General features: G+C 41.6%; 13 protein-coding genes and 1 pseudogene across 27 annotated transcripts; 5 read left to right on the forward strand and 9 right to left on the reverse strand.

The window, feature by feature from the left end:
- Window positions 1-2,335: 2,335 nt before the first annotated feature.
- cux1b (cut-like homeobox 1b) lies at window positions 2,336-64,572 on the forward strand. 5 transcript variants are annotated; one of them, XM_061072769.1, is made up of 22 exons: window positions 2,336-2,409; window positions 20,831-20,941; window positions 24,831-24,878; window positions 28,724-28,802; window positions 31,433-31,570; window positions 33,267-33,390; window positions 36,196-36,272; window positions 36,765-36,831; window positions 41,740-41,788; window positions 44,477-44,581; window positions 45,091-45,279; window positions 45,861-45,919; window positions 46,207-46,249; window positions 46,404-46,500; window positions 60,784-60,987; window positions 61,930-62,036; window positions 62,174-62,290; window positions 62,429-62,512; window positions 62,887-62,943; window positions 63,207-63,287; window positions 63,393-63,457; window positions 63,585-64,572. In XM_061072769.1, exons 1-22 carry the CDS (start codon window positions 2,347-2,349, stop codon window positions 63,631-63,633), a joined length of 2,013 nt encoding a protein of 670 aa, XP_060928752.1. In that variant the 5' UTR covers window positions 2,336-2,346; the 3' UTR covers window positions 63,634-64,572. The 5 variants fall into 5 exon arrangements, with proteins under 5 accessions (XP_060928752.1, XP_060928753.1, XP_060928748.1 ...); XM_061072770.1 differs by having other exon boundaries at window positions 45,097-45,279; XM_061072765.1 differs by lacking the exons at window positions 60,784-60,987; window positions 61,930-62,036; window positions 62,174-62,290; ... (3 more) ...; window positions 63,393-63,457; window positions 63,585-64,572 and adding exons at window positions 47,750-48,544; window positions 49,861-49,962; window positions 50,098-50,642; ... (3 more) ...; window positions 54,027-54,291; window positions 54,592-55,967.
- Window positions 64,573-75,276: 10,704 nt separating this feature from the next.
- Window positions 75,277-96,817, forward strand: LOC133003593 (SH2B adapter protein 2). Its single transcript, XM_061073378.1, has 9 exons — window positions 75,277-75,349; window positions 84,520-85,483; window positions 89,974-90,075; window positions 90,336-90,427; window positions 90,767-90,867; window positions 90,967-91,128; window positions 91,244-91,446; window positions 92,390-92,564; window positions 93,992-96,817. Exons 2-9 carry the CDS (start codon window positions 84,551-84,553, stop codon window positions 94,324-94,326), a joined length of 2,103 nt encoding a protein of 700 aa, XP_060929361.1. The 5' UTR covers window positions 75,277-75,349; window positions 84,520-84,550; the 3' UTR covers window positions 94,327-96,817.
- Window positions 96,818-97,380: 563 nt separating this feature from the next.
- dnajc30b (DnaJ (Hsp40) homolog, subfamily C, member 30b) lies at window positions 97,381-99,791 on the reverse strand. Its single transcript, XM_061073367.1, has one exon. It carries the CDS (start codon window positions 99,789-99,791, stop codon window positions 98,613-98,615), a length of 1,179 nt encoding a protein of 392 aa, XP_060929350.1. The 3' UTR covers window positions 97,381-98,612.
- A 1,095-nt stretch (window positions 99,792-100,886) lies between these two features.
- Window positions 100,887-105,264, forward strand: bud23 (BUD23 rRNA methyltransferase and ribosome maturation factor). The gene is made up of 12 exons (XM_061072980.1): window positions 100,887-101,057; window positions 101,212-101,249; window positions 101,844-101,939; window positions 102,189-102,271; window positions 102,607-102,703; window positions 102,794-102,890; window positions 102,977-103,027; window positions 103,117-103,202; window positions 103,469-103,514; window positions 103,601-103,662; window positions 104,510-104,599; window positions 104,791-105,264. Exons 1-12 carry the CDS (start codon window positions 101,010-101,012, stop codon window positions 104,843-104,845), a joined length of 849 nt encoding a protein of 282 aa, XP_060928963.1. The 5' UTR covers window positions 100,887-101,009; the 3' UTR covers window positions 104,846-105,264.
- A 1,035-nt stretch (window positions 105,265-106,299) lies between these two features.
- Window positions 106,300-163,389, forward strand: stx1a (syntaxin 1A (brain)). Of its 11 annotated transcripts, none has more exons than XR_009678274.1 (11): window positions 106,300-106,670; window positions 121,414-121,491; window positions 130,344-130,443; window positions 141,957-142,031; window positions 144,359-144,432; window positions 144,782-144,890; window positions 151,784-151,857; window positions 151,945-152,079; window positions 153,966-154,365; window positions 154,902-154,972; window positions 157,055-157,071. XR_009678274.1 is itself a non-coding variant. In XM_061072957.1 (11 exons), the coding sequence occupies exons 1-10, from the start codon at window positions 106,641-106,643 to the stop codon at window positions 160,045-160,047; spliced, it is 870 nt and encodes a 289-aa protein (XP_060928940.1). In that variant the 5' UTR covers window positions 106,301-106,640; the 3' UTR covers window positions 160,048-160,081; window positions 160,959-163,389. The 11 variants fall into 11 exon arrangements, 7 of the variants coding, with proteins under 7 accessions (XP_060928940.1, XP_060928939.1, XP_060928941.1 ...); XR_009678273.1 differs by lacking the exon at window positions 157,055-157,071 and adding an exon at window positions 155,138-155,576; XM_061072957.1 differs by lacking the exons at window positions 154,902-154,972; window positions 157,055-157,071 and adding exons at window positions 159,964-160,081; window positions 160,959-163,389 and having other exon boundaries at window positions 106,301-106,670; window positions 153,966-154,076.
- Window positions 160,085-173,014, reverse strand: LOC133002895 (uncharacterized). Its single transcript, XM_061072486.1, has 11 exons — window positions 172,901-173,014; window positions 171,219-171,281; window positions 169,939-169,995; window positions 168,926-168,988; window positions 167,126-167,216; window positions 166,347-166,468; window positions 164,757-164,908; window positions 164,548-164,645; window positions 160,931-161,025; window positions 160,524-160,700; window positions 160,085-160,437 (listed from the first exon to the last, which is right to left on the reverse strand). Exons 1-11 carry the CDS (start codon window positions 173,012-173,014, stop codon window positions 160,129-160,131), a joined length of 1,341 nt encoding a protein of 446 aa, XP_060928469.1. The 3' UTR covers window positions 160,085-160,128.
- Window positions 173,015-190,449: 17,435 nt separating this feature from the next.
- On the reverse strand, window positions 190,450-196,638 carry LOC133002896 (caspase a-like). Its single transcript, XM_061072487.1, has 7 exons — window positions 196,545-196,638; window positions 195,468-195,556; window positions 191,819-191,986; window positions 191,445-191,729; window positions 190,824-190,954; window positions 190,663-190,771; window positions 190,450-190,563 (listed from the first exon to the last, which is right to left on the reverse strand). Exons 1-7 carry the CDS (start codon window positions 196,636-196,638, stop codon window positions 190,450-190,452), a joined length of 990 nt encoding a protein of 329 aa, XP_060928470.1.
- LOC133003281 (erlin-1-like) lies at window positions 193,111-194,178 on the reverse strand. Its single transcript, XM_061072963.1, has one exon. It carries the CDS (start codon window positions 194,176-194,178, stop codon window positions 193,195-193,197), a length of 984 nt encoding a protein of 327 aa, XP_060928946.1. The 3' UTR covers window positions 193,111-193,194.
- Window positions 196,639-199,298: 2,660 nt separating the features above from the next.
- On the forward strand, window positions 199,299-199,821 carry LOC133003282 (profilin-2-like). Its single transcript, XM_061072964.1, has one exon. It carries the CDS (start codon window positions 199,324-199,326, stop codon window positions 199,741-199,743), a length of 420 nt encoding a protein of 139 aa, XP_060928947.1. The 5' UTR covers window positions 199,299-199,323; the 3' UTR covers window positions 199,744-199,821.
- Window positions 199,822-203,103: 3,282 nt separating this feature from the next.
- On the reverse strand, window positions 203,104-215,508 carry LOC133002897 (caspase a-like). Its single transcript, XM_061072489.1, has 9 exons — window positions 215,482-215,508; window positions 215,039-215,058; window positions 214,714-214,798; window positions 214,471-214,504; window positions 210,029-210,171; window positions 208,618-208,858; window positions 207,981-208,109; window positions 207,771-207,880; window positions 203,104-203,217 (listed from the first exon to the last, which is right to left on the reverse strand). Exons 1-9 carry the CDS (start codon window positions 215,506-215,508, stop codon window positions 203,104-203,106), a joined length of 903 nt encoding a protein of 300 aa, XP_060928472.1.
- A 1,990-nt stretch (window positions 215,509-217,498) lies between these two features.
- On the reverse strand, window positions 217,499-221,592 carry LOC133003279 (caspase a-like). Its single transcript, XM_061072962.1, has 8 exons — window positions 221,499-221,592; window positions 219,891-220,172; window positions 219,707-219,795; window positions 219,300-219,476; window positions 218,976-219,210; window positions 218,323-218,460; window positions 218,114-218,223; window positions 217,499-217,974 (listed from the first exon to the last, which is right to left on the reverse strand). Exons 1-8 carry the CDS (start codon window positions 221,503-221,505, stop codon window positions 217,861-217,863), a joined length of 1,152 nt encoding a protein of 383 aa, XP_060928945.1. The 5' UTR covers window positions 221,506-221,592; the 3' UTR covers window positions 217,499-217,860.
- A 4,267-nt stretch (window positions 221,593-225,859) lies between these two features.
- Window positions 225,860-229,960, reverse strand: LOC133003283 (caspase a-like). The gene is made up of 8 exons (XM_061072965.1): window positions 229,872-229,960; window positions 228,265-228,546; window positions 228,075-228,169; window positions 227,668-227,844; window positions 227,344-227,578; window positions 226,690-226,827; window positions 226,481-226,590; window positions 225,860-226,342 (listed from the first exon to the last, which is right to left on the reverse strand). The coding sequence occupies exons 1-8, from the start codon at window positions 229,876-229,878 to the stop codon at window positions 226,229-226,231; spliced, it is 1,158 nt and encodes a 385-aa protein (XP_060928948.1). The 5' UTR covers window positions 229,879-229,960; the 3' UTR covers window positions 225,860-226,228.
- A 2,626-nt stretch (window positions 229,961-232,586) lies between these two features.
- On the reverse strand, window positions 232,587-238,000 carry LOC133002898 (caspase a-like; annotated as a pseudogene).
- A 407-nt stretch (window positions 238,001-238,407) lies between these two features.
- On the reverse strand, window positions 238,408-242,480 carry LOC133003284 (caspase a-like). Its single transcript, XM_061072967.1, has 8 exons — window positions 242,377-242,480; window positions 240,856-241,125; window positions 240,672-240,760; window positions 240,265-240,441; window positions 239,941-240,175; window positions 239,287-239,424; window positions 239,077-239,186; window positions 238,408-238,938 (listed from the first exon to the last, which is right to left on the reverse strand). The coding sequence occupies exons 1-8, from the start codon at window positions 242,381-242,383 to the stop codon at window positions 238,825-238,827; spliced, it is 1,140 nt and encodes a 379-aa protein (XP_060928950.1). The 5' UTR covers window positions 242,384-242,480; the 3' UTR covers window positions 238,408-238,824.
- Between the last annotated feature and the right edge of the window lie 1,562 nt (window positions 242,481-244,042).

A 244,042-nucleotide genomic window follows, 5' to 3' on the forward strand; every position in this document is an offset into this window, starting at 1 on the left:
ATCTGATTTGATTAACTAATCTGTTTAATAAGTGTGTTGCAATAGGAAGCCTTAACTGACAATATCAGGCTTATATTCTCTTAATCTAATAGTTGCAGAATGAAAAAATCATGAACCGGGGGAAAATACCAAATCGAAGTCCATTCCATCTTTTACCAATTCTTTAGATGGCCAAGTTCAGCAGGTCCTCTCCAGCGAAGCTTTGTTGCTTATGCAAATAACAGATGTATTTTTTATTAAGAATTTGTGTTGAATGTTCTGTCTTATCGGATGGTTATACTTTTAGTTTGGATATTTTCATTCAAATGATGTAATTTACCTTCTGATCAATAAAGTATATATATATATATCTTTTTATCTATCTATCTATCTATCTATCTATCTATCTATCTATCTATCTATCTATCTATCTATCTATCTATCTATCTATCTATCTATCTATCTATCTATCTATCTATCTATCTATCTATCTATCTATCTATCTATCAATTTGTCTACTTTTAGATTATATTATATTTATTTTCTACTAAAAGATCTACTAAAAATCTTTACTTGTGTCTTAACTTTTACTTGTAAAAATACAGAAAAACTAGAAACAAACTCCAGGGAGGCGATTTTCATAGATTTATGTGTTATTTTTTGTCAGCATTAGTTTAATGTTTTGACAAAAATCCATGTGGTCATGGTACATTCTTATTAATAATTCTGTCATTTGTTTAATTTGAAGGAATATTGATTGTTGATAGAAACAAATCATTAGATATTAAAATCCTGTTCTGGCACACACGTCATAGGAAACTGGTCCTGAATTCAATGCTTCCTTGGTGGGATTTTTTTTATTTTTTTACATATGGCTTCCAAGTAGCCTGCTGGCATTAATTCTGTGTCTATCTATCGATCGATCGATCGATCGATCGATCGATCGATCTATCTATCTATCTATCTATCTATCTATCTATCTATCTATCTATCTATCTATCTATCTATCTATCTATCTATCTATCTATCTATCTATCTATCTATCTATCTATCTATCTATCTATCTATCTATCTAGTGTCAATTTGTCAGTGTGACTCATATTCTACTAAAAATCTTTACTTGTGTCTTAACTTTTACTTGTAAAAATACAGAAAAACTAGAAACAAACTCCAGGGAGGCGATTTTCATAGATTTATGTGTTATTTTTTTTGTTGGAGCGTAACACAACAGTCAGCATTAGTTTAATGTTTTGACAAAAATCCATGTGGTTGCACTGAAAAGAAAAAACAAGTACATTCTTATTTCTAATTCTGTCATTTGTTTAATTTGAAGAAACATTGATTGTTGATAGAAACAAATCATTAGATATTAAAATCCTGTTCTGGCACACACGTCATAGGAAACTGGTCCTGAATTCAATGCTTCCTTGGTGGGATTTTTTAAATTTTTTTTACATATGGCTTCCAAGTAGCCTGCTGGCATTCATTCTGTGTCTATCTATCTATCTATCTATCTATCTATCTATCTATCTATCTATCTATCTATCTATCTATCTATCTATCTATCTATCTATCTATCTATCTATCTATCTATCTATCTATCTATCTATCTAGTGTCAATTTGTCAGTGTGACTCATATTCTACTAAAAATCTTTACTTGTGTCTTAACTTTCACTTGTAAAAATACAGAAAAACTAGAAACAAACTCCAGGGAGGCGATTTTCATAGATTTATGTGTTGTTTTTTTGTTGGAGCGTAACACAACAGTAGGCATTAGTTTAATGTTTTGTCAAAAATCCATGTGGTCATGGTACATTCTTATTTATAATTCTGTCATTTGTTTAATTTGAACGAACATTGATTGTTGATAGAAACAAATCATTAGATATTAAAATCCTGTTCTGGCACACACGTCATAGGAAACTGGTCCTGAATTCAATGCTTCCTTGGTGGGATTTTTTTTCTTTTTTTTTACATATGGCTTCCAAGTAGCCTGCTGGCATTAATTCTGTGTGATCTTTGCTCTCCCTCCTGCACAACACATGACCAACCGAGCTGACACACACAAAACCTGGCGCTCGGCTACTCTAGGCATTCCAACGTGATACAAATCTAGAGTTATTTAAAAAACCAGCTCGGTTATTTACCTGTAATATCACAGTGTTGATAAAATGCTATTTAAGCAATTATAATGGCGTTATTAAGGCGACACTCCCGCAAGTCGACTCCGCTCCGCACGCCGGCTGCTCCCGGGCGGGCGGGGTTTGTGGTCCGGTCCGGGTGTTCCGGCCGCCCGGTCCTCTCCACTGAACTCCAACCCCCGCGCTCTCTATCAGCATCTCATTCCTGTCTCAATATGTCTCAAGATGGCGGCCAATGCAGGATCGATGTTTCAATATTGGAAGCGCTTTGACTTACAACAACTACAGGTCAGTTCCTCCCTCTCTCTCCGCCGCCGTCTCCCTCCCGCTCGCCTCGCTCTCCCCGGCCGCCGCTCCGGCCCCGGGTCTCGGGTCCCGGTTCCTCCGGGCGGCCGCCTCGCTCCGCGGCTCGGAAGCAGAACCCGTAGACCTCTTCCTCCTCCTCGCATTGATGAAAGTGGCTCCTCTCGCTGATCAGAAATTGATCCTCTTTGTTCAATCCTCCATCGATCGGACCCAGCGACCGGGCAGCGCCGGGCTCCACGCCGCGGGGAAGCCACCGCCATGGAAACAAAATAGTCTTTTTTTATTTATCTTGTATTTGTAGCCGAGCAGCTTCTCGTAGTCGCTGCCTTTTATTTGCGTGTTGTTCAACTTTTACCGGAGCGAGGAGCCGGGGGTTAGCCCGACGTGTAGCCGCGGTGAGGTGGCTCGTTCCGGGGGGAGAAGTGGGACTGGTTCCCCGGTGGAACTGGGAGCTGTGGTGACACCAGACACACACAGCGCGGACACACACCAGCTTGTTTTCTGCTTTTATTCCCCAACACACAAATATGAAGTTCACTCCGGCGACAGTGGAGACATTAGCAGCCTGATCGGCGGCTAGCGGCTGTTCCGGGGCACTTATACCGAAGTGGTGTGTCCGTGATCGTGGTTCATCAACTCGGCTTTTTTTTTTTTTTTTGTGTGTGTCGGTTTCCTCTCGTCTGACGGCAATTATACACACACTGTTTTTTTTCCATTGCCACGTCTGTGGAAGTGGACGGGACAGGGTTTGTTGACGCGATCGCACGAATATAAAAAAAGAGTAGAAACGAGAGCGATCGTGACCTTGTTGGGTTTTTTACGGTGAACTCCACACGCACGCCACTAATCTCGGCGTGCACGGACAGGAAGATCCACGGGCACGGGTGGTGGGGGGTATATTGGGGCCTGTGTGAATATAGCCCGTGTACATTATATAGAGCCTGTATGACCCATCACAAGACGCGCAGACAATGGCACTGTTGTGTTGTGTTGTGTGTTTTTTTCTTCCCCTCTCTCTCTCCCCTCTGCCGTGGCATTTAAACGTGCATTGCTGAATTTCAAATTCACAATTTATGAATATTAGCATCCGTCGTCATTAACATAAGATTGCATTATGCAGGCTGCACCCCCTCACCCACCCACCCCAACCCACAATTGTTCATACATTATTTTGTGGCTCGCATGGGGGGGCTTGGGATTTAAACTTTTATTTAGGTCATGATGCCCCTATGACTGTGGAGACAAAAGGACAGTGAGCAGTGAGTCTTCCCGGCGTGCTTTGTGTTGCACTTATGCCACATCACCACCACAGCTCCACTTCTCCTATTTATTTGATCCTGTTTGGTCCTCCTACTCGTGCCCCCTTGTTCATGCATTATGTAAAACATTTCAGACTGCTTTCTCTTTTTCTTTCCTGCACTATCTATCTCCCACCCCCTTCCTGCCACCACCACCACCCCCTCCCCAATCTTTCTCTCCCTCTCCCCCCCTCCTCCTCCTTCCATCCTTTTTTCATTTTTTTCTTCTTCCTCCTCCTCTCTGGCCCTTCACCCTGCTTTCACCCATTTCGCCCTGTTTGAACTGGTGCGAGTGAGTGTGTGTGAATTTGTCTGAGATCAGTCCCTTTTGTGTGTGTGTGTGTGTGTGTGTGTGTGTTCGTAGATTGACTGCCAGCGCGGACAGTGAAGGCACTGCCAGCAGCCAGGACATGAAAAATGCATCGCATAAGTTTGTGATAAGGCCCTGGGTAATTATGGCAAAGGCCCCTATCACAAGCGATTAGTCAGGACAGTGAATCTGAGCGTGTGCAAAAAGGCTGGCGGTTGGCAGGCCTGTCTGCAGGATAGGAATCAGTCGGAGCTGGTGTGTGTGTGTGGTGTGTGTATGTGTGCGTGCGTGTGTGTGTGTGTGTGCAGAACTGCTCAGAACATTCACTGTCTATTATTGATGACATCTTATTTACTCTCCCTCCCACTGAGAGGCTCCTAGAGGAAAGCCTTCAGAGGAGAACCTTTTTTTTAATCCGTTTTTTGAGGATAATGTGAGGTTAGCATGATATGATCACCGTCTGCCCGTGGCCCTGTCAGCCAATTGTGTTCTAATTTCCGTCTTCCTTTGCGATCGAACGGACAGCGTGCACTTAAAAATCACAGTCTGTTTTGTGTACGCGAGAGGCACCAGCAAAGGAATGGGTTCTTTTCTTTTTTTGGGGGGTTTCTTTTGATGATGAAAATCCAACCCAACCTAGTTGTCAGTAGCTTAAAGCCATCGTAACGTCTATTCCTCAGGCTCCAACTGCTGATGTTCATTAAAATCTTATTTGATCAGTGTGTCCTATTCCCTGTGTGAGAAACTAGCTAGGTGGTTGTTACAGGACAGAGAGTGCTTTGAAACAGCACAGCGAGCTGTTAACTTGTCTTCTCTGCGTGATTTTTTTTTTCCTCCTCTCTCCCCCCCACCACTACAAACACAAATGGGTGCAACAGTGATGCTTTTAGCAAGGTCTCGTACACTTGCAAAATGGATCAGTGATTCAGAGATGATGGCAGGGTGACAGTGAATTACAGATGGAGGAGGTTTTAACGTCTGTAATCCCTGTTCGTCCATTACAGAGTTGAGTTTCTTTAGAGGGGATCATCACTCTTCTCTCCTGTTGTTTTTTCTCTCTCTCTGGTTTTTTTTCCTCTTTTTTTTTTTTGACCCAGTCGAGCAGTTTTCTGGAACATCGTGTTTCTACTTGAGAGCGATGAGAAATTGCGCTTCATTACGGGAGAGCCATAACAAGATATGAGTGCGTAGCCGAGTCTAAACCTATACTTTTTATGTAAGCTTGGGAAATTAAGACCAGACCTCGCTGCTCCACACAATTTCCAATTTAGGCCCTAATAGCCTGCATCTCACCTCATAACATTTCTTGGAAGAAAGCACCCCAGAGCCATTTTGAAAAATAGTTCACGAGTGGACGGCTAAATAGTGACTTGGAGGAAAGCGGGTCTAGGTCTTGTTCTTGTTCACCACCTCCTAATGGGTAAATTTAGGAAAAGGCTTTTGTAAGCTGATCCCAGAGCTGTGGTCAGTGGCAACCTGAGTGGTTTAAATCTCTCAGCGACTGGCCCGCTGTTGTCTGCAGGAGTTTTAGTGTTAATTTATGAGCTGGTTGTCTGAACTCAGTGGTGGGATATTTTTACCCCTCTGTTGCTGCACAGGCTGGGGGGAGCATGGAGGAAGGGGCATCACGTCATGCTTTTACTGTAGCCAACCAGTTCTCTGCCCAGTGACAAAACCTGGCATTGGGACTAAGGTTTCACTGTGTGTCGGTGGGTGGTGAGCGGCTAAGCGTGAGTCAGAAAGAGGGATGAGTGCATGTCAGGTCTTTTGGTCTGCCCTCGGTCCTCCTTGGTCGGGACTCTTGTCATCCTACTTTGTAAGAGGTTACAGTCTATCCGTACGAAGGTTAACCTCCGTACCACTGAGAAGAATGTGCGGCATTCATAAAACCGGAAAAAAAGTTTTCATATACCTTATCAGTGACTAATTCTCAGCAGAGGCCCATACTCCCCCAACTCAGCTCAGTCTTAACCCTCCCTCTGCTTTGAGTGTCTGAGTATCAACCAGTTTATCTGAGTTGATACAATAAGTAAATACATTGCACATTTCACGACAGACAGAATCTAAGTACTTAATAGAACTTTTTTATTTTTTATTTGTGTGTTTGACAAAGAATTTGACATTTGATGTTTGAACAAAAGATAAAAAAGCACTTAAGAGACGTCTAAAAATAGTCGTACCCAAACATATGGAGACAGTGGCTCTTAATTCAGGCTTTATTCAGAAGTGTGTGACAGGCTTCCTTCAAGTTTGTACTATTAGTTTAAATAAGAATAAAACACGAGACAGGTTTCAGCATATTTAACAGCTGCTCGGCCTCAAGATGCTCCAGGTGACAATAAACACTGGAAATAGTCCAATATAAATGATAAAACTCAGCGATAGTTTTCCTGCTCAAAATGAGTATTTATTTCCTTTTATAAAGTTGATAATATTTTGTTGCAGTTTATTGAGGCATTTCTGGTAAAAAAAATGACACCACAAAGACAACGAGTACGGTGACTGTCATGTCTTCTGCCACTTTAAAATGTATTGTCACAACTACAATAAGAGTTATTATGAGCAGTTAAAAATTTACTTTAAAGTATTCCTCCACAGGCCAGTCGTGTACACCACAGCATAACAAAGCGGCCTACTGCCTATGTGAAAAAGTCTGTAACTGGCTTCTGTCAAAGCATATTTACTGCTTTCACTTAATTTAATAACTTTTTGACTTTTTAATATTCTTGAAACATACTGAGACCGAGAGGTGACATTTTCAAGGTTGAGAGCAAGCAGGCTGTAATGTAAAGAGGTTTTTATAAGTATCATTATTGCTTCTTTTTCTATTAAGATCTATTCCCAAAGCTATGAATTTTGCCACAAAAGCCTCAGTTTTATCCTGTACTCTCTCTCCTCATTTTTCACTTGAAGAAGTTAGAGCTTTGGGCAAAAACAGCCATGGAAGGATTTATAGTCTTAGTTTATATACAGCGTGTGGGATATCGAGCTTGTGATATTCTTTTATAAACAATCGACTCATTTTGGTCTTTATGACGCCCCCCCCAACAATATATATATTTTGTGTTATTAGGACATTTATTTCTATTAAAGTCAAATTTCCAAAACACGTGCATTTTGCTCACACCATGAACCTTTCCAACTACACAAGTTTATCGCTTTAAATAAATCATACAAATAAAAATGTCTTTAGGGGCGGCGTGACAGCCAATATTTTTAGATATTTTATGTCTTGGCTTACAGAGTCAATACCTAAATAACATTTTATTAATTTGGGCCATCTGTGCTGTTCGATCTCTCTGCAGGCTGCAGGGTGAACTGCATTTTTTACAGCTCGGAATCAGTAACTCACCCGCCTTTTTTATTGTGCATCAAAATGTAATAGAAATGAATATTTAATGTGCCTCATAATCAGGCCCAAATCTTGATGTATTGTCTTCATGTTCCGCACCGCTGAATAGTAAACCACTACAATGTAACTACAAAGACAGAACCTCCACCCTACAACCAGCAGCAAGAACACAGGGGGCAGTTTCCAGAGACCTATTTTCAAGTGGCAGGCATTATTTACAGACCCACTTGGAGTCTCTCACCTACAGCATCATAGAGTTTCACCGTATCTCATGACAGAAGCATCCATTATTCCGCTGCTCTGTATTCCAGCAGAGAGAGCATGGGCTTCGGTGACTGGACACTTCTCTTTAGGCTCCCCTGGGAATATACAGGCTGTTTCCACTTGTAAGTTTCAGGAGGCTGCCCACTTTATTTGAAAATCAAGCGTACACTTGAAACAGTGCCTCAAAGGCCGATGTAATCTTGTTTTGTGATATTAAGCCCCGGGTTTTCAGTAAACAAAAATCTTGCATTCCCAAGGGAACATAGATGTCTGTTCCTGTTCAGAGATGACTGTTAATGTAAGAATACACACACACACTGTGAGGTGCAGAACATCCTCATATATTCATCAGAACAATCAAATCACACACACCAATGCTTCCTTTTTTACCTTTTCACTTTCATGACTTTATCCTACCTTTGTCAAGCTTTATTTCAAATCAAAACTCTCGGTTAAATTAGCTATTTTCCGAGATATTATTTCAGACCCAACATGTTTTCATGACTGCAGATGATTTTGGATAACTAGTTATTATGTTCACAATCAATTTATCAATCATTTGTATCTATAAATGTAAAAAAATTGTAAATACAAAAGAATCTTCCAACCCATGGCTTTAAATCTAAGAAACCTTTTCAGTTCACAATTATATGAAATGCAGAAAAAGCAGAAAATCTTTGGTTGAGAAGCCGGAACCAACGACTGTTTGGCAGTTCTACATGAAGTAATTATTAAAACGTTTAATTACATGTCAAAATTGTTGCTGATTGTTGGTCATTTGAGTTATTTATTTTATATTCCAGATAATAATATAATCCATCATTCTTTACCATATTTTCCACTCTCCAGAGTCTTTTTAAACACGCAGTACATGAGGATTGGAGAGAAGTCGGGGAAACCGAAGAAATATGTGGTGAAACTTTGAGTAATGACAACTTGGGTTAAAAACTGGCGTAAAGCAGCCGGGGAAATCTGAGCTGTTAGAAACCGTTTGATTGCCTGTTAAGCTGCAGATTTGTGATGAACCAACAAGCACAGCCTGGATGAGACTTCCAGTATTTTGAAGAGTTAAACAAGACGTTAACATGGAAATATAAACAAAGGCAATGGCCCAGAAAATGAATCGGAGTCCCGTTTCCACGAGGTACCACATATATGTGATAATTTAGACCCACTGCAGACCAGACGGTCACACACTGGAGGCCAGTGTTCGAAACTTTTTTGACAAGTTTGGCTCCTGTGCACCGCTGAGCTTGGAGCTAATGCCATGCTTCATTTTGTTCCACAAACGCCACCCTCTGCCCGCTGAAGTTTGTTTCAGCAGCAAATACTCCACGCCCTCCAGCGTCTGGTGTAGACGAGCTTCTGGTGAGCCACTTGCCCTACCTATTTTAGTGTTGTTTATCTCACCGTTATCAAGGAGTCTGGGCTAAATAAGGCCTGAGGATGCTTCTGTGCAGGCCTAACCCCACCTCAACTCATGACTCCAGTATCAGTGTCCTGTTAGATCATTGACCATAGGTATTGAATTCTAATAGGCCTATTGGTGTGTCCTAATGGCCCATGTATTGAATTATGATATTGGCAAAGGCTGATGGCCTCAGGATTGAATTATGATATTGGTGCGCTGCAAGCTAATGGTTCTTGGTATTGAATTATGATATTGGTGCACTTTGATGGTGTAGGGACTGAATTATGATATGGCTTGCTATCTGCTAATAGCTCACTCTGTGTAATTTTCAATGTCAATCATGGGTTCAGTTGCTAGATCCATCGTCGGCCTTCAGGCTCAACACATCAGTCACAAAGATGGGAATAGCCTTCAACCTTTAGCCGTACTTCTCACTCTACTTTCTGTTGTTGCTCTCCCATTTCACCTGCTTTTGTGCTGTATTCAGTCTGTCTTCAGAGTTTGAGATTCTTCTTTTGTATGAATTTTATTAATTAAAATAAGGAAGGAGTAGAATTTATTTTTACGTTATAAGTCAGTACTTTGATTAAAATAACTCTCTTGCACTAGTTCTATTGACTCATTGTATTAAGGTAGTAGCTGGTATTTTTCTCTTCTCCTAAGTACTTGCATGTAACCTTGCAGCTATAAGAGCAATAAATGTTGGATGTTTTAATAATAAGCCACCAGCAGTTTACAGATGTTAGATTAGCCGAAGAATTTTATTGATTTTCAGGCCTTTGTTCATTGGCCAGTCAGTAACTCTGCGTGGATTTGGCATTTTAATACACCGCCTTGTGTTATAAGGAGCCTAATGTTAAAGTAATGGAATTGTAATGGCTCTGAATAGCAGCTAACTTCATTTCTGTAAGTGCCCACACCTTCGCAGTGTTTATGTTGAGCTCGTTCCCATTTTGGTAGTTTAAAAGCAACCAGAGCTGTGATGGTCCTGCTGCCAGCTCACAGAGTAAATGGACGGCCTGCTTCTGTGTCAGCCCTCTAAAAATAACACAGACTGCCGGCTGGGCAGAAAACTACCGCCGATTATGATGATTCAACTACCCTGTATTCACAGGTGCGTGCATGTTGGATGGGGGTGGGTTATGCTTAACAAATCGTTCTCCCTTCAGCTCAGTTTTCACTGATTTAGCTTTATGTCGTAGGTTGGTAAAACTTTGCTCAGTCAGTCAAACTTGGAACCAAAGTCTCTGCAGCGCTTACCACATTTATTTAAATTCTACTGGAAATCAGATTAAATGGTTTTGACTATCTGTGTCCTGCTGTAATTGCTGCACAAGCTTTGCCTAATGTAAAATTGAAATACTAATAGCAGCTCCGTGGCTTTGTCCTGAGGAACATGGGACGTTGTATACAAATGACGCAGACCTGTATCTGTTAAATTCATTGAGCGTCCTCAGACGGCATCTTAACCTCTCCCTGATCTTTGACCCCAGCAGCTGTCTGACTGGAGCCAGGGTTCAGAGGTGGTCTGACACTGCAGACCCCTGTGTGACCCGGGCTGTCTGACTGGTCTAACCTTTAGAGCTAACAGATGATGACTTCACCATCTGTCTTGCCTTTAACAGGTCTAGCCTCCTTGAACTTGAACTTGTTTTTTCATGGAAAAAAGGGAAAAAACAACAACTTAAGAAAGCAAATTGTCTCACAAGTGGACAAGGGTGTTTGTCTCTGCTTATGTATTTGTTTTATTTTTAAAGGATTACCAAATGTGAATTAAAAAGTTTCAAACTTAAAAGTCTATGTTTACTCATTGTGAGATCCTACCGACTTTTTCTGTGGCCCAGTTTAAAAGAATAAACTGGATGTACCTTGCCATGGTCTGCTACTTGCCGTCTCCGTTTTTAAAAGTGAGAGTTGTCCTCTTGAGAAAGGGGGGAGGGGACTGTGTGTTTAGTAGACACAGGCTCATCCGCTGACTGCTGTCTGACCCTGAGTTCAGCAGTATGGTTATTAATAGGCCCAGAGGCCTCAACTTCCAGGAGGCCCTCTGATCAGCTCCAGATGTGGAATGAGAAAGGACAATTCTACATTAGCCTATCCATGTTTCACATGAGGCAGAAAGTGGGGAGATAGGCATTTGGTGAGACTGATAAAGTGTGAGGGAGGGAGGAAGGGAGGGAGAGGAGACCTTTCCACAGCAGGAGTGTGTTTAGCGAGTCTTTGTTTTCATGTGTGTATGTTTTTTTCGTTTATTACACTCTGCCCTTAGACCAAAAGACCATAAAAACGTATGGCATCACCATGGCGACCATAATAACTACCTATAAAACAGCGTGTAAACTGTGAAATAAGACAAACAGACCAGAACAGCCCTGACTGGCTGGCTGGCTGGCTGTTTGAATGGCTGCCTTCCGCCATAAAACTATTTGAGAGCCAGACTGAAGGAATGCCTTGGAGGCTGCTGTGGCTGTCACGACACATGAAAGGATTAGGCTCTGTGTTTTATCTCCTCTTTATCTGATGGTAATGGATAAGCTGAGTGTAGCCTATCATCTGACGCTTGGGCAGGGGGGTTTGATGTTTTAGTAGGGTGACGGTTTGTTGAGTTGACCGCTTTGGTCTATTGATTGCTGTTTGATGGTTTTGATATGTAGGCTGTGTGGAACAGGTCAAGTCTTTTATGCATTGAAGGCTCCAAATAGCTTTTAGCTGTCCTTCACTCCCCCCATTACTCTAGTGGTTCGTTTGATGTTTGGATCAATCAATAGAAAGAGCCTGAGCTCTTACACATGCGCCATCCTACTTCCCACCAAGCTCAATTCCTCTGTCTTCATTGTGCAGGCTTTATATCACATTCTCTCAACACAGAATAAATGATATAATTACAACCCATTACTTAGCCTAACGCAAGCTAATTATTCTGTCATTACTGTACGGATTAGCTATGCTCATTCTCCCCTTCTCACTGTGTTTCTCTGCCTTTCCTCTCAGAAATCGTGCAAGCAGCGCAGAAAAGTCTTACTCATAAAGGCTGAGTAAGACTTAGCCCCGGGCCATGCACTGTTGACGTTGATCATATAGGCCGTGGGTGTCAAACTCAGTCAGAAGGCAAGGCCATGCTAGAAAATAGTGACAGCATGTCCTGGACACATTAAATAGTCTGGATATATCTAACCTAATGGGGCATTTTGATTTACGTTGTTAATTTATGTGGCGATGTCAGTTTGCTGCTTTTATAGGCTGTGGCACGACTCATGCTGATGTGTCATCATCAGGCGTCTAGAAAATTACTGGAACAAAACAGATAGACAGAGCTAAATTAAAATGTGGAAAAAGGGGCATCATGCAGAGCTGGGATTTAATGTAGCGGAGGCACATGAGAGTGATGCACACTTTTTTTTATTGTGTCCTGTCACTGTGCCAAGAGCATGCAGCTTAAATGCATGTCTGGGTAAAGAACAGCAAATCAAATAGGGCAACAAATTGAGAGCCGATCAAACCTCAGTACAACTTGCTCTATTGTTAAGGGGTCAAAGAGGCCGTAGATTTGAAAGCTTAATGCGAGTGTGATGTCTTCAATATTACAAAATTGCAAGCCCGTCTGTGACCCTGCCATTATCCACCTATGATAACTTGTAGTTGCAGCTGATGTCATAAACTTAATAGTGGCGATGTTGCATTGTACAATTGCTTGTAGGAGTCCTTGGGCCACAGCCTTGTGTATGTGCTTCGGGCCTGGAGAGTCTCACTCGTCTTCCAGACTTGATTAATCCCTATCGCCCCTCTCCATGATCGCAGTTTCCATTTTTTAGTCCGTATCTGTGCACTCATCCCCTCCCCAATCTCCTCTCACTGGCACAGAATAGCTTCCTGGCAGAATGGAGGCATTAATTCAGGGATGAGAGGTGTGATAGTCTCTCCCCTCTCTCTCTCCCTGTATCTCTGGGTCTCTCCCTCTGTCTCCCTCTCTCTGTATCTGTGCTCTGTTTGTAATGCGTGGCCTTTATCATAGCTGAAACAGCTCACTACCCTCTGATCCTATCTCAGATCTCAATATCCTAGCCGTTCCACCCTGTAAACGCAGGGATGAAAAATCTTGCCCTTTCACCAATGCATTACACCCTAGCATATCGCTATACCCCTCTCCTCCCATTGCGCACTCCACACCACTCACCCTTTGTGACACAGGCCTCGAGCTAAATTCAAACTCAACAAAATGAGACCAAGTGAGCTGCACTTCCTCAATGCTGCAACAGTCTTAGTCTCATTATGTTTGTATTTAGGCTCAGGCCAGGCCTCTGAAACCATTTGTCAGACAATAGGTCAGGCAAAATAATGACTAGCTCTCAGTAAGCTTCAGGAGAGTTAAGGCTTGGATGTTGGGGAGATAAAACAACAACCAGTCTCTCGGCAGAGAAACATGGATCAATACGAACAAGGCTGTGGTGTAAAAAGGCTGTTTTTGATCCAGGCTTGCGTCAGCGGCAGTGAGGTGAGTCCTGACAGCTCCTGTGCTGTTGGTAGATATGGATCGGTGTTATAAAAAAAAAGGAGCAAAACGCTCAGGGACCACAAGCATCTTGTTAGACTGTGGAGAGTGGTAGGCTGACCCCCGCCCCCAACTGCTCTGCACACAAACACAGATGCACACACAGTTGAACGAATGGTGTGCACACCAAAAAAAAGTGCTCAAACCTCAGTTGTCACCGTGAAACTATTGTGTTAGCTTGTGGTAAAGACAACTTTGTGGCTTCGACTCCAGTGGGTGAGAGGAAAAGTAAAAGTGGAGATTCAGGAGGATGTGACTTGCTTCTTCAAACCCTGTGTGGTTGGTAAAAAGCTTGTTTGCTGGCACATGTAAAAGTTCTGCACCCCGCTTTGTCGGAGGTAGGATGGCAGACAAGCAGCCTGGATTGTAGTCTCTTATCTGTGCTGCTGTTGTGCTGTGTTTTGAGGGGGCGTGCCTGTGATCTGTGATCATGTACCGTGTCGCTGTAGCAAGCGTAGCTGTTGCTCCTGACTGAGCCGCCACACCATGACTCCACCTCCACACAGTTGAGAAGAGTCGACCACATAGGGGGCTGGAACGCTGCGAGGGAATATGGAGGGGGAGTTTGAAAGATAGAACTCGTAGATTTCAGATAAGACATCTTTCCAGACGCCTTTTACTGTTTACTATCATAACCACATAACAGCCTCAGACATGTCAGAGATAAAAGAAAAAGATTACCGACTGCACTGGCAGGACATAAATCCTCATTTCTTGCACATCTCTGCCAGATACACTGTAAACGGATTCTCACCTTGTAATGAACACAGAGAAGTTTTGTTTTAAAATATTAGCCTCTTCCGCAGTGTGACTAACACACTGTTAGTGTTACAGAGAAGCAGTGAATGTATTTTTGTACTTCTCTTTCTATGCCTGGCCTGTGCTCGGGAGCGCTACTCCCATTAGATGAATGTGTAAAACATAGACCAAATGCAGGAGCAGTTAACCTGGGCTGTGTTTGGACTGAAGGAGTAGTGGCAGACTACTTGGCATGTGTGCCTGCAAACTCGGAGTAAACAAAGTGTTTCTAGCAGTTACAGTCCCAATTATTCTGCGGGGAATGAGATCTGAAGCGAACCCCTTGTGTGGTGTTCTGTGCTCGGCGTGCACTCCTGGTCACCGCGGCTGTACAGACGGCAGCTGCAGATTGACATCATACTGTGTACATAACAATAACTTTGTTGTCATTCCACCAGCCTATCTGTCTCGGCATCGGCGGAGCGTGAGGGCATAAGGAATTCCGTGAAGTTTTGATACCTCAATTAACGTGCGTCTGTCTCCTGTTATCTCATTTAGTCTGCAGTCGATATGATTGGCATAATCAGACACGCCTGATTGGTGCCTCCCATTTAATTAATCAGTCTCACTGTATCATCACCTGTGGCTCATTAGAGTAATTAGAGAGAATTAGTCAGAGAGAAGGCCTCTCTCTCCGCCGGCAGACGAGTGGAAGGAATTTCATTAGGAGAGACGAACACACACCGACGCACCGTACACCTTGGGTCTGACGGCCAGTGGTAATAAGATTTGTTTACCCGTGACTGTTATCGGTGATTAGTATTATTACCACAGTGTTGGGACGGAGAGATACTCATCTCCGCTTGGCCCGGCCTCCCCTTGTAGCTGCAAACATCGCTCCCCATGCCAAATTTCACTGGGCGAACATGTTAGCAGACTTCCTCTTTTGAAACCGAGTTCAAAAGAATGTGGAAAGACTGGGCTCCCCCAGTTACTGCCGCGGCCTGTGAGTGCATTGATGTGAGAGCACACGCGTGTGGAGCCGTGTGCGGGAGGCTTCTTGGCCAAGTCGGTGTTGAAGTCTCTCTAGGGACTGTTGGCAATCTGTTCCAATCGTCTTTACAGCTGACCAGACGACCAAATGAACCAGGACAGGGACTGCTGCTGTGGGCCAGTCCAGCCAAGCTAAGCAGAGCTGTTACAGCAATCACACAGACATTACAGCCCACTTAATGCTCCCCTGCACACACCATATTCCATCCTCTGTTTAACTAGACAGTGCAGTCATAACCAGCCCTAGACAGATGTAAAAATAGTGCTGGAGTTAATGTAAGCGATTAAATTGATTAATTTGCCAGTAAATTAAACCGCTTTCAGATCAGAAGAGTAAAACAACTCAAAATCTGGCCAACGAGAGTCAATGTGTGTCCACCTCACAGACTGGGCCCTAAGGCCCAAACACAGTGGACCCCAGTTAGTTTCTTGTAATTACAATAGTCATAGAGTGTAAAACATAGACTCCCTTAAGCAGCATGTGTATAGTTTTTGATTACAGTTCCTCACTTGTTTTGGCTGCTTGTCAAACATGTTAATTTGTATGATTTATCAGACTAGCATGATGTCAATCATTAATGATGGGACATGATAGAAATAAAATCCCAGCGGTATGCCAGATGGCTTCAACCGCTGTGGAGCACTTTTGTCTAATGTTAACAGTGTTCAACTCCAAAAGCTTGAGATTGATGAAGCCAACAAAAGAGTAAAACTGACAAGCTGCTACAGGGGGCTTTTTTTCAACTAATATCCAAAGAGGCACTGAGATAAGTCACTTCAAATAAGAAATTCTGTTCAATCATCTAATCCAGTATTCTGTAGCCATATTTTCAATGCTGACTTGACCAACCCTCTAAGCTACCTGCAATATTTAGTCTCCACAGAAATATCCGCTGTAATGTGGGTGCTAGGGCAGACCGACTGGGCTCCGGCAGTCCGCATTGCGAATTCGATCAGTTCCAATGGTTAGCCTTATCAGAGTTTAGAAATTTATTTTTAGGTCGTAGAGTCATATTACAGTAATAATCAACTTGTTTTGAAGTATAATCAATTTGAGAATATCAACTCGAGAGGAAAAGGGCAATGCTCTGCCTCCTTTAAGGAGTGGTTATACATGGAGAAACTTGATAAACAAGGTGCTTGACTCCGTTCCCCTTGCCAGTAGACGAGTTTGCCTTTCTGTTTTTCCCCCACTGCGCTGAGTCGACCTAAAACCAACGCATCAGAAAAATCCCCCGTATTGCCATTGTTGTATTTTGCAAGATACAGAGAAAAAAAATCGCTGTTGGATGTTTTCCCCCAAGAGGAAAAAAAAAATAACACTCATAGCTATTTATCCGCCATTTTCCAGAAGTTCAATGCACATCATAACGTTGCGCCAGGAGAGGTGCAGTGTCAGCATCTAGACTGCCTAAATAAAGAAGAAGAAATTAGCGCGTTCACTTGGGTGTGATGTTGCCATCACAGCAGATTGGAGCTGATAAAAACCCATTCCATTGCATAGTCATTTGTCCCGGGAGCGAATGCTGATTATATCCATTCCCCCTTTTCAATTGGTTATTACAAAGGAAGATATATTAAGGAAACCCCCTCAAAAATCAAAATCAAGGACAACACAAAATGATCATTTAGAATCAAAGAAGAGAAATGCCATTGCATTGTGTGTATGTCCACACAATACAGTGGACATTTTGTCCCCTGAAAAAAATGGTTGCTTAGAAAATAGCCTGTGTGAAAAACCCTTTCAGCCTAACTTTGTTTTTATATGGTGGGGAAAAAAACTCAACTGTAGAGAAAACTTTAATTTGCCATTAAACAAACACATTTTCTGCATCAGTGTGTTTTAGTTTGTGGAAACAAAGAAGGAAAGCACAAGGAGAAAAAGGACACCTTCAGTGTGTTTTTTAGCTGACGGCAACTTTGCAGCCATGTCACTCACCGCAGTTTTTTATTTTGCTAAAAACCCACAATCTACAAAAACGGCATTCAGCAGAGCAAACACCCAAAACGTCAATTATTTTTATTTCTTCAGTATTCTACTCACACCACTAAAATATGACAACTTAAGCATGTGTTATAATATATTGCGGCTTAAAATCAGAATAGCATTTTGTTTCTCAATGGTCAGTTAGATTTGATGTGTGTGTGAACAAAGGGCAGGCGGCAGGCCTTGTGCACTTTGGGATGTTACGCTCCATCAGCAAGATGAGTGTAAAGTCTGCCTGTGTCTGCTGATGTGGGAAGAGAGTTTGCTGCATAGTCAAAACCTGACTGGGTCTGAGGGTCCTTTTTTTTTTACCGAGACCATGCCCATAATTACTTGCCCACTTGGCATTGAATAAATCCTCTTTCATGTGTGATGTGTTTATTTAGCTTAGCAGATTTTTTATTTTTTTTCCAGAATGGGGATTTGGTAACACATTGGGATATGAGCAGGGTATTGGAAAGGGATTGGATAGAATCAAGGGCGTCAGGGATTGACCACATGACCTCCTAATGCACAACCCTAACTGGAGGCTGTTGTGAGTTCAGTTTTGCTCAAAATTTTTTCTATTGATTAATTTGTATTAATAAATTTGACTGTTTACCTGAAGTTTGCATGGGCTCATTTCTATATTCAGGTAAATTTAATAAAGATAGAACGTTTTCCAAGTAAATTTATTTCAATTTAATATGCAATACTATTTGCTTTACATTTACTTCTATCATAAAAAACACAAGAACATTAAGGTGTGTATAATGTAATAGTGCTCTGATGTCGTATTTTCTATACAATCCACAGCTGAGAAAATCGTAAAAAATATAATTCTAGAAATTACAGTGTTTTAGTGGCTCTGGTGGCTTAAGATGGCGCAGACATTGTCATGCAAACCATGCTTCATTTCGGTGTATTTATTATTAATGTACTTGCTCAAACATTTCTTCTTGAATTAAATGCACTTAATTGTGTCCTGAGGTGTGTAACACATGCATTTCGTAATCAAAAACATGCACTGTGTGGGTCATCCGAGGTATTTTACTTTTATGGTGAATTAGATCATGTTCTCTCAGAGGAGAGGAGTTTCTGTATTTTCAGATTTTATTCCCCGTGTTTAATGGCCCATCTCGGATGATTAACGACATCAGCTCTTTACTTTTGGGATATACCGAAATTAACCCTGGATTGCTGTTGATGCCTCTGAATTCAGATCATGCATTTAACTGAAGCGTTCCAAAGGCTCAAGGCCCAATGCATCATATTGTGAATAGCTGCCAATTGGATGTTAATATTTGGAACCAACTGCGTCTTGTTCTGTAGCTAATCTTTACCAATAAAATAATTACACCTCTATTCATGAACTAGAGCATTCATTCTTTTGACAATTAATTTAACGTGATTAAAATTTATTAGGTCCCTCCTTTCATCAAGCGTTGCACAAGCTTCTGCGCACGCTCGAATTCACTAACAGATAGTGCAGCTGCTCCATGGCCATGGGCAGACAGGCTGCTACATCAACTGCTCTGTGGGCAGCGAGAGCAAGATGGCATGTAAGCAAGTGAGCCTCTATTTTTATTATTTTTATTTCAAACATCCTGTACTGCTGCATAAAATCTATTGCAGAGGACAGTCGACAAAGTCCATTTGTTATATATTTTTTATGGTTTGTGGATAAAACGAGATCACGGCCGGTCAGGGAATTCAACTTAATGCTGATGGGGGGGAGAAATCTCCTAATTAGTTCTTGATCACACTATGTCTTTAGAGGGTTGTATTTTTTCTTGTGTGTGTTAAGGGGTGTGGGGGAGTTAAAGGGGGGAGGGGGGCATGTGTGCGTGCGTGTGTTTTGGGACCTTGTCAGCAGACTGAGCCACAAGGGCCCCTGTGGTAATGTGTGTATTAAATGATTAGTGTGTTAGTTAGCATAACGGCCCTTCAGCAGCGTTTAATCACTCTCAGGGGTGGGCGGCCTCACAGGAGGTGGATGGGAGGGAGGAGAGGAAGAGGGGGAGGTGGAGTAAAGGGAGAAGAAAGCGGTTTTAACTGGAGGAGAAGAAAACGCTGGCTGAGTCAGTGAGTGGCTGATCTGTGGAGAGTTTAGAAAAAGAAGTAAGCGTGGCAGATTGGGTTTGGCCGGTTTTTAAAAAATTTAAAAAACTCAAAAACTACACTGGAACACAAGGGTATACCGAAATGTACCACTAGGTGTTGACTCAGTTGACACCTCCAAGAGGTATATAATGACATCTTTCATGAGTCCATGAATTAAAACTTGTTGAATACAGTCCGAAAGATGGCAGTAATAAATCAGTATTCCCTATAACATCTTTTTTATCAAGATTCATGAATTATATATATTATTGGCACTGTTTAAGTTTTTCTTTGAGATGAACTCTGCCGCGTGTCCTCTCATCATCACCCCCAAAACACACAAACTTTCTAATGAACGGACACAATACGATCAGTCTGAATTTTCCCAAACACTTTTCATGAAATCTGATCTTCTTCATCTGGCTGACCTCGACTCAGCATTAAATTAGTGCACAGACACAAGCACTTGGCTCCATTTCTCTGTTTTATAAACAAACATATTATGTTAATCACATTGTCATTTAACTTATTCCTGATCCCAAGTTAAATTTAACATTGTGATGCTATCGGCACAGGTTGCTGATGTATGCTACTTTTTAATTTGCCCAGGAGCTGGCACTTCAGTCGGTTCAGCTGGTTTGCATAAAATCAAACTGGTTTAAAGCTCCTGCATGAGACCACAGTGGCAAAACTGGAACTGGAGCCAGTGGAAGTGACAGAGGAGAAGAATCCAACAGAAACATAATCCAGCAGTGTTCACACACTCAGCAGAACGAGATACAATCTTTACATGGCCTAAATATCTTGTTAATGTCAGCACTTGGCTCATCATCTGGAACTAGTCTCATAAATAGCTGGAAATAACAATGTAAGATGGATGTGGATTAAGGCGGGCCCTCCGTCAACCATGACAACCTTGCTGTTTTTGATAATTGTGCTGTTGTTGCTATGTCGGGGTCATCGGGTTCAGACAGTCAATAATTGTTGTGAGCTGTGCGTGTAACAGTCTATTGCTACAGACGTTGTCATGTCCGATACTGTGGCAACTGATTGACTGACAGGCTGAATGGCTCACATATTGCCTGCGCTGGTAGCAGATCAAACTACTGGTGTAGACAGGTTTTCCTTGGCGGGATATTCATGTTGTGGTTCTGTTCTCTGCCTCTGCTGCTGCAACATACTGGTCGAGTTCAGCTGAGGCAAGCTGGGTAGTCTGCAGCACGCCAGATGGGTCAAGGAGTCTGCTGTCTTTTTATTTATGCAAAGTGATGACAGTCATGCTGATTATAATGACAGCAATGATAAAAATGAGCAGTTCTCTTCTTAGCAAACTAAAGGAAATCTGCATTTGTGTTGCAGAAAGAACTAGACGCCACCGCCACACAGCTTGCCAACAGACAGGACGAGAGTGAACAGTCCAGGAAGAAGCTGATCGACCTGAGCCGCGAGTTCAAGAAGAACACACCAGAGGTGAGAAAATCAGATGTTCACAGACGCGCACCGACACACAAACACGCACATATATCCTGCAGTTCTTTTGATAATCACATTTGCCTCAGTGTTTCTCGCGTGTCTGTTCTCCTCCTTATAACTGCAGCCATGATTATTTACTGAGAAAGCAGGGGAGGAGTAGACTGCGCAGAGATGCGGGCTTGGCTCCCAAAAATAGTCTCTCCATTAGTTTCCCTGAAATCCTAAAGAGACAAAACAGAAAACCCCTCAGGAGTTTGTATTATCTGACCTAGTTTTTTATGCGTGCAGAAAGTGTGGTCCGTGAGTTTGTATGCGAGTATGAGCGAGAGAGAGAGAGAAAAGGAGGGAGAGAGAGTGTGACAACACTACTAAGAGAGATCAGGAGGGAATTCTGTCCTCTTCCTGTGTTCCCATCACTCCTCCTGGGAATATTTGTTTCATCTCTGTTACCAAGGCAACGTGTTTCAAACCACACAGTGAAAACAAAGTATTGTTGTGTTATTATTGGTAATGTCACCATGGTGAATTATTGATGGTAGTATGAATTATGTATGAGTGTAGTAGACAGTGGATAGAAAATTGTCAACTCTCTGTGGAGTTGACAGTAGGCCTATTATAGTTACCACAGAACCAGCATTGTGACTGTTGACTCCATCATGTAGCCCACCCGGTGCAGAGGAATATACACCCGAGGAAACTGTACCTGCATACAAAAGACGCTAATTTCACTTCACCCGGCGCATTCATCTCTAATCTCATTTTCAAGTGTAACCACATAACTAGCAACACACACGGGGAGGGAAGACAGACACTGAGGTGGGGAAGCACACAGAGGCAGAGAGAAGGAGAGGGAACATGCACACAAAGAAAACATGCAGACGCAGAGGCGCACACACAAACACACAGAGGCAGATAGCCTAGATCACAGAACGGGACACACACATTCATCAGTGTAACAAGGCTGTGATTTAGGAAGGCTCCTCTGGCGTCTGTGTGGCCCCTGGCATCTCCCTGGTATGTGGAGGAGGAATCCGAGCCAGGCCAGATGAGCGACAGGATTCATTACAGGGCTGTAACAGGCTCAATAGGAATCGGCACTAAAAACTCTGGCGTTTTGGAAGTGGATGAGCATCAATGCTGCCTACCAAACAGACTGCTTCATAACGTGTGATGTTCCCCGCTTGATTAATAATGCCCCGGCCGTCTCTTGTGCATTTGCGGAGCGACGTTTGCCATGTCGTGCGCGGCTGCGTGTGTGTGGTTGACCGGCCTATGGAGCGGGCTGTCAGTTCTCTGTGGTCCGCACCAGTCAGCGGAGATCACAGTCACATCAGATCAGACTGCATTAGGCTGAGCGGGAGTCCGTCTCTGATCCATTATTCAACAACCAGGAGACCAGCCCACGTTGACTGTGTCTAGTCTGCTGAGCTGTACTCGGCGTGAACTGCACTCATGGTCTGCATAATCACACACATGCACGCGCACACACACACACAGAGGCTTTTGTAGCATTTTGAAAGTAGTGCAAAGAAATGCAGCGTGAAAACAAAGTTTTCATAATTCATTAGTACTGACACACTGTTGATTTTTTTCAAGACCACCTCTCACTATGCCTCCTAAGCTGCCTCAATTATTCATCCACTTCTTAATTTCCTTTTAGTTAGTCAAGAGTCCTTTACTACAATGTTATAAAGGCATGGGTGGGAATGGTGGTAAAATGTCCCAAAGATTGCTAGCCAGCGGCAGTGGTAGTAAAACAACTTTGTGTGTGTGCTCATGTGTGTGTGCACACGCATGCACATACACACGTTTGTGTTTAGCTGCAGGGTAGACAGACAGCAAATGTGAGTTCCATACTCCCCGGAGGATTCCTTGGGCTGGCCTGTCTGCTGTCTGCCGGCAGCTCACACACCAGCCATCCATCTCCTGCTGCCTGGCCCCCTCCGCTCCCCCAACTGCACACACACACACACACACACACACACACACACACACACACACACACACACACACACACACACACACACACACACACACACCACACACCACACACCACACAACACACAACACACAACACACAACACACACACACACACACACTGACCATGGTGTCTCTGTGCATTGTTATGTTATATGGTCATAAATCTTTGGAAGTGGAGGGGGTAAAGGGGTGGAGCACAAGAAAGTGGACCAAAGGGGTTCAGTGCTTGGGTATTTAGCAAAAGCAGTAGCTTTCCTCTACATGCTATTTGAATCTGTTTGTTTTTGTGTGTCCGGTGTGGGTTCTTGTTGAGTTGTCGCCAAAACTTAGCACAACAATGTAAGTTGTACAGATCAACATCTAATCTCGAATAACGGCAGGAATTCAATTAACTCAGAAGAAGAAATTCAACTAGATAAACACAGCAACTTCAAACCGGTGGTAGTGTTGAGTTGGCTCCTCGTGCAGACACAGCTTCAACAAAAGTAGAGGATTATGATGTGAACAAAGGTTGTAATTATTGGAGCAATTCTAGACTAGACTGCATGACATTATACAGAGGTTTGTCTTTTTTTATGGTCACAGTATATACATAAATATTTACACAAATTTAAAGCCACAGTGATAATAACACACTAGGTAGGAAAGAGGAGTGAAATGAAAGTGGTCGTGTGCGTTAATGTGGGCTATTGCACACATGTGTTTGAGCACCGTTGTGCTTGGTTCAGACAAGACAATGGAACCTGAACGGAAGCCAAATAATATGAAAGTACAAGCTGAAAATACTTTCATTCATCAGAACAGGAAGTAATGCAGGTGATTTAACAGAAAAGAAACTGAAAGTTTAAATGGTAAATAAGGATGTAATCTAAATCCAATGCAACACAACACATTGAGTGAGAGAAAGAGAGAGAGAGAGAGAGAAGGGGAGGGGGCAGGGTGGAGGTCATTATCCGTGACAGGGGAATATTGAATTGGCCCAGACAAACAGCCACAACGACCCCTGATGAGGTAACAATGGAGCAGGGTCACCAAGGTCATGACCTGTCCCCAGCCCCAGACAAGCGGCCTGTCTGGACCAACCTGGGATTAGGCCAAGCCCAGACACTGGTCCCAGATCAGCTTGGGACGCACACTCCCCTCCTGCTTCACTTATGCTTTTTAGACAGATTTCTAAAAAGGCACAGAGTCTCCCAAGAACACATCTGCACTTGCCCCACTTCACATCTTCATTAGGCAGTTTTGTCAGTATATGTGTGTGTCCACAAACTGTGCAAATCCGATGTTCCTGTACAGAATGTCCTATTCTGCTGTGCTTTTCACCGTACGCTCCAGTTCAGTTTGTCAGGATGTAGGCTCAGCAAACAGCACGGTGATTTGCATGTTCCCTTGATACATAGTCAACTGGCTATCTAATCGGAATCCGTTGACTGGAAAGTCATGCAATGGGACTCGCAGGATGTAAAGCATTTGTTTTACAGTAAAAAAGAAGTGCGACGGGACAATTTGCATCAAGCGTAGGCCGACGCCGTGGCTCATCTACTCTCTGTCTCACACGCACCAATGGTGCCTCTGGGTGGCCCAGGTGGTGCTGCACCTGTTCTAATGAGAAACACAGTCCGCCAGAGAACCTCAGGGTACAAACCTGGCCTCCTATCTCCCCTCGTGTTCATCACTCACTCACGCACTACTCTTCATTCATCGGCATCGGCAAGAATGGTCTCCAGTAGGAAAATAATGAGTCTCTTACAGTATTTGTCTACTCGCACAAAACTCATTAAGTTGTCAATGCTTGTAAACATCACTTCCACATGTTCCTGTCTAGTTAGGATTGAAATGGGATTAGAATTGATTAGTTGATTATCGCACGAGACTGACTGACCTGTTCTTCTCTTTATTTTGTAGGATTTACGGAAACAGGTCGCCCCCTTGCTCAAGAGCTTCCAAGGAGAGGTGAGTGTGTTTTGATGGATTTCTATTAACATGGTGATCAACATACTATACATGCCCCAGCTCAGCATTGAGACAATGCATTTTGTAAAGCCCATTTGACATTCATTGACTCACTGTGCTGCCTCTCTCAGTGCCCTTCTCTCCTTTTTACACTTTCATCTTTCCTCTTGAATTGTCATCATCTCTCTCTCTCTCTCCCTCCTCTGTTTTCTCCGCCATCCCCTGTTCTCTTGCCACTATCTCATTTCCCCTCTTTCCTCTCCATCTTTTCTTCGCTCTGCTCTTGATTTTCTGTCCTATTCATGAAGTCCTGCAGCCCGAGGGTGTGTTTAAATTGCATCCTGCAAAAAAAGGCACCACAAAACCCAAGCTCTAGCCAGTCACAATTCACCAAATGCTATTTCCTCAGACTTTGTCTGCATGATTCGGTAGGGTTACTTTTGTTTCTTCGTGAATCATGAGCCATTTTTGTTCAATGTGGCACATTTATTCACTTTCACTTTAATGTCACACACTAAGTTTTTATGTACCTTAACTTATAAGAGGTGACTTTGGTGTGTGTGTGCTATATCATACTCCCACTGTTCCTCTCTATCTCCTCCTCCATCATTTTGGCCTATTTCCATCATGACTCCTCCTTACTGGCAGCCATGCATTTCCAGTTCACTCCCATATGTGAAAGTCAGAGGGTAGGAGTGGAAGCGACTGGTTTAGACAGGGGCATTATTTGGGGTTGGGAGTACGTGGACATTCAGCCTCATAATATCCTTTTCCTAGCACACACACATGGAAGCACACAAATGTGCACAAACAAAATCATCTCAATAGATAGTGACAGGGCTGCTTTGCTACTGGCCATAGACTATTACAGTTTAACACTGGGTTAGTTTCCATATTCTTGTGTTAGAGCAGCAACCACAGCCAGTGGTTATGTAAAAATGCTGTAATTTATAGTGGTTCCACCATGTTCTGCTGATGATCCACAGTCTATTTAGAGAATTGAAACGGCAGCAGTATAATTGGGGCTTTGTCAGCTGTTTCCACCATCCTCGTGTTGACACACCTCGACGGCGTGCACACCAGAACATGCTGAGACGCTTAGTGGGTGGTCGCGGAACTGAGAAAGACATTATCTTATGATTATTGAGATAATACTGTACACCCGCGCCAGTCTCCGAGCAGCCCATCAATCAGTCGACGATTCTGCACGCTTGCATGCCACAACATGAGTAGCTCTGAGAATGTGTAATTTTAGCCTGGCTTTGTTTGCTTACCCCTCGATGCTTTGATCAAGGACAAGACAGCACCAGAAATCAGAGGGTCTTCCTGTTGAGGTCCCACAGTAATTCACCCATAAACGTTTTACCCAGGAGCTTGAATCGTTACTGAGTGAATGTGAAACCTAGAAAGAACAATAAAGTTTTAGCCTAGGAACTTGAAGGTCTTCCTGTTTAATCTTGGGAATTGAAAGGTGGATGCCCTCGGGTCATAATTATTACCAATAACAGTACTGTTTCCACGATGCCTCAGTTTGGTAAACCGGTTATTTGTGTGTGTGTGTGTGTGTGTGTATTGCATGTATGCAGTGTTCCTTGTTGGTCCATCGATCTGATAAGCTTTTCCATTATCCAAGGCTTCAGTCTCTGCTTCCCATAGCCTCGCCTTATCAGACTCCACTGGGGCCACACACACACACTCTCATACGCACATGCACACACGCAGGTCAGCCTGATGCCCTTCACACACTATGGGTTAGATAGGGGAGCGAGGCAGTGCTGAGTGATGGTGGCACAGGGTTGCTGACGTATGTACATATGTGTTTGTGTGTGTGGATGTATCAGGGATACCTTTTGCAATTGCAAGCACTTCTCATCGGTAACCTACTGATACTGGTGAGGTATCATTTGTGTCCCTTCATTTGTTTGGGTGTGTGTGGGATGGGGGCAGGGGAGCATGTAATAGCAGATGTCATTGGGACTGGTTGAAAGAGCTGAAGTTTAGAACAGCAGGGTTGTATTTGCAAATCCTGGGTGGTCTTCTAATGGCTCTGGTCCTGCAGTTAACCTGCCTCTAACTGTAGGGTGTGTCCTACATTAAATGTCTATTTCCTGCCTCCCATGTTGGGCTATATAAAGCTGCTGTACCACTGACCTTGGCCCAGTCATTGTACAGTCACGCAGCTGGCTTCCTTGGCTGCCAGCGGCCCATCATTTTTTGCGTCAGTTTCTGAGTGCGTTTGTGTTTTTATCCTTTATTCTTTATAATGCTGTGGTGCTACAAAATGCACATTTGCTGATATATGCATGTGCGCACACATTTGGACACAGATGAACAGGTTCGGTGTTGGTGTGTGAGAGGTATTAGCACTCAGCATCAGTAATCTCCCATTAGTAGCGTTGCATTGGAGGATCCGATCACTCAATGTCACACAGCACATGAAAAGGATAAGGTACATGATGCAGCATGATGTGAGAAAGAGATGTGGTCGTGTGCGTCTGTGTGCGTGAGCCTGTGTTTGTGTGTGAGAGGGAGAGGAAGAGGAAGAGCAAGACGGGAGCCCTAAGCATGCCAGAGAGACATGAGTGTATGGCAGAGAAACATGTGAGAAAGACTGACACTGAAAATGATTGAGGGAAAGAAAAAAAAATATGAGTCAGAGAACATGAAAGTGACAAGAAGCAGAATTCGAGAGAGAGAGGGAGAGAATAAGAGAAAGACGTAGAGCAACAGAAGGAGCAAAGAGGGGAGGGGGGGGTTGCTGGCACCAGCCTACTCGGGGCCAGATGTTTTGCGGCTAAAAAACTAGAGATGAATCAAAGCCATGTGAAGAGATTTATTAGGTTCCCATAGGAGCCCAGGCAGTATTACATGTAGCCCGCTCTGTTTACAGTGGCAAGAACCCCTAAACCACCCATCAACTACACTACTGGCTTGGCTGGGAATGTGAAGACTTTATATTTGGACTTATATAGGCTTTTGTCTTTATTCCTTTTCTCTCAGCGAATGTGCTGGAGGAGTTGGAAGCGAAACACAAGGCTGTTTAGTCTGAGTGCGTGAGCCAGAGTAGTCAGCTGTAGCTCTGCCCAGTACAGTAGCACCATCTGAATGTCTTTATTTGGCATCTGTTTCCTTCGATTTAGATGTGATTTCAGATGCGTTTCGCCTACTCTGTCTGCTTCTCATATTGAAGTGTGACACAGGGACTGCAGCCGAGCACGCTGCCTCATGCTGCAGCACTGAAAACAGTGCAAAAGTTCTTCCAGTGCCATTTTAGAATTAATCTCTTATGGATCAGTTCTAATGCCGTCCATTTCAATAATATCGGTGATGGAATGCATGCCGTGCCCTCTTGTGTTAATGGCTGCATCAGTAATGGATCCACACTGTATTGCTGCTAAGAGCTGACTGAATAATCTACCCCTGCTGTGGCTGGAAAGACTGAGCCAGCTGTTTAATGATGTCAGCGTGCTGGAGGGGAAACGAACACGCATTCGCACACAGGCGCGCACACAATCACACACACAATCACACACGCACACACACAGACCAACGGACTGAGGAACACTCACTCGAGGACAGACAGACTCGGGCATGCAGCAAACGAAACGCATCCGTCATCGGCTGAACAGCTGAACTGACTTCACGGGAAGGAAACACCAACGCAGCCACTGTCAAGACAGGCATGATCGCATGCAACATACCGACGCATAGTGAGGATAGACAGATATGTAGACTTCCCTTGCTTTAAAATTAATGCGTTTGCCTTTGGAATCTATGGATGTGACACTGATCTGAGGTTGGTGCGCATGACAATTAACCATTACTTTTTTTCCCACCCTTCCCAGATCGATGCCTTGAGTAAGAGAAGTAAAGAAGCAGAGGCCGCCTTCTTGAACGTCTACAAGAAAATAATCGATGTCCCAGGTAAGTCTTTGTTGTATAAAAGTGCTGCTTGCCGATGTGTTTGTCTCGACACACTTCCCCGAGTCCCAAAACGTGATCAAGAGGCCCTTCATCCACGCAGACAGCCCCAAAAGGGAAGAGAATAAGCATGACACTGTCCCTCTGGTGCTCCTCCACTGTGCACCCAGGCATGTTCAACGCCTTAATGTGTTCCCCAAGAGATCATCCCCACTGGTGTAGCCTTTAGAGCGTCTTAACAGAAGGTGCATCCTGATATGGATGACAAGTCCGCCCACGATTGGCTGCTGCAAAGTGCACACATGAGCAGTCACGTTCAGCACACTGAGGCCGAGGAGGGACACGCAGCACAGGGTGTTACAGAACACACACAGTCACAGTGCTACTAGTTGGAGGTTTTTTCGGCTGTATGGGGGCCGTGTAGGAACGGGAGAGGAGTTGAGTTCATCTATAGCGTAAGGAGGTCATCATAGTCCCACATGGATAGACCTACAGTAATATCTTTGGATTGTACTGCTCCCAATAAGTCAGCGCCAGCTCTGACGGGGCTATTCTTAACTTGCAGCGAGACAATGATGTAATGCCTGATGCACACACGCACACAGACACAGACCAGCCTGACTAATGCAGCAGTCTTGAAAGAGGAAACAGTGTGTTTTGTTCTGTTTTCTATCAGCTGAAGGCCTGGTTAGTCAGCCCAGTGTGCGCTCTGCTTTAGATTAAAGGTGTCTGGCAAGAGCGTTCAGCACCAGTTGCCCACAAGTCAAAGTGCTTTTAACAAGCTGTACAGTTGATTCGGAGAGGGGCCTATGTGAAGGGCAAAGCTTTGATAAGACGGAGAGAAATGTGATTTTCAAGGGCGCAGAGGCAGATACGAGTCCAAATTCAGAGTATACGCGTATTGTTCCTTAGTGTTTGTTTGTACTTGTACAATTTATATGAGAATCTATGCGAGTGCGCCCTTGTGTTTGTGACAAGGTGTTTGTGTGTGTGTGTGTGTGTGTGTCAGAGCTTAGCCCTGCATGGTGTGTCACCTTGACAGAACAAAATCAGCATGAAATTCCCCAATCGTTCTCTGCTGATCTCTCATTAGCATAGTTAAGATATCTAACTGCGTCAGACATGAGACACACATGCGTGCACAAGCACACACATTCACACACACGCAGCCCTTACCCCCAGCTGTAAGCTGTCAGTTCCTCTTATCTGTACAACGCACACACACAGACAAACACACACACACAAAAACTGCTCTTTTAGCTGGCATGCTGATGAGCATCGCCTGCGTCTCTTGGCTGCCTGTCACCAGTCTGCCACCCATGAGCACCAATCAGATGTGATTGGCCTGACTGACAGGGCTCTCTTCATCACACTGACAGTTAACCCTGCTGTGTGTTCACAGAGATGTTGGTAAAATGCCTCCAGAAACTTGTCTTTCTTCCTTCTCCCTCTGTTTCTTTAATCTCTTATTTACCTCTTGCCTTGCCTGGTTTACGGCTCCACTTTGTCCATCTGTCTGCTCCCATCTTTCCCTTTTTTCTCCCTTTTAAGCGGAATCATAGAAAACACTTAAACTGATCATAGCCCAGTAATCTCTGTTGTTAATGTGTCTCATCTATGTTACTCACTACTTGCTATCGTTTACCCAATTCTCTTGCTGTGTCAGCATGTGACACATTCATTTTCCCCCTCTACAAAACCAAAGTTTATCTGGTAAACCAACAATAGTCTTTGTTGATACAAAGGCTGATAGTGTGTCATTCAGTTTCCTTTATGGATACAGTGAAGTTGATACAGAATGTGAAAGCAAATTATGACCTTTCACAGATGTGTGTTTTAAACTGTTGTGGCAAATCAAATCAAATCTCTGTTCTGTTCTTCTCTTTCTAATCTGGGAAGTTTTTGTGAGTATCAGTAGAGTCTGACCGATACTGTTCATGCTTTGAAAACAATAAAAAAACCAGTAAGAACATATTGACCTTTATTTATTTGGCTCATGATAAAGACATTTAAATGTTTTATTGTTAAATGAAAAAAGTCACAAACAATGATGACTCTAATACAAGACTGCCTTTTTAAACTATAGACCAAATGGTAAAAAACAAACACATAAGTGATGAATAAAAACACACACAGCAAACACTATGCTAAACTTTTTTTTAATGTGTAAAATATTTAAGAAGATGTATCTTGAAATGTTTATGGCTGAATTTACTGCACAGCTGTTTCCTTTTGCACATATGTTAAACTACCCACAGAACCCTTTGATGGTTCATTAATCTGTGTCTGACACTGTCAGATGTTATTAGCTCTGTATCATGTTCTCTGCCTCAGCTCTGGATATAACTCACCTTATCACAACAGTGCTAGAAGCTGTGATATATATATATTTTTGTTCCTCGCAGTAACCAGTATTTCTCCAAAGGGAGGTCAGAGGTCAGGGTGAGCTCCAGAACACTTCTCCTGGAGCGGTTAGAGATTCATTGCCTTGCTCAAGGACACTTTACCAGGGCAAACGCTCGCTCTCGCAGGGCCTTGGAATGTAGTTATTCCGAGCTCACCACGCCACCTCGCAGCCCTTGTTTGTGTAATCTGCTACAGTGTGCTAATGTAGTGTGTGCTGTCTCTGCCAGATCCTGTACCTGTGCTGGAGCTGGCTCAGCAGCTGCAGCTGAAGCTCCAGAGGATGCACGACATTGAGACTGAGAACACCAAACTTCGAGAGACACTGGAGGACTACAACAAAGAGTTTGCAGATGTCAAAAACCAAGGTTAGAGAGGGGCACACGTGCAGAAACACACACACACGCAGACACTTTTGGGTTTATACTGTGGGACTTTGGCAAAGGCATGGAAGTAGGCCGCTTAGTTAATCACAGATAACCACACATCAATATTTTAATATTTCCGTCTCCTATATGGCCTCTCTCTTACCATTATGACCAGTTACATACATTAACAAAACTTATAAAGATGAGCGCATTCATAGAGTGACCTGGATGTGCAGGAGTAAAGCAATACATTAAGCCTATGGAACTGGATGACAAAGAATTAATATTTTCTAAACATATTTCCATTTAGTGTCATAGATACACCTGAGGTAGCTATGGGCCGACGGTAACACGACTTCACTTCAAACATTCATCAGAAAAATGGCAGCAAAATCTCTTGATGTAAAACTGAGACACATCTTTGCTTCTGTACTTCAAGTTTAATTTCACTATTTGATCTTCATGCTTACGGTGTACAGACAACTTCTCAGTGCAAATATGTAATAAGGTCAAAGAAACACATCTTAAGTCTTTTTCAAAGAGAGAGCCCATATTTGAACATATTTGAATGCCTCATAAATTTTTCAGAAACACAAAAAATGTACACGGTTTTACATTTTCAAATAGGTTTTCAGGGGGAAAAAAAACACGGAGCACAGTTTCATGAATAAAAAACGACCGGCTACCTCAGGGTAAAGAAAGATGGAAAAACTGACAAAGGCAGAGAGACGAGTGAGAAGCGGTAATAAAAGTGGTGTAATTTCAGTCGAAAAGGAGGAGTGAGTGAGCGAGTGGGGAATGTTTTGGAATCCCCCCTTTCCTCAGTGAGAGTTAATTGGAACAGCTCGATAGCGGCAGGGTTCCATTCTGCCATTGATTTTCCTGTTCCCTCATCCTTTATCCCTCCTTCCAGCCTCAATAGATGGGGGATATTTAAACCCCAAAACACACCGTGGAACTCCCACTCCTGTTAAACACACACACACCGATCCGCCCGCACACTTGCACACACACATACAAAGAGTGCAGGGGCCATTGATCCCCGCAACCTAAATGTTTAAAGTTCAGTTAAGCAGTTAAGGGGTAAGAGGGCTCTGAGGGGACTCTCCTCTATTGATTATGTGTCAGAGCAGTGAGACTGGAGTTTAAATCACACACACACCCGCTCACACACACGCACACAAAGTGCTAAGAGCCCTCAGTCAAAGGCAGCGAGCAGCAATGCTCTTCATCATTGTCTCACTCACTTATATCTTTCTCTGAGACACATACAAACGCACACACGAACACGCACGCACACACAGGTCTATTTATTACCCCAGTTATGTGTTAGATTTATTTGAGGCTGCCCCCATACAGAGCTCAGCCGTCAGCAGGTTATGGGGTTTCAGCACTAATGCAGTCCTAATGAATACAGCATAATCTAAAGTTGGTGAACGTTGAATATTCTACACCGGGCTGTAGATGTACAGATTAGGCCGGAGCCATACAGGCTGAGGCCTTCGTCTGTGCTGACAGAGGAAGAATGTGGGATATGAAACCTTTTCCTAAAGCAAAGGTTAAAAGCCTTACCGTCATCACTGCCATTTATCACACATATGAAACCCTTATATATCGGTTCTTTCTGTATTTTTTCCTATTGGCTGTATTTTGACTCTTCCTTCCTTCTCTCTCAATACCCGTACTGCTTCTCCAGAGGTCACCATCAAGGCCCTGAAGGAGAAGATCCGAGAGTACGAGCAGTCTCTGAAGAATCAAGCCGAGGACCTGGCCCAAGAAAAGCAGTTCCAGCTACACAACGACTATGCAGAGAAGGAGAGGTATGACTGTCGGCCCCCTGTGTGTTTGTGTGAGCACTACTGTCGCGGTGTTTCAACTAATAACCTCTGCATTATTTTGCTATTTTAAAGCTTTGGGTCATTGTGCTGCTTTGATTTTAATCTTTGAACCACAAGTTTAAGATTTTTCAGACTTTATTTAGCAGGATCTATTTACAACTTCATTTCTTCCTAGATAATAATCGTTTGACTGTTTCTCATATTTATCTGTTAAATCAGATAATTGAAGCCCATTCTCTGACGTTGCTTTGCTTTTGCAGATGAATGCATGAATGAAAAATAACATATAAGACAATGCCAGCCTTTTTTTTTCTAATGTGGGTGCTTGCAATTCGTTCTTTGATGGGAATCAACAACAGGCTTTTAGTTTCCGTCTGTGCCACAGTATATTTCAGCCATTTTGTTCAGAATAATTGCTGCTGTAGCAGCACATAACAGAACAAAACCCACCGACTGAATATAATGATAAAAACCATGCGTAGGTGTCTTTTTATTTTTATGCTATGAAAGAAATTCACTTTGATTTAGTATACTTCCTTTTCAACCCTCTCTCTTAGGTATTTCGAAGCGTGTGATTTTCAAATACACAGGAAACTTGTGCCAGTTATAAATAAGCTGAAAATTGTTGCTAGATATTTTAGGAACTGATAAAATCTATTCTAACGAATTAACTCTTGCAAAAGCTAGAATTCCTGCAGAGTCACTCTGATGCTGTCGGTTCCAAGGAAGAAACCGATTCAACATAGAAACGATTAAACTAATTGCCTCAGATGCAGGCAGCCATAACGTTGTTTCGCTTTGCAACAGACTTTCCTACATTGTTCAGTTCATCCTTACTAAAATGAAGTTGGCCTTGTTAAATTATCATGTGAAGCCACAATCAGTTAAAGTTGTGAAGTGCAGGTGGAGAATCAACCTGTCAGTCTTAAATATAGTCATCGTGGATAAGTACCTGCACCTTTTTGGATTTAAAGGGATCAATAAACAAGAGTCAAATTGGTGAGAACTCGTATGATTAGCTGCTGCAGCCTCGGTGCTTGAAGAGGCAGAATATTTTGTTAAAGGTGCTGATGGACATGTAATAACTCAAAAACTACCGGGAAGAGGAAAAAGGCTGAAACCTTCAACCAATAGATTTAGAAACAGCTGATTTAAATTCAATACATGCAGTGCAGTATAGATACAGGAGAGGGTGTCTAAGGCCATGAGCCTATTTCAGTGTTACACCACTCATCCCCATACAAATATCCCAATTATATATTAACTCAAAACAGTTCAAGTTTAAATCCCGGTGAAACTCCTCAGGAATATAAAGGTGGCAAGCTTCATGTCCTGTCAAAGGGAAAATGTTAAAAGAAAGATTAGTTGAAAATATAAATAATGTTCTATTGGACAAGTTTGTTTATTTTACCAGTTTATTTAAAAGAACATCAGAAACAAAGGTCCCCTCATGAAACCACTTTAAATTCACTACATCTGCAGTTGTATTTGAAACTGGACCAAATTGCACAAACTCAATCAGTCTCCTAAACATGCCAAAGTCTTTTCATCAAGATCCATTAATTATTACCTGAAAAATGAAGGAAATTTCAGCAAAACGCTTTATCATACAATGTTAAAGAAAGCGAATGAAGAATTCAGCCTTCCGATTGAGATCTGCGCCAAAATGTAATGGTTTCTTCCCTGACCCATACCGCATCCTTCCAGGAAGTTTGGTGGTTATCCGACCAGTAGTTTTTGCGTAATCCTGTTAAATAACAGACAAACCAAACAAAAACACGACCTCTTTTAATCAGTGTGAATTGTTTTTAATGCTGCATTCAATCTCTTTGTTGCAACTTTACTAGTTTAGACAGGACACGTTAAAAAGTTCAACACTCTTTGCGTATTTTCAAAGTCTCAAAGCGTTTCACAAGTGACAAAGTGCTAATAGTCATTACGACGCTTGAGAGGATCTTGATTTCTAAAAGTCTCTGACACACTTCAGGTTGATAAATGAGGTGTGTGTACATTAAACGCACATCACACTCTTCATGTTTTCCTTCACGTCAGTCATCTCGTCCGCTGTGCGGCGCGGCGTTAAAGCTTGTCGCTCCTTCCAGACGTACAGCAGAGGATCAATTGTCCAACTGTATTTCCTGTACGTCAGTGTTTTATAGGCCCCTTCCTGTCTGCAGAGAGCTGACTTCCTGTGTCTGAGAGGGGCAGTAAATGGATGGCACCTTTGATGCAGTTTATCCTGCAAGGAGTGAGGGAAGGAGAGGGAGAGAGCGAGATGAAAGGATGAAGTAGGGGGCAGAAAAAAAGAGATGACAGGAGAGACAGATTGGTGGGGAAGGGGGGCATCAAAGAGCGCCATAAAGAGCGTCTTTGTGCTGTATTATTGATGTTTTTACACACAGTGGTAATTTCTCAGCAGAGCCCAACTTTTTATATGCTAAGAATGAATCTATTTTATCCTTGTGGTTTCTGTCACTGCCTCCCCCTTCTCATACTCAACCCTTGCTCTCTCTTCCTCTCTCGCTCTCTCTCTCTCTCCCTCTCCCCACCCCCTGGGTGCACTGTGCCCCAGTGGCCAGACATTCCTGCCTAATAGGGCTGCTTAATGAGGAGTGGGTTGTGTTGGGAGGTTTTTAGTGGGGAAAACACTTCAGAAATGGTGGGAAAACAGAGAATAGTTGCAGTTGCCACAAAGTGTGAAACCAGGATTTACTGACTCAGTATCTCTTAACTGTGACTTTCTGCTCCCTCTCTTTTTTTTCCTCGCCTTCTTGTCTGCCTCTGTAGGAAACTCCAGGAGAGCCAGGACTCCATGTCCTCGAGGTTGGAAGAGGCTGAACATAAGGCCCAGTCCCTACAGACAGGTACCAAGCTCGCTCAGTCTTTTTACAGAACTGGGTAGTGATCTAACCAGCTCAAATAAAAAGGCAGCTTTAATCAATGAAAAGGAAGTTGCACTGGCTTTAAAGCCTCTGAAAACCTGTTTCAGATCTCAAGTATTCCTCATTAAATGTTCATTGATTGGTAAAGTAGGGGAAAAAAATCCCCAGTCATTATTAATTAATTTTACATTTGAAAATTTAATCTGCTTCATCTGGATTACATGGGTGGGTTTTGATCAGATTGACAGCGGCACGTCTCAGAAACTAGAACCTTTAATTTGAAATAATCAAAACTATTGTTACTTTGGAAAATCCTGTCTTGGTGTGGGCGTGCAGCTCGTAGTAAGAAGCTGATTTAAGAATGTTTTTGACAGCGTTAAAAGTTAAAATTACACAGCAGTCAAAGTTTTTCATCTAAATTCTGACGTGTGTGGCGGGGAAATTCACAACCACCTCCTCTCTCGTCTTTTACAGCACTTGAAACAACTCAGGCCGAGCTCTTTGATTTGAAGACAAAGTATGACGAGGAATCCACAGCAAAGTACGTGTCTCGCTGATCTATGTGTGTGTGTTTGCGGGTGACTTTTCCCCTCTGGCTCCTCCATAGTCTGTTCCTGACATAATCATCCTGTTTAGTGAATATCCTTGCCTGGAAACTCCCCCCTTCTCACCCCAACAGCTGGATCGTCTCCCACAACGCTCAGCAGCCTCCAAATCCCAGCATTACCCACGCACTGTAAATACTGACAGGGATTGTAATGCATTCTGCAGCTACAGCAAAGCACCAAAATAGAGATTTTTGTTGTTGACTTATTTCATTCTGATGCTGTAGTTTTAAAGTGATGTCTCTGATTCATCCGGATCGGGCCAGAGAGGGGGGGGGGACGGAGGGTCGCTGTGAGATCTCAGACTTTAAGCCACAAAGGCTTCTGACAGGACCTGCGAGATAAGGTTGCTTCAATTACTTGAGCTGTGGGCATCTATCATTATTGATCTTATAGCAGTGGCGAGGATAAGAACAGAAGCTTTTCCATGTCACCACTCCACACTGTGAAGTGGCACTTTATGACATTCACACTGGTCGTTCCCTCTGGGTTCGTAACGTGAACCACTCAAGCATCCGGACCACATTCACTAAAGCCGTTTTGAGACACGTATTCTGGAGGATGTCCACACGGTTGGGTCTAGACTTTCTCTGGAGTTTGCTTTTCACACATGAACGACGCAGCAGGAGATTCTCCGGTTAGAAGTGTTCACAACAACACAGAATCCTCTGGGACGTTCAGGCCACGACGTAAAAATTCTGTTGCGGAATTATCACGTTTTTTTATTTACAGCGCATCATCACGAGCGTCGACCCTAATCAACTAAATCTCTCTCGACATGTTTGTTGGTGTCTCCTACGTGTGTGGCACCTGAGATAGCATCATGAGTTAGAAACATCACCTCACTCGCTCGTGGTGAATCCTCCAGAGGGTCTCCTGCTCTTATCTCATTATCCGGAGCTTTTACAAGGGGATGGCAGGAAGAACTCTGGTCAATGTCTGTAGCCTCTCACACGGACGTTTGCGCTCTTGCATACAGCCTTTCCAGCGAGTGGCAGGAGATTATGAATAGTTTGCTGCAAGTCAGAATGCAGCTAGAGTTTCAAATTCTAAGGAGAAAAATGGAGCCTTTCTTGTCGTTTTACTCGTAGTTTCTACTTCAAGAAAAAAATCCAGGGTTGTCAAGGGCATCCTGACGCACCCCACACACGGAGTACGAGAGAGTATCAACTTGGCTTTCAACGTTTTCCCCTATCCCCGTTTACCATGCCCCAAACTCACCGTGTCTCCATTAACAGAGTTGTTAAATTGATTGGCTGTTAAAAACAGATTGATCCCTTTTCTCTCATCTTCACAAAACACTTTTCCCCCCCTCTCTTCCACCTCCCTCACTCCCACCCTTTATCCTTTATCTCCCACATTGTGCGTTTGTGTGTGTAAGAGGATAGGCCACAGGAAGATATTACATGCAGTGTAATGGCTGTAATCAATAGGTTTCATAGTCTTGCAGAGCCTCCCCCCACAACTCTTTATTTTCCCTTCCTTGTGACTCCATTGCCCCGCTCCTCTACTTTTCTCTCATTTCTTTGCACGTCTTTCTTCCTTTTTCCATCCTTGTCTCTTCCTTTTATGTCAGAAGAAAACACATTTTGAAAAGATATAGTAGGCCCCATTTGCTTACAGAAGCTAATAAACACATGCCCGCCCAAATCCACATCCACACACACACACACACACACACACACTCATCCGCTCACTTGTGAGCCTGAGGCAGTCAGGGTCCTTGACTATGTGGCGTGCTGTGATCTGAAATTTTAATGCAACGCTTTAAAGCACACACAAACCCTCTCTAACCCTGCACCCTCCCAGTCCTTGGAGTCCTTCCCCCGTTTACTGCTTGGCTGAGCAAATCGCCAGTGTTTGGCTGAACACAACTTTTAACCCTTCGACTGCATATATTTGGGCTCTTCAAAACACAAACGGCATCCATACCATGCACTTTTCCACACAAACACAGACGTCCGCACACACACACACACGCACACATACACACACGCATGCTCACACTCTCACACACTCTCACTTGCTCTAAACTTTCCACTAAGGAGGACATTGCGTGACAAATCCCCCATCCTCTTGCTGCATTTGGGTAATCTGCCTTTTAAAATACACACACACACACAGGGACATACACACACTGCCTGAGAATTTGGTCGATGTTGCAGTGCCCAGAGTGTGTGAGCGTCAGCGGGAGGCGGGCTTGCAGATGTAGCATAGCCCCCTCTCTGTGCTGGCGCTGTGAGGGTCTAGCTGGCCGCGCTTTACTCGTTTAGTCCCTGTTAAAGATTAATGATATATTGATCCCTTGCCCCACAGGATGCTGTCTGTGTGTGAATGTGTGTGTGTGTGTGTGTGCTAGTCTGTATGTTTGTGTGAAGCTTTATCTCTGTATAAACACTTGATACCATTTTAGGAAAAATGTAATTGCTGATAATTAGACAACAGTCAATAGGCTTTTCTCTCTGCTGTCCATCTCAAGTATACACAAAAATGGTTCAACACACACACTTACATGCACAGATATACACACTCTCTCAGCTAGCTTCTTTTTAAGCCTCCTTGAAATCCCCAAGGTAACACGCTGTGAAAACGCAATGTGGAGAAAGCCAAGGAAAGAAAAGGAATGGAGTGATGAAAGCTAGAGGGCAAAAAGTGAGCCAGCGGCTGCGGGCTACAGCGAGGAAGAGGGGATAAGAGCGTGATAGAGGAGGGAAATGAAAATCTAAATCAGGGGAATATCCTGCTGGCACCGAGGACAGAGGCCGAGGAAGAGAGGGCAAAAGATGAGAGAAGGGAGGTGGAAGGAGGAAAAAAAAGATGAAAGAAGAGAAAGTGCAGGGCAATAGGAAGGGTACAGGTTGGGGGGGAAAGGATAGAGGCAGGCAGAGGGTGGAAGAGAAAAGCAGTTGAGTGAGGAGCAAGAGAGAGAAGATGATAAGAGATGAAAAGGGCCTGTCTGAGACGGAGGAAGTACAGTAGGGGCTTAGAGGCTCTGGGCTTGTTTCTGAAGTCCTACAGTACTCACTGATGTCACTGGGTGCACCCGTCGGCTTTCATGGTACAAAAGAGTGTGTGCAAGTGTGCGTTTCTCCTGTGGAGCTGTGCATCTACTCCATAGCTCCTCCCTGTGGCTGCTGTATGGAGCTTCGCAGCCAAGTTTTGGTGGTGTAAAATCAGGCTTTATCATTATGTAGGACCCTCCCTTTACAGTTCAGTGTTTGATGAAGTAATCTCACTGGGTGCATTGGCTGGCCGCGGACGGTTCCTGCCCTGCCCAGCGACTGCCTGACTGTATCAGGATATGGAGAAAATCCCTTCCCTGTGATCTGCTTTGGCCCTCTGCCTCTAGCTTTGCCTTTATAATTCCCAAATACAGCCAAATCCAAAGGTTATTTAAGAAGACTTTGTGCATCTGTACTTTGATTAAATGATCACATTTAGGGCAGGAATGGTGGTGTATTTGGGTTGCATTACTACCCGTAAACACTCTCCATTACAAGCTTTTCTGGCTTGTTGGCTCTCTGACCTCACATGTGTGTGCGGGAGCACAATTGAGCGTGCACGTGGGTCCGGCACACTATAGCTTAAGATGGGATAAAAGCTGGTGAGGTAGCGTTCTATTATGTTGCTTAAATGCATACTAGATCCTTTTAACTGTTGGGGAAAGAATAAAAGCGGAGAGTGAAAAGCTCTCCCACCCACATCTGACTCTTTTTGCTGCATTGCCTGTGGCACAACGTTGACCTAATATCAACTGTGTCTGTTTTGTTAAACACATTCAAATCAGTAGTACTCAAGCCTATGGGACATAACACTGTTTCGCATACTGTGGCACACAAACACAAAAGCTGCGTGGGTTATTGGGTTCACTATCAAAAGATTGCAGTGAAATCAAAAGGTCTTAATGGACGCAGCAGCGCACATATGCGCTCACGTCTTTGCACTCAACGTCAATCAACCGTGTGTTCTTATCAGGGAGTTGTGTCTTAAATATACACGCACGCACACAGCATTTTTTACACTGCACTGAACACTATATGCATAAAGTTTCCATGCATTTGTTAATTGTAACCGCCTCATAAAGTAACGTATATTAAAAATGTACTACGCAAACGCACACCCTTGGCAACTTATTAACACACAGGGTAATCATATTGTTCATGGTTTATAACCTGAAAAAATAACAAAAATATAAAAGTGTATTGGTTGTTAAGTGTGGTTTGGTTTCTCCCCAAAGTTTCTTCCACATCTCTCTTTGTCCTCTGGAAAGTGATAGGTGTTCACCTCCCTCATGAAACAGGGTTATTAAACTACTTCTCCGAAGTCCAATGAGAGGTGGTATTATGGGGATGTATTCCTGCTGTCTGACCTCTAGCAAGTGAGAGGTGAACCATGGCCTCCATCCAGACCATTAGTCAGACACAATCACACAGCTTCATAGCAGATTAGTCTGCTGTATTAGGACTTAGAGCTCTATTAATGTAATCCCTCTGTTTTAGTGTGGCCTGGGTTTAGGGGCTTACATGTGCACACCCACACACAAAGACACACACGCACACGTATATACATGTATGCACGCACACATACAAGCTGTTTGGGTTATGGAGTTCACAATCAATGGATTAAGGTGAAATTTAGACAGTAGCTTAATGGACACGGCACTGACGTTCTCTAAATTGACGTGCTCTCAGAACAATCGCACACACATGTGATGTGTGCATCATCTTTCCACTCAACCATGCCTTGCTTTCATTTTGTGAGCTGTATTTCAGCGAGTCTCTTTTTAGCACAGTCACATGCTCTGCCGTGTGGTTCTCCACAGTAATAGTTAATGTCTCTTTCAGGGCCGATGAGATTGAGATGGTGATGACAGACCTGGAAAGAGCCAATCAGGTAAATATGCTCAGTGTTTTTCGGTGTAGATTATAATAAGCATCGTTCATCAAACCAAGCCCCTCATCTTTATTGTTTTATTATTTTTTTTTACGTTTATTTGACATAAATTTGACAAAAATATAAGATCACATCAACAGCGCATCCCTCTGCCAAGGCTCACACCGTATTTCTTCATGTTAAAGAAAGTGATAGATCAGCCTTTTTTATCCGGATCTGCACCCAAAGTATATCGTCTCTTTGAAATTGGATAAGTCCTTTTTTCTTAATCCTTCATGACAGAGGGAAAAATGTGCGTGTATGAAGCAAATTTGATGAAAAGGATCATGTGTAGTGGTATTCTTTTTTTTCACCCTATTAAAATGATATCATTCTTAAAGGAACTTAAACTAACAAATACTGAGTTTATTCTTCTAATTCATCATTCTCTTGTCATAGACATCAGCTGTTGTCAAAAATCACAACGTTATGATGTTTCACTAGCTGACATGTTTCTTCATTAGGTCGAACACGCCCCGCTGCTGTAATTATTCACACCAGCACCAAATGTGTTAAATTAATCTGCTGCTGAAAATAGTCCCCAACAATTCAACCATTTATCCCTGTTGACAGGCCTCAGATGTTATTTATCTTTTTCTAAAAATCAAACTGTATATTTTTGACCCTCTTTCTTTTATGATTGACATCAGTAGGAACAAACAAGCTTAGGATTGATTGAGGCTGGAAAAGTTTTGACAGACTTTCAACTTTGACAATGAGGAGAAAAAAAAAAAGAATTCAACCTTTATACTTATAAATACAAGTATATTTATTCTTTCAGAATCTGTAAAATGTGGCTTATACTAACAAATGATTCTCACTGTGAGGGCCGGTGGTTGTTTTACATGTTTATTACACACCTACTAAACCCGTCCAGCTGAAATAAGCCCCATGGCGAGCCCTCTGCCCCTGTGTTGTAAATATTCCTGTGGTATCTGTTAATGTCATTGTTGTTAACTTTCATTATTAGCCCAAGAGTATGATTTGTGGTTAAAGGGGTAGCATAGGCATGTAATGTTAATATTAGCCTAAAGGTTAGCACTCCAACTATAATGCTACACACACACGCACGCACGCACGCACACACACACACACACGCACGCACGCACGCACGCACGCACGCACGCACGCACGCACACTATTCACACTTTTGATTTGAGATTTACGCAGGATGACAGCATGGCCTCCAGCTCAGTCACAGACTTTTTATACGCTTTTATAAGGAGAACATGGAAAACATGATTTTTCTGTTTTTTGTTACGGGCTGTCCAACTCCCACCCAGTCAATAACGGCTCTCAATATGGTTGCAATTAGGAATGCTGTGGAATCGGCTCCCTGTAACTCTTAATGATGGCAAGTTGGCCAGTGCTGCAGATGAATCCCGACTGAAGTGTAGCAGTTGGGTCATAAACACAAGGCAGCGGGTATCATCTTAACGCTCGGGACTAATTGAATATCTGCAATTAGGGAAATATCCACTCTTGGCCATCGTCCCACTCTGTTACATTGTGTTCTTGCACTCTCCCAGCCCTCTTCCACCGTGTAAAATATATTTGTTTATGCTGGAAGGGGGGGAGCTTCCTTTTCAGACAGACGCCCAGCTGGCTGGTAGAAGATGATGCACTGGAAAAACTAATTCCTTCAGTTTTATTGCATTTTTGCGATGCCACGTGCCCAGTGCGTGTAGAGTGAAATGAATTCAGCTGTATACTTAAATTAAAGATAATTATTATTGTTTCATCACCAAAAACTCTATAACATCCTCCAAAGACCATTCATTTTCTGCCACCAGACAGAATAAGAGACATGATGGCACTTTACACCCTGGCCACAATAATGTATAATGCAAAACAAAAGTTTTCCCCTGTGTTTGGGCCTCTCGTCCACACGCAGCCTTTTAATTTCCTCAAACTGAGATTTTTACAAACGCCTTTTAAAGTGCACATTTTCAAAAACTCCACTGTCTGTGAATCTGAGTGTACGTGTACAACGGAGCGTTAGGAAAATGGGACTTACTTTCTGCCTGCCCACAGTTGCTTTGTGTAATGAGCACCCACCAGAAACAACAAAAATGTCTGCTATATACCGGTTTCTAGACATTTGATTAGCAATGTCTCATTACAGGTTAGTAGCTAAATTTAGCCTCCCTGCACCACAGGAATCCGCTTCGCACAATATTACTTGGATCACATCGTTAATATTTGAAGGATCGTTGATGTAGACTTTATCGCCACCTACTGGTTGGGCTTATTTGACCATTTATAGTCATTATTGTGGTCTTGTCTGCCCGAAGATATTTAGTAAAATGAAGGTCGTGTGGACGTAGATTTTTTTTTGTAAAAGGGAGGGGAAAGTATTTGTTCAAAAAAACATCTGCAGTAGTGGAGACTAGGCCTTAAACAGGAAGAGGTTTTTCTGTCTTGGTGTCACTCCTCTGTATTCTCTCTCACCGTCTGCATCCATTACGTGTGTTTTCAATTTTCCTCTGGGGCGAGCGGAAAATTGAGACATGTTAAAGTAAAGTGTGTATACCAGAAAAAAAAACATTACACAGAAGCTCTGAATTGTCCATAAGATTGATGATGTTTGACAGTAAAAGAATCTCCACAAGCTGATTTTCCTTTAACGTTTCTCCTTTTTCCTGACAGCGGGCAGAGGGATCTCAGAGGGAGGCGGAGTCACTCAGAGAGCAGTTGTCCTTGAGTAACCAATCCCAGCAGCTCGGCAGCCCGGCCAAGGCCGACCCCGACACGGTAACACATCTCACTGCCTCACTGATTCACTGGGCGGTCGACAGAGAGGTATTGATAGGCTAAAGATCAGCTCGGCCTTTTTGATGCATGGGGTGAATAGATGATTAAAGTTTCAATTTATAGATCATTGTAGTCACTGTGTTAAGAGATCAGGCGTCAGGATCACCTATAACATATTGATTAGTTATTGTTTAACCAAGAAAACGTTGACACGGAGGAAATAGGTGATTGTGTATTGAATAACAGATTTTATTGGACCTTTACAACAGACTGCAAGACTGACCACCACGCTAAAGTATACATTTCTCTGAACCTATTGTGGTGCATAGTGAATGGATTACTTCTCACTATCAATCTAAAGGAGCAAGTCTTTTGAAATGATAACCAGTGTGTTGATCAGCTTCTGCCTGGCTTAGAAACCCTACTTGTAGTGCACTTTTCATGGGTATTTTATAGCTGTCAAGTTTTCTTTTGCTCATGGGTTTAACCTGTCTCTGTTTGGCCTTCAGGAACAGGTGGCGGAGGTGGCATCCCACTCAAGTCTGGAGGCGGAGCTCAGAGCCAAAGAAAGGGAGACCGCCCAGCTGGTGGAGGACGTCCAGAGACTGCAGGCCAGCCTGACCAAACTCCGAGAGACCACCAGCTCCCAGATCACACAGCTGGAGCAGCAGCTCAGCAGCAAGACTGCCGTTCTCAAGGTACCAACAGATCGCACTGCTGCAGTTTTTATTCACTTTATTTTGTATAGTTTGGGCCTAATTTCAAACAAGACTATTCCTGTATTTGTCTTTTATCTGCTTTGTTGTATATTCTGATCACATCTGTAACTATATTAACTCATATCTCTGCTCTGTTATCTAGACTTAGTCACAGAAACAAGATTGTTTGTGTTGTTCTAATTAATACCTCCGCCAAGAGGGTTGATTTCATTACTGTTTGTCTGTTAGCTGGATAATGCAAAAATGACTGATCTCATTATATTGAAACTTTGTGGAAGGATGAGTGATGGGCAAAGAAAGAACCCATTCAATTTCGGAGCTGATCTGGACAAACAGGGGGATTTCTTTAACCTTTAACATTTAACATCTCCCAACATATTTCTGCCGAGATCTTAAAGGACTGATATCTGAGTGTGTACAATTTGGTGTGGCTTGATTGAATTTAAAAGGAGTGTCTGGTCTTGGCAGAGGTATGCTGTCTACTGAATGCCATTCTAGTTATAATTATTACCATTCTTTTCATTAATTTCCATGTTATTTCATCTCTTTGTAATCTACAGGAACTGGAGGAGAAACTGCTGAAGCAAGTTGACTATGAGGAGGTGAAGAAGGAGCTGAGGTAAGGAGAGCACACAGTTTTGTCTGTGTGCGTGCAGCACAGATCTCTTTAGTGCATGCGTTTGATGTCTTTAATAATATTAAACAAGATGTGCGTCTTCATTTAAGATCTGTAACTTAATAGAGCGCCCTTCTGAAGGTGAAGCTGGTCTGTCTGTACCTTTTATTGTGTCTCTCCACTATCCTTTGTGTCCTTAAAGAAAGAGTAGAAAAGCCAGACAGTTCATGTGTGTGTGTGTGTGTGTACTTTCTTTGTTTCATATAGATGTTATTTTTCTCCCTTTTCAGTATCCTCAAGTCTATGGAGTTTGGAACATCTGACTCTGTTCAGGTAAAAGTGATGATCTCTACAGACACCAATGACATTTAGCAGTTAATACATATTGTTGCAGCACAAGTAGCAGCTAGATTTTTTAAATTACCTTTTAAAAAAGTCCGCAACAAAGTTATTTTGAACAATATCATTTCAAATGTTCTCCCTCCAGGACTCATCCAAACCTCTGGAGGTGCTGTTGCTGGAGAGGAACCGTAGTCTTCAGTCTGAGAGCGCCGCTCTGCGCATTGCAAACACTGAGCTCAGCGGTAAGTCTTCCAAAGTCTAAGTTAATATTGAGGCCTGGGTTCATGAACACGATCTTCACATAACCTTCACTCATTACAACAAAAATGAAAGCTCACAGAAGCTGAGTCGAACATTTACGGGTTCATTTAGATGAACCCCGAGCTGCAGGTAAGGCCGTGCAGGGAAGAGATTCCTCAGGGTATGCATACACACAACATGTATGCATATAGATCCTTTTTCTCTGAGAATACTTAACCATTTATTCATGTTTTTGGGGATGATTTGCTCTATTGGTTCTCCAATATGCAAAAATGAATCGTGGTACAGAAATGTGGTCGCTTTGTGGTCCATCTCTGGTGCCTGTGAATACCACAGCAGGAGGTCAACCTGAACAGTAACAAAGTGGCAGTACACAAAATGAGGATACCTTGCCCTCTGCAGCCGTGTTTATGGTTTTGAAATGTCATGGCTTTAGGCTTGAATAGTTGAATAGCTTTGAATTGATTAACATTCACAGTAAGGGGAGCTTACTGTCCAACTTAATCATGTTAAGTTTCAATGGTTATGCATTAAAGTAGTATTTCTCCGAGCATTTATCATCAGGATGGGTTCTGGTATTTACATAACTGAGAAAATAAAGCTAATGTCTATATTTGTTTTGGCAAATGTATGAATTTAATCAGTCTGGCTATTCAGTATAATACGGCTTTTGCTCCTTTACTCAGCAGAGTCTCTGCTCTGGTGCATGCATCTGTTTTCTGTAGAGCCATAAGAAATTGTTTTTCAATAGTTTTATTGCTCTGATTTCTTCCCTGGATGTATTTTTATGAACTGAACACTATAATACTGCACATCAATGGAATAATTCAGTGTTTAGGAACACGCTCCAGCTGCATGGAAGAGGACTCGCATGGTGTATCGACTATCTAAGGACATAATTTTACTCTGTCCGATTACTTCCACTTTGCCTGCGAACGAGAGAGAGACCGAGCCCTGGGCCAAGCTAATCTGCCTAAGTGGCACAGTGTCAATTGTTTTGTTTGTCCTTTTTTCCTTCCAGGCTGTGGCTTACAAGAAAGGTTGAAATCACAAATGCATGGGCACTTTGTCTGGGGGGGTTGGCAAAAAAGGAAAACAAAGTTCACTCATTTGTAAAAGACTTGGATTAAGATAACATTAAACTTTTTGTTATTTTTTTTTCTCTTTCTTTTGGAACCCCTTTTTTGTTGACTCCCCCATAATGCATGGTGTGTTTGACCTTTCTTGTAGGGTCAGCCGGGGGAAAAGGGACAGAAGAGTCCTCAACGAAGGAGGAGATCATGCCCAGAGATCCCTCTTCCTCGCCCCCTCCCTCTCTTCCTTCCTCCTCCCAGCTCCCACTGTCTCGCACTCACACGGACCCCCTCAACACTGCCACCACCACCACCAGCAGTGGCGAAACACACCCTTTCTCTCCCACGGGCATTGGACAGGACTTCTACTCCCCCGTATTCCCTCTGGTGGGTGGTAAGATGGCTTTGAACTCCCTGATCCAGCGGCAGCTCCTCCAGACCTTCTACTCCAAAGCCTTGCAGGAGTCGTCTGGGATCCCCAGTGGGGCTCTACTGTTCACCCCCTTTACACCGACCCTCAGCTCCATCCCTACCTCCACCCCTGGCTCTGGGTCTGCTGCCGTCCCTCTGGCAGCCAGCAGCCCCCAGCCACCTCAAGCCAGCCCAGATATGGCTCCCGTTAATGGGAGCAGCACCGCTGGCAGCGCGCCGTCCCCATCGCCCAGCCACTCCGACGCCACCACGGGGAGTGTTTTGGACGGGGAGGACATGGACACGGCAGAGATTGCCCGACAGGTGAAAGAGCAACTGATCAAGCACAACATCGGCCAGCGCGTGTTCGGCCACTATGTGCTGGGACTGTCCCAGGGTTCGGTCAGTGAGATCCTGGCCAGACCAAAGCCGTGGAACAAGCTAACCATCCGGGGGAAGGAGCCATTCCACAAGATGAGGCAGTTCCTGGCCGATGAGCAGAACATCCTGGCACTGCGCAGCATCCAGGGACGGCAGAGAGGTGAGTCCATGTATCTTTAGTGTGTATTTGTGTGTGTGAGTGTGCGCGGGTGTGTGCCATTGTGTGTGCGTGTGTGTCTTGCATGTCTGTGTGTGTGTAAAGCCCTGCACAGAGCCATTGATTGGCTAGTCAATATGGACCTGCTTTTTTATTTCTCTTTCCTAACTCCCATCCTTTGCCACACCTGTGTGTTTTGAGTGAGTTCCTAGTCACGCACTTATCCCCAGAGCCTCTCCTCGCTATTGTGATCAATACAGAAACCTTTCACACGTCAATAGTATTGATCGGCGGGAACAAGGAGGAAGGCCAGGGTACTGTTAACTACAGGTAGATTCGATTAGCCTGGGCCTGCTTTTGTTAACGCATCAGGACATTTGTGATCGAAGGTGGTCTCAGTGGTACAAAGAAATACAGCAGAGTCTACCACCAAAGGCACAGTCCAAGTTAAAAATAAGGCTGCAGTTACTGTGTCCCTGTTTAAGACGTACTGTTAAATAATTTACCCCTCACTAGTCTGCCTTCATAGTAGTTTAATATTCCTGTCAGAGGTAGGTTGGATTCCTACTGGGGCCACAGATGGTAAACATCAATGCATTTATGGCACTAAGATGTGCATTGGATGGAAGCATCTACACGTTCCATATGTTTGCAGAGCATTACAGGGCACCATAGAGTCTAGCTATAAAAGAAAAGCAAAAAACCCACAAGTGCTGTAACATAGTGTGTGGTATATTGTTCTTAACAGAGGGCTCAGGCCAGCCCCAGCTTAGCCGAATGTTTCAGGATGTTCCGAAGCGGAGAGCCCTCTCCAATACAGCTTCACACACAGGTCTGTCCCCTTCACACGCAGAGATTCTAGCACGTTCTGTCTGTGTGGCATGTTTGTGTGGGGGTGAACTCTATCTATGGTGTGTGTGTGTGTGTGTGTGTGTGTGTGCTTGTGTTTGTGTTCGTGTGTTGGCGTTTATTAATTTGCGGGCTGGCATTCAGATTCAAATGTGCCTTGAAGGTAACCGCACAGCTCCAGTGACTTGCGTCAAAGGAAAAGCCAGCATGTGTATTTAGGGATTTTACTGGTAGTTGTTATTCTGTGGGGAGCGTTTACTCTGCAGCACGTGTGCATGCGTGAGCTCCAAAGGGACCAGAGAAATGATGACAATCCCTCCAGTGTAGTTGCCTTGTAGCTCAGTGGTGGGAATGTTGGTCTTTGTGCTGTGCTATGGTGTAATTATTTGATGTCCTTATCGGCCCCGTTATTGTTCTATTTTCATGTTTCTCTTTTCATCTCCTCCCATTCCCTCTTCCTTTCCCTCCAGGTAACATTACTTCCCGCGTCCGCACCCCAGAGGCAGGTTCAGATGAGGCTATCAAGTCCATTCTGGAGCAGGCGAAAAGAGAGCTGCAGGTGCAGAAAGCTGGTGAGTCGTCCCCCCCCCCACCCCCCACCCCCCCTCTGCATCTCCAGAGGAGTCAAGGAGGATGAGGATGATGCAATGTGACTGTGTGTGTTTGTCTGAGTCTCTCATGACGGCCCTCTTCTTCTCCCTCAACAGACTTGTCCCATGTTCCGCCATCATACACAGGCCTGAAAGGAGGGGGCAGAGTAGGCAGTGTGGGGGGGAGCGGTTCAGACGAAGCCATCCGCTCCATCCTAGAGCAGGCTCGCCGAGAGATGGAGGCCCAGCAGGCGTCACTGGAGCCCCTCCTCAAGGCCTCGTCCTCCTCCTCCTCAGCATTGCTGTCTCAGAGGGACCTCCTGAACTCTTCGCTCTCGGCCCCCCTGCCCCCTTACAACCCCCTGGCACTTTCCTTCAAGAAGACCCCCTGCTCCCTCCTGTCCTCGCCCTCATCCCCGTCTCCGATCCTCGACTTCAGCTCCAGCGTGAAGAGAGAGGGCAGGGGCTCTTCAGGGTTCGACTTTTCCGCTGACGGAGCTCTCAGGCTGAGTCGCAGCAATGAGAGCTCGGCCCGCTCCGGGAGCTCCGGGGGGGTGGGCTACTGGAGGGAGCAGTGGTGGAGCAACATGCACACAGACCCCCGCAGGAACATATCCAGCCAGACGGGAGAGGAGAACCACAACCTGGAAGACTCCAAAGAGGTGAGATGGAAGGAGAGCAAGAGCTTGTGTGTGAGCTTGGTCTGCCTGTGGTCTGTTTTTACGACTCTGTTTTCACTCTGCAGTGGTTCCGTGTCTGAGCCTTTCTCCTCGTGTGTGTTTTAGGGAATATTGAGTGACAGCCTGTCTCGGCACAAACCGTGGAACAAGTTGAACCAGAGGAGCAGAGAGCCATACCTCCGCATGCAGCCATGGCTCAATGGAGATCAGGGGCAAAACACACACATCCAGCCTGCTCAGAACCAAGGTGAACAAATAACACACACACACTCACAAGCACAGAGTATTAGGATTCGAACCATCAGGATCCTTGGGCTAGAGCATTACCCTGAAAGCCTGATTAGAGCTAGTGGCTAGTTGTTACTGTCAGTCTGTCACTCACTCCAGCCACCCCCCACCCCTCCCTCCTCCATCTCACCTCCCTCCCTCCCCCACCCGTCTCCTCTCCTCCCACCATCCCCCCCATCCCCAGTGCTGTGGCAGTGTCAGCCAGCAAGCTGCTGGTTTGTCATGTCATAGACAAGTTAGTATTGCAGCGCCAGATGGCAGCTCTGTGTGTGTGTGTCTGTGTGTTTGTGTGTGCGCGTGCGTACGTGTGTGTGTGTGTGTGTCTCTTTCTCTCTGGGGGTGTAAACAGCAGCTAATGTACACTGACAGCTCCTCGTGACTGCTCTCTTCCAGCCTGCTGAGCTGCACAGCAGTACTACACAGACAGAGGCAGGGAGATGAAGAAAGAGGAGGAGGAAGCCAAAAAAGCTTCAAAATGAAAACTTAAGCACCTCTGCTGTTTGTTTAACAGGAATTAAATTCGTTGATGTAGTATGACTGAAGTCCCGCCCCAAACCCAGCAGGAGGAGAAGATGAAACTCTGCTTTCTTACACACTAACACGCCTGCTAACCTGTGTGATATTTCTCGCCCTGTCTGTTCCGCTCAGCAGAGGGAACTCCCAAGACATCAGCTAGCTGCAGCCCGGCTCCGGAGTCGCCCCTCAGTTCAACTGAAGAGTCTGTCAACGGTCTCGCCGGGGATCCACTCGCTTCCCAGTCCTCCAGTCTCAAACCTCTGTCTGAGGATCCCTCCGGTGGGGAGTCTCAGCCCGGCACCCCGCTGCCTGTACCTGGTCACTCAGGGCTCAGCATCCAAGAGATGGTGGCCATGTCTCCTGAGCTTGATACTTACGCCATCACCAAGAAGGTTAAGGAGGTGTTGACTGATAATAACCTTGGTGAGAAACATTGGGGTTATAGTTGCTCTTTCATGCTGTGTGTGTCATTCTGCAGTCTGTGCAGTTTATGTGGTCCTTCCCTTTCCCCTTCCCTTCCCATTGATGAATTTAGCCATTGAAGCAGTTCTCAGAAATAACCATTCCATTTCCTCTCTCCTAACCAGGCCAGCGTCTGTTTGGGGAGACTATCCTGGGTCTGACTCAGGGTTCTGTCTCAGACCTGCTGGCCAGGCCCAAACCTTGGCACAAGCTCAGCCTGAAGGGCAGGGAGCCCTTTGTCCGCATGCAGCTCTGGCTCCAGGACCCGCACAGTGTGGAGAAACTCATGGACATGAAGCGCCTGGAGAAGAAAGGTGTGTTGTGGAAGAGCACTGAGGAGAAAACAAGGGCACAGCCCATACGATGTAGCATGACGTCAAAAAAGCTGTTATTTTAGAATTACATTAACAATAAAACAAAAGCAGCGGCCCTTGAATTACACATGCACATCTGCACAGACAATATCCTTTGTGCAGGACAGCAGAGCATGTTGTGCAGATCACAGTCATCGTGGTGTGATGTCAGTACCAATCAGGACTGCAGACATCACGTACTGTATTAGATGTGACAGCTAGGGGACTGCCGGGGGCCTGCTTACTCACAGTCATCAGCATTCCTCTTCATCATCGTCATCATCATCATAATCATCAGTGTCTATATTCTCGTATTTTTATAATTTGCTAGCCCACAGCCGGCTCTATCACTCCATCTTTCCGTATTCCCTTTCTCTTTGCACAAAGTGTTTAGGAATCAGCTCAGCCAAGAGGCCTCGGCCCGCCTGCTGCCTCCGAGTGACCCCTCACTGTCCACTTCAAGCTCTCTCCCAGTGGAGATGCATATTTGAACCTGCCAGTAGGCACGAGCAACCAGGATCAGTTTACGCTCCTGATATCTTGAACTACTACACACAAGGGCAAAAAACAAAGCTGACCTTACACCAGTGTGTTTCAGCGCTGCATGTACAGGGGGGGGTTACTGTCCATTCAACTTCTTTTTAGATTATTGACCCCAAAGTAATGCATCCAAATAGCAATGGCAAGTAGACCTGGCTAGCAGCTGAGCCCAGAGGAAAGACACAGACCTAGACTAGAGTAACCGTATTTGACCTCTCACCCTTGTGGTAAAAGCCTGTGAGGCAGCACAGAGTTCCAGAGTTGTTCTAACCTTGCTCTGAGGGGTTTTCCCTGCAATGCTAATATATCTCACTGCGTGTTATTGGGGTTGAGAAAATGTCAACCTCATGCAAAGCTGCCATGAGCTGTTCATTTTCAGCCGCTGGTACCTGGAGGGAACTGTGCTGCCTGTTTGCTGTAAAATGGAAGAGATCATTTCATTGTTAGGATTCATGCGTGAGGCGACAGCACCATCTAGTGGCTGTTGATGGTGCTATTGAGAATACTGTCCAGAGAGGTAGTAGCAATGCACAAAAGGTAAAACGTCCACAGGGACATAAATACAACCTTGAAAATATTTCATTATTATCAAATTTAATTATAAATTCTTTTGTCTATAAAATCCAGTCCAAGATGACATTTGACTTTTTCCGGCCAGACATTTAAAACCCAAAGATAATAACTTACGCATGTAAAATAATATTGATACATTTTATCTATGTAGTGCTTTTAACACATCTTTATGACAGGTTACGTGTGTATAAAAACAGAAAGCAAAGTTAGTAGAAATATAAAATACACTTAAAAAACGTAAATGTTGAGGAAACTGGTGTCAGGTTTTATTCATCATTATCATTATTTGCATTTCTTTCATTAAAAATAGCTCAAATAGCGCAAAATTGGTGCATCTTGATTTTCTCTAAATCCACTAAATGACTAGTCAATTAACTATTTCATCTTACCCAAAGCTAATACATAATAGCTGTTTGGACTCATCTCATTCTACTTCGCATGAATGTTGTTTTCAGATATGCTCTGCGGCACAGACACCTCTGTTTACTTTAACAATAGATTTAACAGATTTTAGACCTCACTACCAACCTGCTGCAGATATTTGATTATTGACGGCCTCCACATTAATTCCATAAATAAATGTGTTATTTTTGATGTTCTGACTTCCCCCCCTCCTCTCTCTGTGACTTTTCAGCCTACATGAAGAGGCGGCTGAGCTCCCTGAGCGACAGCCATTCTGTGGAAGGGGTCTTGGTGGGGACAGATTACTTGCAGGGCTCCCAGAGCCCGGGGCATCAGCATTTGAAGAAGGCCAGGGTGGTGTTGGGCCCTGAGGAGAAGGAGGCCCTAAAAAGGGCGTACCAGCAGAAACCCTACCCCTCCCCCAAAACCATTGAGGAGCTGGCCTCCCAGCTCAACCTGAAGACCAGTACAGTCATCAACTGGTTCCATAATTACAGGTCAGCATGCGGAAGAAAGAGGCACCTTGACATTGAGCTGTACCTGTCCAGTGTTTTAATTTATTCGCAGTATATAAATAAGATTGATTTAATTGAACAGGAAGATGATTTATCTCTCTGTAAAAAAGTTATAAAACAGTACTTTGTTGTTGAGAGAATACTGATAGGTTTGGAGCTTAATAACCTGTACGTGAATTCTCTAGACAAGTTTTTGTATGTCCCTCTGTGTAGTTTGTCCCTCTGTTTGACAAATGATTTTATACTTTAACCAGCTTGACTAAACCCATGTGTCTTCTCTAGGTCACGTATCCGGCGAGAACTTTTCATAGAGGAGATCCAGGCAGCTGGAGGGGTAGTAGGAGGGCCTGGCAGCGAGGGGGGATCTCCTTCCCTCCGTGGGTCCAAATCAGGAGAAGGGGACAGCTGTGATGGGACAGAATCGGAGGGCACGGTGGAGATTCGCCAGGGACTGGGGATTGGCCTGGAGGATCACAGAGGAGCATGCAAAGACCATGATATGGAGGCTGAGTCTGAGGCAGGGGGCTCTAATAACTCCCCTGCTCAGCTAGACTGCACCACCTCAGGCTTAGTCGGGCCGGGCTCCAGCTGTGGACTGGGGCTCTTCAGCCTCACAGAAGCGTCCTCCAGTAGCCATGCCTCTAGTACAAACATCCCAGCCTCTGGCCCTGCCAGAAACCCCAGGGACAACAATCTGCGCAAGAAGAAAGCAGCCAATCTCAATAACATCATCCACAGGCTGGAGAAGGCTGCCAGCAAAGAGGATCCCTCGGAGTGGGAGTTCTAGCTCCCCCTGACCATCCTTCATCCCTCTTGTTTCATAACCTCACGACCTCTAACCTTGGACCCCTCCTGCTCTGTTCCAGTTGGAGAGTGGACACAGCCAAAGTCAAGCTCAGCAGCCATTTTTATTAAATAGAAGCTTTCCCAAAAGAGGAAAGAAACAAAGAGTGGTTGGCAAAACCCTTAAAAAGATGATTTACTGAATACCTAGAAGAACAAAATAAGAGAACTTAAGTGTCTCTCCTTTTTTTTAAACTGAGTTTTGTTTTTGTACTGAGAAAAGCACTTAGCCGTCCTGCTGGCCTCCGGCCCTGCTGTACCTCCCCCTATCACCAGCCACTGGTGCACCAGACTGGTTTGTCCTGAGCTGGGGTCTGACCCACAGCTGGGGTTGAAACCTGGACTCAGTAACACAGGCAAGGCCTGACACAGCAGCTGTCACAGTGATAGACACTGATAGATGATAGATAGAGACAGGAACTCTCTTACAAGAACTCTCACTTTCTTAAAGGAGATTTTTTCCGCTCTTCTTCTCACCTCCCAAGTGTCCACAAACCTCCCCTCACTCAGTGAGACGCCTCATTTTTCACACTGTAGAGTGACTGTTACAAACCCTTTGCCTTTTTCACTCACTGCGTGTGTGTGTGCGTGTTTGTATGTTAGGGGTTGTGTCAGTGTGCACCTGTGTGTGTGTGGGGTTGTGTGTGTCCACACCCTAAAATGGTGTGTGTGTGTGTGTGTATATGTGTGTGTGTGTTCTCTTCTCAATGGCAGCATGTTTTCTTTTTTATCTCACTCCTACACTCTTAAGAGGGTAGTGGAAGGCCTGCCGGCTGAGCTGCCATGGTTACTGATGTAAGAAAGATGAACTTTGACCTGTTGTGTCCCATATCCTATCCTGCTGACAGCCATGTGATGGCCAGAAGGATCTATAATTCCTCACAAACACACGCACTCATCTGAAGAGGAAGGAAGGAAGAAAGGAAGGAAAGAAGGAAGGAAGGAAGGAAGGAACCCTCTTTTTGCCTCCTCAAACCCTTCTTTCAAGGATGAAGGATGATCTCTTTGTTTTTTAAATATTGCAATTTGGTTGCCAATAAGAGATTGCAAAGTCTATTGACTCTAAAGAGTACAAAATAGGGAATTTTAGGAAGCATTTTTAATTAGTACAAAATGAATACAGAAAATAAGAGAATAACAAGTTACTGTTTTTAAAAGAGAAAAAAAATACAAATTAGAATGGATTAATGTTGCATTGTTGAAATACGATACAATGAATTTCACGTAGTACTGTAGCTGTCTGACATGGTGATACTTTGCGTGTCTCGTTGTTTTAGGTTGTGCACGTCACAGCTTTGCCCAGCACTGGACCTGCTGGGTGTGTGTGAGAGTGTTTGTGTGTGAACGTTTGTGTGTGTATGTGCACCACCGACAAATTTTCTCTGTTCACAAACACACATCTTTTTATAGGCCAAATCAGGAAGAGTGTGTGCGCATCCGTCTGTGTGTTAGTATTTGTATTTGCCTGCATTAAAGTCAGGGTCGAGGTCAATTCACTCAGAGTTAAATTTGAGAAGTAGATTAATAATAATGAAATTCATGACTGAAAAAAAAAGAAAGACCAGAGACAGTTTTATGGAAATGAATTGCAATGTACAGAACTTGATGAATCTGTCGTTTCTGTCGATCGCCGTCAAAGTGAATTCACCACAATCCTGGTGCGAGCAGTTTCCACTCTCCTCCGGTCTGATCCTGGATCCAGGGATGTTAAGTCTTTTTGCATTGAATTCTACTGTATACACTACAAATTCTAAGGCATATCACCTCCTCCCTGCCCCACACAAGCCCTCAGTGCCTGTCAGCCCACTGCCTCCCCTTTGTGTGTGTGTGTTTGTGTCTGTGTGTGTAAGAATGTGCGTCTGCGAGGGTGCATGTACACGCATGCTCGTCGCGTGTGCACAAGTGTGTGCGACTGCGGAGTGTCTCGTGTTTCCAATGAGTGGGGTCATATTTCGTATCTACTTGCACACACTACTAGTGCACAACTGACACCCTTCTTTAAGCTGTTTGATGCGTTACCATTACATTAATCTTATCACAAAGTAGTGTAATACTATGATTTACTGTAGCTTGGTTTTATTGCTATTTTGCATTTATAGTTTGGTTTTTATTCTGCTTATTTATAGGTGCTGTATTTTTCATTTAATGTCTTATCATTTGAGTTGTCTATTTTTTAAGGGATTATACTGTTCCTGAGGGCAAGTAACATTTTTATTAGACGTATAGACTGCCGGCAGTATTGGTTAATATTTACAAAGATGTACTAGTTCTCATTTGTTTGTATATTCATGAATCCTAAAGTTTAGTGTCATTTCAATAGCTTTGAAAAAATGTGTTTGCTACAGTCCATGCTCCCATAAGCATTAAGCTTTTACCACGACAGTTATGCTCTTAAATTGCTAGCTAGAGAATCAAAGGACATATCAAGATCAGTGGATATATGATAGCATATCTCTTTTCCTGTTTTCTATTTTCCGATCACGTTTTTTTAAACTTTTTATTTGGCTGTTTCTTGGGCAAGCCCGACACTAACGCTCGGCAGGGCATGCAGCTTTCTTTAAGAGTTCGACCGCGCGTTAATCACATCGACGTCACAAACAGGTCCAAGTGTGTACACTTTGTCCATCAGGTCAAATGAAATTAACCTAAACTTGAGAACGCGTGTTAAACTTGAAAGAGGTCATATCTGCCAAATTGAGATTAGAGAAGTGTACCAGCTGGCAGGTGTGCTGCGCCAGATTGAGGCGAGATAGCCAGCCTATGATTATGCAGAATTTCTATTGCAGTCCGTAACAAAGCACTTATTAGGATCTTTTTTGAAGACTTAACCGTGGACAGGGTCTGTAAACACTACAGCAGAGCGCGGTCCTGGGATCCTGGGAAATGTTTGCCTTTTTTAAAAAAGTGGTTGTGAACCAAGCACAGACTCTTATCCGCATCCGAACACTAAAAAAAAAGAAATATTCAAGCATAAGATCGCTGTCCCCCTGTTTTCTACACGATGAACTGAATACAGCTGCCCCCTCATTTCAAACTATAGACAGAAACATTGTCCTGTACACTTGTAGATATTATGAGTTTTTATCTCGGTCCATCCTCAAACCTCCGCTTTCCCTGAATCTATATCCTGATATATTCAAAAGTTACTGATAATCTCATTGCACTGCATTAAGATGCATTTGTTAAAATTGGATTTTCTGATGCATCTAATAATTCCTAAAAACTCCTCAAACTTTGACTCTTCCTGTGGACGACGGATGTAAAACACGTCAGGCTTCCTGCAGAATAAGGAAGGCTCGCTGCCTTCTGTCGGACGAGCTCGGACTGGACAACCACAGTATGTTTTATGGTGATGAATAGCTCCTGTAAAGTAAAAGCACTTAACCCATCAGCCATTTTATAGCCAGATCCAAACTCACCTAAACCACGTGAGATCATCAGATTTGTGCCTTTAACTGCCAAGCAGGGCAACAAACTTGTGATGTCATTAGATGTAGACGACTTCGCCTGATTTCTCCATAACTCGTCCTGATCCGAAATTCATTTCTCGCACACTTCGTAGTGGTACTTAAAAGTCAACTTTTCCTCAGCCCTCCGCAGAGGGTTGTATATAATTGCTGGAGTGCAGTGAAACCGTTAAAAAAAAAAAAATGAGAAAAAACAAGCTCGTGTATCCTTATGACTGACCTGCAGACGCGTTCCGGTCCGGGTCTTATTTCAGACAGTTGTTTTCCCACAATGCATTTCTTACGTTGTACATAACCTAACTAGCGGCGAGGAAAGGCCAGAGCATCGAATGAAGGAGGAAGCATGCAGAAACAGCGTACACTGTAATAACACTGAATTTATTTCATAGGGCATTTTGTATTTTTCTGTTTGTGTCAGGTTTGCTGTGACATTAATAACGGCACTACAGGTATTGATAATGACGTGTGCCAATTCTAATGGTTATTTGGAAAAGAGACGTGTAAATACGGTCGATCAAGTAGCTATTGATTCACTATTGTCACAGTATGCTTTTTGTTCGAAGGCAGGAGGAGAGAAGGGACGATTCAGGACTTTTCCATGATCCACAGATATTTTTCTACAAATTTAAATCAGATGATTCTATACACTGTTGAATAACATTGTAAAGGTGTAACAGATGCTGTATATCATATCATGTTTTCTGAAGTCGTAAAGCTTTACTGTATGATCTGTTGAAGTAGTGGTTATTCATTTGACATATTAGTTGTAATGGAAGCCCGAACAGCAGCACTGGTCACCATATTCAGGAAAAAAAAATGAAAGAAAAGAAAAAAAAACCTCAGATGTTTTTTGTAATACTTTTAGAATATATCTTATGAAGTGGGTTTTGTAAGGAAACACTTTCCAAATCAGTGGTGCTGTATGCATAGCACACTCAGTAATACATACACACACAACACAGCACAATACACTCATCCTCTAACCCCCCTCCCCCCCCATTCTCCACTTTACTCACGTGCTTTTTGTTTTTTCCCCCCCGCTCACCTGTTACATTGTATCCGGCTGATTTTTTTAAGTCTTAAACCATTTCCTCTTTATCTCCTCTCGGTTTTTCTCCCCCCATCGACTGTACAACGTTCGACTCTGGAACGATAAAAACATTTCAGCGAAAAACTCACAAGACTTTAAAAAGAAAAGAAGAAAAAAAAAAAAGAGGAAGCAAAAAGCCAAATGGTGAAATAGTTCTCCACCTCTGTCGAAAGGTTGCTGACAGTTTTCTCTCTGTTTGTTGCTACCTAGTGTCGTCGCTTCAGTTCACCCCATAGCTTAAACCACAGTGTAGTCTGACAACCAAATGACCCGGGGAGATCTTCACCCCCCCCACACCCCCTGTTTGGAAAGCTTTAAGATGCTTGTTGAGGCTTTATCAAGTTCAGAGTGTTTGACGATGATATTTCACAGCTTATCATCAACAATGTGGAAGTAATAATTCTCGTAATAACCTGTCCCACTGCTTATTTTTGTGAGTGTGTGCGCGTACGTGTGTGTTGTAGTACAAAAGGCTGCATGACTGTAAAGGGATGGTTAAAGATGTTGTTTTTTTTATTTTAAATGTTGTTTCCCGAGCACTTCTGTCACTCCTGAGATGCTTCTTTTTTTGTCCTTCGGGGTTCTCCCTCCCTTTTGTTTCCCCCTCATGTATCATCGTTTTCTTTATCTTTCTATTTACTAAACGTATCATGTTGTCTGTTCTCAGCACTGTAAAACAGTCCCTTCTACAACATTGAAAAGCAATATCACTGTATGAAACGTTCACAATGTATTTGTTATGATTGACATTTGATTCATCATCATTATTATTCACATGCACCCTAGGTGTGATAATTGAAGTAAATCTCTTTTATACAAATACTAAAAGTGTACTGTGGTAGTTTTTTTTCTTCTCACATGTGGATGGTTCTGTTTAATAAGTATTCTCAGAGAAAGAGATGAGTAGGGAGGTGGGGTCTACATAGGTTTTCATGATATTGGATTTCTTCTGCCTTTTGCTGCTGCCACAGGTGAGATGTTTGAAAACTTAAAATAAAATTAAAACAAAAACAAATCGTACAATGAAAAAATATGATTTTTAAACTCTCTTCATCTTTCCTCCGCCCCCTACAGGCCGCTATGCAGAGCTGCAGGTGGAGTTCTCGTCTGCGGTGCGTACCAGCGCCGAGCAGAAGGAGCTGATTCTGAAGCTGGAGCACGACCTGGGCACCATCCAGTCCATGTCCTCCCTGACTCGCCCCGACGCCGACGGGTCGGAGGTCACCAACATGGGGGACATTCCTGATCCGATCAAAGAGGCCGGCGCAATGTTTTCTGGTACGTAGAGTTAAAGACAAGTTGGAGTACAAGGAGGAAATTTGAAATGTTCAGAGATAGAAACCTCAAGTTGGCTTTGTTAGTAAAATGTTTGAATGGCACCTGAAGAGCTCAGTCCTCCACCACGGCTGGACAGTCCTCTCATGAAACCACATCTAAATCCACTAGATCCACATTTCTATTTTGATCTGCCCCAAATCGCAAACACATGAATTATTCTCTGATTATTCCTCTGATCTCGGGAGAATTTATTTGGTTCTGCAGCAGAGAAATTACGTATTTTTTGTTAGAATGCACCATGTTCATATAAAACACCATTAATCATAGCGAGAAGCTAATGATAAAATAGCTTTTGGGACCTTTAACAGTTAATATACTGTTCAGGTGAAAATCCTCAGGGTTGTTTTAATTGTCTGCTCATTGGAATTATTTTCCTTTTCGGCTAAATACAAAATATCATGGGAAGACCAAAAAAAGATGATGTGAATCCCAAAGTTAAATATTCAGAATAAATATTTGAAAATGTTTTTCCTTGACTGTAAATTAAAAGGGGTAAGATAAACTGTTTTAATACATATTCCAGCTTTGGTAAATTTCCACATTGAACAGTCTAAATGCCAAAAGAGATTAAAGCTCATTGATGCCGTTTCAGGTCTCATGGGCATAAAACTGAAAATACTGAATTTGGATGTAATGAGATAACCTTCTGATTCAGACTCTGTATTTGAGGCAGTTCGTTAACATATGTCAGTCGTCAGATTAGAGGGAGTGTGTCCAGTTCAAATGGAGTTAGACTCTCACCATCTGTCTGATAGTGAAACAGATTAACAACAATTTACCCATTTTCGAGATACAATTGATCATACAATATCTGCATATAAATAGAGGAGAGTGATTTATTGGCTCTAAGTGTTGTGTTATCTGTTCTTTCCCCCCCCTCAGGTGTGAGCCCACATCCCGAGCTTCCTCAGGGCCAGATGGACTCGCTGCTCTCCATCATCTCCAGCCAGAGGGAGAGGTTCCGTTCCCGCAACCAGGAGCTGGAAGTTGTGAGTCACGATCCCTCTCTCACACACTCACACACACTCACACACACACACACACACACACACACACACACACACACACACTGTTGTATTGTGGGAGAGCTCATTTCTGGTCCATGTGCTTCCTGTGTGCCCTGCAGGAGAACCGCTCCCTGCAGCAGACCATGCAGGCCCTGCAGACCGAGCTGGACAGCCTGAGAGCCGACAACATCAAACTCTATGAGAAAATCAAGTTCCTGCAGAGCTACCCCAGCAAGGTGTGTATCGTGAGTGTCTGTGTGACTGAGATCGACATGTGTGACACTCAAGGTTTAAATATCACGATCGTATGGAATCTAACTTCCTGAGATACTTGGGAGTGACATTTCGCTCTGTGTGTTTTCTGTGTGTCGCAGGCTGGAGGCAGTGACGACACCGTCATGCGTTACTCCTCCCAGTACGAGGAGAGACTGGATCCATTCGCCTCCTTCAGCAAGAAGGTGATAGACAACACACCAATCATCAACCTGCCAATTTCCTGCTTTGTTTTGTAGTTCATATGCTGACTATACATGAATGATGGGATATTTCCAATACAGTGACAATGGAGCTTTATTTATAATTACGTGTCAGAACAGCATAATTAAAAAATCTTATTTGGATTCTGCATTTAGTTCTGACGTGCAGAATTCATCCAGATACGTAGTATATACTGGTTGAGGAGGAGTTTTGTGCTTCACTGAAAGTAATTCTGGGAAATGTAAAATCATCTAAATGTGTTTTTATTTTACTATTTTTACACAATGTTTTTGAGTTGTTCACAATTTCCAAAGATGATGAACATTAGTTGAGGTTAACTGCTGTTTGTTTTCAGGAGCGTCAGCGCCGATACCTGAGCCTCAGCCCCTGGGACAAGGCAACTCTGAGCCTGGTAACACTCACTCTCACACACACACACACACACACACTCACACACTAACAGACACACACACACGTACTAGAGTGCATCTCAGGCTTTACTTTTCTGTTCGAACTGACCCCGTGAAAAATCCCCTGTCCGAACCCGACCTGAGCCAGACACATGCAGGATAGAAATTCAACTGAACCTGACCCAAATATCACTTTCAAATATTTGTCTGAAATCTGGTTTGTCGTCCACACTCCTGATCTGATCGTTTGGTTTTGTCTCTTTAGGGACGAGTGATTCTCTCCAACAAAGTGGCCCGGACCATAGCTTTCTTCTACACCCTGTTCCTGCACTGCTTGGTCTTCCTGGTGAGTTCTAATCTCTAAATACGAGGAGCTTCTTGAACGCCTTGAATCATTCTGTGTGTTCAGCTTGAGACAAACTGAACTGAATCGTCCCCTGTGATCTTTCAGGTTCTGTACAAGACGGCCTGGAGCGAGAGCATCGGCAGAGACTGCTCCGCTTTCTGCGCCAAAAAGTGAGTGAGCACCCGGCAGCTGGAAGTGACCCTGGAGTCGTCCGGGTTTTATATCCTGTGTGAACTCAATGTGTCGTTTAAATCCTTACAAGTGGATTAATGTTCCTTATTTTCTGTGTTCTCCAAGGTACTCTGACCACATCCACCGTTTCCACGAGAACGATCAGAACCTGTAGGCGAAGCCACAGTGACTGTGAGATGAGGCTGATCCAACATTCAGCAGCAGTTTACTTAATGATGGAAACTGAAGCTCACATCTCCACTAGGGGGCAGCTGAGGGCTGTAAACTGTTCATCAAACGGTTGATCGATTCCAACAGAGAATTTTCTTTTATCATTTCCAGCTTCTTGACCTTTGATTGGTGGATTTATTAGTAAAACTTTAACTGAAGCATCTTAGATCGACATGATGCTGAAAGCCAATCACTAGTCCTTAATGTGCTGTTGTTGCAGAAGTTTAATGAAGTTAAGATTTAATTACCAAAGGGACCAAAGTACTGGAGCCTTGATGTGTTGATTTCTGAGTCATACTGGAATTTAGAATAAATAGGGAATATAATCATTAAAGAAATAGTTGTTTAAGAGCTGTATTATCATAATATAACAATCACCATCGATGTGTGACACACTACAATACAGTGACTCCACTGTTCATACATGCACACACATATAATCTCTAAAGTGATTTAAAATAAAACAGAAACTGACAGAGGTCAGTTGATATTAAGTTTTAAGGTGAAACATATAACATTAGACTTTTTGTTTAAATGGGGACTTTTATGATTTGTCTATGATGGTTATGGTGGAAGAGGTGGTTACTTTAAGAAGATAAAGTGGTGGAATAGTTTTTTTGTTTTAATTCCAGTTCAGATTTTCTCTACTTAAGAGACTAATATTATTGATTAATTGATAAGTACAGTTTAATGTCTTGAATCCTCCTTGTTGCTGTTCACTTGCTGATCACTGATCATCCTTCCTCCAGATAGATGATCGCTGCAGCAGTGGTTCATCAGTGGTGACTGTCTGTGATCCTAGTGTCCAAGATAAATGACATGTGCATGTTCTCCTGCTTGCTTCTCTCTTTCAGATCTATTCAAAATAAAGACTATGCAGTTATCTGTCCTCGTATTGTTTCTATTGGGTTCACAGTTTGCACATGACACAATTCTTAAACAGGCTTTAATTCACGTTGGATGGGTCCTAATTTATTTTTTACTGCAAAAGGTCACAGTGAAAATGTCTCTACTCTGACAGACCGTTTGATGTTTGAGCCGGGGAGTTGATCTGTTTCTGTTTAAGTCTTTCAAACTTGGGACAGTGGGGATCAAGTTGGTGAAGTCAAACAGACACAGATGGGTTTGGAAGAAGTAGATTTACACTTTTTGTATTTCCCATCGCAGGTTTGGTCTTAAATTCCATTACTTCAATTAAGGAGGGGATGTTGATGTTGTGCGTTTGTTTGTGTGTTAGTTAGCAGTGCTACACAAAAACGACTCAATGGATCATCATGAAACTTGGTGGAAGGATGTGGTTTGAGTCAGGGAAGAAGAACCTGTTATATTTGGTGCAGGTACAGGAATTTTCTGTCACTCTTAAACATTTTGAGGTTTTTTTTATAATTTCGTTGATTCCTCAGAAAACAATTCATGGATCTTGATGGGGGGCTGCCATTTAGGAGTGTGTGAATTTTGGTGCAGATCCAAATTTTAAAAAAGGTGGTTTCATTCAGGCACCGTTGGGCCTTGGCAGAGGTAAACTCTACTGAGTTTTGGTTTCAAAAGGTCTTAAACTTTATTTGTATAGAGGTGTAGACCAGAATACGTCTTGCGATTCATGATATTCTACATTTATCTGATGGTCAAACTTGGGAACTGAAAACATGAAGTAATTCAGACTTTAACAGGTATTGCATATATTTTCTTCTTACATCCTTTTCTTTCTTCTTTCTTCTTTTACCTCTTTTGCTCTAAAAAGCTTCTAGAAACTCACGGATGAGCCTCATTGTTCTACTGGAGAACACGTTTCTACATAAAGAATACGGACTCTAATCCCATTTACACCGTCCTGTTGCTGGAAATACTCACCCAATAAAGCAACTTTTCTTTTAATGCGTATTAATCTGCAGCCGGAAATAGACCCAGTAAATGCAATATTCACTCCAGAAACTGAAGTGCCTATTTTTTTTTACTAGATTACTTAGTCTTTTTAAAATATTTAAGAAAACATCCATCCATTACTCTCCTCCCTGTTCCTATGAGGGTTAAAGGAGGCCGGTCCCAGCAGAGGCAGACTGCGCCCGGCACCGGTCGCCACTGTTTAATTGATAATCCATATTTAAAGCTTTATATCTTCAGTGAGAATGAAGCTGATTGGTGCTTGAAGCTGTAGCCAGGAGGAGGAAGACACAAATATGGAGTTTTTATTCCTTCTATTGGATTTTTAATACGACAATGGTCTCCCTGTACTTTTACATAAGTCATGATGGTAAAGAGACAAGCATGGGCTGATAGGAAGCACTCTCGGGTCTGTTTAACAGCTGATCCAGGAGGAAGAGGTGGAAGTGACTGACACACACACACACACACACACACACACACACACACACACACACACACACACACACACACACACACACACACACAGGGAATGAATGTGCTGATCAGTGATCCGGGGCCTCGGCGTTCCCACTGAGCGCCGGGCTGCGTCTGAGTACGACTGAATTAGACTGCATTATTCATGAAAGGCCTCCTCTTAAAGAGCACCTCAGCTCGCAGCCATTAAAGACTAACGAGACACACACACACACACATACACACACACACACACACACACACACACTCATACACACTCCTGGTCCTCCACTTCTCCATCTGTCCTAAGCCTCATTTTGCTTATCACTCAGCACATTTGCAGCCTCCACGTGACCTTCAGAGCGCCATTCACCTCTGACCCCACACTTCAACACACACACACACAGATACACACCTTTTCACTTCTCTCTCTCTCCTTCCTCCATATCCTTCGTCTCGGGCCTCTCCATCGACAGCCCCATAAATATTAACAACCTCAATCCGTGTAACAAAGGTCTTAAGTAAAGCCTAATGGCCTGATGTTATATTTTTACTGCGGTGGACCGGTCCTTTCACCCGGACGGATCTTTGGGCCTTGAGCTTTCTTTAATGACGGCGCTCTGATGACTCAGTGCTTTATAGTGGTTTTCTGTCCTGTCATGTTTATTTTGAGACTGTGAGAGACACTTAGTGGACAGGAGCGCTCTCGATTTTTAATTTCCAGTTTGGGCCCAGTAAGGTTTACTGTTTTCAATATGAACATGAATTATTGAGCCGACTCCTCTTGTCTCTGTCGGTTTTGCGTCGCCAACTTCAGATGATCTTAAAACAGGTTTCCCTCTGTGATTGTAATGGTACATTTGTGTTTGAATGTTATTATTTCCCTAAATGTCAACAGTGAAATCTTTGACCCTGATGATGGTGAGAGGCTTTTTTTTAGGCTGCAGGTAACAAGTATTTCTCTTTTTAATTATTTTCTATTCTTTACCTGGGAAATGATTCATGTTGCTATGACAACATCATAGAGTCGACACTGTGAGTGCTCAGGACGGTCGCACGTTCTTCCTCAGGGTCGGTGCTCCGGTGCATTCGATCTGTGATGGAAAATACATTTATGATCCAATTCTAACTTGATCATGTTTATAGAAACATCGTGTTGGATGTCAATGTTGTAACACGTGCATGTGTGTCTGTGTACTTCCAAATTACTTTTGAATTATGTGAGACATGGCATTTTGATAAAGAATCAATTGTTTTATTTCAAATTCAATGTGAAAGTCACAAAGTCTGAGGAACAAAAAATGTGTTGTATTACCCTGCACTGTGTGTGTGTGTGTGTGTGTTTCCAAAGGAACACAACAACAGGAAGAGGGATTTTCACTTAACTTAGGTTTATTGCTTGGTAACGTATTGTATCTACAGATGACAAACATTTGCTGAGCAGTCAAAGGTAAATGTCGATATTTATCCATCAACTTTAATTTAAAGCTTATCCCCTCATACAATACAATAAGTGAGGTCATGAACAATCTGAGAAGAACTTTAGAATATGACGTCATGCATAATTCAAAAATGTATCTTCTTGAGGTACCTCTGCATCCTATTATTACATTACATTTCATTTAGCTGACGCTTTTATCCAGAGCGACTTACAATAAGTGCATTCAAACATGAGGGTACAAACCCAGAAGAACAAGAATCAAGAAAATACAATTTTCTTCAACAAAGCCAAACTACAAAGTGCTATAGGTGAGTGCCATTTAAGTGCTACAAATTTTTTAAATTTTTTTATTGTAAATCCTTGTGTCATCCTGGGGCTTCTGCACTTCTGCAACCAGTCACATTACAGATTTAATCTACAGCTTATTTTTTTTATCCATTTAAAACCTCGATACCAACTCTTGGTAGTGATAGAAAATAAGAAAATAGGAAAACCTTCTATTTCAGGCGGATCAGTGACGGTAACTAGATTCCTCGGTTCATTTTCCACAGTTAGCTATTGTTGCTGGACATGTTTGTGATCGCTGACTCTGCTGATCCACATCAAGCACAATCCAGTTTGGGACTTTGAGCGTTTGTTCCCTCCTGAGCTGCAGATCAGTGGAGCTGACAGAGGAGTTATGAGACACTTGGTCCAGTGTGAATCCTTCTGAGGCTCAACAGGTACGATGTTTTTTCTTCTTCTTCTTCCTCCCATTCAGCAGCATCCTCTTCATTCATGTCTCTGCGGCTGAGAAAATCTCATTCAGCGACTTCATTCAGCCAACACACCATTCAGGATTTCTCGGCTTTGTGTTGCTAAGTAGCTCGGGCCCGAAACTGCAGCGCAGCACTGTTGCATGGATACAAATAGTGTGTGTGTGTGTGTGTGTTACTCTTTGGCGCCTGTTTGTGTTTCAGAGGTGTCATTCATTTTATTTGGGAGAAATCATTCACTAACATTTTAGTCTCTCTGGAAACATCTCTGCCACCCCCCACCCCCCCAATCGACATCACCCCATCCCTCCCCCACTGGGGTGTTGCCATGGAAACAGGCTTCCTCTTGTCAGGTGGATCCTTACCGAACACCCCCCCCTACACACACACACTAACACTTTAGCTGTGCTCTGATTTGCTCTTACGTCGTCCGGCTGAATCACTCCGCCACGTGTTCCTGCATCAGCCAATCAGGACGCAGAGACATGGAGCCGATCTCTCTCATCATGACCCCCCAGCCCATCGCTTAAATCCCCCCCCCCCTCAACCTGCCTTCCCTCTCTCTCACCTCTCCTGGGGAAGGTGATGGGTAGTGACAAGTGCTTGGATGTTGTTTATTCACTGTAGAAAGAAAAGAAAACATGATTTAAATTACAGAATTCACAGCCCCGGTTGTGAAGTTGATCATACTTTTTATAGTGACACCTTTCTGCATGGTATTATATCCACAAGATTATATTGAGATTTTATTAAAAACAGCATATTAATTGTCTTGAAACATAATTATCTAAATTCATCTTAAATGGATTACAAGATAATGGCCTGCATTATACATTTAGTAAATCTAAAAGGTTATTTATAGCAAATGTAGCAAAAGTATAACGAATTAAAGTATTTGTCATGTCAAGGTTATTTGTTTTATAAAGAGTGAATATTAATGCCTGATATCTTGCATTACAATAATGTAGCTTGTTGAGGTCGAGGTGAATTTAACAGCTTTAATCTGCATTAATCATATTTGATATGATCTTTATATGTTTTTTGTAAAGTCCTATCTGGTAAGGGGTAATTCATTATATGTGAAACACCGTGACCGTGATACAGGACAGTTCTTCCACCATCGTGTTTCCTGACACATCATAAGTTCACGGATCATCTGCAGCACAGGACTTCCTGACGTGCTCTCCTTCCTGCTGCAGTTTCCTCGAGCTGTGAACAATGAGAATGTTCTTTAAGATACTGTGCGATCTCGGGCCGAGTTCCAGAGTGGCTCAGATGACATCTCCGCTCCAATCATGCATCATCTCCTGCCAGCTCAGCAGAAGAGACGTGACCTCAGGTACAGGGTGACACGAAGAAACTCTCACACATACACACACACACACACACACACACACACACACACACACACACACGTTTCACCAGCAGGTCATCTGAGGATCCACGCTGCTAATTTCTTGTCACCTCGGTGGAAGTTGTGAGTGACGGCTGGTGTGACTCAGCTGGCAGACTGACACTTGTGACTCTGTGTGAGGAGATCTGTAACCATGCAGGCTCCACCCCCCCAAACAGGAAGCACATGACACAAGTTCAGCTCCAGCTCGTGCACTCAGCCACGATGGAGGTCACCTGAGAGGTCAGATCTAACAGGACCTCTGAGCTGAGACTGAATATGTAATGATAATTAATATTAAATGGGAAACAGCCCCTCTGTGGTCCCCAGAAACTGCCGGGTCCCAAAAGCTCCAAATCTGCAAGCATTACTTTTCAGTTGATTAGATTATTTAATTTATCTTATACAAAAAACGAATCATATATATCTTGTGAAAAAAGGTAATTGAGGCCTCTGCAGGAAGCTGACATTTTTATGCGCTTTTTATTTTAATTTAAGTTCAAAACAAACCTCTAAATGTTGCAGATGGAAAAGTTGGACACGTTAACAAGTCTTTACTACACAACTACACAACTTTAAACACACACACAACCTGCTACAGTTGGTTTCTGAGTCTCTGGGTATCTAAATATAGTTACTGCACTTTACCTGATAGGAGGTTGTGGGTGACTTGGTAAAGTCACAGTGCAAAATAAAGAGTAGGGTGTGTGTTTGGGGGGGGGGGGTGTATACTGACGATACCCCCATCTTATTAATGTGTATGTGTTCAAAACTGTGCTACCCATAATATTATAGATATTAAGCTGTCATTACTATCTGATAAGGCTCCGTTTATAATGGCTTTGTCGTCTGTAGTTTATCACTTTATCAATGTTCATCGATAATCTGTCATGAGTTATTGATTTCCAGGTAGGAACTTTATCCTGAATAATTCACATATATTAAAAATCATTTCAAAATGACAACCAAACAGTTTTTATCAATTGGACTATTAACCTATTAATTACGCCTCACAACAATATATAAATGTGTTCAAACATTTTTCTCGAACTTCTCCTTTCAGCCCCCTTGCAAGAGGGTTTTTATACGTGAAATGAAAAGTCATTTTTTCCGATTTGTTAAATTCATGTCTGAAACAACTGTAGATTTGTTTCAGTTTTTATGATTGTGTTCCCTCACAAGCAGCAGATTCTAGCAGCGTTCAAATTCTCCCACCAGTTTTCAACTTTTCGACTAACGCGGCCGTGGTGTCGATCAGTTTTTATATTTAAAGTCTGGGCTGAGTCGCCTGTGCTCTTCAGTTGAGTTTTTCCCGCTCAGGAGACAGTGAGGAGCAGTTTCTTATTAAAGCCGGCTGACACATTGATCCTCAAACAGCCCCAGGAGGCCAATCTCCGTCCCAACCACTTCAGATGCTTTCACAGGAAATCAACTCAAAAGCATGTCTCTCTTTCCCCTCCTCTCTTTAAACTGCCCCCCCACCCCTCTGAAGTCTAAATTTGGTCTACGTTTGAACTCCTGATCGATGACACCCGGCGAGGAGGCCATGTTGTTTGTGTGCTCTCTCTCTTATGGTTTCCTGCTCTGCTCTCAGATTCTACTGTACATCTGCACAGAGGAAGAGGTTAAAACTTTGAGGACTGATAAATGTTGAGATTGGAGGAATTAGGAAAGGAAAGTGTGATGATTTGATGTTTGGACAGAGGGGTTTAATCATTAGGGACTAAAACAAATGGTGATGTGAGAGAGAGAGAGACAGTGACGGTTTTGTGGATGAGCAGGAGGTTGAAGTGGCCCCTGCCCCCCCGAGGTTCCCGTCGATTCATCCTTCCGGCAGGAAGTGTGTGAGGATCAATAAGAAGCGAGGGTCTCTGGAGAGAGACGGAGAAAAGGCCCAGGTCTCTTTTTGTTTCATTACGCTGCTCCTCACTCTATTCTGCCTCTGAGTCCAGAGTAATCAGCTGAAAGATTTCTGTCGTCATCGTTACAGATAATAAAAGTGACGACAGTGACTCCACCACAAACACCTTTTGACGAAGGTGGAAATGATCTTGATCTGTGATCTTAGTTTTAAATGCTGTATCAGATGTATGCTGGATTTAAAACCAGGGTTTAGTTGAAATGTGTTTATATATCAATACAGGCTTGTGTTCATTTCAGAAATTAATTTCATTCAGATATGGGAGTTAACAGCATCATTTTTTACATTCTTGTAGTTATACATTCTTGCACAAATACAATAAGTTACTTCTGGTACATATAAGGTGGAAAACAAGGGAGTAACAACTGAACCTTTCAGAGAACAAGAGAAATTGTAGAAACACTTTTGTCTTACTGAATAATAATGAAATGCATATGCCTCTGCCAAGGAAATTTACATAAGAAATATAAAAAATGTATGGGTTCTATCTTGATCAATGTTCGGTTGCTCCACAAAGTTTCGGAGGAAATCGGTTCAGTAGATTTTGTGCAAACCTGCAGACAAACAAACCAACAAATTTAAATACAAATAAGACAATAACTCACAGCTAGATGATAGAATAATTATGTTATTAATAGTTCTTATCTCTCTAAATCAGCCTTAAGGATTATAATGCATAGAGAGAATCTGATTGTGGTTTTTAGCAGCTTGTTGGCCGAGATACAAGTAGATGAATAGAAATGATACATACCTGAATACAAAAGGTTATGTTCTGTACATGTACGTAAACACACTGGTGGGCAGTTCATACAGACTGCTGGGATTGGATAGTGAAAGATTTGACAGGGTTCAAACTGACGTATAAAAGTGGCAACATTTCAGTCACATTATCTGCTGCTGAGTGTGAATCACATGGATCATAGATGCTGAACAGCAGCTGAGAGGAGAGTGTGTGAGACAGGATGTGTGTGTGGGAGCTCTGAGCAGGAACAGGTGAGGAGCCGCCGGTTAAAGAGGAAACTCTCATATCAGATGGTGACCTTCTGCTCGTCCTCTCCCACCACCACCACCACCACCACCACCACCACCACCACCACCACCACCACCTGTCTGCAGCCTGAACGGGTTATTGTTTTAGCTCTTAAACCCACCATGGAGCCACGCACAGTCAATCCTCTCAGTGAGGATTATAGTGGAGGTGTGCCATGCTCTGTCTCTCACTGAGCGGTAAACATCAGTGAGCCACGTGCAAAGTCTCATCGGACCAAACAGCAACAACACGTATGGAGCGGTGTCAGCCGGAGCTCTGTGGTGCAACAGCAGCGATGATCTGTTTAACTCAGTATCCTTATCAAGGGAAGTCAGGTTTAACCATGAGGCACATATTCAACCACCAGATAAGACTAAAGTGCTGCACAATAATAAAAAAAAGAAAAGATAAATACAGATTAAAATACAGTTAGATAAAAGGCAAAAACAATGATAACAAACCAAAGAATTCAAAAGGAACTATTAATAAACTTCATAATAACAATCATCGTAACCACTGCCACCAACGGTATGTCAGTAACTGTAAAATTCAGGAACTATAAGTGTAACTAATTATAAAATAAGAGGGTTAGTAATAACAAATTAAATGTAAACACAAGGCTGGATTATTTACAGCTGCAAACTACTGACTATTAACATTCTTCCATATCGTCTATTACTTCAAACTTAATGACTTATTAGAAAAGCTTGAGTGCTTCAGGCTGGTTTACCAACATAATATTATTATATATTTTTGAATTTTGTATTTACTGAAGCAACAGAAACTTCACTTAAACCTGTGACAAAACCACTTCTTATTAACTGTATTATTCCCTCTACACACCTAAGCTGTTAAGTCAGTATATAGTGACAGTTGATTAATTATTATAATAATTATAAATATTATTTTGTAGTTTAAATGGATTTTGGGCCAGATGTTCACTGTCAGTTTAAGTCAATCAGTTAAGTCTCCCCATTAAAAGATGTAATGCCAGATGATTTCCCCAACCTGGCAACATAAATTTTCTTATTATTATTGGCTTCTAACTGATGAATAAAGCGCTATTATATATATTTTTTAGAAAAGTATTTATTAAGAAAGCCCAAGGTCCTTTTTTAAATGTTGCCTCACCATAAAGTGTTTCTGTCGTGTCTGAAGTTCAACGTGCACATCATCCATCGTCTTTTCTTTTTGTCATTATCTCGTGTTGCTTTTGTCTTCAAAGCAAAACTGATGAAAGAGGAGAGGGATTCTACATGTTGCCATGACGTCATGGTTACGTCACCTCTTCATCGGTCAAGACAGTTCAGTGTCAAAGCAAAAATGAGTTTTTTTAATGGAAACCCTCATGTTCCAGTTTCTCAGTTCCCAAAACCCCCAGTGAGCAGTTTCACTGGACACTAACACTTATCCATTCAGTCTGTAGTCTGTGTGTGTGTGTGTGTGTGTGTGTGTGTGTATGTGTGTGTGTGTGTGTGTGTGTGTGTGTGTGTGTGTGTGTGTGTGTGTGTGTGTGTGTGTGTGTATCTCCAAAGTCACTGTGTATCTGGTTGTGTGTGTGCAAGCTACGAAAGTGGGTTGAATGCCCTCTTTTTTCATTAATTCATCAACACACACACTGGGCCTCTTGTATTGTGGCAGTGGGGAGTTATGGCAACAATAAAAGGGCGTGGCTCCTTTAAGGGCAGTCATGGTGGCTGTTAAATAGATCTGTGACACACACACACCCCCACACAAAAACACACGCTCACCCCCAGTGAAGGAAGCTGGGGTCAATTCAGCCTGAGACACACACCATGTCTGTGTGTGAGTCGGCCTTCAAAATAAAAGCCTTCAAAGTAACAAAAGTGGTTAATATATTAACATATTATTAGAAATAGTCAATCAATCAATTAGACCTGAGATATCACTTCTCCTGCAAACACAGGAAGACAAAGAGCTTTACAGAATAAAACCTCCTATCTGACCAATGCACAGAGGAATTAATAACAAATAACCACATTGTTAACTAAAATAATGAATGAGGACATGGCGAGTGTATAGAATATAAAAAGACAGTACACTGCTGGAAACCCCCCTATGGTTTGTGTGTGTCAGATAGATTGTGACATTTTGATCTACGTCAAGTCAACTTCATTTAGAAATAATAATAAACAACGTTAAATTTAAACAACGTTACACATGATTTTATAGCAGCACCCCTGTGCACGCCTTTAGTTTACATTGCATGTAGTTGTACATTTCTTTTGAAAGAAATTTGGAATTAGCAGATAAACTGAATTATTTGATAAATGTAAAAAAAAAATGGCATGGGAAAACAAAACCTCTGAAACTCATATTGGTTATTTTCAGGAAACCTCCAATGAAATTATTGATAAATTACAATTAAGTACCTCAAACTGCATTGACATGGCCAAAACCCATAAAAAGACATGTGTGGCCCCTTTGTCCCTCGCTCTGCTGAACTCTGGGGTCCCCAAACCAAGCTGCACACCACATTGGAGCTTTATTCTGAAGGTTGGTGCCGGATGTCTCATGTCTCCCCTGTGTGACTTGTCGGTGGTCTGTGAACAGAGCCGGAGACAGAGCAGCAGCACAGTGCGTCGAGCGGAGACATGGAAGCAGAGCTGCTCCCATAAACCAGAGAGGAGGAGGAGGAGGAGGAGGCATCAGATGAAGAAGAGGGAGCTGCATGATGTGTGATCCTGGGGAGTGAGCATCCTCTCAGACGCGCACACGCACACGCACACACACCAGCGTCATGGAGCCGGTCCTGCATTGAGGTGAGAGCTGCTGCTGCTGCGTGTTGTTTCTGATGCTGTGCGCCCTGGACCGGATCAGGTGCGTTCTGCAGATGCTTTAAAAACGGGATGGCGATGAGAGCAGAGACGCCTCATCATCGTGGTTTGTGGAGGAAAACAACAACAAACCTCCAGGTGCTGGGGGGGGGGGGGGGGGGGGGGGGGGGCTTCATCCCCTCACGATCGGCTTTCACTGGAGCTGATGGCAGTCGTGCGTTTTTAAGATGTTTGGCCGTGGATGAGGCTTCCTGAGGGGGTGGGGGGGTGGGCTCGTTATGGAGGATGGGTGTAAAGGGGCTTTTCTGATAATCCATTTAATAGCCTTGAGGGAGTGAAGTCTGGTCGGTGTCAGGGTGGCTCAGGGCCCGGGTGTGATGGGATGGGACGTGCAGGCCCTGCTCCAGCTGACCCCAAACCAGTGTGCCCACTCGCTCCCATTCATCGCCTCCTCCCTGGACCAGGATCTGTCAGCAGCCATTCAGCAGGAAGCTGCTGCTGCTGATTCCCATTCATGAAGTCCAGTACGCAGCCTGCACAACGATCCACTGTTGGCTTTAAATAGGCTCACCGGCCTCCGATAGGCCTGTTCTAGGCCTGTTATTGACTTTCTCTCATGTGTCTTTTTCATAGGCTACACTCAGTTAATATGAATCTTAATAAGCCCCATTTTACCAGGATATACAGTCTTATTCTGATAGTAGTCACATGATGCTACACTGGATTTGGTGTCAATTCTATTCTATTCTAATAGGACTGTTGTTTGGGGATATTTATGCAGCTTCCCTAAAGTCACATTTTTACAAAGATGCAAAAATTCTGTCTCTAAAAGTTCAGTTTCTTAGACTTGATCTCAGCTCATAATGTCAATGATAACGTGGTCATCTGAAATCCACCAGAAGCACACAGGGTTTGATAGAATAACACGAAAACCCCACAGTATAGTGTCATTCAAAAACGTTTCATAAAGACAGAACATCACTGTAATATTCTGATAATGCTCCCATGAGGCTGCACTGGGTTAAGTGTAATTTCTGTTGTTTTGTTGTGATGTTCCTGCATCGTTCCTTTTAAAGTCAAATCGTGCGTCACTAAAAGTTCGACCTGAGCTCATGTGCCAAGTGATGCAAAACTAGAGGGGCTGGAGCACAGACAGACTAACAACAATACCCTACAGTGTAATGTAATCCAATATGTTGCTGCAAAATGTGTTACATTCTGATTTAGAGCTGTAGAGACCTCTTGCATGAGAGTTGTTGGCCATTTACAAATCCTAATGTGTTATAAAGGCCTTTATTTAATATTCTTTTAATACTATGAGGCTACAGCGGGTTGAGAGTGGGTTTCTTACTCTATTTACTCCATCCTCTTAATTCAAATTAGACCAAGATAAAAATATTCTCTCGCTCAATGTTCAGTTTCTCTCAGTTCCTCTGAGCTCTTAATGTGAAGTGATGCGACACGAGAGAGTGGACAGAATAACAACAACAGCCTACAGTGTAGTGTAAATCCAATACATCGCTGCAAAATGTGTTATATAGTGAGTTAGAACCGTTAAACGAGAGGTGAATTGTCTTCAAATAGCTCCCATCACTGTAATGATCTGATAAAACTCCCATGAGGCTCCCTGACACTATGTTGTGATTTTATTTTTGCTGTAATCAAAGGAAATGGCTTATTATCCTGCCTCTCCTGAAGCTTATGTTTTTTTAATACTCCTAATCAAGATGTTGTTTAGTTGTAATAGTTAAGCCGCATCCCTCTTAAATCTTAAATCCCACTCTAAAAGTTAAGCTCTTCAGCTGGTGTGTAGATAGACACAGCAGGGAGTGGACACAATAACAAGAACCCCCACCACAGAGTGACACAGCATTCACTGTAGATCTTTACATCACTGCAACGTTCGGATAAAACTGCTCTGATTTTCTATATTTAATTAAAGGCAGGAGTTTATTTTATACTATTTATTCCCCCTATTCTTCATCCAGGTTGTTGACTAATGCAATAGCTGTAGAGGGAATATACATTTTACACACTACCCAGCTATAGACTATGTGTTATGTTGTGTATGGAGTAACACAAACACCCTGCAGATCCCCTGGAATATAATTCAATCCAATACAATAATACTCCTGCAGATCATATTTGATTCTTTGATGATATGTGCTGATACTTATTATGTAGTAATGCAGCAGTATTACCATAGCAACCGGCCTTAGTAATACTATGTAAGGCTAGTTTTGTAGTAAGTTGTTGTTAATGGTGGACCTCCACAACTCTCCACTGTACCACTGATTAGTCATTTCTATACTGGACCTTAAGATCTGAAGTATCCCTACATTCATACAGCATTGATATTTACTAGGAAAATATTTCTTTATCAATATGTTGTTTCCATCTTAGTATATGATCAGTTTCTCAGTTTCATCAGGCGATTCTTTTTTATAATATATTATTTTCAGTACAATAGTAATATACATTTCTTCATTAAATTAAATGTAGTTTTCTAAATGTAGATTGTTTGCTTAATGTAAATACAGATTTTTAATTGGAGCTGAAATTTTCATTTTATACAAATATTTTATTGGAAATTGTGTCATACATATTTCACTGTTTCCTCAAATGTAAAAGATAGTCTTATCTATGTTAATCACAAACATAGATACTGATTGAGTAAAGGTAGTAACTGTTAAAACTGTATTGTCTAAGATGCAGCCCTGTATTAAGAGGCACTTGCTGTTTTTACCGTGGTCAGGATATTTTATTCGGCATCAGTTTCACATCTCTGTGATGCTGAGTTAAAACGTCATCAATTCCAGTGAGCGACACTCTCGCTGCTCACACACACACACACACACACACACACACACACACACACACACACACACACACACACTCATCTCTGGGAGAGAGGCCTGTGGTCATCTGTGAAATTAGTTAGACCTGGTGGGTGAGAGGCAGGAAATGGAAGTCAGTGGCGGTATGTGTGTCTCCCACGCGCTCCGTCCTTTATCACTGGCTGCCATATGGATGCCTGCGCTCACACATTGTCACTGTTCACCAGGAGAGAGAGAGAGAGAGAGAGAGAGAGAGAGAGAGAGAGAGAGTCAGGGTAGCTGCTAGTAGAGGACATGCTAATGACTGTGTTTAATACGTGTGATGAGGTGTTGCTACGTGCAGCATCTCGGTGGCTGGCGAGCGCTGTTCGGTTTGTTTGTGTGCAGTTACCGTGCGGTGATGAGGAATGTCTGTCCTCGACGTCCTCTCACCGTCTGGCCCGTTATCTCTGGTTACCATCCGTCTGCGTCTGAACACACAGGTAACTCTATGTCGCCGGGTGTATCAGTGTCTGGATCAGGACTGTGTTACTTCCATAACGTCTGAGACCGGCGGGACTGATCGAAACTCTCCAGACACCGCTCGGTCGCATGAGGCAGGGACGAGGTTATCAGAGCGTGGGTTAAAGGTCACTGACCGGCTGCTCTGAAGTGGACGGATGAAACAAACTGTGGAGAGACGTGGGTGGAGGTCTGTCACTGCCGAGCCCTTATATCTGCTCTTTCTCCTACTTCTACCTCTCTATCGCCACTCTCTCCCTCCTGGGATCATTATCTCGTGTCTACATCTCCTTTGCTTTTCCTCCACTACCGTCATCCTGTTTTTAATGGAGATGTTAAACTTTGGTTTACATACAGTTTCATTCTTCCTCTGTTGGCAACATCTTGCAAACACAAACACAAACACACACACACAGATACACACACACGCACACACACACACACACACACACACACACACACACACACACACACCTTTGTACTTCTATCTTAGTGAGGACACTCATGGGCATAATGCATTCCCTAGCCCCTTACCCTAACCCTAGCCATCAAAACTAAATGCCTAACCCTTAACCTAACCTAACCTAAACCTAATTCTAACCCTAACCCTAAAACCAAGTCTAACCCCCAAACAGTCCATTAAATGGGGGTCACAAAGTGGGGACCGGCCAAAATGTCCTCACTTTACCAACTGTTCCTCACTCCGTAGTTTCTAGGCTCAAACTGGTCCTCACCAAGATAGCTGTACAAGAGCAAACGCACACACACACACACACACACACACACACACACACACACGCACACAGACCCACCTGCATGTCTCCTCTGATAACTTCTGACTCCTCCAGGTGAGTCAGTTCCCCTCCTGTGTGGCTGTCGGCTGTTGTTTCTGTCCTCCTGCAGTGGAGCAGCAAAACTAAACAGACATGGTGTTCATGTGGATTTCTGCATCGCCTGATTCTCTGCTTGGTTTCAGTATAGCCAGGACAACTAGCATCAGTATTTACTCTCTTACAGTTAATGTAACTGTTGCCACTATATTACTTAAATATGTTGTAAAGGTTTTCCAATGTATATTTTGTATTTGTATATAGCATTATTGTGTAATTAGAGATAGGACTTTTATTTTGACGCCTCCGCTGAGCTACTTGTTAGAGTTCGAGACACAGAGAAGCAAGCAGAGGTAGTTACACACATGTCTAAGATGAATGCCTTTAAAAGGTGATAAGGACTTATGTTAAGTTGTATACAAGAAGATAAGAAGATTCCTTTTCAAAGCATGCAGCCAACAAGGTATTTTGTCTGTTTGTTATTTACTTTAAACTTGATTGTAATTATTGATACTGTGTTTGCTAACTAGCTAACGTTGTATGTTATGTCTTTGTTACCGTGTATAACCTAGTTTTCACGGTTTGATGTGGAGAACAAGGCTTCATTAAAAACCCGTAGAGGAAACCATTTGCTGTCTTACTGTGCTTGGGAGGGAGTCACAGTTACTGTACCCAAAGTAAAACACAACTATTGGAGGTTATGTTTTCATAACCGTTAGTTTGTCAATTACCAGGATTATACAAAAACTCCTGAACCGATATCCATTCAACTTCGTGGAGGGGCGGGGCCTGTATGCAGGATTTACATCTTTAATAACGACACATAATCCATGGATTCAGGTAGAGTTGTGTATTTGTGTGTGTCCTCTGCTGTACTGTACTGGGTGTGCTGCCAGCTGTGTGCTGTGGAGCAGACTAATCTTAGTAAACATGGCTGGGCCCAAACTCCCTGGGGTGAGAGCACAACACAACCAATCATCCACATCAGCCAATCACAGAGAGCGTGCTTCTGGAATGAAACTGCGACGGCAGAGAGCAACGAGTGTGTGTGACGATATAGGAGTCTTTTAAACAACATGTACAGTGTTTATCTCACAGAGGTATGCGTACACACAGCTTTAAAAACACAAATCTTTGCACGTCCGGCGCTCCTGGCCAGGATGTCCTTTCCTCAGTAGCGACTACCCACAACACCACAGTATCAATCAGGCATACTGTATGTGATTCCTGGCTCTGCACACTTTAGTCCTGTGAGGGCCCTACACGCTACACCAGGCGGGGGGGATCATGTATGATGTGTTTTGCAGGCTGCAGCTGATTGCTTCTCCCCGAGCAGTAATGTCTCTTTCCTGTCCTCCTCAGTCAGTTTACTGTTACAGACACAACTCCCAACCATCTGAAAGAGATATCAGCCGTGCTCCCCAGGGGTAAAGAAGTGGGAGGAAGAGGGGGCACGGCGGTGGTAGATTTCTACAACAGACGGGGAAGAGGTACAGGAAGGAGGAAGGCGTTATTGGGGCCTTAAGGGATGGAGGTTAACAGTGTAGATTCCCCACAACTCCCCTCGTTGGACCTGGAGCAAAAGAACTGAGGGGAGGGTGGGGGGGGGGGTTGATGGTGTCTCTACTCATTCATCCTCTCGCTCTCTTTACGCTCCCCTGGTCTCCTCCACCTCCACACACTCACTGATTGTTTCAGCAGCCGGTCCTCAGAGCAAAAACACGACCCCCTCTATAGTAGTGGAAGAAAATCCTACTTAAAGTAAGAAGCACAGCGATATTAAGAGTGAAATGTACTTAAAGGCCCTGTAATATTTTTTTATGAAAATATAGAAAACGTTGTGTGACACGGGTCTACAGCTCCTGAATCTGCAGCTTCATCTTGAAACTCAGTTCATTGTTTTGCTTTTGGTTCACAGCAGGCAGCTGTTTTCAGTGAGCTCTAAAAAAAACACACTGATCACAAACATCTCACAGACACATTTAGCAACTAAAGCCAGAGAACAAATGGGAGCGATTAGCCGCAGAAGAGCTAGACGTTTCCCTCGGGAGTAGGTGGAGACCAAAAGCAGAGATAAAAGAGAAGGAATACTTGGTTCTTTATTTATACGGAAGTTCAATCAATGGTCATATTGCTTCATATCTGCTGAGCATGCAAATAAGAATCTTTTCTCTAACAAGTTTACTGTTCTGTCTTAAAAAGGTGAAAATATGTAACTTGTTTTTGCTGCCACTTAGGGCCCAACAAATCTTCTATTGCTGCTATGAAGTATAAATATATAAAAGATATTATAAGATGTGATGCATTAATGTCGAAACCCCATTTTGTTGTTGACGTTAAGCTAGTTTAATTAGCTCTGTCAAAATAATGTCAAAAAATAACAATCAAACGTTAATTTTAGATATTGTTTAAGCTTCTAAAACACACAGTTTGAAATCATTTTAAATTGATCTTGTTTGTTAATTTTGCACACAACTACTTTCAACAAATGTGTATTTCAACATAAACACGTGGTTCTGGACATCATAATATTCTCATGTAGAATGTTTCTGAGATCTACCCCCTGGTTGCTAGTGCTGGTATGGCAGGCTAGCTGTAGCTTAGCATCGCTTACATACAACGTCATCTTGAGGTTCCACAATTTTTCTGTATAGTATGAATTGAGATTTGATCACTGTCCCTGTGGTTGTGAACTCATCATCATGTTGTTTTTATAATCATTTTCTTGTTTCCATTTGACCTACATTTAATGTTCAATCGGTGCATGGGATGCTGTGTGACTCCTGTCGGACGTGTGGTGCAGCAGCGACACACACGATTAGTTTTCTCTCTCTTTCTGCCAATCACTTTCGGTTCATACCCCTGCATGCTGCGCAATATGTCATCTGCTTCCGTCTGCTGAGCCCCAGAATACCCTAATGCTGTCCACTTCCTCCAGCATCTCGTGGCTTGAGTTTCATGCTGACTCGGTGAGTGGACGTGTGTGTGTGTGTGTGTGTGTGTATGTGTGTGTGTGTGTGTGGGAGTGTGTGTGTGTAGGTGCGCGAGGCGTTCAGTATACTTGAGAGAGGCACATCCTCATCTTTGCGGGAGGGCAGGAGTTTGGGAAATGCACCTCGCTGCCTGCTGTTGTTTTTCTGCTGAATGAGTGGAAAGTTGGCCCAGGGCAGGTTTTTAAATAGCTATATGGATATTGACACACACACACACACACACACACACATTATTGTAACAAATGATGAATCGCAGTTTATCTTGGTTAGGTAATGAAGTGATGTATCTATGAATGAAAGGGATTTTACCTTTCGTTTCATACATTTATTAACTTTCTTAATAAGTCACTCTTAGTTAATGATTTATAAGCTGTATAGAACCTTCTCCGCAGCACATATCCGTCACCTGATGACAGGTTATGAAATCGCTCCCATCTCATAACATGAGGTAGAATGCTGATTTATTATTAATCTCTAATCCCACATTTCCTTTACTTTATAGTGTCATTGTCCATTATAGTGATCCTCTGAAATTCTGTCACCAGCTCTCAGCATCAGCAGGTCTGTGTGTGTGTGTGTGTGTGTGTGTGTGTGTGTGTGAGAGTGAGAGAGATGACCTTAGAGATCGTCCTTCAAAGAGCTGTCTCTTGTGTGAACTTTCCCTGATCATCTAATCATTTTATCATATCCACTCTCTAATCTGTCATATTGTTTGTTCCACATCTGTGAGAGAGGGATGAGGGGAGAGAGAGAGAGGCTTAATTCAGGTGGAGATTTTTGTGAGTGAACCCCCACACAGACATCACATCTTTTTATCTGCGTGATTTACAGACATATGAATAATCAAACCAACGTGTGTTTGACACTTTTCACTGATGCTGTCTTGTGATGTGCTGATGCAGAGAGAGAGAGGAGCGTGGGGAAAAGTGCTTGGATGTTGATATACTTACTCTACAGTGGTATGGCTCTATGTGTCAGGGCCCACCGCAGACCAGAGTGCAAAGAGTTTTATCAGTGATGTGATGTGGTTTGGCACCGGAGAGAGAGGCAGAGCTGAGGAGTGACTCATTCAAACACACACACATGTCAAGGAGGAGGGGGATGAAAGGATGAGTGGACAAAGAGCGACTGGGGTCTTAAATAAAGACTGTACGGGAAACAAAGAGGAGACATATAATACATTTTTGTTTGAATTAAAAGATGCTGTTAATCTCATATGACAGATACGTCATATAATCTATAATCAGAGATTGTCAGAAATGAATCCGATTTTTTACCTGATAAACAGATTAGGAAATACATGTTTTTCAAAGGATTGATACCTACGTGACACTAAACCTGTGCTGGGAAAAGTTTAAAACAAAATCAAAATAATCAAGAACCTGTTATGACTTTTGGTGACATTTTTCATTTGGTAGGGCGACTAAGACCTGGATATGGTGTTGGATGAGAGAATATTGGGGAGAATTTTAAGGAGAAACCAAATAATTGACATAAAAATACCAGAAAAATGTTAATATTTGTACTTCATTTTACTGATAACCACGTCACAGAACATCTGCATTCAAGGACTTATTTTCTCTCGATGATATCCATCCATATATCCATATCTATAAGGTTTATCCTTTGAGGGTCACAGGGAGATGAAACCTATTTCGACATCCTGGACATGGTCGCCCACGTATCAAAGGGCCGACATCCAGAGACAATCAAATGTTCGCACTCACATTCACACCTATGGTCAATTTAGAGTTTGCAATTACTGTGGGAGGAAGCCAGAGTACCTAGAGAATACACGCACCACAAATTTTCACCACTATGCTAGTTTTTCTCCATGATATAAATATCAGACACAAGCTGGTTCGAAGTCTGTCCCATTCTTATAAAATGTCTTATTTACACCATCACACATGCAGTTACAGCTGTTGTGAGTCTGAGTCACAGCAGGTAGTTACACTCTGTACTAACTCTGCTCTGCTCTTCCTCCTCCCCAGCCTCTCCTCGGTGGGTTGGCATGGCCCAGTGATGAACGGAGCGGTGGTGCCCGGTAGCCCGGAGCTCTCCTCCTCGTGCCCACTGCCTGACTGGCGAGAGTTCTGTGAGCTCCATGCTCGAGCTTCTGCTGCAGACTTCGCTGACAAGTTCCAGCGCTTCCTGTCGGAGAACCCATGCTACGACTCGCCCGGCGCAGATGTCAGCTTCTCACAGCACTTTGCCCAACACTTTCTGGAGTGCTTCTCGGCTGCTGTGACCCAGGCCCGGGAGAACCAGGCGTCCTCGCCAGGGGAGGACGGCTCCAACGCGGCACCCAAGTACAGCATTGTTCCTTTCCTGGGAATCCAGGGCTGCCCGTTATCCTACGGTCACGACCTCTACCAGAGACGTAAGGACGCTGGGGCTTCAAGTGAATCCCTGGACAGTATGGACAGCGGCGGGGGAGGAATAGATGGGGGAGGCAGTGGCACCACTGCCGCTCGAGGCACCCAGCCGGCCCACAAGGTGTCTGCTCTGGGACAGTCCCGCAGCTCAGAGGACGTTTCAGTCAGTCACCCAAAGGCTCGCTTCAAGAAGGGCTTCTCCCTGAGGAACATGAGCCTGTGTGTGGTGGATGGGGTGAAGGAGATGTGGCACCGACGGGCCTCCCCGGAACCCGACGCTCCCTCTGGAGCCAGGAGAGCTATCGGGGGAGGTGGAGGGGGAGGAGGAGGAGGAGGAGGAGGTGGGGAGGCTGCGGGGGGAGAGAGGTGGTCCCAGAAGCTGCGGCTTCCCAGGGGTTCCCAGGGCCACAAGGCCGAGCTGCTGGAAATCCAGAGGGAGGGGGTGCTGAGGTACATGGTGGCCGATGACACAAACTGTATGGGCGCCGCACAGTGGCAGAAGTGTCGCCTCCTGCTGAGGAAGACGAAGAGGGAGGAAGGAGGGGAGCGGTTCCTGCTGGAGTTCTACGTACCACCCAAGGTACACAAACACACACAGACATGAAGGAGCAGATGGGCTGAGGAACACAATGAATGATAGATGAATGAATTAATGAATAAGTGAACATGCGGCAATGATATGTGGTTAAGGCCACCTAACAAATATCTAAATTATCTGTCAGCTAATTATCTTCTTTATTAATACATTTCTGAAATAAAAACTAGTGAAAGTTAACACATTCCCTCAAATGTTCACGATTCTTATAGAAAAACATGTAGTCCATACATCATTTATTTAATATCCATGTTTTCATCTAAGTATGGTCCGGTAATCTTTGGGTGGCTGAGGCTCAGGATGCCGAGCCGGTCGTCCACTCACCAGAAGGTTAGTGGCTCGATCTGGATGCCAAATTGACACTGAACCCCCAAATTGCCCCTGACAGCTGTGTGTTAGAAAAAGTGCTGTGTGAACGGGTGAATATGACTTGTACAGTAAAGCTCTCCCAGTGGTCGATAAGATGAGAAAAGCACTGAATGATCGCAGTCTCTCCGGTTAGCATGTTGTTAAACAGAGACGTCCTCTTCCTCTAGGTTAAGTGAGGAGGTCATTTTGTGCTGCTGCTGTTTAAAAAGCAGGAGGACGAGCACATTTCCTGTTGAGCAGCACGAGATTAGATTAGAGTTGAAACAAGCATTGGCACCTGAGTCAATAATGGAAATAATCATTAGTTGCTTCCCTACATGGATCCCAGATATGGATCGGCCTGTTAATCCAGTCTCTCTGACCCTGAGTGACACAACCTTTAGTTGAACCACACACACACTCACAAAAACTCACGTGCATGCGTGCACACCTCACATATTTCTGTGTGGGATTTCCAGATCATTGCCCCTGACCTTAAGAAGGCCGCGAGCCTGTGCAGCTGAGTGTGTGTAAATCTGCCACCGGGCTTTGATCGCGGCTGGTGGGAATGTGGGAATGGAGGGGGGAGAGGGGTAAGGACAAGTGGGAGGCAGACGTGGGAGCAGGGGGAGGTGGGGGTGAGGGAGCTGGTCCAGAAAACCGGAGATTGAGGGAAGATAGAGAGAGAGAGAGAGAGAGAGAGAGAGAGAGAGAGAGGATTTCCCATTGATTTCACTGAGAGTAAGGGATCGCAAAGTTTCCCTTTCATGCGGAAAAAAAGAAATAAGTATTGATTGGTTTTTCGTCTCCGGCAAACTGGCTGAGACGACAAAATGAAAACAGGAACCGAAATAGTTTTGTGAGTCACTCAGAAACTCTGCCAAACTCAGTTAGAGCCACAAGGGGAACATCTCAAATGAAATGTAATGATTGTGCTTCAGCAGTTTCATCTGTTATGTTCTACACGTCGTGGGGAAATGATTAGCAGCCACGGACTGGGCAGGGATGAGGAGAAGCCTCAGCCTCGACGGCACATTAATTAAACGCACACATCTCCACAGACCGGCCCTGCAGACACACTCCCAGTTGTTTTATCACTGCTGTCCTATTCAGCTCTTGCAAATCATAATAGTACAGAGTCAACAGTGTCGGAGAGATAAACGCACTCATAAAATCTCCCTCCAGCCCGCTTGGTTCTGGCATCGTCCCGGTCAGGGTTATCAATCTGCCGGCTGCTCCGGGTGGCGGAGGCAACACACTGCGGCGGGCTAGCTTCCTGCGTCATGACACAGCAGCAGGCCCCGAGTCGACCCGCTCTCTGGACGACACCAGTCACCATCACGTAGAAGGAATACATCAGGGGAATTATCTCTGATCCTAAGATAACATAACACCGTTTAAACTGAAGTAAAAAATATATCAAGTAGAATAAAGATGCAAAAACCTAATGGCTTGTTTTACTGTTGTTGGTTTGTTTTTGAATAATTTCCCCAAATTATCATCGATAGCCTTGAATGTTTCGAGAACAGGACACCTGAGCTTGAATATATCTTTATCTTGCACACGTGTTGAGATCAGAAACATTTGGTCATTATCCAGATCACTGCATTATCTCTTGAAAAATCCCTCAAAATGTTGATCTTGTTCTGCAGTCAGAGGAAATTATTACCTGAAAAATTGCTAAGTGGACTGATATTTATGTGTGCAAATGAAAAAAACAGGTCTAGTGAATTTAAGTGTGATTTCATAAGGGGCCTGTTTGGGTTTTCAGTTCCATCATTAAACCAGCTGAGAAAATAATCCAAGAAAAACTCACTGGTCTGTAGCTTGACTTTAACTTTAACATACACGGGATATTCTCCACATACATATATGGATGGATTTCCTCTAATCTGAAAAAGTCCTATTTTCTTGCTGGTATCTCTTGTGGTATCTGATAGGTCGGGTTTTAGCTGCAGAAGCTTGGAGATATTTTTCTCTCAGTTTTCCAGTTTGTTTGCATTAAATGCACGTATGTACTAATCTTTATGTCGATATCAACAGTAGATTATAATAATGATAATGTATGTTTGGGTCACTTAGTGGATTATCACCCGATTGTTCCGTTCCTCTCACCTCATCTTTGAACTCACAGTGGAGCTTTTAGGCCTCAAACCTTCACTGTTATGGTTCAGTCTCACAGCTCTCATCAGCATAGTTTCCAGACGCAGTACGCAGCTGTTTTCACCAACTAAAAAAATTGAAAAGCCCAAAACAAACTCGAAAAGCTTATTTGACACAACCGGTCCAGCACCAAACTGGAGACGGACAAAGTAAGCAAGGAGCAGGTGAACACAGAGGAGCATTTAGCGGCTGATGAGCCAAACATTTCCACCAGGAGTCGATGGACATAAAAAGGCGACAAGGAGAGTGTATAATGAACTTCATGGAATGAGGTTTGAGACCTGCTGCAGCCACAGGTTCGATTCCAATGTCCTCTTCACCGTCCGTCCACATTTACGCCTGCATCGTCCCATGATGCATTTATCAAGTGGACACAAACCTGACCTTATGAATATGAATGTCGCTCAGTATATTCAGAGGCAAGCAGATAGATAGATAGATCCCATTATGGATTTGTAAGCACATATCCTTTTTGTTTTTCAAGTGAAGCAAGACAGTAGACACTTTGTCATGTGCACTAGTTCATACTGGTTTCCACCAACTAAATGCTGACATTGGGTTTGTGCTTCCAAAAGTAGAGAGGTACAGGAAATGGCCCAATGCGTTAATACAGGAAGTGGCTTGTGACATTTGATCCTGAGAAAAGCATTGGGGGTGTGGACGGCAGCCAGCTGCACAGATCAAGATGAGAAGCGTGTTACTCCAGACAGATCAGCTGATAAGCCTCTGCCAGACCATCAGTCAGCCTCCTTCTCACTCCGTCTCCCCTGACAAATAGAAATAAATGTGTGCAGCCACACACAGACACACACACAAACATGCACACACAGACACACACACACACTCTTTGGGTCTGTAAGATTATCATCTGAGATCCAACTCTCTGCAGAGGGCAAACTGAGGCCAGGCTGTTTACCGTGTTCACCGTCTTGTAAACTCTTCGTGTTTTATGTTTGTCAGTCAGGCAACAGGAATAATCACTGAGAAATGCAGCGCTCAATAAGAAGCTGCGTGAAAACAGAGCTGTGGAGTCGTTTCTTTAAGGTTGCGCCATGTTTGCTAAACTCTCTTCTGGTCTTTTGATATTGGCCGGAGGGTTTCGTTCATTTCTGCCACGGCTGTGCCAGGAATTCAGACGGCTCGTTTCCCCTTAATTATGATTGTGTAAAGACGTTTGAGGTTTAGGAGAAGTTGGGTGTGTTTCACACTAAAGACGTCCTAAATAAAGAGAGGTAGTATTTAAACCTGTAACCACTACCTTATAAAACTATGTAGAGTTATTTTTGTAGTCAAATAAAATGTTTCCGAGGTGCAGTTGCTTCCTTAAGGGTTTAATTTAGCTTTTGTGACGTTCTCTAGACGAGGAATGATCAAAACAAAAAAAAGTATAATAATAGAGAACTAGAAATACCAGCCTGCGGTTGTATGCTTCCGCCAGCCGGTGCCGTTTCAGTCCCTCCAGGTGTTACAAATTTGATTTTCAGTAATATGACTGTGACCTTTGACCATTTTCCTCTGAAATCTAGTCAGTTCATCTTTGAGTCCAAGTGACGAGAGGTAAAAATTTGAAGGAGATCCCTAAATGTAGATTTGAGGTAACCTCGTCATTTGCAAGGTTTCCGTGACCTTGACCTTTGACCATTAAAATCAAATCAGTTCATCTGTGATTCGACCTGAATGTTTGTACCAAATTTGGAGAAATACCCACGAGGTATTTTTTAGATATTGTGTTCACAAGACCGAAATCTTTTTTTTTGAAGGATTCCTAGGAACCAGCGTCCTTGAACTTTGACCTTTGACAACCCAAATTGCATCAGTTCATCTTTGAGTCCCACTGAAGATTTTAACAAATGACGTTGTTTAGTGTTCAAAAGAATGGGACAAACCGACTGAAAATCAAAATGAAAGTTAAAACCTCACACTGTTAATCTGAGCTTCTATTTGTCTGTTTGCTTTGGTTCTAGTCCTCAAAGCCTAAAGTGAGCATCCCTCTGTCAGCCATCGTGGAGGTGAGGACCACCATGCCGCTGGAGATGCCTGACAAGGACAACACCTTTGTTCTTAAGGTAGAAACAACACAAACAGCTACTTTTGCACAACTGCACCTGCATGAGTTGAATAGTGTGATGGGAATAACCTGTTTTTACAACATAGAAATAGAGCTTGAAAAGTTGATGACAGCTTTGTAACAACAAAACAGGTTGCTGGAAAATGAAGCGGCCCATGTGTGTGCTGAGTTAACACTGGATTTGTGTTGTTCTGTGCCATGATGCGGTCGTTTGAACTGAGCTCAGTGTGTGATCGCACTGTTTGGCTGCTTCCACAGGTGGAAAATGGGGGAGAGTACATCCTGGAAACCATTGACTCGCTGCAGAAAAACTCCTGGGTTGCTGACATTCAGGACTGCACGGACCCGGGGTAAACCACCAGATAAATATTTGCTGTTGGCTGAAGATGGAGAGAAGGGGGAATGGGGTGAATGGGATGGAGGGATGGAGGGAGGGAGGGAGGGAGGGGTAACACACACAGTCATTAATCATCAAATTAGTGGAGTTTCTGACAAGTTGCATGAGCACAAACACGGGCGAGCTCGCACCGCTGACATTCCTCACCCGTCTCCTGGGTCACTGGACTTCAGTTGTGCAGGCCAGGATGTAAACAGACGGATTATATGAGTCTGTGTTTGTAGGACGAGGATGTATGTTGAGTTGTGTGTTACGTTCTTGCGGTTTTCCTGAGCCTCCTGCTTGTGTACAGGGACAGCGGCGATGACATCGAGCTGGCGTCGTGTCCTCATGGTCCGGCCTCCAAAGACTGCTCCATGGTGGCCTCCTGCAGCTGTGAGCTGCTGTCTGAGGGTGAGCACAAACCGAGCAGCACACACTGTTGCCTAAAAGGGGCCAAAATCAAATATTTTGATCCAAACAAACGTGTTAATTCATAAAAAACATCTTTAGGGGTGTATCGTGCTCCAGAGAGGTCGTGCCCTACAGCAGCAGAGCATTACAGCGCCCCCTCAGTCCGCTGCAGGGAACCCCCCTTCACCCAGCACCCATCTCACATGCCTTTAGAGCGCTTCCTCCAGTCTCCTGAGGCTCAGGCCTCCAACTCCTCTGCAGGTAATAACAGAGACATAGGATTTTTCTCTCCAGTTTATCAATATCCAACCAGCCGAATACACACATACGTGAAAATAAACACAAAACGTATATTTATGTGTGTGACTCTATTCAGGTGGCAGTGAAGGTGGAAAAGACTCGGATGGCGATGCCAGCCTGGCAGGTTACCCATGGTTCCACGGTACGTTGTCTCGCGTGCGTGCAGCCCAGCTGGTGCTTGCAGGCGGGGCCAGGAGCCACGGGCTCTTTGTGATTCGTCAGAGCGAGACACGGCCGGGCGAATACGTCCTCACCTTCAACTTCCAGGGCAAAGCCAAGGTGAGTCGATTAGAGTCACAACATAAAGTGTAAATTGACTCAGAGAAAGAGAGATGTTAGTCTCTTGTATATATGTACATCAGTGGTTCAACTAATATATTTTTGATATTATTTCTTCAATTTATAATTTTTTGGTTAAAATAATTTAAAAATTAGATTCAAGATTCACAAACTTTATCATCATTTTAGAATGATAAAATGTATCATCCTTAAATCAAATTGAGCCTTTTACAAAGATTAACAAAAGAAGGCTCTACAATACATAAATATGAAAATAACAATATAATATAAAATACACAAGTAAACAAACAAAGTAAAGTAAATAAAATAAAAATGAAATATAAGTAAACGCAAGTTGAGTTGACCTTACAGTAGCAGTAAAGTCACTGCTTTAAGTATGAAAAATCCTATAAAAAATATTAATATTGTACGGTGTATTAAAGTTGCATGTTAAATGTGATTTTAGGGTGACATGATGAATTTAATAATAATTTAATATTTGATATGGTTTATAAAATATCAAACGCTTGCTCCCAGCTGCAGTCTGGTTCTGCAGCCGTGTGAATTTCCCTCAGGCTTGTTCTCTTGACATTTGGGAAGCGGCCGCTGCAGCTCACAGCGCTGACCAAGTTGCTCAGGGTCTGGAAACGATGCCGTAATGTTAATGTTTTGTGTTCTCTTATGTAACGTGATCCCTGCACATCACATCCTGCCAGCCGGTAGTGTTGAGGAAGTGTCAGCTGCCGCCTCTTCCTCCAGTGTCGGCCTTGGCCTTTCTGTTTCTCAGCTCCCACAGCGAGACGCCTGTCAGTTACTGTCCCGACCTCTGACTCGGCCTGTCTGTTTCAGATTGTAATTGTGTCTCACACTGAAATCCTCTTTCTTTTTTGTTTTTTCTGCTCTCTTTCTTTCCCTGCTCCCTCTCTTTCCAACACTTTCACAGCATTTGCGCTTGTCGGTGAATGAGAACGGGCAGTGCCACGTCCACCACCTGTGGTTCCACACCGTGTCGGACATGTTGAGACACTTCCACGCCCACCCAATCCCCCTCGAGTCTGGGGGCTCAGCTGACATCACTTTACGCTCCTATGTGCAAGTGCAGCGAAGCTCCACCACAGGTACACAACGGACAAACTTCAAACTACTCAGACATCACATATAAGGTTAAAGTCAGCGATTCTGCTCAGCACTTTCTCACATCCTTAAAAGATGCTTAATCAGTGCTTGAGAGGTCAAACCATTTGGACTAAGTGAAGGGTCCTGGAAACCTGGGGTTGTGTTTGGTGGAGCTCTGCAAGAAAATTAGCTGAGGTCACCAAAGTCCTCTTAATAATGTATTAATAAGAAAATCCACCCTGTGAGTTGTCCTGACTCCCACTGACAAAAAAAAACTGACTGGAGAGTCAGGAGGATGTTAGTCAACCACACTTTGATGAAATGAATGACGGCTGAATTCCATTTAGCTGCTTCTGTTAACGCTGTCTCATTATCATGTCTTACTGGAACATTGGAATGGATAATGTTGATTGATGATGTTTTAAGTAACCTATGTTTGTGTCTTTTCTGCTATTAGAAGACCAGTAGAGAAGCTTCGGACTATTCCTTATTTAAATTTGAAGGTATAAGATTATTTACAAGAAAATTAATTTAGTTTTGATGTGAATACAACAAACAAGTATTGGGAAAATTATTTGACCATACTCAGTTCAGTACAGTTTTGCTGCCTTGCTTGGTTTGGTCTGACCAATACCTTAACAGATGTTTTAAAAGTTTTATGTGCATTTTTTCACTGAGTTGTAGCATTTGTTCATATCTTGTAAACGCCTCAGTTCATATTTTTGACTTGCAGAGATTGGGAAGGGTTTGGTGGTCTTTTCTCGGGTCATTGAAGAATAATGAAGTGAGATTAAACTACCAGAAAGTTAGACATGTTGATGGATAGCAGAGGTTTGTCCGTACAGATGGAGGAAGCAATGCTACAACTCACTGAACCCCCTTACCACACACACACACACACAAAACACACACGCACACACACACACACACACACACACACACACCAACACTGGTCCTGCCCTCCGCTCTCTGGCATGAAATGAATGCCCTCCTGTACAGGAGAGTGAGGGGGCGATTATACCGCAGGGGTTTTGCATGCAGGCCGAGACTCCGGCCCCAGCCCACCCTGGTGGCCACAAAGAGGCCCTCTGTTTTTCCCAAATGCTGGACCTACACAGACACATGCACTAACTCCCACGCACAGAGAGTAAGGGTTTGATTCAGGGCGTTTAAAAGGCTTTATTGATACACTGGTCAGGCGTGTCTTTGGCAGCAGTGTTGTCGGTGTTATTGCCCACCAAGAGAAAGGATAATAACGGAGTCCCACACTGCCTGTGTTTACATGCTGCTCTGTGAAGGCGCTTTTTGCTCACAGCTCGCTAGTAGAAAAAACTAAACCAAACAATCATCAGCAAAACATATAATTCTATATCATTCAGTCTGTGTATTTAAACTATCTATTTCTTCTTCTCCCCATGGCATGCTAAAGATGTGACTGTGCCTCCAATCCCAACCCCACCCAGGGATACAGGCTGTCGGACAGATTCGGCCCAGCCAGCCCTCCACCCTCCCGGGATGACAGCGCCTGTGGGTCCTCCCCCTGACACCCCGCTCTCATCGAGCACCTCCTCATCGCCCACCACCCTTCCCTCCCTCTCCCGCAGCGACCCAGGTACTGGAGGAGGAGTGGGAGGAGGGTTACAGAGCCGGAGCACCAGCTCTGAGCGTCTGCTGGAGGCCTCTACTGCAGCATCCGAGGACTACCATGACGCTGATGGGACCCGCAGGGCCCGAGCTGTGGAGAACCAGTATTCTTTCTACTAAAGCCACCCAGGGCTGGGTTCAGTTATGTATTTTCTGGACTGGACGATGTGCAGAAAGTCGGAGGTGACATGGATGTTGAAAATGATCCAAATCACAGGATCATCCGTTGTTTTGTTTGTTTCAAGGCAATTTCCTGTTTCTCTGATCTGAGATAGGGGACGAGATCATGCCAAACCACGTGTCTATGCTGATAAATCCCTCAGGCTCTTTCAAATTTACTTGTCAAGGGACGGGAGTACACAGATGTATAGAGGGCTCCAGGCAGAACAGAGAGGTTTAGATGTAGGAAATGCAATTGCGAAGATAAACACAGGCGGAGAAAGCAAGAGGAAGTCATCCAGTGGGGTCGTGTAGCTTTGATTCACCTCTTCTAACCACTTCCTGTTCACCCTCGCCCACACTTCCCTGGGAGCAGAGCCCGTGTCACCACTCCACTGAAGGACTGAGAGACTGAAATGACCCTGAAGAGATAGTCCCTCCCTTCAGAGCTCCCGAGAGCATCCAATTGATGTTTGTAAAGCTGCTTTGAGTCTGTCCCGGATATCCTCACTGTCCCCGTGGGGTTTCCCTACAAAGTCTCTGCTCTACACTAACATCAGTGCAGCAATCATGGGTGTGTTAGTGTTAGCTCTGGGATGTTTAACTGAAACGTGTACAGCCTAAAGGGTCTTAGTGCCTGTCAGTTCCCTTGGACTTGAACGGATTGTTGCCTATAGCGATGAAGAGGAGGATGTTGACATACATTCAGAGCGGCCGATGAATTTAACGCAGGGGATTATTTTACCCATCGGTTTCAGCTTGAAACGCACCGATCACACATATCTCTGCATACTGAAAGGGTTTCGTTCTCACAGTTTTGTTGGTAGCTGCAACATACACGCAGGTGGTCAAATTTCGAGTTACAAATCAGTTTCAAAGCGTCTTAATGGAAAATGATCAATACAAGTTCAGTCCGTGCGAATATGGCGTGTTGTCATACTGGGTTATTTCTATGAGTGTGTGTGTGGAGTCCAAATGTTTTTCAATGATCGGTGTGCTACAGTAGTGTTTCCAAAACATGGTTTTCAGGGTCCCTCTGTCTGATGCTGGTTCTGTATTCAAGCTCATCATATCAAAAACCTGTAGATTAGAGATGCTGTTAATGTAGGAGTTCACGTTGAAGTAATGCCTTGAAGATATTATTATACCAAATCGAGCAGAGGGGGGGACTTAAGAAGTGTTTTTTTAGGAAGGTGGCAGTATTGTGCACTGTTTGTGAAGCCTGCAGGTGAACGTGTGGCTGAACTGGAGCAGTGCAGTTGGTCAGATTAACAGAACTAGATGGCCATGCTTGAATAGAAAAATGCGAGATGGCTTAACATTCTGTATCTCATTTGTTTAGTTCATGTTAAACCAAATCACATTTCACAAAATGACCATCCCATTTTTTTGGTGGTCACGTGCCCAACTTCGAGGTCACGACTATTTTCCAGGTGGCCAGTGAAGATTCCCAGCTATTCCAAGAAATAGTCCAGCGTAGATCCCCTTGTAAAATGATAACTTGTTGTATTTAAATTGTTTGTAGAAAATTAAACAAACAAGCCAGAATGTGGGCAATAGGCCTAGATTTAGCTTTTTTTGGGATGTTCCAGGCTAGCTGGTTTTTCAATTTAGCTAAGCTAGATTAGCTGACTCTAAAGCAATAGCTAATTAACACATATTACATTTTTTTACTCCGTATAAAAGTCAAAGTGCAAAAATAATCACCATATGTGTCAATAGTATGGCATATATCCTTGTAAAATGTTGATTTGCAGTTTTTACACTCAAAACAAGAATTAACGTGTTAGTAATTGAACTTTAGAGGTGCTGTTACATAGTTTCTTTCTTTTGGACAGAGCCGTGCAAGCTAGTGTCCCCATTTCCGGGCATAGTGCTAGGCTATATTAGCTAGCTGTTAGCACTAAGTTAATATTTGCCACACAGATAGTGAAAGCTATCGATCCTTCATCTCTCAACAGGACAACAAATGACTCCCTTCAAATCACTGCAAGAAGCTGCAGTATTTCTAACATATGCAACACTTTAGTTCAGTCGGAACAAACATATCAAGACTCGGCGTCTGTCTCGTCAAGCATGGCCATTTAGCCTCCAAGGTGACATTTTGATTGAGTGGAGCAAACAAAGCAGTTCATGTGCCAATTTGAATCCTATTTTTGAAAACATATTTATTCCTCGGCTGTTGTAAATTACATTTTTTCCTATGGAGTCTTATTTATGTAGAGTTGATTGATTCTTCTTGACGAAACATCCTCAGTGAAACCCGTCTGTCGCAACAGTCCATCTCACATATCACAGAGTGGCTCACGTCTCCCTTTTATTTTCTTAACACTTCTTAAAGCTGAATTTTTCTGTTGTCTGAGTGAGTTTTGAAGAGTCTGTGCAATTTTGTACAAAGTGATGTACTTGACATACTACTTTATATTTCTGTGAATAAAATATGAACAAACAATGTCATGTTTTCTGTAGTTATTCACTTTTTAATGTCCCCATCTTGAGGATTCAGGCTGAAATGTTGGAGATTAAAAAGTCATAATTGTCGCTTTGCAGGGATAAACTTTCTTTCTGTTACTTCAACTCGACTAAAGTGTGAACCATTCGTTTTTCTACTGTTTTAGGTTGTGTTAAATTAAGCACTGTCAGCCTATGTCCCATAATTAGGCCATATTGAAAACACACTTATAACCGTTTTAAATGTATCTGACAGCTAGTGAATCAGATTAAAAGTGTTTTACTTGAATTGACAACTGACAACATGATCCCATATCGACCTGCTCTCAATTGCCAGGTTTTCAGAGAAGCTGGACAAAAATAACCTGTGTTAATCTATTAGCAGCTGAATAAGACGCCCTGAACAGAGGAACATGCATCAGCATCACCAAGGCCCCGCCAAGCCTTCATCATTTGAATGAACACAGACGCCCTCTAGGGGTCAGTTTATAACACTTAGAAAAGGCTGAGTAATTGCACCAACATATTAACTATGATCACTGATAAATAAACATTAAAACGAAGAAAAATAAATCAATTTTATTATATCTGCTCAAATACACTTTCTGTAAGACAAAATAAACATTTCTAATAACATATCAGACATGATGTGGCATCCTGTATGTGCATTACATACATTGATTGGTACCTAAATACCTGTAGAAAGAGGCCAAAGTGTTTATAAATAGCAAACGATCTTCAGTTCAAAGTAACCTCTACATTGAAGAACCAGTGTGAGGAGGTATTGTGCGCTGTCCAGCATGTAAAGTTAATTCTTCTCATCCTCATGCAGTGTTTGGATGAACAGATTGAAGCTTCCAAGAAAGTTGTTCAGCTTCAGATTGATCACTTTTCACCTGTTAATCAATGTAAATCAATCAAAGGGTTTACATAGCACTTTAACAACTGTTAAAACAGTAGTTGACTTTTTACATAAGCAGGTTTTCTCCAGCAGAGGTTGCAGCATGGGGGCAAGTGTTCACCAGTTTTATGATAAAATGTTTGAAAGAAATGAAATATAAAATTTACAGGGTGCATTTGAAAAAGAGCTACATGCTCAAAATTAACGCAGGAATAAATAATTTTACATTTTGCTATGTGATGGGCAGATTTCAAATTTCTAGTTATATTTGAATTATTAAAAATCTTTAATACATTTCTAGGTAGGTGTTTGTAAAATGTGTTTACAGTTCTCGTATCCTATCCATTTGTGTGCAAGTGATGGAAGATACAATCCACAGTCATTATTCTGTGCTACTATGTTTATCTGACAGCTGTATGAGGCTTAGTCAGCCAGTGTTGGACAGATCAAATGATAACTTTGAAAGTCATACTTTTTTTCCCCTGGGTTGTTTACATACTGAGCTTCAGTGGACATATTAAAACAAAGTGACTTTTTGTATTCAACAAAAAGACCTTGAACCAGTGGATTTGTCCAACACAAACTGCTGCAGCATCATCTTTGCTGCAAATTAACATCAGGAGGGGATGTCCTAATGGCCGGTGTGAACAGGTGGAATGATTACAGTATGAAAACCTGTTTGTGTTCAAGTGGGCTCATGATTTTTTAACATTAAGAACTTTAATGAACTTAACTTGTTGCGATACATTTTGAATTTCCTCCTGCAACATAATCCTCTTCCACTGTCAGAAACTGTGCAACACAACAAAACCGTCAGAGGTAGCCCCCTCCATCTTTCCCCCCCGGAGTCGTAACATGTAACCCCAGAGGGCCACGTGCGCTCGCTGCTTCTATTTCAGGGCCTGCTGAGATTCACAAATAACATCCCAGCCAGCGCCAGCAGCATCACTACACTTATCTCCAACATCTTCCCCTGCCTCCACCTGTCCAGATTCTTCCTCCGCTGCTCCTCCATGCGCTCCTTCCTGGCTCTCATTTCCTTCTCTCTCTGCAGCTGCTCGCCGTAGTGAGCCTGATAAAAGGCGTCAAAATCATACATGGTCTTCCCTCTGGCCTGGGAGAACTTCCTGGCTGTGTCTTGATGCCTCTGCTGTGAGGAGGCAGTGGATCTGCTCGCCGCATCTTTGACCGACGGTCGTCCTGCACTTTGGACGTCTGCCTGGTTCAGGAAGCCCCGGTCGTACTTCATCCTCAGGCTGGTGTTGCCCAGCACGGTGTAAGCCTCACTGATCTCAGTGAATCGCTGGGAGGCCTCCTTGCTCCCCTGGTTCTTGTCGGGGTGGTAAATTAAGGACTGCTTGTAGTAGGCTGTCTTGATCTGGGACTGAGTGGCACCAGGGGTCACTTTGAGGATATCGTAATAGGCCGTCCTGCTTCTGTGCAGAGGAGCATCCTTGGAGCTTCTGTCACTCCTCCAGCTGTAGCTCCTAGTTGCTGTGCATGGGTTAGGTTGTAGTTTCAGTCGTCTCAGTCTCTGTGCACAGCCTGGCCTCTCTGATTCCTGCTCCGCCAGGATGAAGATGACAGTGCAGAGAGCTCGGAGCTGCTGATGAGACCTGAAGGTGTCAGGGCGGGTGGAGACAGCTCCTCTGGTCCAGGGGGTCATCCTACAAGGCAGCAGCTTCTCCTGCAGGAGCGGAAGTGGTCCTGCAGGGTGGTACAGACTTGGTTTCTGAGCCTGGACCCTCACTCTTGTATGAACAAACCCAACAAATTGTGATGAATCCAGCTCCAGAGACAATGGACAGAGCAAACGTCTGTTATCCTGTTGCTGTTGACTTCTCCTCCCTCTGTGAACTCTCTCTGAGCTGTGTCCTGCAGCTCTGCTCTCCGACACCGGCTGATCCTCACCTGGATCCCGGTCGGACTCCCCCTCCATCCGGCTCTCACTGACGGGGCAGATCACCGGCAGAGACCCGGGGCCTCGGCCGGGGATCACGGGTCGACTGTGGCTGGTCCTCAGGGCGGACAGTCGGTAAACTCCGCCGCCCAGCCTCAGCCCGACCTCTGCCATTTTAACCGAGAACGGACCATGGAGGACCAAACCGGAAAAACAGCTGCAGCATCCGGCGACGTCATTCGAGGAGCAACCAGTAAGCGTCAATGTTTACAGGAAGTACTTTCAGTCGACCAATCATTTCAACAGGAAAAAGGTTACGTGTAGATTTCTTGTATAAGAAAAAAAGGTTTCACACTAAACGTTCCCACTGAGTCTCTAAAAGCTTTTTTTAGTTTACTAATGTGCATCTTGTTTTTGTCCAAATTAAATGTTTTTTTTTTTAAATAAGTTTTTTTGTGCTCACCTCGGTTATGGGACAATTCTCACAATCATTTGAAGTGCTTAGCTACTATGGAAAAAGACAACATAATCAAACAATTAAGATACAAATATTAATAAAGTGACATTTTGTTCCATTTCTGACATATTTCTTATTTTATTTCTTTTTAAAGAATCAGCTTCACAAAGGCTGTGAAACACAATTACACTTTTCAAACTCATTGTGTCATCTGGAATTGGTTTTAAGTTTATATTGAAATATTAACTGATTTTTTTTATTTTTTTTTATTGAGTTTTACATATAAGAAACATACATTCAAACATTTAAAAACATACAAATGTTTATGAACACCCCCAACCCACAATCAAACACTCAGGGTAAAGAAAAAGAGGCAGAAATTTAATAACTTAAATAAGATTAGATAAAATAATAAAAAAAATACATATATAAAAAATATAAGAATAAATGGAAGTAAATAAAGACATAATTATACAAATACAAATAAATTAAATTAAATTAAATTCCAATCAATCAAATCAAAAGCCTAGATATAATAATGTTCTCTTATTCATAATATTAGTTAGTTATAATTAATATTTATCCTATTAGGTGCTTTAACTGATTTATTCAGTTGAAAGCCCTTTGAGTTTTGAAAAATTCTAAATTTCTTATTGTTCTTATTCTTATTAGCATAGTAGTAGTAGTATAAGTATATTGGTGGTAGTAGTAGTTGAAATAGTAGCAAGTAGATTATGTAGTTCACAGGATAGAGCAGTAGGGGGCGATATAGGCACATATTTACGCAGTGTTGCTTTTATTGAACCGTCGAAGCAGAGTCTTCACGTGTGGACTGAGTCTCTGTCTCCATAACACTCACCAGGTTAATAACCTGAAAATACAAAATCAGTGGTTCACAACCAGGTACCGACACACAAACACACACAAGGAGAAACATGGCGTCCAGCTGTCGACGGCCGGAACACTCCGCTCCTCCGGATGTGGTGAGTGTCGAGCTGTATTGTAGCTGCTAGGCTAACGATTAGCTTCAGCTGCAGTGTTTGGGATGTTTAAAGCACTTTAACTGTTGTGTGAGGTTAGCAGCAGTGTTACTGAGCAGTGTGTCCAGGTCCTAATAATGTGCTCACATCTCCACAGTACTACAATGAAGCCGAGGCAAAGAAGTACTCTCAGAAGTGAGTCTGCATGCTACAGTCGTCAGTGTGTGTGTTTGTTACTGTCGTATTGGCTACCAGTGTACATAGAAGATGAGCTTTGGGTTTGGCAACTAGGGGTTTTGGTTAGTGTTAAAGTAAATCCCAAGACATACATTTATAAAGTGTCTCTGTTAGAAAGAGAGAGAGAGAAGATAATGTGTGTGGGTGTGTCAGATCTTAAGTAAAAGTAGCAGTATCTCTGTGTAGACAAGTAAACGCATAAACAAGTTAAATACTATGTTTGTTTTTATAATGTTGGATGTCCCATTTCAGAAGAATGGAAGTTATTTTGTTGGAATGTAACTATTACTAGTTTAAAGGCGCTTAGATGGAGCTAGACTTACCTTATCATCCGAATAATCAAAAGTTGCATAGTAGCTAATGTTTGAATAATAAAAGTACTATATTTTTCCTAAGTTGTAGTGTACTAGCAGTATAAATGTAAAGTTACTGAACTTGTACTTTGTTACTAGTGTGTGTGACTGCTTACTGTCTTTGTAAATGTTTGATTCCTTTATGTATGAATGTCTCTACATTTCAAGAAGTCCTGTAAACGATGTAGTTGCTTCACAGCTCTCGAATGATAGAGATCCAGACCCAGATGTCAGAGAGAGCGGTGGAGCTGTTGAGCCTGCCAGAGGGAGAGCCGTGCTTCCTGCTCGATGTGGGGTGGGCGACGCTGACTGTGTTTACATGGACTGCACTGTTAATCTGAATTAGACAAATTCACATTCTAATGCCAGGTTTTATGATAACGTTAATATACATAGCATCTCAGAGCTCTATCTGAAATTATGTAAACACCAGTGTAACACCTCTTTATTCTAAGATTTAACATAATAGCTCATCATATTCAGAATTACAGTAATCTTGTATTTGTGATGTAAACGACTCTGGTCTGTCTGTCCTGTCTCTCAGGTGTGGCTCTGGTCTCAGTGGAGACTACCTCTCAGAGGAGGGACACCTCTGGGTTGGAGTGGACATCAGCACAGCAATGCTGGGTTAGTTTTCAAATTACAGAAATCTGTCTGCAGGTTTTCTCAAAGACTTCTCATCCGATCGATTTGCTGTTCATATTTGAAATGTCTTGCATTGAAATTGGAAACTCTATAGAAACCCTGTTCATATACTTTTTGTTTTTTTACCAAAGATGAGACTGTGTGTTAAAGTTTGATGGCTCGGCAGATTAAACATTAAATCAGAGGCTTATCACTCTGAGTGACCTTTTAACTGTAGCACAAAATCGTTTATAGTAATACAATTTTTTTTTTTTTTTGCCAAGGTTTTTTGAGAAATTATGAATTGAAATAAAATATCAATCATCTTCCTTTGACAGATGTTGCACTGGACAGAGAAGTTGAAGGAGATCTTTTAGTAGGGGACATGGGCCAGGGGATGCCTTTCCGACCTGGCACCTTTGACGGTTGCATCAGGTGAAAATCAAATCATACTTACTTTTCAAAAAACAAAACATGAAGTAAATATCTGACTCAGTTTTCTCTTGATGCTTTTCTCCCTGTCAGTATTTCAGCGCTGCAGTGGCTCTGTAATGCCGACAAGAAGTCACACAGTCCTCCAAAGAGACTCTATACCTTCTTCAGTACTCTCTACTCTTCTCTGGTAAGCATCTATATCTCAAGTAGACAAACATTTAAACATCCATTACCCATATTTTACAGCGAAGACCTTTGCTATTTGTCTTTCAGTCAAGAGGCTCACGTGCAGTTTTTCAGCTTTATCCCGAGAACTCAGAGCAGGTGAAAATACACTGTGGGCGGAGGATTCAAAATCTAGCATTTCATACTGATTCACATGCTCACATTCTGTTCTCCTTCCCTCTTTCAAGCTGGAGCTGATCACGACGCAGGCCATGAGGGCAGGTTTCAGTGGAGGAATGGTGGTGGACTATCCCAACAGCAGCAAGGCTAAAAAGTCAGTATCTATGAGAAGCAGAGGCTTTTTTTTTTTGTACACGTTTAGCTGCTCCCCTCTGCATTGATCCCTTGTTAATAGCCTGTGAAATTAGTACCAGTTTAGCTGCAACATAACACTAATTAGAACAGAACAGCATCCATATTGACTCGACTGTTTCTCATTAGCCTGGTAATGAATTATTACACATTAAAAATGGTTTGCCTGATTTCTCTCTCTCTCTGTCTCTCATTCTCTCACACACACACGCATACATTTTTTTCCAGGTTCTTCTTGTGTCTTTTTGCTGGAGTATCAGGAGCCCTTCCCAAAGTAAGAAACAGAGGACTTATCTTGAGAACAGCTTGATTTGTTTTAGCCACATTTTGATAATTCTGCTTTTTGTCTATCATTTTCAGGGATTGGGAATAGAAGCATCAGACAAAGCTGGTTCAAACCAGGTCGGGTACTCAGGACAAAGGTAATGATAGTCACACAGCAGGCGATACGCTGGCTTTGTTTAGATGCAGGAAATACCATGATAACCAGAAGTAGTCTGATTACTGTGATTTAAAAAAACTGCTCACATATTTGGAGGTTGTTCAAGAGTTAATATGAAGTTATTTGTTGGTTGATGTGTTTCATTCAGAAATGTACAATGTGATGAGATTTACCTTCCAAAATAGATCTATAGGCGTAGTAGAATATTGGCTTAATTAATTGAATAATCTCAAATGTAAGGATTTTTCTTTTATTTCTTCTTGCATGATAGTATACTGATAACCGAATGTTATGTAATTGAAATGTACAGGGATTTTGGAATTTGTGAAACATTACCAACACATTCACATTTTAGCTAGCTCAGGCTAACGCTACAGTACCAGAAGCTTCTTCGCTGCTCTAAATACAGTACTTGCCACTGTCAGTTCACCTGCTGTTCTGGAGCAGTGAAGAAGATGTGTTTTCCGAGAACTACTATTCTTAAAAGACACAGAATTGGATCTATACAAAGATTTGCATAATTACAGATGCCTGACCTGATGTTTTCAGCAGAACATCTCTATTGAAGCTATTCCAGTTTCTTTTGAGTGTGAGCAGGTCTTGGTGATGATAAGTGTGGGTTCAGTTATACCTGTGCTAATGAAGCCAACAGACCAAGATAATCTAAAAAGGGCCGTTGTCCTGCCTGATTAAAAACCCTGTCAGGCAGGTTTTCCTCCCTTTCACATAGTGATGTTCAAGTTTCTCCTTTTTTTGGGAAGAGATTTCTCAAAAAGAACATTGTGTATTTTAAATGACCTTATCAGCTCCACTTTGTTTTTGTGAAGGAACCGGTTCAAAAACATGAAGGGCAAATCAGGGAAGAAAGGGCGAGATTGGATCTTGGAGAAGAAGGAGAGGAGGAGGAGGCAGGGAAGGTACGTCAGCATGACTGTGTTTCAGACTCTAATGGGACAAATTAATTTGATTTATTAATTATGCTGTGCTCAATATTCATGTTCTAAATAATGCAATTTAAGTTTGATTTTAATTGAATCACCTATGATGAGTTGTGTTTTGCGATGCTTGCTGACGCCGCCCCTCTTTTCTGCGTATTTGTCTCCTGCAGGGAAGTTCGAGCCGACACTAAATACACTGGACGTCAGAGAAGACCTAATTTCTAGCTCTGACTCATGAAGCTCGTCCCTCATTAGCTCCCGTCTGTGCCTCCCTACACACAGTTACCTCTGGAGCCACAGAGTGTTTGGACTTGAATAATTATGAGAATAATTTCTCAAGTCTTTAATTCAAGTGGACTGGAGAGAGGGAAATGCTATTATGGTCAATTATTTTTATATCTGGTCGAGTGTCTGGGAAATTGTTTCTCACACACGTTGGTAAGACTGCTCTCTCCACCTTCATGCTGGATGGAGAATATTAAGTACACGAACAGACGTGTGCTGCCGGCTGGTGACGCAAGAACAACACAGTCACAGTATTAAAACAATGTCCATAGATTATGAAATGTCATCCTCCATTTCTGGTCAACTGTTGATTGTTCTATCTATAATATGTCAATTAAAACAAAACAAATGAATATTTATTGAATTTGATGCATTTGTTTTTTTTTTGCTGGAATATAAAAGAATTTGAGCAACATGGTTTTTCACAATCCTATGATAGAAAAGCCACCCTGTATGTAAAATGACAAATATAGTAAATGTACAACTAGAGCACTAAGGCTGATTGGCCACTTCATCACCAAAATGCCTGTATTGTGGTCAGGTCCCTCATGCGGTACATCTCATCCAACAGTTTCTTAAATTTATGAAGATGTCGAAAAATGCTCTTGGTCCCCCTTTAAAAGGCAGATCTGCCCTTGTATCTGGATCTGCTTGAAACCTTATTGAGTCGACCCCTCAAAATGTTATTAAAACCAGTTCAGTAGCTTTTGAGTAAACAGACAAACAAATGACAATGAAATCACAATTCCAATAGGGTCCTCGCTCTATCAGTGCCTTGGGCCCTAATAACCTCCTGGCAGGTAATAATAGATAAGTGCTCATTATCTCTAGAACATTGCAGCTAATATGATGAGAAAATGTTCAGACTATTACCATCAAACAATGTTAGAAAATGCACCAATGAATTCTGGTTTATTTGCAATATAAAGATACAATTTTATTTTTTTCAACTTCAATTATACAAAGGAAAAGGGCACGTCATCGAACATCATATCGATTGTGCCCTCTGTTAAAGTCTGCAACATTTGAGATATTTTTTGTGTGGTGTTGCACATTATGCCAGAAATATGGGGGTTGCTTTTAATTGTATCTATCAATCAATATCTTGGAGTTGTGGTATTTAACTGGAAAGCATTGCAAAACCTTTTAAATCAAATTAAAAAGGCAAATATATTAAATCAATATTGGTTTAGCCTTTTTTTTGATCTTTTTTTTTCGGATTTCGGATCATTTAGCTATTTCTGCTCCTTCCTCACAGTCCGCACAGTGTGTCCGACAGGGGGCGCTGTTTGCTCGGACACCACAAAGCACCTGGGCGTTATATCCGCGTGAACGCGCTCAATCAACGAGCACATCCCCCTCAGTTTGTCCGCTCCTTCAGCGTCTGTCTCCGGGTAACGTCTCCGTCAGAGACCCTCCTCCACCCGCCGGAACAACACACCAAACTTCCACAAAACACTTTACTTATTCTTTAATTTGATTTACAAGCGTCCATTAGCAGGAGGAAGTTGCAGGAGTGTGATGGGTTAACGGCGGAAGGCCTCACCTGTCGTGCGCGTCACCTGCGCGTCACCCGCGGTCCCTGAGGAGCAGCCTCCCCGGCTCGGTCACATCCTCCCGCCCCGCCGCTCCATCACCACCACCACCACCAGTAGCACCAGCACCACCAGAACCAGTGCTTCTCACACCCAGAGGAAGACCGGAGGAGGAACGGGAGTAGACACACGGAGGAACCATGAAGGACCGCATGCTAGAACTTCGACACGTAAGTAGAAAGCACGCCGCTGTTCCGGGGAGGCAGGCTCTTCCGTGGAAGCAACAGTTGTGACTCTCCGGGGTTTTTTATCACCGGGAGCCGCTGCTGAGATTCACCGTGTGTGTGTGTGTGTGTGTGTGTGTGTGTGTGTGTGTGTGTGTGTGTGTGTGTGTGTGTGTGTGTGTGTGTGTGCGTGTGCGTGTGCGTGTGCGTGTGCGTGTGCGTGTGTGTGTTCGTGTGTGTGTGTGTGTGTGTGTGTGTTCGTGGAGCTGAAACACACAGGTTCCACTGGTTTAATCCCAGTTAAAGTAATTTATGACCGACATGATCTATGTCCTCACAGGTGGGATCAGCTTTTTCTCTATCGCACTTTTCCTTTCATGGCATTTTGGTTGAGTTAAAAGTATCATTCAGTTTTATTTTATTAACATGAACAAGTTTTCTGTCATTTTTCAGAATTTAAAAACCACCCAGAGAACGATAGATAGCAAAGTGTGTGTGTGTGCCTGTGTGTGTCTGTGTGTGTGTCTGTTTGTCTCTCTGTCTGTGTGTGTGTGTGTGTGTGTGTGTGTGTGTGTGTGTGTGTGTGTGTGTGTGTGTGTGCGTGTGTCCGTCTATGTGTGTGTGTGTGTGTGTGTGTGTGTGTGTCTGTGTGTGTGTGTGTGTGTCATAGCATAAGCGTAAGCATTTATAAGTCAGTTTTTGTTTATATCTATGTATTTGTCTGCAAGAGGAAACATGAATAAATGTGTGTGTGTGTGTGTGTGTGTGTGTGTGTGTGTGTCATAGCATAAGCGTAAGCATTTATAAGTCAGTTTTTGTTGTTTATATCTATGTATTTGTCTGCAAGAGGAAACATGAATAAATGTGTGTGTGTGTGTGCGTGTGCGTGTGCGTGTGTTTGTGACGTTGGATCGATCTGGGCTGAACTATTGGTGTGTGTGATTGGAAATTGGTCCCAGCTTGCCCATTTAACCTTTAACATGTCTTTTTATTTATATATCAAATGTAATCATTACCCAGTCCAAGCACAATGGTTTGTCCCTTTCCAACATCTGTGGTGTGCAGAGAGAAGAGGGGGCTCACGTTTTCCAATCCTACATTTTGTAAATGAAAATAAAGACTTATTTGGATATTAAATGTAAACCTTGTGACAGTTGGAATAATCATGAATATGCATTATAACATACTTAAATTATGGGATAAAATGAGACCAGGAGGATGCATGACTGATTAGATTAATCAAAGAGGAGATTGTATAATATCCTTCATAGGATAAGCTTGTGTTGTGTGTATGTGTGTGTTTGTTTGTGTGTGTGTGTGGTGTTAAAGTGGCCATTGTCAGAACTGGGTAATTGGCAGTTAAGCTGAGGACAGAGATGGGGAAACAATTTACGACTCCTCAGTTTTCAGGGCAGATCCTGCTATGAATTGGCCTCAAGGGAAACAACCCAGCCCTGCCAATTGTGTGTGTGTGTTTGTTCAGGAGGAGAGGCGTGTCTCCAGGCTGCCATGCTACAGAGAAATAGCCTGAATCTTCTTCATCAGCTTCAGTGAGAAACAGTCAAACCAATAATCAGCCCAAGCGGTTGGAGCAGACAGAAATTATACGTCAACAGCCGATTCTATTTTCTTTTACGATTCTTGACCTTATCTTTCCCGTCTGAGAAAAGGCAGATTAGTGTGGAGCTGCACCATTTCCAGACAATCGGGACCAAATAAAATTGAAATAAATTGAAAGTCACAGACGTGTGATTTCTCATCAGCACTGGATTAATGTTGTTTCCCATCTAAAGTTAATACGGCTCATGGAGATTTTTTTGTGGATCTGAACAGCACAGTGTAGGATGCAGGTTCGATTGTGTTGCAGCTCTGGACTAGAGCTGCAAGTAATTATTATTTTTAATACTGATTCATCTGTCAAATATCGCAACTATATAGTGAAAATACCAATGACCCGAGATCACATGTTTAACCATCTTGCTTGTCTGACCAGTATTAATAATCCTAATATATTTAATTTCCTAAGTTTCCAAAGTTATTGTCTGAAAACTTCTACTGAGACGTCATCTAGAGCTCTACAGCTGATGAACCCACATCTCGCTGCTTCCACATTCCCTCACTGGGCTGCTATTATTCTTCCCATCCTGATTTTTAAGCGGGAAAAGCTGACAGCTGTTATGGAAATATTGTCATTATACATTTTGAATAAAAAAATGTTGGCAGGTTTGTGCAGTTGCTGAGTTGGTGCTTCATTATCTTGTAGTTTTCTTAGTTTGGAGAACATATGAGGCTTGTCCCTCTCCAGGAGGTGTGTCCTTATCGTGGTGGGGAGTTGAGTATGTTGCCAGGGAAACAGCTCTTGGTAGGGTCTCCCATGAGGAGGAGAGGGGCCAAACTAAAAAGCAGTTCAAAGTCGAAGTGGCAGAGGTAAGGAGACTGCAGGTTAGCGTGCTGGTGGCTCACTCAGCATTCATGTGGCCCTATACGTGGGTCTCAGCCTGAGGAATATGTTTACATCCCTCGGGAGGCACTGGAGGTTGTGGCAGTGGAAACAGACAGCTGAGCTCTTTCTCTCTAGCCTCCACACCTGCAGAACATTAGTGAATGGAAATAAACAGGATGATGGACTTTGTTGTGTTGCTTCGTAAAGACTTATGTCTAATCTCAAAGTAATGCTATCCCTGCAGGATGTATTCAGTTTCTCCCAGCTCACTGTTAATGGTCACATTTGGGTTGCAAATCAGCAAAGAGCTGGAAACATAATAGGAGATTTCACTTAAGCCATTTTAGACATGAACTCCAGAAAATGTTCAGACAATTGGGTCTGGACTTTCTTTAGAGTTTGCCTTTCACATTAAGATAATGCAGCAGTTGTTCACAACGTCAACGTGATGTATAATTCCCACTGCGCAATTCATATTTTTTGGTTTATAGCACATCTTCACTGCCGTTGGCCCTTATCACCAAAAGGTCCCGAATCTCGTATTCTTTCCAAGTTGACATCTACTGTGGCGTCTTCTACTTGTATGGCACCTCTTTTTCATCCTGAGAGACTTGAATTATTTTAGTTTTCCAGTATCATCAACACTTCAACAACTGTCATTAACAGTCTCAGATACAGCCCCTCTGGGTATATCAGGACTAGGGTGCATGTCGGAAAGCAGCTCTATAAATGGACTCCAATTATCAATATGCTGCATCCAGACTTTTTATAACGGCAGATAACGTGGTTTGGGGTCAGACTTTTCATATTTATTGTATATGAAGGCAGGTCAAATAAAATATTAGATATAACATAAGCCTTCATTTTCATATAAACCAAACATGGGTGCAGCAAAAGTGAAGAGAACTGAGCAGATTTCACTGCCGCTGTGTCTTTTCATGTGTTGTGGTCGAGTCACACTGCAGGTTTACTCACCCATGTGCTCATGTGCCGTTTTGGCAGGAAATTGAGTTTTGCTCATATTTGTGCGAGGGCGCAGGTTCTGCTCCAGCGTCGCCCATATGCACATAAACCCACTTTATGAGCTCAACACCTGCCCATGACTCTGTTCTCCCAACAGCTCATTAGCCTGCTGCCTGAAGCTGCCAGTCTCAATAACTAAAACGGGCGTACGGCCTCTCGCCTCCCCTCCCCTCCCCTCGTCCCATCACTCCCAGTCGGCCCAGATGTGATTTAGTGACAGATGGCCGCAGATATGATGCTTTTGTCAGCCGTCTTGAGCTCTGAAACCTGAGGGGGAAACGCGCTGCTGTGGTTTTACAGATTTCACACACCCACAAGGACTGTTAGACGTGATTGTTTATCGTTTTGCTGCAGTTACTTATTTTTGGCAGGTGTTATGAATGCTTTACCCGTAACAGGTCTTTTCTCTTTTTATCTCCTTGTCGGTTTATCAGCTGTTTTAACTCTACTTTAATCTCTCTGTTTGATTGACCATATTTGCTCTTTTCTCATCTCTGTCTCTTTAATAAATACCCTTTTTTTTCTATGACCGGCTCTGTAGTGGTGAGTTCCTCCATATTGCTCTTTGCTCTTTTCCTATCAGTGATTTATCAGATGGGATCCTGTCCTCCCCTACACTTTTTGTGCCCCTCTCTTCCTCCCGTTTTCTCTGCGCAGCTTTGTTGGTCAGTGTCAGTATTGGTTCAGTGTGTGTGTGTGTGTGTTTGTGTGTGTGTGTGCGTGCGTGTGCGTGTGCCAGTGTGCGTGCGCACTTACCTGTGTCACTACCAACTTGGCATTAGAGTGACACATTAACTAATAGGAGGGATGTGGCTGACTCGGAGGCCGTGTGTGCGTTTTTGGCTCTTTTGCTTCTCTTTTCATTATCCATCCGCTTTCACATCCATCTCCCCTTTATTGTGCAATTTCTTTACCTCTTATTCTTCTGTCCTTAACCTGATCTTGGCTATTGACATTTCCTCAGTGACACAGACAGTAGCGAGGATAAAGAGCCACTTTGCTTGCTATTGAACAGTACACTGATCCTACAGGGTCAGAGGTTTTATTTGTCCTTGTTCAAAGGCCTCTGTAAGCTCAGGGATCTGTTGTTGGGGGGAAATGGCTACTCACTGATTCTGACCCACAGATGAGCCTTATCATGTCTATTTTTGGAGGGATAAAGTAACAGTAAAATGCATTGTCATCGTCCTGTATCGTCGCCATGAGAAAGGTGCACACTTACATACAGATAAAGACATTATGCATCAACACATAGAGGCTGCATAATTACATAAATTAACCATGAAATGAGTATGACCAATCTGGCTTTTCACTAGGGACTCGTCTGTCTCTGCAAATGAGGTGACGGTTGTAGTGATATCCAATATCTGTTGGCTGCTAGCAGTTATTTTTGAAATGTGTGAATTCAACACAACATCCTCATCCATTACAATCAAAACATGCAACTAGGATGACACTCAAAAGAGCTCATACCTCCGCCAGGGCCCAACATTCCTTTTAAAATTGAAATCAAGCAGCACAAAATTGCACTCATTTAAAGATGTCAGTCCCCTATGCCAAATCTTGCAATGTTCTTTCAAAATAAAATTTCTCATTCTGCGTTCACACAAAATGCAAAAAGTGAAATTTTGGCGTTGCGTTATTCGCATGAATTTGCTGCAGGTTCATTTTTGCCTACTTGCAGTACTCGTGTGAGCAAGGCCAGTACAGGAGTACTTGAGTTCAAATGTTTCATCTCCACATCCATCATGGTAATGTGTCCATAAATACTGTGAATACTTGCTTACAAACAATCAAACAATCAAACCAACCCAAAATCAAACCGACAGGTGCCAAAACACAAACTCCTTGGCAGAAGTAATAAGCTCTTATATTCATTGTTGTATTTTAGTTTTCTATCTCGGATAATTCCTACATAAGAGATCTTCAACATATGATTGTGAGTCCCATTCATTTTAATTCTGCTGTATGACAGATTGGTTGATGTGATGCTGGAAAAATCTTGTTTACTTCTCATAAACACCAGCAGCTCCCGAAGCTAGTGGAGATCCTAAAAATAAATAAAGAGAGTTCTGTAATCAAGCCTCCCCCATCTGTTGTGGGAGAATTAGCTTCAGGTCATTTCTGTTGCTGATGCTAAAATTGAATTTGTAATGTGCCAACCTCTCCTCTCACATCATCTCTTAATTGATGGCAGCTTATTGGAACTGTAGCGGCAAAGGTAATGCCTTCTATCACAGATTCCTGTCGGAGATTAGGACCTTTAAACATAATTTGAAACAAAATCAAGTGTCATTGACCTCATTAGGGCCTAAGCAGCTCTGTTAGTCTTTCTTTGGTGGTAGTCCTTCAGAGTAATAATATAAGTCTTTCCATCTTGAGGTTAAACAAGCACTTATGACTTAACAAGCCGTTCAAACTAAAGACATAATTTGCCATCAGTTGTCACCAGACTGACGTGTATTTGACATTTTCTGATCTGTCCTGTGGCCATTTGCTGACATGACTGATGCTGTTTTTCTTGTTGGGAAGACTGTCTCTCCTTTTAACAGTTTCTCTGAAAAGATTTTGCCATGGCAACCACTGTAAAAGAAGAAACATTGAGTTGATTTGTCAATTGACGAACATTAACTTGTAGAAACTTTGGTAATTACAACTTTTTTACTATTTTCGAACATTTTAAATAGAGATTTTTGTAAATTTTCCCCTTCCTGATACAGATTCTAATACCTGGGCTTTGTCTGATAGAGGGTATCGATCAAATACCAATGCTTACATATAAGCATATATAGTAACTTGCATATAAACAAATATTAATATAGCCATGATTTTAACAGCTGTATGCTACAAACCCTGCATAGAGGTGATGATTGCTGTCATTGTTATGTGGCCTATTGCTGGTCTTGCAATTGGCATCTTGTGCCACTGCTCGAAACTTAGGTCAGTAGGTGTACATGTTGCCGTTTTACATCTGGGACTTTAGACGTGTTAAGGCTATATTACCGGATATCACTGCTTTCTCACTGCTCTAAAGGCAATACTTGCCAATAGCAATATAGAGCATCTGCTGTTTTGGAGTGGTGAAGAATAAGTAATACCCAGGAAAAGAAAATTGGAGCTTTATCTAATATACTTTTAAAGATGTGGTATCAGATCAGTACATTGAATTTTGTACTCGCCTGGCATTTTCTGCAGTACTGGAGGCATTTCCAATACTGGTATCGGAGCATCTCTAACACACACACAAAATAATTAAATAAAAATCTTTAGTTTGGCATGTTTATGTATTTGAAAATATTCTATCTCTGCCTCTTTCCAAATTAGCTTTCTGATATTTGTCTTGGCTTTTCTCTGCCATTGTCCATTTGCCCTCTTCTCTTAGGCTAGGATTCTTTTTTTACACTTCCATCGTTCCTTGACATCTCTCTCACTCCCTGTCACCCCCCCATATCTGCAATGTAATTGTGTTAGTGGCACATTGGTGCTGTCATAATCCTTCATGGTCAGCGAGTTACAGACTGAAGTGCTCTGAAAAAATATTCCACAGAGGGAAGATGGCGAAGAGACTGGGGATGGGCAGAACCACTGCAGCCTATAGCAGTGATATCTCTTTTCCCAGCTTGTGATCCGTCATTTAAGTTCAATTGAAGCTTTATGACATTTTCTCACCTACTCCTGCAACGCTCAACACTGGTCGACCACCTGCAGCTGCCTGCACACATCCCCCGGGCAGGCAAGTTGGTGTATGAACATCCGCAGCAGCATGTAATTAATAAAATCGTACCCATCAGCCATTATGTGCTAACAAGCCAAAAGGGAAGTAAGCATCCACTATTTAGTCTGAAAGGTCAGTCTTCTAATCGTCGAAGTCCCCACAGCCGACAGAGTTATCTCTGTGAGAGCTGGCAGCTGCAGACATTTGGATTCCGGCCTGACATTGATTATTATTGATTTTGTGGAAAAACGTGTTATTATCCGATTGTAAGTAATTATTTAACCTTTAATAGATAGGCGTTTTGGTAAATTCTTATTTAATCGTATTTAAATGAATCACTTTGATGATTAAACTGTTAAAGGTCAGAAAGATGTGAGGAGGCCAGAGGGCGGAGAGGGATGAAAGACATAGCAGGGGAAATGGGGGGATACAATTTGAGCAGGAACTCAAGTTGGCATTCTAAATATTTGAATACACTTATAGCAGAATTTGATGCTTTTGTAATAACAAACAAAATATAAAAATATCTTAACTGCAAGTTTTGGTATATGAAAACCGACGCTGTGGGTCTTGAGCAAGAATAGTGAGATGGTGAGGGAGAAAAGATGAACACAAACTGAAAACGTGACCACAGAGAGCGAGACAAAGGTAAATGAGTCCATGTTGTGTGGGCCTTATGTGCTATAAGAATTCAGCAGCAAAGCAGAAGTACGGAGGAAGGCAAGCGAGAGAGAAGGAGGTGAGACAATGACGGACAGGGAGAATGAGAAAGAAAAGGGAGGATGATTAAAGGGGGAGGACATTAAGGAGGATTGTTAGGGAAAGGAAATTGTTCCGCATGCACACAGTTTGACTCTCACTGTGGTGGCAGTGCTTCATCTCGTCTCCCACCCACATTCTTCTTCTTTGTGTATCTGATGGACCCTGTGTTCCGTGGGCAGGGCTGATAAAACAACCTCGTTAACCTCGGCAAGACCTGCGTTTTCACTGGAATGGAAATCAGCTGAGCCTGAGAAACCTGTGTACTTTTTATTTTTAAACAAAATCAACATATGAAATGTCTCGCAGACAAAATTACAAGGAGCAGACTATCAAAGGGCATAATTAAATTAAATCCGGATGCACCATTCATGGAGAAACAGAATACAACAACCGTAGCAAAGAATTTTTATTTAAACATGCTCTTTAAAGAGTGGGGATCGATTATTACATTTTTGTGCTGTTTAATTCCAGATAAAACATTTCAGAGAAATTCTGAGCCTCATGAGCAGATCAAATTTCGTTTTTCCAGTCTGACATTTCTGCTCATGTTTGCTGTTCCCTCTATAGGACAGCTGTGAAGATGTATCCATCCCACCAGTGCCATTGTTAGGCAAAAGGAAATTTTAGCAACCAATTTAATAGTAGATATTTCTTTGAATTGACTTGCATCAACCCTCTACAACTGCAACTACTTTATCCAAACCATTTTTTAATACACTTTTCCAATCATAGATGCCGCAGTTAATGAGCACAACACCAGACCTGTTCTTATCATGTCGTTTAAATACATCTCTAAATTTGTGGAAATTCATTTCCATATTTCAGGATCTTGATGTGAAATTATTTGCATGAAAATGGGATTTGCAATTAGTCAGCCAGTCAGTCATCCTATACAGTTGTTGTATAACATCCTTTAAAGCCGATTCAGTCTTATCTGCGTACTCCGTCTATCCCTTCATGGTCATTTTTACCAACTTGCTGTGAATAGTGTAAAGCAGAGGTATTCTATTGAAATTCATATTTTTTCTTTTTTCACGCAGCTGTCGGGAACATAATGTCTATGTAAAAGAGCAAATGATTCAGTGCAATAGGCTATATATTGAAATATTAGATGCATTGATGTGTGTGTAATCCACAACTGACTGTCAAACAAAGAAAGAATAATACAATATTTGAAGACTGTCTTTGCATCCCCGTCTCTCATCACACCAACTTCAGTAGTAATGCTAGTCATGAATTCACAGATTTTATGGCTGAGTGGTGTCACATGAGATGATTTACAAAGCCTAAAATTGGTCTGAGTTTCCTGGGCAGCTAAACCAATCCGGTAAAGGCAAGAAAATTGCAGTGTTGCTCTATTTATATGCCCGGGCCCAGATAGGGCAGCACCTGAGTCCAGATTTGGACTACGAATAGTGTGATGAACAGTAGACATTGCATTTACATCTGAACCTATGTAATTCCAACACAAATCTATTGGGCAAACAGAATAATGTATTCTTTCCCCTATGATCGCTCCCACTTTTAGATGTGATGTACTTTAGAGCATGATTGTGAACATGTGTACAGACAGCAGGAAGCATGTCTGGAAAGTAATACAGCACATATAGAACATATTTCAGAGTAATAAGAGTATTAATCTGTATTTTAAAGAGCCAGTTATCAGCAGGGCAGGATGGATCAGCTAGTGCACAATATATTTGATTCCAATCTTATCACTTCCTTTGTCCTCTGCTCACCCACACTGCTAGCTGGTTGTGTGAAAGTCCTGCCTCGATAGCCCCACACTGTCTCCAGCTCTGCCATCAGTCGCCCATTCACTCTGACAGGTATTCAATGAGGTGGCTTGAGGGGCAATCAGTCAGTAAGGCCGGTGTGTTGATTTGAGGCTTTTCTTTGCCTTTTTCTCAGAACCACATGATGGTGGAAAATTAAATCCTGGCTGCCTTCGAAGTTGGACAATCATTCAGGAGTTACGGAAATATTATAATTCACACTCTGGACTCTTGTATTGATTGTTGTGCTGATCTATGGTATTTGCTGTTAAACCCCTGCATTCATAAGAAGACTGGCCACGAGGCCTAACGCTGGAGGTTTTCTGTGTGATTTGCTGTCGGCTGTTTTCCCGCATAGACTGTAGATCTCTTGGCGTGTAGGTGGTGAATGTCCTGGGGGCTTTAGAATGGGAGCAGGTGAAGACACAGCCATGCCTATTTTTATAAGTGGGGTTGTGTGCATGCGTGTTGTTTTTATGTCTCTTTGTGAGGACCAGTTTGAGCTTTGAACAGTGACAATGAGGACATTTATAAACGGGAATGACTTGGTTTTCATTTGAGATTCATTGTCAAACCCTGGAGGCTGATGTGGGGGATTCTCACATACCAGTTGAGATCTCATGTGGTGAAATCTGACAGTTGTACAAATACACTGGAGCTGAATGGAAATTTGTTTGTCCCTCAAACTATATTGAAGAATTACATGGCATGTGTCACTCACACTAGATCAAGACTTTTCTGCTGTTTATATTGTGTGTGTGTGTGTGTGTGTGTGTGTGTGTGTGTGTGTGTGTGTGTGTGTGTGTGTGTGTGTGTGTGTGTGTGTGTGTGTGTGTGTGTGTGTTCTCTTTACGTCTCTTCTATATTAGCAGATTAATACCATATGAGGATCCTTGCAATTGGAGCATAGGTCATTTTTTGTTGTTTATATCTTTGTATTTGTCTGCAAGAGGGAACATGAATAAATTGTGTGTTTGTGTGTGTGTGGGAACACATCCATAATGAATGTTGTGTGGCTGTATTATGATAATAAATCTGGTTATGCTCTCTATATTCCTCAGAGCAGCTGACACAAATTTCTGAGTCATTTCTAATGAGACTGCAGGAAGCTGCTTGAATTGGCTGTAATACAAAGATGCAGGGAAACAGGTCTGCTTTAATATGGAAACACAAAAGGACATCTAAGTCCTACCCACGTGGGTTTCCATCTCTACTTGAACCGTCACTGCTCCTCTCTCCAGTATTCTCAGGTTACCGTCTGAATGCATGGTACTTGCAACTGTATCCCTTTGCTCTCCAATTAAAGATGTCATATGTGACAAACTTTAATTAAAACTGCGAATAAAGACTTGACCTGAATCTATCAGAGGCAAACCTATTCACCTCCTATCTGTTCGAGTGAGGTGCTAATAAAACATTTGATTCCTGATGCAAATCTGCGGCGTGGCTTCATGTGGAATTAAACTTTGGTGAACTTTGACCTGCGAAACATGTGTGACTGTTCCCTAACCTGACTCTTTATACATCAGCACAGTCTGCGTCCTCTTATTGCACATGCACTGTCACAGCTTTCAGTAACTGATGTGCTGCTAAAAGTCTGGTTTATCTCTCGCTCCCTCTGTCCTGGACAATATTTCCTCCTCCTCCTGTGTACACTGGATGTGCAGACAATGCCTTTTGTCCTCATGGAGCGACTCCCTGCTGGCACGATGCCTAGAACAACTCGCTAATCTAATAGACGGCATAATCAGGCCACTTCTCCTGCCGGGGTGTTTTAACCCAAGTGTGAGCCCCAGGGGCAGAGTGCATCAGAGGGTTGTGACCGTAATGGGGGCCAGCTTGTATACGGCTTGTTCTCGCTGTTTGTTGACCATGTGTTATATATTATCGCTGTGTGCATGAATGTTTGTGTGTCTAGCTCAGAGCATGTGCCGTGTGTGGAGTCCAAGACTGTAGGCTGAGTCAAGACCGCAGTGATAAAGGCCTCTCTCAGCCCCCTTGTGGCTCAGCAGGAGCTTCAGATCTGTGTGGGAGTTGGAGGTTTGAGGTGCACCGCTCAGTCTTCTCTCCTCCTGACCACTCAAAGTAAAACCAGACCAAAGCCCTCCTCTCACTGCAGGGGATGCAGCATCTCTCCGTGGAGTCTGAAACACTACGGGTGATCTGGGAGCTTATTCTGATTCCCCGCTTGTCCTCCTCCTCCACTGCCGCCTCCTGCTGCTGCCTCTTTTCTCTCTGCTTCTAATAGTCGGCAGTTCCTCAAATGCAGTTCGTTTCCACACCAACACCAAAAATGTATTTATTAATAGCAGTTTTGTTCCTAAATGAGACACCAAGTAAACAACATATTGTGTATCTCATTTATATGCCTAACTGTCCCAGCACACATTAAACACTTAATTGTTTTGTACAGAATGTTTTTAGGGTTGTCTGATGAAGAGAGAGCAAAAAACAATCCAGTTTTTGTTGAATTAAATAGAGTTTGAGTGGGTTTAGATATTAGCAAGATCACAGTGGCTCTCTATTCTTCTCACTTAAATTTGTGCCAGTTGCCGCACCATCTCCTGCTGAAGTCTGTCTTCTCCGACATTCATCTCAAGAACTGGTTTCTCTATGATTGTTTTTCTGCCCATTTCCTCCACATCCTCTCCCTGCCTCTCCCTCTGTGCCGACACATCACCTGCTACAGCTCCTAACAATTGATTTTGTGTTTGAGAAAATATTGAACATGCAAGAATTGTCTTGTATCCATCATTTTTTTTTGATAAAGTAGCAGACACAAATGTAGTTTAATGTTATCAGTTACATTTGGTAAAGTTATTTTATGGCAATGCAATCTTAAAAGGAATATTATTTTTTGGACATTCAGAAGACACTGTCTCTTCCCCTACATATATAAAAAGCTTTGGTGGTACATAAATTGACGTTTCACATTTGGGAAATAAATTGAAACATTCTGGAACATGGGGTGAATTTCAGGCCCCTCTTCTTCTATCTCTTAAAGAAGGATTACGTGGGTTGACTGGTTAATGTGTCTTGTCAGTGGATAGTTCACACAGCAGACATTTCCACTTGTAGTTGGAGAAGCGCTGCTGTCACTAATAACATTAGTGTCCCAGTAAGACATGACAGTGTGACAGTGAGCATGCACAGTACTAGAGCCTGAAACTGGAGCAGCTAAATGGTTTTCAGCCATCATTCATTTTATTGTTATTACTATTCATTATTATTGCAATTTTTCTTCTGTGTTAAAATGTTCTCTTTAGTATAGAGAAGATGTAGTTTTCAGAGGTGGCCCGTTGTATTGGTTGGCTGATATGAGTCTTTCAGAGACATATTGTATCTACGTTCATGTTTGTTGATATGTGCCATTATGAAACCTTTTATTAAACAATGCAGAACATATTTGTTGATATTTAACTCTTATTTACAGTAATTTCTAATAAAGTTTACTGTAAAATATCAAGCCTCATTTAAATTTTTTGTCATAAGGGGTTGATGATGACATATTGGGAATTATTGTCAAGTAAAGACTGCATATGATATTAATATAAAATGTTTTACCCCCTAATATCAAAATGTGCATCAGACTCCAAAACATTGTCCCTACACCAAAATCAAAACCCAACGATATTCCTGTGATCCAATAACTTCATGGATCGATTCTGAGCCTGCTCCCTAATTACCCGTGTGTCTGCATTAAGCAAACGTGTATTGGGCAATGGGCATTACTCTCTGCTTCCTCAGAACATCCTATTTCCTCTCAGTTCTAAATGTCCACGCAGATTGGGAGAAGGACCTGTACTTATTCTGCACCTGCGACGTGGAATGTGTTGCATAAGGACTTGAAGCTCAGCATATTGATCTTATTTTATGCCTTTTAAAACCGGAATTAAAGAATTGGAGGCCGATTCTATGAGATGTTGCTGTTTTTAACTTATCAGGTTGTGTTATGCAATTTTTTGTCTTGGGGTATATGTTTTTATCCGTGCTGCTGCCTATCTCGGCCAGGTCGCCCTTGAAAAAGAGATTCTTAAATCCTAAATCATACTTATAATGCACATAGTATTAGTTATCGTTTTGATGTCATACATAAGTCTTTCCCTGATTTTGGGGACAAGAGAGGATGAAAACTTTACTCTCTCGCTGCAGTACTGAGGAGCAAATGGAGCTCATGGGCTGCTAATGGGGAATTGAATTAGTTTGACAGGGGCTAGATGAATGAGATGAGGCCACATGAGATCCCTGCTAATGTAGTGCAATGACTGATATGTGATTAGCAACAAGAACATGTACTTCAGAATGAATCATTGGCTTGATGCCTAAAACTTTGAGAAGTTTTAACTTTATAGAATTAACTATAAAGTTTAGGTCCAAACATTTTTGAGTTTTTCCTTATCATTCAACAAAACCCTATTTAATTGTAATTGTAAGATTACTGTACTATGTTGAAATACTGTAAAATAGGTGTAATGTTTGACAAAATTATCATTATTTTACAATTCTTTATTTAAATGTCTAGAATAGACCGATGTTATATAGTTTGTTGATCTTCCAATACAACTGAAGATTTTAGGGACTAGATATCAACGACATTTAGGCTTTAAAACATAATTTAAATCCTGCCCATTATCACGTTATGTGTTTTTTCTGATGTTTTTTTTTCACGTCTGAAGATAAGTCCCTAATATCTTCAGTTGTATTGGATTCGGCTGCTGCACCCAAGTCACGTCAGGTAGATTTTCATCAGCAATGGTTGTGAAGACAAGAACTCCAATGATCCCACTCAGCTTCAGAACATCAATCAAAATAGGTCTTTTGTTATTGTTTTGATTGAAAGACCCCTTGAGGCTGAAGTTTAATATTATGTCTCAATAAAAATGATTTCATTATTAACATGTGGTTTTGTGAAATGAAAAACCGCAATACAGTTTTGACCAATGCAATGTAATGCAAACATATCTTGAATTATTTCATTATTTTACCTTTGTCCGTTGTATTTAACTCCACATGTTATATGTGTTTTCCTAGGGGAAGGAGACGACAGAGGAAGAGGATGAAGTCGCCGTGGGAATGGAGAAAGGCTTTATGGACGAATTCTTTGAACAGGTTTGTTAATCTCAGTCCTGATGTTTCCTTCCTCCTGTCAGTCACTCTTCCTTCCATTCACACACTAACAGGTTTATAGCTGTTTATTATCTTGTCATCTTAAATTAACGTTGAGGTCGTTTGCACACTACATTCTGCCTGGGTGTCAGTCCTCTCCTGCCATTCTCTAATCATGTTCGTTTTTCAGAGAGCGAGCTGCAATCCCTCTCATGCTTTTTCTTTTCCCAGGGGAGCATTGGTATGATTTATAGCTGCTGATGTTGTTGGTGGTGTGGCATGGATCATTGTGTGTTTTATTTCATTTGAAAAGCACTTTATTGATTCAACGACACAACAATGTTCTCTTTGTCCAGCTTTGTATAACAGCATCAGTGATTTCATTCATCGCTCTCCAGTCTCGCCTCTCTTGCGCGTAATAGACACTCAGGTGGAGGTGGGGACACTCTTGGGTATTTACAGCCCTCTGAGACAATTGTATACAACCCGAGGAACAATTAAAAAATACAAACAAAGAATTCAGGAACCCAACGAAACTAATGACAGCCATTTTTTTTTGTCATCACTACCATCTGACCTCAGACATTTTGTAAAATAGAAATAGTTCTAGACATCGCATTAGAGAGGCTAGTGTGATACGTGTTAAATGATTTAGTGTTGCCTGCACAGGATGTTCTATATACATTAACTGGTCCTTCATAGGAAAAAAAGGTTCCCCACCCTCTGTTTTGTATGCATGCATGACTGTATCTATATGCATTTATTCAGGAGTGAGTTTTCCTGTACATGCTGTGCACTTGCGCTTGTAACACAAACTGAACATCGTCATAGCTCTCAGAGGGGGGGCCCCAATTTCAGTGTAGTGGCAGTTGACTTCTCCTCCCTAGAGAGATGGAGACCTGCTGTGAATCATCAGCCATATGGAGCTGGTCTGACTTTACTATGTGACATCGTGCTCAGTGAGTAAAGTGGCCTCTGTAATGCCTTTTTAATAGGCCTGCTACATTCATCTCCCGCAGCGATTGGTTTAGAAGTATAAAGCAGGATAATTCAAAGAAGGTTGAGGTAAACTTTTTTATTATAATCCATATTAATCAATGTCTATTTAGTCCTATGTCACTGCTATATCACTTATATTTATCAGCTATTCCCTGTGTAAATTAAACCTGTGTATACCAATTATTTGAACACAGAGTCTTTAACTTTGAAGTATTTAAATCACAGTCACAAATAGAACAAAGAGGTTGGTGGGGTGAGGTTGAATATCATTTGCGAGTTATTAAAGAGGTCTGACGATCCGCACTTTGATATGTGGGTCGTCAGAGCAACATGAGACAACAAATGCATCATCAAAGTGTCTAAATCAGGGATGCCAGGGTGAAATTGGACAGGGGGCCAGATTTTTTCAAGCAAGACCTCAGGGGGCCGGATTACACTTTCGGACTGAAAAGGCCAAACACTGACTCAACTCATGGATAGGTAGGTTATTTGAAATTATTCATGAAGGCCTACACATCAATAAGAAATTGCATCGGCACCAAAATAGCCTCACAATGAGGCCTAAAATTACATAGCCTAAAGCAGGAGACAGTTACCCTCTAAAAACGTTACATTTTCCTATCCATGCAAGTAGCCTACATTTATAAATTAGAAATGCAACAAAATAGACTAGGTGCCAACAAAACACATTTCCTATAAATAACACAAGTGTAAACTGTTAATTACTTTTATTATATTTATTGAAGGCTTGCACATGAAAACAAGTCAATGCAAAATAAGGCCAATTAAAAGAAGGCCAGGCTAAGTAGGCCTAAACGAGTCACAGAAAGAAAGCGCCAGAATAAAGTAGTCCAACATTAGACCATGTGATTGAATATCCAGTAGGAATTAGTAAAACAAAACGGTTCTTGAAAAAATAGGCAAATATGAGCTATCTAAAAACTAAATTGGCTCCATAACAGATGAGGCACATTAACTTTGCCAGTCATCACCAGTCACCAACCCATATTTCCACACACCCATGTGCCTTTATGGCACTAGCCTGGCTATCAGTCAACCCCAGCCCCTTTTATTCCCTCCCCCCCATATCACACTGGAAATGATAAAATATATCATACTCTCTGTATATTCTTTGTATACATAAGTCTATATACACATATTTATACATGTGTACATGTTATAATTACTATTATGATATCACTATTACTATTATTATATATACTGTTGCTGCCATTATTACTATATACTGCTTTTATATTGGTATAATTACTATCATATATAAATATATATTATGTTATATTATATACTATATATACTGTACTATTCTTATATACTGTCTAACAATAACATTACCATCTGTTTTGTATTCTTTCTACCTCAATATATTCTATTGTATTGTATTTTTGTATTTTATTGTATTCAAATGTACCGGCTGCTATGACAACTTAATTTCCCTTCGGAAAGTAATCCATCCATCCATCCATCCATCCATCCATCCATCCATCCATCCATCCATCCATCCATCCATCCATCCATCCATCCATCCATCCATCCATCCATCCATCCATCCATCCATCCATCCATCCATCTACACTCGTCTTCTCCCTCCACTTCCTCATTCACCCCTGACACGCCAACGAACCAGCCAATGAGAGCCTGTCATCCCACACAGCCATTGGTCAAGAACTGTCACATGTCCGACCCCGACCTATTCACAGACACTCAGGACATCTCAGTACTTATTCAACACGGTGTACTTAGCGGAACATTCATAACAACCACATATCAAGCAGTCAAACAGAACAGAACTCAACTATCAGTTCGTTACAATATGTATTAAAATAAAACGAACCTTCGTGTGTATCTCGACATTTGGAGAATACGTCTTGCTGTTTCTGTAGCGATGATGCTAGCTCGTTTAGCTTTTGAGTCCGGAGTTGCCCTGTGTACTCGCCGTATTTCTCGGCGTGGGTCTCGTAGTGTCGTTTGATGTTGTACTCCTTTAGTACAGCCACTTGTTGACGACAGATAAGACACACGGGTTTGCCTCCTACTTCCCAAAAGAAATAATTTTCTCTCCATCTATCCTGAAAGATGCGAGCTTCAGTGTCGACCTTCCTCTTCTTTGACAACATCTCGATCAGCACTACCGGCGCTGCTGCAGCTGAGGCGGGCAGCAGCAACAGACCAACTAACGGAGTCCACCGAAAATTTTAATTTTTTTTTTAAATTAAAATTTATATTCTCCCCTTATCACCCTCGGGCCGGATGTGATGTACAGTCGGGCCGGGTCCGGCCCGCGGGCCGTAACCCTGGCATCACTGGTCTAAATCATCTGTGACTGAGCTGCAGGTGCATCAATCAATGAAACCCTGTACAGATATTTATTACATAAAGGGGAACCTTTAGCAATCAGAACACCATGTAGAAAATATAAACGGACAACAAGAAGCAGCCATCACATATTGTAAATGACCAGCAGATGACTGATGGAAATACTGAGTATAATATATATGGGTTAAGTTGAGTGAGATGCTAGCTCCAAGCTTACGCACAACTAGACAGACTTTGTTTATTTTGCCATTGGCTGCAGAAAAAAGCAGCTAATTCCTCGTAGCTTCATCACACTGGTTTCACTCATGAATTGTGCTAACGCCTGACGGTGGGCGTTTCTTGGTGCCGAATGGCGTGATCGTCATATTGGCAACAATAACAGTGTCATGATTTGGACACACGTAAACGTAGCAGAGTTTCGTGCTTTTGTGCCATGCCTGCTATTAGTGCATTGCTAAAGAGAATTGCGCAGGAAATAAAATATACAACCAGATTAACACATGTCAGGTTCACCAGCTGCCTCCTCTTTTGCATTAACGGGATTTGATTGGCCAGCTACAGTGCTTGAGTGTTTGTTTAAACATGATTAAATTGGCCTGTAGTTCTATTGCCAGTGAAAGTTTGAGCCCAATTTAACTCACAGGAACGACAATCCAATTAGGGAAAACATGACGTCAGCCCATTCACAGTGAAGCAGTGTTTCGGTTAAACCCTCAGATGCAGGTGTGAGTCCAGCGTGAGGGCACGGTCACATAGGCATGAATGCAGTAAAATGATAATTGCTTGCCAAAAGCGGAATGTGGCTACTGCAGGATGTGACGGACACAGAAATCAGCTTCAGGATGTGGTCGTGGTTGTTGGATAAGCGTTTTTCGGGTTGCAAGAAAATGAACAGGGAATAACCAAAGATGCTGGCATTGTTGTTGGTGAGGAGGAGGAGAGGGAGATGGGTAGCTGGCAGGAGGATGTGATAGCCAATTGGGGTCAACCACACAGTGTCGTTGGATTAGGGTGTCGCTGGTCATAGTTCACACGAAGCCATGCTACAGATTTGCTTCGCCTCTGGAAGAAAATGTAGAGCGACAGCGCTAGCGAGCATGCGGTATGTAACACTGCAAATAGCGCTGCACACACCAAGGTAGAGATCCCTCTGTTATTATGAGAAGTGTAAACATATACTGGTTCTTTATGAAATTATGGCGAAACAAATTAGAAAATGACAGCCTCCCACAGTCTAGGTAGTGGGAAACACTGATTCAGATATACAAAACATATGCTGAATTTTACTCTATTGTAATAGAAGAAGTTGAGGATTCAAAATATATGTAATAGAAAATTAATTAAGATGTTTTAGCTTTGAGGGAATACTGTAGACATCAGTCATCTCTGTTCTTCTGCTGCTTCTCGCCACTGACAAACTGTCTGTATCCATCATAGATATCGAGGCATCTCTTTATCTGTCTGGAATTTCAGGCTGTTACATCTGTCTCAAGTGAGAGAATGTAGAAAAGAGATTTTAGGAGAAATTCTAAGACAGAGACAAAATAGTCTGAGACCGATTCAGAAGCCGCAGGGATAGTGAAAGAGGCAGAGTTTGCAATGCGAGTGATGTGGTAAAAGTTAGAAACTGAGACCAGAGAGAAGGAACGGGTAATAACATGTGATGGAGAGATGATGATGGGAGAAGATTAAGGGGGCAGAGGGAGTGATGGAGTAATCAGCCTCTAACCCTGACTGGATCCGTTAATTAGGCTTTCAGTGGTGATCTGGAGGGAACGCAGACAGTGGACAGCCGGCTGTAGCCCTCTGTCCTCCACCACAAACATGACTCTCACAGTGGGGCTATTGATTTTATAATGTGTTTGCTGTGGCATTTGTGTGGGCTTGTATGTAGCTGGTCTGTCTCTGGTATTTAAGTATCGTTTACTACACTGTGCCTGTCATCGATCTGTGTGAGTAAGTGTAATTGCTTCTGTACCTTTTTATTTGTACTTGCTGGTACCTTCTCCACACTTATTCTCTTGTTGAAGTCTTTTTACTTTGTTTATTTGGTGTTCACATGTAACATGTTTGTTTTTTAATTTTGCCTTGGTAAAGGAGATTGTTCGCATCAGAAAGGTTCACGACAACAGGAAAATGTCCAGATTATTCAAGCATGTTGTCTAAGTAGAACATGCAGGAGGTATATGCATAAATCCTGTGTTTTTGTTTGATATCATAAGACAAGATGGTGCATATCCCTTGCACAATAAATGTATCCTTTTAACAAGGCATTAACTTCACAGGCCATCACTTCCCCCCCTTGGCTCTGTGCCCCTCTCGCCTCGTGTCTGTTTGTCTGAGTGGAAGCAGGTGCACTGGAGTCAGAGCGGCGCCACATCAGCTGCACCCCATCACCGTAATGAAGTCCTCCACAAATACCCAGCTCTGCATCTGCCTCCCTGCCCTATCAAAGCCTCTGCTCCAGTCAGTCTGCGGGTAAACTCCACGTAGAAACTGCAGATGTCTCACTCGGACATTTGCTAAAAGCAGCTTTAGTCTGCATCTGGGTTAAGGAACTCACCTTAACAATACGATCTAGCTATAGTATAACAGCAAAGACTTTCTCCGACAAAGCATCACCAGCCATGGCGCCAAATTTGGCCAACACAAACTTCTTTTTCGATTGCTGTCCTGATTCTTACAGGAACGTCAATTATGTTGCTGCTGCTGCTGCTGCTTCTGCTGCTGATGATGTTTATGCCAATTCCCAGTCTGATCCTATCTCTTCCGGCATCGTCATCGCCATCACTTGGCAGATTGAGTCCGCCAGGCTCAGCAGAACTAGCCTGACCAAGAACCACTAATTCCTTTTTGATTGCTTTTGATTTTGTCACTGTGTTGCTTTCAATGTCCCTCTACTGTACCTTGAATCTGCCTCTGTGTATGAAAAGTGCTTTATAAATAAATGCCTTGCCTTGTTCATTTGGGATTTGCCTACTCCCATATGCTTAAATGGGTCCACTAAATAAACAATATGATGACCTAAATAATATTTTGATGCACGACAAATGGTAGCTGCAATAAACTGCTTTAGCAGCTGTAGGCTGTTTATCTGTAGATTAATTTGATTTAAATTCATTAACATCAGCGTCATCTGTATTTTGACTTACCATCATTTTAGAAACACAATGTTCTTTATTCAAAATTTAAACTGTGACCAGTTCACCTAAAGCTTGTGGTACATCAGTACTGATTATAAAAAATAAGGGTAAATTTAAAATCATAAAAAAAGAAGAAGCTATAAATCACTTAAGAAACAGCAACTCTGAAGCAAACACACTGCTGTCACAGTATGAGATGCCTATGAGCACCATTTGTCATCCCTCTTTTTGCTTTGTGTAGTTAGGAGCCTCGTATCATGCCCCATGCTCCTTCCCCTGATGATGCAAGAATGAATGCGAAGGCAAGGCAGACTCGCTGTGGCCCCTTGAGCTTCTGATCATCTTTTCTTCTAGATGAAAATAAGACTTTTGCACTAACATAACTCAAATTAGAACACGAAGTCTGCTTCTTCTTTTTTTCTGCAGCTGTGGGATTGTTGCAATTTTGTATTTTTACCAGATACTCCTGAATAGTGTCATGGAACAAGCAACTCAAGTTAATAATGAAAATGTATATAATTGGTAAGGTGGTCCTTTAGGTGCATGTGTCTGATTTTTTGTTTTGCATGTATGTTTTTCAGTAGTGTCTGATATTGGTTTCTCTGAGAGACACACAGAGACTCACTAACATATGATTTCTAACCCCTGAGAATTTGTGGTTTCATCCTCTGCTCACTCTATGTCTATTTCTCTACCTGGATCAATCTCTTACTTTTTAACTTTATGATCTCTCTCCACATGTCGGTCTTGCATTCATTTAACTCTGCTCACCTCAGTGGGCCTCCTGTAGAGCCTGGTCCCTCTCCAGTGGTCGCTCAGAGCCAATTATGATGTTATTTAAAAAAAGACGATCCAATCAGCAGCTTATTAAAGAGATAATGGGAGAATAATGACCCAGGCTGAGTGGAAGAGGGACACTCAGGAAAGTATGGATGGAGGAACAGGGAGTGCAGAGCTGTGAGGAGCAACGGAAAGAACGTGGACTACAAATGAAGAAGTCAAACCAGAGATCTGCATGAGGAAGTGACCTGGGATAGAGCAGAATGAATGGAGTACAGGCTGGGCTGTATCAGAGCAGGTGTAGAGGCGGTGAAAGTGATCAGGGGTGGTTGACAGACTGAGAAGAGAGTAGAGATTGATGAAGTCGCTGGCAGATGTGACCTGCTGCCCGTCCAGCTGTTCCCTGAGTCAGAGGCAGCACAGCTGGTGACGGGGGAGGTGGCTGGGGGAGAATGTCAGACATGGAGCTTGGTAGCAGATGAAGCTGTGAAGTACAGAGTTCATAGAAGTATATGCATGAGATGCACCTCCATGCATTCAATCATGTGGGTAAAGGAACAGTTCAATGTTTTGGGGTAATTACTTTATTCGCGTTCTTGCAGAGAAGCTGTAGTCAGCAGCAGGTTAGTTTGACGTTAGATAAATAGTGAAAACGGGGGAAACAGCCAGTCTGGCTCTGTCTAAAAGCTATAAAACCCACCTGTTAGCACGAGAGGCGAGAACCAAAGTGTTATAAATGGACACGTTTTGTAATATTTGGGCATTGATCTAACATTTGAAGATAAAGCTGCTAAATGTATTCATATTCAGCTATTCCTTGAAACCTGCATGTGTAAGAAAGAGAATAAGTTAAAAAATTAAACAAACTTTTCTTACTTTATACCTCACATAAGTATAATTTATTTTCTCCCTATCCTCTGCTTATCCAGACTCTTTAAAAAGGCACAAACAATTATGTACAATGTTGATGTCGATCCAGATGTTTCTTCACGTAGTGTTTTTTTTTTATCATGAAAAGACAGGTTTCCTCTCGTATTACAAGGAACTAAAAAGCACACAACCGTATTTTAAACAGCTGTGATCTTCAAGGCTCTTACCTGTATCAACGGGAAGATTCCTCCGTGCACATAGCAAAGTCCTTAAGGAAATGATTTTCTGAGTTTGATATGAAAACCTTGTTCTAATCTGCACAGAGCCTTGACCTTAACCCCATCCAGAGTTTTTGGGATGAAACGTCTTACCAGCTGAGAGCCAGGTATCATCACCCAACATCAGAGCAAAATTTCCCCTGCACGATCTTATATAAACTATGAATCACACATACGTTCTATAATATCCTGAGATATATCACAGGTTGTAAAGACTCGGGGGAGGAGTTTACTGAATCGTTTTTCCTGCAAATGTGATGAAATGAGGATGTCTGCAAATGGTAATTTGATGGATTTTAGTCATGTGTGTTTCCTTTCACATAACCTGCGTCATTCTGCCTCTTCCATGATAATAACATCTTCAGATCAGTTTCTATCAACTTCACTTCCTATCTCAGTATGTTGGCCAGATCTAAAGCCCATTTTGGTCTCTCTGTCTCTCCTAAACCAGGTGGAAGAAATCCGGGGTTTTATCGAGTCTCTGGCAGAGAAAGTTGAAGAGGTCAAGAGGAAGCACAGCGCCATCCTCGCCTCACCTAACCCCGATGAGAGTAAGGCTGTTTGACTTTTCTCCTTCTTGTTCAAATCTCACAGAGTGAGATATTCAACATGACCTTCACTTCTCCACAAATACTCTGTTTTAATCAGAGGATTCAAGTTTATCAAGGGTACAGGTGGAGTTTTTGCACTAGTTTTAGATGATTGCAGAAAAAATAAATTGTAATTTCTAGCCCAGACACTTTCCCAAGGGAAGAAGAACATTTTGTGGAACGTTTGATAAGAATATAAACTAAAGAAAAATCAGGTTACATTAAAAACTCTTATTGGCTTCGTGACAATTTAATGAAGAGAATAAGATAGCTCAACCAAAGGAATGGAAAAGAGGGGAGCGTACACAAAAGAAAGAAAACTAAATTTGGGCACAGTTCAATCACAAAAACTGTGTATGTACCGAAACAGAAATATAGGCTGAAAACACAGGAATGTTGAAACATTATTCTCAGGCAAAAGTAAATAGAGATATATTTGCTTTCTCACCAACTCGCCCTATAGCTCCTCAGGTGCAGTGGAAAGGTGAACCAGGATTCACTGAAGAGACATTCCTTAACTAAACTGTTTGTTTGGATGAAAAATACTAAATGTGTCAAGAAACTAAATGATGTGGGAAAAAAGGGTCATAGAATGTTTTGATTGTATGCTTTGATGTGACTCACGCAGTAGTGTGCTATAAATACTTTCTACTGGAGTGAACACAGAAGAGCAATATTGTAATAATGTGTTCCTTGGTCAGTCAGATTTTTTAGATTGAAAACAGCTGTAATTTACCCAGAATTCAAAGCAGATTAAAGTCTATCTTTTTGAAACCAGCTCTGGATCTCAGCACAACTCAACACATTATTTTTAGAGCAACATGTTAGATCTTGCTCTCCAGCAGAATCAACAAGAAGCATACAAGAGACATGTTTGTTTTTATTTGTTTTAATAATAGTCTGATTAATACGTTAAGAGTTTATTAACAAAGAAACACATAGCATTTCCTCAGGGACTTCAACTTTAATCTTTTTAAATATGAGACTTGCACTCTGACAGAAGATTCTTTAAACCATTTGCACCCAAATGAAACTTTCTCACTTTTAGCAAACCTAACACCCATCAATCGATGATCCATTCTATCTTGTGCAATAGTTATGGCTTGAATTGATTCTTCTGTAGACTTTAGATATATTTGTTGTTCCCTTTTCATATAATAGTCTGCATCATTAGAGTGGACGCCACCTTTCCTGTGCTGTATTTCAGGTACAGATTTAATCAACCATTCCAGGGCGCTTTGTCCAAACCAAGCTTCAGCCGTCTGCACACACCTCCTCTAACCCTCCTTAATGATAACATCAATGTTTTATTCTGCACTGACTCAGTAATGAGCAAGAGAAGCCTTATTGGAAAAAAGAGAGGAGAATAAAGCCGTGTAATGTGCAACAGTAGCGAAAAGCCTGGTAATCGTGGCAGATTCCACTCAGCAAAATAATGATAAATGTATCTGTGCTTTCCAGTAAATTGTGGAAATAAATAAGAGTTTCTCAGGAAAAAGCCAAATCCTCAAATCTGTTTAAAGCCGTACCCTCCACCAATCAGTAATTTCTGTCCTTTTCAAGCTTTTATACACTCAATGTAAAATGTCTTACATTCTTGTTACTTTTCTCCACTTTTCTGCTTCCTCTCATTACTCTTCAGCCCCATCTAACCTGCTGGTAACATGGTCAGCTGTGTTTATCAGTTCCTCCATAATCCCTCCTCTCATTTCAACCACTCTCCTCTTTGATTTTCTTCAATCTGTGCGCTACAATCCATCTTTCCCAACCCCCTCATCTGTGTCCTCTCACACCTCTTCCTCTCTCTAATTTATGTCAGAGCATTGATCTAGACACCGCACTCACGAGGGGGATGTTACTCATACTAGTAACACCCTCTAACCCGCTTTCCTTCCCCTGATTCCCGACCTCCCACCTATCTGAGAAAGCATCGATCTGTGTGTAGCAGCAGGCGTCAGATGAGTCCTTCAAGTAGAAGGCGGGGTGTGTCAAACTGAGCGGAGCAGAAATGAGGCAAGGTGTTGTGTTTAAGATACAAATTCTTCCACAAGCCTTTACCTTGTGACTGAAATTGATACTAAGTATGTGTGTGTGTGTGTGCGCACCTCCCTGATAAATGCACATCAATCTGCAGCTGATATAGATGTCAGGGTCATTCATTACACAGAGGTCTGTCTGTTCTTCTCCGTCTTCCTGTTGCGTTTTGGAGCCGACGGACTCCAATCATCTGAATGTCCTTATTCAGACAGCCGCTCTATCTTGTCAGCAACATTCAACCATGGTGTGTGTCTGTGTGCGTGTATGATTATGTCTGTGCAACTATTTTCTCCTGAATCAAATTCTTATACAAGTCATCAGCACTGACGAATACATTTAGTTTGGAAACATAATGGTGCCCAGATTGTATTTTTTATCAACATCAAGCAGTAAACCAGGAATGTTCATTGTGAAGTGGGCCTTCAGAATTAGGGGAAATTGAAAAACCTTAGGGAACTACTAATATTAAACATGTCTGCAGAAGTTTACTATCAATGTCTCTCGTTGCTTTTTCTCACAATATTCTGGCAACACAATTTCGAGGGTGTTGTTAAGGAAACTTTTGTGAGATAAGGGAGAAACCATGGTCTTACTTTTATAATTAAAATGCTCAAGCACAAGTTTATTTGTGTATTATTTTTCACCATGCTAGAGAGACAGAGCCCTTTACGTCTGACAGCAAGTCAGTCACGCGGTTTGTCCCTGGATCTGTCCATCCATCCGTCTGCCCGTCCGCCCATCACCACCACTTTCCTCCAGAATGAAATATTGCTACAAACGGTAGGATGACTTGGCAGTACATTTTTAACAGAGACTCATTGCCCCCAGGGGAAATATCCTAATGAATTTATGATCTCCAGATATTTTCTGCTGTCCAATCATAGGTTGACATATAAAGTTTTTAAACGAGATTTCACAACAACTATTGGATGGATTGCTGTGACATTTGGCACACACATGATTTCCTGTCAGGAGGAATTGTGATAACTTGAGCCTCAGACCTGTTGTGTAATCTCCTCCTTTCATAGATAGATGGTTTGTTGTCTAGGAGGATAAGTGGTTTGGTTTTGATAAAGGATTGATTCTCATTCTTGTGAAGACGATATCTGAAGAACACCCTGAGGGAATGTCTTCTGATTTGTTCACTTTGACATCGCAAATCCTTTTTCACCTTGTGAATAGAATTATCTTAACATTGCCTAAGTCAAATCCTTTCAATTTTGGTGCAAATGTTCACATAGACTTACAGATTAACTGATTCGATTTTGGTGGTAAAATGTCAAGGTCGGGGTGACCTCACAAAGCAAATGTTTTGCCTTATGCAATATTTCAGGAGCAACTCCAGAGAGGTTTTTTCAATTTGGTACAATTGGACTCATTTAGGGAAGTGATTATATTTCATTGGTCAAGTGGTATTCTCCTCACAGTTCATCCTCCCCGGCACTCACTTTTTCTAAAAACATGTATCAGGGATGTTATTGAAAATGAGCGAGGTTGGACTGGAACAGGATAATGGACGAGTAGGAAGTGAAGAAATCACACACATGCAATCATTTTTTTCAAATGTCTTCCACAGCGGAACATTGTAAAGTGATAAACCTTCTGTTTCTGTCATGGTTTATCATGTTCATAATCACATCACATCTCCCTAGCCATTAACCACCTGGCCTGCGTCACAGCCTCCCCCCTTTTTCTCCTCCTCCTCTCCCCCCCTTTTGCTTTGGGAGCTTTTGTGTTCGCTGACTGAGACGTTTCCTGTTGATCTGCACTGGGTTAATTGCAGCCCACTGGCAGAGCCCATATTAACTCACGCAAACACATATACACACACACACATACATACCAACGCATTCCTTTTACCCGTGCATTATACTTTATCCCATATCACCACCCCCCCTAAATGAAGCGTATCTATTTCCTCCAGGGAATCGCAGCATACAGTGATTGTGTGCGCTGTTTGCTCGGTGGGTGTTAAGGGTTTGTGTGTTTGTGTGGGCACGCTCCACAGCAGTGTACAGTATGTAGCAACATTAACGATGATGGATTAGGTAATAGCCATCAGATCATAATGGGTATGGAACCTGTGTTTCCCCATGAGCACATTCCTCTGATGCAGGAGAGGAAGACACAAACGCATCTTACATTTCGAAAAAACTAGATTGAAAATCACATTTTCCAAATAATTGCATTTTTGTTTTAGTTTGTAGTGTTGTCTGTTGGCCTTGCGCAGTGTGGCTTCTCATTATTTTGATCGATAAGGCTGTTCTTAGATTTCATAATGAAAGGCCAAAAGTCAGTGATGATTGCGTCCTCTGCTGGATTATCAGTGGCTTTTAGACCCAGCTTCTCCCAGGGGAGAGGGAGGCTGCTATGGAATGAAACATGGCCTTTGGAGAGGTGGAGGTATAGAGACCTTATTAATCAACATTATATATATTGAAAGAAAGACTTGTTGTGATGTTTTTGTAGATGTTTTCCCATTTTAAATTTGTCATATTGTTTATTACCTATGCCAAGGAGGTTATATAATTTAGTTGGTTGGTTTGTTTGTTTGTTTGTAAGATAGATTACACACAAAAACAACCAAATGGATTTCCACAAAACATGTTGGAAGAATGCAGTATAAATCAGGCACATAGATGCGTGTGTGCAATTTGGTGAAGCTTGAGTGAATTCAAGGGGCCATGGCGGATGTAAGCTCTCTACTGAGTGCCATTCTAGTTTGTCAATTCTGCCAACACCTCTAGTTCCTTTTCTGTTTCCCACAATGAATGTTGCATTGTTACAGATAGTAGATGGTGAATTTACAGACCAGTTTTGTTTAGTAGTCTGATAACTACTGCTTATATACTGCTTTACCAGTCTGTTGTCTCCCCTCTCCTTAGTTGCAAGTTGAATACTGATCATCACGTTCTGGAGAAAAGTGTGTTTTGTAATGTTGCATCATGTTTTACTGTGGAAATGCCTCCATTGAACAGAGTTTGTGAATCAAACCAAATAATTAAAACCAAATATAAAAAATACCCATTTTGAATTGCATACTACTGGAGCATATACTTGGCTGTCAATGTAATTCAATATAAATAATCTGTTCTTAAACACTTGAGATTATTTAACGACATTTCACAGTATGTTTTTCGAACCACTCAGTGTTTGCTGCTTGCTCTGACACCTCAGCCTCTAGTTTCTAAACAGCATCTTTTTTCTCGACTCTGAAAAGTCCCCAACGTGAGAGGTTTGCTTTAATTGCAGCCTGTGAGTGTTACTATTTCTAGTGTCAGTTTTTTGGCTGAGTGCGCACCCACCCTCAGACTGCTGTTTGCCAAAGCTCCCCCACCAAAATTTTTGAAGTGTTGCATAAGGTCTCATAGTTTTCTCTTTGTTCTTCGTCAGCCATCTTTCTCTCCTCACTTGATCTCTCTATTTCCTTTTATTTCTTGAGTGGTGTTCCAGCCGTTGAAGACACAGCTTTATTCTGCAGAATAATAATATCCCTCTTAATGAGCGGTTAACACAATGGAACAATCGTATCCAAGGGCAAGGACACACAGAGTAACACATAAATGAACTTGCACAATGGAGGTCAAAGCTTGAATAAATGATAAATTAAGTATAAATCAGTTTAACTGCTCTCTGTCCCCGTGGCTTCAGAGGACATGTGTGGTCTCGCTGCTCTGATGTAGATAGAAATGTCAAGTGTTGGGAAACAGGGGGACGTTTCAAAGTGACAGTGACACTTCGATGTTAACTCACATTAACCCTGTTATACTGTTTCAGAAGATGTTGCAGGAGAAAGAGAACTTGTTAAAGAAATGGAGGGGGATGTTAATCCAGTACAACAATAATGGCTAAAAAATATATTCATTCTGTGTTATTTAACAGTCTACCCAAATAGATATATTCTATGTGAGTCTGAATGGAAAAGTAAGGTTAAAGACTTCCCTGATGGCTGAGAGTTTTTATATTTGTGGCTTGACTGTGGAGATAACCCTCCAGAATTAATTAAAACGCAGGTTGACCTCAGGCGTAAGAATGTGGATTTTGAGGTTTGCCATGATAAGGTTTGTAATAACTTCAGTTTGATTACTTTAAGTTGTTTAAAACCCTCTGATTAAGCATTACCATCCTATTCTTTTGTCAAAAAAATGTGGACAGCAAAAAACGAGAGGATAAAATTGATGGAGATATTTCAGCTCACTTCTTTCTAACTCCACAGCCCCAGATTTATTCCTTCAGCCCCAACAGATGCAAACCTCAAGGGGTCTAAAGTCTATTTATAGGATTTCATGCATCTTTTCACAGATGCAGTCAAGACCAGTGAACAGACTTTGACATGTACAATCTGAAAACTTCACCTTTAAAATACAGTTATTGAAAATTATCCTGTTCTGTGAATGTACAAAACCAAAACTGACAAAATGTTATAATGAACCATAAGAATATAAGATTTCTAACTTGTTTTTTTTCTCTGTTGCTGCATTGTATAGTTGTGTGCCTCACTATTTGCACCGCTATTTCCCGCACGTCTGCTGACGCCTTGGTTGACAAAGTTGTTCATACATTCATAGTTTCAGCTGCAGTTGTGCATGTACCCACAAGTGGCATGCAATAAGCTTCACTTTGTCACACGAGAAATTCTCTTTCACTCTTGTGTTCGTGTACCTGTCATTCGGGATCTATTGCACGTAGAGCGACCTTCGTGCGCCCTCGATACGCCATAGATTGAGTAATCCTGCTAACAAACAAGCAAATGCAGACAAAAATATAATGTCCTTGGTAGAGGTAAATATGAACATCAAATAGTAACTAGTCTACCTTTACGTGGCTAGAATAGATTGTTTGCTTATTTTTTAAATATAATTATTTATTTAGTGTACTTACCATCTACCTATTTTATTTTTTATTTAAAAAAATATAGTTTTGTTATTCGTAACTTCCATTATGTCTATAAACTTCATCCAGGGCTCGGGAATTGGATGAATCTGTGCTTTCAGAATGAAAAAGTAGGGATGAGTATGCGTGTTGTTTCTATCGTTAAGCAGTTCAACTTTATCTCTGCTCTCAGTTTGTCATTACCTGTGTGCATACTGTATGAGACACTAATGTAAATATCATGTCATGTTTGAAGGATGAGCTCAGATTCCGTGACTCTCTGAAACATCAGGCACCTGGACTCTAGACGATCAATAAGCTGAGCAAACACACAAAGGACTGGTAATATATTTACAGAGCGAGCAGAGGGAGACGAGCACAGACACTGCGAGATGGAGAGAAAAAAGATAAATGGCTGCAAGTTAGAGGCTGGAATGGCAGCAATTGACCCTGAGTTAAAGAGGAGGAAGCAAGACTCAAGGCTCAGTGTCTTGTCTGTGTCATGTTACCGTGACATCAAAATGACACGCGCACACAAATTGTGTCAATATTATCATAGTTTTAACAAACTGTCAGATGATTTTGACAGTCATGACGAAAGTGGATGGATAAATGCAGCTGCTGTAAAAGCAAAGCGGATGTAAAGCTTAATGTTGTAGAGAATTGACCAGGACGTTCAGGATGTTTATCTTTTATTAAATTCTGCTGAAATGCTTTCATCCTCATATTTCTGATGAGGGATGTAAGAACAGTTCAATCCTGATCTGTACACATGAAGGCTGGTGGTAAAGCGGCTCTGTTCCTGGTTTTAGACCCTCTTTGCAAAGGCCGAAGTGTCCTTGAGCAAGACACTGAACCCCTGCTTCTGAGGCTGTTTCGTTAGTGCATGAACGTATGGGTATATGAGACATTGTATGATACTTTGGGTGGTTGAAAGATTACAAAAACACTTTATACAGTCAATTAAATCAATTTAGTGTTCAAAATCAAATCTGGTGTGTTTGCAATGTCATATATACTTTATATCTGCAAACGAATACCAGTGTATACTCTTCAAGTTGTATATTTCTGCTTAATGGTTTTCACCAAAAGTTAGCTTCAGAAAATACGCTAATGTGAAGGAAACGGGTGTAGTGTTGCTTTGTCCAGGTGTATGTGTGTGTGTCTTTTCCTGAAAGTTGAGAATGAGCTTGTGTCTCTCTGCTCTGTTTCTCTGCATTGTTTCAGTCATCCTGATTCAATTTCATCCTGGCAAAATTTAATTAGTTCCCAGAAATCTGACAACTGTGGGAATAATCTCTTTCAGTGCAGAGTATGCATGTGTAAGTGGCCTAGTTTCTGTTCCTTTGTTGTTTTAAAAGTATAAGTTTGGTTTTATTCTGTAGTTTCCATATTATTATTACTGGGCCACTGTTTATTTTTGAAAAAGGCCCAGCAATTTCCGAAATACACATTTTTATGAAGTGTCACTGAAGGAGGAGGAGCTTCATCATCAATTTAATACTCATTATGGGCTCTATTTGGTGTCTACGGCAACAAGACAGTCTGTGTTTTGACTTTACCAATCTTTAATCATACTGATGACACTTCAATGCATAAAAAAAACAATAGAGAGCAGGAGGATAAGGAAAGTGCGGACCTGAGTTTTGCTAGAGTTAAGTGTTTCCTTTTTTCCCTGGGGTTTATGCTCTGGTTGTTTTGTAGCATCGTGGATTTGGTCGGCAGAGCTCCAGATCAGCCCTCATTGGACTGAGAGTGAAATCTCACACAGAGCAAAGGATCATGTCAGCCTTATGCTCATTGGCTCATTATTTTGTTTTTAAGTGTTATTGAACAACAATGGAAATCGGAGATGGAGGAGCAGTTTTTGTCAGACTCTGACTTCAGGTGGCACACGTTTGTAGCATAAAATCTTGGCTGGCTTCTATTAATTTTGTCCTTAACTTCTCACTCTGAAGTGAAGGCAAAATGTCTTGAAAATAATAATTTATAATCAGTTATTGCATTTGAATAAACATCCCGAACGACCATTTATTTATCGTCTCTGCTCACACTCCTCTTCTAGCCTCCACATTTTCTCCATTTCTTCCTGCCTTGTAGCGTATCTCTTGCTCTCTGACTCTCTCTTTCCCTCTGCCACTTTGAAACAATCTGAAGCTGCATGGCGAGAGGACCGACTGCACACATCGCCATAGCAACACAGTCTTAATGATGGCAACAAGCGTGACCTGAAGATTCCATTCAAGAGCGTCTGGGAGAGGGATGGAGTGTGAAGCCACAGCTCAATTGACTTCTCAGTTTTGCCCTCTAATTTGCTTCCCTCTCACTTCTCCCTCAACTTATTCAGCAGAGTCTGCGCTCTCACACAGCCGATAATGAGGCTGAATCGACACTTGATCAAGCAAGTTGGATTCCTCTGTGTTTGGTAACCACAAGGGAGAGATCCAATCTAACTCATCGTCACACACACACAGTACAAAGCTAGATTTAGTGTTTGTGTTGTTATCTCTGCAATTTACCTCATTGAGCAGGTTGCCAGAGGTTGCTATGACGACATATGAGGACACTCCGATTACTAGTTTGAAAGTATCCTTTTCAAACAAGTAATCAAATTGCTTTGGAAACTGGTATTCTAGGACTTAAAAATGATTACAGTTATGAAGAGTCCAACTCTACACACACACACACACACACACACACACACACACACACACACACACACACACACACACACACACACACCACAGAGCACGGTTTATTCATTCTGCCCTGAGGGCCTCAGCCCACCACCTCAGATCAGTATCTGACCCTGACACACTCATTGTGTGCTGCACATATTTCTCCTTTAGCAGAAAAATTAGCGACCAGAGATAGAATTGTATTCAAATCTAAACCAAGATTATGGTAATTAATGCTGCAATTGTTGTTAAGGCTCATTCTTTAGAATTCAACATCACCCTGTTTCAAATACTTAATATATACTGTATTTTTACCTGTTATACTTCCTATAGATTACGCGAGTCAAGACATTAAAGCATTGCGCTGCAGTGGTTGTATAAAACAGCAGAGAATCTTTGCCTGCAGACAGACATGGATTGTGTATGCTGTATCCACAGCCCCTGCAGAGTCAAATTACGTTGACAAGTGATGGAACTGTGAATCAGTCCCAGAAACATTGAGAACACTTGCCTATAGTCACCACAGAGTCCTCAGGATTTAGGACTGGCTTGAGTCCAGCCAGGGACGTTTGAGACAAATCATTCTTCCTGTAATTTTCCTCTACTGTCCACTACTGCTTTTTTAATAACAAAAACACTAGCATGTATTCCTACCATCTTCCATTGTAATGAGTTTATTTTCAGCTGGATATAAACTGATGTAATTTCATCAGTTATTGCTTCGTCCACTGCTTTGTCCCACTGAGCTTTATGAACCACTGGCTGATGACCGCTGATATGGAAAAAGGCCTGTTAAGCAGATTAAAAGCTTGTAGTGCTTTGCTGATCACTGTGTAATAGCTTCAGCGTCTCCATGGAGCCATTCTAGTTTAATGTTATCATACCAGCTGGTTAGAGGATTGATATCCCAGCTCTACTTTTTATTGTCTGTTTGTGTTGCTGTCACCTCTCAAACTGCCACAGAGACCAAACAAAGAGCGTAGATTTATTGTGCAGCTGTAGAGAATGAGATTACACGATTATCTCATTACATTTAAGCTTCTTTTTTTTATCCCAAAATGTGTGCAAATATTATGTTTTTATAATTGAACTTTAGCAGCGATGGAGGTCCTCCTCACACTGCGTAATCAAATCATCTTTTGAGGCTCTGTCTGTAATCAGATGCAGATGTTTTCTCCAGGTTTCAGTACCCCGCGTCTGTTATTCATCTGGATGATTTATGCCGTTTTATAGAAGCAGGCAACATGCAGGAAGAAAAAAAAACCTCATTATAAAAAGTACTGCGAGCAGTTTGGTTTGATTGAATAGTTTGACTCCAGTAACTTTTAAGGACCTTCTTTTACGTCTGCTGGCCTCCTGGGGCTTGTTAATATATGGAGATTTGGCTCTTATGGTATTAAGATGATGAATGCCTTTCTCACTTTTATGCACTGTTCTAAAAATGGAAATTACAGTATTAACATACTGTAATTCATAACACAGTATTTTATTGACCAATTTCCCTATTTCCTTGCAGATTAATCATATCTGAGAAATGTCAGAAAGTGAAAATTGTTAGTTTCTCACAGCAAATATAGTATCAGTAGCTAACAATAACTCGTTTTATGCGCTCGAGTTTCAGCTTTAAGCTTCTACAGAGGGTGTCGGTCAGGATGGAAAGAGGTGGACAACAAAGGAGAAAGAAGGATGAGTTGTGCTGCTGTGGACTGAAGCTAACAAAGTGTTTTGAGTGACAAATAGTCATTTCTTGTGTGTCAGTATGGATTCTATCACTGTGGAACTGAGTTAGTATACACATCTGGTTATGTGGGGTTTCAAACAAGCCCAGTAATCTCGCCTCTTCCCCCTCTCCTCTTTTTCTCCCTCCTCTTTCTCTCTTCTCCTCAGAAACTAAGGCTGAGCTGGAGGATTTAATGGCTGACATCAAGAAGTTGGCCAACAAAGTACGATCCAAATTAAAGAGTGAGTACACTTCTTCCATTTTCCTCCTGCGTCGAATGATTACTATGATTATTTTCCTCACCAATTAAACATTTGAAGTGTTTTGATGAGCTAAAAATTTCAAATGCTGAAAAGTGCCTGTCACTTTTTTGCTTTATTAATTTCCTTACCCTGATCAGCAGTCTCATCTTTGTGGTTGAAGTTGCAGCTGGTAATTGGTTAGTAATTTTACATTATGCTGCCTACGACTACTACACAGATACAGTTTCAAATCTTAGCTCAAAAGATCAGTTGGTTAATGAATTATTCTATCTGGAGAAAATGTAGTTACAACTGTTTCATAATTGATTAAACATTGCAGTAATTGTTAATGAAAAATGTGTAAACATTTCAAGGTTTCACTGTGAGCATTTTTCTTTCTTTTCCTTGTCTTAAATAATAATAAATTAAATATTTGGGCATCTAGGACATTTTAATCACCATTTTTGCATTTTCTCTAATGTTTACACCAAATTATCTATTAATTAATCAAGAAAATGAATGGCAAATTTAAACTAAAATGGCAGTTACGAGCATATACCTCCGCCAAGGCCCGACATTCTCTTTATGAACCAAATTTAAATTCCTGGAACCTAATTTTTATTTACATACACTCAGTCCCACAAATATGGCTGATTTTCTTTGATCAAGATTCATGAATTATTCTCTGAGAAATCAATGAAAATGTAGAAAAGCTTGATTTTACAATGTTAATGAACTTGAAACAAAAAATCCTGGTTTAACCCACTGATCCAGATTCAAAATGTAAGGGCTCCTCCTTTGGTCATGCCCCACTCCTCCACAAACCTTCATGCAAATCAATCAGTAGTAAATTAATGTGTAATCCTTCCAATAAACAAACAAACAGACCAAAACATAACGTCCTTGTTCTAGGTAATTCATGAGTTGTTACTAACCCTGATATAAACCTGTATCTTGTTATCATGACTATGTCTATAACCACCGTCTGCACCTGTTTGTGTTTTATGTGACGTGACGTTGCTGGTTCTTTCATAACACATGAGTGAGGGAATCAAGTTTTATTCACACTCGTAAAAACAATCTGACGAATGTTACTGTAACGTTCTGTGTATGGGCACAATTGTTGCGTGGATTCAACAGACATTACGTGTGTGTGTGTGTGTGTGTGTGTTCTTATGACTGTCTTCTTTGTCATCCTCCCACCTTTTCTTCCTTTTCTCATAAACTTTACAACATTTTTTAATCTTGTCATATTTTGTATATTTATGTGCCCTTCCTGAAATCCTCTGGTATGAAACCTTTGTGTCCACCACATTATTAATTTTCAAATATATACAAGACACTCCTGTGCCTCCCTGCAGGGCACAGGTGTCTAAGAATAGAGGTCAGAGATGAAATACCTGTCTTCAGTATCTTTCACGCAAGTAGAATACAGCTTCACTGCAGAGAGCGAGAAGATAATAGCCCATATCCCTCGTCCTGTATGCCTACAGATATACACACATTCATATAAATGCACATAGAGCTGTGTGCACATTTGATGTACATGATACACAAGCTAGACACAAGTGCTTTCAGGCGGAACAGGCTCTGCATCACAGGCCTCTGCTTCATTCCAGTTCACATCAATTGTCGCCACAGGATACCTTTGCGTAACCGCTTGATGTGTATTTGTGTGTAAATGACCTCATCTTTGTCAAACTGCACCCGGGTATAAATCCTCGACATGGTGGGAAGCAACATTATTTGCTGCAACTGTCTCATTTGCAATTGCCAAGCCATGTAATGGGATTCAGGTAGAGGATTTCTTCAAAACCAGCTGACAGATAATGCAGAGGGTGATTATGGTAGATGCTGGAATATCTAAATTAATATCAGCTATGGAGAGAAAGACTAAAAGTTCAAAGAGAGAGAAAGTGAAGCTCATGTATGAATTTTTATTTTAATTATCCTCATCCTCTTACATATACCGTTTTCTGTGGAATGTCTACATGTGATTTGCACATGAGTATTTTTAAGTCACATTATGCAAATCAACTTAATTTGCACAATTGTAAGTTGCTGATTTGAATGTGATGAAAACAACAGTTATTTGTGAAGCCGAAGATCATTTTCACCGTCGGTAACAAGGAAGCCCTTATTTAGTGAGGCCAACTTCTGCTGCGACACCTGATGGCACTAAAATCACCAATACTTTTGTTTCACTCAAATTGAACAACTATGAGGAGCCAACGACATTGTGGACTTATTTGTATTTTTATTGGGGTTGATTTTAAGGTGGATTACTCACTAGGGGAATAAAAATATGTTTTTGTTTTGTTTTGTAGGTATCCAGAACACCATCGAGCAAGAGGAAGGACAGAACAGGTCATCAGCTGACCTGAGGATACGTAAAACACAGGTAGGTAGACAGCTGCTGAATCAACAACTGTGTCCCAGACTACATACAAGTGTACACAGTATGTATGATACTTACTGTCATAGTATACTGCAGTTCTGGTTGAAAAAAAATCAGCATCAGTCAAACTTAAGTGTTTTATACACCTGCATTTTTTTTATAAATTTTAGTTTTACGGTTTTTCCATTTTCTGTGTGTATTGCATTATGAAACATTCAATCAACAGCAACCTGAAAAAATGGTGTATTTAATGTGAACACTGATTTCTTTTGTGACTTTTTCAGGACACTATACAATGGCAACTCTTGTATATTAAAGTGAAATGCTTTGTTGTTCCTCGCTGTGTCTCCAGCACTCCACACTGTCCCGCAAGTTTGTCGAGGTGATGTCCGAATACAACACCACGCAGTCGGACTACAGGGAGCGCTGCAAGGGACGCATCCAGAGGCAGCTGGAGATCAGTGAGTAGACCAGGGAAAACTAAACCTCTCCTCCAGCCCTCTTACTGACTGCATACATGTCATCACTGTATCCATCAATAACATCTTTGCAGTTTCAGTCATAGTGTTTGTTTGGTGGTTTAGCTCCTCCAGTCCACTTTAAGAGGCGATATTGAACCCCAACATTGCCCATGACAGCTGTGCAACAGTGTATGAATGATGGGCAAAAGAGAAATTGTTTCCAATGTTTCTGTTTTTCTCACATCGCCCCTGAAGGCGAGTTTAGGTCATTAACCCTACCTCCTCCATGTTAGTAGATTGACATATGTATCCTCAACACAAATGACAACATTGGCGCAAGATGGCAGTGTTCTGGGATATTTTTGCTTAATGTCTGGATAGTGGGAGGAGAGGGAGACGTGTCGTCTATCTTTATCTAAGTCTATGAGTAAAACACAGAGCACAGACGTTGACATAAAAAAATCATAAATATTTTACACAAAATATATGTTAAAAATTCATAAAACAATGCAAAGTGTACCATAACACCTGGGGCACATCCAGTGTTGTTATTTGACCAAAAATAACAAAACAAATAACTGTCCATTATTCGTTTTGTTTACACAGAAATGTCAGTTTACCCCATCCATATTTTATTTAGAATTTGTCTTGTGCGGTGTATCAAAACAACAGCTCTCACACTCAGAGCACTCTCCAAAACACATATATCACCAACACCCACAGCCGTATGCATGCTCATGGCAGGTTGCTGCGACTCAGATCTGCGCTGCTCTCACTTGTGTCACGCCGCATGTGTGATATGATATGACAGGTATTAGCCACAGGGCCCCGGGCCCCAGGCTCCTGACACAGCCTCTGCCACGGCACCCTGGCAGGCAGCACGCCGCCAGCTGCCCCCTATGGTCCTCGTGATAGAGTCACCCTATAGCCAAAGACACATACACACAAATTCAGAAAAGAACACTGTGACTCACTTAGTGTTAATAGCAGAGGTGAGCAGGGGCAGTTATGTCACTGGGCCTCTGGGCGTAGACGTAATGTCCTCTGCCCATCTGTCAGTTTAGAGTGAACATTTGCGGCCAGGTCTGCATGTGTGAGCTCCACCCAGTATACCTACACACAATGTGGTCCAATCAAAAGAAGACGAACACAAACCCTCCCGGTGGAGTTGAATACACACGCACGCAGGCCTGACTCACTTTTTCCTTGAGCTCCTCCAGATCCATTTGGATTTGATTTGTCAGCTGCTGGAGTCACAGGAGGCTTCAGCTCATATCACCTGTCGTCAAGGAAGGGATTAGATGCTCCGGGAGAGATTGAAGATGAAAATGCAGTGGAAGGGGAAAAATAAAACCTTTCGATTACATTTGATCCATACTTTTGATCAATCTAAATACAATTTAATTCCTTAGAGGGTTTTATAGCAAGAGAGATGTGTTTTGGGTCAACTCCTTTTATTTGTCTGTGTGTGAATCAATAAGTGTGTCACACACAGAGAGAAATCTAGTCTGGTCTGTGAGAGAATCAATTTTTCCTCTGCCGTGTTCGCCCTTTCCTGTTCACCTGTACTCCAACCTGCTGGATACAGAGATGAGAGCAACACTGTGTAAACACAGCAGTGTCAAGATAAAAGCATTTCCCACACATTTGCATGGCCAACAGAGCCACATTAACCCCAAGTCTAAATATGTACTGCTGATATTAAGGGGGAAAAAATGCTGGTGGCCGATTTAAGTGGTAATTTGATGCACCTAAATGTCTGGTAAATCAGAAGACAAGGTTATGGTTAGCTTTGCTTAGCACAAGTTGCTTTCACCCAAGTAAGTTGGTTTGTTAATTCATTTGTTTCACTTTCTTTACAGTAGCGAGATAAGGTATTTTCTCTACATTCTCACAGATTTCCCTAATAATAATAATGCATGGCTCCAAAAAGAAGAAATAGTCTTTCTCTTTGGCAGATTTTTTTTTAACCTTTGTTCAGAAACAAACTATCGGTTTTCCCCTGATTTTAGATTTTGCTCTAAATAAAGAAAACCATTTCCTGGATGTAGCGACACAAAATGTCAACGCTGTCATTTAACTCAGAGCAAAGCAAATATGCATATCTACCAAACTATTCTTTTAAAGACACATCTCTTTGATTTAAATGCTACTGACACATTTCATATCTGCACAATAGCAGTTCTGTATAATTTTTGTTAATTATTGATGAACATATCATCCATATATTAACATCCCTATCCTTTGATTAGACAGGTGGGTTCAGTAAGATTGAGGGAGATTGTCATTCGACTGGTGTGTATTGTTGCAAGTGGTGTCGCTTTCAGGCATCTAAAAAGACAGAGCTGAGGCTTTCCCGCTGGCGAGGGCATGTTCATTAATCTGCCGGTTGTAGCAGGACTTCCTGGACTTTGCTAGCGGGCCCATAGCCCTCGAGGACGAGAGGAGAGAACCTACCTCTCGGTAGGCAAATTTTCTCTGTCCCGTCCATTTGCTACCATGGACCCCTGTGCGCCCGTCCTCGCTCACCTCATCCTCGACCTGAGGCGACGTATGAGCACCAAGGCGTACGGACACAGGAAGGGGAGAGGGGTGGAGATGGCCGTCTTATGTGATACTCTCTACTGGCCTCTGTGAGTCGACTCAAGGAGGCCCCCTGTGACGCCGTTACAGGTCTGTCTCCGGTGCAGGCGTCAGAATGACTCACAGCGTCTCCGACTAGAAGAAGACTGTACAGAAAACCCTCGCCCCTCTTTGTGAAGAAAACTATATGTTGGTGCTTGGGGAGTTTCCACAGACAACTCAACAACAGATGATGCTGTCAAACAACTTTTTTTTATAAAACCTTATATCACGGATTACAGGAGTTTTCATATGTACGAAATAAAATAAAATAAAAACTACTGAGCATGGAAAATAAGGCGGTTTACATCAAAAGTCAAAGGGTGTCATTCGTCACCTGATACTATCCGTCATGCTGATTTGCTACGCTCTGGTTTGATGCCTTAAAAGCAAGTAGCCATCTAGCCTCCTATGGTATAAGTAGCCTATTTACCAATGTGTCCGAAATGAGGGCTTCCTTTTCCAAAGGTTCATTGGACTTACCTACCTATTGTGCCAATGGTTTATTGGAAGGTGTAGCCGCTGAGTCAAAGGTTCATCGGTAAAGCTGTTGAGTGGTCAGCATCCACTGCTAATTGCTCTTAGTTAGCAGCAACCCATGAGCATGTCAGCAACAGCGTGTTAGTTTTCTAAGTTCCCTCACGCTCACTGCTGTGCCCTGGTTTGATGCCGTTAAAGCGGATAAACATCTATTATGGCTAATTGCTTTTAGTTAGCAGCAACCCAAGAGCGTGTCAGCAACAGCCTGTTGGTTTTCTAAGTCCTCATCTCTAGTGGCAGAGTTTGGCTTCTCTAGCTTGAGAGCTGAGGTAATGAAAATCGAATCACACATCCGTTGGAGTCTGTGGCAGACTGCCGGAGTCTGCTGAAACAGCTGTTCCTATACTGTGCTGCGCTGACGCCGGAACAGCCTTGTGTTAAAACCAAAACGTTTCCACTGAGATGTGGGACCACAAAGGAACGTTAGGGAAACGCCAGTTAAAGAACTGGTAAGATCTGGCTTCTAGTCATAGAGCGTATGACCTATGTACAGACTTTTTTTTGAACTCTAGATGCCCTTACTCACAACTGGCCCCCTCCCTTTACTATGCTGCTGCAGCTGAGAGGTAACAGAGGTAATGACTTTTAAGTAAACACTCTTTGACACCCTTCTTACAAAATTAAAATTAATAAATAATAATAAAAATGAGCAATACAACAATAAAAATGAATTAACGCCAACCAAACAATTGATAGAAAAATAGGTACGGTTCTGAGACCAAGCCACTATATAAAGTAAGGTGATAAGGCAGATGAAATGGTTGAATAGAATCCTATTCTTTCAACACCCTCTCTTGCAGGTAGTGACATTTGTTCTGTCAATATGAAAACAATTGCATTATTCTCAACAGTATTATTTACCAGCAGACACTTCTTGGGCTGGTGCATTCAAAACTCCTGGGAAAAAGCTGCACATGCTTCCCTCATTCCTTTGCAGGTGAAATGGCAGAGTACAAAAGCAAACTAATCACTCTCCTCTGTCACTCTGTGTGCATGAAGATTTGTGTGATTTGCCTTTTTCTCTCCGCTCCTCAGGGGTCTTACTTAATTTGTGTTACATAACAATGGGAATGAAATAATACTGTAACTGGTAGCAACATAGTATGAATGATTTAATAACCCATAAACGCTAAGACTTCTTGGCTTCGTATTAGGCTTCTCAGGGTTTAGGTCTCCATGGTAACAAATAAGAGCCTCCCTCTGAGCCTGTCAGGGCTTTAAAAAAAAGTCTGTATGTGTGCGTGTGTGTGTGTGTAGGAAGTGAGATAAATAGGGTACGGTAGCACCAGAGTGCCTTCGTTTCCTTTCCTTTTTTTTAACACACAATTATCCATGACTCATTGTTGCTCCTCTCCGTCCTTCAACTCTAACTTTGACCCTCTTTAATGTTGTAGTCTTAGCCTTAATGATAGAGAGATTATTTATCATCAGAGAGGCTGTGGGAGGAAAGGGGAATTGATCACAGTAATGAGGTGAACGTGGTCCCTCGCTCCTCCGTGCGACGTGTCCGTCCTCTCATTTGTCAAACGGCAAAATGTCATCTCTGAACATGAGTAGATTCCTAAGCACAGTAATGAAACAGCTGGACCACTTAACCGCAATTAAATGGAAATCGTCATGTGAAATTTTTGTTGCATACAATGCAACAAAAAATGTCAAACGGTCGCACGTTACTGCAGCGGTAAATGTTAGAGAGCAGCTTCATCAGTATTCTGTTCATGAAGGCAATCGTTGGCTCTGACCCTCGACCATCAACTCTCACCAGCAAACTACCTGTTCTGCCACTGAGGGCCCCCACTCCCACCACCCGGCGTCATCACACATAAACACACAGACACCCACAGTCGCTGATGTGGTGATGAGCTCATAAATAGATGTTGCCTCCTAAAGTGATATCTGGCTAAGATGGCTCTGTAGAACCATTCAGGTTTAATTTATATTTCTTACAACTACTACTATTACTCCTTTAAATACACAAGGGATACTAATATTGTCCTGTATTCTAAAATCGTATCATATATTCAAATTATATGGAAAAATTGGCAACAAGAAGGTAGTTATTTCGGGATAATGGACATGGAGAGAGCAATTACTTCACTTTCAGTGGTCACAGCTCATAAATACTACATGTATCATGAGTCATAATTGACCAAATCCTTCTCAAAATAATAACCACACTAACCACGTCTAGGGCTCAATCAAGAACCAGGACCTAATGTCGACTGCTCATCAAAACAGAGCACTTGAACAAATGAAAGGGTTTATGCCTAAAAAAAATAGTTGATGGATTCAGTTCTTGATACATTTCCCTGTTCGGGCGGGTGATTAGTTGTTTGGGGGGAAGGGCAGAGCATGTTTCACACAACCGCCATCTTTGATTTGTCACCTCCTTGATAACATGTCTGGTTATATATCTGAGGGACGGGACAAATTAATTCAGTGAAATTGTTTAGCAAGATACTAAGAACTCCTAGACGCTGTTTTTTTAAGAATGTTTTTATGACTCCACACTGGCGAAATCCTGTCTTTGGAAGCTTGATGCTTTCTGTATAATTTTCAGTTGGACTCAAAGATTGACTGATTAAAACTCAGTGGTCAAAGGTCACAGTGACCTCATATGAGTGTGGAAGAAACTGTGTATGTAGACTGAAACTGCACTGGTTGGTGGAGGCATACAACCGCAGGATGGTAATTCTAGTTCTGATGATACAGTACTTTAATTCAAGAATTTGACTTGTGGTATTGTTTTTATGTAATTGAAAGATCTGACTATTTTTAAATAAGTTTATTTTCATCTTAGACAGTGTTGTGATATGTGAAATATATAGTGCATTAGTTATTTGTCAGTAGTTGACCTGGGTGCACGACTGAGATTTTATTTTTGCTTTTCTCTCTGTCATACCTACAAGCATGTTCATATCTTGCATCCATTTGACAAGAAGTTGAATTACTTTTCTTTCCTCTTTTCCTGTTCTTGTCTATGTTTACCTGGATAATGACATGGTCTTATCAACAGAGAGACAGTATCTGCTCATAGTTTGTGGGTTTGCAGGGTTGGAGACAGAAAATACTGTATGTACACGACATAGATCTACAGAGGATTTGAAATGTCCCAAGCAATGATGCAGATTGAGTCTGACTGTGACTTACAGTGTCAGTGGGGCAGATATCGAGCCTGTGAGCAGCAGCTCTGCAGACGGACTCAGACACAAGGATATTAACGCAGGTGAAGGGGGAATGATTATGAAGTAGGACAACTCTGTCGGGGAAAATAAAGATGGACGAGGAGCAAGCACATCAGCAGGAAGAAGCAGTAAGATGTGCTACAAGCTGGGTCAGTAGATTAGATAATAAAGATAAGCTTAATAAAAAAACTATATAGCACTTTACCATGAACAGTTATCACATGGTTGAAACTGGATTAACACATTTCAGGATTGAGGCAAATAACATTGGGGGATGAAATAATACAGTAATAAAAAATTGAAATACAGCATTATATAAAAAATGTAATAATACAGAAAGAGCATTTAGATAATTAACTTGTGTCCTCAAATTAATAAGAAGACGGAGGGGTTTCTGAATAACCAGGTGAGGATTCTGTTTTAAATCCATTAGCATTGCATTCAACTGTTTTCATTTCTGGGGAACAGTAGCACACTTTGAAAATCTAATATACCATGAGCACTTTTCTTGTATAATTTTTCTGATTTGTGCATTTGTCGTTTTAGCTGGGAGAAATACAACCAATGAGGAGCTGGAGAGCATGTTGGAGAGTGACAACCCAGCTATCTTCACTTCAGGGGTGAGCGATACAACTAATGGAAACTGACAGCACAGAAATCTATCTTTTTATCATATTTGACTATTTCCCTCTGTTACAACGTCTTAGATCATTATGGACAACATCACGCAGCAAGCGATGAACGAGATCGAGACGCGGCACACTGAGATCATCAAGCTGGAGAACAGTATTAGAGAGCTTCACGACATGTTCATGGATATGGCCATGCTGGTGGAGAGTCAGGTGAAGACGCTGATCCTTTCTCACTCAGACAAAATATTTGTCTCAAGCTCACTACATCTATAAATTGGTGATCCACCTGCTGTTGTGGAGGGTAGAGATTTAAATTTAGTTAAATAACTAGAATTGCACAGTATAGTGGATACCTTTGCCAAGGCCCAACAGTCCTCTTCTGAAACCACATTAGATCCAGATTTTTATTTGGATCTCCACCAAACTTGCACACACTTAACGGTCCCCTAAACATGTCTGATATTTTCCCTCAAGAACCATTAATTATTTTTTGAAAAATTATTGAAAATGTTAAAAGCGGTATGTGAATTTACATCACATATGTAGATAATTCACAAGTGACATAGTCGCCTCTGCTCTTATCATTTAGGTGAAGAGCTTCAAGTAAATCTGTAGGCCCGTGTGTGTTTACGTGTGAATGTATGTGCGAATGTGTGTGCGTGCGTGTGTGTGTGTGTGTGGGGCGGCTGAACCCCCACAGAGACTCTGTTTCCATCATCAGAAATACTCAGTCTGAATAATGCAAAAAGAAATCGGAGCGAGAGAACACATGAATATGAGAAAATGCAGAATGATGAAAGAATTGAGGCAACAGGACAAAGCAATAACAAGCTTTTCTTCATGATTTTATTTTGGGAGTGATTATTGTTGAATCGACTAATAATTGTATTGTGTGTGTGAATGCTCACAAATTGAGTGCTTTTAATGTAAATAATTCAATGAACTAACCCCTCCTTTATCAAGTCATGTAATTTAAGATTATACCTGAGTCTGGTCTGTCTTTTTAATTTTGCCTTTCTCAGCCTTGCTCTCTCTGTCTTCTACGCTCTCTATTGTCTTTCCCTCATTTTGTTCTCATCCACAACACTGTCACCACAACAATGACTCTAAGCTCTAGAGAACAGAGAACAGCACTCCCCTTCTAATATGGAAAGGTAATTTTCTTGTGATTCCTCATTTTTTCTATTTATTTCATACAGTTGCTGGAATGCATGCATGGAGAGACGCACTGTTTCACAGCAACAGCCATTTGAATACAGGAGTAGCTGAATAACTATGCTGGCTCTTTATTGATTGATTGATTGATTGAATAATGCTGATTTAAATTATAGACTGTATATAAAGATGGATGACACAACAGCTCCCCTAAAGTAAATCCAAAGCGTCTTTGCCCCCTGGTGGCTGGCTGCAGTATAGATCATAAATCCCACATCCTCCATGTTAATGGTTGAAACAAGTAACAAACAAAAAAATCAGAGTATATGTTTGATAAATGCTTCTGTTATTTTAGGTTCATTTTTTGAACCAAGTTTGGTTTTTAATTAGTTATTTGATGCAATAGAAATGAGGTGAAATGTCTTGATTGACAGCTGAGACTTGTGACTGATGCGTCACAAGTGCGTGTATCAACAGGACTGCGCTGCCGCGGCTTCATCCCCAGAACGCCACTACCAATTCTGGCTCTAAATGTGGCAGCGTTCATATCTGGGATATTTTAGCCTCATTTCTGGATAGTGGGACGAAGTGGAGATGCAACATCCATCGTTATTATAGTCTGTGGTTTAAACCTGACTTTTGAAAAGGCTCATACAATAAAAATGAATGTACATGTCATTTCAGAATATAAATATAATAGAGCTGTATAAATCTAATGCATTAATCATTCATAAGATTTCTCTTGTAATTCGTATTCTAAAATGCATCTATGGAATCCAGTGCTTTGTGTGATTAAAGATTGTGCAGAATGTGCGTTCTTGCTGATAAGTGCCACACGAATGTGAAGCAAATATCGTGTTCGCCATTGGAACATTTGCATAAGTGTGTGCGGCCCTTATGCTCACGCCGCCTCTTTAATGACTCCTCTTGTCTGGTTGCAGGGTGAGTTGGTGAACAACATTGAGCAGAGCGTGCTCGGCGCTCAGGAGTATGTGGAGCAGGCGAAGGACAGAATCCCAAAATGCAAAAAGTTGAAAAAGACAAGCAGCCGGGTGAGATGCAACATGCACACAGTCTACAACCGGACTCTGATGTTATCATTTCTCTTTTTCCCCCTCTCTCTTTTCTTTCCCTCTTTTCCCCTGACCTGTATCCACTCCTTCTCCTGCTTCCACCTCTGGTCCCCTCTTTCTTCCACCTGTCTGCATGTCTTCCACTAACCTCTCCTAGGGGGAAATGATAGACCGCATAGAGTACAATGTGGAGCACTCAGTAGACTATGTGGAGAGGGCAGTATCAGACACTAAGAAGGCGGTAAAATACCAGAGTAAAGCACGGAGGGTGAGTCACAAATACAACGAAATGATGCATGTTCAAAAAACAGCCTGTCAAATGGAAACCTTTAGAGGCATTGCATGTTCTGTATAAAGTTTGCATGCTCACTTGGCATGTGTTCTGCATGTAGAAGATGTGTGTCGTGAGTGTTTTTGACATAGTCTGCAGCGCTGATACCCAGCCAGGGGCATGTATACGTCTGGGGCCAATTTTTATTTGTTTTATTTAAAGACACATGAAAATTCAAACAAAAAGAAATACCATACAAAATATACAAATAATAAGAACTGACAAAGATCACTAAATGAAACTTCTACGGCTACTTTCCGCAGTTATCTGGGACTACAAGTGAAAATTGGGTAGTAGCTTCAGCTAATGTGTCAAAATACAATCATTATTTGGTTAAAGATAAATAAACTACAATAGCACTCGGAGGAGCGCATACTTCCGTCAAGGCTCAATAGTTCCAATGAATTAAATCAAGCTGCACAACATTTCTCACTCATAGATATCAGTTCCTTAAATGTGCCTGATTTATTTAGGGTTAGGGCACAGAGAACAGAGAGTCCTGTAACACCTGAACATCACCTGCAGCTGAGAGGTCGTGAGACGGGTAAGTAACTGAACCGAAGCTGAAATAGACATTTAAAAGTAATGGATACATGTTTAAACTAGACCGATGCAACATGCTAATCAGTGAGCTGAACTTTAGAGGTGCTCATTGGTCGAGTTCTTTTCTGTGGACAGACTAAGACCAGTTCTTTCCCCCTGTTTTCAGTCTCGATGCTAAGCTAAGCTAACCATCTGCTGGCTCCAGCTCCTCATTCCCCATATTCACAGAGAGTGGTGTGTAATTATTCCATGTAACTCTCCTTCTTCTTACAACCCACCACAGTGGAACAACTGTGCCACCTCTTGGTAAATATCTGTAACAGCACTCAAAGGTGAAGGAATTCCATGCACCACATGACCCCAACTCACTTCAAGGGTCCTGATCTGTATAATTATTTACCCACTTATAATCAAACACTGTGCAGCAGCAACATTTCCTCTTCTCCGTTTCTTTTTATTCTCTCTCCTTTTTCCACTGAATTATGATTTGACTCGAGTCTTCTTGTTTCCCCTCTCATTGTCCCCCATGCAGAAGAAGATCCTGATAGGAGGTTGTGTTGGACTATGTCTTATCATCCTCATTATCGCCCTCACTATTGGACTCACTTAGGACCATAAGAGAACCTCACAGAGCAGGCAGGACCTGACGTGATGCACAGCACAGTACAAAGTGTTCAGGTGTTACAGTGGGCTCTGTGATGTGCAGTCAGGAACTGCTGCTACAGTAAGAAATAGGCATTTTTCACGTGGTCGTTTTATAAATATGCTATTTATTCATTGAAATTAAAGAAAATATATTTAAACGTATTTTATTGTAACGTTTTCTGGATATTAAAGAACTTCTCGGGATAAGAGCCTCTACAGTAGAGTTGCCATTGAGCCTTTCATCTAAACATTGGCTGAATGTGAGATTTTCAGCAATCAACTCTGGAAAATGAGACTACAAAGTTTAAGTTTACTTCAAAGCCACTTTGGGGATTTCCGTTAATATGCAACAATCACAGTGTAGTCCATACACAGCTTATTTCAAGAGCTATCTGTCGGCGCTACCTTCTACAACCACTAGATGTCCTTAAAATTCAGGATTTCTATTTTCTACACAGTGTCTTTAAATACAAGTGTGTATGTTTGTTGCATGTGTGAAAATAAATATGTGTTATATATGTTGTTTAATATATTATTCTGAACAAAATGCAGGAACTATAAATGTATGATTTTAAAGGTAGACGATGCATCCAATCCACACTCCATACGCAAACATCATGAGATCCATTTCTTTACTCCTGCTTTTTTCCAATCTGCATATTGTTCGGAATATTATGAATACGATAAAATATGTTAAGTCATACTTCTAACATGTTTTCCTCTGCTCCCCTAATGCTGCCTCGGATTATCTGTTGTTAACACTGATCAGAAGAAAATCATGATTCTTATATGCTGTGTGGTTCTGGGGATTGTCATTGCTTCCATCATCGGGGGAACGTTGGCCTAACCCTCTGTCCCAGTTACACAGAAACACACACGGAGCAAAAACAGCAGATCTACAAATTCCGTTTCCTGTTTTCCTGAATGCAATCTACAACACGTTTAGCACAAGGTGCCGTGCCTGCTGTACGATAAACACATTTGAAACAGTGTACAGGGCCAGAGGTGTTTTCGCATGATTTGCTATTTTGTAAATGTGCGGTGCTGCAAACTGTTTATCTGAGTGTTTTGTGTTGTCAAAGATATGATGTTTCCAAAAGTGAAGTCTTGAATGGAACAAGTTGCTAAACGCCACATATCGCTATACTAATACATTCCAACTTCCAAATATTCAGTTGTAATGTCTACTTCGTGCTGTACAGGAAAGTATCAGGCCACTTATCGGCAGTGTTTTCAAAGCCACGTTATCTATAGATCTGTTTCTTTTCCTGTGTTAATTTCCGTTATCTTTTCTTTACTCTGTCCCGGATGTCCTCTACCACCCTTCGAAAGCCCTGCATGGTTTAGTCCACTGTAATGCGGCGTTTTTTTGTATTCTGTTGTGAAAAGGGGAAGAAGACAGTCGTACTGATGTGAGATTTGTTTGTTTTGCTCGTAGAGTCATCATCACACTGCCAAACTTTTTCAAACGTCCCTTTCGTCCGGGCCTTACCAGTCGTGCAGCCTCTCTGACTGTGGCTGCGGTGTGAGTGACTGCGTGTATGCATGCATCAAGTGAGCGGTGATGAGCGTGTTTGTTTGTAGCAAAACGTGCAGAGTGCGAGTCATGGGATGAGAAAGTGAGTGCTTGTTAGCAGTCTCCTGTTTGTTTTGTATAAAGTGTAAACTGATATATATATAAAAAAAAGCTCTAACACTGCCAGTATGTTCAAAGAAGCTGTTAAAATGGAGTCTCGTCTGCTTGGAGGTCGTATGCTTGTTGTATTATGTCTTTCTTTTATATATACAAACCCTGAGATTAGAAAAGAGCACATCCTCCTGTCAAACTACTATTGTTTATTTGTATGAATGAACTTCAGTCAGTATGAATTCAAAGTAGCCCTGTGAAAGACTCATCAGACGTGCACAATGCAACCATGTTACCATGTGGCCTACTCGACCTGTTGCCTTTGTGTTGTATTGTGACGACATGGTTATGTTAGTTTGATCCAAGTTGTTTTTTTGTTTTTTTTTATTTCAAGTAAAGTTTGTCTGAAAAATCACATTCAATGCTATCGTGTTTTCAACAAGGATTCAAAGGCAGAAATAAAAAGTTATCAATGCAATGAAATTCTTATTTCCCCATGTCTCTACTGATGTTGTCGATACACGTCTAAATATAACAATATCAATACAATAAAATAAAATAAAGATGAAAAATCTTAAGTAAGAAAAATCCTAATTTATATTCACTCATCACACCCATCCATAAAGACTGAGGTAGACAATTTTAACAATGTTTAAAGGGAATGTGCAAAAATGAATGTGCAAAGAGACGCTTTTTGTCTTTTCAATTCTCATATTTATTTAAACTTTTCTTGTTTACTCATAAATGTAACATCACAGTGTCCTGCAATAATGTGTAAAAAGCGATAGCATAAGATGATGTGCCTTTAGGTATTCAATTAATTTGGTTATCAAAATAAAATCGAAAACATTAATATTTAAAGTAATAATATTAAATCATAACTAGTTGGTTTAAGTTACCTCGGGGACCACCCTTCCAAGGAAGGCAAAAGATAGCCAATTTATTGATTAAGATCTGTCTCATTTACATATAGTTCAATTAGAAATCTCAATATTTACTATTAAAGATTATATAATGAACCGTGAAGGTTATGGAGTCCTTGACAGTGTAGAGGTTGGCAAAATTCACATATGCAACATTAATGAAAGAAAAAAAAATGTATTAAGAATATAATATAGTATAAAAACACAAATTACTAACAAATGTACCAGCTAAACAAAGATGTGTATGTAAATTAGGGTGCTTCCCAAAATGGCCGACCATAGTTCACACCTTCAGCATGCTTTCAAAATGGTGGTTTGGCCCACTAAAGTTAACAGCCCCTCCCCTTTTCTTCTGCAGTAGGGGAGGAGGTAAGTATGTGAAGAGATATGCGTGTGTCTGTGTGAATGGTAATCAGAGAATGAAAGAGTCTGTGTAGAGCGTAACTAACATTAACTTTCATTTAACTTATAAACACAATATTGTGGAAATTGCGATTAAACACAGCAGGCAACAAGTGTGTGCTCCGTTTATAAGCATCAAAACAAACAATCCAAAATGGCGTTAAAATTAAAAAGTATGAAAGTTCACTATACTAATCCTTAACTGCTTATATACACACACACAACCCTTCGATATTAACCTGTCCAGACCAGGGTGTCCCCCACCTCCAAACCAGTGTCAGTTAAGATCTGCACATAGACCGTATGCGACCCTTAACCCTGGGATAAAAAAGATTCTCTGGCCAAACCCTAACCCTAACCCAAGGGTAAAAATTGAATAATACAAAACTGATGAAGACATGGGCCATTGAAGTTAATAGATCCCCTATGTGCCAATAGCACACATTATGAACACGTGTACAACCCCTGAAGATATAACATGTTCATAAGAAGAAGTGTCTCAAACAACATTGAGACCTGGATAAAAGTAGAGGCGTTTTGTCAGTGTGCATCTGTCCTTGGTCGGCATCTGCCTTATGTTTAAAGGGCAGAACTCTTCAAAGCGTTGCATGACCTGTGGAAACAGACAGGGTATAAGATTTTATAAAAACAAGACCATCATTACTGCTTTATTACTGATGTTATTTTACCTTTAAACACATTATACAATAATATTTTACACTCAGAATGGATTAAAAAAAGTCTACACTTACTTTTCTGAAAAGTTCGTCGATGTCATCCTCATATGCGTGGTTGTTGAATTTGTCGACAATAAACTGGATTAACAAAGACCCGAGAACTGGATGTCTATATGCCTTGGTGCCTGCAGCGCAAAACACGAAAAGACGGAAGATACATTTATCGTCTTTCATCTTCACTCTATCGTGAGATTTAGAAGGAGATTATTTTAGATTTAAACGGACCAGGCGTGCAGGAGAGAAGAGAGATGAAGTCTTTTTCTCTGTGTTGGAGTGTTGACCTACTGAGTTCAGGCACAGCCGCAGAGTCACTCACCAGCACAGCGCCTTTCTCAACTGAAACATGTGGCCCACTTTTAATACAGACTGATACAGAAAACGAGACCTTCATGAATTTGTATTAAATTCAGTTTAGTTACTTTCATCACCTCACCCCCTTCATGCATCCCTTCATCCCTCATCCTTACCTTCTCCCTTCATTCCTACCCTCATGCCTTCATCCTCCTTTCCTTATCCCTACATGCATCCCTTCATTCCTACCCTCATGCCTTCATCCTCCTTTCCTTATCCCTACATGCATCTCTTCATCCCTACCCTCAGTACTTCATGCTCCTTTGCTCATCCCTACTGTTCATACTGCTTGCATGTCTCATTCTAGGTACTGGCTGGGTGTCCTGTAATAAGCTCTGGTGGAATGATGCCTGAGAACAAGAGTCTCCCTACCTCTCAGACAAGCCTATGAGACCCAGCTTCACCTCAACCCCTTCACTTAACGTGTATTCATTTCTCCTCAACTTCCAACATCAATTTCCATTCAAACCTTTTAATCACTTATGGTTGGGGCGTAGCCCTTACGGGAGAAAGATTGGTGTAACTGTAAAGACTGGATGAGAATACCTCCTCTGCAGGCCTGGATGATGAGGATTTTAGTTTTGTTCAACAGAGCCGGACATTTCTCTGGACCCAAGTGTTTATAAATGTTGTCGATGGGGAACTCATCCGAGTCCGATTTTGAGTTTTCAACACCTAGGATATTTCCCAGTTCCCCGTGAGACATGATAACCACCATCACGCTGTCTGTCCCTCGGAGTTTTGGATGTTTAGAGAACCTGATTACAGCATTATCGATGGCCTGTGAGAAGAAATTAGAAAGAGTTAGGTTTCATTTACTTGTCAACCAGGAAAAAGATATGTATTCCACTTTTCATCGTGACGCACCTTTGCAGTGAGGTTTGTGTATTTCACCACCTCGTATCCCAGACCTGTGAGAAGTTTCTCTGCGTTCTCCTCGTCTTTCTCAGCTCCATGTCTGTCTAATTCCTCAAGCGTGAACTTTATATTGGTGATAAGCAGCGCCACACGATTCCTATAGTTATCTTTGGTCACAGGGTAAATCTGAAAGGAAGAGTTTAAAGGATATTGTCGTCTTATATGTAAATTGAACAAAAATGTACCATGTCTACAATGAAAACTTTCACAAGATACATTTTAGAAAACAATTTTGAGGTAAACTGAGATGCAAACTAACTCAATAAAATATCCCATTGTTTCCACTAGATAGTAAATAGCAATAGGGTAATTCTATCAATTAAGCCACATTTATATGACTTTAATGAGAGACTGACATCTTTCTCGTTCTGTTTATTCCTCCAGAAATCCTTAGTAGTGGGGATGAGTGTGGTCGACCAGCCCCCCTCCTTAATGCTCCGAGGCTCTGCAGCTGCAAAACACAGAAATACAAGATTACCTAATAAAATTAAGTATTTGAGTCTGAAATTACAATATTGGTTAGAGATGTGTTGATCTATCTTTCGCAGCCACAACAATTCAACTGTTTATTTTTCCATAACTGAAAAAGGGTTCGTGCTACCGAAGAGATGGCATTGTTTTTAATATATGTTTGGTCTCAAAAATTAACGTTAGTACTCTCTGTCAGTGGAGAACTTCAGAGGCAGCTACAGAGCTGCCAACTATTCAAAAAACCTTGGAGTGAGATTTTGTCGGGGGTGACCAAAATTTCGCCGCGCACGCAGCCACACACGTTGATGGCTCAAATATCGGGGAATTGGAATTAATTTAGTTTGTACCCATGTTGTGCATTCTGGTGGTTTGTGGGGCCCAATGTTGTTGATAGGGGTGGCCTACTGGAGATGGACAACATTGGTTACATTCTGTGAAGCAAATACATAGCTGAAGTTCCACCCCCAGGAAATTTTGGTTTAAGAAGTTATTTCCTGCATTGTAGTGGATTTTTGGGTGGTATGCTAAAGATGTGCATACCTGAACTTATTCTGATTCATGTTCATCTGATCATGACTTGTAGGGCCTTCTTGACTTGAGCTGAACATTCAACCAGAAAACTATTGTTGTGCCTCAATGACTGTCTATGTACCACAATATAGCCTAATTAATAGACCTGTGTTTAAGATTTTACCAAGGTAGGTTGATTGACATTTTGATTACAATGGTATTCAACTAATTCTTAACTGAAACCTAACCTTTATTGTTAATAATTGTATTCTTAAGAGCAGAATATTTAAAATAAACAATGCTATGATGTTTTGAGCATGCAGTATACCACGAGGTTAACAAGGTGCTCTCCCGCTATTAGTAAACAAATAATTTCTTTCGAGATTTAAAGTTTAAGAGAGTGAGTACTTAATTGAACCACATGTCATGTCATCAACTATATTGATGACATATTTTATATGATATAAATGATCAAATATGCATCCCATACTTTGTATTCCCCTTCTGTTGTCCTGGAGTTTTAATTTTACCAATTTTACCAATCACACTATTAAATGCCCCCCTCTGCCCATCCACTGCAGCCACACAAGCAGTCATACAGATAAAAGGAGAGGGGGGGGCGGGGCTATGTATTCTCCATATAGGCTTGAGTGGAGAGTACGTAATTTACCCTCCATACCCGTCATTGAACGGAGCAAACAGCGGAGAAGTTATTGAAGATGGATGACCTTATATTAATAATTTAAGTGGAGAAGTACAGTGAGTTGTATGATCCTCAGCACAAAAATACAAACGTGGCGTGAATGTGTGTGAAAACATGCAAAAGCGTGTGTCACATGGTAAACGCGTGAGAGTTGGCAGCTCTGCAGCTACTTGCTAGCAGCTAGCCAATGCTAACCCGCATACTGAGGTAAGGAGACATTCCTGTTGCTGTGACTGGATTTAATGCTTTATCCCCGGGAATGAGCTCCAGCCAGAGCCGCTGCTGGGCTGAAGCTTCCGAGTCAGATGTGTTTATTGTGGGATATGTACTTGTCTTGTTCTGGACGTATGAAGGTGACAGGTCCTGTCTCTGCGTTGCTGTTTGTACTCACTGCTGTGGTTTGTGGTGTGAATACAGACACTGCAGCAACTCGATAGTCTTCTGTTCTATAATAATAATAACATCATGGTTTATAATGTTAACACCCCTGCCCCAAAAACAACTGGATGGATTACAACTAAACTTGGAAAGATGTGATGCAGGTCAAAGAAGAAACCATTACATTTTGGTGCAGGGCTGGATCCAGATGTTCTGATGTCTTTAACAATTTGAGTCTAACAAGCAGTGGTAGAGCTGGGGGTGGCCAGGGGTGGCTGTGGCTAACTCACACTGAATCTTGGCCACCCTATTGGTCACTACAGGCAACATGTCACTGGTTTTCCCCATGCGGAACCTTCCTGCACTAGCACAGGCTCACTGCCGTACACTTAAGCAGGGTGCACATCCTGTGCCTAGCAAGTCTAACCAGTGGTTACAGGTGAGCTATTATATCAAAACAGATTGCATTTCGACACTTTTAGCGAAGTTTTGAACTTCTAGCACCGCTTCTAGTGCTACTTGATATTATAGTTTACCTGTAACCATACTGCTGCTGATCACCATAAGCTGAGCAAAACTATGTGTTGGTGCTTGGGGTGTTGCTGCAGAAAACTCAAAAACAGATAATGCTATCAAACGATACTGTTTTATCAAACCTTACGAAACGAATTACAGGGGTGTAATGTACTAAAATAAATAAAATGAAAAACTACTGAGCACGGAAAATAAAAGTGGTTTACATCAAAAGTCAAAGGGTGTCGTGCGTCTCCTGATTCTATCCCGCACGCTTACTTCCTACGCTCTGGTTTGATGCTGTTAAAGCGGGTAACCATCCATTATGGCTAATATGCTTTTAGTTAGCAACAACCCATGAGCGTGTCAGCAACAGCGTGTTTATTTTCTAAGTTCCCTCACGTTCACTGCTGTGCCCTGATTTGGTGCCTTTTAAAGCGGGAAGCCATCTATTATGGCTAATTAACTTAGCAACAGCCTATGATCGATCGCAGGAGCTTGTTATTCTTCGAAGTCCTCGTCTCTAGTGCCGGAGTTTGGCTTCTCAAGTTGGAGAGCTGAGGTAATGAATGTCAAATTATGCATCTGTTGGAGTCTGTGGCAGACTGCCGGCGACATCTGAGGCAGCCATATTTATACCTTGCTGCGCTGAAACCGGAACAGCCTTGTGTTAAAACCACACCTCTTCCGCTGAGAGTTGCGCCCACAGAGACATTTTAGGGTGATGTGTCTCTCTCTCTCTCTCTCTCTCTCTCTCTCTCTCTCTCTCTCTCTCTCTCTCTCTCTCTCTCTCTCTCTCTCTCTCTCTCTCTCTCTCTCTCTCTCTACAGTTGGGACATTTCCTCAAACTGTGTAAACATTGAGGTGCGGTGAAGTTGTTACATGGTCCAATCGACACAAAATCGCTCACGCTATATCAGAGCCCCTACTTAAACAAATCTATTAGTTTGTACGTAATAATACTGATGGGGCCACCTACTGGTAACAGGAAATAAGCTTTGTTTTAGAACTATCAGTCAATTTACATAGCATTTTCATTATTATTATAAGTAAAATAACATATTGTATTGTGAATAAACAATATTTCATTAAGGCATATATCGGTTAAAATGATAACAGGCCTGGAGACAGGACCTGGACTTGTATAGTGAGGCCCCACCCTAAGGTTCTTATAATTTCCTTGGGAAATTAGCAGCAAATGAAACAGCCATAAATCAAGTAACACATTGTCACCCGGGTTTTTTGTAGGGCTGGGGTCCTCATAGTTAATCCAGCCCTGACAAAAGTGAGCTCTGAAATCACACTAGTTGCCTCCTCTGTTATATTCCAAAATATGACCTAGGTTTCTGTAAGCAACACCTAAATTTAGTTTTCTAAAAGTTGTGATGTGTTCTGTACCAGTCCCACTGTACTTCTTCATTTCATCGTAGTGTTTCGGCATAGTTGAATTGCTGCTTGCCATCTTCTGTTTGAGAGCCTTTTGTTGGCTGGCCATACTGCAATCACAACAACATAACACAAAGTTACAGCCTACAACTAGAATACCATGTTGGAGTTCATCCAGTACATGTCTTTGAACACACACGTGTGGATTTGTGCACACTCACTTGTAGGTGTCGGCCACAGCCTCAGAGTCAGTGGGGGTGGTTAAGCGGCAGAAGGCTGGTGAGGTGAGTTTACGTCCAGCTGCCTCCTTCACATCACAATTGGCCCCATTGTTCCGGAGCAGAGCGTCCCTATCCGAACGCAAAATCTGGCCCTACATATGTCCAAAGTCACAAGTTAACTTGAAGTGCAATTACTAGACAGCATTTTTATTTTTATATTATTTATTGTAATATTTATTGTTTGTGTCTTCTTTAAACTGTCTGTTGCAAGTTATAAGTCACATACAGCCCAGATTATCCATTCAATGTATGCATATTTCAGTTCCGAAATGCTGTCGTTAGCGGACCAATCACAACCAAGGGCTGTCCCTATGCTCTCCGAAATAAGCACGGATAGTAAGAAAAATCATAGGTTCACGAAAAGCTCTGCAAGGCGCTCGGAGAGGGCGTTCCACGGCGGAGAGGGCGGTCCTATCTGTCCGTGTCAGTCAAAACGGAGAAGCATATATCGGCCTTCAGTCTCACAGGATTCCTCAACTTCACCCAGAGGTGTGAAAAGCCACAAGGGTCACTCCTATTGGTCACTCTGGGCCCAGGACCTGTGAGGTCACCGGGCCAATATAAGGCCACTTGTCCCACTCTACTATCTCTTTCTACAATCCGTCTAAGGGCGTCCTCTCTTCCTGCATCGCAGTGAGGAGAAGCCTGATTTCTCTCTACGAGAGGAGTGCAAAGGTGCAGCTTCTAGCTCATCTCATCAGGGAAACCACCTCGCAAATCTAGCTGTACCAAACTCCTAGTAGTGACTCGATGTCCTGCAGGAGAACTTCAACCAGCAACTGAGCCCCACGGCTCAACAGAACCGCAAAGGCAGAAACCATACGACCAGCCAGAAGACTTCACAGAACTGCAAACTGAACTGCTTTTTTGCTAATCTTATTGATATTGTTATATCATTATATTACTACCAGTATCACCAACCAGCACAGTACATTGCACTGTTATATTGTCAGATGTAAAGACTGCAAGCAATCCTGCGAGCCTGGGTAACTAAGCTTCTGGATAGCCCAGTAATGCTTCTTCTTAAAGTTTTCTCAATACTGCAAATGATCCACTGTGGTCAGATTCACCTTTCACACCTGATATTTTGGTTCAGACTTAATTGAAATGTCTGAGGGTTCGGACCAAAAAAGGGAACATACAGCAAACACCTGTTCTTGTCAAGATTATTGTAGAAGCTGGTTAATATGTAATCCCTCTTCAGTATACATTTCTGCAAAAAATGTTGCTTTTTTATTAACATTCATTATGTGCTTCATATGTACCTGTGGTGCAGCAGCATAGATCAAACATACAGTTCACCCAACCTAAGCCTACAAGTGCACCCTACCTTTATGACCAGTTTACAAAAGGTGGGGACATGCTGCAATAAAGCTGAGGTCTATTTATGGTGGAATTTATGAAAGAACACAAATGCAATATAATTCTGTGAAAACACTAAAATGCAGCATGTGGTATCAATATCATTGGGAGTTTTGAAATGATTACATAGGTAGAATAAAGATTCCCTGAACAACAGCTCAAACTCACCATCTCTGGGGATCTTATTGTTCTGATCTGCTGCTCACGTTTCTCCTGCAAGGCGAACCGGTTATAGCTGCACTGGCCCAGCTTCACGTCCATGCACGGCTTGACGAAGCGACGAGTCACATCTGAGACACGAGAGTGATGACTGAGTACACTGTACAGGCAATATCATCATATTGTATTATATACTGCATGTTTCTCTAATGATGGATTTTCTAACTGGGATTTTTTTTTCAAAATATATGCTATTTTGATCATGTACAATGAGTAAAAACCTCCCTTGTATCATCTGAATATCACATAATATGCGGAGGTATAAGCTTATATATAAGCCAAATAATGTTAAATTTGGCTCTGGCCCCTTATTGTGATTTTACAAAGGTGAATATACTATATCCATATATCCATGCATTTATGTATATATATATTTATATATGCATATTCATTTTGTATACCATGTCTGCCTATATACGTAAAGACGGTCTAATCTGCACATATATGGACACGTCTATCCCAATATCTCCTCATACTTATACACAAATTAAGTTTTACATGCTCGTGCAATCATCCTGTGCCACTGCACTTGGGTCCATAACATTTCCATACAAACTATATCTGTAGTGAAAGGTGTATATTATGTACATATTCTGTATTTTTTTTAATTCTCTTGTCTACCTCATTCTGACTTGTCTGCTGCTGTAACAAGTGAAATTCCCTTGTGTGTGGGCCGAGAAAGTTGTGATCTTATGGACAACAGAGACATATCAGCTTGAGTCTCTTACCACTGGGGCTGTCAAGAGGGGAAGAGGATCCGTGATACTTGGGAAGGTGGTTCTGGAGCCCCATTTGATTAAAGCAGTCCTCTGCATTCACCTGGGAGACACACATATACCACATCATCATCATTCTACACTCTACACACAGGAAGATACTGTGTATCTGGTTTAGGGCAGCAACTAACAATATTTTCATTATGCTATAATATATATTGGATGCTTTGTCCTGATCCAGTAAATTGTAGAATTGCAAGTACCTGTGGCTGCTTGGTTTTCTGTGCAGTATCCATTCAGATGTATTGTTATTCTGATGGAAACTGTACAGCCAGTCTATTAGCATCAAAACTGTCCAGTAAAGCAACACATGCTGTTAACCAAAAAAAGATTAAACTGTTAAATATAGACCGTTATTAAACCAGAGAGAGAGAAAAAAACACATAGAAAAAATGTAATAATGGTTTTCTTCCAACTGCAAGTAGACTCGCAGCCCGGTGCAGGATGGCACCTGTGTGACATATGGGTTTCTGGGAGTCACAGTAACTTTTGATGACCGGAGAAGACAGAGGCAGACATGATGCCATGACTCACTCCTGTTTGAACAGCACAGCTAAGCCCTAAAGCAAACACTGCAGATAAATATTGACGTGCGATTAGACCATGATATCGGAACTGATCATCAAGAATTGACATTTCTCCATCCATCTTTTTATCTTTGACTCCTGCTGAGAAAGTCCCACTTTGGCTTATTCATTCATTCTTAGTCAGCTTTTCTTTATAGTGTATCACTAAATATATAGGGTGATGACAGATTTTGTAAACAGCTGAAGCCCGAGAAGAATTAAGTCATCTCCTGGAAAAAAAACTGGAATATGAATCTATAATGAAAAGGTCTTCATTTCACACAGTTTTGATCCTTTGAGGTTTGTATTTGTGAGATTTCTTTGTGTCACATTTTTCTATTTATGGGATGATTATCACGTAGTCAAATTCCTCTTGAAAATCTTCTTGAGACTGGGAGTCATCTTCATTCAGTATCTGTGTATACAAACCTGTGTTGATAACTCCATTTCTAAATGTCATTTGTGCTAAACCTTCTGCTCTCATGCAGCCCCCAATCAACACTGGAGTCATTCATTAAACAAGTATCCATCCAGATACAGGCAGGTTCTCTTTTTTATCATGGTAACTTGATCCCAAATTAAAGTTTTTTGTCATTTTGTTGCATAAAAATAAGCAGTGTAACCTTTGGCCTTAGCAAAAATGACACATCATGAACACAGTGAATATGACTCATTGCTGCACTTTATCGTCCATCTTCCCATTTCATTAGCTTCAGGAAACTGTTCATACATAGAGTTGTACTGTTTGACTCCTGTAGCCTGTGCATTTCTCCGTTTTTTATTTATAACTTTATTTACTTTGATTTTACAAAATATTTTAGTAGAGGCAAATTCTATGTTTCAGTTGTGTGAAATGTTACTGACTTGGGAGCAGTAAGACACCTATAATTTTAAAGAATATTTTACACTAAATGTATCTAATATGGTGTTGGTCATATTTAAATCATTCATTACATTTTGTTGGGAAAAAAAGAGGATCAAAAAAAAAAATTGCATATTAAATCTAATCGCAATATTGGGGGAAAAAAATCGCAATTAGATTATTTCCCCAAATTGTTCAGCCCTAATACAGTACATAGTTGTCTAATTACTATTAACCCAGTTGTTATGTGTTTATCAGACACTGACCACTTACTACACAGCACTATTTAACTCTGTATCCAATGCAAATAAACTTTGAACTCACAGCAAAGAGGCCACCTGCCCCAGCCCTTGCAGCCAACCGATTTGGACTCCCGAACAACCTGGCCTGCAAACACAGAGAGAAACAAGACACATAAAAAATATGTTGGTTTGTGATTGATACTCGAACATACCAAGAAAGTTTTAACAGGTTTGTCTCCCGTTTGGATAAAATACAACCAAGGGTAAGTTTTATAGGGAAAATAAAACTGTTCATGTTGCCGTTATTTAAATCCTTCATTTTTTACATTTTGATTGCAAATTACAATGACCAGCACAAACAAACTGCCCACAGGCTTACCTACTTCCTAATCATGATATGTCACTATATAAGATAAGATAGAACTTAATTCATAAGGACATTATGGTGCCAGATCTTACTCTAAAATATTATCAACAAAGATTAGACTAATACAACAAGACATTGTCAAGTAAAAATATCAAGTCTAATGAGGAATAATAGACGCTCAGTGCCCCAATATGTTAAATAATACAAGTAAAAAAAGTAACAACAACTTTTAATGAAATGTGTAAAAACTAATCAAACTGTCCATGGTCTAGGTGAAAATGCATTTTCCTCCTCACTATATATACTTTAAAGAGGCTTTTACAAATTTAACAACCTAAGTTAAATGTGAACTTATTCGAAGCAGGACATGTAGTATGTGTGTTCAGTTCGTGCAAAAGCATGCACCTCAAAGGAAGAAATTCACAAATGAAATTATAATAATAACCAGAAGAAGAATTAACATCTTCAACCACAACACTTACAGAGACTGACAGCAAATGTAAAATTCATGGTATCCCTTGGGCCCCAAGGTAATACTCTACCACCATGGGACTGATAACTGAGAGATAGGATCCACACCATGAAACAACTGTTGCGGATTTTACTAAAATCTTAATGAACCCTCCTGTTTGGATGTATAACACTACAATTCACAAAAGGTGAAAAGAAGGCATTTGTGCAAAATAAAAAAATAAACACAACAGAAAACAAAACACACATAGACCCACCTCTAAGTCGTTAAAGAGTGTGTCAGCCAAGTTGAATGATCCAGAGGTCAGTGGGTCCTGAAAAATAGAAAAAAAGAAAACAAATTGAAATAAATTCAGTTTTTTTCCCCCCTCAATATTCCTTTGCAGACTATTTCTATTTAACAACACGTAAGCTGCAACTTGAAAAATCGAACCCCTCTTTACGACTCTCTGAAAGGGACCAAAATAGTCATCAGTAATGCCGCAGACTTGAATGAACGCAATAAAAAACATGTCTCTTGTCAGGAGGGGGTGGTCAAGTGGGAAGAGTTGGGGTCGAAGCCCAGTCGTAAATTGTCCATTCTCCACATACTTGCGCTGATGCATCATTTGATTGCTCTGTAGCTTCTTTCTCAGCCTAAAATTTATGTACGTCATCAACAGCCACACTGAATTTAGGAACATTTTAAATAATTTAAAAATTTAAAAAAACACTGTAATATTTCCTTTGATTTTGCACAACTGGATTTGTTTCCTTAAATCATGGTCTCTGTCAGTAACGTGACACGTGCTGTAATGCTGATATGGTTGCACTGTCTGTAAAGTGACACCAAGAGAGGAGTTAACTACACTGTAAATAGTTAATGAGCCTGTGACAATGTGTTTGCGTGATTTTTCCCTTTAAAAAACATAATGAACAGGCAAAACGTCATTGATGCAAATTCACACATTTCCTTAGAAAACTCACAGTTATTAAGTTTCAGTTTAGGGACAACACAACATAGAATATATGAACATTTATTACTTAACAGAACAGAAATGCAAATTGATTTTCTATCTTAAATCTCTTATCAGCAAATTGTCTTCAGCAAAGGATGAAAACAGACAATAGGAGGAGGATTTTCTGCAGCTGCTTGAGGTTACTTTTAAAAACGGGCCAGGCAGCACCAGGAGCAGGGATTACAGAGATAAACCAGACTCACCTGAGCTCTCTGCTGATTAGCTGTCACACCCCACAATGCTTATGTTTTCACTAAAATGACAGAGGGCAAACCACACAAGTAGAGCACAATCCCCCACTTGTGGAGGCTTCCTTGCGCCTCTTAAACTCCCAGAACGAATCAAATTCATAACAGAATTCATAACAAACAAGACAGATTCCAGCAGAAGCACACGGACAAAATATCCATTATTTCTGAATACAGTACATAGTTGTCTAATTACTATTAACCCAGTTTTGAGGTGTTCATCAGACACTGAACACTTACTACACAGCACTATTTAACTCTGTATCCAATGCAAATAAACTTTGAACTCACAGCAAAGAGGCCACCTGCTCCAGCCCTTGCAGCCAACCGATTTGGACTCCCGACCGCCCTGACCTGCAAACACAGAGAGAAACAAGACACATAAAATATCTGTTGGTTTGTGATTGATACTCGAACATACCAAGAAAGTTTGAACAGGTTTGTCTCCCGTTTGGATAAAATACAACCAAGGGTAAGTTTTATAGGGAAAATAAAACTGTTCATGTTGCCGTTATTTAAATCCTTTATTTTTTACATTTTGATTGCAAATTACAATGACCAGGACAAACAAACTGACCACAGGCTTACCTACTTCCTTATCATGATATGTCACTATATAAGATAAGATAGAACTTCATTCATAAGGACATTATGGTGCCAGATCTTACTCTAAAATATTATCAACAAAGAAAAGCATAATACAACAAGACATTGTCAAGTAAAAATATCAAGTCTAATGAGGAATAAGAGACGCTCAGTGCCTCAATATGTTAAATAATACAAGTAAAAAAAGTACAACAACTTTTAATGAAATGTGTAAAAACTAATCAAACTGTCCGTGGCCGAGGTGAAAATGCATTTTCCTCCTCACTATATATACTTTAAAGAGGCTTTTACAAATTTAACAACCTAAGTTAAATGTGAACTTATTCGAAGCAGGACATGTAGTATGTGTGTTCAGTTTGTGCAAAAGCATGCACCTCAAAGGAAGCTGCAAATAAAAGCACACCACTCCAGCCTTCACCACAGTCCACTCGGGTGTTGGTTGTGATTGCAAACCTTTCATTCTCACACCATTAACATCGCCATATAGATCTTGTGTCTCATTTTACTTTGTCATGGTGAATTATAATTTGTAACTTCTATTGATAAACATTTTAAAATGTATCATACTTCTAAAAGCTAAATAAGTATATTCCCTTTAGAAAATGGAAAGATTCACAAATTAAATTATAATAAGATTTAACATCTTCACTTACAGCAGAACTAATAATTACCAGGATTGCTCAACCCTGGAAAGTACCAGCTATAAAATACAATTTCTAAAATTTCTAGGACTGCAAAGCAGCACTGGTTGGGCCGTTGCATGCGTTTTGCCTGAAAAAAATAAATATATGAAATACTGACTAGATGACCAACTCATTGGCATGGCTTCAGTTATTTTTGGCGCTTGACTCAGGATTTTAAAACTGGAACGATGGAAACAGTAATGTTTGGCTAGGTTTAAAAAGAAACAGCACCCCAAGGTTCTGCAGTTGCATCTGGGGACTTAAGACTGTACGTTTTGTTTTTTTTTCTTTAGTTCTTTTTTTTTAAGTCAAACATCATGTTTAAATAAACCAGTTTGTCATCTGGTTTATTTTGCAGAATTATTGCCTGTCAGTGGCATCGATTTTTTACCTGATCAGTTTTTTGTAATTTACTATGGAAGTTAATCTTAGCTGTTGCACATTACAAGTGTGTGTGCTTAATACTTTCAATGAAAAGAAATTAACATCAGGAAAGTGAGTTCACAAGACACTGTTAATCAAGATCTATTGTTTTATTTGCTCTACCGATATCAGTCAAGAACCACCCCATCACCATCACCATCATGTGAAAAGTGCTCTGGCTGGATTATGGAGGATCACAGAGGTTAATGACGGAGCCACAGTGGCAAGCACAGTGAGTGAAGGGACATGTAGGTATCCTACCATTTTGTCATCCATCATGTTGCCCAAGTTGATGCCGGGCATCCCCACAGTGCGAACCAGGTCGCCGATACGGTCATGGCCCCCTCGGAGCTCCATCCCCCTCAGTTGTCTCATGCTGAATAAATACACATTAACTATTATTTTTTAACCAGAGATTTTATAATAAAATATAAGGTTGTGTTACAATAACAAGTGACAGGAAGAGAAAAAAAGGAAACTGATCCCCCTACCTCTTTGATGAGTTGAATGAAAAAGCAATTATTGTTATCTAATTTAATAAGGTCTCTAAAAGAATTTAAGCATCAGCATCAAACAACAGTATCGGGTTACAGCAGCTGCTAAGAGGTTACGTGACAGCAGTAAATGTAAGCGAGAAACACACTACAACAAAACGATCCAAGGTGTGTGTTTGTGTGTGTGAGACTCTCCATGTCAATCACTTCAAACCCACCACCTATCACATCATAGAGACACGCATGTCCACACCCATTCACCATTTGCACACAAGATATGTAACTCCTGCTGAGTGTACTCTGGACACTGACTTTAATTGCAGAAGCCTCTGCTGCTGTTGATATGAAACAAGTTTGAACAAGTATATCCTGCAATGCTCGCTTGTCCCAGCGCAGAGTGGACAGGTGTAAAATCAAATGTGCTACTTACTTTTGTTCCAGCTGCGTTATGGTGGGCTTGTCCATTTTCCCATACATGGTGACAGGTCACCTAGGTGAGGTGCCAAATGAATACTAATGACAGCGAAAATGCCTATTAGTACTTCTTGCATTACATAATAAGGGACATAAATTGAAGCTTCCCATTGGCTCTCCAGCAAGAGCTCCACCCTGCAAATGTAACCTCATAAAGCCTGATGAGGTTTCACTGTTGTGCGTATTGCATTCACTTAAAAAAAAATGTTTTCTGTTTTTCTGAGATGATTATCTCCGAAATTCCGACTTAAGTACTGATAAAAAAAAGGAGGTCTGTTTTCTGAGAGAACTATCTCTGAAATTCCGTGAAGTTTCTAAAAAAGAAAAAAGAAAAAAAGAAGATTTTTTTAGAATGAGTGAATGCAATACACTTCCGTAGCTCCTTGCTTACTATCCAAACAGAATAAAGCAAGAACATGTGTGTGTGTGTCAGATTCATTACTTTTTTTGAACAAAGATGGAACAAAGGTCATAGGTTAGCAACCCGTGGCTATGGAGCCGCATGCAGCTCTTCAGCTCCTCTGCAGTGGCTCCCTGTACAGTGTGGTGCATGTTGCGCATTTTTTTCGCAAACGGTGAACTTAACGAATCAATTTTCGTTTGATGAATCTGACGCACAGACCCATGTACGTGCTTTACTCTTTATGGATAGTTGGCAAGGAGCTGGCAGTTCACAACGTTGTAACCTCATCTGGCTTTATAGGGTTACATTTTTGCAGGCTTCTTGATGAATAGCCAATAGTTATTATGTTTGAATCCATGTTTGACTAGCTTACATGTCAGAGCTTTTGCAGCTCACTCATTAGCTAGTAACACTTTCAGCATTACTAGTTTGGTCCAGAGGGCCACTAATGTGGCAAAAAGCCCACTAGTAGGGACGTTGGTGCTACTAGTGCGGCTTACAGTGTTACTAGTACAGATTATGTTGTAATAGTTGAACAAAAGTGCCACTAGTTGCTGTAAAAGAGTGACTAGTAAGATTTTTTGTTCAACTAGTACAGTACGATGCTGAACTAGTGCGACCAAATGTCCAACTAGTGCTGACAAAGACCGATCTAGTGGAGGGGACTGAAATTTAATATCAAGGATTTGGAATAAATGCTCAAACGGCTTGCCATACTCCCACACACACACACATACACACACACACAACCGCGCACCCTGTGCTCTCATCTTGCACTTTCACTTTTAGTGTCACATTCCACCTGTGGACCTGTCAGTCAACACGGGGGCGGGGTCACATTGCTAGAACGCGCCCCAATTCAATGGAACTTTGAACATATGTGCACACAAACACACACGCACACACAAATACCTACTCTTGTCTCTCTATAGCTGTGAGAACACTCTTTGACATAACACATTCCCTAGCCCCCGACCCTAACTCTAACCCTAAAACCATCACTACGTTTACATGATGGCATAAACCCGATTTCGGCTGAAGCCCGGTTTCTCTATCCATGGGGGGTTAACTGCTCTATCTCAGGGTACATGGCACTGAGAAATCCGACTCTTGTCCGAAAGCATTTCATACCCCGCTACGATAGGTGGCGCTGTTTTCATTACAGCTAGTGGTGTTACAGCCATTTCCGCCTGACCTCGTCACCACTACCCACAAAAAACAACAACAGCCTTCAACTCAGCATGCGAGAAAGATGACGAACGGAGAGCAAGGTGAAGCTACGTCCCTCTACATGATGTTGTGCATGTTTACTCTAGGAGTACTGCGAATGCGAACGGCGCATTTGATTAGAATGGTTATGGCGAGAAGACGCTGCCGGCGAAGGGCCATGGAGAATTTTGTACAGATGCACATGAGGTTGTTGCAGTCTACCACTGTATCGCAAAGGTGTAAACGGAGACTCTGGATAAAGAGCAGAAACAAAGTCTTCTGGGAGAGAGATGTGTTGACCTTATTTGACGACGAGGACTGGAAAGCGAACTTTCGCATGACTCGCAGATCATTCCACAAGTTGTGTGGGATTATGGAAGGAGTCATGAAGCCCAACGAGGTGACTGTTCGTGCACCAATACCGCTCGAAATGAGGGTCGCCATCGTTCTGTACAAGCTGGCCAGCTGTGCCGAATACAGAGTTGTGGCCAACCAGTTCGGCGTCCACAAAGCGACGGTTAGGAAGATGGTGTACCAGTTCTGTACAGGAATGGTTACGTCGGTCTTGGGACACTTCATCAAGCTGCCGACGACAGAAGAAGCCATCAACATAGCGAACCGATTCGAACAGAAGTTCAACATCCCCCAGATCATCGGGTGCATCGATGGAACCCACATTCCAGTTTTACCTCCAAGTGATGGCTACAAAGACTTCGTGAATCGCAAAGGATGGCCCTCGTATGTCCTCCAAGGCGTAGTGGACGACATGTATCGGTAAGTTTGGGCCAAATACATTTAGTTGTCTGCACTGTGCAACGTGAATGTATACTAACTGATATGTTTATCTTTAAGCTTCTGGAGCATCAGCTGTAAGATGCCTGGGTGTTCTCATGACGCTAACGTGCTGAGGCAATCGACGTTGTTCAGCCAGCCACACCTGTTACCTAAAGTAAGTCCAACTGTACTCTCATGACATATTAATGTATAGATAAAATCAATAAGATCAATAAATGATTTAAGCAACTGAAATTATTCATGCAGGAACTAGTGGGGCTACCACCAAGCTATTGATATTTCTAGTATGTTAAAAGCTTAAAGTGGTATGATGGTTTGTAAAAGACGGGCACCCCCACATATGCATACATGTGTGAATAGCTGAATGTTGGTGATCCAGTTTAGAGTTCCGCCCTTTGTGTGAATATGCTGGGCCATTTAGTAAACAATGGGAATGTGCCATTTAGTGAACAAGTCCAAAAGTAGTATGCAGTTTTGTAAAGGACGGGCACTCTTACATATGCATACATGTGTGAATAGCTGAATGTTGGTGATCCAGTTTAAAGTTCCGCCCTTTGTGTGAATATGCTGGGCCATTTAGTAAACAATGGGAATGTGCCATTTAGTGAACGAGTCCAACCCTGGTAAATTATATTGTTTCTCCTCCCAGGAACCAAGAGAAATCAATGGCGTCTCCATCGGCCACTTCCTGTTGGGAGACCCAGCGTATACTCTCATGGACTGGATCATGAAAGGCTACATCCATTCCCCAAACATCACCCCTGAGCAGGAGTCCTTCAATGTGTACTTAAGCTCTGCAAGGACCACGGTAGAGATTGCGTTTGGGAGACTGAAGTCACGCTGCAGAGTTTTGATGAAGCGAAGTGACTTCCACTATTCATTCACCCCTAAAGTGATTGCTACCTGTTGTGCGTTGCACAATTTCTGTGAAAATGAGAAGGAAGTTGTGAATCCCAACTGGTCAGTGGAAGCAGAAACACTTGCATCAAACCTGCCACAGCCAGGTGTCCGTGCCAACAATCATGCAGACAACACAAATGGACAGAGGATCAGAGGCGCCCTCACAGATTACCTGAGTGCAAACTTCCCCCTGCGCCGACCATACCTTTAGACGTCTTGATATTCAATACATTAATGCCAGTTTTTTTATAGTTTGTAAATACAATTATTATACAGTTCATGTTTGTTTCATCCCACAAATAAAGAAACACCCACTCACAGAAGTTTTGATTAAGTGTTTTATTTATCAAGTCTCAAGAATTTCGCTGCACTGAAGCAATTTGGTGGATGCGACAATAAACACTTTGACTTGACTATTTATAAGAAGTACTAAATAGGTAAAACAAGGTATAAAAGCACACAAGTATAAAAGGTATACATATTAGGGATGAGCGAGTACAGCATTATCTGTATCTGTTAACCATATGAATTATCCGTATCCGTACCCGGAGTGGGCGGGGCCTAACCCGGAAGTGGGTGTGATTTAACCCGGAAGTGGGCTGGTTCAGCATAACCTTCTTTTTTAACTCTTTTTTTTATGATTTTTTTATTTTTTTTTAATTTATTTCCACACCAGGTGTGTGTGTGTGTGTGTGTGTGTGTGTGAGTGAGATGCGAGGGACGTTCACTGTCTCCCGGAGAAACGAACACTCTGTGTCCCCAGCACAGAAAGACGCGATCCACATTCGTTCACAAGTCACACAGACTGGCCTTGCTATTTTCACCTTACATTAACACTTAAAGTTTAGTGCAGTGTAATTGTTTGCCGTGATAATTAAATGCCAGTGTGATCATAAATGACAATTTCAAACCATACAAACTGTCATGTTGTACTGTATTTAATAGAGGTTTACTTTACTGTAAAGTAAGTGTAAATGTAAAGTGAAAACAACAAAACCAGTCACCATGACCCGTGAACAAATACAATTCACGTCTTTGCATACTAAAAACACAGAGCGTTCACTTCTCCGGGAGACAGTGAACGTCCCTCGCATCTGCAGCGCTCCTCTACTGAGCCAATGCAGGTCTCGTGAAACATTTTACAAAGACTCGTACTCGAAGACCCAGTCGGGAAATGAACAAATCATTTCTGCTTCTTTGACTGAGCCTATGGAACAGTCCCGATGCGCAGTGAACCTGAGTGACTGAGAGACAGAGAGCTGTTCTGTGAGTGAGTGAGCAGGGAGGAGCGCTGTGACGCTGTGTGAGGATTTTCATTCAGTCCGAGCACAGATAATGACTCCGATTACTCGTAAAATAATCGTACTCGGCAAAAGTGCTTTATCCGTACCGGATACTCGTTTTAGCCGAGTATCCGGCTCATCTCTAATACAGATACATTGAGGTAGAGTTATGAAATTGTGCTGTATGAACGGTAAGGTGCAAATAAGAAAGGCGGTGTATATGGACAGTGCATATATGGAAAAAATAAGAAAACCCATGGTAATAATATTACATCTATTGAGAGAATGGGTAGAACAATAAATATTCTTTACAGCGAGGTATGTACAGGTCGCGTCCAAGGTGCAAAAAGACATATGTTTTATTCCAGAAATAAAGAAACACTCCGTCACAGAAGTTTTAGTGAAGTGTTTTATTTATAAGAAGTACTAAAAAGGTAAAACAAGGTATAAAAGCACACAAGTATAAAAGGTATACATATACATTGAGGTAGAGTTATGAAGTTGTGCTGTATGAACGGTAAGGTGCAAATAAGTAAGGCGGTGTATATGGACAGTGCATATGGAAAATATAAGAAAACCCATGGTAATAATATAACATCTATTGAGAGAATGGGGAGAACAATAAATGTAGTTTAAAGCGAGGTATGTACAGGTCGAGTTTTGATGGTGTTGTGGTTGTTGTGGTGCGTTTGGCCGAGATTGGAAAGCTTCAAATCTCTGCATCATCCTCTCCATCATAGCGTCAGTGCTCTGGAGGATGCTGCTAATCAAGCACTCCTCCCGGGCCTCACTTCTGGCAACGTCCTCCTTCCATGCCTGTGCCATGAGTCTCATCTCCTGTAGCAGATCAGTTTCCCTCAATCGCCTTGACTGCTGCTGGGTCCTTGTCCCTTAAGAAAGAAAGGACAGGTATAAAGTTAGTTTTATCCCTAACGGTTTGGCATGTGGTGGTAACCATCTTGACATCAGCTGTTTGTTATACTACACAGGATGAGTGGATGCATCACATGAAGATTCTTTGTGATGCCCATATGTTGATGCAGTTTTACTATTGCAGCACTTACCAGGTAGATCTGTCGTATTTGTACTTAATGGCGTACTTGATCGAGGTGGAGTGGAAATGGTAGATGTCTCCCTAGGTGAGGAGGATCCAGGTAAGCCCTCCAGTAGCGAGGTCTCAGTCTCCTCAACGTCCATTGTAGCATCTATAAGATGGTACAGCACAAAACGTTCATAATCAAAGTTAACTTTATGGCATGTACACTTTATGTAATGCACACTATTACCCTTGCAACTAGCTTTCATCCTAAATTGAAATGTAAGTCAGGGAGAAGGTCTACTACACGTAAACACATTTCCTCAAACAATAGCCCAGCTAGCATGTGGCATCGATGTCATTTTATGAATGTACCTTTTTTACATCGGCGGTTTAATTACGCAAGTTAGGGGAAGGTAAACGTGTTTTAACACATATTTAGCACTGCTAGCACGTTTCTCAAAGACAACGGGCCAGCTAGCAAGTGGCACCCATGTTAGCTTCGAAAGTTAGGTTTGGCAAGTGGGACCCAGGTTAACCTTATGTTTTCTGACTGTAACCAGTGCTTAATTTGTAAATCACAAGGTGCCGGAACGCAAAGTACATATGACACCGCAGGGATGACCAGACGGGCACAGGTCCCGGAACGCATACAGAAAACGGTGCTGAAAAAAACATGCAAATGCCCACTGACAATGCTGTGGGACTTACAAGCCTTAATTTCAAATAATATCGATGGTATAAATTTTATGACAATAATTTACAATTATTTTAGGCTATACTGCACAGCACAGGCAAATGCCCACATCAACACAGGTGGGACTTACAGTCAGCAATTCATTTCTCAACATAGATCTAACTTGTAAAACATAAAAAATAAAAGTTCAAAGCTTACAATAAATCACATAAATCTTCCATTATTATTATTTAAAGATTGGCACGGCGGCCTATTAATAGACAGTATGCTCACCATATTTAGTTGTCCAAAACACCCCACATCACGACCATGTCCGGATTCTCCTCCTCCTCCCTGTTTCGGGTTTTACTGCGTGTGTCTGTGGCAGTTCTGTGTCCTTTGGCCACCCACAACCTCACGTACGGGACTGGATTGAATTTAGCCAGGGGGGGTCCAACAAGATTTAAGAAGAGTAACGATGATATGGTGGATGTGAGCAGAGAGGAACGGTTGGGAGTGCAAATCAAGTTCATTTGCGAAAATCCGCGCTCACATTCAGCACTCGTAATAGGAATGCTGTTGACAGCTACAAGTAGCTCCATCAGTTCATCGGGGATGTCTTTTCCATCCGAGTCCCTGTGTTTCCTGTAGGCCCGTATGACTGTGCGCGGGTTAGCAATGTTAAAGCGCTGGCACAGCAACTCCACCTCAGTCTCTCCATACAGCGCACCTGCGTCCTCAGGCCAGTACTGTGCGTAAAGCACCTTCAGCTCCTCAATGAACTTGTTGTATCCAGTTTTATCAGGCAGCCGGCCTCCTTGAGACAACATACGTTCCTCCAAGTTCTTAGCCACAGTTAGGAAAAACTGCTTCGGGTCGAGTTTTTTGTCGCTTGATTTTCCTCCATTCAATGTGATGGAGAGAGTTTTCCTCAATTCCCCTCTGGCTCAGTTCAGTGTAGCGCCCTGGCCGATCCGACATGGCCTCAAGTACCCTGATATCCCGACAAATTGTCTTGTGTGCCGAAATAATGGTAATGTCTCCTTTTTGAAGCTCGACTGAGAGCTCTGATAATTCTTGCAATGCATCGCACATGATGCCTAAGTTGTTCACAAACGCATGCGAAGATATGCGCATAGCAAGTCCACTGTATGTTTGCTTCGTGACGCTATCACGGGAGGGATCTTCTGATGCAGTTTTGAAATGCTTGTAAAGTGCTGGATAGTTCTTCCACACTGCTTCAACGGTTCTAAAACTTGATGCCATCCATCTAGTGTCTAAAATCCGACCTATTTTGCATAGCTGGACATCTAGGCTCTCTGCAGACTCCCTCAGCTGCATTCGGTTTTTGTTAGATGTGCTATACAGTGAATATAACTTGTCCATCAATATTTTAAAGTGATTTATAGCTCCCATCTCTTTCACTACATCCGGGACTGCGAGCTCAAGCCTGTGGGCTGAGCAGTGCCACACTGTAATGTATGGGAAAATGGCCTGGAGCCTACTCGCTACTCCGTTTTTGCGTCCTAACATGACAGAAGCGCCATCACAAGTTACTCCAATAAGGGTTTTAGAGAGAAAATCCTGAGTCAAATGCAGGCGCTCTAGAGCAGTTAAGAGTTGGTGGACAATGCCTTGAGCAGTTAGATCATCTAGCTCTACCAGTTCAGTAAAAATGTTTGTAGGCTTGTCCATATCTGGTAGCTGAACCCTAATATATAATATCAAGCAACTCTTTTTGCTTAAACTGGTTGACTCATCCAGCATTGTACTGAGTTTGGGTGCGCACTGTACTTTTTTTTCAAACAGTTTTCTTTTCATTTCTTCCGAAATATGTTTCTAAAACGCGCCCCAATTCAATGGAACTTTGAACATATGTGCAAACAAACACACACGCACACACACATACCTACTCTTGTCTCTCTATAGCTGTGAGAACACTCTTTGACATAATGCATTCCCTAGCCCCCGACCCTAGATCTTACCCTAAAACCATGTCTTAACCCTCAAATAGCCCTATAAATATTTGAGGACCAGTCAAAATCTCCTAACAATATTGAACCAAATTGTGCCCTCATAGCTTAAGAAAGGCATGCACACATACAGGGAGAGAGAGAGACAGATCTATACAGCTATCCTTACTAAGACTTTGCATTGATTTACACCTTAGCCATGACCAATTCATAGCCAACCCTAATCCCTGACCACTGCTAAACACAGACAGACAGACAGACAGTCAGACAGACAGACAGACAGAGAGACAGACAGACACACACACACACACACACACACACACACACACACACACACACACACACACACACACACACACACCTCATGTTAAGACCCTGAGTTAGACCAACCACGCACGACACAAGTTCAGTGTGTCGTCGCACTTAAGTAAACTGCACAATGTCCCACAATATCACAAACAAGTGTAGGATAATGTAAAACAGAGTGTGGGAAAACAGTTTGCGTTTTGAGAACAATTCGTATTTTATGGCACTTACAAAATGTGTCAAGTTTAAAACTATATTAACACACACCCAGCATGTGTATGTAGGTGTGAGTTGTGATCAGGTGAATTACTTGTTAGTTGGGGGGTGTGATGGCAAGGACTGAACTGGCTCAACCAGTCAGACTTGATAGGCTTTTTATACCATGTAAATGTTCTCTCTCTTTCTCTCTCTCTCTCTCTCTCTCTCTCTCTCTCTCTCTCTCTCTCTCTCTCTCTCTCTCTCTCTCTCTCTCTCTCTCTCTCTCTCTCTCTCTCTCTCTCTGCCTGTCTGTCTCAATCTCTGTGTGTGTGTCTCTCTGTCTCTCTCTTTATTATTGAATACTTTTGCTGTTGTGTCTGATGATGAACAGACTTCTATATGAATGGAAATAATATTTCTCCTAAGATACTCGACCATTACTGACAATAATCCATCAATTCATTGACTTTCAGTTATGCTGCAAAGTGTTTATTCGAGTCAATGCTGCAAATATATTGCTGATGTTCTCCACTAGTAAGCTAGTAGGCATTTTAGCTGTCACTAGCTTACTAGTAAGCCCTTTTAGCCTCACTAGTTTGCTAGTAAGGTCAAAAGACACTTCAACTAGTTAACTAGCTCAAATTTCAACCCCACTTGCTTAAAAGTAAACATTTTGCACCTCACTAGTTTGCTAGTAAGGTCAAAATAGGCTTGTACTACTAAACTAGTGGGTATTTTGACCCCACTAGTTTACTAGTATACATTTTGCACCTCACTAGTTTGCTAGTAAGGTCAAAATAGGCTTTTAATAGTAAACTAGTGGGTATTTCGACCCCACTAGTTTACTAGTACACATTTTGCACCCCACTAGTTTGCTAGTAAGGTCCAAATAGGCCTTTACTAGTAAACTAGTGGGTATATTTGCCTGCACTATAGCTTACTAGTGCATTTGGGCTCCCACTAGTTCAACTAATGCAGAAAATTGTAGGCCACTAGTTTACTAGTGAGCTGAATCCATGTTTGACTAGCTTACATGTCAGAGCTTTTGCAGCTCACTCGTTAGCTAGTAACACTTTCAGCAATACTAGTTCGGTCCAGAGGGCCACTAGTGCGGCAAAAAGCCCGCTAGTAGGGACTTTGGTGCTACTAGTGCAGCTCACAGTGTTACTAGTACATATTCTGTTGTAACTAGTTGAACAAAAGTGCCACTAGTTGCTGTAAAAGAGTGACTAGTAAGATTTTTTGTTCAACTAGTACACTACAATGCTGAACTAGTGCTGCCAAATGTCCAACTAGTGCTGACAAAGACCGAACTAGTGGAGGGGACTGAAATTTAATATCAAGGATTTGGAATAAATGCTCAAACGGCTTGCCATACTCCCACCCACACACACACACACAACCGCGCGTCCTGTGCTTTCATCTTGCACTTTCACTTTTAGTGTCACACTCCACCTGTGGACCTGTCAGTCAACACGGGGGCGGGGTCACATTGCTAGAACACGCCCCAATTCAATGGAACTTTGAAAATATGTGCACACAAACACACACGCACGCTCTTACCTACTACATAACACATAATATAAAAAAAAAGTAGACATGAAATACATGAGATCATCCTCTGTGTCTTATCTGCTGTGTCCGTCCGTTCGCGGTACCAGTTGGAAGAACAACATCCTAAAATAAGGGTTCCATCCTGTCAGGTAGACAGTATCACAGCAGTGAGAAACCTTGTCAGGGGATTTCCACTACTTTAGACACTGGTCAGTGGAATTTTCCATAACACCTCTTACAGTCTTAACTCAGCTTTGTGTCATTATAAATGTATGACATTAAAAACACTTCAATCCTGACCTAGGTTTTGTAAACACAGTGAGTTTAATGCGTTACTAAAATGGATAAAGGAGAATTTCTTTGATGTCACTTTTTCCATCCCTCTGGTGGAATGAAGCAGTGTCATTCAACATCTGGGCTGATGGCCTTGACCTCTCTACTAGGAAAGAAAGACGGAAGTGGAAGAGCCTTCCATGGACATGATCCCAGGAAATGGCGCGTGTTTGTGTTTCCATGTTACCATGTTCTGTAGTTTAGAAGAACAACAGTAAAATGGTAACTAACCCACAGCTATCAAGAGTAAGTAGTATTATAGGTGTGAAAGTGTACTCTGAAGGTGATGTATAATCCAGCTCGGGTTTAGATTTTATTCAAATATATATTCACACATCTCCACAGGTAAATCATATATATTCAACGTGTTTGGGTGGGAAGCCTGTGAGTCAGTATTTGCATTGCTCACTCTCATTATGGTTTGTTCCTATATTAGGATGTTAGCGACACCAGAGTTCATGATATGTTGACCTTTGACATCTCTCTGCAACGCACTCAGCAGCCAAATGATATTACAGCTCCACTATCTGAAATCATTGTAGCAGCCAAGCATCCACTTCCGATAGTATTATACCAAGTCGCCAGCGAAATGGAAGGTCATGGTCGGAAGGAAAGGATAGGTGGAGCAGAGAGGGAGATAATTAAGAATAGTAAAGCTCTTGCCTCAGATGCAGCTTAATACTGCAAAATAAGCAACATGTTCACCAGGGAGGGACCAAGTCAGTCCAGAGACAATGTTCAGCAATACAGGACTGCGTTCAAACCAGCCTCCACTCCGAAACACAGGGTCAGACTAGCCCCCACTCATTTCAAGTGCGCATTGTTTCTAAGCATTAAGTTACAAGTGTGTTAGAGTGATTTCAAAATCAAATCGACTCTCCTGTAAATGGGACGTCACATTTGTTCAGTCTGTGAACGCATTCATTAATTAATCGATTCATTTATTAAATTACAAACAATTATTGAACAGAATAAAGCAATGACACATAATACATACAATTTATAATAAAAAATGATAACTGCCTTTGAAACTTACACAAGAAATCGAGACTTAGAAAATGAATGACTTCTTATACCAGTGTGTGAATAATTAGTCAAACTTAATAATTCAGGTTACAAAATATCAGGCGTTCATTGAGAATCTATCTGTTACCAAAGATTAATTTCACTTCACAATGAAACTTCACCACCTCAGAGTCTCACTATGACAACATCAGAACATCTGTTTTAAAATTTCAAAGTAAATGCACTGTTTTGGTTGTGGCAACAGATAAACAGATTCTTATGGCACTTAACAAAGATGATGTGATTGAAAAGATTGCAGAGGGCAGTGAGTTACTCATACTTATTTACTAGTCTCGTAACTATCACATCAACAAATAGGGTTAGCCTGTAAAATTAGGGGTCTGATGCTTTGCTTGAAAAGGGGGGACTGGAAAGGAGTCAAATTACTGGCCTGTATTATTGTCCAAGTCCGCCCCTACCTGGGACCAACAAGGATACAGATTCACTCTGCACTACATCTTAAAGCAGAATACTAATATATATATGATTAACCGATTTATCTAAGTTTCCTTCAGAAACATGGTACATTTTTTTATTTGTATTTTCTAGTCTTGATGACCATTCAAAGCATTCAAAGAGATTCACCCACACATTCATACAAACAAAATGTTTTTTGTACATTTTTTCTTATTCCGTTCAAAGGGACTTTATTATTCCCTTTTACCCTGTTAGGTGTGCTGGCATAAAAAAAACAAGATCTGCAATGACCTTAGTTTATAATCAGAGATTAACAAAACAAATAAGTAAGTGAAAAATAAACATTCATTTAGTTATGTGATTCAACGGAATTTTGGATAGATGGAATTTATACAGGTTATAGTAACAAAAGCAACAGAGAATACATACCAAAAACAGAAATAAACTAAATACATTATGAAAATACAGCAAAGAATCACATGTGTGACAGAGGATCCCTGCCTTTGTGTGGAGAGGTGAAGCATTGCAGTGGGGTGTAGTCTGAGAGGCTGGTCCAGGTACTGTACCATGACTAGAATGTCTGGTTGGTCTGTTGAACTGGTACAGCTGCATTCCTATCATGAGGCATGGGCATGATTTGATAATCAGGTGAGGCTCAACAGAAACACTGACCGGGCTAATGAAGATGCTGATGAAGAAGAAAACCTCAAGAAATGTTCAGCAAGTGTATATTTAATAATTAGCTACAGCCACAAGGCAGGAGAGAAGAGTGATGTTTGAGTGATCATCAGTTTAATGGATCAAAATCAGCTCAGAGAAGCTGTTCTGCTCCTGATTATGACCTCTATGAGGAAGGAGATTAACAAAAAATTCCACCCAGTAACATTCCCTATCATGGCGCTCATCTGGGTAAGCAAAACAGTCCAGACATTGTCTTCTCCCCCAGCTTCCTCCTGCCACTGTTGGCATGATGACAGATGGAATCTGTCAAGTTCACCCTCCCAGCCAGGCTACTGATTCCTCAAAAAAAGAGTAATCACAAGAAAATTAGCTTTGCATATTAGAAGGGGAGCGCTGTTCTCTGTTCTCTAGAGCTTAGAGTCATTGTTGTGGTGACAGTGTTGTGGATGAGAACAAAATGAGGTAAAAAACAATAGAGAGCGGTTTTGCGTAATCCTGTTTACTAAGAAAACAAGAACAGCAGATGAAAACAGTAGCAGACAGCACAGAGAACAGTGAGAGTCCTGTAACACCTGAACATCGCCTGCAGCAGAGAGGTCGTGAAATGGGTAAGTAACTGAACCAAAGCTGAAATAGACATTTAAAAGTAATAGATACATGTTTAAACTAGACCGATGCAACATGCTAATCAGTGAGCTGAACTTTAGAGGTGCTCATTGGTGGAGATATTTTCTGTGGACAGACTGAGGCCAGTTCTTTCCCCCTGTTTTCAGTCTCAATGCTAAGCTAAGCTAACCACCTGCTGGCTCCAGCTCCTCATTCCCCATATTCACAGAGAGTGGTGTGTATTTATCCCATGTAACTCTCCTTCTTCTTACAAGCCACCACAGTGGAACAACTGTGCCACCTCTTGGTAAATATCTGTAACAGCACTCAAAGGTGGAATAATTCCATGCACCACATGACCCCAACTCCCTTCAAGGGTCCTGATCTGTATAATTATTTACCCACTTATAATCAAACACTGTGCAGCAACAACATTTCCTCTTCTCCTTTTCTTTTTATTCTTTCTCCTTTTTCCACTGAATTATGATTTGACTCCAGTCTTCTTGTTTCCCATCTCATTGTCCCCCATGCAGAAGAAGATCCTGTTAGGAGGTTGTGTTGGACTATGTCTAATGATCCTCATTATCGCCCTCACTATTGGACTCACTTAGGACCATAAGAGAACCTCACAGAGCAGGCAGGACCTGGCGTGATGCACAGCACAGTACAAAGTGTTCAGGTGTTACAGTTGGCTCTGTGATGTGCAGTCAGGAACTGCTGCTACAGTAAGAAATAGAAATTTTTCATGTGGTAATTTTATATATATATGCTATTTATTCATTGAAATGAAAGAAAATATATTTAAACGTATTGTATTGTAACGTTTTCTGGATATGAAAGGACTTCTCGGGATAAGAGGTTTGGGCCCAGTCACACAGCCTCTACAGTAGAGTTGCCATTGAGCCTTTCATCTGAAGATTGACTGAATGTGAGATAGGCCTTTTTCAGTAATCAACCCTGGAAAATGAGATTACACAGTTTAAGTTTACTTTAAAGCCACTTCCATACACGGCTTATTTCAAGAGCTATCTTTCTGCGCTACCTTCTACAACCACTAGATGTCCATAAAATTCAGAATTTCTATTTTCTACACAGTGTCTTTAAATACAAGTTTGTATTATTGTTGCATGTGTGAAAATAAATATATGTAATATATGTTGTTTAATGTATTATTCTGAACAAAATGCAGGAACTATAAATGTATGATTTTAAAGGTAGACGATGCATCCAACCCACACTCCATACGCAAACATCCATTTCTTTACTCCTGCTTTTTTCCAATCTGCATATTGTTCGGAATATTATGAATACGATCAAATATGTTAAGTCATACTTCTAACATGTTTTCCTCTGCTCCCCAAATGCTACCTCGGATTATCTGTTGTTAACACTGATCAGAAGAAAATCATGATTCTTATATGCTGTGTGGTTCTGGGGATTGTCATTGCTTCCATCATCGGGGGAACGTTGGCCTAACCCTCTGTCCCAGTTACACAGAAACACACACACACACACGGAGCAAAAACAGCAGATCTACAAATTCCGTTTCCTGTTTTCCTGAATGCAATCTACAACACGTTTAGCACAAGGTGCCGTGCCTGCTGTACGATAAACACATTTGAAACAGTGTACAGGGCCAGAGGTGCTTTCGCATGATTTGCTATTTTGTAAATGTGCGGTGCTGCAAACTGTTTATCTGAGTGTTTTGTGTTGTCAAAGATATGATGTTTCCAAAAGTGAAGTCTTGAATGGAACAAGTTGCTAAACGCCACATATCGCTATACTAATACATTCCAACTTCCAAATATTCAGTTGTAATGTCTACTTCGTGCTGTACAGGCAAAGTATCAGGCCACTTATCGGCAATGTTTTCAAAAGCCACGATATCTATAGATCTGTTTCTTTTCCTGTCTTAATTTCCGTTATCTTTTCTTTACACTGTCTCGGATGTCCTCTACCACCCTTCGAAGGCCCTGCATGGTTTGGTTCACTGTAAAGAGGCGTTTTTTTTGTATTCTGTTGTAAAAAGGGGAAGAAGACTTTTTTTGTTTTGCTCGTAGAGTCATCATCACACTGCCAAACTTTTTCAAATGTCCCTTTCGTCCGGGCCTTACCAGTCGTGCAGCCTCTCTGACTGTGGCTGCGGTGTGAGTGACTATGCATGCATCAAGTGAGCGGTGATGAGCGTGTTTGTTTGTAGCTAAACGTGCAGAGTGCGAGTCATGGGATGGGAACATGAGTGCTTGTTAATAGTCTCCTGTTTGTTTTGTATAAAGTGTAAACTGATATATATATAAAAGAGCTCTCTAACACTGCCAGTATGTTCAATGAAGCTGTTAAAATTGAGTCTCGTCTGGTTGGAGGTCCTACGCTTGTTGTATTATGTCTTTCTTTTATATATACAAACCCTGAGATTAGAAAAGAGCACATCCTCCTGTCAAACTACTTCTGTTTATTTGTGTGAATGAACTTCAGTCAGTATGAATTCAAAGTAGCCCCGTGAAAGACTCATCAGACGTGCACAATGCAACCATGTTACCATGTGGCCTACTCGACCTGTTGCCTTTGTGTTGTATTGTGACGACATGGTTATGTTTGTTTGATCCAAGTTGTTTTTTGTTTTTTTTCATTTCAAGTAAAGTTTGTCTGAAAAATCACATTCAGTGCGTTTGTGTTTTTGATTTGGAGGCATCGACTTACAGAGACGATTTTCTTCGAAGTCCAACAAGGATTCAAGGATTCAAAGGCAGAAATAACAAGTTATCAATGCAACGAAATTCTTTTTTCCACGTGTCTCTACCTGATGTCGTCGATACATGTCTAAATATAACAATATAAAAATATAATAAAGGAAAACAAAAAAGAAAAATCCTAATTCATATTCACTCATCACACCCATCCATAAAAACTGAGGTAGACAATTTTAACAATTTTCAAAGGGAATGTGCATATAGTCAAATGTGCAAAGAGACGCAATTTGTCTTTTCTTTTCTCATATTTATTTCAACTTTTCTTGTTTACTCATAAATGTAACATCACAGTGTGAACTGTTGTTGATGAATCTTACACAAGTAAAAGTACAAAAGTATGAAAGTTCACTGTACTTTTCCTTAACTGCTTATATACACACACACACAACCCTGCGATATTAAACTGTCCAGACCAGGGTGTCCCCCACCTCTCAACCTGTGTCAGCTAAGATCTGCACATAGACCGTATGCAGCCCTTAACCCTGGGATAAAAAAGATTCTCTGGCCAAACCCTAACCCAAGGGTAAAAATGTAATAATACAAAACTGACGAAGACATGGGCCGTTGAAGTAAATAGATCCCCTATGTGCCAATAGCACACATTATGAACACGTGTACAACCCCTGAAGATATAACATGTTCATAAGAAGAAGTGTCTCAAACAATATTGAGACCTGGATAAAAGTAGAAGCTTCTTGTTAGTGTGCTTCTGTCCATGATCGGCATCTGCCTTATGTTTGAAGGGCGGTACTCTTCAAAGCGTCGCATGACCTGTGGAAACAGACAGGGTATAAGATTTTATAAAAACAAGACCATCATTACTGCTTTATTACTGATGTTATTTTCCCTTTAAGGAAATTCTACACTTACTTTTCGGAAAAGTTTCTCGATGTCATCCTCATATGCGTGGGTGTTGAATACGTCGACAATAAACTGGATTAACAAAGACCCCCGTACCGTATCTCTATATGCCTTGGTGCCTGCAACGCAAAACACGAAAAGACAGAAGATACATTTATCGTCTTTCATCTTCAGGTGTGCAGGCGTGAAAAGAGATGAAGTTTTCTTCTATTTGGTCGAATCTATACCAACAATAAGGAGATATCTCTTGGTTTCTGATTTCATCAGGCCCACAGTCGCTTACCAGCACAGCGCCTTCCTCCTCTGAAACATGTGGCCCACTTTTAATACAGATTGATACAGAAAACAAGACCTTCATGAATTTGTATTCATTTAAGTTTATTTACTTTCATCACCTCATCCTTTCATGCATCCGTTCATCCCTCATCCTTACCTTCTCCCTTCATCCCTACATGCAACCCTTCATCCCTCATCCTTACCCTCTCCCTTCATCCCTACCCTCAGTACTTCATGCTCCTTTCCTCATCCCTACATTCAACTACTTACCGCTTGCATGTCTCATTCTAGGTACTGGCTGGGTGTCCTATAATAAGCACTGGTGGAATAATGCCTGAGAACAAGAGTCTCCCTCCTCTCAGACAAGCCTATGAGACACAGCTTCACCTTAACCCCTTCATTCAACGTGCATTAATTTCTCCTCAACTTCCAACACATCAATTTCCATTCAAACCTTTAAATTTATGGTTGGGGCGTAGCCCTTACTAGAGAAAGATTGGTGTACCTGTAAAGACTGGATGAGAATTATCTCCTCTGCTGGCCTGGATGATGTGGATTTTAGTTTTGTTCAGCAGAGCCGGACATTTCTCTGGACCCAAGTGTTTATAAATGTTGCGTATTGGGAACTCATCCGGTTCCTTGTCATCAGATTTTGAGGTTTCCAGTGGTGTAGCTTTCGGTGTCCAGTCGACACCTAGGATAGTTCCCAGTTTCCCGTGAGACATGAGAACCACTATCACGTTGTCTGTTCCTTGGAGTTTTGGATGTTCAGAGAACTTGAATAGAGCTTCATCGATGGCCTGTGAGAAGAAATTAGAAAGAGTTAGGTTTCATTTACTCATCGTCAACCCGGAAAAAGATATGTATTCCCCTTTTCACCGTGACGCACCTTTGCAGTGAGGTCTGTGTATTTCACCACCTCATATCCCAGATCTTTGAGAAGTTTCTCCGCATCCTCCTCAGCTCCACGTCTGTTTAAATGCTTAAGCGTGAACTTCTTATTATTGATTAGCAGCGCCACAAGATTCTTATATTTTTCTCTGGTCACAGGGTAAATCTGTGAAGAAGAGTTTAAAGGATATTGTAGTCTTTTTTTTTAAATTTTTTTAGAGATACCAAAATAGGTTTTATTGTAGAACATTGTCAAAACTTAAAAACATTTTGTCATAGAAACCTTTTTAAAACAAAGAGACAATGTTTAAATTTCACAGATTGTACAAAATATTGAACAAAACAAAGGAAATCATCTTTTAAGTGAAATTCAGACCCTTCTGTTGTAGCTTTATTTGAACCCACCATCTAAGCAAATGCAGTATGCAGCCTTTAACTTCAAAACCCTAAACGTCTTAGGGTTACGTTGGAGCCTCTTGGTTTACAATCATAACTGAATCCTTCAGTCTGGAGTGAATCATTGTTATTTAAGGCTTGAATTCTGAATAGTGTAAGTATTTCCATGTTTCTGATCCACAGAGCTGAAGAACATCCAAAAAACTGATAAATACAACAAAAACTAGCACCAATTTGCATCAGGTTTAAGTCCAAGCAATATCAACATTCACTGTAATACAACCACGCTTGTGTTTGTGTCTCACTGAGTGTAATACTATTAGAATTAGGAGTTGCATGTTACTTGTGTCACAATTAAAGTTATTTTAATTCAATATTAAGCAAAGATTGGACAATTTTGTTATACATCAAATCTCGAATACACAAAAATGTAAACAGTGGCAGGGGGCTTTTTTGTGTTATCTCAATGTCAGACACCTTCTGAAAACAGATGGTGTAGCAAAACGGTGACATGCTATAAAACTGTCACGTTAAATAATTGCAGGAGACAGATTTTAAATTTAGTTTAAGGGTTTTTATGACAAAAAAAAATCATAGCATAATACTACATTTAAGCTCTTTTTCTTTTTTTGTTTTACAAAACTGTCTTTTGCCGGGTTAAGCTTCAAGCAGCCGTTTTATTCAAATAAAAGTCCAGTTTCCTGAGAATGTGCATTGAGCCACCTCACAATAATCTGTAAATAACCTGTAAGATTATTTACTATTTCACTATTCACTATTCACTATTTATTAACCCATATTAATTAGCTTTGAACCATGGATCATTTTGAAATAATTTGTATCAAAGAAAATCTGATTTGATTTCAGCAGCTTAAGCTAGCTGCAAACCTATCCCACCCGTCAACTTCAGTTTAGTGCTCTCCATCCCACAGACAAGACAAAGTCCTCATCAGGTTCTCCTGTCCTGTGCCCGTGGAGTCACTGCCCTTCTGCACTCCTGTCTCCTTCAGCGGACTTAGGGACACTGTTGGCTCCTTCTACAAACATGTTCGGGATGTCCTGGCCAAAGTAGATCTTACTGTTAGCTGCTATGGATTGGAACTTCATCAGCTCCAGGTACTCCGGGGTTAACTTCATCATGTTTGCTTCAGCGAACTTGGCAGCAGTGTAATACTCAGCGTCAGCTTTGCCCTTCTCCCTGGCCAGGAAAGCAGCATCCTCTATTTCAGAGATCCTCTTCTCCGTCTCTTTCTCCATTATTTTCTGCTGGAAGTGGATCTCTGCTACTAGAGCCACTTTCTGAGCCTCAATAATTGCCTTCTTCCTTTCAGTCTCTGCTTCCTTTTCCACCACCTTCTGAGTCTGAGCTGTTACCATCAGACGAGTCTTTTCTGCTTCCATGAGTTCAAAGTTCCTTCTGATCGACTCAGGGATCTTTGGCTTGGTAACCCGGACAGCCTGTATTGTGAGTCCAGGTGCCATCGCATTGAGATCTTTCTGCAAAGCAGTCTTCAGATTTTCATCTATAATGTCAAACAGCTCTATGTAGACCTCCTGTAGTGTGTGAACGCTGCAGAACTGGTTGAGTTCATGATGAATCTTGTTGAAAATTAGAGTTTTGTCATAATCGGCAGTGTAGTTCCTCACAGTGTCCACCACTGCTGAAGGGATCAGCATGTTAACTACTTCTATTCTGTCGAAATAGATCATCACACCACCACTGGTTCCACAAGGCACATTCTTGATCTCATCAGTTTGGAGAGTTGTCTGCACTGATCTGTAGGTGGTAATGAAAGGCAGCATGATGTGAAATCCAGGACCGTTCGGGGAAGTCAACAACGCCCCGCCCCTGTAGTACACAGCGAGGTGTCCTTCCTCTATCTTGTGAATGGAGGAGTGCAGCAGGATGGCCATCAGTCCTGTTATTGCTGCAAACACGGCCCCTACGTGTGGCATCGTCATTCTCACTGGCGCTCACCTCGCGCTGCACTGTCAGAAACAAGAATCTGTGATCTGTGGAATAAAGAGTCCTGCTTCTGATCCACGGAACGGAATGACCACAGTGATCGAACAGCCTCCCTCCCCGGTCCTATCGCTCACCTCCCCCGCCCCCAACAGGTCCCACTCTCGTTTTACTATGACATGATGCTGCCTTCACGGCCGCTGGGAAATACCAGGATATTGTAGTCTTATAAGTAGGGTTGCAAAGGGGCGGAAAGTTTCCGGTAAATTTCCGGAAACTTTCCAGAAACTTTCCACGCGAATATTAAGCTCAGGAATTTTGGGAATTTTGAAAAAAACAAAACTATGCAAATTAAAGGCTGAGCAATAAAAACATCATTCAAAACTCTATTTTAAAGATGTATGGAATGCATCACACGCTGCACGTTGAATTTCAACCCTCCACTGTGCATTCTTCCATCACATGCACAGATTACTCCCAGCATCCTTCACTCTACAGCAGGGCTATTGAGGCCTGCTGTAGTGTGCAGGACTAGTCAGGTAAGTTTCCATGATATTACTCGGGAAAATATATTAGCATGCTGATTGAGGATTGTTCATCTGTTCATCTAGCCTATTTCCAGTCATTTATCCATCAATTGTAAAATATGTTTACAGATGATTCCAATTGTTTGGCTAACTATTTATATCTCTGGCATTGCATTAGTGTTTTTTACAAACTTTTTTCTCATCTTATTCTACAGAACAATGCCACGTGCACTATCTCATGTGTGGAGACATTTCACCCCATCCAATGTAGAAGGAAAGGCTGTGTACATTTGCAAATACTGTGCAAAGACCTATGTTAAGAATGACACAAAGATGCTGAAGCATATAGTCAAGTGCCCACAGTTTCCTCAGGGCTCAAATCAGCCTATGACACAACAAAATGTTTGTATTTATGTCTGTATATGACAAGGTAAATACAGTTAGTATAAATTACCCACAACATTTCCAGTTTATTCCCGTTAATTCCCGTATATTCCCGTTTATTCCCGTTAATTCCCATGGAAAGTTTCCAACTTTGAAAATTCCCGGAATTTTGCAACCCTACTTATAAGTAAATTAAACAAAAATGTACCATGTCTACAATGAAAACTTTCACAGGATACATTTAAGAAAATTTTGAGATAAACTGAGATGCAAACTAACTCAATAAAATGTCCCATTGTTTCCACTAGATAATAAAATAGCAATAGGGTAATTCTATCAATTAAGCCACATTTATATGACTTTAATGAGAGACTGACATCTTTCTTGTTCGGTTTCTCCCTCCAGAAATCCTCAGTAGTGGGGATGAGTGTGGTCGGCTCCTCCTTAATGCTCCGAGGCTCTGCAACTGCAAACCACAGAAATACAAGATTACGTCATAAAATTAAGTATTTGAGTCTGAAAGTACAATATTGGTTAGGGATGTGTTGATCCATCTTTCGCAGCCCCAACAATTCAACTATTTATTTTTCCATATTTGCCAAATGGGTTGTGCTGCCGAAGAGATGAAGCTGTTTTTAATGTATGTTTGGTCTAAAAATGATTTAGTACTCTCTGTCAGTGGAGAACTTCAGAGGCAGCTACTTGCTACCAGCTAGCCAATGCTAACCCCCAGACTAGAGGTAGGGAGACTTTGACATACGTGTCGTAGAGTTTTCATCAGATAAACTTAAAATTTAGATGAGTGTCATCAAAACAAGATGGAGATCTAATCAAAACACGAGCTTCTGTATCTCAGACATATTTGGTCCAATTGAGTCCAAAGACATGTAAGACAAGAGTAACGAAATTATGACATAAAATCACAGCGCCCCCTGGTGGCAATAGGAAATGTCTTGTTTTGAGAACGTCTTACACTTGGAAGCATTCCTCCTCATCTACTTTGCGCAACCACGCCAAACTGTGTCAAATGGGTCTCAAGACATTGATAATTTAGGCATAAGATTACTGTGACTTTTCATGAAGCGCATTATTAATGGCGTGGCATCAAACTCGCCATAACACATGAAATTGCTGTAACTACCGTGTTCATGGGTCCATCTCCCTCAAACTACATTTGTGTAGCAACAGCCCCCCCTTGAGACATTCAGATGGTTTTAAGGAATGAGCGTGGCAAAATAACTGACTAGCGCCCCCTAAAGGGCAGCCTCGGCACTACGATTGGCCGACATGTACAAAAATCAATAGGGACATGTGGCCTGGCGTCAAAGTTTGATGACACGCCATCAAAACACGAGCTTCTGTATCTCAGACATATGTGGTTCAATGAACTCCGAACTAGACATGTAAGGCAAGAGTCTTGACCTGATGACATCTACAAAGACACCATGACTTACAATCACAGCGCCAACTGCTGTCTACAGGAAGTGAAGCGTTTATCCTTGCCGCAGTGCGCAAACGCATGCAACCCGGAGACGTGTGCTTGGTCATCGATCGTTCTCTCTTCACCGACTGCAACAGGCTTGAAATTGCCTCGGGCCCGTTAGTGCTTGAACTGCTCGTGTTCCAAACACGACACGTCGAATTTACACTTCCCCATTGCCAATTCTTTTGCAGCCATATAAATAATTAAAAGCGCACTATTTGCAGCTAGCCGTCCGCTACATGGAAGATTCAACGACAAGCGCTACTCGTGCTGTGGTCTCGCGCTCTGATACATACGCTGCCTAGCAACGCCGCTCGAGCCCCGTCCACACTTGAACGCCAGGTATTTTTTTGTTACACTGTTGTGAGGACTAGAATACATTTATTCACATAAACTTTTAACAATTTTTGACAAATATGTTATTCACATCGAAAAAGCAACACATCTGTAAGCTATTTTATTTAGTGGCTTCAAGGTTGATGTGTAGTTCCTGTTATAAGCAGAGTGTTGGTTGGGACTCTTGTTTTAAAGGGGGGTTCTAACGGAAGGGGGCGTTGTCGAGAGAGAAGTTTTGAAGTGTGAAGGAAAATAAACGGTTGTGATGTCACGATTCAATAACCATCTCTCGTGTCATTTTTCGGCTGAGGCCGGACAGTATAAGAGGAAAGAAACGATCGGCTACACATCTAAAGAGTCTTGAATTTGAAACAAATTTAATACTTTTTAAGGGTCTTGATTTTCCCTAAATTGATATATCAACTTTAATACTTTTCCAGACCCCGCGGATACCCTGTCAATACAACTAAAATATTTAATGTAATGTGTAATGTATAGAAAGTGACCTGATTGTTGGGACCTGGAGACTTCTGATTTGTGATTCTTCAGCGACGCCACCAGAGCAGCTCTTCTCTTCTTGATGTCTCCCAGTTCACCACCCAAACTGATAACAGAGAGAGACACAGGTAGAAACAGGAACTTATTAATTATGATAACATTATTTGTATAAAGATTCCTTTGACCTTTGACCACTGACACTGTCTCTGCAGGAGTGGAGTTGTTTGTTGAAGGCTCAGCATCAAAGGCTCAGCATCAAAGGATTCATGGTCCATTTATGTCCGAGATACAGAACATCGTGTTTTAATGGCGTGTAATCAAACTTTGACGCCCTGCCACGGTCACACCGTGTGACGAAAAAACGATCTTTGAGTTAGTTTGTATCTCCATCTTTTCATTGATGACGCTCATTTCAATTTGAAGTTGATCTGATGTAAGCCCTGGTACAAGTACCTTAAAGTAAAAAGGTGGAATATGGCCACTAAATGCAAAATAGCAGGCTTCCTGTTGCGTTTTTCTTTTTTGTTTGTCTGGTCCTGATACACCTGTGTATACATTTTTGTGAAGATCGGTAAATATGAACACGTTCCGGGGGTCTCGGGGGGCACCGTTGAGACATTTTGCGACGCCCGTTGGAAATTCCTCCAGAATATGTACATTTTCACCACTTTCTAACTTTCTGCAAATTTTTGAAACTTTTTGAGCATGTAGAAGCCCTCAAAAAGCCAATTAATTCGTCGTAATAATAATAACTAGGGCTATGTTGTAGCACTAACGGGCGGGCAGGTGGTGTGCGATTTTAAGTCATGATTTCTTGGTAGATGTCATCAGGTCGCGACTCTTGTGTTTTGATGGCGTGTAATCAAACTTTGACGCCTCGCCACGTTCACACGGTATGACGAAAAGTTTAAATTCGAATATGTTTAGATCTCCATCTTGTTTTGATGACTCTCATCTAAAATCCAAGTATGTCAAAGTAAAAATGTGGAATATGGCCAAAATGGCCACTAAATCCAAAATGGCCACTAAATCCAAAATGGCGGGCTTCCTGTTGCGTTTTTCATAATGCTCCTTGAGGCTTTTTCCTATGATTAGTCAAGATACACCTGTGTCCTGATTTTGGTAAAAATCAGTTATGTGGAAACCTAGAGGCTGCGTTCCAGGTGGCGCTGTTGAGCCATTTTGCCACTCCCATTTCCAAATATACGTACATTTTCACTTTCTAATTTACTGCAAACTTTAGAAGTTTTTTGCTGCAGTATCCGTGTCTCTTGTGGAAACTTTAGGTGGGCAACAGTGACAACTTTTGGTTGTAACACACAGTGTTTCACATCCTGTGATTGTTTTTCAGTGCTCCCATCACAGAGCTGATTGCCCTTCCAAATAAGATGCAGACGAATGCAGATAAAGTGCAATGTCATACCAATGCCCTGTGTCTGTAACACATTCGTCCTTTGACAAAAGCTCTTGATATCGTTTGTGTAATTCATTAAACTCCTCCAACATAAATATATATTCCTGCAAGTTCTTCTTTACTTGCTCCAGGTTTGCTGGATCAGACATGAGTTCAGTCATTTTTTTCATTTTGCGAGTCAAAGCAGCTGTTTTATTCTTACTAACTTGTTTTGCTTCCTTCATGTTTTCTAAAACAAACATTTCTTTTTGCTTTTCAGCATCAACAGCATGGTCAGCCATATTGGAAACTGAAGGTCTTTGTTCAACTTGACTAACTCAAAGTCTTTTTTTCTTCAAAAATATAACTCAAGAGACCAGAAGAAAGCCGGGACGTGACGGAGCCAGGGGGGGTTTAACTTGCTGGAGGCCCGCTACACCACCGATAAATTCCGCTTCCTCTCAGTGTCTTCTCGTTCGGTGACCCGACGCTCCCACTTCGTCCTAGAACTGATTCCACCAACATGTCTTGGCAGAGCTACGTGGACAACCTGATGGCTGACGGCAGCTGTCAGGACGCCGCCATTGTTGGGTACACGGACGCCAAATACGTCTGGGCATCGTTTGTCGGTGGGACATTCGCCAACATTACGCCTGAAGAAATTGACGTGCTAATAGGAAAGGACCGAGAGGCATTCTTCACCAGTGGGATGACCTTAGGTGTTAAAAAATGCTCCGTAATCAGAGACAGCCTCCACCTTGATAGCGACTGGACAATGGACATCCGGACAAAGAGTCAAGGCGGAGAGCCAACATACAACGTTTCTGTAGGCAAAGCCGGCAAAGCATTGGTTTTTGTCATGGGGAAGGAAGATGTCCATGGAGGGCAGCTCAACAAGAAAGCTTTTCAGATGGCTGAGTACCTGAGGAAGTCCGGATACTAAAGCAGCCTGTACCCAGCCACCTAGCAGCTCGCCCCAACCACCCTGTTGCATTTCACACAACTTCCAGTCCTAGTTGGTAGTTACTAGAGATGAGCCGGATACTCGGCTGAAACGAGTATCCGGTACGGATAAAGCACTTTTGCCGAGTACGATTATAATACGAGTAATCGGAGTCATTATCTGTGCTCGGACTGAATGAAAATCCTCACACAGCGTAACAGCGCTCCTCCCGTCACACACGGCTCTGCTCTCTCACTCACAGAACAGCTCTCTGTCTCTCAGTCACTCAGGTTCACTGCGCATCGGGACTGTTCCATAGGCTCAGTCAAGGAAGCAGAAATGATTCGTTAATTTCCCGACTGGGTCTTCGGGTACGAGTCTTTGGAAAATTTTTCACGAGACCTGCATTGGCTCAGTAGAGGAGCGCTGCAGATGCGAGGGACGTTCACTGTCTCCCGGAGAAGTGAACGCTCTGTGTTTTTAGTATGGAAAGACGTGAATTGTATTTGTTCACGGCTCATGGTGACTGGTTTTGTTGTTTTCACTTTACATTTACACTTACTTTACGTAAAGTAAACCTATTAAATACAGTACAACATGACAGTTTGTATGGTTTGAAATTGTCATTTATTATCACACTGGCATTTAATAATCACGGCAAACAATTACACTGCACTAAACTTTAAGTGTTAATGTAAGGTGAAAATAGCAAGGCCAGTCTGTGTGACTTGTGAATGAATGTGGATCGCGTCTTTCTGTGCTGGGGACACAGAGTGTTCGTTTCTCCGGGAGACAGTGAACGTCCCTCGCATCTCACTCACACACACACACACACACACACACACACACCTGGTGTGGAAATAAATTTAAAAAAAATAAAAAAATCATAAAAAAATTTCAAAGTTAAAAAAGAAAGTTATGTTGAACCAGCCCACTTCCGGGTTAAATCACACCCACTTCCTGGTTAGGCCCCGCCCACTCCGAGTACGGATACGGATAATTCATATGGTTAACAGATACAGATAATGCTGTACTCGCTCATCCCTAGTAGTTACTCATGTTTTTTCTTTTTTTTTTTCTTCTGCCTTCTCTCCTCCCTAATTTGTTATCCCTCTTTATTTTTCATTGTCCTCTACCCCTGACCTCCCCTCTCTTCTCCACCAACACTGTGCTGTGTCCTCTACCCCCTTTAAAGCACTATATGAGTTGATCCATAGATGAGCATGTTCCTAGGGGGTTGTCAGGACAAATCTGTACTTAACCGAGACCAGCAAAAAAAATATTCTGGCCAAACACTCTTGACAATGAAAGCGTCAAATTGCAGTAGTTATTTTTCTTTTTCTCTCCCTTTTTTCCACGGTGCCCATAGCTTAACCCCCCCACCCCCCTGAACCTGATCATACACACTCCCTCCCTGAGCAGCCAACGCCATTGGAGCACTTGAGCGGTAACCAAGCTCGTCATGTCTTTCTATTTACGCCACGCCACGCCACCACATCATGTCCGGGAGGGGAGACTGCGTGCATATCTCGGTCCATCGTTGTCCCCCACCCCTCCACACTCCAGCCAAAAATTCTCTCCCCCCCGCCCTGCTTATCCATCAAAACAGGTGCCACAACAAACCTCACAGGAGACTCTTCTTCACCACTCAACTATTCTCTAGCCTCCCCCTCTTCAGATTCACCGCTCTGTCCTGAATATGTAGGGGTTTATTTGGGGGGGGGATTGTCCTCACCTCTCAACATCACTACCCCCCCCCCCCCCCCCCCAACTACACTAAAACCAATGGACATTCTACAGTAACAACAGCTCAGGCACTTAAATCTGTTTTTGTTTGCCAGCTCCTGTAATATATATATTTTTTAATATGTTTTATTTTGAAAGGCTGCCATTTTTCAGACAGTAGATTACCCAGCATACAGCATTTTATTTTATTTTTATAGGACCAAGTGTAGTCAAAGCTCGGGTGTTTATACGTACAATTGCTCTAAACCATGGGGTTTCTGATGAAGGAAACACTAAGCAGACAGTACTACATTGTAATAGTTAAACTTTGACGCAACAGGGGAGGTAAGGGTGGGAGTATCTGAAGTAAATTCTCATGTTTTTTTCTTTCTCGATTGTTCAGAAAACAAACTGCATTTGTATAAACCCATGCTGTGTTGACAACTACAAAACTGTGGAATAAATTGCCTTCTACGCTATAGTCAACTGAGCTCTGGGGTATCACGCAGTCTGTCCTCGGTCAGTACTGCTAACTGTAATGTCCAACTGAGGAAAACACTCAAATGTAGACATGACACTCGATGGAGGATGGGATTGGTTGGAACAAAGACGCTCATGGTTGTCTTGTCGAAAGCTTAACTGCAGATCCTGAGTATCCTGTGCCATAATGTGACCTGTTGCTGTTGTAAGATGGATTTTACCCACTGTCCACTAAAGTCATTTCATTGGCACTTTTCTTGTCTTTACTTTTTTTTTGTCTAGCTTCAGCTCCACTGTTTAGGCCTTGTGGGATATATGTACTCATTTAAGAAAAAAACAGTTTCAAGCCCTGTTAAAAAATTTTTTTATATATATATATATAACTCAATATTCCACAAAAATGATTCTTCTTAAGACAATAAGCAAGATTCTTTTCAGAGTTTCTTCATAAACATACCGATTGCTGTGGATTCACTTGGATTCAATCTTGGCCATCTACCACTCCAGAGTGGCACATGCACTTGACTTCACACTTGAACTTCCTTTGTTCCAGTATCCAGTTCCATCCAATGTTTCTTATTTCCAAGTACATCCAGCCAAGGCACTTTTTTGACAAAATTGTAGCAGCAATTTCTACTTAAATACTACTGGTGGCAGAGCTCGGTTTTGAATCTGACGCGTGTATAAAAGATGAGGAGTAGAGGTGAGTCCAGTTGGTCCGTTTGACCATTTATTGTAAAAGGTGGATTACAATTTGCTTGAAACAAACTAAAAGACATTAAACTAAAGAGACTCTCGTAGAGCACAGTTTCCCTGTCGAACATCACAACACACGGTCAAAAAAGTGTTGCCTTTCTCAGCCACGCCCAGATGCTCTGGCTGCTGGCTCCTTAAGCCTTTCCCCTTGGGCTCCACCCTCATCCTCTCAGGTCCAGTTCAGGTGTCCTTTAGGTGGGGGTAAAAACAACGACGGACACAGTGTCACTGTGGTCACAGGGTAAATCTGAAAGAAAGAGTCTAACCCAAGTGTAAAAATGGAATAATACAAAACTGACAAAGACATGGGCCGTTGAACTAAATAGATCCCAATAGCACACATTATGAACACGTGTACAACCCCTGAAGATATCATAACACGTTCATAACAGGAATATCTCAAACAAGATTGAGACCTGGATAAAAGTAGAAGCGTTTTGTCAGTGTGCATCTGTCCTTGGTCGGCATCTGCCTTATGTTTGAAGGGCAGAACTCTTCAAAGCGTTGCATCACCTGTGGAAACAGACAGGGTATAAGATTTTATAAAAACAAGACCATCATTACTGCTTTATTACTGATGTTATTTTACCTTTAAACACATTATACAAGAATATGTTGCACTCAGAACGGAGATATGATGTTTCCAAAAGTTAAGTCTTGAATGGAACAAGTTACTAAACGCTACATATCGCTATACTTATACATTCCAACTTCCAAATGTTCGGATGTCCTCTACCACCCTTCGAAGGCCCTGCATGGTTTAGTCCACTGTAAAGAGGCGTTTTTGGTATTATTATTTTTTTATGATTTAATTTTTTTTAATAACATATATACATGTATTATACTGTCCAATAAGAAACTACAGGGTTTGTTAAAAGAACCAGACTTAAGTGGCAAGGGAGCTGTTACCAGTGAATGGAGTTGTTATTTAAAAGATTCCAATTAACCCAAGCGGGGGTTTCCACATCTGCACCACTATTCGCCCACATTATGACCTTTTGAACATTGCAAGCCCAGTAATAGTAAAGAAAATTAGACATTGACATACCTCCTAACTTTTTTGGCCTTTGTAAAAAGGTTCTGCAAATACGGGGGGTCTTGTTATCCCACATAAATGCAAATAGTATTTTGTCGAGTGTGGAAAAGTGTTTTTTAGGAATGAAAATCGGAATACATTCAAACAAATACAGAAACCTAACCTAGGAAGAACATTCATCTTAATTAAATTAATTCGGCCAGCTAATGATAAAGGTAACGTGCGCCAGCGGTTTATATCCTGCCTGCATTGATCCAGTAATGGTGTGATGTTTAATTTATACAACTTGTGAAAAGACCGCGGCACCACCACCCCAAGGTATTTAAAATGGGAAGACACTCTCTTGAATGGGAAGGTTGGGGTTGGAATATCGAGAGCTGCTTTATTTATGGGATAAAGTTCACTTTTTTCTAAGTTCAATTTGTAACCTGAAAACTTTCCAAATCGTTCCAAAGTAGACATGACGTGCGGTAACGAAAATACTGGGTTAGCAATGTACAAAAGTAAATCATCAGCATACAGCGATAGCTTGTGTGTTGTGTCTCCTCGAGTTATTTCTTCAATTGACTGGCATTGACGAATAGAAGCCGCAAGCGGTTCAATCGCCAGAGCAAAAAGCAGGGGGCTCAGAGGACAGCCCTGTCTCGTGCCTCTATGTAGTGGGAAATATTTTGAGTGAGAGTCATTAGTATGGACAGAGGCTAAGGGAGAGGCGTACAACAATTTAACCCAGGATATAAATTCATCACCAAAGCCAAATTTCCTCATGGTCATAAATAATTATTCCCACTCCATCCGGTCAAACGCTTTCTCTGCATCTAAGGATATTACAAGTTCAGGATCATCCGAACGGGTGGCAGTATAAATGATATCGAAGAGCCTACGAATATTAGAATAGGAATGTCTGCCTCGGATAAATCCGGTTTGGTCAGGTAGCACCAGCTTGGGAAGAGTTTTTTCAAGCCGTAAAGCAAGGGACTTAGCAAGAATTTTACAGTCCACATTTAGGAGGGAAATCGGTCTGTAAGACCCACATAACAAGGGGTCTTTGTCCTTTTTATGTAGGAGACATATAGAGGCTTGGTTCAGAGTTTCAGGGAGATGGCCAATTGAAAATGATTCATTAAACATAGATAGTAGTATTGGGTATACGTCTTCTGTAAATTTCTTAAAGAACTCCACTGAGAACCCATCTGGTCCAGGGGATTTGCCAGATTGGATACATTTAATGGCATCACAAACCTCCTCCAGCGTCAGGGGGGAATCAAGGGCATCTTTCTGGGAGTCCTCAAGGGTTGGTAAATTCAAATTCTGAAAAAACGCCTCTGAATCTGAGGCCTCATCATCATATTCAGACGTGTATAAGTTTGTCAATTAATTTAGCCAACCTTTCCTTTTTGGTATTTGAGGCATAGCCAATAATTTGGCCTCGCAAATATGCTTTCAGCGCTTCCCATATTGTGCTATGTGATACCTCCGGTGATGCATTGATCTCAATAAAAATGTTTATGTGGGTTTGGATGAATTTGACAAAAGTGCTGTCTGATAGTAGAAGAGAGTTCAGCCGCCACTGTTTATATGGGGAAGGATTTGGTATTCTGTTGTGAAAAGGGGAAGAAGACTTTTTTTTTTTTTGCTCGTAGAGTTATCATCACACTTCCAAACTTTTATAAACGTCCCTTTTGTCTGGGCCTTACCAGTCGTGCAGCCTCTCTGACTGTGGCTGCGGTGTGACTGCGTGTATGCAGGCATCAAGTGCACTGCAAAAACGGCCACTCCAAAAATAAGCCCAAAAAAATTAATACAAGTTATTTTTTGCTTTTAATAAGCCAAAAAATCTGCCAATGGAACAAGTCAAATTTCGCTTGGTAAGATTTCTTGTAAATAAGACTTTATATTTAAGCTTTACAAGATAATAAATAGTATTTTCCCCTCAAAAGTAGCATCTTTTTTTTGTCATTCTGTTTGTTTCAAGCGTATTTAACTAATTTTTAGTTTTATAATTGTGACACTGTTCTAGATTAAAGTCCACTACCTACTTGAAATAAGATTAGAAACTGGCATTTTGAGAAAAAATGTCTTGAAGTTAGTATTCCTGACTCATATTAGGCAGTGCTCTTTTGCCATAATAAGCCGTAATTTACCATCCTGTCATCATCTCAAGTGGTATTTACTAGAGATGAGCCGGATACTCGGCTGAAACGAGTATCCGGTACGGATAAAGCACTTTTGCCGAGTACGATTATAATACGAGTAATCGGAGTCATTATCTGTGCTCGGACTGAATGAAAATCCTCACACAGCGTAACAGCGCTCCTCCCGTCACACACGGCTCTGCTCACTCACTCACAGAACAGCTCTCTGTCTCTCAGTCACTCAGGTTCACTGCGCATCGGGATTGTTCCATAGGCTCAGTCAAGGAAGCAGAAATGATTCGTTCATTTCCCGACTGGGTCTTCGGGTACGAGTCTTTGGAAAAATTTTCACGAGACCTGCATTGGCTCAGTAGAGGAGCGCTGGAGATGCGAGGGACGTTTACACATTTACACATTTACATTTACACTTACTTTACAGTAAAGTAAACCTCTATTAAATACAGTACAACATGACAGTTTGTATGGTTTGAAATTGTCATCTATTATCACACTGGCATTTAATTATCACGGCAAACAATTACACTGCACTAAACTTTAAGTGTTAATGTAAAGTGAAAATAACAAAACCAGTCTGTATGACTTGTGAACGAATATAATTCACGTCTTTCTATACTAAAAACACAGAGTGTTCATTCCTCCGGGAGACAGTGAACGTCCCTCGCATCTCACACACACACACACACACACACACACCTACCTGGTGTGGAAATAAATTAAAAAAAAATAAAAATAAAAAAATCCTAAAAAAATTTCAAAGTTAAAAAAGTTAAGTTGTGTTGAACCAGCCCACGTCCGGGTTAAATTATATTCTCCGATGAACACTGGTTTTATTATAAAGTAGCACAACTTCAAAAAAGCGCACTATTTGCAGCTAGCCGTCCTCTACATGGAAGATTCAACAGCGACAAGCGCTACGGTCTCGCGCTCTGACAGACGTCTGTGTAGTTCCTGCTATAAGCAAGGTGTTGGTTGGGACTCTTGTTTTGAAGGGGGTGTTGTTGAGAGAGAAATTTTGAAGTGTGAAGGAAAATAAACGGTTGCGATGTCCTGATTCAACAATCGTCTCTCGTGTCATGTTTCGGCTGAGGCCTGAAAGTAAAAGAGGAAAAAACCCTCGGCTACAGAGAGTCTTGAATTTGAAAAAGATTCAAGACTTTTTAAGGGTCTTGATTTTCCCTAAATTTATACATCAACTTTTAATACTTTTCAAGACCCCGCAGATACCCTGTATTCACGTTAACTGCAGGAACTTTGTTATAAAAATTATTCTTCAAGAGTACAAATTGAATAATACAAAGCTGACGAAGACGTGAGCCGTTGAAGTAATTAGATCCCCTATGTGCCAATAGCACACATTATGAACTTGTGTACAACCCCTGAAGATATAACACGTTCATAAGAAGAAGTGTATCCAACAGCGTTGAAACCTGTCAGGATTAGTGGAATTAGATGGACCCAGGAGCAGAGGTGGTTAACAAAAAGAGAATTTAATATAACAAGAGGCTTTAACAAGACAAACACAAAACATAAACACTAAAGGAGTTGCAAACTGGAAAGACAAGAACAGAAGGACCAAAACAAAAGGAAGCTTACACGAGGCTCAGGAGAGTAGGACAGGGCAGGAACGCAGGAAAAACAGACAATCCAACAGAGAATAGTTTGGCAATTGAGTTTCTTTCCATGGTCGGCATCTGCCTAACGGTTGAAGGGCTGTTACCTTCAAAGTCTTGCATGACCTGTGGAAACAGACAGGGTATAAGATTTTATAAAAACAAGACCATCATTACTGCTTTATTACTGATGTTATTTTCCATTTAAAACATTATACAAGAATATTTTGCACTCAGAATGGATTAAGAAAAGTCTACACTTACCTTTTGGAAAAGTTGCGCGATGTCATTCTCAAATGCGTGGGTGTTGAATATTTTGACAATAGCCTGGATTAACAAAGACCCCCGTACCGTATCTCTATATGCCACGGTGCCTGCAGCGCAAAACATGAAAAAACAGAAGATACATTTATTGTCTTTCATCTTCACTCTGTCGTGAGATTTAGAATGAGATTATTTTAGATTTAAACGGACCAGGCGTGCTGGAGAGAAGAGAGATGACGTCTTTTTCTCTGTGTTCCAATGTTAGCTGACTATCAGGAGATAGTCCGGGTTTATCAGGCCCAGCCGCAGAGTGGCTCACCAGCACAGCACCTTTCTCATCTGAAACATGTGGCCCACTTTTAATACAGATTGATACAGAAAACAAGACCTTCATGAATTTGTATTAAATTAAGTTTAGTTACTTTCATCACCTCACCCCCTTCAGGCATCCCTTCATCCCTCATCCTTACCTTCTCCCTTCATTCCTAGCCTCATGCCTTCATCCTCCTTTCCTTATCCCTACATGCATCCCTTCATCCCTACCCTCAGTACTTCATGCTCCTTTGCTCATCCCTACTGTTCATACCGCTTGCATGTCTCATTCTAGGTACTGGCTGGGTGTCCTGTAATAAGCACTGGTGGAATGATGCCTGAGAACAAGAGTCTCCCTCCTCTCAGACAAGCCTATGAGACACAGCTTCACCTCAACCCTTCACTCAATGTGCATTCATTTCTCCTCAACTTCCAACACATCAATTTCCATTCAAACCTTTAAATCACTAATGGTTGGGGCGTATCCCTTACTAGAGAAAGATTGGTGTATCTGTAAAGACTGGATGAAAATTACCTCCTCTGCAGGCCCCTATGATTATGATTTTTGGTTTGTTCAGCAGAGCCGGACATTTCTCTGGACCCAAGTGTTTGTAAATGTCATTGATTGGGAACTGATCCGGTTCATCTGAGGTTCGACACCAGTCAACACCTAGGATAGTATCAGGCTTGCCGTGAGACATTAGAATCACCATCACGCTGTCTGTTCCTTGGAGTTTTGGATGTTCCGAGAACTGGATTAGAGCTTCATCGATGGCCTGTGAGAAGAAATTAGAAAGAGTTAGGTTTCATTTACTTGTCAACCATGAAAAAGATACGCATTCCCCTTTTCACCATGACGCACCTTTTCAGTGAGGTCTGTGTATTTCACCACCTCATATCCCAGATCTTTGAGAAGATCATTTTAGAACACAATTTTGAGGTAAACTGAGATGCAAACTAACTCATGAAATGTCCCATTGTTTCCACTAGATAATAAAATAGCAATAGGGTAATTCTATCAATTGAGCCACATTATATGACTTTAATGAGAGACTGACATATTTATTGTTCTGTTTCTCCCACCAGAAATCCTCAGTAGCTCGGGGGACAACCCTTCAAAGGAAGGGAAATGGCTTAGCGTTGCAAAATGGAGTGATAGCCTTCCTTATTTGAAATTCCTTTTACCTTGTGCAAATCTCCCACTTTACCAGCGCCAAAGCAGCCCCAGACCATCACATTACCTGCACCATGCTTGACAGAGGGTGTCAGGCACTCTACCAGCAGTTTCACCTGTTCTACGTATTATGAACACGTGTAAAACTCCTGAAGATATAACACGTTTATAACAGGAAGTGTCTCAAACAACATTGAGACCTGGATAGAAGTAGAAGCGTTTTGTTTGAAAAGCGGTACTCTTCAAAGCGTAGCATGATCTGTGGAAACAGACAGGGTATAACATTTTATAACTGATGTTATTTTCCTTTAAACAAATTATACAAGAATATTTTACACTCAGAACGGATTAAGAAAAGTCTACACTTACTTTTCTGAAAAGTTCCTCGATGTCATCCTCGTATGCGGTCGTGTTGAATACGTTGACAATAAACTGGATTAACAAAGACCAGAGAAACAGGCCTGGATGATGAGGATTTTAGTTTTGTTCAGCAGAGCTGGACATTTCTCTGGACCCAAGTGTTTATAAATGTTGTCGATGGGGAACTCATCCGATTCCGATTTTGAGTTTTCAACACCTAGGATATTTCACAGTTTCCCGTGAGACATGATAACCACCATCACGCTGTCTGTCTCTCGGAGTTTTGGATGTTTAGAGATCTTGATCACAGCATCATCGATGGCCTGTGAGAAGAAATTCAAAAATGCTAGGTTTCATTTACTCATCGTCAACCAGGAAAAAGATATTTATTCCCCTTTTCACCGTGACGCACCTTTGCAGTGAGGTTTGTGTATTTCACCACCTCGTATCCCAGATCTGTGACAAGTTTCTCCGCGTTCTCCTCATCTTTCTCAGCTCCATGTCTGTCTTTTCCCTCAAGTGTGAACTTTATATTGGTGAAAAGCAGGGGCGTTTCTAGGTTTCTGAAAGATCCGGGGCTTAGCCCAGGGCCAAAACGTAACTGCGCATGCAATTTTTGAAAATAATAACAAATAACAAAATAAACAATGTATGCAGTTTATTAATACCAATGGTAAAAATATAGATTTTCACAAACTTCCCTTTGTCTTAACAAAAAAGTGCCTCATTCATAAGCACCAACATTAAACATTTCGATAATAAATGAGTCACATAGTCATATATGTATTCTTCACATATTTGTATTAGTTTCACAATAGTAAACAATGTCTGAAAAAGTATACAATGCAGAAAGATAAGATGTTTAAAAGGCAAGAGCCTTTTAAACATCTTATCTTTCTGTAGTCATGCGTTTGTCTTTGTTCATTTCTTTTCTTCTACAGTATATCTGTCTTTACTTTACACTTTCCATAGTGTGTATACTTGTACATTTGTCTGTGTATTATTAACTGTTACTCTACATGTATTGTCTTTCTTTGTTCATTTCTTGTTTGTAGTGAACTTTTTATTTTCACTCGTTTCACTGTTTCTTGCTCCTTTCTTTGGACCTTTGTCCTTTGAGCACAAGTGGGTATCTCCTCGGTTTGACTTGGGCAAACCGGTCAATGACTTCACCATGGTCTAAGCCACAAAGCGCATCCTTCTCCACTGCCATAATAGCAAATGATGTAGCCTCTCCTGGCCCATGGTTCTCCTCAGCCAGGTGTGGACACGGCGCAGTACACTGAACGACCGCTCACACGTGCAACTGCTGACAGGTATTGTCAAGGCTGCTTGGACAACTGAGCTCAAGGTTGGGAACATGTCTGGGTGAAGTAGCTTGTAAACACTGCCCATGTCAGAAACGGCACCTTCTCTCTTTCTTCTAGAAAGGAACTGCTTTGCCACAAGGATCTCCTCTTTTTTCAACGACATTTTATAATGTGTTGCAATCAGCTCTAGGGAATCCTCACAGAAGAAATCAACGGCCGCTGGGTTGCAAGCTTGAATGCCTCGCATTAGCTCTGCCCCCACATCAGAAAATCTACTGTTTAGCTCAGTTACCATACGGTCAAGACATGGGTACAACAGAGTTTGTTTCAGCTGGTCTTCTGTGCCCAGATGAGCCCTTGTACCCAAGGTGGACTCTATTGTAAAGTCCTCCATCACCCTCTGTTTGTGCCTGCGACCACTGTGACGTCTCTCACATATGTTGTTGGCATCATAGATGTGTTTTGCTTCATTGTAAAGCTTGTCTGCCATTTCATTGGTTCGGATGGATTTCAGTGTGTCAAGGACTGCATCTTTAAAGAGTGTTGCTTGGGCCAAGTCCACAGAATCCTTCTGAAGGTACAGGTCCAGCCCCTCTGTAGTTGACAGCATACTCCGGAACATGACCAGCAGGTAGACATTTGAAAACCTGGACAGCTGTGACAGTAATCCGACTGCCAGAGGTGTTGCACTCTCTTCCAGGCACTTTAAAACAGCTGGCAGATTGTTGAGCATTGCTCTCACAGACTTCACCTGACATGCCCATCGGGTTTTTGACAGCTGGACAAGCTCACTCTTCTTCAAGCCCAGGAGCATCTGGACATCAGAGAATCTCTGATGGTTTACGATTGATACACTGAAGAAACAGTAGACACTCTCCAATGTCTCAAACAGGTTACTGGCTTCTGGAACAGCCCTGCACGTATGGCAGAGAAGCAGGTTCAGCTCATGAGCATAGCAGTGTACGTACACTGCTTCTGGGTGTTTCTCACGAAAGCGAGCTTGAACTCCACTTACTGAACAACTCATAACGGAAGCTCCATCATAAGCCTGAGCGACACACAGGAGATCATTAAGGCCATTCGACTCCAATACATTTTCAATTGCGTCAGTGATGCACTGTGCATTCAATCCCTTAAGGGTGACAAGTTCAAGGAGACGCTCTTTGACTCCGCCGTCAGCTGTAACATAGCGCACACAAACAGCAAGCTGTTCAACGTGGCCATCTCTTGCCTCATCAGCCATCACTGCATACATTTTCGATGCCTTGATCTCTTCTACGATGGTTGCAGTCACTTCATCAGCACAACATTCGATCATGCTGTTCTGCGAGGCAGGAGATAGATATGTTGAATGAGAAGGGGCCTGGTAGTTCTGGAGGAAGGGGTCAAAGGTTTCAAGGAGCTTCATTACTTCTAAAAAGTTTCCCTGATTCAGGGAGGAGCTGGTTTCATCATGACCACGGAAAGCAATGCCTTGTTTCCCTAAAAGGCTAGTGACGGCCACAATGCGCCGCAGGTATTCTCTCCTTTCACTAATCTGACTGGAATTTCCAACATTCATTTGGTTGACAACATCGCCTTCTGTTAGCGTAGCTCTGTAATTCTTCCAGGCTAGGATAGATGACTTGTGGACAGCACTTGCCTCATGCTCTCGGTAGCTATCCAAGGCCCTTTTCCAGTTATTAAAGCCCTCAGTGCTGAGGAGGGCATCTTTGCTGGCTCTAGGGTTGTGTTTCCCAAAGAGCTTGCATGAGAAACAGTGTGAAGAGTTTCTGCTCAAAGAATACTCCAGCCAGTCAAAAGATTCAAACCATTTGTACTGGAAATACCGTTGCTGCTTTCCAAAACTAGTGGAGGGGTACTGGTCCCGTCTCGGTTGCTTTGGGCCTGTTTCTCGTGTCCCTAAATCATTCTTTCCTAACAGGTTCCCTGTGCTCCCTGACCCTGAGCCACCTGTATTTCCAAAAAGGGGAAAAAAGCAAAATAAAGCTATGGCCTCCTTCTCCCCCCTTTTTTAAACATGATTAAATAAAACTCTGCTATCCACAACTTGCAATTAATGGGCACTGGCAAGGATGTATACTGGGATACACTGCTGAATATCATACAATTCTGGACTAGAGATATTGGTATAGATACTCCTCACATAGCCTACCTGCACTTGCACTGTCCTCACTCTGGTCAGCAGCATCACTGGCAGCTGCATCTATGTATGCTGACTCTGCTCTTATCTCTGAAAATGTATAAAAGAATAAATACAAAAAAGTTAAGCTGTAGCCTACTGTAAACTTAAGATCAATATTCTATCAAATTATTGCATTTAGAAATTTTAATTTCAAACATTATAATTAGGTTACTAAAATATGTTAAATACTACATGTAAGTGGTGTCATTGTGTTGCTCGTCAGTATTGCTTCCTCCTGCTAGTTTGCCTTCATTGGTCTCGAAACCAGGTCCTCTGATTTGCGACCACAATTGACCACCAAATAAACGTGTGTGCTATTAGTTATGCCAAGGACAAAACGACCTATTTTTTGGCGCAAGTGGGAGGTCTTTACCTCTTTTTATACTGAGAGGGAATTCACCAGGTCGACTTTGTTACACAGACACTCTTAACATAGCCTACAGGTACCTGAACTTGCACTCTCCTCCCTTTGGTCTCCTGCATGAACCCTGACTGCATCCTTATCTGCTATCATACCTGAAAATGAAGGATGTGCCATTATATGCTTAAAGAGTTCAACAAGAACAAGAACAACAAAAAACCTTCTATTCCCATTACCTCCTTGGCTGCCAACCACTTTTGGAGCAAAAAACATTGAAATCCTTCTTTGTGACATTGTTGTTTGCAGGTCCCAGGGGGTTGGGAGTCCACAGCAGATGTCGTTATAATTCTCTGTTAACAAACATAAATGAGTCAGTACACTTATGCAGCCGGTCTCATTCCCTGTTGCCATGAGAATCATGTATTAACATAAATATTTCTAACTGTTATTCTTTTAATTTCATATCGTCTCTTCATATTATTGTCATCAACTTTCATGTACAAAGCGGTCATTTAGACTACAGACGAAAATAATAGATACAGTAGCAGGCTTAATGCCTCTGGTCCATCACACTACTAGTCATTAACGTTAGCTAGCTAGCATTCTAGCTGCAGACAAAGTTCATGATATACATTTGCATTCAATTATAACATTATATACATTTACCATAAGTAAGGTTTTCAAAACGTTTACAGACATTTTAATTACTGACATATAATAAAGACATTGTGAAATCTAGGGCTTGTGCTCACTACTCACCTGTTGTAAACAGTGAGAGACTGGCTGCTGAAGTGTACTGACGCACTTGTTGCTCTGTTCTCGTGCGGTAAATGAGGGGCGTTCAAGGACCGTCGGAAAGTCGATTTTTTTTCGAATTTTTTTTTTTTTTTTTTTTTTTTTACCAAAAAATTAGATTCGGGGCTAATCAAATTAGATCCGGGGCTTTAGCCCCGAATAAAACAGCCTAGTGATGCCACTGGTGAAAAGCAGCGCCACACGATTCCTGTAGTTATCTTTGGTCACAGGGTAAATCTGAAAAGAAGAGTTTAAAGGATATTGTAGTCTTATAAGTAAATTATTCAAATATGTACCATTTCTAGAGTGAAAACTTCCACAAGATACATTTTAGAAAACAATTTTGAGGTAAACTGAGATGCAAACTAACTCCATATAATGTCCCATTGTTTCCACTAGATAATAAAATAGCAATAGGGTAATTCTATGACTGATGAGAGACTGACATCTTTCTTGTTCTGTTTATTCCTCCAGAAATCCTCAGTAGTGGGGATGAGTGTGGTCGACCCGCCCTCCTCCTTAAAAATTATTCTTCAAGAGTACAAATTGAATAATACAAAACTGACAAAGACGTGAGCCGTTGAAGTAAATAAATAGATACCCTATGTGCCAATAGCACACATTATGAACACGTGTACAACCCCTGAAGATATAACACGTTTATAACAGGAAGTGTCTCAAACAACATTGAGAACTGGATAAAAGTAGAAGCGTTTTGTAAGTGTGCAACTGTCCTTGGTCAGCATCTGCCTTTTGTTTGAAGAGCGGTACTCTTCAAAGCGTAGCATGACCTGTGGAAACAGACAGGGTATAACATGTTATAAAAACAACACCATCATCATTACTGCTTTATTACTGATGTTATTTTCCTTTTAAACACATTATACAAGAATATTTTACACTCAGAACGGATTAAGAAAAGTCTACACTTTACTGAAAAATTCCTCGATGTCATATTAATGGGACTTAACAGCCCATAAACTTTAGCTTATTCATCACATATGAATAGCGTCACACATAAGGCCTATGTATACTTTAAAAGCAAAATATAGAATTAAAACCAGTTGTACACAGGTAAAGAGCCTAAATAAATTACTGTACATCAAGTTCTGCACAGAAAAATGAATACAAATAAAAGGTAAAAAGTAAATCAATACAAAAGTGAACAGGTAACTTATCAAGTGAGTAGCCTACTTACTTCTCTTTTACTGTACCTTGGCCAGTGGCACGGTAGTCCACATAGTTCTATATTACAGTGTTAAGTGTCTCATACAGGTTCACACTGACATCCTTATGACATAATAATCCTTCCATTTTGGTTCTTGAGACCCAACCACTGAGTAGCCAGTTTAGTTGCCTTTAAGAAAAACTCACTTTTCAAATTTCTGTTGTTAACCGACTCCTGTGCGGATGGAATATTATTCCTGCAAATGAGAACAGTCCCTCAACCTGAGCTGAAGAGGGGAGGGTTGTGTTATATCGAACAAAAAGGAGCTTGACAAGTGGGTACTGCTGAAGAGAAAGCAGGTGTTTTCTGGTGTCTTCCAGAAAACTAAGGGTCTCTAACTCAGCTTTGCTGTGGCTCGTGATCTCCTGTCTTTCCTGGACTTGAGTTTCTTCAGCTGAGAAAACAAAGGAGTCATCTTACTCATCATCTTGGAGGTTGGAGAAAGCCGTTTCACTCTCTGCCACTAGGCCAAGATCTTCAGCTGAGTGGAGCATAAGCTGGTGGATTGGCTTCCTTTCTCCTGACAATCGTGGTGGTAGACAGCGCATTTTGAAGAATAGGTGAACTCGTGAATTGTTTTTGGATTCGTTGAGAAAGTATCTTGAGTATTTTAAATACAAATTTACTGCACTCTAAAGTATTTTGTTACAAATTACGTTAGATTTTTTATCGGCCCTATCAAATACAAATTACAAAATACTCAAAGTAATTGAAATACGTATTTCAAATACAAGTAATAGAAATACTGCCCATCTCTGGCTATACTAATACATTCCAACTTCCAAATATTCAGTTGTAATGTCTACTTCGTGCTGTACAGGCAAAGTATCAGCCCACTTATCGGCAGTGTTTTCAAAGCCACGTTATCTATAGATCTGTTTCTTTTCCTGTGTTAATTTCCATTATCTTTTCTTTACTCTGTCCAGGATGTCCTCTACCACCCTTGGAAGGCCCTGCATGGTTTAGTCCACTGTAAAGCGGCGTTTTTTTTGTATTCTGTTGTGAAAAGGGGAAGAAGATTTTTTTGTTTTGCTCGTAGAATTATCATCACACTGCCAAACTTTTTCAAACGTCCCTTTCGTCCGGGCCTTACCAGTCGTGCAGCCTCTCTGGCTGTGGCTGCGCTGTGAGTGACTGCGTGTATGCATGCATCAAGTGAGCAGTGATGAGCGTGTTTGTTTGTGCTGAGTGCAAGTCATTGGATAGGAACGTGAGTGCTTGTTAATAGTCTCCTGTCTGTTTTTTTTATAAAGTGTACACTGATATATATATATAAAAATGCTCTAACACTGCCAGTATGTTCAAAGAAGCTGTTAAAATGGAGTCTCGTCTGCTTGGAGGTCGTACGCTTGTTGTATTATGTCTTTTTTTTACGTATACAAACCCTGAGATTAGAAAAGAGCACATCCTCCTGTCAAATGACTTCTGTTTATTTGTGTGAATGAACTTCAGTCAGTATGAATTCAATGTAGCCCCGTGAAAGACTCATCAGACGTGCACTATGCAACCATGTTACCATGTGGCCTACTCGACCTGTTGCCTTTGTGTTGTATTGTGACGACATTTTTATGTTTGTTTGATCCAAGTCGTTTTTTTGTTTTTTTTAATTTCAAGTAAAGTTTGTCTGAAAAATCACATTCAGTGTGTTTGTGTTTTTGATTTGGAGGCATCAACTGATTTTCTTCAAAGTCCAACAAGGATTCAAAGGCAGAAATATCAAGTTATCAATGCAATGAAATTCTTTTTTCCACATGTCTCTACCTGATGTTGTCGATACATGTCTAAATACAACAATATAAAAATAGAATAAAATAAATCAAAGATGAAAAATCGAAGTTAAGAAAAATCCTAATTCATATTCACTCATCACACCCATCCATAAAGACTGAGGTAGACAATTTTAACAGTTTTCAAAGGGAATGTGCATATAGTCAAATGTGCAAAGAGACGCAAATTGTCTTTTCAATTCTCATATTTATTTTAACTTTTCTTGTTTACTCATAAATGTTACATCACAGTGTGAACTGTTGTTGATGAATCTTACACAAGTAAAAGTACAAAAGTATGAAAGTTCACTGTACTTTTCCTTAACTGCTTATATACACACACACAACCCTGAGATATCAGGGTGTCCCCCACCTCTCAACCAGTGTCAGCTAAGATCTGCACATAGACCGTATGCAACCCTTAACCCTGGGATAAAAAAGATTCTCTGGCCAAACCCTAACCCAAGGGTAGAAATGTAATAATACAAAACTGACAAAGACATGGGCCGTTGAAGTAAATAGATCCCCTATGTGCCAATAGCACACATTATGAACATGTGTACAACCCCTCAAGGTATAACATGATCATAAGAAGTGTCTCAAACAAGATTGAGACCTGGATAAAAGTAGAAGCGTTTTGTAAGTGTGCATCTTTCCTTGGTCGCCATCTGCCTTATGTTTGAAGGGCGGTAATCTTCAAAGCGTTGCATGACCTGTGGAAACAGACAGGGTATAAGATTTTATAAAAACAAGACCATCCTGTCTGCTTTATTACTGATGTTATTTTCCATTTAAACACATTTTACAATAATATTTTACACTCAGAACGGATTAAGAATAGTCTACACTTACTTTTCTGAAAAGTTCCTCAATGTCATCCTCGTTTGCGGCCGTGTTGAATACGTTGACAGTAAACCGGATTAACAAAGACCCCCGTACCGTATCTCTATATGCCACGGTGCCTGCAGCGCAAAACATGAAAAAAAGAAGATACATTTATCGTCTTTCATCTTCACTCTGTCGTGAGTTTTAGATTGAGATTATTTTAGATTTAAACCGACCAGGTGTGCTGGAGAGAAGAGAGATGAAGTCTTTTTCTCTGTGTACGAATCTTTGCAAACTATCAGGAGAAAACCCTTCGTGTCTGATTTCAGCAGGTCCAGCCGCAGAGTCGCTCACCAGCACAGCGCCTTTCTCATCTGAAACATGTGGCCCACTTTTAATACAGATTGATACAGAAAACAAGACCTTCATGAATTTGTATTAAATTAAGTTTAGTTACTTTCATCACCTCACCCCCTTCATGCATCCCTTCATCCCTCATCCTTACCTTCTCCCTTCATCCCTACCCTCATGCCTTCATCCTCCTTTCCTTCATCCCTACATCAACCCTTCATCCATACCCTCAGTACTTCATGCACCTTTACTCATCCCTACATTCAACTGTTCATACCGCTTGCATGTCTCATTCTAGGTACTGGCTGGGTGTCCTGTAATAAGCACTGGTGGAATGATTCCTGAGAGAACCAGAGTCTCCCTCATCTCAGACAAGCCTATGAGACGCAGCTTCACCTCAACCCCTTCACTTCACTTGCATTAATTTCTCCTCAACTTCCAACACATCAATTTCCATTCAAACCTTTAAATTTATGGTTGGGGCGTAGCCCGTACTAGAGAAAGCTTGGTGTATCTGAAAGGACTGGATGAGAATTACCTCCCCTGCAGGCCTGGATGATGAGGATTTTAGTTTTGTTCAGCAGAGCCGCACATTTCTCTGGACCCAAGTGTTTATAAATGTCGTCGATTGGGAACTCATCCGGTTCATGTGGTGTCCAGTCAACACCTAGGATAATTCCCAGTTCCCCGTGAGACCCGATAACCACCATCACGCTGTCTGTCTCTCGGAGTTTTGGATGTTCAGAGAACTTGATTACAGCATTATCGATGGCCTGTGAGAAGAAATTAGAAAGAGTTAGGTTTCATTTACTCATCGTCAACCAGGAAAAAGATATGTATTCCCCTTTTCACCGTGACGCACCTTTGCAGTGAGGTTTGTGTATTTCACCACCTCGTATCCCAGATCTGTGAGAAGTTTCTCTGCGTTCTCCTCGTCTTTCTCAGCTCCATCTCTGTCTAATCTCTTAAGCTTGAACTTTATATTGGTGATAAGCAGCGCCACACGATTCCTATAGTTATCTTTGGTCACAGGGTAAATCTGAAAGGAAAAGTTTAAAGGATATTGTCGTCTTATATGTCAATTAGCAAAAACGTACCATGTCTACAATGAAAACTTTCACAAGATACATTTTAGAAAACAATTTTGAGGTAAACTGAGATGCAAACTAACTCAATAAAATGTCCCATTGTTTCCACTAGATAATTAAATAGCAATAGGGTAATTCTATCAATTAAGCCACATTTATATGACTTTAATGAGAGACTGACATCTTTCTTGATCTGTTTATTCCTCCAGAAATCCTCAGTAGCGGGGATGAGTGTGGTTGACTCCTCCTTAATGCTCTGAGGCTCTGCCGCTGCAAACCACAGAAATACAAGATTTCGTAATAAAATGAAGTATTTGAGTCTGAAAATACAATATTGGTTTGGAAAGAGTAGAATAAATCCTCACCCGGGGGAGCAGGCGGTAGCGGGCCGAGGCCCAGCTCAGAGTAAAGAACGCGATCACAGTTTTGAAGGTGAGCGATCATCTTCATGCTGGCTTTATCGCCTTTCTTCATCACCGTGTCGATGAGGCAGCACGCCTTGTTGTCTCTGGTGCTGTTCCCCTCCAGTATGGCGTCTTTTTGCCAGTCGTTCACAATGCGATCCTCCAGAATGTTGTCTAGGAGCCGATCAAGAGTTGGTATGGACACCTGTTCCACGAACTTCGTTCTCACCTTGGCGAGCTTGTCTAGAGAACGGAATATAAATCATGGTAAAAGTAAAGTAAATTGCAAAACTTATACACATGGATCCTGACCAACTCACAGGGCTAAGACAAGCAACCTGTGGGCAATTTAAGTGTTTGGGCTTCTTTGGACTCTATACTTGGAATTTAGACGTCATTAGAATATGGGAGGAAGCGAGAGAACCAGCAGAAAACACACTAACATGCAGGGAGAACATTGAATAGAATAATTACAGAATTATTTTCAAAACATTATATCTTTTCCAACCCTTAGAAAGGACAACAGTTGAGTTTTAAGACATTACATATCATGACATCTAACAGCTCTTTAACACTTCATCCTGGACACTTAAGTGTTTAATTCCTAATCCTACAGTGACAAAAAGAGGCTCAAATGCTCGTAAGTTTAATCAGAAAATTATGTAGAATCAATCTGTGTATTTAGTGATGCTTTGTACTCAACGTATAAAGGACAACAAGCTCAAACTAAAGCAGTCTAATATAACAGTCCTGTTATAAATCCTATAGTCATGAAGTAGGTTTAAAAGAGGGTTGATTCAACTGTACAGTTATTTCAGAGGATGTGTTTTGTGCTGCAGTTGAACTCAGCTTGTGATCATTTTAAATAGATTGGGGACAACAACAGGAACCCCAGTAAAACAAATCTGATATTTTTTTAATACTTATTTAACGTTACTAAAACTGGCTGAAACGTAGTGATTGACAGCAGAGACAGACACCACACTACAGTGCACAGATGTGTTGTTCCATCTTTATATACAGTCTACTTTTTAAATTGTCTTGAATGATAATAGCTTAGCATTTTTACAAGCATTAGCCAACACAACAGAAGGCTTTTGTTTCAGTCCAACGTCACCAGATCCTTCAGCTGAGATCAACTTTATGAGATGACTTGAGTACTTTGACCTTCCTTTATGGTTTCAACCCAAACCCGAACAAACACTTCACTAGCTTTGAATATAATGTAGACAAACACATATATTATAGTCGAGTTAAATCGCATTGAAGAGGCTTGTCGACATTTACATAATAGAGCTTGCATACTTTCACTTTCTCTTTTAACTGGAACATAGACACGTTGGTCCTATAGGAAACTGTAGGGAAGCCTGATCGAAACGTTTAGGACAAATTCAAGCTGTGAAAGATGAAGTCATGTTTCTGAAACTCATCCTCCTCTTCGCCCTGATAACAAACACCGATCAACCACCTCTGCGTTACCTGGCTGATCGCCTCCATATTGTACATACAGTAGATTTTGCGATGTGCCACGGTGGCGCGTAAAGTTGCATTCAGATCCTAAACTCTTACCGGCCATTGCACAGATGTCGTGTCACAGAGTTCTTCTTGCTGCAGTCTGCAAACCAGACGAGAGAGAGTCTCCTGTCAATTCACCACAGGTCGCGTATCTTCAGTTAAGGGGTGGGAGGAGGGGGGGGGGGGGGGAGGAAACACCTGGAAACATCAGCTCCTTCGAAGAACCTTAAAGGGATAGTTCGCACACTCCTCACCAAGATGCCGATGGAGGGGGATTCGTATGTATCCACACACAAATCCACACAAATCCACACAAATGCAGAAATATTATTTGTGAAACTTTAATTTATTTGTGAACTTTTTTTTAAACAAGTACAAACGATTATAATAATAATGTGTGTGTGTGTGTGTGTGTGTGTGTGTGTGTGTGTGTGTGTGTGTGTGTGTGTGTGTGTGTGTGTGTGTGTGTGTGTGTGTGTGTGTGTGTGTGTGTGTGTGTGTGCATTGGAATACATGTGTGAGGAGCTCCAGCTCCTCATTCCCCATATTCACAGAGAGTGGTGTGTAATTATCCCATGTAACTCCCTCTTCTTACAACCCACCACAGTGGAACAACTGTGCCACCTCTTGGTAAATATCTGTAACAGCACTCAAAGGTGGAGTAATTCCATGCACCAGATGACCCCAACTCCCTTCAAGGGTCCTGACCTGTATAATTATTTACCCACTTATAATCAAACACTGTGCAGCAGCAACATTTCCTCTTCTCCTTTTCTTTTTATTCTTTCTCCTTTTTCCACTGAATTATGATTTGACTCCAGTCTTCCTGTTTCCCCTCTCATTGTCCCCCATGCAGAAGAAGATCCTGATATGAGGTTGTGTTGGACTATGTCTAATCATCATCATTATCGCCCTCACTATTGGACTCACTTAGGACCATAAGAGAACCTCACAGAGCAGGCAGGACCTGACGTGATGCACAGCACAGTACAAAGTGTTCAGGTGTTACAGTGGCCTCTGTGATGTGCAGTCAGGAACTGCTGCTACAGTAAGAAATAGGCGTTTTTCATGTGGTAATTTAATATATATGCTATTTATTCATTGAAATTAAAGAAAATATATTTAAACGTATTGTATTGTAAAATTTTCTGGATATGAAAGGACTTCTCGGGATAAGAGATTTGGGGAAGAGATTCCTTACCAGTCGTGCAGCCTCTCTGACTGTGGCTGCGGTGTGAGTGACTGTATGCATGCATCAAGTGAGCGGTGATGAGCGTGTTTGTTTGTAACTAAACGTGCAGAGTGCGAGTCATGGGATTAGAACGTGAGTGCTTGTCAATTATCTCCTGTTTGTTTTGTATAATGTAAACGGCTATTTTAAAAAGCTCTAACACTGCTGGTATGTTCAAAGAACCTGTTAAAATGGAGCCTCGTCTGCTTGGAGGTCGTACGCTTGTTGTATTATGTCTTTCTTTTATATATACAAACCCTGAGATTAGAAAAGAGGACATCCTCCTGTAAAACTACTTCTGTTTATTTGTATGAATGAACTTCAGTCAGTATGAATTCAAAGTAGCCCCGTGAAAGACTCATCAGACGTGCACAATGCAACCATGTTACCATGTGGCCTACTCGACCTGTTGCCTTTGTGTTGTATTGTGACCAGTGTTAATTTTGGCAGCTATTTTTGATTTAGTCTTAGTCTTAGTCTTTTGACGAAAATGCATATTAGTTTTAGTCTAGTTTTAGTCATTTTTATCCTTCTTAGTTTTAGTCTAGTTTTAGTCGACGAAAACAAATTACATTTTAATCTAGTTTTACTCGACGAAAACGAATTACATTTTAGTCTAGTTTTAGTCACATTTAATAGCCACATTAAACTCCTTATCTTCCCTTCTCAGGTCCAGGGACCCCCTGTGTTGTGTCTACAACTGCATACTAGTCTAGCTTTCAGTACTTAGGTTGTCCATTAGATGTCCCTCCTATTGGTCTATAGCAGGGGTCGGCAACCTTTACTATCAAAAGAGCCATTTTGCCCCCTCTTCACCCAAATAAAATTTGTCTGGAGCCGCAAAACATATTTGATAACAAAGCTGATAAAATTTTATATAAAGTTATACTATACTAATATGTAGATTATTGCATTTATGAAATTATAGAACAACAATAAAGAAAACTGTTGACATTTTATTTATTTTTACCTGTTACAACAAAGGGAAACACCAAATGCTTATGAAGAGGAGAAGAAAATACACAGGCAAGTGTAGGCCTACTTTGAAATAAATTAAACGCAGAACTATGTAGGGTTATTTGGGTCATCCCCATATTTGTGGGAAATGTATGAAATAAGAAGTACCCTATTTTTAAATAAATAAAAACATATAGCTGCAGCCTATATATTTTAGTTGGCGAAATGTGAAAACAAAAAGTTAAAGCAGATCAGACTGGAGGAGGAAACTGCAGCTCGGTAGAAACCAACTGCAGCTTCTGCTCTGATCGAGAGGCTGCGGCGCTGATCTCAGAGCAGCTGAGACCAGAGAAACTCTGTGTTTTCACTGTTTCCATAGTTAAGAAGCAGTGAGTGAGCAGTGAGTCAGTGACCGGCCTGCTCCATGTGAACGAGCTCTGATCTCAGCTCTCTGAGCGAGTGCGCTGCGGCAGGGGGCGGAGCCGCGGGACCGGAGCGCATCTGGGAGCACACACACACGCACACACACACAGACACACACACTCGCCGCTCCGGGTACTTCATGACGGCCTGATACGATTATGTTTTTAAAAATTGTTGTGACTTAGTCAACCGCCAACATTTTCGTTTCGTCTCGTCTTGTTAACGAAAATTAAAATAGATTTCGTCATAGTTTTTATTTTCAAAGATCCATTTCGTTACGTCTTCGTCTCGTCTTAAGGCTAATTTATGCCTCTCCGTTTCTTCTATTACGGACAGATAAGACCGCCGTATCCGTCGTGAAACGCCCTCTCCGAATGCTTCGTACAGCTTTTCGTACACGTCTGATTTTTCTAACTATCCGTCTTCATGTTTGAGACCCGACGGACCGCTCTTGGCTGTGATTGGTCCGCGAACGACATAATTTCCGTATAACGTCATTTCCGTATATTTCCGGACCTCAAACTTCCTGTTTACTTCCTGTTTACTTCCATGTAGCATTAAACCCAAACACAACTATGATTCTACGATTAATGTGACGTGTGTGTTAAGCCAGCGGTGTTGTCCGGCTGACGGTGGCTCGTTCGAGCACTGAGGGCATGTGTGCACGGTTACAGACGGTTAAAACGAGCTTTCAAAACGGCGCTAGCAGGCTAGGCTAGCGGGCTAGGCTAGCCACCATGCTAACTGCGGTGGTAACAGTGCAAGAACCCGCCGTCACGACTTTAATTCCACTTCTATCATGACACTGTTTCTATAATACCGTCAGGTTAGAAGCAAACACTGGATAGTAGTAGTTAGTGTCGGGAGTCCCTGCTGACTGTGTGTGGAAGCTGGGGGGAGCTAGGTCCGTGTAGCTTCTAGCTACATGTAGCCTCAAGCAGATTCAAGCTGTGTTATCAGCAACACAGTTCGGAAACAAGACCGGGGAACCGCTGCGCTAAGAAACGATTACATCAGCATTTTGACCCGCTGGGTGTCACTTTATTTAGTTCTGTTAGTTGCCATGGTTCAGTGTGTGGGAGGCAAGCTAACATGTCAACAGACACGTGGACTTCTTCTTCCCAAATGGGGTAGGCTTCTCTGAGCTCGTCTTCCGTTGCGCCACCTATGGGTTTGGCGGTGAATTTTTTCCGGACGTAGACTGACGGAGAAGTAAAAATCAAAAAGAGTCTTTGCCCCCTGCTGAGAACTCTCCGAGAAACGGACACGTAGTAGTATATAAGAGCCTTTAGTCATGGGAAAAGGGGCGTTAACGAATATTTATCGTTATCGTCAACGAAATTAACACTGATTGTGACAACATGTTTATGTTTGTTTGATCCAAGTTGTTTTTTTGTTTTTTTTAATTTCAAGTAAAGTTTGTCTGAAATCACATTCAGTGCGTTTGTGTTTTTGATTTGGAGGCATCGACTTACAGAGACGATTTTCTTCAAAGTCCAACAAGGATTCAAAGGCAGAAATAACAAGTTATCAATGCAATGAAATTCTTTTCTCCACATGTCTGTACCTGATGTTGTCGATACATGTCTAAATACAACAATATGAAAATAGAATAAAATAAATCAAAGATGAAAAATCAAAGTTAAGAAAAATCCTAATTCATATTCACTCATCACACCCATCGATAAAGACTGAGGTAGACAATTTTAACAATGTTCAAAGGGAATGTGCATATAGTCAAATGTGCAAAGAGACGCAAATTGTCTTTTCAATTCTCATATTTATTTTAACTTTTCTTGTTTACTCATAAATGTTACATCACAGTGTGAACTGTTGTTGATTCTTACACAAGTAAAAGTACAAAAGTATGAAATTTCACTGTACTTTTCTTTAACTGCTTATATACACACACACAACCCTGAGATATCAGGGTGTCCCCCACCTCTCAACCAGTGTCAGCTAAGATCTGCACATAGACCGTATGCAACCCTTAACCCTGGGATAAAAAAGATTCTCTGGCCAAACCCTAACCCAAGGGTAGAAATGTAATAATACAAAACTGACAAAGACATGGGCCGTTGAAGTAAATAGATCCCCTATGTGCCAATAGCACACATTATGAACACGTGTACAACTCCTGAAGATATCATAACACGTTTATAACAGGAATATCTCAAACAAGATTGAGACCTGGATAAAAGTAGAAGCGTTTTGTCAGTGTGCATCTGTCCTTGGTTGCCATCTGCCTTATGTTTGAAGGGCGGTAATCTTCAAAGCATTGCATGACCTGTGGAAACAGACAGGGTATAAGATTTAAAAAAACAAGACCATTATTACAGCTTTATTACTGATGTTATTTTCCATTTAAACACATTTTACAATAATATTTTACACTCAGAACGGATTAAGAATAGTCTACACTTACTTTTCTGAAAAGTTCCTCAATGTCATCCTCGTTTGCGGCCGTGTTGAATACGTTGACAGTAAACCGGATTAACAAAGACCCGAGAACAGGATGTCTATATGCGACGGTGCCTGCAGCGCAAAACATGAAAAAAAGAAGATACATTTATCGTCTTTCATCTTCACTCTGTCGTGAGTTTCAGAATGAGATTATTTTAGATTTAAACGGACCAGGTGTGCTGGAGAGAAGAGAGATGAAGTCTTTTTCTCTGTGTTCGATTCTTTGCAAACTATCAGGAGAAAACCCTCCGTGTCTGATTTCAGCAGGCCCAGCCGCAGAGTCGCTCACCAGCACAGCGCCTTTCTCACCTGAAACATGTGGCCCACTTTTAATACAGATTGATACAGAAAACAAGACCTTCATGAATTTGTATTAAATTAAGTTTAGTTACTTTCATCACCTCACCCCCTTCATGCATCCCTTCATCCCTCATCCTTACCTTCTCCCTTCATCCCTACCCCCATGCCTTCATCCTCCTTTCCTTCATCCCTACATGCATCCCTTCATCCCTACCCTCAGTACTTCATGCACCTTTACTCATCCCTACATTCAACTGTTCATACCGCTTGCATGTCTCATTCTAGGTACTGGCTGGGTGTCCTGTAATAAGCACTGGTGGAATGATGCCTGAGAGAACCAGAGTCTCCCTCCTCTCAGACAAGCCTATGAGACACAGCTTCACCTCAACCCCTTCACTTCACTTGCATTCATTTCTCCTCAACTTCCAACACATCAATTTCCATTCAAACCTTTAAATGTATGGTTGGGGCGTATCCCTTACTAGAGAAAGATTGGTGTATCTGTAAAGACTGGATGAGAATTACCTCCTCTGCAGGCCTGGATGATGAGGATTTTAGTTTTGTTCAGCAGAGTCGGACATTTCTCTGGACCCAAGTGTTTATAAATGTTGTCGATTGGGAACTCATCCGGTTCATGTGGTGTCCAGTCGACACCTAGGATAATTCCCAGCTTGCCATGAGACATGATAACCACCATCACGCTGTCTGTCTCTCGGAGTTTTGGATGTTCAGAGAACTTGATTACAGCATCATCGATGGCCTGTGAGAAGAAATTAGAAAAAGTTAGGTTTCATTTACTCATCGTCAACCAGGAAAAAGATATGTATTTCCCTTTTCACCGTGACACACCTTTGCAGTGAGGTTTGTGTATTTCACCACCTTGTATCCCAGACCTGTGAGAAGTTTCTCTGCGTTCTCCTCGTCTTTCTCAGCTCCATGTCTGTCTAATGTCTTAAGCTTGAATTTTATATTGGTGATAAGCAGCGCCACACGATTCCTAAAGTTATCTTTGGTCACAGGGTAAATCTGAAAGGAAGAGTTTAAAGGATATTGTCGTCTTATATGTAAATTAACAAAAATTTACCATGTCTACAATGAAAACTTTCACAAGATACATTTTAGAAAACAATTTTGAGGTAAACTGAGATGCAAACTAACTCAATAAAATGTCCCATTGTTTCCACTAGATAATAAAATAGCAATAGGGTAATTCTATCAATTAAGCCACATTTATATGACTTTAATGAGAGACTGACATCTTTCTTGTTCTGTTTATTCCTCCAGAAATCCTTAGTAGTGGGAATGAGTGTGGTCGACCAGCCCCCCTCCTTAATGCTCCGAGGCTCTGCCGCTGCAAACCACAGAAATACAAGATTACGTAATAAAATGAAGTATTTGAGACTGAAAATACAATATTGGTTTGGAAAGAGTAGAATAAGTTCTCACCCGGTGGAGCAGGCGGTAGCGGGCCGAGGCCCAGCTCAGAGTAAAGAAAGAGATCACAGCTTTGAAGGTGATCGATCATCATCATGCTGGCTTTATCACCTTTTCTCCTCACCGTGTCGATGAGGCAGCGCGCCTTGTTCTCTCTGGTGCTGTTCCCCTCCAGTATGGCGTCTTTTTGCCAGTCGTTCACAATGCGATCCTCCAGAATGTTGTCTAGGAGCCGATCAAGAGTTGGTATGGACACCTGTTCCACGAACTTCGTTCTCACCTTGGCGAGCTTGTCTAGAGAACGGAATATAAATCATGGTAAAAGTAAAGTAAATTGCAAAACTTATACACATGGATCCTGACCAACTCACAGGGCTAAGACAAGCAACCTGTGGGCAATTTAAGTGTTTGGGCTTCTTTGGACTCTATACTTGGAATTTAGACGTCATTAGAATATGGGAGGAAGCGAGAGAACCAGCAGAAAACACACTAACATGCAGGGAGAACATTGAATAGAATAATTACAGAATTATTTTCAAAACATTATATCTTTTCCAACCCTTAGAAAGGACAACAGTTGAGTTTTAAGACATTACATATCATGACATCTAACAGCTCTTTAACACTTCATCCTGGACACTTAAGTGTTTAATTCCTAATCCTACAGTGACAAAAAGAGGCTCAAATGCTCGTAAGTTTAATCAGAAAATTATGTAGAATCAATCTGTGTATTTAGTGATGCTTTGTACTCAACGTATAAAGGACAACAAGTTCAAACTAAAGCAGTCTAATATAACAGTCCTGTTATAAATCCTATAGTCATGAAGTAGGTTTAAAAGAGGGTTGATTCAACTGTACAGTTATTTCAGAGGATGTGTTTTGTGCTGCAGTTGAACTCATCTTGTGATCATTTTAATAGATTGGGGACAACAACAGGAACCCCAGTAAAACAAATCTGATATTTTTTTAATACTTATTTAACGTTACTAAAACTGGCTGAAACGTAGTGATTGACAGCAGAGACAGACACCACACTACAGTGCACAGATGTGTTGTTCCATCTTTATATACAGTCTACTTTTTAAATTGTCTTGAATGATAATAGCTTAGCATTTTTACAAGCATTAGCCAACACAACAGAAGGCTTTTGTTTCAGTCCAACGTCACCAGATCCTTCAGCTGAGATCAACTTTATGAGATGACTTGAGTACTTTGACCTTCCTTTATGGTTTCAACCCAAACCCGAACAAACACTTCACTAGCTTTGAATATAATGTAGACAAACACATATATTATAGTCGAGTTAAATCGCATTGAAGAGGCTTGTCGACATTTACATAATAGAGCTTGCATACTTTCACTTTCTCTTTTAACTGGAACATAGACACGTTGGTCCTATAGGAAACTGTAGGGAAGCCTGATCGAAACGTTTAGGACAAATTCAAGCTGTGAAAGATGAAGTCATGTTTCTGAAACTCATCCTCCTCTTCGCCCTGATAACAAACACCGATCAACCACCTCTGCGTTACCTGGCTGATCGCCTCCATATTGTACATACAGTAGATTTTGCGATGTGCCACGGTGGCGCGTAAAGTTACATTCAGATCCTAAACTCTTACCGTCCATTGCACAGATGTCGTGTCACAGAGTTCTTCTTGCTGCAGTCTGCAAACCAGACGAGAGAGAGTCTCCTGTCAATTCACCACAGGTCGCGTATCTTCAGTTAAGGGGTGGGAGGAGGGGGGGGGGGGGGGGGGGGAGGAAACACCTGGAAACATCAGCTCCTTCGAAGAACCTTAAAGGGATAGTTCGCACACTCCTCACCAAGATGCCGATGGAGGGGGATTCGTATGTATCCACACACAAATCCACACAAATCCACACAAATGCAGAAATATTATTTGTGAAACTTTAATTTATTTGTGAACTTTTTTTTAAACAAGTACAAACGATTATAATAATAATGTGTGTGTGTGTGTGTGTGTGTGTGTGTGTGTGTGTGTGTGTGTGTGCATTGGAATACATGTGTGAGGAGCTCCAGCTCCTCATTCCCCATATTCACAGAGAGTGGTGTGTAATTATCCCATGTAACTCCCTCTTCTTACAACCCACCACAGTGGAACAACTGTGCCACCTCTTGGTAAATATCTGTAACAGCACTCAAAGGTGGAGTAATTCCATGCACCAGATGACCCCAACTCCCTTCAAGGGTCCTGACCTGTATAATTATTTACCCACTTATAATCAAACACTGTGCAGCAGCAACATTTCCTCTTCTCCTTTTCTTTTTATTCTTTCTCCTTTTTCCACTGAATTATGATTTGACTCCAGTCTTCCTGGTTCCCCTCTCATTGTCCCCCATGCAGAAGAAGATCCTGATATGAGGTTGTGTTGGACTATGTCTAATCATCATCATTATCGCCCTCACTATTGGACTCACTTAGGACCATAAGAGAACCTCACAGAGCAGGCAGGACCTGACGTGATGCACAGCACAGTACAAAGTGTTCAGGTGTTACAGTGGGCTATGTGATGTGCAGTCAGGAACTGCTGCTACAGTAAAAAATAAGCGTTTTTCATGTGGTCATTTGATATATATATGCTATTTATTCATTGAAATTAAAGAAAATATATTTAAACATATTGTATTGTAAAATGTTCTGGATATGAAAGGACTTCTCGGGATAAGAGATTTGGGGAAGAGATTCCTTACCAGTCGTGCAGCCTCTCTGACTATGGCTGCGGTGTGAGTAACTGTATGCATGCATCAAGTGAGCGGTGATGAGCGTGTTTGTTTGTAACTAAACGTGCGGAGTGCGAGTCATGGGATTAGAACGTGACTGCTTGTCAATTATCTCCTGTTTGTCTGGTATAATGTAAACGGATATATATATTAAAAAGCTCTAACACTGCCGGTATATTCAAAGAACCTGTTAAAATGGAGTCTCGTTGGAAGTCAACTAAAGCTCCCTCCAGTACTCAGTGGCTCAACGACACCATGTCTTTTCTAAAGCTGGAAAAGATCAGATATTCAGTGAAAGGTAGCTCTAACAAATTTTATAGTAAGTGGCTTCCCTTTCTTACATTCTTCCACTCTCTCCAGTCCCTGCCCCTTGATTGACGGACCCCCCCTCCTCTACATCCCAAGAGGAAGAATGTATATACTATTCTTGATCCATCAAGATGCGCAGTGTTTTTGTGGTGTTTATGTCTCTGTGTATTGCTGATTGCCGTGCTGAGATTGTGATACCCAATGTAAATTTGACATTGATTTCTGACCTACTGTGCCTAACCTCTTAATAAAAATATAAAAAAAAGTCGCTTGGAAGTCGTACGCTTGTTGTATTATGTCTTTTTTAAAATATATATACAAACCCTGAGATTAGAAAAGAGCACATCCTCCTGTAAAACTACTTCTGTTTATTTGTATGAATGAACTTCAGTCAGTATGAATTCAATGTGGCCTACTCACCCTGTTGCCTTTGTGTTGTATTGTGAAGACATGGTTATGTCTGTATGATCCAAGTTGTTTTTTTGTTTTTTTTAATTTCAAGTAAAGTTTGTCTGACAAATCACATTCAGTGCGTTTGTGTTTTTGATTTGGAGGCATTGACTGACAGACGATTTTCTTCAAAGTCCAACAAGGATTCAAGGATTCAAACGCAGAAATATCAAGTTATCAATGCAATGAAATTCTTTTTTCCCCATGTCTCTACCTGATGTTGTCGATACATGTCTAAATACAACAATATAAAAACAGAATAAAATAAATCAAAGATGAAAAATCGAAGTTAAGAAAAATCCTAATTCATATTCACTCATCACACCCATCAATAAAGACTGAGGTAGACAATTTTAACAATGTTCAAAGGGAATGTGCATATGGTCAAATGTGCAAAGAGACGCAATGTCTTTTCAATTCTCATATTTATTTTAACTTTTCTTGTTTACTCATAAATGTTACATCACAGTGTGAACTGTTGTTGATGAATCTTACACAAGTAAAAGTACAAAAGTATTAAAGTTCACTGTACTTTTCCTTAACTGCTTATATACACAGACACACACAACCCTGCGATATTAAACTGTCCAGACCGAGGGTGTCCCCCATCTCTCAACCAGTGTCAGCTAAGATCTGCACATAGACCGTATGCAACCCTTAACCCTGGGATAAAAAAGATTCTCTGGCCAAACCCTAACCCAAGGGTAAAAATGTAATAATACAAAACTGACGAAGACATGGCCGTTGAAGTAAATAGATCCCCTGTGCCAAAAGCACACATTATGAACACGTGTACAACCCCTAAAGATATAACATGTTCATAAGAAGTGTCTCAAACAACATTGAGACCTGGATAAAAGTAGAAGCGTTTTGTAAGTGTGCATCTTTCCTTGGACGGCATCTGCCTTATGTTTGAAGGGCGGAACTCTTCAAAGCGTTGCATGACCTGTGGAAACAGACAGGGTATAAGATTTTATAAAAACAAGACCATCATTACTGCTTTATTACTGATGTTATTTTACCTTTAAAAACATTATACAATAATATTTTACACTCAGAATGGATTCAAAAAAGTCTACACTTACTTTTCTGAAAAGTTTGTCGATGTCATCCTCGTATGCGTGGGTGTTGAATACGTCGACAACATACCGGATTAAAAAGGACCCGAGATTTCGATCTCTTTATGCCTTGGTGCCTGCAACGCACGAAAAGACAGAAGATACATTTATCGTCTTTCATTTTCACTCTGTCGTGAGATTTACAATGAGATTGTTTTAGATTTAAACGGACCAGGAGAAAAGAGAGATGAAGTCTTTTTCTGTGTGTTCGAATGTTGGCCAACTATCAGGAGAACCCCCTTCGTGTCTGATTTCATCAGGCACAGCCGCAGAGTCGCTCACCAGCACAGCGCCTTTCTCACCTGAAACATGTGGCCCACTTTTAATACAGATTGATACAGAAAACAAGACCTTCATTAATTCGTATTAAATTAACTTTAGTTACATTCATCACCTCATCCCTTCATGCATCCCTTCATCCGTCATCCTTACCTGCTCCCTTCATCCCTACCCTCATGCCTTCATCCTCCTTCCCTCATCCCTACCCTGATTCATTCATCCCCTCATCCCTACATGCATCCCTATATCCTTACCTCATCCCTTCATCCCTACATGCAACCCTTCATCCCTCATCCTTACCTTCTCCCTTCATCCCTACCCTCAGTACTTCATGCTCCTTTCCTCATCCCTACATTCAACTACTTACCGCTTGCATGTCTCATTCTAGGTACTGGCTGGGTGTCCTGTAATAAGCACTGGTGGAATGATGCCTAAGAACAAGAGTCTCCCTCCTCTCAGACAAGCCTATGAGACACAGCTTCACCTCAACCCCTTCACTCAATGTGCATTCATTTCTCCTCAACTTCCAACACATCAATTTCCATTCAAACCTTTAAATCACTTATGGTTGGGGCGTATCCCTTACTAGAGAAACATTGGTGTATCTGTAAAGACTGGATGACAATTACCTCCTCTGCTGGCCTGGATGATGAGGATTTTAGTTTTGTTCAGCAGAGCCGGACATTTCTCTGGACCCAAGTGTTTATAAATGTTGTCGATTGGGAACTCATCCGGTCCCTTGTCATCAGATTTTGAGGTTTGCAGTAGTCTAGCTTTCCGTTTCCAGGCGACACCTAGGATATTTCCCAGTTCCCCTTGAGACCCGATAACCACCATCACGCTGTCTGTCTCTCGGAGTTTTGGATGTTTAGAGAACTTGATTACAGCATCATCGATGGCCTGTGAGAAGAAATTAGAAAGAGTTAGGTTTCATTTACTCATCGTCAACCAGGAAAAAGATATGTATTCCCCTTTTCACCGTGACGCACCTTTGCAGTGAGGTTTGTGTATTTCACCACCTCGTATCCCAGATCTGTGAGAAGTTTCTCTGCGTTCTCCTCGTCTTTCTCAGCTCCATGTCTGTCAAATCTCTTAAGCTTGAACTTTATATTGGTGATAAGCAGCGCCACACGATTCCTATAGTTATCTTTGGTCACAGGGTAAATCTGAAAAGAAGAGTTTAAAGGATATTGTAGTTTTATATGTAAATTAAACAAAAATGTACCATGTCTACAATGAGAACTTTCACAAGATACATTTTAGAAAACCATTTTGAGGTAAACTGAGATGCAAACTAACTCAATAAAATGTCCAATTGTTTCCACTAGATCGGTGGTTCTCAAAGTGGGGGGCGCGAACACTCTCCAGGGGGGGCGCGATGTCACAGACAGAGAAAAAATTAAAAATTGTAAAAAATGTAACATTTTTTAAAAACGACCGCCGACCTGTCACTGGTTAGTGAAAGCTCCCTCAGTGGCAAAATGCAAGGCGCTGGACTGAGACAAACAAATCATATACAGTTTCGTTCCTGATCCACCAATCGAAAGAGGAGTGTTATCATTTGAACGCGAGTTGCACGTACGCTTCCGAGTATAAAAGCAACCGCAGGCATGGTCAGCGCTCATCCTCACTGAGACCACACCCTGCAGAGCTTGTGCGATTGCTCTTGTTTCCTCTATCATTCAGATATTCATTGCTTTATAAACAGTCTTTTTAAAGACTCACTCCTTCCTTAGTAATACCTTCAATAATAATAATATAATGATGGTGATAATAATGATGATTATTATAATAAGAAAGCATGCAGGCTCACATAGCGGCTAATATTAATAGCCTACTTATAGGCCTACTACTACTGATCATAATCATAATAATAATAAAAATAATAACAATAAATTGTAAAATAGAAAAATAGTAATAATAATTGTCTGTATGGGCCTAACAATAACAATAGCCTAACCTTGGCATGTCAGGTCTTTCAATAACAATATGCTATCTATCTACATATCTGTCTATCTATATTTGGTGGTTTAGTTGAGGGCGGCGGTGGCAGCAATAGTCTAATTCTATCAATTAAGCCACATTTATATGACTTTAATGAGAGACTGACAGCTTTATTGTTCTGTTTCTCCCTCCAGAAATCATCAGTAGTGGGGATGAGTGTGGTCGACCAGCCCCCCTCCTTATCGCTCCGAGGTTCTGCAGCTGCAAACAACAGAAATACAAGATTACATAATAAAATGAAGTATTTGAGTCTGAAAATACGACATTAGTTTGGAAAAATAGAATAAAGTTCTCACCCGGTGCAGCAGGCGGTAGCGGGCCGAGGCCCAGCTCAGAGTAAAGAAAGAGATCACAGTTTTGAAGGTGAGCGATCATCATCATGCTGGCTTTATCGCCTTTTCTCCTCACCGTGTCGATGAGGCAGCGCGCCTTGTTCTCTCTGGTGCTGTTCCCCTCCAGTATGGCGTCTTTTTGCGAGTCGTTCACAATGAGATCCTGCAGAAGGTTGTCTAGGAGCCAATCAATAGTTGGTATGGACACCTGTTCCACGAACTTCATTCTCACCTTGAAAAGCTTGTCTAGAGAACGGAATATAAATTATGGTAAAAGAAAAATTAATTGCAAAACTTATACACATGGATCGTGACCATCTCACAGGGCAAAGACACTCAACCTGTGGGCAATTTAAGTGTTTGGGCTTCTTTGGACTCTCTACTTGGAATTTAGATGTCATTGGAATATGGGAGGAAGCGAGAGAACCAGCAGAAAACACAATAACATGCAGGGAGAACATTGAATAGAAGTATTACAGAATTATTTTCAAAACATTATATCTTTTCCAACCCTTAGAAAGGACAACAGTTGAGTTTTAAGACATTACATATCATGACATCTAACAGCTCTTAAACACCTTATCCTGGACACTTAAGTGTTTAATTCCTAATCCTACAGTGACAAAAAGAGGCTCAAATCCTCATAAGTTCGATCAGAAAATTATGTAGAATCAATCTGTGTATTTAGTGATGCTTTGTACTCAATGTATTAAGGACAACAAGCTCAAACTAAAGCAGTCTAATATAACAGTCCTGCCATGAATCCTACAGTCATGAAGTTGGTTTAAAAGAGGGTTGATTCAACTGTACAGTTATTTCAGAGGATGTGTTTTGTGCTGCAGTTGAACTCAGCTTGTGATCATTTTAATAGATTGGGGACAACAACAGAAACCCCAGTAAAACAAATCTGATATTTTTTTAATACTTATTTAACGTTACTAAAACTGGCTGAAACGTAGTGATTGACAGCAGAGACTGACACCACACTACAGTGCACAGATGTGTTGTTCCATCTTTATATACAGTCTACTTTTTAAATTGTCTTGAATGATAATAGCTTAGCATTTTTACAAGCATTCAGTCCAACGTCACCAGATCCTTCAGCTGAGATCAACTTTATGAGATCACTTGATTACTTTGACCTTCCTTTATGGTTTCAACCCAAACCCGAACAAACACTTCACCAGCTTTGAATGTAATGTAGACAAACAAATATACCTGGAAACATCAGCTCCTTCGAAGAACCTTAAAGGGATAGTTCGCACACTCCTCACCAAGATGCCAATGGAGGGGGATTCGTATGTATCCACACACAAATCCACACAAATGCAGAAATATTATTTGTGAAGCTTTAATTTATTTCTGAACGTTTTTATAAACAAGTACAAACGATTATAATAATAATGTGTGTGTGTGTGTGTGCACTGGAATGCATGTGTGAGGAGCTCCAGCTCCTCATTCCCCATATTCACAGAGAGTGGTGTGTAATTATCCCATGTAACTCCCTCTTCTTACAACCCACCACAGTGGAACAACTGTGCCACCTCTTGGTAAATATCTGTAACAGCACTCAAAGGTGGAGTAATTCCATGCACCAGATGACCCCAACTCCCTTCAACGGTCCTGATCTGTATAATTATTTACCCACTTATAATCAAACACTGTGCAGCAGCAACATTTCCTCTTCTCCTTTTCTTTTTATTCTTTCTCCTTTTTCCACTGAATTATGATTTGACTCGAGTCTTCTTGTTTCCCCTCTCATTGTCCCCCATGCAGAAGAAGATCCTGATAGGAGGTTGTGTTGGACTATGTCTAATCATCCTCATTATTGCCCTCACTATTGGACTCACTTAGGACCATAAGAGAACCTCACAGAGCAGACAGGACCTGACGTGATGCACAGCACAGTAGGTCATTTGATATATATGCTATTTATTCATTGAAATGAAAGAAAATATATATAAACGTATTGTATTGTAACATTTTCTGGATATGAAATACGTCTCGGGATAAGAGATTTGGGGAAGAGATTCCTTACCAGTCGCGCAGCCTCTCTGACTGTGGCTGCGGTGTGAGTGACTGTGTGTATGCATGCATCAAGTGAGCGGTGATGAGCGTGTTTGTTTGTAGCTAAACGTGCAGAGTGCGAGTCATGGGATGAGAACGTGAGTGCTTGTCAATTATCTCCTGTTTGTTTTGTATAATGTAAACTGATATATATATTAAAAAGCTCTAACACTGCCGGTATGTTCAAAGAAGCTGTTAAAATGGAGTCTCGTCTGCTTGGAGGTCGTACGCTTGTTGTATTATGTCTTTCTTTTATATATACAAACCCTGAGATTAGAAAAGAGCACATCCTCCTGTCAAACTACTTCTGTTTATTTGTATGAATCTACTTCAGTCAGTATGAATTCAAAGTAGCCCAGTGAAAGACTCATCAGACGTGCACAATGCAACCATGTTACCATGTGGCCTACTCGACCTGTTGCCTTTGTGTTGTATTGTGACGACATGGTTATGTTTGTTTGATCCAAGTTGTTTTTTTGTTTTTTTTAAATTCAAGTAAAGTTTGTCTGACAAATCACATTCAGTGCGTTTGTGTTTTTGATTTGGAGGCATCGACTTACAGAGACGATTTTCTTCAAAGTCCAACAAGGATTCAAGGATTCAAAGGCAGAAATAACAAGTTATCAATGCAATGGAATTCTTTTTTCCACATGTCTCTACCTGATGTTGTCGATACATGTCTAATTTCAACAATATAAAAATAGAATAAAATAAATCAAAGATGAAAAATCGAAGTTAAGAAAAATCCTAATTCATATTCACTCATCACACCCATCCATAAAGACTGATGTAGACAATTTTAACAATTTTCAAAGGGAATGTGCATATAGTCAAATGTGCAAAGGGACGCAAATTGTCTTTTCAATTCTCATATTTATTTTAACTTTTCTTGTTTACTCATAAATGTTACATCACAGTGTGAACTGTTGTTGATGAATCTTACACAAGTAAAAATACAAAAGTATGAAAGTTCACTGTACTTTTCCTTAACTGCTTATATCACACACACACAACCCTGAGATATCAGGGTGTCCCCCACCTCTCAACCAGTGTCAGCTAAGATCTGCACATAGACCGTATGCAACCCTTAACCCTGGGTTAAAAAAGATTCTCTGGCCAAACCCTAACCCAAGGGTAGAAATGTAATAATACAAAACTGAAAAAGACATGGGCCGTTGAAGTAAATAGATCCCCTATGTGCCAATAGCACACATTATGAACACGTGTACAACCCCTGAAGATATCATAACACGTTTATAACAGGAATATCTCAAACAAGATTGAGACCTGGATAAAAGTAAAAGCGTTTTGTCAGTGTGCATCTGTCCTTGGTCGCCATCTGCCTTTTGTTTGAAGGGCGGTACTCTTCAAAGCGTTGCATGACCTGTGGAAACAGACAGGGTATAAGATTTTATAAAACCAGGCCATCATTACAGATTTATTACTGATGTTATTTTCCATTTAAACACAATTTACAATAATATTTTACACTCAGAATCGATTAAGAATAGTCTACACTTACTTTTCTGAAAAGTTCCTCAATGTCATCCTCGTTTGCGGCCGTGTTGAATACGTTGACAGTAAACCGGATTAACATAGACCCGAGAACCGGATCTCTATATGCCATGGTGCCTGCAGCGCAAAACATGAAAAAAAAGAAGATAAATTTATCGTCTTTCATCTTCACTCTGTCGTGAGTTTTAGAATGAGATTATTTTAGATTTAAACGGACCAGGCGTGCAGGAGAGAAGAGAGATGAAGTCTTTTTCTCTGTGTTCGATTCTTTGCCAACTATCAGGAGAAAACCCTCCGTGTCTGATTTCATCAGGCCCAGCCGCAGAGTCGCTCACCAGCACAGCGCCTTTCTCACCTGAAACATGTGGCACACTTTTAATACAGATGAATACAGAAAACAAGACCTTCATGAATTTGTATTAAATTAAGTTTAGTTACTTTCATCACCTCACCCCCTTCATGCATCCCTTCATCCCTCATCCTTACCTTCTCCCTTCATCCCTACCCTCATGCCTTCATCCTCCTTTCCTTCATCCCTACATGCATCCCTTCATCCCTACCCTCAGTACTTCATGCACCTTTACTCATCCCTACATTCAACTGTTCATACCGCTTGCATGTCTCATTCTAGGTACTGGCTGGGTGTCCTGTAATAAGCACTGGTGGAATGATTCCTGAGAGAACCAGAGTCTCCCTCATCTCAGACAAGCCTATGAGACGCAGCTTCACCTCAACCCCTTCACTTCACTTGCATTAATTTCTCCTCAACTTCCAACACATCAATTTCCATTCAAACCTTTAAATTTATGGTTGGGGCGTAGCCCGTACTAGAGAAAGATTGGTGTATCTGTAAAGACTGGATGAGAATTACCTCCTCTGCAGGCCTGGATGATGAGGATTTTAGTTTTGTTCAGCAGAGCCGGACATTTCTCTGGACTCAAGTGTTTATAAATGTTGTCGATTGGGAACTCATCCGGTTCATGTGGTGTCCAGTCAACACCTAGGATAATTCCCAGTTCCCCGTGAGACCCGATAACCACCATCACGCTGTCTGTCTCCCGGAGTTTTGGATGTTCAGAGAACTTGATTACAGCATTATCGATGGCCTGTGAGAAGAAATTAGAAAGAGTTAGGTTTCATTTACTCATCGTCAACCAGGAAAAAGATATGTATTTCCCTTTTCACCGTGACGCACCTTTGCAGTGAGGTTTGTGTATTTCACCACCTCGTATCCCAGATCTGTGAGAAGTTTCTCTGCGTTCTCCTCGTCTTTCTCAGCTCCATCTCTGTCTAATCTCTTAAGCTTGAACTTTATATTGGTGATAAGCAGCGCCACACGATTCCTATAGTTATCTTTGGTCACAGGGTAAATCTGAAAGGAAAAGTTTAAAGGATATTGTCGTCTTATATGTCAATTAACAAAAATGTACCATGTCTACAATGAAAACTTTCACAAGATACATTTTAGAAAACAATTTTGAGGTAAACTGAGATGCAAACTAACTCAATAAAATGTCCCATTGTTTCCACTAGATAATTAAATAGCAATAGGGTAATTCTATCAATTAAGCCACATTTATATGACTTTAATGAGAGACTGACATCTTTCTTGTTCTGTTTATTCCTCCAGAAATCCTCAGTAGCGGGGATGAGTGTGGTTGACTCCTCCTTAATGCTCCGAGGCTCTGCCGCTGCACACCACAGAAATACAAGATTTCGTAATAAAATGAAGTATTTGAGTCTGAAAATACAATATTGGTTTGGAAAGAGTAGAATAAGTCCTCACCCGGGGGAGCAGGCGGTAGCGGGCCGAGGCCCAGCTCAGAGTAAAGAACGCGATCACAGTTTTGAAGGTGAGCGATCATCTTCATGCTGGCTTTATCGCCTTTCTTCATCACCGTGTCGATGAGGCAGCGCGCCTTGTTGTCTCTGCTGCTTTTCCCCTCCAGTATGTCGTTGTTCACAATGTCATCCTCCAGAATGTTGTCTAGGAGCCGATAAAGAGTTGGTATGGACACCTGTTCCACGAACTTCGTTCTCACCTTGAAAAGCTTGTCTAGAGAACGGAATATAAATTATGGTAAAATAAAAATTAATTGCAAAACTTATACACATGGATCGTGACCAACTCACAGGGCAAAGACAAGCAACCTGTGGGCAATTTAAGTGTTTGGGCTTCTTTGGACTCTTTACTTGGAATTTAGATGTCTTTGGAATATGGGAGGAAGTGAGAGAACCAGCAGAAAACACACTAACATGCAGGGAGAACATTGAATAGAAGAATTACAGAATTATTTTCGAAACATTATATCTTTTCCAACTCTTAGAAAGGACAACAGTTGAGTTTTGAGACATTACATATCATGACATCTAACAGCTCTTTAACACTTCATCCTGGACACATAAGTGTTTAATTCCTAATCCTACAGTGACAAAAAGAGGCTCAAATGCTCATAAGTTCGATCAGAAAATTATGTAGAATCAATCTGTGTATTTAGTGATGCTTTGTACCTCAATGTATTAAGGACAACAAGCTCAAACTAAAGCAGTCTAATATAACAGTCCTGCTATAAATCCTAAAAGAGGGTTGATTCAACTGTACAGTTATTTCAGAGGATGTGTTTTGTGCTGCAGTTGAACTCAGCTTGTGATCATTTTAATAGATTGGGGACAACAACAGGAACCCAATTAACGTTACTTAAACTGGCTGAAATGTTGTGATTGACAGCAGAGACTGACATCACACTACAGTGCACAGATATGTTGTTCCATCTTTATATACAGTCTACTTTTTAAATTGTCTTGAATGATAGTAGCTTAGCATTTTTACAAGCATTCATTCCAACGTCACCAGAGCCTTCAGCTGAGATCAACTTTATGAGATGACTTGAGTACTTTGACCTTCCTTTATGGTTTCAACCCAAACCCGAACAAACACTTCACCAGCTTTGAATATAATGTAGACAAAGACATATATTACAGTCGAGTTTAATCGCATTGAAGAGGCTTGTCGACATAATAGAGCTTGCATACTTTCACTTTCTCTTTTAACTTGAACATAGACGAACATAGACACGTTGGTCCTATAGGAAACTGTAGGGAAGCCTGATCGAAACTTTTAGGACACTTTCAAGCTGTGAAAGATGAAGTTATGTTTCTGAAACTCATCCTCCTCTTCGCCCTGATAACAAACACTGATCAACCACCTCTGCGTTTCCTGGCTGATCGCCTCCATATTGTACATACAGTAGATTTTGCGATGTGCCACGGTGGCGCGTAAAGTTGCATTCAGATCCTAAACTCTTACCGGCCATTGTACAGATGTCGTGTCACAAAGTTCTTCTTGCTGCAGTCTGCAAACCAGACGAGAGAGAGTCTCCTGTCAATTCACCACAGGTCGCGTGTCTTCGGTTTGGGGCGGGGGGGTAGAGGGGGGGGGGGGGGGGTGAAACACCTGGAAACATCAGCTCCTTCGAAGAACCTTAAAGAGATAGTTCGACCAAACTCCTCACCAAGATGCCGATGGAGGGGGATTCGTATGTATCCACACACAAATCCACACAAATCCACACAAATGCAGAAATATTATTTGTGAAACTTTAATTTGTTTGTGAACTTTTTTTTACAAACGACAACAAAGTACAAACGATTATAATGTGTGTGTGCGTGCGTGCGTGCGTGTGCGTGTGCGTGTGTGTGTGTGCATTGGAATGCATGTGTGAGGAGCTCCAGCTCCTCATTCCCCATATTCACAGAGACTGGTGTGTAATTATCCCATGTAACTCCCTCGTCTTACAACCCACCACAGTGGAACAACTGTGCCACCTCTTGGTAAATATCTGTAACAGCACTCAAAGGTGGAGTAATTCCATGCACCAGATGACCCAAACTCCCTTCAAGGGTCCTGATCTGTATAATTATTTACCCACTTATAATCAAACACTGTGCAGCAGCAACATTTCCTCTTCTCCTTTTCTTTTTATTCTTTCTCATTTTTCCACTGAATTATGATTTGACTCCAGTCTTCCTGTTTCCCCTCTCATTGTCCCCCATGCAGAAGAAGATCCTGATAGGAGGTTGTGTTGGACTATGTCTAATCATCATCATTATCGCCCTCACTATTGGACTCACTATAAGAGAACCTCACAGAGCAGGCAGGACCTGACGTGATGCACAGCACAGTACAAAATGTTCAGGTGTTACAGTGGGCTATGTGATGTGCAGTCAGGAACTGCTGCTACAGTAAAAAATAAGCGTTTTTCATGTGGTCATTTGATATATATGCTATTTATTCATTGAAATTAAAGAAAATATATTTAAACATATTGTATTGTAAAATTTTCTGGATATGAAAGGACTTCTCGGGATAAGAGATTTGGGGAGAGATTCCTTACCAGTCGTGCAGCCTCTCTGACTATGGCTGCGGTGTGAGTGACTGTATGCATGCATCAAGTGAGCGGTGATGAGCGTGTTTGTTTGTAACTAAACGTGCGGAGTGCGAGTCATGGGATGGGAACGTGAGTGCTTGTCAATTATCTCCTGTTTGTCTGGTATAATGTAAACGGATATATATATTAAAAAGCTCTAACACTGCCGGTATGTTCAAAGAACCTGTTAAAATGGAGTCTCGTTGGAAGTCAACTAAAGCTCCCTCCAGTACTCAGTGGCTCAACGACACCATGTCTTTTCTAAAGCTGGAAAAGATCAGATATTCAGTGAAAGGTAGCTCTAACAAATTTTATAGTAAGTGGCTTCCCTTTCTTACATTCTTCCACTCTCTCCAGTTCCTGCCCCTTGATTGACGGACCCCCCCTCTCTCTCTCTCTTTTCTCTCTTTCTTCTTCCTTTTTATTCATTCATTTACTTATTCTTTTTTTTGTTTTTCCTTTTTTTTTTTCCTTTTAATTTGTTTATATTGTGCAGCTTTAATACTTAATTGTTACTTAATAGAATTTTCAGTTACCTATCTATCA

This window comes from Limanda limanda, chromosome 6 (genome assembly GCF_963576545.1).
Source record: "Limanda limanda chromosome 6, fLimLim1.1, whole genome shotgun sequence".
Taxonomy (NCBI): Eukaryota; Metazoa; Chordata; class Actinopteri; order Pleuronectiformes; family Pleuronectidae; genus Limanda; species Limanda limanda.

Coding starts and splice junctions, on each gene's coding strand:
- cux1b (XM_061072765.1), top strand. CDS start 2,347: ATGGCGGCCAATGCAGGATCGATGTTTCAATATTGGAAGCGCTTTGAC. Junction 28,803..31,432: donor GAAAATAATCGATGTCCCAG/GTAAGTCTTTGT, acceptor TGTCTCTGCCAG/ATCCTGTACCTGTGCTGGAG. Junction 48,545..49,860: donor CATCCAGGGACGGCAGAGAG/GTGAGTCCATGT, acceptor CTTTCCCTCCAG/GTAACATTACTTCCCGCGTC.
- LOC133003593 (XM_061073378.1), top strand. CDS start 84,551: ATGAACGGAGCGGTGGTGCCCGGTAGCCCGGAGCTCTCCTCCTCGTGC. Junction 91,447..92,389: donor ACTTCCAGGGCAAAGCCAAG/GTGAGTCGATTA, acceptor ACACTTTCACAG/CATTTGCGCTTGTCGGTGAA. Junction 92,565..93,991: donor GCAGCGAAGCTCCACCACAG/GTACACAACGGA, acceptor GGCATGCTAAAG/ATGTGACTGTGCCTCCAATC.
- dnajc30b (XM_061073367.1), bottom strand. CDS start 99,791: ATGGCAGAGGTCGGGCTGAGGCTGGGCGGCGGAGTTTACCGACTGTCC.
- bud23 (XM_061072980.1), top strand. CDS start 101,010: ATGGCGTCCAGCTGTCGACGGCCGGAACACTCCGCTCCTCCGGATGTG. Junction 102,891..102,976: donor GTACTCTCTACTCTTCTCTG/GTAAGCATCTAT, acceptor TTTGTCTTTCAG/TCAAGAGGCTCACGTGCAGT. Junction 104,600..104,790: donor AGGAGGAGGAGGCAGGGAAG/GTACGTCAGCAT, acceptor TGTCTCCTGCAG/GGAAGTTCGAGCCGACACTA.
- stx1a (XM_061072955.1), top strand. CDS start 106,641: ATGAAGGACCGCATGCTAGAACTTCGACAC. Junction 106,671..121,413: donor GCATGCTAGAACTTCGACAC/GTAAGTAGAAAG, acceptor GTGTTTTCCTAG/GGGAAGGAGACGACAGAGGA. Junction 151,858..151,944: donor CAGCTATCTTCACTTCAGGG/GTGAGCGATACA, acceptor ACAACGTCTTAG/ATCATTATGGACAACATCAC.
- LOC133002895 (XM_061072486.1), bottom strand. CDS start 173,014: ATGAGACAACTGAGGGGGATGGAGCTCCGAGGGGGCCATGACCGTATC. Junction 160,701..160,930: donor ATAAACAGAACGAGAAAGAT/GTCAGTCTCTCA, acceptor TCTTCCTTTCAG/ATTTACCCTGTGACCAAAGA. Junction 160,438..160,523: donor ACACAAACCTCACTGCAAAG/GTGCGTCACGAT, acceptor TTCTTCTCACAG/GCCATCGATAATGCTGTAAT.
- LOC133003281 (XM_061072963.1), bottom strand. CDS start 194,178: ATGACGATGCCACACGTAGGGGCCGTGTTTGCAGCAATAACAGGACTG.
- LOC133002896 (XM_061072487.1), bottom strand. CDS start 196,638: ATGACCAAGCACACGTCTCCGGGTTGCATGCGTTTGCGCACTGCGGCA. Junction 191,987..195,467: donor AGAAACCGAACAAGAAAGAT/GTCAGTCTCTCA, acceptor TCTTCTTCACAG/ATTTACCCTGTGACCAGAGA. Junction 190,955..191,444: donor GAGGAGATAATTCTCATCCA/GTCTTTACAGGT, acceptor CATGTTTCAGAG/GAGGAAGGCGCTGTGCTGGT.
- LOC133003282 (XM_061072964.1), top strand. CDS start 199,324: ATGTCTTGGCAGAGCTACGTGGACAACCTGATGGCTGACGGCAGCTGT.
- LOC133002897 (XM_061072489.1), bottom strand. CDS start 215,508: ATGTGGACTACCGTGCCACTGGCCAAG. Junction 208,110..208,617: donor CATAGGGGCCTGCAGAGGAG/GTAATTTTCATC, acceptor CACATGTTTCAG/ATGAGAAAGGTGCTGTGCTG. Junction 203,218..207,770: donor TCGCGCAACTTTTCCAAAAG/GTAAGTGTAGAC, acceptor CTGTTTCCACAG/GTGATGCAACGCTTTGAAGA.
- LOC133003279 (XM_061072962.1), bottom strand. Junction 219,796..219,890: donor GCTACCGCCTGCTCCCCCGG/GTGAGGATTTAT, acceptor TGTGGTTTGCAG/CGGCAGAGCCTCAGAGCATT. Junction 218,224..218,322: donor TCTTCTCTCCAGCACACCTG/GTCGGTTTAAAT, acceptor TTTGCGCTGCAG/GCACCGTGGCATATAGAGAT.
- LOC133003283 (XM_061072965.1), bottom strand. Junction 228,170..228,264: donor GCTACCGCCTGCTCCACCGG/GTGAGAACTTAT, acceptor TGTGGTTTGCAG/CGGCAGAGCCTCGGAGCATT. Junction 227,845..228,074: donor ATAAACAGAACAAGAAAGAT/GTCAGTCTCTCA, acceptor TCTTCCTTTCAG/ATTTACCCTGTGACCAAAGA.
- LOC133003284 (XM_061072967.1), bottom strand. Junction 240,761..240,855: donor GCTACCGCCTGCTCCCCCGG/GTGAGGACTTAT, acceptor TGTGGTGTGCAG/CGGCAGAGCCTCGGAGCATT. Junction 239,187..239,286: donor TCTTCTCTCCTGCACGCCTG/GTCCGTTTAAAT, acceptor TTTGCGCTGCAG/GCACCATGGCATATAGAGAT.